Here is a 288,358-nt window from a genome sequence, read left to right on the forward strand (position 1 = left end):
ATTCAGCAGAAAGCAGCAGAGACTGGGTTGCAAATACTGTGGGAGGTTTGGAATGCCCAAGGTTTTCTGAAGCCAACAGTCTTCCAGAATATCTATAAAGTGGAGATTCCATAGGGCTGTGTGCAATCTAGAAACCTCATGCTGTAAGCCATTCCTCACTCACACTATGAAAATGTGCATGCTTTCCAAATTTCAGTGTTGCTTTTTCTTGTATATTTAAAATGAATGCCAGAAAACAGATTCACAACATTACAGTAATAGTCTGTATAACCTGGCTAATTAGTTCATAGCCTTGCAAAGCTAGTCAGTAGGAAGTAGGAGTCTTGATAAATCTGTTTATTTTGCAAATAACTTCATGATATATTGGCTATCACTGCTTTCCATCTGCAACAGTCTATTTCTCACCCTTTTCCTCCTCCTGTTAGTTCATCTAAGAGTGGGATTAGAGGCTTTAATCTGCCAGGATGAAAGCATGGGGAAACGGAAATTACTACTACTATGTTCATCAATGTAGTCTTGAATCCTGTATGACTTTGAGTAAGATATTCAGTCTCTAAGTGACTGTTTTCTTAACTGCAAGATGATTTGAGTTGTTGTAAAGATTAAATGGGACAATGTATGTGCAGCCTCAGCCCAGAGTTGAGCAGAGAGTCCTCTATAAATGTTAGCTCCCTCCCACCACAGCTCATTTCTTTTGCTTTCATGGATGGCATGCCTTAAATTGTTTTGTTGGGGAAAAAGTAAACAGAGGTCAGCCTGAGGAGGGACCAAATATTTAAGGAATCTATAGGCCAGAAAAGATAATCTGTGTCTTCTTCAGCATGAATATTTCCCAATGCACTCCTGAAGATTTTGTGTGAGTCCTGGTAAACCTAATCTCCAAATCCTACTATGAAATATTTAAATCTAGGACAAGAAAGAATATATAGCATATTAGATACTGGAGAGGAAGAAAGGGAACACATAATTTTTTAAAAGTCTTTAAAAAATATGTGTCAACTCTGAATCAGGGCAGAGCCAGCTTGAGACCATTAGTAGGTAAAGTTTTCTCTTCTGTGTCTAGAAATTTCATAGCTTCTTCTTTAAATTGCATAAGTGTTTCCTATTCTCAGGCTTCCCCTGGAGGTAGGCAGATTTCCATTTTAGTCTTCCTCCCCCAGGGAAGCATCCCTTACTCAATTTCCTTCCTTCAGCTAAAGGCAAAGGCTCTTACATTAACTATGGGGTTGCAAGAATGTCTACCAAGCCAATTTCCCTATCTTTACATTGAAAGAGGAAAATTTAAAGCAAATATAAACAAGCCAACCTCTCTCTGAGCTCTACAAGGAGAGCTGGTGGAAAAACAAGTTGGCATGGACCCATGAAGCACCCTGTCCATGCAGGACAGGTTCAGAAAATGAGATAGTGGGATTGGACATTCAAGAACATCAAAGGGATAATGTGACTCTTTCCGAGGTGGCACTTAGAGAAAGTACAAGGTTCCAGAATCATCACCAATTCTATGTCTTCAAGAGATGAAGCAGAGAGGACTCAAGTCAAAGAAGGCCCAAGAGAATATAGACAGCAACCACTGCCCAGACGACTATCCTGAACCATAATGTTGAACAAGTGTCTTAAGACTGGAAAGAGAGGAAAAGGGAAATATGAAGTTAGCTTTATGATGTATAGTTTGTGTGCAAACCTCAAAATTTTATGTGAACAACTTGACGAGTTTTTACAAATATTGATAGTTGTATAATAACTGCAACAAACATTCCCATCACTCTAAAATATTTGCCTTGTGCACCTTTACAATCAGTGCTCTCTTCTATCCTCATTTCCTCTAGCTCAGGCATCAATAGTTTCATCTTTTCTAGAATTTCATGTAAATAGAATCATAGGTGTTTCAAGGTCTTACCATTTAGTGTAAGGTTTTTTGGGTTCATCTAAATTGCTTTGAGTATCAGCATTTCATTCTTTTTACTGCTGAGTGCTATTCCATTGCACAAAATTTTTTTACTACTGAATAGCATTTGATTATATCCATATAATAGAGTGTTTTCCATTTACATTTGAGGGATATCTGGGTTGTTTCATGTTTCTTAACAACTGTGAATATAGTCTTTATCTAGTAATTTGGGGTTGGTATCTGTTGATTGTCTTTTCCTTTGAGAACTGGTCAGATTTTCCTAATTCTGGTATGTTGACTAATTTTGATAGTATGCCGGACATTTTGACTATCATGCTATGAAATTCTGGGTCTGGCTAAAATCTTCTAGAGATATTGATTTTGTTGTTGCTTTTTAAAGCACTCTAGCTGGTTAGGTTTAGATCATAAGCTCTGTCATGCCTTCTGGGGGTAGTTGTTTCAATGCTTAGTTTTCAAAGTCTTTTCTATGCTATCTGAAGCTATCTATGACATGCAATACACAGGGCTTGTTCCAGTTCTTTAATGGTGTTTTATTGGTGTGCATATTTCAAAGCCTTTAGTATGCTTCTTTGTGAATATTCTATGTGTACACAGCTTGGTGCTGACTCTGGTATTTGTGTAGCTTCAAATATAGATTGGTAGATTTAACATTATTAAATGCTTTACCTAAAGCAAATCACAGATTCATTGCAATTCCTATTTAAATTCCACTAGCATTTTTCACAGAAATAGAACAAACAATAAAATATGCATGGTAGCACAAAAGACCTTGACTAGTCAAAGAAATCCTAAAAATAAAAGAACAAAAGTGGAGGTATGATGACCCCTAATTTCAAACTATGCTACAAGTCTACAGTAATCAAAACAGTAGGATACTGGACACACAAATCAATGGAACTGAAATAGACCTGCACAGATAGGACAACTAATTTACAACAAAGGAGGAAATAGTGTACAATGGAGAAGTGAAAGTCTCTTCAATAAATGAATGGTGCTGGGAAATGGAACAACTACATACAAAAGAATGAAACTTGATCACTATCTTATACACAGACAAAAATTAATTCAAAATGGATTAAAAACCTGAATATAAGACCTGAAACCATAAATTACATAGAAGAAAATATAGGCAGTAAGCTCTTTGAATTGGTCTTGGAGATGTCTTCGTGGATTTGACAAGGGAAATGACTGCAAAAATCAACAATGGGACCAAATCAAATTAAAAGCTTTTGCACAGTGAAAGAAACCACCATCAAAAGGAAAAAACAACATAATGAATGTGAGAAAAGGGTTGGTGGTTAGATGCAATGGGGTAAGGGGTCAATTATATGATAATAGGTGGAAATTAGACTTTAGGTAGTGACCATAGTAATGTTATAAGCCAGTTATGTCAATAAAAAGAGAGAGAAAAGAATTCTGTTTTGGGGAGGAGGATGGAGGTATTTATTGGTTAGACTTTTGCTAACTCAAGTGAATATGTTAAAATTTAAGGATAACAACCAGAAGAAAATAGACTTTCAACTTACTATAAAGAAAAAGGTGAACAAATAAAACCATTTATACAACAATGCATGAATGGAAAGAGGAGTTTAAAAAAGTAAGGTTAATAGAAAACACAAAATAAGATGGAACAAGGATAAGTATAAATGTAAAAATAATTACAAAAGTTATAAACAAATTAAATTTACCCATTGATACAGATTCTCAAAATGGATAAAAAATATCCAGCTTCGGGCCTCCCCTGGTGAGGCAGCAGTTGAGTGCTGGGTTGTGAGGCTGCCCGCAGCCTCTGCAGCGCCAGTTCAATCCCCGGCCACCGGCGAGGGTCCCACAAAAAAAAAAAAAAAAAAAAAAAAAAAATTTTAAAAAATCCAGCTTCTTTTTGTTTTAAGAGATAATCCCCTAGTATAATAATACAGAAGGTTTAAAGTAAAAGGATGGACATATGATTATTATTAGACAAAATTATGCATGAAGACAGTCATACCAGAGATAGAGGGTCATTATTTAATGACAACAAAAGAAAATTTATCAGGGCAATATTAATCCTGAACCTATACATAAATAACTCCATACTATCAAAATAGATTACATATAAATGGAATATTTACTCAAGATTTTATCAATGCTATGTGATTGTTCAAAACACCATTACAACCTTAAAGAAATGGAACAAAGCATTGGCACATAGAAAAACTCAAGTCTAAAGCTTGCAAAATTTCTCTATTATAAATAAACTGGTTGCAATAAATACTGTCTTACACACACACATATTGCTTCAGTGTACAAAGTGATCACATCCCTCCACCTTGAGATTCTTTCTGGATATTTGCGACCTAGGCAACATCTCAAGGTGTTTATTGTGGGAAAAATTGACAACATTAAATAACAAAAGTTCTCCCTGTCCATCATCTGCATGTAAACAGTTAATATTCAGATTTCAAATGTGAACAGTTAACATACATATTTAACTTACTCAGTTTCTATTAGTTGTCAGTTTAGATTATTGGATTTATTAAGATTTCATAAGAGGAATGGACGTCACCAGATGTATTTGTTTTAAAAATTTATAATTAAAAGAGTGTTAGCAAACTCCAAAGGCAGAATACCTCTTAAACTGAGCTTATGTTACATTTTTTTCTGAAAACTCTCTCATGCCCTCTGCTGTCCATTTGCTGAATATATAATCATTAAAGTAAAATATTAATTGGCATTTACATTCAGATGGTAAGAAATTCTCCATCTATTTAAATATTCGAGTCAGTCTGAGCAAACTATATATGCTAAGAAATGCATTAAATTTTATTATAAATGTAATGTATGTTCATTATTGAAAATACACAAAAAATGAAGAAATAATTCATTATCTCTGTTTAAAAATAACCATTTTGATTAAATTGTGTATTTCTTTCTGTAATTGTTTCAATGCAACATATTTTAAAATTTGATTTTATGTTAAAATCACTAACGCTATTACCGAATTGGAATCACAGTATGGCTACCATTTGGTATTGTACTCTTTTCATTTATTAGTACATTATAGAAGGTTTCCCATATCACTTAGGGTAACACTTTTCTACTTTTGCATATTTTAGTTGTTTCAATTCTTTTCTTAAAATTTATTTATTTATACAAGCACTGGGTACAGTCAGAAGCACGGGAGGGTGAGAGGATTCGCCAGAGCGGGGAACAGAACAGGCAGACTGACGAAATACACTGCTGAGGGGAGCAGCAGGCGGCAGGAGAGGTCTGCGCGCCATGTGGGACCCTCGCCCCGAGGCCGGGGATCCAACGGCGCTGCAGAGGCTGCGGGCAGTTTCGCAACCCAGCGCTCAACCGCTGCGCCACCGGGGAGGCCCCTAAGTTGTTTCAATTCTTTATTAGAATAACTAACCTGGTAAAACAAAATTCCTTTAACATAAGTTTTTTTAGAAATGCCTAATTTTATGTGTACATTAAATTCCAGAAATTTTCAGGTTATGGGTGTACATATTTTTAATGTGCTTTATCCTTATTGTTTAACCGAACTCTGTAAAATTTTACACTTTCCATTCATTTGATGAATAATTTTTTTTCTTCAAAGGTGTCAGGAGGATAGAAATACCTCGTGACAGAATGATACGAGGATCACACCTTCTAGCATTTAACCTTAATCTTTCTGCATTTCTTTCCCCATGTATGATGTGAGGATAATAATTGTCTTGCTAAACACAAAATGATTTGTGAAGATAAAGTGAGATAATGCATATGAACATTGTTGCAAGCTATGTCATTCAGATGTAAGGTGGAATTTATATTAGTGATTTATGAGACAGATAAGATCAATGATCCATCAAAAATTTTAAGGTATCAATAACTTTTTAATATCTTACATTAAACCTAATATCAATAATTTTCTTCATTTTCAAACATGGTCAGAAAAAAATATTTTAGTCAATTTTCAAAGAACTTACAGAATAGGAGGTAGGAGCACCAAAACAGAGAGAGAAGCAGGAGAGGAAAAATTAATTTTTCCTGTATTTTTAAATTGCCCATAAAATAATAAAAGGTAAAAGAGTTCTTTAAGAGTCAATTAATACAATCTTTGTTCATCTGAAAGCTAAAAAAACAAAACAGATCCAGGTGACAGACAAACCAGTAGCAGCACTAGGAAAATAATCAGTTCCATGCTCTTTCCATTGCATTAAGTGGACTCTGTCTCTTTTAAAATATCTTTTGTCCCTAAAACTGAGCCTCACTGTAGAAAAGAGATCAATGCTGCTATCAACACAAGTTCTGATCTCTCAGATTTTTCTTGTCAACTTAGAGTCAATGCTACCGCTAAAACAAAAATACAGTACTTTACATTGCTATTTTGTAGACTCTTGGATCTTTACAAAAATCCTGCTAAACAAGGAAAGTATTATCGTTGTCATTTTAACAGCGAATAATGAAAACCCAGAGACGCCCGATGATGTCCAACCTAAGATCACTTCGAGTGAGTAAAGAGGCAGGGTCTCTAAACACTATTCTCTAACTCAGAGGGAGTTCCCTCAAAAATCACCGATCCGGCTCCTTGTTCTCTTGTCAAGGCAATTCTCCATTCGCAGACCTTGCACTGATTTAGAGAAGGGTGGATCTAACTACCTACTAAGGGAACTCCTAGTTTGCATCTAATTCTCAACTTTAAAAGCTCAGTTTCTTACCTCTTCCCTTGGTCCTGATTCTTGTTTAAGCTCCTATTTTTCTGTGTGGGTTTTGGCCTCCTGCGGCTTACTCCAAAGCTCCACCCTTTCCAAAAGAAGTCGCGTCCTCGGTATCCAAGGAAACCACACGGCCTTACCTACCTTGCCCGTTCCGCGCTTTCCATTGGCCAATTGGAGTCCCGTGTAGATTTTTTTTTTTTACTTACCCTCCAATGGCTAATGTGCTTGAGCAGAGCGTGTACCTTCCAAGCCCAGTCTAACACTTGCTGTTACGTTTTACCCTGCGCATTGCCTCCTGGGATATGTAGTTTCTAACTGGCCCAGATTCCTTCGCTCTGTGGCCCTTTAGAACTACCTATCCCGTCGGCCACCGCGAAGAAGACTACGTAGGCGTGGAGTCCGCGTCAGGGTTGATAACTCCGAGCTTTGACTTTTCCGTGTGCCGCTGAATTTTAAATTGCTGGAGTGAAAGAGCAATTTTGCTTTTGCGTCAGCAAACACTCGCAAACGTCTCCCTTTTGGCCTGAGCGGGCGCAGTGACCAAATAGACTGGCCTGTGGCTGAGGTGGTCTGAGGGAGCGCCAAAGGGGCGCGCCATGTTTGCCCCCAGCCGCGGCCGGGCGCTCTGCTACCTGCGGCGGGGCGGGTTCCGAGGGGGGGCGCGCGAGGTCGCCAGGTCCCGCTCTGGTGGGGGCGAGCGCCAGCAGGGGTCTGCGCCGCAGGTCCCTCCGCCCGGCCCTGCGCGCCGGACTCTGAAGGAGTGGTCGCTGCTGGTGAGCCCGTTCGGTCAGCTGCGGACGCGGCTTCCGTGTCACCTGGCCCTGCGGCCCTTGGATCCCCTCACCTACCCGGACGGCGACCGCGTGTTGGTCGCGGTGAGCGGCGTGGAGGGCGGGGCGCCGGACCTGGCCGGCCTGCAGGTGAGGTATGATGAGGCGCTGAAGGAGGTGACCATCCTGTCTGACACCATCGACCCGCGAGTGTCCGTGGAGGTGAACGCGCCCTTGAAGTTTGGCAAGTGAAGTTAATACGGATTTGGGGTCCGGGGTACATCCTGCAAGCTTGAAAATTAGGCCGCCTCTCACTGTTCATTGGTCTCCGGATCTGACTTTCTAATCTAATTTTCTCCTTTGGAAGCTGCTACTTTTGTTTTACTTTGAGTTTCCCTGTGGTAGTTAAGAATTAGGTTCTCAGTTACTAAACTTTCATTAATGGAATGCAAACATGTTAGGAATAATCGAGGTTAGGTAACATTTGTGGCGTCTCCTATGTTATCCTTGGACACTTTGTTTCCATTTCTGTCATTGAACGTGGTCAATAGGAGAGTGGTTTATTTTTCAGGCTTGATTTTTCCTGAAAATTCATTGGCATGTCAGTTCATTCACATTTTCCCTTGCTTGCAGGCATGGAGGCCTGTCCCCATGCAGCCCTGTCTGTGAGATTTTCCACGTCTAAGCTGGACCGGGTCTTTGTTTTAAACGGATAGGACTCGTTTCGTTCTAGCTTAAGGAAATTCTTTATGAGTGGCAGGTTTTGAAGAAAAACACAAAGATTTATTGGGAAAGCAATTGATAATACCTGCAAGCTGTGTTTCCTAGTTGTGGGTTCTTTGTTATTTCCCAAATGGCAACCTACTGTGTGCACACTTTTCTAGAAAAATCTCCCCAGACTTTCCTCCTTGTTGGGACTGAAGGATGATAATGATGATAATCATCATAGCAGTTAACAATAATAATCTTTCCTAATCCTTACAGTTGTACTATAAATTTTTTTTAAAGATTTATTTATTTATACAAGCACTGGGTACAGTCAGAAGAGCAGGAGGGTGAGAGAATTCACCAGAGCCAGAGGGGGGAAGCAGAGCAGGCAGAAGGACAGAAGTACACTGCTGAGGGGAGCAGCGGGCGACAGGAGAGGTCTGCACGCCATGTGGGACCCTCTTCCGGTGGCCGGGGAGCAGCCAGGGGGATCGAACTGGCGCTGCAGAGGCTGCGGGCAGCTTTGCGACCCAGCGCTCAACTGCTGCGCCACCGGGGAGGCCCTGTACTATAAATTACTGTTACTGTCACCATTTCAGATAAGGAAATTGAGATACAGCAAGTTTTATAAAATAACTATTGCTGGTGAAAAATAGGAAAAAATCCGTATCTTCGTGATACATACAGTGGTGGGGGTAGATCAGGAAATACGCCTATTCTCACTCAGAAAGTACTGGAGATGGGATCTGAACTAATTGGAGTCTACTCAATGATGCCTTTATTGCTTTCCAGCCTCTTTTAATTATTCTAGATGAGTAAGACACTCATCTAAAATGTGGGAGGGGAAATTTGCTGCTATATTGTGGTAGTATAAAATAAACTGAGTGTTGAACTAAAGAAGCAAAATTTAATTGCAACAGAGATAGAAATGAAACTATCTGTGCTGGTGATCCCGCACCTCTTTATTTGTTTATTCCTTTATTTAGAGCCAGAGTCCCATTTCCAATATGCTTTTTCCATGTGTTTATTTCATGGGCCCCTCAAATCATAGGAATTTAATTTTCTTCATACTCCTGTGCCAGTTTGTCTTACCCGTTTCAGTGAATGGGTGATAGTGGCATTACTGCTACTCAGCATCTAATGTTAACTTCTTACTAATTGAGGGTAACATACATTCACTTACTCCATATCTATGAACACTGATTTAGATCAAACCTTATGTTGTAACATTAAGTAGGTAAAAATCTTGCAGTTACATTTGCATCCATGTAAGTATGGGGCAAATTTTTTTTAAAATATAGTTTGGGTTAATCCCATGCAACGTGTTGCTGTTATTTTAAACCTTTATAGAGACTGCCATCTACACAAATGTAGAAATTTCATGCCATAACTATTGAAACTGGAGCATTAGATACCAGTAGTTTGTGTTTTGAGTAACTGGAGGGCAAATGGAAGTGATCAGGTATTTTCTGCCTGCCTGCCATTAGCATCAGTGATCGACCCCTGTGGTCTTACACGTGAGCCTGATGGCGGCACCTGCAGTACAGTGTGGGCATGTGTAAGTGGGCACACCTGAGCCAAGAGGCTTGAGTATATAAGGGCGGCATAGCCAGTAACAGAGCTCGGCTGCAGAAGATGCATGGGGAAGAGGGCGGTGCAGCTGAGACCAGCGAAGAGACCAGGAGAGAAAGCCAGAGAGCCCAGAAAGAGTGAAGACTTCTTCCAGCCCCCCTGCCTGCCATCACCTGGTTGCCTCACTACAAGTAGTGTAGAAAGATCATTAAAAGCCTGAAAAGGGGCTCTAGGACTCCTCCTTTGCACTTCCACCCGGATCATAGAAAACCTGCTTTGTGCCTTACTGGCACTATAGTAACATACTTTTTATTTTTCTAATCTGGTCAGTACTTACTAGGGAAATCATTAATATTTATTTGAATTAAGTGTTAAATATCAATTACAAAATTTTTAGAGACACCCAATATAATACCTTAAAAAGTTAAGAATTGCATCTGTGTCTCCTTTTCTAAACTGTCTTCAGATACCACCATTATTTGTGCAATCTTGTGCTTTCAATACTATGCAGTACTAGATTTTTCAAAATTGCTCCCTTTTTTCCATCAGATACCTTTTGAGGTAAATGTGTGGTAATATCTTCAATTGTTAGATATGACAGGGTAGAAATAAAATTTAAAAAACCAGTCATCATTGCATCTGCAGTATGCTTTTAATTTGAGGGAAGTTTGTAAACAGATATTTATAATGAACATAAGAGAGAATAGGTTAATTGCCTTATCCAGTTTATCACATGACTTACTAATTTGCTGTCTTATTTTAATTTGTATGTTTCTTTTCTAGGTGAGGTAGAGGTTTCTTTGATCTTCCCCAGAGGTGCTAATAAAAACTGGAGTCTTTTGCCTCCTTGACGCCTGTGTTTCTCTTTAGATGATATACAGCAGCAGAAATAATGCTTTCTTTCTAGAAACTGAGAAAAGGCCATTATTAACATTTGCTCCTGCTGCCTTGATAGGAGACCCCTTCCCTTTGTACTGACAACTATGAGCTTTCCGGGGATCAATAATATGGATATAACTGAAGAGCTGGATTTCTGTGGGATACTAAAATGCTTGGGAGCCCACTAACCATAGTGCTTATTCTTTCTTTTTTCGTTTCTAGATTTGAATATCAAGTCATCAGGGTCTGGCTGTGTAAAAATCCAAAATATTGAGTGTGATAATTGCAAAATTGAAACTGAGCAGGGTACCAGCATCTTACAGACTATTAAGGTATGTACATTTTTCTAATTTTGTTTCAATAGTTTTAAATTTTTTAAATGTTAATTTTTTTTTAAAGATTTATGTATTTATCCATACAAGAACTGGGATATAGGCCAGAGGTGCGGGGGGTGAGAGAATTCACCAGAGACAGAGTGGGGAACAGAACAGGCAGAATGACTGAAACACACTGCTGAGGGGAGCAGTGGGTGAGACCGGAGAGGTCTTCTGTGCCATGTGGGTAGCTCCCTGGCTGACTAGGGATCAAACTCATGCTGCAGAGGCTGCGGATAGCTTCACAGTGCTGTGCTTTAACCCCTTGCGCCACTAGGGAGGCCCAAATTTTAAATTTTTAAACTATGAAATATAATATTAAACCAACACTGTTCTACTTTCAGATATTGAGTGTCATTCATTTTAGTATATGCCATTCTCACAGGGGTGAGATGATATCATTGTGATTTTCAATTGTGTGTCCCTTATAAATGATGTTGAACATTTTATATACCTGTAGACCATTGGAATTTCTTCTTTGGAGAAGTGTCTCTTTAGAATGTTCAATTGGGTTATTTTTTTTTTAATTGTTAATTGTGTGAACACTATATATTTTAGAAATTAACCTTTTGTCAAATGTGTTATATACAGCTATTTTTCCCAGTGAGTATATTGCCTTTTTATTTTTGTGATAGTTTCTTTTGAAGTCCAAAAGCTTTTTAGTTTGATATACTCCCACTAGTTTATTTTTTGTTTTTCTTGCCCAAATACGTTTCTGCAGTTGATGTCCAGTAGTATTGTTACCTATATTTTCTAATAAGTATTTTATGTTTTCAATTTTATACCCAAGTCCTTAATCCATTTTGAATTAATTTTCAGTATGGAATTAAGGATTTAGTTATCTTCCCTTTTTGTTGATCTGGTAAATGACACTGATTTGCATGTGTTGAACTAACCCTTACATCTTTGGAATAAAACCTTGATCTCGGTGAATGATTCTCTTAATATATTGCTGGATTTGATTTGTTAAGATTTTTAAAAACTTTTTTAAATTTTAACTGGGGTTACAATTGGTCTTCCATATGTGTACATGTTCCACACTCCACCAAACCACGTGTTCCATTTACCCCCTCTGTCTGCCTCCTCCCTATCCCTTCTAGTAACCATTAAATTAAATTCTTTAAGTCCAAGATTTATTCCTTCTTTATTTGCCTGTGTCCGCTAAGGTTTTTGTTGAGGATTTTTATATCTATATTCATTGGAGATAAAGGCATATAGTTTTCTTTTTTTGTATGTGCTATCTTTGTTTGGTTTTGGGATCAGGGTAATGCTGGCTTCATAAAACGTAGTAGGGAACTTTCTATCTCAATCTACTTGAAGAGTTTGGGTAGAAAGGTATTATGTCGTCTTTGAAGATCTGGTAGAATTCATTAGAGAAGCTACCTGGTCCTGGGCTTTTGTTCTTAGGGAAACTTAATTACACTTTCAATTTCTGCATTTGTGATTAGTCTGTATAAGCTGTTTTGCCCTGGTTCAATCTTGGAAGGTTGTATGATTCTAAAAATTAGTCCATTTCCTTGTGATTGTCCAGTTTGTTTGCATATGATATGCATAGTATGTATAATTCTTTGCATTTCTGCAGCATCTGTTATAATTTCACTTTTCTAATTCTTGTTAGTTGTTTTTTTGTCTTCTTTTCTTAGTGAACTTAGCTAGGCATTTGTCAATTTTGTTTATCCTTTCAAAAAACCAGCTCTTGATTTCACTGATCTTTTGAACTCTTAGTTTTCTGTCTCATTTATTTTTGCTCTAATTACTGTTATTTTCTTCCTTCTACTAATTTTTCCTTACATCACTTCTTTATCTAGTTCCTTCAATTGAAAAATTAGGTTGTTTATTTGAGATTTTTCTTTTTTTTTTTTTTTTTTTGATGTGGGTCCATACTGCTATGTATTTCCTTCATAAAGCATTTGTTAGGATATGGTAGTTTATTTCTCCTCTCCAGATACTCTTTAATTTCTTCTTGATTAGTTCATTGACTGAGGAATTTTTCAAAAGCTTTTTGTTTAGTCTTCACATGTTTTGGTTTCTTTCACACTTCTTTTTGTGCTTAATTTCTAGGCTTATACTATGTGACCGTGGAAGATGCTTTATGTAATTTCTTTTTTTTTTTTTTTTTAAGATTTATTTATTTATACAAGCACTGGGTACAGTCAGAAGCGCGGAAGGGTGAGAGAATTCACCAGAGCGGGGAGCAGAGCAGGCAGAAGGACCAAAGTACACTGCTGAGGGGAGCGGTGGGCGGCAGGAGAGGTCTGTGCGCCATGCGGGACCCTCCTCCGGTGGCTGGGGAGCAGCCGGGGATCGAACTGGCGCTGCAGAGGCTGCGGGCAGCCTTGCAACCCAGCACTCAACCGCTGCGCCACCAGGGAGGCCAGCTTTATGTAATTTCTATTTTCATATAAATTTTGAGATGTTTTGTGTTTCAGCACGTGATCTAATATTGAACATTGTATCTGGTGCAGAGAAAATGCTAAGCAAGTGATAAAGTATGTAACTAGTAATGATGAATATTAATGATGAACAGTAATAGTGATTATTGTTGTCATCCTCATCGTTGTTTACTTAGCTTGTCACAGAGATCTTCAGTTTCTAAGCTCTCCTTGAGAAGCTACTGCAACACCTGAGTATCTCTTCTTTTTTTCCATTTAAGTCCATATGGGTTATTTAATTCCTATAATAGTAGCGGGCATTCTTTTCTAGTTGATATTATTCCAAACAGTGCATTTTAATTTAATCCCTGGTTCCTTTACTACTATTTTCTTTTATTATTTAAAAAGAAATGTATAAAAATGTTAGATATTTGTTTTTTAGTGTAAGTTAAAGTTTTTCTTTTTCACTGTGTGTATTTTTTGTCTTTCAGAGTCAAAAAGTACATGTTCAAACAAAAGGAGGTGAAGTGATCTGTCTGGGAACCGTTTATGGAAATATAGATATTCATGCATCAGATAAAAGTGTAAGGTTGAAACATTCTTATATTGAAATAACATTGCTTTATGTAGGTTTCTGGTGTACATCATTAAGCATCAGCATGTATATGTACTACATTAAATTCTCCACGAAAAGCTCAGTTGTCTCATTCACTGTAAAACTGACCTTTTGCTCAGTTTACCCAATCTTCTAGTCTAAAAGGTTATATTTATTTTAGTTCATCCATTTGTTGGTTTCTCAATACACCACAACTGAGTGAAAATAACTTACTTCACTAAGCATTCAATTCTCTAGGTCCATTCATATTGTTGCAAATTGCGGGATTTCTTCTTATATAGTATAGTGTTCTTCTTATACAGAGTAGTATTCCATGATGTGTATTTACCACATCTTCATGATCCAGTCTTAAGTCCACGGGAACTTAGGTAGTTTTTCAACTGTTGGCTGTTATATATAATGCTGCAATAAGCACAAGGGTGCATATATCTTTTCAAATTAGTGGAACTTAATTTTTTTTTTAGTAATTGCAATTTTGCATCAAGTTAGTTCACAGTTTGGTTCTACAAACTGGCTTAACATTTCCTTTTTAATGCATTTTATCTTATTGGTACGTTCAGATTTGAAATTGAGGTGATTAAATATTAATGGCTTAAATTTTAGTTTGTAATATTTTACTTTTCACAGTTTCTTATTTGGAATCACTAATAATTTTAAATAATATTTGATTCTAGTTCTGGAGAGATTTTTATTTTTATGATTATGGATTAAAATCAATCATTAGGGCCTCCGTGGTGGCACAGCGGTTAAGCGCTGGGTTGCGAAGCTGCCCGCAGCTTCTGCAGCGCCAGTTCGATCCCCGGCTGCTCCCCGGCCACCGGAGGAGGGTCCCACATGGCGCGCAGACCTCTCCTGCCGCCCGCTGCTCCCCTCAGCAGTGTACTTCGGTCCTTCTGCCTGCTCTGCTCCCCGCTCTGGTGAATTCTCTCACCCTCCCGCGCTTCTGACTGTACCCAGTGCTTGTATAAATAATAAATAAACAAACAAATAAATAAAATATTAAAAAAAAAGAAGCTTTAAAAAAAATAAAATAAAATAAAATAAAATCAATCATTAAGTAATACTGCTAGTATTGGAATTAAATTTTTAGTCGTTAGGTGTATTTGAGTATTTTGCCAAGCCCTGTTTGTTTTGTCTTTAGACAGTTGAGGAATGAATTTCAAAACTTTCTTCAGTATTTTCCACAAGATGGCACCATTACATAGCATTAATGTTTTCCAAGCGCTTTTCCAAGAAATATTGGTTGTTTTAAGTCCATAACTTGGATTTTTTTAATCAACATTTTGTGATTTAGCATAACAATAAGAGTAAATGTATGATTTCTTTCTTAGTTTAGACTACAAAGCCACAGTGCTTCCTTGAAAATTGGTTGTTGTATGTAATAATGACTTAAAATAACTATATTTTGTGAAAAATTTTTCTTCTGTTGAAAAGAAAATAAAAACAGTATTTGTCAGGTATTGCTTTTTGGTTGGTTCTGCTTTTTGTTCTTTATTTAAATAGCTACTTCTACTACCCAACAAACTATATAGTTTAATCCAAAGGGGCTGTTTTTGACTGTTTGTTCTATTAGTATCAATTACTATAAATCAGAGCCTCAGTATTTTGCTGTAAATTGTGGTAGACTAACTTTAATTGTTCTGGTTAGTATCTGATATAGTGCATTATTGTGGCCTTCAGTAATTCTTTTCGAATCATGAGTGAAAATAACATCTATATTATTATGGTGGGGAAGGGGTTCTACTTTCATTTGCTTCAGTAGGGCAAAGGAGAATATTTTTCTTGCTTCCTAGAGAGTAAAATATTTTGTGTTTATTAAACAATGTAAATCCTTGACATTTCCCAGATACTAATAAGAAGTCTCCCAATGACTATATTTGGTTTGGAGGGGACTCTAATCAAAAGTGCCTCTTTGCCAATTCAATTAACTTTCAAATATTCTTTCAATGTTTATCTTTTTGGTATTCCCCAAAACAGCTTCACTATCTATAAAAAACTAGAATATTTCTACTTGTTGTCTGCTTCATGGAAATACTTGAAGAATATGAAACTATACATGAGCAACTTTTCATGAAGTAACTTTGTAGTTCAAAGATACTTTTTCCAGAATTTTGTATTTTTACTATATTGCTTGGGAATAAAAAACATTTGTATTCCCACATATCTGAATTTAGTAAAATATCTTTTTGTATGACAGACTTATTGAAACTAGATTTAAATTATTAATTCCTATGAATCCACAATTAGTTTAAAAGAAACTGTGATGGAGAAGAAGTAAGGGTCTTAATTATTTACTTGGAAGTCCATCATAAAAGAAAGTTATATATGCAAATCCAATTGCAAAGTAAAATGTCTTCACATTGGAACCTCTACTTTTCTTTCTCTCTTTATACTCTTATTTCTAATATTTTAGTATTCTTGGAACTCTGTTCTTATTAAATAACATTCTGACTTTTAACATTTTTTGAAGGACATTTGAAGTAGATAACATTGATACCTATATGTTGAGAACACAGATGTTCTTTCTTTTAAACACCGCAGTGTTGTTAATACTTGATTTTGACCCTGAGCAAAACTGTGGCAAACCTTGCTGGGGATCAGTGTTTAGATCAACAATTATGTTTAGGCTCACAAATCATTTGTTTAAATTACTATAAAGGCAGTTGGACTCCTTAACCAGATATTGTCACTTTACATGGTGCTCAACATTTGAGACATAAATACATATTAAATTCTGTTAACTGGAGTTTAGGGATAAATATAAACTTCCTTCCATTTTGTTAAATGGAAAGCCACTGATTTATTAGATGTAAAATGGGAAACCCTCTAGAAATAGACTGTTGAAGAGTAAAGGAAAAAAATCATGTGACAGTACATTAAAATCAGATAAAGCTAAAATTCAAAACTCGTTGATGATTTATTTTTATTTTTTTTTTAAAGATTTATTTTTATTTATTTATTTATACAAGCACTGGGTACAGTCAGAAGCGTGGGAGGGTGAGAGAATTCACCAGAGCCAGAGCAGGGAGCAGAGCAGGCAGGAGGGCCGAGGTACACTGCTGAGGGGAGCAGCGGGTGGCAGGAGAGGTCTGTGCGCCATGCGGGACCCTCCTCCAGTGGCCAGGGAGCATCTGGGAATCGAACCGGTGTCGCAGAGGCTGCGGGTAGCCTCGCAACCCAGCACTCAACCGCTGTGCCACCGGGGAGGCCCTCGTTGATGATTTAAACAGCAGTAACAGCAAAGCAAATTTGAAACACAGGGGAGCCTCCTTAGTCTGATAAAAGGGATCTAAAGCAAACATCATACTCAATGATGAAACATTTCCCTTTGAGAACGGGCCGAAGATTAGGATGCTTGCAGTCCCAGCCTATTGTGCACTGTTGAATTGGAATACCTGAGTCAGACGGTAAGGGAAGAAAGAACAGGGAAATAAAGACTTAATATAAGGATTAGAAGGGAAGAAATTAAACTGTTAGACAACATAATTATGCATGTAGAAAGATATCTTCTCTAATACCAGAAAATACAAAAATGGGGAAAAATTTAGCAAAAGAGGTTTACATAGAAAATGTGAGACATGGGCCTCCCTGTGGCGCAGGTGGTTGTACGCAGTGCTGTGAAGCTGTCTGCAGCCTCTGCATTGCAGGTTCCATCCCTGCCGGCCATGGAGAGACCCACATGGCGCTGCGGACCTCTCCTTCCTTGCCAGCTGCTCCCCTCAGCAGTCCTTTCTGTCCATCTGCCTGTTCTATTCCCCACTCTATCTCTGGTGATTTCTCTCACCCTCCTGCACATCTGGCCTATACCCCGGTTCTTGTATGCATGAATAAATCTTAAAAAAAAAAAAAGAAAAGAAAAGAAAATGTGAGACATAAAGAGAAATTAAAGGTGATCTAAATAATTGGGAGTACTGTTTTGGGAGTATTGTACATTCCACTAACGCTACACTATTGCACATAATCTTGTGTGTGTACTAGGTAGTAACTTTTTATGTAGTTACTAATTTTGTAGGTACCATTTTGGCTTTTTACCAGTCTTTGTTTTATAATGAACTGATATGAGTCTTTCTCTTACTAGACTGTGACGGCAGATAAACTGCAGGGAAGTTCTGTTAATATATTTACTGAAGATGGTTTGCTGAAAGCCAAGTATCTTTATACAGAATCATCACTTCTGTCTTCTGCTGCTGGGGATATTTCATTAGGAAGTGTTCATGGTAAGATGACAAGGGGCTGACACTTCACAGAGTTTCCATATAACATATATATTAAGAGGTGACCCTGTTTCTTTGTGGTTGAAGAGGGATATGTCACCAGGAAGCTGCTACTCTCCAAAATTAGTTGCAGACTAATTTGACTCATAGAATCAGTAGATTTCATTTTGGCAGCATATTGCATATTCTGCTTTATGCATGAAGCTGAAGTAATAATTCTGATTTTTAATGTAGTTCTTACAAAAGCAGCAAGAAGATAAGTGCAGGAGATATTCAGAGGAAGTACACCGCAGCAGTGTTAAAAAATAACAGTGGGTTCTGAGTGGTAGCTTTTGTTATGATGGGAAAGCTAAGGATGAGATAAATTAATGAACGTGTATGAAATCTGATTCTAGAAACTCAGTGATACCAATTTTGGTTCAAGTACTTAAATGTGTATTTGTAATTGTACCTGGTCTTCCCAGCACCCTGCCATTTTCAGTTTTCTTTATCATTTTCAGTTTTCTTTGATCTTCTTGTAACTTCTAAAACATGTCTCTACAAACAAGTAACATTACTTTGTTAAAAAATGCTTCTTAAATTTCCACACAGGGAATGATTTAAGTTCAGGTATGTTTTTTTGAAATATATACAGATAAAATTAAGAATCGCTTATCCTGGCAAGAAGTATAATATATTCATGTCTACTAAGTACCTTTTTGAATCATTTTCCAGGAAGATTAGATTCAAATTTTTTCCACATATAGGCCACTCATTGCTACAGTAAAGCTGAATTTTGGCAAAATCGCCAATTTTTATTAATGAGCGTGAATTTTTAAATGTTATTAAAAAGCATGCTTAGGTGGTAGCCATGCTGTGTAGCAGATTGACAAGTAGTCTTATGTTTAAAGGAATCTTTAAAAGTTAGTACTTACATATTTGAAATAATTCTTGAGTTTTAATAGTTAAACCTCATCATCCATCCTTAAGATACTATTTGAGCCCAACATAGCTTGAGTACAAGTGGAGTTGTATCTTGGTAAAGCAAATAGTTTTTTACTCGTTTATTTTTTTTAAGATTTTTTTTTTAATTTATGCATACGAGAATGGGGGTGTAGGCCAGCGGTGTGGGGGCTGAGAATATTCATCAGAGACAGAGTGAACAGCAGAACAGGCAGATCTACTGAAATATACTGCTGAGGGGAGCAGTGGGTGAGACAGGAGTGGTCTGCTGTGTCATGTGGGTTAGCTCCCTGGCTAGAGATCGAACTCATGCATCAATGGCTGGTGACAGCTTGATAATGCTGAGACTTTAACCCCTTGTTTGTTTATTTTTTTACTCAGGTGTGCCTTGAATGGTTCTGGGTATTTGTAACTTTTCATATTTTAACAATGAATTTTATTTAAGCACTGCATTTCTAATTATTAATTGCAATTAAATGTACTATATTTAATTTATTAAATAGCTTTTAGTGGAAAACAATTTTTTTTTTTTTAAAGATTTATTTATTTATTTATACAAACACTGGGTACAGTCAGAAGCGTGGGAGGGGGAGAGAATTCACCAGAGCCAGAGCGGGGAGCAGAGCAGGCAGTAGTACCGAAGTACACTGCTGAGGGGAGCAGCGGGCGGCAGGAGAGGTCTGCGCGCCATGTGGGACCCTCCTCCAGTGGCCGGGGAGCAGCCGGGGATCGAACCGGCGCTGCAGAGGCTGTGGGCAGCTTCACAACCCAGTGCTCAACCTCTGCGCCACCGGGGAGGCCCGGAAAACAATTCTTATCAACTTGGATGTCGATTAAAATCCACAGTGAAGACAGTTCTGTTCTCTGCAGTGCTTTATACCATGTTTAAATACTTTAATGTGGTTTTTTGCTTTCTTTTAAAAGTTAGGTGAGAATTTAATTGTGTAGTTTGTCATCAGTAGCTTACATGATATTAAAACAATGTGCTTTTTGAGGGGTACCTTAAAATAATCTAAGAAGTCTCTTGATTACTTAAAGTAGCTAAAGTGGAAACTAATTGTTAGGGATAAAGGAGTCAGTCTTTGGCATTTTTGAAGTTGTTACATTTAATATGAAGTCACATACCTTTCCTTGGGTGATTTTAAAGTTGGATCACACCTAAATGTGATCTATTGTCTCAGATTTAGTTTCCTTTTTTTTTTTTAAAGATTTATTTATTTATTTATTTATTTATTTATTTATACACGCACTGGGTACAGTCAGAAGCGCAGGAGGGTGAGAGAATTCACCAGTGCCAGGGCGGGGAGCAGAACAGGCAGAAGGACTGAAAACACTGCTGAGGGGAGCAGTGGGCAGCAGGAGAGGTCTGCGCACCATGTGGGACCCTCACTGGCAGCTGGGGATCGAACAGGCTGTGGGCAGCTTCGCAGCCCAGTGCTCATCCACTGCGCCACCAGGGGAGGCCCATCAGATTTAGTTTTTTAAGATCAGACTCTGAGATGGAAATAAAGGAAAAGAGCCAGTTTCCCATGGAGAAATTTCCTCTGAACTGTGATGTAGTTTCAACACACCTAATAGGGAGCTCTGGAGCTGGATGGTCCTCAGAGTTGTCTCAAGCTGTAGTGAAGACACTGCCCTATCTCCAATCATTGATGCAAGTGTCCCCAGAAAGGAATATGATCATGGGCCAAGGTGGCCTTTTTTCAGCTGAAGCAATTCCCTAAGAAAGCTAATAATTGAGGACTGTCAGCAGTTCTCCCAATAACTAGGATTATAAGCCTTTCAGTTATAAAAGGGGGTCTGAATGATGAATCACACATCTACTACAGTTTTCAGGTACTAGTTGTATAAAGTAGGGCAGGAGATTATACCTATCCTTTTTTTTTTTTTTTAAGATTTTATTTATTTATATAAGATCTGGGCATACAAGCCTGCGGTGTGGGAGGGTGAGAGGATTCACCAGTGATAGAGCAGGGAGCAGAACAGGCTGACAGACCCAAAGCACTGCTGAGGGGAGCAGTGGGTGAGACAGGAGAGGTCTGCCGCGCCATGTGGGTATCTCTCTAACCAGCCAGGAATCAAACCCGCGCTGCAGAGGCTGCAGACAGCTTCACAAGCTCTGTACTCAACCTCCTGTGCCACCAAGGAGGCTCTGTACCTATTCTTAACTCACAGTCCAATGGAAAGATTGAATGTCATCTTCCTCGTTTGTAATACTAGTACAGCAGTGAGAAGAAGTAGCGGTAGGGAAAGTGTGATCCAGTTGCTACAGCAGAAGAATTTCCATGTTGTTCAACTCTGCTTTCCCATTTAGTCCTTGACCCTTACTGTTTTGTTTTTCCAGTGGTAGCAAGTATATAAAAGAGAGAACCTCCTAATTTCTTAGTCATACCATTAGTCCCTATCTACTTTTTAAATCACCCCTTAAATAAACCTATTTTTTTTTTGCCTCCCTCTCCCATGTCATCCCTGCATCTGCCTTCTCCTAAAGGATTATGTGAACACGCTACTGATTTGGAATTTGGAGGAGGATGGGTACAGAAGAGCAGTTAGTGTTCTAGCTGTACATCCTAGTAGGTGGGGTAAGAGTCATGGCTGGTGAAGGGAAGTCCTTATTTTTAGCTATTGATTTTAGTAGGGAGAGATATTTCTCGAGGATTATCCCAAGTTGGAATTCGGAATATACAGTTCAGTGAATTATTTGTTCTAAATGATAACGGTGATATAACACATATTAGGTGTGTGTTTTGGCTATTTTTAAACAAACTGACTTAGGAATCTTAAAACTTGTTTTTATGGGAAAATAAGTTGCTACTTGTAAATATGTGACTTACAGAAAACAAATTTGGGGAATATTCTGAAACCTGCCTGTTCAGGATTTATTTGCCTTGACTCCTTTTTCTATTTTATTCTAATTTTTTTTTTTTTTAGTATATGTGCTGCCAAATATACTCTAATATATTTTTTTAATTTATGCATACAAGAATGGTGATATAGGCTAGAAGTGTGGGGGTGGGGGGGTGAGAGGTCACCAGAGACAGAATGGGGAGCAGAACAGGCAGATCTACTGAAATACAGTGCTGAGGGGGGCGGTGGGCTAGGAAGGAGAGCTCTGCACCATGTGGGTTAGCTCCCTGGCCAGGATCAAACTCATGTTGCAGTGGCTGCTGATAGCTTGATAGTGCTGAGATTTAATTCCTTGCATCACTAGGAAGGTCCTTGACTCCTTTTTTTAAGCAAAGTTTGAACAGATTATTTTTTGGGGTACATTTTTAATTATCCAACATACACAGATGTTGGAAAATGCCATTTATATAGTATAATGCAGTAAGTAGCTCTTGGTAGATTTACCAGGTATATGAGCTTGGAGCCATTGTGGAAGTGGGTGAGTGTTTTGAGGACATATTGAAAGCAAATATCTATTGAGTGCCTAAGTGGACCAGCCTCTTTCACTTTAGGGACAATTGGTTACTTACAAATGTAGAAAAGGAAACTTAGAAATGTCTGATTGTTTGCTCTCAACTGCAACTTATTAAGTGAAAGGAAGGAATTGACCCAAATTTCTTGACTTTCGAGGAGATGTTTTAAAACATTGCTCAGACAAATTTGTGTACATAGCTGTGGTAAATTTCTTGATTGCAACCACAGATTCCATCATTGCTTTGGCTCATTCTAGAGCTGTTTTCTCTATGCAGACAGCACCACAGCACAGATTGACTGCTTAGCTCTATAGTATATTGTAAACTGTAATTTCAGAATCATTTATTATGCCTTGTGACATCTGACACAAAATGTGGATGTTCCATACAGTCTTCCTGTTCAACTTTGCTCCACAAAAGCATTCAGGGAATTGGTTTATTCCATAAAAGTGATGCTGCTATCTTCATTTTCAGTATCTGGTTTCTAAGGCTTCCATGAAAGGAAGGGAGAACGTGAAGTTTATTTCTGATCTGTATTTTCTGTTTGTTTATATACTCGATGATAACCAATGCTCAACATAGTGCTAAGTACTTAAAGAGTGTTCATTAATGAGGAAAAGAATAATGAGAGTTGCAATATGTCCCTCCTGGCCTTGCAGGTTGACTTCTAGATGTAAAAGAAGGAAAAAAATCTATCCTAAATGTTTTTCCAAATGGACTTTTTTTTTTTAATAAATTTTATTTTTATATTCCCCATACAATTGCAACCCCCCCATTCTGACCCCAATCCCTCCCCTCCCGCCTATCACCCCCCAAAAAGCGTCTCTGGTTCATAGTTTTTTGTTGATTTCAAATGGACTTTTTAAATACAGCTTTTTCTAGGTAAGAAAATAAGTAAGCTAATTGACTAGTAACATTAATTATTTGTTAAGGTTGGTTGAGTATGTGTACCTTCTAATACAAAAGAAACTATTTAATAAAAGCTTTCATTTAAAATTTTATATTTCTGAATTTCTAAAGATAAAGTTAAAATTTTATAAGTTTACTGTCTTGATTTCTCTCTATATCCTGTGTGAAGTACATTTTATTATAGTCTGGTTTTGAATATGATTTTTTTTAAAAGAAATATGTGTGTAAAATAGATAACTTTGTATACATATTCTAAATATTTTTTAAATTTTTTTTAAAAAGATTTATTTATACAAGAGCTGGGGTACAGGCCAGAGGTGCGGGAGGGTGAGCGAATTCACCAGAGACAGAGTGGGGAGCAGAACAGGCAGACTGATCGAAGACACTGCTGAGGGGAGCAGCAGGCTAGACAAGAGAGGTCTGCCCCGCCATGTGGGATGCTCGGTGACCAGCCAAGAATTGAACCCGCACTACGGAAGCTGCAGGCAGCTTCATAGCTCTGTGCTCAACCTGCTGCGCCACCCAAAAGGCCCCTAAATACATTTTTAATATATAAATGTAGTCTCTTGATTCGGAGAGAAAGAAAAGCTTCGTTAAAATGGTTTGTTTAGATTGCTTTTCTTTATAATTTTACAAATTGATTAGGACTATTCAATGAGTTGTTTTAGTGTTTTATATGTAATTTATGATATTATTTGGAATAAATAATAAATAAAACTGTATGTTTAGATTCCTTGTGTAACTTTGGGTCTTAATTCAGTTTTTGAGGAACATACCTTGATCAATAAGTTACTAAGTATTAGTTTTCTCATTTTCTCTATATTTCAAAACTTCTTTGTTCCCCAGAGATTAGCAACATTTATATGTTTAAACTAGTCCTTAAATAACTACTTCAGATCTTAGAAACTGTCACAGAAGTAAAAGTTAATTATACTAATGCTGTTGAAAACTTTGATAACACTCAAAATTTCATAAAGAAGGGTGCCAATTTGCTTTAAGGGCATGTAGTTACTGATGAATTTTAAATCTGCCTTGTGAATTTATGTTTCAGAGAAAATATAACATTTTAAAGGAAAGAAGCTTCTAGATTACATGAACTTTTCATGAAGTTCAAGAAAATGCTCTGTTCAAATCCTAGTATTCCTAAGTCCATTGTAAAGGTTCAGTTTATCAGTTTTGACATATAATGTTATGTTAATATTGAAGGTGGACACTTAAAAAAATACTGTAAGGGAATTATAGCTTCCTTTGTGGTGCAGACACAATAGTTGTTTTTCTTTTCTTTCAGGATTTAGACATTTGACACAAAATATTGCTATTTTATATATTATTTGGACTTGTTCCTTGGAAAACTTGGTTCCTTCAAAAAGGTGATACTGCCATCTTTAGTGTGTGACTTATAAACTTCCACAAAAGGAAGAGATATTATAGAGGAATATGTGAGAAGTTTCAGAAACCAAGTGTTAAAGTGTGTACACAACTTCTGCCATATATACAACTTCTGCTATACCCACTGCATATTTTTAAATGGCTTTATCTAACTGCAAGAGGCTGACATACAGATTTTAGCAGTATTCTAAGGAAAGAGAAACCCCACAAATATTGGTGGGCACTGGCAATCTTTGGCGTATGTTATAATTGCTCTTTCTTAAACTTTTGTTAGTTCTCCTCTTTCCATTGCCTTGCAACGAAGTAGTTTTCTCCTCAGCCTGCCAATAGAATGTGGGGGTCCAGTGATCTCTTTTCAATTTGTGCTATCATTGTCCCTTTCAGTCCAAGTTGGCTGTGTGTTTGTTGATATAATACTCTTAAAAATTTTATTAGCCTTCTGTGAGTCATTTTGGAGTTTATTCCACTAGACAAAAACACATGCAAAAGGCTCTTCAAAAATATGGATTCTACAGAGATGTTGAGGTTCAAGCTTTCCTGAGGACCTTTTGAAAGAACTTTTTGAGTTAGAAGCCATTCTTAACTTCAACATATTTTACCACTTTGAGAGGCTGAGAACTTTCAAAACCATTCATGTCCTGGCTCCGTTTTTATTTAACAGTTCTTTCTCTAGTTTTTTTTTATTTCTCTTGCATTTTTCCATAAGCAGCAAGAAAAAAATGACACTTTGACTTTGCTTGGAAATATTCTTAGCTAGGACATTCATTAGGTACATTTCCTATTTTCCATATTACTGTAGGTGATAATGTTGGTAAGTTTCTACTACTACATAACAAGGATCCTTTCAACTCCTCATGGGAAGCACATACTCAAAGTATAGCTTTCTTTCTCTTAACAGTCTGTTCAAGGTAATGTAGGTTTTCTCTAACATGCTTTTCAAAATCCTTTTAACCTCTGCCCATTGCCAAGTTTCAAAGCTACTATAAATTTTTTTGCTATTTATTATAGTAGCCCCCACTTACAGCTTTAAAAATCTGTACTAGTTACCGCTTTCTGTGTAACAAATTATCCCCCAAATTCACTGAAAACAATATTTATTGTCTTGCAGTTTGGACATGTTTGGAACATGGTCATGTCCTTAACTGTGTACTCTGCCTTAAGATCTCTCATCAGGCTGTAATTAAGCTGCCATCCAGGGCTGTATGCTCATTTGAATTTTTAACCAGGGAAGAGTCTGCTTACTAGCACACTCTTGTGGATGTTGGCAGGCTCCAGTTCAGATCCTGTTCAATGGAAGTTGCTTCAAGTTTCCTGCTAGTGAACTTCTTTCAAAGGGTGTTTGACAGCATAGCTAGCCTTGGAGCAAAAGAGGCTTAACGAGACAAAAAGCGGGATCTTTTCATAACCTAACCTTAGAAGTAACATTTCATCACTTTTGCCTGGAGTCCCTTTGTTAAAAGCAAATCATTAGGTATAATCCACACATGAAGGAAAGAAATTATACACAGATATGTATACTTAGAGGCAGGAGTCTTTGGAAACCATCTTAGGAAATGTGGTCTTTGACTACTATTGGCATGTGATAGTGAATTTACCTTTATGGGTTTGAAAATTGAAAGAGAACACACCAATGAAGTAATATTTACAAAACACATTCAACAGGATCTTTACAACCTGTAACTTAGACTTGAAAATGATTTTATAAGCTTAACTTGTGCACACAAGGTAAGTATTATTTCTGAACTAGTTCCCCTTGTTCATACACTCACATGAAGTATGATGGAATGAGACTTGTAGAGAGATTTTTATAATCAAAGCGCATCTGACTATTGAACAAATGAATCAAGTGCTCTTTTTACTTTTCTCCTACATGTTGCTACACATCAGTATTTATAAGATGCACAAAATGAAATAAATGAGTTCACTTACCCTATATTAGTTCTGAGATAAAAGCTATTCCCTTAGGCGCAGTAGACCTCTCCTGTCTCACCTGCTGCTCTCATCAGCAGTGTATTTCAGTCAGTCTGCCTGTTCTGCTCCCTACTCTGCCTCTGGTGAATCCTCTCATCCCCTGCACCTCTGGCCTATACCCCAGCTCTTGTATGCATAAAACAAGTCTTTAAAAACAAGCTATTCCCTTAATTTGTAGTACAGTTTTGCAACTATGGTAGAAGTAATACTGCTTACTGCTTCTGCTGCAGTAAATATGGGCAGTATGGTTCCAGTAGTAATTGTACATACTAGCATACTTCTAAAGAAAAATCTGATTTTTGGCATTGGAGAGAAGGGCCTGGAAAGAATGACTGAAATACCCCTATACATGTCCTGGAAAATATATTTTCATTGAAAGATGGAAACCTTTGAAACTTTTTTGTTAGTCATTCTTCAATGAATTCATTATTCCTGACACAAACTGCTTTAACTCATGGCATACTGGCCTGGAAAATAACAGTAATTACTTTTTCCCATTGATTTTTTTAGTGTTGTTTCAAAACTTGACTTTGTGTGGTCTGATAAATACATTGATGTTTCAGTATTAAACATTAAGTGCATATACATTTAAGTCATTATGGGTTTTAGAAGCATAATTTTTCTTCCAGGTTTTCCAGAAAGGATGGTGACTATTTTGTAGTCATGCTGTCAGAGCTTAAAAACAACATTATTAAATAACATTGTGACAAACCAACCATGTTGTAGGACACCATATAATTCTTTCTAGGTTATTACTAATATCTTTTCTTTTTCTCCCTTACAGGAAATATAACATTAGAAAGCAAGACGGGTAACATCACAGTAGGTATGTGCTAAGCTGCTAATTGGCACTTTTGCATGCTTTTAAAAATAGCTATATTTGTGATATTAGTGTAAATAGTATTTACAGCTTAGCTGCTTAACCTGATAGAATTCTGATGTGCAGGTCATATAATCCAACCCACTGTATGAATACATGAAATATTTCTTGAAGTTCATTGGTTTACCATACTGTATATATTATATAGGTTTGCTGTTAATCAAAAAAGAAGTAGAATTCTGATTTCACCACTTTCTGCACTTGGGCAGTTACCTAAATTCTTTGTTCCTCATTTTCCACATCTAAAAATTAGAATTAACAGTTTGTACCTATCATCTAGTGATGTTGTATAGACTAAATGAGATGATATGTATAAAGCGCTTTGGCACGGTGTCTGATATATGGTAAAAATTCAGTAGAAGTTTTTTTTTTTTATTATTACTGTTACTGTTGTAATCCTAGGCCAGAACTAATGGCTAATTGTACTTTAGAGCAAATCACCACATGTGATGCTGTGCCCGTGGGAGAAAAAGTACAAATTTCCAAATATTGATAGTTAGTTCAGGTAGAACTTTACTCTGTCCCACCTAGCACCTGCTTTCCTATTAGGAGATGGTAGACTCTGAGTTCATCACCATTTATCATTAGGGAGTTGCAAATCAAAATGGTAATGAGATACTATCTCATACCTATGAGAATGATTCATATCAAAAAGACCAGAAGAGGGCCTCCCCTGTGGCGCAGCGGTTGAGCACTGGGTTGCGAAGCTGCCCGCAGCCTCTGCAGTGCCGGTTTGATTCCCGGCTGCTTCCCGGCCACTGGAGAAGGGTCCCACATGGCGCGCAGACCTCTCCTGCCGCCCGCTGTTCCCCTCAGCAGTGTACTTCCATCCTTCTGCCTGTTCTGCTCCCTGCTCTGGCTCTGGTGAATTCTCTCCCCCTCCCACGCTTTTGACTGTACCCAGTGCTTGCATAAATAATAAATAAATAAATCTTTAAAAAAAAAAAAAAAAGACCAGAGGAAGTGTTGGCCAGGATGTGGAGAAAATGGAACTCTCCTACACTACTGGTGGGAATGAAAATGGCCCAGACCTTATGGAAAGTAGTACAGGGGTGTCTCTAGACATTAAAAATGGATCTGCCATTTGACCAAGTAATTCCACACTTAGACATCTACCCCCAAAATTCAGAAATACTTATTTGAAAGGAAATTTCCACTCCAATGTTTATTGCAGTGCTACTTACTATAGCAAAATTATGGAAACATCCTAAGTGCTCCCAAACAGATGAGCAAATCAAGAAGATGTGATATATATACAGAATGGAATATTACTCAGTAATCAAAAAAGATAAGTTAGAAGAATAAAGATAAATATTGGATGGCGTCATATAATATGTTTAATATAAAGTGACTAAACTAAGAGTAAGATAAAGGCAAGTATAAAAACTAACCCTTGAAAGCTGGCTACAGAATTGAAGCACCAAGGTAGGGAGGTTGTGTAAGAGAGGTTAAGAATGAAGAGGGAAGGAAGCTTAATGGACAATGGTTATGGATGGGTGATTGGGTGTTTGGTGCACTATGGGGGTGATAACTAATGGGGGACATCCAAATATACCTCAATTAAAAATTAAAAATAGTAGCATGAGTCAATATTAATAAAGAAACCTGTATAGCTTTATAACTGCTTATCTTGGTCTGTTTGTTTTTTGTTGATTTTTTTTTAAAAGATTTATGTATTTATCCATACAAGAACTGGGATATAGGCCAGAGGTGCGGGGGGTGAGAGAATTCAACAGAGCCAGAGCAGGGAGCAGAAAAGGCAGAAGGACCGAAGTACACTGCTGAGGGGAGCAGCGGGCCGCAGGAGAGGTCTGCGCTGCCATATGGGACCCTCGCTGGTGGCCAGGGATCAAACCGGCGCTGCAGAAGCTGCGAGCAGCTTCACAACCCAGCACTCAAACACTGCGCCACCGGGAGGCCCTTGGTCTGTTTTTAAATGTTATTGTAATATAAATAGAAACTTAAGCAATAATAAATTAATACTGTGAATTTGAAAAAATATATAGTTAAGAGGAAAATACAAATCTTGCAAGGCTCTTAGCTGTTTATCCTAATGTTGAAGCAGAACTGTGTATTTTAAGTTTATAATTCCAGTTGTCAAATAAGAATGATTATACTCACAGTTTTTCCTTCCTTCTAGATTCATCCTCTGGATGTCTAAAGGCCTCAACTCATCAGGGTGCCATAGATGTTTATGTCAGCCAACTGGGGAAAGTAGAATTGAAATCCCATAAAGGTTGGTAAAATGGAATGTTTTGACATATGGTGGAAGGTTTTATGTAACATTCAGGAAACAACAGATGGTCAAATTATCTTACCTATACTGACATGAAAATTCCCTCTGATAGAACCTTATTTAAAGACTGGAATTCTAGCTTTCTAGACCAATGATCTTAAAAACTTCTGGGACAGAGAGCCATAAAAATTATCTTACCCTTTGTAGTACAAACAGAAATGAATTACAGTGACTATTTTTTTAATTTATTTTATTTTTTATTTATTTATGTATTTCTTACATCATTTTTCATTTTTGCACAATGTATGCATTTTCATCTTGGTTATATTCCCCATACAATTTTATCCCCCCCTTATTTTGACCCCAATCCCTCCTCTCCCTGCCCTCACCCCACCCCCTCACCCTACCCCCACCCCCATAGTGTGTCTCTGATTTATAGTTGCTTGTTGATTTTGATTTTTTCTTTATTATAGTTAATCTTTTTCCTGGTCCCTTATTTAGGTTTTCTAAACTCCTGCTATGAGTGAGACCATCTGGTATTTTTCTTTTTCTTTCTGGCTTATTTCGCTGAGCATGATCCCTTCCAGCTCCATCCATGTTGCTGCAAATTGCATGAGTTTATCTTTTTTGAATGCTGAGTAATATTCCATTGTGTATATGTACCACATCTTCTTGATCCAATCATCTGTTTTGGGGCATTTGCCTATGTTTATGGCAGCACTCTTTACAATAGCTAAGCTTTGGATACAATGACTATTTTTGTGGAATTTTTTAATGTTAGTACTTGGGTTTTTTGTTAAGTTTTCTGTTTGAAACATAATATCCTTTGGAGACAAAATGCTCCCATACATGCCTCAGAAGCTTCCTGCCAGTCTATAAGAGACCCTCCTGAGGCCATCACTCTAGAGTGTGATCCTGAAATACAGTTATCACAGGGAAGGTCCCCTAAAGTGATTGTTGATTTAATCTCTTGAAACATCAAGACTTAATGATGTGTCTCTCTTTATAATTCAACTTCTAGTATAAATAACCTATTCCAGGAGTCATTAAAAATGATATACTTTTTAGTTATATGAAGACTGAATATGAGTGTGTGTGTGTATTTTGTGTGTGCCGTATGTGCACAGTGCAAATGACTTGAGTATTTGGAGTAGCTTGGCTATAGTAAGGACTGAAGTGATCTAAGTGCAGAAAGTTAAAGACTTAGCTATATATAGAAAAATAAAATATCACTTTAAACGTTCTTGTGTGTTGCCAGGCCTGGGCTTTATGTATAACCAGGAAAATATTTACTTACAGAGACCAGTCATTCTTGCTATTACTAATTTCTTGCCACGATGGTTTAATTTTTTGTTGTTGTTCAACTAGGCTTTCTTAATAGTATCAACGTACAACTACAAGAGACAGGTCTGATTTGAAATTATTGTTGACACATAGATGTGATTTGATTTCTCTAGATCATTCTTTTCCCTTTAAAATAACATAATTGTTCTCACTAAATTTCTGAAAGTTTCAATTATACTATTGAGCTATTTTGTAAATGGCATATAAATCTAGTAATTGTCCTCTGTTATTACAAAGACCCAGGGAGAAAAAAATGTAAACCATTACTCTATTTAATGTAATCAGTAATAGAGTGATGTAACCAGTAATAGAGTTTTAAATAAACAGCTCTTATGTGAAAATTATTTCTTGTTTTGTATATGTGGGCAAAAAAGCAAAACAAAGCAAGCAAAAAACATTGTTGATCTTCATCTACTTTAAATATTCTTCAGTATTATTTAGACTGTTAGTTCTAGTAATCAGTTGAAATAGCATGTGATGGTGCAAAATTTGATTAGGATCACAACTTTGTGTTTTCTCCTGCTGGTACCATGTTAGTTTCAGAAGTTTAAAGGTGACTGGAAGTGAAAAATTCTGTTTTCAGGCCTCTTAATTCTCACTTGCTTGGAAACAACCTCTTTTAAAATAATGGGAAATTATTCAGTTTTCTATTGCTAAGTGGTGTGTTTGTGGACATCTGGAATCCATTCCAACTTTGCTGCTCTCTTGCTATGGGTTCAGAACCAGCTACTAGAATCTCTGAAGTCTTCTCCATTTCGCCATTTGAAAAAGAAGTACTTGTTTTCTGGTGAAGCTTCACATTGTGACCTTACTCTTTCTTTCAGAAAGGCTTAGTTTAGACTGGAGTGTCAACTCTAATCTGAGTACTGACTTTTCCACTTAAAAATTGTCACAGAAACATTAATTCCAAAGGGCACCTGCACATCTATGTTTATAGCAGCACTATTTACAATAGCTAAGCTGTGGAAACAACCCAAATGCCCAAAAATAGATGACTGGATCAAGAAGATGTGGTACATATACACAATGGAATATTACTCAGCAATCAAAAAAGATAAACACATGCAGTTTGCAGCAACATGGATGGAGCTAGAAGGGATCATGCTCAATGAAATAAGTCAGAATGAAAAAGAAAAATACCGGATGGTCTCACTCATAGCAGGAATTTAGAGAGACCAGGAAAAAGACTAATCAATACAAAGTAAAAATCAAAATCAACAAGCAACTATAAACCAGAGACACACTATGGGGGGGTGAGGGGTGGGGAGAGGAAAGAGTAGAGTCAAAATAAGGGGGGGTGCAATTGTATGGGGAATATAACCATAATGAAAATGCATACATTGTGCAAAGATGAAAAATGATGTAAGAATTATAGAAAAAAAATTAAAATTAAAAATAAAAATTGTCATTGAGGACTACACCTGAGAAGAGAAAGTACACATTGTACAAAAATGAACAATGATGTAAAAATTATGTATATATAAAAATTATATATATAATTATATATATTATATGTTATATATTATATGTAAATTATATAAAATTATATATATAAATAGGCCTTGAGGAAACTACCAACCTTAACTTATAGTATGCCTTCAAACAAATGGTGCTGTGTTTGTAACTTCGCTTTCTCAAAAAAAAAATGCATAGATGTCAATAACCATGAGGCAGTTTATGAAGTAAAAAGAGGTAGAAGACATAACAAGAGCTCTCCTTTTTAAAAAAAAACCTTGGGCAAGTTTTTAAGTCATGAGAATTCTTTCTCAAGCAGTAATAGAGTTTTGGTAGTACTGGTTTTTGCTTCTTAAAGATATGAAAGGAGATGGGAATAAAAATATTTGTATTATATAGTATTTTTGAAGCTATCACAGATTTAAGATTCCTTTACTCATTTAAGCACAGAAAAAATCAGTTCATAAAATTACCATGTTTGATGTATTCAGATATAAAGTCCTGGAAAAAAAGTTTTTAAAATCTGTTATTTTCTACTTTTTAAAGTATGTTTGGTAGAAAAACATCTATCTTTTATTAATCCTGAAATTTTCCAGGGTCATTTTTGTTTTGTTTTTTTCTAAAGCCCTCATATTTGTTGTTATGGTAAATTTCCTGTCAGCAGTTTACATTTGAACCCTGAAAAGTAGTTTATTAACAAAATAAATTGTAGGTATATGCTTTGCCTGCCCCCTCTTTTGTTGAGGAGTAAATGTGAGAGCTTATCAGTTTTACCTCAAAACTTCCAAACTTCCAGCTCCAATTAGGAAGATTGAGAAGCAGGAAATTATTTAGGGGATCTTTGCTGATGTTAAACTAGAAGGCAAACCAGGATCCACAATAAATGCATTCTAAAAGGCATCTTACAGTATTTACAAGGGATGTCATCTTCACCGTTGTCTATAGGAATGGGATTAATGCTTTATGGCAGAGGCCTTTTTACTTTGATATATGAAAAAAGAGAAAGAAAAACCTTAGAAACAGGAATGTTCTGTGAGTTTATATGGCATACCATTATATGTAATTCTGAAATTCCACCCTATAACTAGCAGAGAACTTTTTAATTTCCTCCTTTAGAAGCTTAAATCACTATAATATTGTAGAGGACATAGAGGACAATAAAATGTAGTGTCTTGCCTCAGGTATGCAAAAGCCTGCAAAGAAACATTTAGACAGCTGGAATTGAAATACTCCCTTTTAAAAGTATTATGTGTCCCCGCTCCCCCCCCCCCCACACACACACCTTCTATCCCACTCCTCCATGGTACAGTTGAAAGCACAAATGCTCAGAGTTCTAGTTGTATTGTAAGATCACAATCCTGTAATTTGATGAGGTAGCAGTGTTAAAATACAGTAAATAGGAAAATGGACTTTGTTATTAAAGGATCTGATTTCAACACAACTTTTAGTGGAAGCTTGAGCTAGTTCTCATCCTATAAAACTGAATGATAATGTAATTAATGTGTCTCTCTCAAGGTGTCTTCAATATTCAGTTAATGGCAAATTCTATTTATAAGCTACAGGTGTAGAAACCACTTTGCTGGAATTAAATGAGGTGACTAGGACTGCTGACAAAAGCAGAAATAGTTGTTCATAATGTCCTAGTGATTCATGCTCTTTACGAAAGTTACCATGAATGAGTTAGGAGTAAAGAAACTTTGACTACCTGGAAGTAAGGAAAAGACATTGATGTTTAAATAAAATAAGCTGAGGAGTAAAGACAGTGTATGAGGAGCAATGCTACTCTTTCAGTCATTTCTGTAGTAGGCTTGGACACTTTTGATTTCATTTATCAGTTTTACTTTAAATTTATTATAGGCTCTATTCTTATCAAGGTTGCATCCTCTCTTCAAGCTCACTTACAGTTATCAGGAAAAGAGGTTGATATGGATTCCGAAGTCCATGTTCAAGAAATGACTGAAGCTCATAAAGATGATTGTGTAACAATTACTGGTAAGGAGCCTATGCTTGCTTATGTAAGATAAGTAGTCACTATTTACACATAATAGAAATATGTTATTCTTAACTGCAGCTTTCGTCATTTATTCCTTTCCATTGATACATTTTTCCTTTGAATTGCTTATTAGATAATTCCTAATTATCTCTGACTGCATTAGTGGCTGATACTATTTTTAAAAATATCTATTGTATAGATTATACATATACAGAGTGAAAAAAATTCTGGTAAAGAATCCTTTAATCTTAACAGAATGAAAATGAGAAGGACAATGAAATTAAAGTGTGTGTATGCATGTATTGCTAAAGTTTTAACTATCTAGAAAGCATTAGTGGCTGATACTATTTCTAAAAATATTTATTGTATAGAAAATACATATACAGAGTGAAAAAAATGCTGGTAAAGTATCTTTAATCTTAACAGAATGAAATTGAGGACAATGAAATTAAAGTGTGTGCATGCATGAATTGCTAAAGGTTTAACTATCTAGAAAGTATGAGAGGGCAGGTGGTGATGATAGGGTGTCTTCATAGGATCAAGTTTCAGTTTTAAATATTTATGTTATGTGTCTTTTCTTAAAAGTCTGTTAAAAACATTGACATTAACCCCCCTCCTCAAGGGAATCACAGGAATAAAAATAACATCTATACAGTGCCAGATCTCATCCGTGCCCAATGAAATGTTCATTATATAGTGACAATATGATGAAAAATAAGCCTATTAAATGGGAAAAGAATGAATTTGTGATCCAATCTCTTGAGTTTGATAAGGAGCCAGTAGAGTTGCCCTTTTTTGGTCACAGTAATCTAAAGCTATACTGCAAATGTGTTTAAAAATGATGCTCTAAGTGATATCATAATCAAATTATTTTACATATGTTAATAATGTTTATAAATTGAAACTATTTTATCATTTTTCATTGTTATTCATAGAATCATATACCCAAATCTAAAACCAAATTTATATTTGGCTTTAATTTAGTTTTAAAACCCTGTTCTCATCACTTTAACCATAGTAAAAATACCTTATTAAATAATTTAAGAACAATTACCTGTCCTATCATTGGATGAAATCAGTATCTGCAGATCTGATCTCTCAATTAAGTTCTTGCCCATTTCCATTCCACCTGCACCAGCACCATCTCAGACTTAAAAACAAACATTGTCTTTCTCGAGCATAGCTTTTCCTTCTCCTAATACCTGTGTTTTCTCTTTTTTTCAGTCAAAGATAAAATATGGTCTTTCTGCCATTTGAGGAGCTTATATCCTAATGAGGCAAGATTAACAAACCAGTTGCAAACCAGAATTCACTAAAGTAGACTAAATTTTATAGTAAGATATGTGTTATGTGTACTTTGAAAGCATGGAGGTGTCTTGTCTAAATTAGACAAGCACTTTGAGTTTGAGGAAGTGAGAGAAGTTGAATGTAACTATAGTATAGAGGGTAAGGAGGAAAGTTACTAAGAGAATTTGGGAGAGTTCAGGTCATACAAGGGCCAATTTGGATTTTATATTAAGTACATGCAAAGGTAGTAAAAGGTTTTAATTACATAATCAGATCTGTGTATTAGAAAAGATCACTGAATGTTGAGTGTGGAAAGATTAGAAAGTACAATGGTGAATGAAGGAAAAGCTAATTAGCAGGTTACTGTAGTAATTCAGGAGAAAGAATTCAGTGGCAAAGATCCACAATGACCTTAAATTCAGCAGACAGATTAGACTTTCAATTTGAGGGGCGGAGCAACATGGCGGCGAGGAGACGCTGCGAGTAAGATCTCCCATTAAAAAAAAAGTTAATAGGGAGGAAAAGCGGCAGGTCCCAGTGACAAGCGGGACACGGAAGATGAACGGGTGACTCCAGCAAACTGCCCGAAGAAGAAAGTTGACATAAAAGAGGACCAGAAGGGAGGAAAGCGCAGAACCCTGCTCCCCTCCCCCACCCACAGAGTCGGCACACTCCGACCCGCAGAGAGGAGGGAAAAAAAAAAAAACAAACTAAAACGACCAACAAGAACAAACTACGCAGCAAGCGGGACTGTGAGTGGAAAGGAACTATTTCAGCCACCACACCCCGTGAACGGGAGCTGTGGAGAACCCTGCAGGATCCGCCGCAGAGGTGAGCTCCAGGCGCCATTAAAGAGAGACCCCGCCCCCCAGGAGGAGACCAGCACCAGCACACAGCCCCGGGCTGCCCGGTAAGCTTGCACGGAAAAGCGGCGCGCTGGAAAAGCAGACACGGATCGGGATCGGGATTGCGCGGAAAAGCAGCGCGGATCGGAATCGGGATCAGGCGGAAAAGCAGTGCGGTTGAAAAGCAAACGCGGATCCGGATCGCAGCTGCCCAGGTCCCCGCGCCTGCAACCTAGGCTTGCGGGGAGACACGCGGAGGCCCTCACTGAGTGAGCAGGAACCAGGCGCCCAGGCACTGGAGCGGGATTCAAAAGGCGCCATTCCCACGCCACTGAACTGGGCTACAGCCCACGTCCTGGAACTGAGGGCTTTGAAACTGAGACCCGGGGCACGAAATTAGGGGCGTGGGTTCCCCACGACGGTGGGGCACAAGGCAGCCACAGCACCCCAAAGCCGTTGAGGTTTACCCTACCATTCCCGCTCTGATCCCTGTCCCACGGGGTGGAAAATCAGCTCCCCAAGGGCTCTAGGAGAGATCTCTGGCGCCACCTAGCGACTTGAAGCCAGCAGAGGCTCCTGGAGGAGCCAGTGGCCAGCTGGGGAGTTAGCCCACGCTGGGCCCCTTCCGACCAGTAGTCTGAGCCCACAGGGGGAGCGAGCACCCACAGCCGGGGCAGACCAGGCACGCAGAAGAGTGTGCCTGAGACCGGACGCGCAGGGAGTGTGTCCCACATCACTATTTTAGAACAGGGACATTTCTTCAGTAAAGACTACCTGCAGAAGGCTTCCTCAGGAGCCAGAGGTGAGCGGGGGAAGTTCGCCCACGCCAGACCCCCTCTGGCCTGCAGTCCAAGCCCAGAGGGGGAGCAGGAACCCACCGCCGGGACAGACCAGGAGCACAGGGGAGTGAGTCCCCACATCGGCATTTTAGAACAGGGACCTTTCTCCAGTAAAGACTGCTTGAAACTGACATATGGCTCCTGGAGGAACCAGAGGGGAGCAGAGAAGCTCACCCAAGATGCCGGCCAGTCCCAACAACACAGTGTCCCAACGCATACGGCAAATTAGAAAACAGACAGTAGGGAGGAGAAGAACCACACGCAACCTAGCAACTCCCCAGGGAAAAAGCACACCACAAAAAGAAAACCAGCCCCCAGATTGCAATGACAGTAACTTGGAAGAACTTCTGAGCCTTCCAGAAAGAGAATTTAAAATTGCCGTGATTAAAAAACTGACAGAAGTCATAAAGGAAAACAATGATAAGGGAAAAATAATCAACGATCAGAAGAATGAAATTGAGTCCCTAAAGAGGGAAGTAAAAGAAATGCAGGAGATCAAAGAATTAATGGAAGAACTAAAGAATTCTGGCAAAAGCAATGAAAGCAGAATAGATGAAAGGGAAGAACGAATAAGTACTCTTGAAGACACAGAAATAAAAAGAACCAAAACAGAAAAGGAAAGAGAAGTATGAAGGAAAAAGAACGAAGAAAGACTTCTGGAACTATCTGACTCCATGAGGAAAGGAAATATAAGAGTTATAGGAATACCAGAAGGAGAGGAGAGAGACGTAGGAACAGAGAAAATATTCAAAGAGATAATTGAAGAGAACTTCCCAAATGTGAAGAAGGAGCTGAAAATTGATATACAAGAAGCAAGAAGAACACCAAACTTCCACGACGAAAGGAAAAATACAGCAAGACACATAATAGTAAAGCTCCCAAGAATCCAGGACAAGGAAAAAATAATGAGGCTGGCAAGAGGGAAGAAACAGATAACATTCAAAGGAAAGCCAATCAGGCTGACATCAGACTTCTCTGAAGAAACACTACGGGCAAGGAGAGAGTGGAGGGACATAGTCAACAGACTCCAAGAAAACAGATGCCAACCAAGAATACTCTATCCCGCAAAGCTCTCCTTCCTCTTTGAAGAAAGAATATGGACCTTCCCAGACAAACAGAAACTCCGGAATTTCATTGCAACTGAACCCCCACTCCAAAAAATACTACAAGGAGTCCTAAAGCCAGAACCTCAGAGGGACGAATAACATTGAAAGAAGGCCAAAAAAAAAAAAGTTATTAAAAGAATAAATAAATAATATCAAAGGAAAGACAATCACAATGGCAAATACAGATGCTAACATATCAATATTAACTCTAAATGTAAATGGACTAAACTCTTCAATAAAAAGACACAGAGTTGCAGCCTGGATTAAGAAACAAAACCCAACCTTTTGCTGTCTCCAGGAAACACATTTAGCTACAAAAGATAAAAATAGGCTCAAAGTTAAAGGATGGAAAACAATCCTACAAGCAAATGGACCAAAAAAGAAAGCAGGAACAGCTATACTTATATCAGATAAAACAGATTTCAAACTCAAAAAGATAAAAAGAGACCCCAATGGTCACTACATTATGATCAAGGGGACAATACTTCAAGAAGAAATAACACTCATTAACATATACTCACCAAACGAAGGAGCACCAAAATATATCAGACAACTGTTGTCCTCTCTGAAAACAGACATCAGAGAAAACACATACGTAGTGGGAGACTTCAACACACCACTATCAACAATGGATAGATCAACAAGACAAAAAATAAGTAAAGAAACCAAAGCTCTAAATAAGGACCTAGAGCAATTGGGCTTAATAGACATCTATAGAACACTAAACCCCAAAAAAACGGAGTACACATTTTTCTCAAGCGCACACGGATCATTCTCCAGGATCGATCACATACTGGGGCACAAGACAAACATCAACAGATACACCAAGATTGAAATCATATCAACCATCTTTTCTGACCATGAAGGCATCAAACTAGAAATAAACCATAAAAAGAAGGCAAGGAACTTTCCTACCTCATGGAGATTAAAAACCACACTACTGGAAGACCACTGGAATAATGAGGAGATCAAAGAAGAAATCAAAAAATTTTTTGAATTGAACGACAAGGAGGACACCAATATCCTAAATGTATGGGATGCAGCAAAAGCAGTAATAAGAGGAAAATATATAGCAATAGAAGCTCACATCAAGAAACAAGAAGGAACTCAAACAACCTAATCTCGAAGCTCAAAGATCTAGAAAAAGAACAACAAAAAAACCCCAAAACCAGTAGAAGAAAAGAAATAATAAAAACCAAAGCAGAAGTAAATGAAATTGAAACTAGAAAAACAATCCAAAAGATCAATGAAACCAAGAGCTGGTTCTTTGAAAAAATCAATAAAATAGACAAACCCCTAGCCAGGCTCACAAAGGAAAAAAGGGAGAAAGCACAAATAAACAGGATCATCAATGAAAGAGGAGAAATCACAACGGACACAGGAGAAATCAAAAGAATAATCAGTAACAACTATGAACAGTTATATGGAAACAAGTTTAACAATCTAGAGGAGATGGACAAATTCCTACAACTCTACAATCACCCAAAGCTAGATAAAGAAGAAATAGAACACCTAAACAGACCAATTACAAGCAGCGAAATTGAAATGGTAATCAAAAACCTCCCCAAAAACAAAAGCCCAGGACCTGATGGATTTACAAATGAATTCTACCAAACATTCAGAGACGAATTAGTGCCTATCCTTCACAAACGCTTCCCAAAAATTGAGAAGGAAGGGACAATACCAAACACGTTCTATGAAGCCAACATTACACCAATACCAAAACCGAACAAGGACAACACAAAAAAGGAAAACTACAGGCCAATCTCCCTAATGAACACTGATGCAAAAATCCTCAATAAAATTTTAGCTATCAGAATCCAACAATGTATCCATAAGATAATTCACCACGACCAAGTAGGATTCATTCCAGGGACACAAGGATGGTTCAACATCCGAAAATCAATCAACGTTATCCAACACATCAACTAAAAGAAATATAAAAACCATATGATAATATCAATAGATGCTGAGAAAGCTTTCGACAAAGTGCAACACCCATTCATGATAAAAGCCCTTGAAATTCTTGGGATACAAGGAACATACCTCAACATCATAAAGGCCATCTATGACAAGCCAACAGCCAGTATCATTCTCAATGGTGAAAAGCTGAAAGCAATTCCATTAAGATCTGGAATAAGACAAGGATGTCCACTCTAACCACTGCTTTTCAATATAATACTGGAAGTCCTAGCCAGAGCAATAAGACAAGAGAAAGACATCCAAGGAATCCAAATAGGAAAAGAAGTCAAGCTATCACTATTTGCAGATGATATGATAATATACATAGAGAACCCCAAAAACTCCACAGAAAAGCTAATTCAACTCATCAATCAGTTCAGTAAAGTGGCAGGATACAAAATCAACATGCAAAAGTCAGTAGCCTTCCTATACACAAACAATAAATCTGAAGAAGAAGAAATCAAAAAAACCATCCCTTTTTTTATTGAAACAAAAAAAAATCAAATATTTGGGAATAAATCTAACAAAAGAGGTAAAGGACCTATACAAAGAAAACTATAAAACACTGTTAAAAGAAATAGAAGAAGACACAAAGAAATGGAAAGACATCCCCTGCTCATGGATTGGAAGAATAAACATTATTAAAATGGCCATCCTTCCAAAAGCAATATACAGATTCAATGCTATTCCAATCAAAATTTCAATGTCATTCTTCAAAGAAATAGAACAATTATTGATGAAATTCATATGGAATCACAAAAAACCCCGAATAGCCAAAGCTCTCCTGAAAAAAAAAGAAGGGAATGGAGGCATTACACTCCCAGACTTCAAACTATACTACAAAGCCATAATCATCAAAACTGCATGATATTGGAACAAGAACAGACATACAGACCAATGGAATCGAATAGAAAATCCAGAAATAAACCCACAGATTTATGGTCAACTAATCTTTGACAAAGGAGCAAAGACTATGCATTGGAGCAAAGAAAGTTTGTTCAATAAATGGTGCTGGGAAAACTGGGTCGCTACATGCAAAAGAATGAAGCTTGACCACTACCTCACACCATACACAAAAATCAACTCAAAATGGATTAAAGAACTAGACATAAGACCTGAAACCATAAAATACATAGAAGGAAATATAGGCGAAACACTACGTGATTTGCACATCAAAGACATCTTTACAGACATATCACCCAAAGCAGTGATAGTGAAGGCAAAGATAAACAGCTGGGACTACATCAAATTAAAGAGCTTCTGCACAGCAAAAGAGACAATAACAAAAACAAAGAGAAACCCCACCAACTGGGAGAACATTTTTGCACCCAACACTAATGATAAAGGACTGATCACAAAAATCTGCAAAGAGCTGATGAGACTCAACAACAACAAAGCAAATAATCCAGTCAAAAAATGGGCAGAAGAGCTAAAAAGAAACTTCTCTGAAGAGGAAATGCAAATGGCCAACAGGCATATGAAAAAATGTTCAACATCACTTGTCATCAGGGAAATGCAAATCAAAACTACCATGAGATACCATCTTACACCAGTGAGAATGGCACATATTAAAAAAACTAGCAACAACAAATGTTGGTGAAGGTGTGGAGAAAAAGGAACTCTTCTGCACTGTTGGTGGGAGTGCAAACTGGTCCAACCACTGTGGAAAGCTGTGTGGAGATTTCTGGACCTACTAAACATAGAGCTTCCATATGATCCAGCAATTCCACTTCTAGGTATTTACCCAAAGGACACAGAAACATCAATTCCAAAGAACAACTGCACCCCTATGTTTATAGCAGCACTGTTTACAATAGCTAAGCTTTGGAAAGAACCCAAATGCCCAAAAATAGATGACTGGATCAAGAAGATGTGGTACATATACACCATGGAATATTACTCAGCATTCAAAAAAGATAAACACATGCAATTTGCAGCAAAATGGATGGCGCTGGAAGGGATCATGCTCAGCGAAATAAGCCAGAAAGAAAAAGAAAAATACCAGATGGTCTCACTCATAGCAGGAATCTAGAAAACTTAACTAAGGGACCAGGAAAATGAATAACTATAAGAAAGTGAAAATCAAAATCAACAAAAAACTATGAACCAGAGACATTTTGGGGGGGGGCGGGGACGGGAGGGGAGGGATTGGGGTCAGAATGGGGGGGCTGCAATTGTATGGGGAATATAAAAATAAAATTTATTATTTAAAAAAATAGACTTTCAATATATTTTGATTGAAGATATAGATGAATGAGGTAGATGCATCCTTCATTGGTTATTATGAAGCTCAGCCTATTTAATTCTCTAAGTGTTGTCTGTTACTGTGTGATATACTCTGATCCCTACTTCTTAAACCAGAAGATCCAAGTTGCAGAATGAAGTAAATTTCCTTATCAGCACTGATCAGCAGTTTATTGGAAATGGTAAATGATACACTCACCAAGGTTGGACCCCAGCTGGATCTGTAAGGTTGTCTTTGATGTTAGATTAAAACTGTCATAACAGTAATGCAGAGGTGCTTCAGATAAAGACAAAGCAGCCTCTTTTGGAGAGAGCTGTATGAACAAATGATGGGGCTTTGAGAAACTTTCATATTTTGATTTTAAAACCACCATGGCTAAAAGACTACAGAACTTGTTTATCAAGTAGATGGAATAATTTAAGAAGCCTAGAAAATCAAGACAGCTTTTCTGTGATGATTTTCAATCTGAAAACCAATTTTGGAAATAATGAGCAGTTTTATATGTGAATTGTTATTATAGGCAGCTGAGCTCAGCTCATTTGGGCCTTCCTTACAGAGCCTATGAGGCAGAGAAACAGAAATACCCTCACTGCAGAGAGGTCTGGATTGTAGCTGTAGCATGACTTTTGCATGATTTCTGCAAGAAGCATTACCAGTAAAATTTAGTCCCTTGGGCTCAGGCTTCCACGGGATTTGATATTTCAGTCCTTTAATTTTGTTTCCTGCTTCATGGTTTCCCCTGCTGTTGTTGTCACTGAAAAATAATTGTTGTATAATTCTTAAAGTGATTTACAAGTATATTTTGCTATTTGAGGTTAAAAAAAGTAAAAAGCCTCCCAGGCTGAAATATTTACCTGCCCCCAAACTGCACAGTGTATATTCTTTAGAGGGAGGTTGTATTTTTGAGACCTTATGAGATCCTTGATCCTAAGTTTTTTGCTCAACCCAGAAATAACAGATTCAACAGGTGGTGAATGCTTAGGTTAAGATATTTCTAAGAATAAGCCTCCTTCTCTATTAGGTTTTAGACTTGGTTTATCAATTTAGATATGAAACCTTGCTTTGTATAGCAAGGTGTTCTCCAAACCCAGAAATGTATGTAGTAAAGTCCTTTTGTTTTAAAGTTCCACAATTTAGATGTTTTGAGAGTATTAAGATAAAGTTTGTTGCCAGCCAAGTGATAGTTGTCAGTGTCTACATAGTATGGAAAGTGACATTTCTGGGTTTATTTTAGTCAAACTAGAAATATAAAGCATATAAAAAATAAATTCATCTAGGATCAAAATAGGCCATTGAGTCAGAATAGAATTCTCAGCTTCTTTTTAAACCAGAGTTATACATTTAATGGTGTTGTGATTTATAATGGAACACTGATTGAGGGTTGGAAAAGAGATTAAAATGGGACTAAACCCACAGGATGCTACTCTTAAAATCAAGAGACAGTGTTTCTATGCATATTGGGGGGTAGGAGATAGAAAATGCAGTCTTTTGATAATGATATGACTTATAGAAATAAATTTCTTAGAATACAGTGATGTTTTGGTTTTCTCTAAGCTTGAAACACATATAGATGTTTTTCAGGACTACATGGAAGTTAATAGAATGAAGAATGCTGTGAGGTTTATGGCTGTCTACTTAAAGACCAGGTTTTGTTTCTGTTCATCTGCAAACTTTATAAGGCCAGATAGTAAATATGTTAGATTTTACAGTCTACATGTGGTTTCTGTTGCATATTCTTTTTTGTTATTTTTATAACCTTTAAAAAAATGTAAAATTAATTTTTAACTCTCATAAACCAGATTTGACTTGTGGGCTATAGTTTGCAGACCCCTCAAAATAGAGGCCATGATCTTAGACCATCTGAATTGTTTATAAATGCCTAGGGTTTTTTGGTTTGTTTATTTTTGTTTTGTATTTATTTTCATTATTCAAAAACTATTGGACCAACTCTTACCCTGAATGAGATCTTCTAGTGGTGAAGAAAAAATGATTGTGTACATAAAAGTGGAATCATGTAAGGCTTTAGAAAACACAACCATAGGTGATAGTACAATGGCAGATAAAAACACAAAGCAATGTTCAACATCTCTAGCCATTATGAAGTGCAAATTAAAAGCAGAATGAGATACTACTATATACCTGTTAAAATGACTAAAATTAAAAAGTGCTGATAAGAGCAAATGCTGGCAAGGATGTAGAGAGATTGTATCTCTTCTACTTTGTTGTTGGGAATGTAAAATGATACTGCTCAAGGAAATTAGGTGTAGCCAAATAAGTCAGAAAGAAAAGGACAAATAGTGTATGGTTTCACATATATGGGTGAAATGACGAGTCAAAGCAGACAGACAGAGCTGACGGAGCAAAGCAATTAAAAACTATCGGACACTGGTAACCTACATGAGGTTTGTATTTTAAGAGGGAGGTGGGTTGAAGAAAAGGTCAAAGGGGTAGATGGTGAGGGAAAAATAATAAACAATATTTATTTATTTTTATTATTATTTATTTTTTACATAATTGCTCATTTTTAAACAGTATTTGCTTCCTGTGCACCATCACCACAGTCCCCTGTGCTGCTCCCTCCCTCCCTTCAATCCTTCTCCCTTCTTCTCCCCTACAGGATGTCTCTGGTTTATAATTGTCTGTTTGTGTTTTGTTGTGTTTTGTATTGTTATTATTTCCCCCCCCCGATGTCTTATTTGGTTCCCCTATATTCCTCCTATAAGTGAAACCACCCAATATTTTTCTGTTTCCTCTAATTTATTTCATTGAGCATAATACCTTCTAGCTCCATCCATGTTGCAGCGAATGGCATGAGTTTATCTTTTTTGATTGCTGAGTAATATTCCATTGTCTATATATACCACATCTTCTCGATCCAGTCATCTATTTTTGGGCATTTGGGGTGTTTCCAGGATAAACCGTATTTAAAATCTAGAATTGAGGGCCTCCCTGGTAGTGCAGGCAGTTAAGTGCCGCACTGTAAGGCTGTCCGCAGCCTCTGCAGCACGGGTTCAATCCCACATGGCGCAGCAGACCTCTCCTGTCTCGCCCGCTGCTCCCCTCAGCAGTGTATTTCATCAGTCTGCCTGTTCTGTTCCCCGCTCTGTCTCTGGTCAGTCCTCTCACCCTCCCGCACATCTGGCCTGTACCCCGGTTCTTGTATAAATAAATAAATCTTTAAAAAAATAAACTCTAGAATTGAATAAATGTTCAGTGAATATGAAGGACTAAAAAAATAAAAAGCAAGGTTGAATGAGAAGGGTATGATTGAGCCAGAAGAATATTCAGATTTTCTGATTTTCAAATCTCACTTGACAGTATAAAAATAAAATAGGAAATTATTAGTTTTCCTTCCATTGTATGTTATTTTTCACTGTAGACTTATGAAATTATATTTATAGGGATACATTAAAATACATTTTAATTCATAGAATTCTCAGAATTAAGGCAGTTATTTCAAATAACTTTGTGTAGAGAGGTCTGAAGATTTGACTTTGCTTTTGTTTAACCTGGATTTCTTAAAAAGAAAAAAGGATTATATAGTTACAGCAGAAGGGACTTCCTTTGTAGTGATAGAACAGTTCTGTATTTTGATTATAAAGTTGGTAAAAAAAAAAAGTGGTAAAATCTGAATATGATCTTTAAGTCTAATTGTACTTTACCAAACATTTATCTGGATCTGATAATGCACTGGAGTTGTATGTCTCCATTGGGGTACTGGGAAATGGGTGCACAGCCTCCCTGTGTTCTGTTTTTGCAACTTCTGGTACGTCTTTATTTCAAAGCAAGAAGAGTAAGCAGAAAGGGAAGTCAGAGAAAGAGTGACAAATAGAAGAAGAGGGAGGAAGAAAAAGAAAAAAATGAAAACTTTTAGGCAAAAAGGGAGGGGAAACAGTACTGACTTATCCTTCCACCTAAAACAATAACAGAATTTTTTATTTTATTATTATTTTTTAAAGATTTATTTATTTATTTATACAAGCACTGGGTACAGTCAAAAGTGCGGGAGGGGGGTGAGAGAATTCACCAGAGCCAGAGCAGGGAGCAGAACAGGCAGAAGGACCGAAATACACTGCTGAGGGGAGCAGTGGACGGCAGGAGAGGTCTGCGCGCCATGTGGAACCCTCGCCGGCGGTCGGAGATCGAACCGGCGCTGCAGAGGCTGCGGGCAGCTTCGCAACCCAGCACTCAACCACTGCGCCACCGGGGAGGCCCAATAACAGAATTTTTTAAACAAAATACATTAAAAAAAAATTCAAGACACTAGATATCTGGCAGAGAAAGGGATCGCAAAGATCTGAAACAATAACTTCTTGGTCACTGTCTTAAAAGATTCTAGGCTGTAATAAAGGGAAAGGAAATAAATGTGGTGCCCAGCAGACGCCCTGAAATGCTGTGATGAGAATCCATGGAGACGAAGACTGCCAGAGTTCATAGGACAAACAGTACCAGGATAATTGGAACTTGGTGTTTACACAGGTCCAGGAATAATGCCTGTGTTACCTTGTCAGACTGGAAAGATTCAGTGAGTTGGTTTAGAGCACTTAGTTGCAAACAGTTAACTGTAGGCTGAACACTTCTCTAGAATTGCCTAGCAAATTATAAAAAAGATAAAAACAATCTGTTTCCAAGTCACTTAGCTGCATTCCTGAGCAAAGCTCAAGATTTACAGGAGTCAAAAATATCTAGCACAAACAAAAAAATTCACAATTTCTGGCATCCAACCAAAAATTATCAGATATGCAAAGAAGCAAGAAAATATGATCATAATGAATAGTCTGTTGAAACTTAGAACTGACACAGATGTTAGAATTAGCAGGGAAGGAAAATAGAAGTTATAACTGTAGTCCACATGTTCAGAAAGTTAAATAAAGACATGGAAGATATAAAAAAAGATCAAAATTGAACTTCTTAAAATGAAAACTACAATGCTTGAGACAAAAAAATATATATAATTGATAGAATGAGACAAAAAAATTGAGGAAGATAAGTGTTTTCAAGAATATTTCTTGGGCAAAGCCAATTGTATACTTGATCAACTTTTAGACTGCTGTCAATCTTGTTATTATTTTGGATAATTGAGAGAAAATATGGCGGACATCATTAAAACTAGCTAAAAATATTTTCTTATTAGTAAAAATTTGTTGTCAAGGTGTCTTGCGTTATGTTTTTGTCAAGGGAAAGACTAGTTAAAGACTAAATAGTTTAACAAAATTAAAGTATTTGGCTATAAAATTTATGTTGTGTGAATGTTTTTGTGAAATAGATGTGTTAAAAGCTCAAATTTCGGGCCTCCCCTGGTGGCGCAGTGGTTGAGTGCTGGGTTGCGAGGTTGCCCACAGCCTGTGCAGCACCGGTTCGATCCCTGGCCACTGGTGAGGGTCCCACAAAAAAAAAAAAAAAAAACACTGAAATTTCAAAGTAATTATTTTTATGTTGTTTCTTAAGTATATCATTAATTTTCTAGTCAGTTGGGCAATTTTTCTAAAAGGTATCAGTCTGGTTTTTTTTTTTCAAAGTCTTCTGAACCTCTCTAAAATACTGAGCATTGTGCCTTCCGTACTGGGCGGTCACTAGTGTTTACAGTGTAAAAGCAGGAGTCCTCTGACTTTGAAGCACTGAAATTTCACCAGTTGCTACTAAAGCAGCAGCAAAATTATCCCTCTGAACCAGGCGTAAATAAGTCTGTTTAAGCTTGGGAGCGGGAGGGGTAGGGGGCAGGATAAGCTCACCTTGTCCAAGAAGGATTTTAACCCTATTTTTACACTAAATTCTTCAGATTATTCCTAGAGTTCCTGTCTTTGTCCAGAGTTAGTGCTAGTTAGATCAGGTTAAATAAAAAGAACTTGGAGACTCTATATTTGGGTAGATTTGGACAGGGCATATTTAAGGGAAAATGCCAGAGTTTACAAACATGTCCTGAGAGGAATCTTCCTTCCACTTAATGGTGGCCATGCTGCATAGGGATAGGATAGTTATTTCTCTTTTCTTAGTTAAAAAACAAACAAACAAAAACCTATCAAATTTTCATGGCAAAAAAAAGTTAAAGGAATGAGGTTTCTGGAAGTCCAAGTTCCAATATATGCCGCAAGATTTATTCAGGAAGGATTCACAAACCTTAAAATTAAAATATAAAATAGTCTCCACAAGATTCAGACCCATGTATAAGAGCTTTCAGTAAATTATTGGCAAGAGAGAGAAAGCTATATTTTAAGCAATCTAAATGGCATTTTATAAACTCTTGATTTTTGGCTTGGTATCTAAGCTAAAATCACTTGGGATTCATTTTGTTAGTAGGAGTAACACTAGGTGTGGCTTCTACTCTTGCAGAAGGAAATGGGTAGGTTGGCTTCTCTCATTAAGCAAGAATCAGATGACTTGGGCAATGGTGAATAATATGTTGAGGAAAAGATCGCAGGTATTTGGGGAAACTTTCACTATTGTTGATACTTCATTATTTATTCTAAATATTGTATTAAAAAAAAGAACACTCATTATTTCTAATTTGTTCCTTTATGTTTATTTGAATTATTATAAAAAGAAATTCTGTATTATAGAGAAATGTGGGGTGTGAGTAACTTCAAAAACTTGATCTACCAAATACAACATAGGCACAAAAAAGAGCAGATTAAAAATGACAAAGCTGAGCCTCTTAATGAAAAGTTAGAGTAAAAATGAGACACTTCTAACATAGGGATTTATCATTTGGAATGAGAATAACTTTAACCAGTTTAATGGGAAGTGGAATCATGATGATATTGAAATTACAGAAGAGAAGTAGAGGAAAAACTCCAGAGAAAGTCATTAAATACTAAACTGTGTTTTGAAAAAGTTGCAGTGAACTCTCATACTCTAGATGAGATTATGGCTCAGACTGGAGGGAGACAAGAATTCAGAGAAGAATTTGTATCAAAAAAGCCTTGAGGCTAATATCACAGACTTGTGATAGCACAACTACAGGCAAACCTGCCCTAACACAACCAGAAATCAGCTGTATTTCACATACAAGTCTCAATTAGCTTATCACTGTGGATGCCTGATTGACCCATACATCTGTATTTCTGAAGAAAGGCTATGATTTGTGAACATTTATTTTGAATGTCACTTAAATGAGTATTAGTTTCATTAAAAAAAAAACAACACATGGCACAAAGATTTGACGGTACCTTTTCATCACCTGAGACAATCATATGTAACTTTTAACAAAGGAAAAAAAAAACTATACCAAGGAAAAGGATTGTTTCCCGATTTGTGTTTGGATTGAACCAAGAAAGTATTTATGAATTGAAGCAGTATATTCACACCAGTTTTGACTGGTTTCTTAAATCCAGAATTGTGGTGATGGTTCAGAGCAGGTGTAATACCTTCATTCCCTTGCTTGAATGAAAAAACAGAACTAGAGGAATAGAGATGGAAATGAACCAGGTAGGCTCCATGATTGACATGGTTTATAGTACCTCGTAAGTTTCTGGGATGCAGGGCAGGGAGGGATAACACATGCAGAGTCCAACAGATTCTCCAAGTGAAAGAAATTGAGCTGATCATCTAGGGATTCATGTGCTGCTAGAGTTTCACAAAGGAGAATTCTAGAGAGGAAGGAGCTGCACAGGGTACCCATGAACATTTAGCAGTGTACTGATCAGCACTTGTGTGAGGAAACTCCCTGTCTCATGCGTACTTTCTGCATGAGCCTCAAAATAATTATACTAGGTAAAAGAACCGAGACTTTTTTTTTTTTTATTTGTTTGTTTGTTTGTTTGTTTATGCATGCACTGGGTACAGTCAGAAGCGCAGGAGGGTGAGAGAATTCACCAGAGCCAGAGCCAGGAGCAGACCAGGCAGAAGGAGCGAAGTACACTGCTGAGGGGAGCAGCGGGCGGCAGGAGAGGTCTGCGCTCCATGTGGGACCCTCCTCCCGTGGGCGGGGAGCAGCCGGGGATCGAACCGGTGCCGCAGAGGCTGCGGGGAGCTTCGCAACCCAGCGCTCAACCGCTGTGCCACCGGGGAGGCCCCCGAGACTTTTTTTTAATAGAACATTACTATGATTCAAATTATTAAAAAGTTGAAATACAACTAATATGGATACAAAGTGATTTAAAGGGGTAGGGGAAAAGGTGGAGATGACGGGCAAGGAGAAGCAGGAGAGAAAGATTATTAAGGGTCTCAACAAAACTATTATGAATGACAAATTTGTTCATTATCTTGATTGTGGAGATGATTTCACATTGTTACATAATTTAAAGCTTAGTGCATTGCATACTTTAAATACATGCAGTTCATCACTTGTACTTAAGTTCTTTTTAAAACCTGCATGCAAAAAAAGAAAGGATTTTTGCTGTTCCAAAGTGTTTTTCAGTTTGAGACATGTTTTGTTAGGAACTATGTAGTCAAGTATTGCTCACCAGTTAAGATATAACTTTATGTAATTTTGTGTTTCAGGACTCATGAATCAAGCAAGCAAACATGAAAAATGGATTAAGGCTGATGCCCCAAAAGGCACTATAAGTTTTAGAAGTCAAAACTGGTTTCAGTCCCTAAAACTGCAGGACTAATGGTTTGAGTTGTATTTATAATTTTTAACAATGATTAGCAGATCTATTAACAAACATACAACTATCACACTTCATGTTAAGGTTGAAAATAACAAATTGGAAAGAATACTGGTGAATTGTCTTGGGGATGGTCTGTTTTTTTAATATTCGTACTTAGATATTATACTAATTTGTTTGCTCTGTAGGTGAAGAGCACAGTATGATTTGGTTCTGTGCTCAAGTTATTCACAAACTGGACTAAAGGTGTTAACTGGGCTGCGTTCTCATCTGGATGCTCTGGGGAAAAATTACTTCAAAGGTCACTCATGTTTGGCAAAATTCAGTTCCTTATGATTATATGATTGAGATCTTGTCCTGGCTATGAGTCAGGACACGCTGAACTTCAGAGGCCACCCCCATCCCTTCATAGGTGGCTCTCTCCATCTTCAAGCCAACAGTGATACATTCAGTTCTTCTCGTGCTTTGAATAGCTGACCTCTTCTCAACTCACTGGAGAACAATCTGCTTTTAAAAGAGCTCAGTTGATTAAGTCTTGCCTAACACAGTCATGGAAGTGGTATGCCATTACATTTAGTTTCCATGGACACTCAAGAAGAAGACATTACACAAAGGCATAGATAATGGGGATAGTTATCTTTGCACCATAGTCCTCCAGTAATGTTTTCTATTTAGTATTTCTTATGATATCAATGTAAATTTAAGCTATGAATAAAAGCACATCATAAATGGGATGTGATTGCTACTGTTTTTTGTTTGTTTTTTGCATTGAGGAGGAGAAACATTCAGCTGTTTATAATCTGATAGTATAGTGTTTCACTTTTATAATGGTGTACTGTATATTTTATGAATTATCTATCAAACCTAACTTATCTATTTCTGGAACATTTAAATTATACAATACTAAATAGACCTATCTATGGATTATATTTTTTATGTTTAGGATAAATCACTTTTTTACAGAGGCATTACATTTTTTCTTATGTTGAGAATTAAATAAAAACAATAATCATCCCAGGTAATAACAATTTTAGTCAAAGACAATATCTTCTACAATTATACAACCATACCCATTCCCCTACGTTATATCTGGGGAAAGTAGAAATTATCTTTAGTGATACTCTTACTAAAAAGTATCCCAGTTTCAGCATATTAGTGTCCTATTTCCAAGTTACAATTACAGTATTTTAGACCCTCCTGTTTAATGACATTTCCCTACAGAAACCAGTCACAAAGTGGAGTAGCTGGAATTCATTAGTGTTCAGATGAAATGATTGCCTAAGGTCTTGCTACAGAAACAAAACCTACCTAAGGTCATAGAATAAGAAGTGGCAAAGTTGTTTTACCTTCAGACTTAAAAAAACATTTTTTTACCTTAAAATAACATTGTTCATTCATAATACTGTTGGGAATTGTGCTTAAATGTAGACATAATTAAAATGTTAGTCCTATTTTTAAAGTGAATTCCTGGGCATTCCTATTATAGTACAGCACAATGGTAACAATTCAAAAATTCAAGCATTAAAAAAATTATATCTCCATTCTCTTATAGGGATTGCCTGCATTAAACTATTCAGTATGAATAAATCACTTTCTAAACAATGAGTTCTAATAAGCCTTTCCAAATATTTTGGTTTATAATAATCTCTTTAATAGTTGGTTTATTTAGACTACTGTTTTTAGTTTATTTATGAAACAAATGATCACCTTTGTGGGATTATTTTAGATGACCTTTCATGAAATAAGAATTTGTACAAGTTTGGGCGATACACATTAGTATGATTGATGGGGTTATAGGGGGTGTGTGTGTGTATGTATTAAACCATTAAGTAGAGGAAACTGAGGCAATGTTGTAATCTTTTTTTCTCCTTCATGCTATTATATAAACATTTTTATGACTAAAAGTAAGGCTTATGAAATTAGCCAACAGCAGCCAGGAAAGTTACCCAGCAGTCAGCTACATTTAAACTTTATTAAAGGAATTGTATATATTGCACAGTCAAACCCAAACTAGAAAGAAAAAGCTTGCTGTGTTTTGCTCTCTTGAACACAGGCTCATTGTATATTTCAAATGATTGTGAGTTAAAAGACCTGAAGACCCAATGATATTTTTGATACCCTGTGTACTTTTTTTTTAAAGATTTATTTATTTATTTATACAAGCACTGGGTACAGTCAGAAGTGCAGGAGGGTGAGAGAATTCACCAGAGCCAGAGCGGTGAGCAGAGCAGGCAGAGGGACTGCGGTGCACTGCTGTGGGGAGCAGTGGGCGGCAGGAGAGGTCTTTGCACCATGTGGGACCCTCCAGTGACCGGGAGCAGCTGGGGAATCGAACTGGCACTGCAGACACTGAGGGCAGCTTCGCAACCCAGCGCTCAACCACTGCACCACCAGGGAGGCCCCCAACCTTATGTACTTTTCACTGAGAATTTGAAAGTTTTGCCATCTGTTATCCCTATCGCACTTTAACAGCTATGTCTTTTCTTCCCTTTCTGTAGCTATAAAATTTGTGTCAATAATAAACAAACTATTCTGTTCATGTTTAAAAGAGGATTTTACAGAATTTTGGAGCAAGCTTTGACAGTACAATACCCTGCTTTGTTTCTAGACAACATAGCAGGATATGTTTCTCCTAATTCTGGTCTTCCTATTATTTAATTAGAAAGCAATTGAGTCGGGCCTCCCCTGTGGTGCAGTGGTTGAGCACCGCTGTTGAGCGCCGCACTGCGAAGCTGTCTGCAGCCTCTGCAGCACCGGTTAGATTCCCCGCCATCCAGGGAGAACCCCACATGGCGCAGCAGACCTCTCCTGCCTCGTCCACTGCTCCCTTCAGCAGTGTATTTCAGTCAGTCTGCCTGTTCTGCTCCCCACTCTGGCTCTGGTGAATTCTCTCACCCTCCCCCACTTCTGACCTGTACCCCAGTTCTTATATAAAATAAATCTTTTAAAAAAATATTTTTTATTTACACAAGCACTGGGTACAGTCAGAAGCACGGGAGGGTGAGAGAATTCACCAGAGCCAGAGCGGGGAACAGAACAGGCAGACTGACGAAGTACACTGCCAAGGGGAGCAGCGAGCGGCAGGAGAGGTCTGTGCATCATGTGGGACCCTTGCCCGGCGGCCGGGGATCCAACTGGCGCTGCACAGGCTGTGGGCAGCTTCACAGCCCAGTGCTCAACCGCTGCACCACCGGGGAGGCCCAATAAATAAATATTAAAAAACAACAACAATTGAGTCTCTTACCAAACATTTGTCCAGTTGTGTGTGTGAGATTCTTAGGCACCAGAGATGCAGAATCAGAGCCAACTTCTATGCAACTGTCAGAAATCTCCAGATTTAGTTTAAAATCATACTCTAGAATAGTCATCATGTCTTTACTCAGGTCTTAAATTCTCCTGCTTAGCTGATTCCTGTACTTCCCACTCTTAGGAAATCACTCCACAGCTAAGTGATACTCCCTTAATTTTGAAACCTCTCAAAATCAACCTAAGAAAGGGAGAGTTACTAAAAGCATTGAGTGAATATTATACTGTATAACAATTTGTATAGCCCTTTCAAACTTTTCAAAATAACTCTTATATCCTTTATCTTAAGCTTCATCCTTACTTCAAATTTGTGTAGTACAAAAAGACACTGATTAGCCACATTTAGGAATAAATAAAATGGAGGAAACAAAAATTAGATGACTGATCCAATATAGACATAGCTTGTTTGTGGCAGTCAGAGCAGAGTTGTGTGCTTTCTCTATCAACAGCAGTTACAAAATATAAGATACACTGGTAAGTGGTCACTTAATTCTGTTAAAATCTGGAAAGAGTTACTATCTTTTGGCAGAATGTAAAAATCCTCAGATGAAAGCTTAATAAAAATTAATTTGTGGATATGCAGTTAATAATGCATATCTCCTAGCATAAAATTGGGGGATCATCTTTTTTGGCATTGCAGTGCTGGAAAATTCCTCCATAGTGCAAATTTGAAAAGATCTTTCTGAGACACTGCAGGGACATCCATTCTATTCAGAGATAGTTCCCTCTTCTATTTCTTTTCCCTTGACTGTTAGGTGTGGGCATGAGTATGGGGTTAATTGGCATTTAGTCTCTTTTGTGGTAAAATATCTAAATATCACAAGAAAATCTAGTTTCCATTAAAATAATGTATGTCTGTGTCTGTTATATTAAAGCCTCCCAGATCTTTAAAGTCCTTTTCCATCCCTGCTTTTTCTTTTCTATAGAAAAGACAGACTTCTAAATTCCTTGTAAAAAACATCACCTCTTGGGGTTGTTTTCATATAACCTTAGATTTGCTAATCTCATCAAAACTATTGGTTTGATTAAGGTAAATTTAGGTAGAAAATTTACATAGTAGCGGTACTTGATTTGCATTTTTCCTTTTTTTTTAGAAATCATGATTATTAGACAAAAGAACTAATGATATATTTAGAAACATTTGTGGTTGGAAAGAGAATCAGGAGATGATTTGTTGCTTGTTTACATTGTTACTGAGATTCAACCAGTAGAAACATTTGCATCAAATGAAGTTGCCAAATTCTAGAGAGTTTTGTTCTTCCCGCTAGAGGCTGTAGACCATACTACTTTCTCTTTCTCCTGGCTTTATCACTGGCGATGTTGAATCTTCATGTAGTGTTTTATGTTTCTGTGTGAGAAGTTGACCTTCAAAATCATAACCAAACCAAGGTGGAGGGTCATTGGGATTGTATTCTTGTAGCTGAACTTTAGATGACATTCTATTAGCTGCCTCCCTGTAATGACAGTGATTTGCATTAGCCAGTTAGAAAAGTAATCACTAGTATACAGAATTTTCAACGAAGATCAAATTTGGAGTCAAAGAAGTCACTGTCACCAGTTGAATTCACCTTACAGCTCTCTGGCCTTATTAGGAGGTGGATGTGGGAAATAATTGTGCTAATAATCAGATTGCCGAACTTAAATAGCTTTCTTACTCTACCAGTTCAGAGATAAATAGACACAGTGAATGGGCAAGTTAACAATGCATGGCCTTGGAGTGGGAACACAGTGAGGGCTCACTCAGGAGCCCTCTGACTATTATTTTCAGTTTTTTTGATAAGAGACTATACTAACGAACCTTGTTTATATTAAGGAGTCAACAGCCCCAAACTTTTTTTATCTTCTCAAATTCCCATTATTTGCTTATTGTTTCCATGTCTTAAATATTACCTAATTTGCCCTGGCTTATTGCTGAGTGAGGAATTATATGACCTAATATTTATATATTCCCAGACTTGGCATTAAGAGTACTTAACCCCTTACCAGTTATCTAGAACTCTTCAAAATGGTGGTTCTTCTGAGGCCAAAGATTAGATAGTCAACTATTTAAAAATCTTTTATTCCCCAAAATAGACATGTCCTTTTCCTATGGGTCAAGACTGTTGTTGCCTCTAACTGCAGATGTTATCATCAGTTGCATTGAATCATTACCAACAACTGAATTATAGCATATGTGTCCAGAACTCTGCTGGGAAGCAGGGGAGGGTGTTGGAACAAGGAAACTAAGAGTGCTTCTGCTAAACCAACAAACCAGCAGAGGACACAGAGCTAAAGGACTTCTTGGTGTAAGCGGCTGAATGAAATCTCTTGTTTTGACTATTAACATTGGGCTTCAGGTAGATACAAAGACTTGTAACTTACTCTTAAATAATTTAGTACCTTATTAGAAAAAGGAATATAGCAAAGTTTAAAATGATAAGCAATGCTATAAGCTGTGTATTGGAAGAAAATTCTGTGATCATCCTTTAGAAATTCAGAGGAGGAAGGGGTTGGGTTTGGGTCTTTACAAAAGATGTGGGGTTGGTTTGGAGTTTTGAAAGATGGGTAAGGTTTACACAGGCAAAGATGGAGTGAAGGACAGAGAAACAATAGATCCCTGTGGCCTAGGGTAATGTTTTACCCATTTGAAACCAAGGGCCAATGTTTATGGTTCAGATTCCCCCAACATTTGGAATTATGGTGTGGTCCTCAAGGGAAAACAAACTCACAGAAAACACCTTCAAGGACATGGCAATCTCAATTCCAAAGAATTGAAAGGGAAAAAAGACTTAAGGAGCAAAGAGTAGAGAATGTAAAAGATATAATACTGTTATTTTAATAGACTGCAAAATCTTAACTTTGACTATAAAGTTTCATTTAGCCTTTAAAAATAAGTATTTTTTAAAGAGAAGATGCTTATTTATAAGTTAGTCCACAGAATTGGTGGCTTAAAACTAGAAATCAGTATAAAAATTGCTTTTACTTGACTTCTTTAAACTTATGTAAAGTCTGTGTGAACGCATACATACAAGCCAAAAAGTATATGGTAAGAGACAGAATTAACAGTGCTTTGGTTACAGTTATTTTAATATACATCTAAGATTTGATTCAAGTGAAACTATAGTTTAACTGATGTATCTCAGCTTCCTTCCCCCGCCCCCTGTTTTATTGCCTTATCTGAACTCATATAGCTACTGAACACAAATTTAACTCTAAACGTATGGTAATGCCAACTTCCATATCAGTCACTCAGTTTTCAGAGTTATTGCAATTAATAATAATTCAATGTCTCATTGTTACAGTGGGCAAGTAGCCTCTTTTTTGTGCAAATCATAGTTAATTTCTGATACTACAAAAGCTACCAATTTTCTTGTTAGTACTGGTCTCATGATTCAAATCAACTTCCTAGAAAAACTCTTCTGTCTTTGAAATGTCATTGTTTTCAAGTTAAACATACATTTTCCTGATGCCGTCTTTTTGCTTGCTTGTCTTCCTTCCAAGAGAATCAGTAACAGCATTTAGGTCAAGAACAAACACCTTTGGAATTTGATGAAAGTCACAAAACCTCTTCACACACACACACATGCAAAATTAGATACAAAACTATATATTCAGGGAGTTCATGGATTCCCTAAAGTTTATCCATGTATCGAACAGGCATCTGTGGCCTCTGGGTTAAGAGAGACCTGACAAGTACATGGTCAGCTGTTATATACTCTGTGTAGCATGTCTAATTCCCTCCAAGGATCTTGAAGGAAGCTGCTTTCCAGTCCCTAAAGCTGAGTCCAAACAGCTGCAATGGCCAGTCCTTACCACTTCTCTAGACAAAGTTAAAATCAGGGGGTTCTAGGCTCCTTTCCTCCTGGAGCTTAACAGGATTAGAGCTGTAAGGGAGACTAAGATGGTTTGGCTTCTTGAAACAGTGAGATGTACAGAAAAACCAGCATCCTTTTAGGTTCAGGGCCAAGTCACTGTTTCTTGCTGATAAGGACATCCAGGGTTAGTGGTAGACAACAAAACAGACAAAACAAGCATTTTTGTAACACTGGCTTAAGTAAAGGAAGTTTCCACTGATTAAGTTAATTAACTAGAGTTTTGCATTTAGGTTTTGTTGTCCAAGTGCAGCTAGTAATAAAATCTTACTTTGCCTAATTTTGTTTTCTTTGCATATTTTAAATTTAGTGACTTCAAAGGGAAGTGAGTAGTCAGTGGCAGGATTTGGATATTGCTAGATATCTTGGATCTTCTTGACCAAATGCCATATTAATCACACTTTAAAAGCCCATAAAGTTATTTTTAAAAGCCCATAAATTTATTAGGTTCAAAGAGGCTATTGCCAAAATGTCTCCATTCATTTTATTTAGTAAGTCCCACTTAATAGAAGTTCAATAATATTACCATCCCGAAACAGTGATTGGCTAAATACAATCAAATGATTAAAAGCTATACTCCTTTGATTAACGTGTTTAATGTTATAAAAAGGTTGGCAGAAACTCCTAGAACCTTATTTCGTGATATCCTCTTTAAATGACGTTAATATCCATATTATCCAGACCGCTCAGGAAGGATTGAGTTGCCACTCCTCTTCGAAATATTTCAAAATATTTCAAGGACCTGTCCCCTTTCTTCTGATGCATCTTCAGTAGACTGCCCCTTCCCCTACAAGCATGGGCTCAGTGGGAATGCTTTTTTTTATAACTAATAGTTTTTGTTTTATTTTCCATTTAATTCTCACACACAGCCTTGGATCAGAAAGCATTTTTCCTCAGGCCTCACATGACCAACCAGATCACATGGTTCAGCACATGCCATTCTGCTTAATTAAGAAAGCTCTTTTGTGAAATCTACTTGCTTGCACTGCATATATGTACTTTATACTTTGATAATATTAATACTTGGTGTTCATTTTTCCAACCTGCAGAAAAGCACCTGACCTTAAGGCTTGGTCAAGAATTCTCTTATTGAATACTTCACAAATGAGAAGGGAAGAACTAGAGATAAATACTTCATACTTCATCAGGTCAGTTAAAATACACATTTTAACTCTCATCTAATAGGAAAAAATTCAACCATAGAGCAGAGAACTGCTTTCTATTTAAAAACTCACAGGGTGGACATCAGAGCCTCTACTTCTATTGATTGCCCATTTACTTAACTCTTTTATTTGAAATATTTTGCAAATTGAAGGAACAAGCATATGGCCTGTAGTGGTCTTATTGCAATACCTTACTCTGAATCCTAGAACTAATAGGAAATCTCTGGTTAAATCAATAACAACTATCAATATTTGGGAGAGATGGAATTTAAGATAACTTATTATTTATTATGAGCTGATTTAATCCAATTTCTTAACCTCTAGAGGTTATTGAATGGAAATGTTTTGAAACATGAGTAGAAGAAGAACTGAAATAATGCTACATGGAGCAGAGTTAAGACTTTGGACACCTGCATTAAAAGGAAGGGAAAGTGTTTAAAGTGGAAGGGTTTCTGGGAAGAGACATTAAGTCACAAAAACCATTTTAGTAGAGTCTGTCTTGGTTCAGCTCAAAATGATGACTGAACCCATTAGGCAAAAAATAAAATGAGCCATCATATTTCTAAAAGTAACTATGAATTACAGATGACTCTCACATATTCTGTTTGTCTAAAAGTAGTTTTCAAAGCTTTTCAGCTTTTCATATTCAGATATGTACTTACTTGGAAATGAGTCTGCAGTATTGCATCTTAAGGATACGGAGTTGTTTGCAGCCCATCTGAAGGTTCTCAAGTATTTGGTCAGTAAACAGGATACAACCAGAAATATCCAAAATGTGTAGGTAGTGGCATTTTGCCGTTAACATCTCCATCGCTGAGTCAGTAATCTGAACACACAGCCAAAGTAAGTACTGATTATCTCAACAAATTCTATCACAGGGAAAAACAGTATACTAGTCAGTTTGTGCTGCTGTAACAAAATATCAGACTGGGTAGCTTAAACAGTAAACATTTATTTCTTAAAATTCTGGAGGTTAGAAGTCCAAGATTAAGGTGCTCGCAGATTCAGTGTCTGGTGAAGGTCCTCTTCCTGGGTTTGCTGATGGTCACCTTCTTGCCATATCCTTCTATGGCAGAGAGAGCACTCTAATTTCACACTATTCTTATATGGACATTAATTTTATAATGGGGACTCCACCCTCATGACTTCATTTGAATCCACCTACCTCACATTGTGGGCTAGGATTTCAATCTATGAATTTGCAGAGAACACAAACATTCATTCCATAACTAACAGAATCAGAACCCCTACAGGTTCTCTTTGACCACCTATCACATGATGAGCCTGTAACTCAAGTTAGTGATTTACCTCTGTTTCCAAATACGGTCATAATAGTAAAATATTATGCTTAAAGTGGCACCACTACTAGTGATCTTGCTGTTATTTTAGAGTTTTCTGGTTTGGATGAGGAACTTCATTAGAATTTCCTTAGAAATACCGGACACACCAACATGAGCAGTTTATAAGATGCTGCAGTAATGGGATTTATCTTTAAACTTGAAATACACCCTGAGGTATTACCAATTTGAAAAGTCTTAGTAACATTACATGTTAAAAAACTATATATATAGACATCCCTTGAGCTTAACCTGCAGACAATATCAGATTGCTATGAGAAGGGATCTGGGCATTTTTGATGGTTTGTGTGGGGAGTAACATGGTTCTAAAAAAGGGACAATTAGGTGAGACAGATGTTTGTAGACAGGGGAGAAAGAAGAGTAGACACCACAGCAACTACATGAATCTCACTCTGAGAAATTCTGCTGAGGGTTCCAATATCGTTAGTTTTTCCAGATGTTATGCAGAGATAATTCAACTCCACTTATGAGATTATTCCACTTACAGTGTAGCTTTTGAATTTATAGCTGAAGTGAAACGTGCTGTAGAATCTACTAGATTACTCTCCCCAAAGTACTTTTTTTTTTTCAACTGGATTTAATTTATTTTTTTCAATGTCTGAACATTCTAAAAGACATATGTCATGAAGCTTGGCTCTTATTTTTAATATAAAATTGATAATTATGCAGAAAAATCCTTCAATTTGAAATGTACACTTTTAAGTTTGAAAAAATAGATGCTGTCATTGTTTAAGCATGCCCTGTTTCTAGAACATGCTAAGGACCAAGCTTTAGTATAGCAAATGAGTTTCACAAAAATGCCTTCAGACATTTGGCTATATGGGTCTCTGAGGACCTGATGTTATTGGAAGGAAAATACACAATGTGAAAAAGAAAAGACAATGAGGTGATGGAAAAGTCCGGGACAAGTGGAGTTCAGAGTGCTAGTTTTTACTGATACGGGGAATTGGAAAGAAGTCACACATTTTCTGAATGTTCAGTGGTGTGAGGTTATGTTGTTGGGACTACAGGGAAAGAGAACTGGAAATAGAGATGACTAACTACATTGTTCACCCCCAGATTTGTAATGTCCTGAACTCATTGCTGTTGAGCAGCGATTATTTTACTTGCATTTTATTTTATTTTTTTAAAGATTTATTTATTTATTTATACAAGCACTGGGTACAGTCAGAAACACGGGAGGGTGAGAGAATTCACCAGAGCCAGAGCGGAGAGCAGAGCAGGCAGACTGACGAAGTACACTGCTGAGGGGAGCAGCGGGCAGCAGGAGAGGTCTGTGTGCCATGTGGGACCCTCGCCTGGCTGCTGGGGATCGAACTGGCGCTGCAGAGGCTGCGGGCAGCTTGGCAACCCAGCCCTCAACCACTGCTACCAGGGAGGCCCTTTATTTGCATTTTAATGCTAGATAGGGTGAGGTCACATTACTACTTATTGACCTTGGTGGTTGTAAAGAAGAGCTGACCTTCTAGGAAATAAATAAACTATTAAAAATTGACCTTTGGGCTTTTGAAAAATCTAGCCTAAGGTGATGAGCCAGAATAATGTATTTTATGGCTCATCAAAAGCAAAGTAGATAGAAAAAAATGTGTGTGTATATATATGTGTGTGTGTGTATATATATGTGTATATATGTGTGTGTGTATACATATATATGGTATTTTTATTGCAGTAACATTGATTTACAACACTATATTTAGGTCTGTAGGTTCACACTTCTTCAGATGTTATGTGACCACACCATACCCATACCAAAGCACCAATAATTCACCAAAGCACCAATAATCTTCCACCATATTCCATTGGGACCCCTCCCCTCCTGTGTCTCGACCCCTATCTTCCCATCTGGTGCTTCAATTCTGAGGTCAGATTTCTAGGTTTGCTTTGATTTAGTTTTATTTGTACCTTTGTTTTGTTTCGTTATATTCCACATATGAATGAAATCACCTGGTATTTGTCTTTCTCCTTTTGATTTATTTCATTTAACATAATCCCCTCCAGTTCCATACATGTTGTTGCAAATGGCAAAATTCCATTTTTTGTTGCTTAGTAGCATTCCATTGTATAAATATACCACATCTTCTGGTGTATTATATTAGACCGAGCTATAGCCTTATGATTTCTGAGTGAGGAACATTCAGATTATCCACATCTTCTGCATCAGAATATTCATGTCACCCACAGAAATGGTAAAGCTGAACCCTATTCTCCTTTACATAGAGATTCTGAAATATTCCACTTCCTTTCCTTGATCTCACCTGATATCTTTGATGTAGAATGATTATTTTCATGATATCCATGTGATAGGCTCTAGTTTCTAGACAGAAAGGTAGTATCCACTGCACAGTCTTAGAAAGAATTCCCTCAGTTTCTTCTTACCAAGGAAACAAAAATCCAAAGCAAAACAAAACAAAACTCTTTGCCCCAATTCCTGTTTTCCCTGAGTCTTTCCTTTTTTCATTCCCCTACTTTCCTTCCTAATTAGTAGAGCCACTAAAAAAGCCCAGTCTCCATCTGTGCCTGCCATATAGCAGGGCATTTCCCAATGAGCCATGTGTTGCCCATGTGTCCATGTGCAATGAAAGCAAGAACCCTGTGAGCTAAGACTGCTCAAACATCATCATCCCCTGCCCAGTGCTGCTAGTGTGCTGAGTGCCTTGACCCAGCTCATTTCTGGAACCAGATTGATGCTGACCAGAAAGACATCTGATTTCTGTAGTTCTAAACAATGGCATATTAAACAAAAGAAATTTTGCTGTAAACTTTCTGGCTTAATTTTACCACAATTTACCACTCCCCCACCCCCTGCAGCTTTCTCTTTATTGTGGCACAGTTAACTATGGAGGAATCAAAAGTACTAGCATCCACTCACTGCACAACTAACTAAACAAAAGAAGCTAAATTTTTAGACCAACTAGAATGCAGGGCATCTTGACAGTTCTGGTGATGCTTAGGTAAATAGCAACCTGTTGGTGTTTACAACAGAAGAAAAGTTTGTTGATAACATTTCTGAGGATTTTTTAAAGATGTTTTAGTTCTTTTTCTCTTTTTTTTTAGTTTTTTTTTTTAAAGAGGCACGTATTTTTATTTATTTATGATTTATTTATTTGTTTGTTTGTTTGTTTTGTTTATACATGCACTGGGTACAGTCAGAAGCGCAGGAGGGTGAGAGAATTCACCAGAGCCAGAGCAGGGAGCAGAGCAGGCAGAAGGAGCGAAGTACACTGCTGAGGGGAGCAGCAGGCGGCAGGAGAGGTCTGCACGCCATGTGGGACCCTCCTCTGGTGGCCGGGGAGCAGCCGGGGATCGAACAGGCGCCGCAGTGGCCGCGGGCAGCTTTGCAACCCAGCGCTCAACCGCTGCGCCACCGGGGAGGCCCTGTTTTAGTTCTTTTTCTTCTGTGTATTTTGCTTCCAAGTTTTACCTGTTTGATTTTTATTTTACACTTTATGGTGTTTCTCTTATGTCCGATAAGCCTCAACTACTTGCTCATAACTAATAGTGGAGGGCTAAAAACTGACTGGATGGAGCGGGTGCAAGATGTGGGCCTTCTGTACTTTCTACCCCAATAATCTAGATGAGCTATTTATTTGGAAACTGAAATGTCAGTATTTTTCAGTCTTTTTCATCTTGGGCTAGTCAGTGTTTCCAGAAAAGAGACTTTCAGTCTCCTGCCTGGAGGGAAAGGTCTGGCAGCCAAATGTTGGATGCTATGTTGTAAAAGTGCTTAAGTGTCTCAGGATTCTGCATTCAGCCACTTAATTCCTGTTTTGATATTTGTGCCCAAGTCCTCAGTTATAATCATGTTTCCCAAACCAGTAATCCTCTGTTTTCTATCTGTAGAATAGTTAATAGTGTGATTTTGCCTTTAAGAGAACAATTTAGCAAAGTCTGGAGACATTTTTTATTGTCCTGACTTGAGGGGTGGACAACTGGGTGCTATCAACAGGTAGTGGGTAGAGGGCAAGGATTTGTTAAGTATCCCACAGTGCGCAGAGCAGGCCCCAGTACAGAGAATGATTTCATCCAAAATATCACTAATACCAAAACTAAGAAATCTGACTCTAGGAAATAAATCTCCAATCTTCTGTTGAGGATGGAGAGAGACAATTACCCAGAGGTGTGCAATAATGAGAAGATGTAGGGATTTATTTACTTCTCAAGAACTTTTAACCTCATCTTCCTTATTTTAGTCACTGCCTTAACCCAGTTGTAGAGATAGTCAGTGCTGCCAAGTTTTGAAGATTATAGTGTAAATCAATTGTCAACTTAGCCTTCAAAGCTGTTTCTGGCCTGCCAAATTAGTTAATGTTCTTCTAGCTTTCAATTTTGTTGCTTTTGTCTCCCTTCCTATTTCCTTTATCAGTGTGGGTCCTTACTTTTCATCTCAAGTTTTGGTAGGGTTTCAAGAGGAAGAAGAATTATATGTGGATATTTAATGTGCCACATTAATCCAGAGCCAGAGAGCTCTATTTCTTTATATGGAGATATGTCTTTAGTATATTAAGAGAAAAGAAAAAGGGTTTACGATATATTTTAGAAAGTATGATTCTATAAGTATTTGTCTCCAAAACAAAATACAAGCCTACAGCTGTCTACTCTCTTCATACATAGGAAAAAATTCTGGAAGAATATATATAAAAATCCCAATGATAGTTACATCTGGATGATGGTATGGCAGTAGATTTTTACTTTCTCCTTTATGCTTCTATGTGTAGTCCAAACTTTTTATAGTGAGTACGTTTCTTTTGTAAATAGATACCAAGAAAAATTTCCAAACCCTTGAAAATAATTTATATAGTAATATATACAAAATAATACATACAAAACATGATTGTGCTTTCAGTATTACACCAGAACACTGTTTAGCAGACCTGCCTGAGGAAATTTGTAGGGAATTATGCTTTTGTTTGACATACTTTTTATGACTGGGTAGGGCCCAACCTTAGTAACTGAAGTTATATGTTAATTTCTCATATTTTTGTCCAGGAGAAATGAAAATCACTTCTATATATAGAAACTATAACCTTAAGTTTATGAATTTATTACCTTGTAGAAATTAGCCAATTTTGGGTCTAACCTAACAATAATTTCAACATTCTTTCTTTAGTCAGTTCGATCAAATGCTTTATGAACTGATGTAACCATTTTTGCTGGTTCTTTGATAATGAATTAAGTAAACCTTTGCTCATTTTTATATTTGTGTGAGAATTGTTTTTACCTTTTTCAAATTTTACTTTGACACAAATGAAATCATAAAGCTATTCCCAAGTTGGGGAAACAGAAAACAACCCTAATGAATACCTCACACTCAGCAAAGTTCTATGAGTCTAATTCCTGACTGCTATCCTACATGTGTTCTTTGGTCACACTTCAGTTTGACGTGTCTGAACTCCAACACCTGCACATACCTTTGGACAGCCAGCAATGCTGAGAGAGGTGAGATTAACACAGTAAATGGCCAGTGCTTTAATAATTTCATCTGACAGCTGGAAGCAATAAGAGACATCCAAGTGTTCCAAGATCAGTGAGCCTTTGCAGAATGCCTATAAGATATTCCAAAGTCAAAGATTTTTTCCCCCTAGTCTTTATTCATATGCTGTGTATATCTAAAGCTGTTTTACCCATAACATTCATTTTGGTCCCTGAAATATCTTTGTTGCAAAAAAGAGGAAGTCATTATTATCCGAAATTTGCTTACCTCAAAAGATAGTCACACAAAGAAATCTGGAGTGAGAATTAGATGACAACACTCTGGAGTTACCATGTCATGTAGTGAAAAGTGTCATTTTTGGAATTAACAGGCCTGATTTTAATTTCTTTTCTGCTACTTATTAGCTCTGAAATCTTAGCAATTAGGGAAAAATAACATTTAGCCTCTAGCATTGTTCTGAAGTGACAAAATATTTGCCTGAGATTTCTAGGTCTAGAAAAGGTCTGAAAATCATTGAAAATTCATCCTTCTATCTTAGTAGTTCTTAATTTTCAATCCCACTTTATATAAAAAGAACTGAATGATAAGAAGAATCCATGAGAAAATAACAGTCAAAAGTTTATAACTCAGCAATTATATAGAAACAATGTAACCCACAAAGTACACCTAACAGTAATTACAAAAATATATTAATATGGCAGATCAGTAGAAATTGGAAACCGTGACCAATCAACATAATACTAATACTGTCCTCATGAGAAAAGCCCCTCCCCAAGTAGGAATTGTAACCATCACCATGTGCTTAACTGTGCTTAACTTCATTATGAAGCTGTTTAAATTCAAACAGTATGATATTAGAGATCACAGCAAATGACAGTTCACATTAGTTTTAGTTTTACGTATTAGATTTTTAGTAATTCTAGTGGGTTACTGGTAAGGTGTTATTTATATGTAAAAATGAATGTCCACTGGACTGCCTTTCAGAACTCATAACCTGTTGGATCAGGTCATGACTCTGAAAGTAAAGTCACCTATGGGCTTCCCTCCCACTACATGTGCTGTGCTAATTTCTTCTCTTTTTAGCCCTAAGGAAGACTGGCAACAACTAGTCAGTCACTGTTTTTTTTAGCAAGTTAATAGAAGAAGGAAAGTTTCCAGGAGGGGTACTTCAGCATAGTAGATCAGACTAGGACTATAGTGTGAGACAGAGAGGGGTTAGTTAGAAGCCAGGCTCTGCCACTGTGGGTTACAGAAACTGAGCCACAGTACCTCCTTGGTGAAATGAAAATGATAACACCCATATTAAAGGATGATTATACAGATTACATGAAATTACTTACACACACACACACGCACAAATACACATATACATATATGATCTGGCTTGGCTATATCTATATCTATATGTAGCTATAAAAATATATATGCACTGTTTCTTGAGAGGCATTGTAGTACATTGATTAGTGCTTGGTACATAGTAAGTACTTAACAAATGTTAACTATTATTGGGATTTGCATATGGCACCAATAATTATAATAATAATAGAGATTATACATTTGTATAGTATTTTGAGGAAAACTAAAAGATATTGGTTATTAAATCCTAATTCTTTCCTGTAACTACTTGCAGAACTTATCTTTTTCAACTGACTGACTGCTTAAAATACAATACCAGAATTCCTGTATTGTGGCTAACCCTGTGTGAATCTCTCTTCTCTGGTAACTAAGTAATACCAAATTTGGAAGAGCAATTTGTCAGAGGATAAGTGAGTTCCCTTTCAGTGAAGATAATTTAGGATAAGGGGCATGCACACCCAGTGTGGTACAGAGGTAAATCAAGCTTTGAAGGTCAGAATTAGTGGTTTTGAATCTCAACTTGGAAAGTTGACAGGTTTTTCAGTGAGGGTGCAATGAAACAGTGACACTACTGGAAATTGACTAGCTTTTTATATTCTGTTCAAATATTTAAAATACAGTAAGTTCTCAATATTAAGTTGGCTGATCGATCCTTTATAAATGCCTTCAAGAATGTAAAGAATTCGGGCCTCCCTGGTGGCACAAGGGGTTAAGCACCGTACTATGAAGCAATCCACAGCCTCTGAGGCACGAGTTTGATCCCTGGCTGGCCAGAGAGAAACCCATATGGCAAAGCAGACCTCTCCTGTCTCGCCCGCTGCTCCCCTCAGCAGTGTATTTCAGTCAGTCTGCCTGTTCTGTTCCCCACTCTGTCTCTGGTGGGTCCTCTCACCCCCCACATCTCTGGCCTTTACCCCAGCTCTTATATGCATAAATGAATAAATCTTTTTTTAAAAAAAGAATATTCAAGATCAATTGAAAAAAAAGAATGTAAAGAATTCCATTTTAGTAAAACAAGAATTCTTATGTTGCAAAGAGTAGATCAAAATTGTTTTCTGCTAAGAGATTGCATAGAGTTCAAGGAACCAGAGAGCAGCATTTCAATAGTGCAGCGGTTATCACATTTGCGTCACAAGGAACTAGAGAAAACATACAGCAAGGAGGGTTACTTAAGCTATAAGAATAATTTATAAAAGGATGCAAACAAGGTTTAAAGGGAGATTCAAGCCTCTTAGTGTCTGGAACCATCTTCAGTAGCATCTGTCAGTGTCTTAGCTTGAATCAGTTCTGCTTTAAGTCTTTCATTCTTTATAAGGTCTAATATTCTATATGATGCATTCATAGTAGCATTTTTATCTGCGGAATATCTGAAGTACAAAGACTGGCTCAAAGCTTTATGCTTGGCATAAAGTATTGCAGATCCAAAAACTAAGTCATAACCTTTCCTCTCTTATAATTCATATTTTCCTGTGGAGACCTGTAAGTCAAAGTCTGCAGGCATGTTTCAACCTAATCACTCATGAAATTCCAGTTCCTCCCTACAGATAAGATTATTCTATGCAGTTTTGGCTTCAGTGCTGTATAATTATACATATGTCAATGCTGTTGATTTTCTTTTCTTAGAAAATGCTATACTAAGCTTCTTCCAAGTCAAAATCTGTTATAGTCAAGATGGAGATAAAAATACAAAAATTATCAAGTTGGCTGCTAGCCCAAGTATTATATCAACCAATTTTGCTATGGGTTAGGAATCTTGAAGAAAACTTCCAAATCTCCTAGTGAGTTAAATCATTTCGTATCTCCTGAGCTGAGTCACAGTGTGGGGCTTAATAACTACATTCCTCAATTGGGTATGTAGAGGAGACTGAGTTTCACTCATATTAACCGACTGCCACAATAATTCCTTCTGCCAATATTCTGTTTTAAATCACCTCGAAGGGTGGCAGCTCCTAGTCTTACCCAGTGGTGCATACTTATGACACCATTTCTTGAATGTTAGTTTTATAAGGTTATGATTAATTCTACTACAAAGTTTTTGGGTTTTTTTGGGGTACGGGTGGGGGTAGAGAGCTTTTCCTATTGATAAATCCAGAAAAATTTTGTGTGTCTAGAATCATTTTCTACAATGTGGACTATTTTGATTGCCTCAAAAGCTGAAATACATCTTCCACAGTTTTAAGTAAAAATATTCAAAACTACAGCTTCTTGGGCCTTAGGTTGCATGAAAGTTGTAGAGTTGTAGCCCACCAAAGAGAGTCTTGCTTCACCAGATATTAGAGCAGATGGGAGTGGCCTAGGCACACTGAGTTGTGAAATCTTGGACTTGCCCTCCAAACCAAGTTATGCAAAGCCAGCCTCCACGCTCGTTCTGTTTCTCATTCCCAAGAAAAAGGCAATTCAGAATTTATACTTTAATGAGTTACACAATCCTCCTCTCACCTCTTCCATTTAGAGACCTCTGGGAAACAATAAATTCATGTTCTCCCATTTTTGGGACATAATGGAATAAGAAATGATGTAATCAAGGAAAGCTATCAGTCCAGTAGAAAAAAAAGAAGGCCTGGAATCTGGAGTTGTCTGTGACCTTAAGTTAGTTATTTAAATCTCAAGTTTCCTCATCTGTAACAGAAGAATGAAAATAACTAATTACTTATCTCACATCATGATTGAAAAATGGAAGGAAAGTGTGTGCTCCATAAGCACTCATCAGGGATAATACCCTATGCAAATGGTGGCTTTTGTCTCTCAGCTGTGGAACCAGAGAGATTCTGGAACAATCTCATCTGTTGTTTAACACCGGAGGATCACCACCTTCAACATGCTGAAGGCATTGGGTTGAGGAAATATTGTGCGCAAATTTTGATTGGAATTTGATAGAGAGGGGCCTTGGAGTCACAGCATGAAGAATCAGAGCTCCTGTGAGAAATGTACAGGCTCTCACTTCATGTCAGGCGAGGCAATGAGAGAAAACTAGGTATGTTGCATAAATGGAAGATCAAAAACAGATTGGCTGCTTAGGTTTAAGAAACAAAAGAGCCATAAAACTCATAGTATTGTAAGCAAGTAGGATTCTGATGTTTATTTTTCTTGCCTTTTTTTTTTTTTTTTTTGCCTTCAGACAATATGACAGGTTTTGTTTAATTTTTGACAAGTTTCCTCTTACATAGGATAAGTTCATGCTCCAGGAGGCAGTTTAAAAGGCTGGGAGAAGTCTCTAAAGGATTATCTTCCTTTTAACACATTCTCTTATAATTCTTCTCTCTGTGGATACTCAACATAAAAAGAACAGATGTGTGTATTCATTTAGCAAATCTGTCAGTACTTCAGTTCTCCCCAAGTGATTCTCCCCAGTGAGAGTGGGCAATAAGCCAGGACTGGTGTGGAGTGTTCTCGGTATCAATTATTTCTCAGCCAAGAAAACGTTGTACCCATGACTCCAGTATCCGCTGGAACCTTATAGACTATGGGAAACAGACAAGTTGTCAGATCCCACATCCTTTGAAGTCTGGTGAATTTCTGATTCTATTGAATTGTCTCTACAATTAGAAATATTGGAAGCAATATCTAGTATCAGAAGCAACAGAGAATACTAAGCTTAGTTGTTTTGCTCATAGCCTTTGGAGAGCGAATAAAGCCTAGGTTTTTGGTAGTTTCTATGTGTCTCACAGTTGATTCCAGGTGGCTTAGGTCTCAAGGGTATGTTGTTCTATTATAAATTCTAATAGACCATTCCTGGTGTGCTATAAAGCACAGCTTTTTGTTAAAAAGATCTTACTGGGCTTTGTGGGAATTACTTTTCCCACAAGGTGCCAGATAGCCACTTCTTAACTCTTAACAGAGTTTGAATCTGGGGCCATATGGGATCATCATCAATAACAGTTTAGTCAATTTCCTTAAAGTAACCTTGAGTAATGAATGAGGTAAAGAATTTTCCTGAGTAGTATGTTCAAGAACTGAAGTGTCCAGACATCTAAATGTTCCAGCTTCCCATATAGGAGATTTGAGAGCTTCCTCTGAACCATGGGCCAAGGAATAAGACCATTTTGGAAGGGGAACCTCTGTTTGATGCTTCCTTTGTAGCCCACAATCATAACTTTATCCCTGGAGAAGAGGTGGAGTTATTGAAATCTTATGCTTTGATGATTCTTAAATGACTTAATCTTGGAAACTGAATAGAAATCAATGTTAGTTGTTGTTGTTGTTTTTAATGTTGCTATGTAGAGCCAACACATCTTATCCACCATGGGCATTTTAAGTCTATGTGTCAAAGCCACTAAAATAAATTTTAGTTGAGCACTTGGGGATGGAGTCTATCAGTTGGAGAGAGTGACTGATGAGAATCTTGCATCAAAAATATTTTACAATAGAAAGTTTAGTGATTCATATTAAGAGTTTAAGTTCAGAAAAGAATCACTGGAGAGTAATGCTGTTAGTGCAAGAATGAACCCAGCATTAACATTAGGACAAGACATTCAAGAGTCCACCTCTGCACTGAAATGTCCAGAATAGACTGACCATAGGCTGAATACATTACTGAATAAAGTAGGGATTCTGAGTACCCCTAGTACTTTCTGACCTGAGTGTGTATGTAGACACTCCACTCTAGCTGTAAGGATTCATACAAAATATACTTTTCAAACTATACTTTCAGACCACAATGAAATGAAATTAGAACTCAATAACAAAGGTAGAAAATTCCAAAGTTTTTAGAGATTAAGCTAACACTTAATCTTGGATTGAAGATTAAGTCTCAAAAGAAATTGAAAAATGGAAGCAGTACTTAAAGGGAGATAAATATATATATATATATAGTACATATATATATAGTACATATATATATATATATAAGTACTTAAAGGGAGTTCTTAAGAGTGTGTGTATATATATATATATCCTGTGAATGCATCTACTAGAAAAGAAGAATGATCTAAACCCAATAACCAGGGTTCGAACTTTATGACACTAATAAAAGAGCAAATTACTCCAAATTAAGATGGAAAACAAAAAAGAAAAACTATAGCAGAAAACAATGAAATTGAAAACTGGAAAGCAATAGAGAAAGTCAACTAAACAAAAAAACTGGCTATTTGAAAAGACCAGTAAAATTGATAAACCTCTAGCTAGGCCAGCTGGGAGGGAAAAAAAAAAGACACAAGTTACTAATATCAGAAATGAAAGAGGGACTATTACCACTGATCCCCAGGACATTAAAAGGATACTAAAAGAATATTACAAATAACTCTATACCACAAATATAATAACCTAGATGAAGCGATCCAATTCTTTGGCAAAAGACACCACCAAAACTCACACCTGGAGAAAAAATCTGAATAGGTCTATACCTATTAAAGAAATTGAATCAATAATTAATAACCTTACAAAACAAAGACTAGGCCCAGATGGTTTCACTTGTGAATTTTACCAAACATTTAAGAGAGAACTCTGGAAGCTGTTTTAGAAAATGGGGACAGAGGGAACATTTATTATCTCATTTTATGAGTCCAACTTTATCTTATCACCAAAACCACACATAGACACAAAGTAAGACAATTACCATGAGAAAGACCAATATCTCTCATAAACATAGATGCAGACATCCTCAACAAATAGTAGAAAATCAGATCCTACAATCTATAACAAATGTGATTTATTATAAATAGGCGAGTCAGTTTCAAAATTAAAAAAATCAGTTCATGTAATCCATCACATTAGTAGACTAGAGAAGAAAAATTATATGATTGTATCAAAAGATGTAAAATTGCATTTGACAAAATATGATTAAAAACAAAACCTCTCAGTAAACTGGGAATAGAGTGGGAACTTCCTCAACTTGATAAAAAACTTATACAAAACACCTGTAGCTACAAAGCATAACGGTGAGAAACTGTTATCCTCTAAAACAGGGAACAATGTAAGGATCTCCTCCCTCACCACTCTTATTTAATATCATATTAAAGTCCTAACTAATATACTAAGACAAGAAAAAGAAATAAAGACATGTTCCATCTGCCAAGTAGACCCTCTCTCTCCAAAGTTTGAGCACTTTTACCCATACAGAGGTGGGAGGGGTGAGGGCTTAACCAGAGAGGACCAACATGACACATGCTTAAGAAATTATAACCAAGATATATGTGAATTTAGGTTAATAAAGATGGAAAAATTTCTGAGACTTAGGGACACATAAGTTGTCATAAACAAGCTGCTAATTTAGCACCTAAGTGTGTACATCAATAAGCTATTGCACTGAATTAACTGGGATATTGAAAATATGTTTAAAATTATAATCCCAGAGAAAACAATGATTCATTTTCTTTTTACTGGTTTATTCCCTTATACCTCTCTCAAGAATAATAGCAGTGTTTATGAAATGTTACAGAATTTTAAAATACCCTTACATACCTAAATGTATCGATTCATTAGGAAAAGTGAAAATGAGTAAATTATGTCTTCTAAGAGGACTTTTGAAAATATTTCCTTACCATTAGGCGCAGCTTAGCTGCCAAGATTACCTGTTTTCTAATTGTTTTAAGTCAAATTATCAAACTGTTACACTAAAGGGCATATTTTTTATTTACTAATATGTTCTTTTTTATTCTATTTTATTAAATAGAATAATAATAATAGGTAATACTACGCACTCTGTCAGGAACCAAGTACTTAGATGTTTCATATTTAATCTTCACGTCTAAAAGACTTTTATTATTACATCCATTTTTAAAAGCGAGGACCTGAAACCCAGGGAAGGAAACTAACTTGCCCAATCACACATCTTGACAGAGCCAAATTTGGAAAATTCTCTAATTCTGACTCTATAACAGATGCTGGAAAGCTACCAAATTTTTACTTGTAGGCCGTATCTTGTCACCTATATTTGTATAACCTACCCTCAAAGAATGGTTTCTACATTTTTAAATGTTTGAAAAAAAAATCAGAAGGGGAATAATATTTTATGACGTGAAAATTATATGAAATTCAAATTTGATTATTTGGAACACAGTAACTCTTATTTGTTTATATACTGTCTATGACTTTTTGTAATCTATAATAGCAGAAACTGTATGGCTTGCAGCCCAAAATGTAAACTGGCTGTTACAGAAAATCTTTACAGAAAGGTTACCAAAAAAAGCTGACCCCTGCTCTGAGTGCCAACTCCTGTCTACCTCACAATTATAGCCACTATAGGAGCAATGAATTGTGATATTAAGCAAGTTACTTATAATGACGTGGTGATATAAGGGGCAGAATTGGAATAAAAATTAGAACTTCTGATAGTCTGGTCCACATTCCCAAAATTATACTATTGCCATTGCTGCCAAACTTAATCTACATATTTTCATAGGAGAAAGAGCTTTGCTCCTTATATGGACATTTAATTTTTTTTAATTAATTTATTTATTTTTACTTGCAACTTCTCTGTTTTATTTTATTTTTTTAATAATAAATTTTATTTTTATATTCCCCATACAATTGCAACCCCCTTATTTTGACCCCAATCCCTCCCCTCCCACCCCCTACCCCCCATAGAGTGTCTCTGGTTTGTAGTTTTTTGTTGATTTTGATTTCACTTTCTTACAGTTATTCATTTTCTTGGTCCCTTATTTAAGTTTTCTAGATTCCTGCTATGAGTGAGACCATCTGGTATTTTTCTTTTTCTTTCTGGCTTATTTCGCTGAGCATGATCCCTTCCAGCGCCATCCATGTTGCTGCAAATTGCATGTGTTTATCTTTTTTGAATGCTGAGTAATATTCCATGGTGTATATGTACCACCTCTTCTTGATCCAGTCATCTATTTTTGGGCATTTGGGCTGTTTCCAAAGCTTAGCTATTGTAAATAATGCTGCTATAAACATAGGGGTGCAGGTGCTCTTTGAAATTGATGTTTCTGTGTCCTTTGGGTAAATACCTAGGAGTGGAATTGCTGGATCATATGGAAGCTCTATGTTTAGTAGGTCCAGAAATCTCCACACAGCTCTCCATAGTGGTTGGACCAGTTTGCACTCCCACCAACAGTGCAGAAGAGTTCCTTTTTCTCCACACCCTCGCCAACATTTGTTGTTGCTAATTTTTTTAATATGTGCCATTCTCACTGGTGTAAGATGGTATCTCATGGTAATTTTGATTTGCATTTCCCTGATTACAAGTGATGTTGAACATTTTTTCATATGCCTGTTGGCCATTTGCATTTCCTCTTCAGAGAAGTTTCTTTTTAGCTCTTCTGCCCATATTTTGACAGGATTATTTTCTTTGTTGTTGTTGAGTCTCATCAGCTCTTTGCAGATTTTTGTGATCAGTCCTTTATCATTAGTGTTGGGTGCAAAAATGTTCTCCCAGTTGGTGGGGTTTCTCTTTGTTTTTGTTATTGTCTCTTTTGCTGTGCAGGAGCTCTTTAATTTGATGTAGTCCCAGCTGTTTATCTTTGCCTTCACTATTACTACTTTGGGTGATGTGTCTGTAAAGATGTCTTTGATGTGAATATCACGTAGTGTTTCGCCTATATTTCCTTCTAGGTATTTTATGTTTTCAGGTCTTATGTCTAGTTCTTTAATCCATTTTGAGTTGAAATTTGTGTATGGTGTGAGGTAGTGGTCAGGCTTCATTCTTTTGCATGTAGCGACCCAGTTTTCCCAGCACCATTTATTGAACAAACTTTCTTTCCTCCAATGCATAGTCTTTGCTCCTTTGTCAAAGATTAGTTGACCATAAATCTGTGGGTTTATTTCTGGATTTTTCTATTCGATTCCATTGGTCTGTATGTCTGTTCTTGTTCCAATACCATGCAGTTTTGATGATTACGGCTTTGTAGTATAGTTTGAAGTCTGGGAGTGTGATGCCTCCATTCCCTTCTTTTTTTTTTTCAGGAGAGCTTTGGCTATTCAGGGTTTTTGGTGATTCCATATGAATTTCATCAATAATTGTTCTATTTCTTTGAAGAATGACATTGAAATTTTGATTGGAATAGCATTGAATCTGTATATTGCTTTTGGAAGGATGGCCATTTTAATAATGTTTATTCTTCCAATCCATGAGCAGGGGATGTCTTTCCATTTCTTTGTGTCTTCTTCTATTTCTTTTAACAGTGTTTTATAGTTTTCTTTGTATAGGTCCTTTACCTCTTTTGTTACATTTATTCCCAAATATTTGATTTTTTTTTTGTTTCGATAATAAAAGGGATGGGTTTTTTTTATTTCTTCTTCTTCAGATTTATTGTTTGTATATAGGAAGGCTACTGACTTTTGCGTGTTGATTTTGTATCCTGCCACTTTACTGAACTGATTGATGAGTTGAATTAGTTTTTCTGTGGAGTTTTTGGGATTCTCTATGTATATTATCATATCATCAGCAAATATTGACAGTTTGACTTCTTCTTTTCGTATTTGGAGTCCTTGTATGTCTTTCTCTTGCCTTATTGCTCTGGCTAGGACTTCCAGTATTATATTGAAAAGCAGTGGTGAGAGTGGACATCCTTGTCTTGTTCCAGATCTTAATGGAAATGCTTTCAGCTTTTCACCATTGAGAATGATACTGGCTGTTGGCTTGTCATATATGCTCTTTATGATGTTGAGGTATGTTCCTTGTATCCCAAGAATTTCAAGGGTTTTTATCATGAATGGGTGTTGCACTTTGTGAAAAGCTTTCTCAGCATCTATCGATATTATCATATGGTTTTTATATTTCTTTTTGTTGATGTGTTGGATAACGTTGATTGATTTTCGGATGTTGAACCATCCTTGTGTCCCTGGCATGAATCCTACTTGGTCATGGTGAATTATCTTATGGATACATTGTTGGATTCTGATAGCTAAAATTTTATTGAGGATTTTTACATCAGTGTTCATTAGGGAGATTGGCCTGTAGTTTTCCTTTTTTGTGTTGTCCTTGTTCAGTTTTGGTATTAGTGTAATGTTGGCTTCATAGAACGTGTTTGGTATTGTCCCTTCCTTCTCAATTTTTTGGAAGCGTTTGTGAAGGATAGGCACTAATTCGTCTCTGAATGTTTGGTAGAATTCATTTGTAAATCTATCAGGTCCTGGGCTTTTGTTTTTGGGGAGGTTTTTGATTACCATTTCAATTTCGCTGCTTGTAATTGGTCTGTTTAGGTGTTCTATTTCTTCTTTATCTAGCTTTGGGTGATTGTAGAGTTGTAGGAATTTGGACATTTAATTTTTTAAGTTAAGGTATAAGCATAGAAATAATTCTTTAACAGAGTAATTCTTATTTGCTTTGAATATTGATCACCATTTATTTGGATTTAACCTAAGAATATATAATCTTATGGATCTCCATATGCAATTTTGGCATAATAAATGTACATATACATTGACATGTGTGTGCACTATAACATGTTTAATTTACACACATATTAGACAAGTAGATATACATTTACATATACTCACATGTAAACATAAATCTAACATGCTAAAACTTGTACACGTGGTAAAATGTAGGTATGTATTCACATAGATATTTACATATTAAAAATACACTTATTTTTGTAGCATATACACATGTTTAAGCCCTAGTGGTAGGTCATTGCAAAACTGATTTTCCCCTCTCTAAATGCCCTTTCCTTTAAAAAAAAAAATTTTCTGTTTTTTGATTGAGTGACATTGGGTTACAGTGCTGTTTGTGTTGAGAAGTATAGGTTTCCCCTCTTCAGGTAATGTTATCTACTACCCAAGCACCTATATAGTCCTTTGTGTGCCCTTCCCACTTTATTCTTGCCCCTCCCTCTCTGGTGACCTCAGTTCTACAGTCAGATTTCTAGGGTTTGTTATTAGTTTGTAAATACCCTTTCTTAGTCAGCTATCTCAACCTACCAACCCCAAAATAATAAAATATTTTTGCCTGGCTATATAATTTTCACCACAATTAACCTATATAAAGAAAAATATGCTCATTCAGATTCATATTTATAGCATATTTCATTCCCAAAAAGGGAATGAGAAAATACAAGGTGGATTAAGGGACTATAAAAAGCAACCCAAGTAAATGATTGGATTTATTCTATTGCTTCTATCCAGACAACTAAGACAGCTTCCAATAACAATTAAACCAATTATTTTGCCAAACTTGGCAATCCTAATTAACTTAATAAAATGCACAAGGAAAAGTTTCTTGAGAAATACTTAATTACAACTGTATCAAACATCTCTTCCAAAATGCATGTGCCTTTCAAAAGCACCAAATTTTTTTGACATGATCACTAAATAGCTAATATTCTCAGAAAAAAATAAAGTTGGAGAAAGTAATTAAATCCAGATCCTAAAAAGTCAGTATATCTGAGGCTCCAGGCAATCAATCGGTATATGCTGTGGTTTCCAGTAAAACACTAAAATGAGGTAATTTTTTATTCTTATGTTCATAACTCTTGCAAAACTTAAACGGGGTAAAAATGTTTATCTCCTCATTTTTTCTTATTAAATCATTATGTACATGGAAGTTTTTAATGTCTTGTATTCAAGAGAGAATCTCCTATAGTTACCTTTTATGAAGTAACTATACGAGAAAATTTTCAGTAAATTGTAGATAGTCTAAATGTCTCACTTTAATCAGTTTATTTTACTCCATTTCCTTCTCTTCTATAAATTTAGATAAGGAATTATAGAATTGTCTTAGATGTTACTTTCTTCTCCCCCCCCCCACCCGCCCCGCTTTGTCTCTTTTGGGACTTAATATTTGGACTGGAGAAGGCAAGGAGGCGGATATTATCACATGCCCAGAAATGTGAACTTTAGAACACTGAAAGAGATAAAATTAGTTAAAAACCTCTTCTCTCTCTCTCTCTCTCTCCCTCTCTCTCACAGACACACACACACACACACACACACACACACTCTCTCTCTCTCCAAAAGCAGGCATGAGAGAGGGATAATGAGAAAAAGTACATTTTTTTCCTAGCAAACTTGAAAAGAACAGCTGATCTTGTGCAACATGTAATTAATTTCCATGTGCCCATTTTCCTGTGTTTTCTTCTTTAGATCACTGAATATAAAGGCATATCAAGTTTCAAAAGATCACATTTTTTAAAAGCTATCCCAAACTCTACTGTACAATTATATAGTTAGCATATGGATTTCATTTGAAATCTCAAAGCACCTATAAATAGTATAATTTTCAGTCTCCAAAGAGTGAAACTAAAAATGCCTGGAACCCATAGACTCAAAGAGAAATGGCAGAGCGCCTCAGACTTTGTTCAGCACTCTCTCATCCCAAGTAACATTTTAAAAGTAATAAATGATGAATATAAGCAGCCATGTCATTATTCATGATAGGTTTCAATACTTCTAAATGATTTATAGTTATTATTCAAATGTAATTAATCACCATATATGAAATAAAACCCAATATTTGAAATATTTAACAATTTTATTTAAATAATCCTTGTTCTAGCACCTTGTCAAAGATCTCTCGAAAACCTGAGGAGGTCATAATTATGGATAAAGTTTTGTGTGTATAGTTAGTTTGTTGTGAAGTTACAGGACTTAGGATCAGTCATTTAAGCTCCTGTAAAAACTGGGGAGTTGGTTTAGATGGTTCTAAGATTCTGTCAGCTCTAGAATTCTAGAATACGCTAATCTAAAGCATATCAGTGTATATATTTTATGTGTATTATACACACACACACTGGCCCATCAGTGTATATATTTTAACACTCATAAGTTATGTTATAAAGTATTTCAAATTCATGAAAGACAACTTTGTTTGCCATGTTCTGTGGATTTCTCAACTATCACTTGCTTTATTTTTCATGTATGGGATAAATTCTTTAATCTTAGTAAGAGAGTTTCTTTTTTCTCTCTCACCCCTCACCCCCAGCTTTCATAGATGGTTGTGGTTTTGAACTCTCTGGACAATTAAAATGAGCTTCATATTCCACATGCCTAGACATTGGTTCCATTTAAAATGTTACCTTCCGTGATTTTACTAGTAGGTGACCTGCTTTATGTGGTCTTTCAGTACATGTATGCCATATGATTTAGGTTTTTCTTCTCTTAACAATACATTGAATGTTCAGTATTGTGATAAATATTGCATCAACTTGCTTGCACTAGCTACATTATGTCTTCCTGCGTGTCACTCAAGACCAGATCTAGGAAATATACCATCCTCATAAGTTCTTCAAGTACCAGTTGAACACTTAATCATTTATCTTATCCAACTACTTATCTTTGGGCTTTCTATGCTAGTAAAGTATACTTCCAACTATGTTTGAGTAACTTACATTCCTAATTGTTAAGTAACTAGTAAATTTTTTAAACTTCCTTAATTTTTGTGGTTAGATTAGATAACAGTTTTCTCTTCAGAACACTTTCTTCATAGAAGACTTTTACCATATAGCAGTTCATCATTCTCTAAGTAAAATGGCTACCTATCCCTACTTAACCTATGATTCTAATATCAGGAAGGGAGAAAGTACAATGGAAAAAACAGGAAAATGAATCCTCTAAAGTCACAGTAGACTGTGGACATCTAATTTAAAGTCTGGTGTTGATCTTAGCTCAACCAAGATCACATGTGTTGTTACATTTCCAATTCATTTTTTTTACTGTGATCTGAAAAGTTCATTCAACTTGTGGTGAATTTTCAATAATAACTCTTTAACAGAAAACCTTATTATTTTTTTAAACCTTATTATTTTTATCTTATTATATAATTACCTTACCCGAATTCCATTGTCAGTGATTTTATAACACTCAGCTAGAGAAAGTTCCTTCAATTTTTTATGTCTGGAAAGTATCATCAAGCCCTAAAAGTATTTAATAGAAATATTTTTAATTTAGTATAGAAAGTATATTTCCAATAAGATAACAACCACTCACACAAACTGAAAATATTTAGCCTGTCTTACATTTCTTGACTTTTAATAAATCAGTAAAATCACTTTGGATTAGGCAGTGTCATTAAATGAAATTTTCAAGTTGTTTCTAATGTTTGGGGAAAAAGTGTCACAGAATCCCTGAGCCAGAAAACTTACCTGTCACCTCTTTGCAAGTAAATGTTACCTGAATCAGTATAAATAAATCTTTAAGATCCCTAAACTTACAATTTTATTTTGAAATACCTCATGTGGCTTATGTATCTGTTTGACAATAAATTTTTATTTATGCCTAATCTAAAAATCTTTATTTTTGCCTTAGTTAGTTGAAGAGGGAACAGATCTTTTTATTATAGCCTAGACTTTAACAACTGGACCATAATCATTCGTTAATAGCTCACTTCTTTTTAGTTGAAATCTTTCTTTTTTACTTAAAAAAATAGGTTGTATTTTTTTAGTCCTTAAATATTTTATGTATGGTCTTACAGTTCCATTTCTCAGTATTTTATCCCCTAAACTAAATAAGATTCCATTCTCCTGTTTTACATCCAAATCATCACATTACTTTTATAATTTCATAACATATGTTTCCTAGATTAAGTCGACAAGTGCAGTTTCTTACTCTTCTGTGATTCCAGAATTGTCCAGCAGAGAAAATACAAGAAGTGGTATATAGATTTGTCCTTTTTTCATTTTATTCGCAGGACTGATTCATATTTTATTGTTCTTAAATACAACTGTACCATAATTGAAAATGTGTTATGCAAAATTGTCGTTTTTTCACTGGTACATACATTAAGCCCTTTCACTTTTTTTAAAAAGAAGACCAGAGGAAAGAAAAACGTACATGAAATTCTGCACAGTTGAAACAACTGTTTCAACTGCAATTTCTAATTTCATTGAACATTTCTATATACCATCCCAAAATAACATCACTCTTTTTATTCTTTGAATTTCATTGTGAAAATGGATTCTTTTCTAGGAACACCTTATGCTTTCTGCCTCCTTGTTTCAAAATAAAGAATGACCAAAACCTGTGGAACCAGTGGTCTGTGTTTCACATATGGATGCTCTTTTATTCATGTTAGAAGAACTGGAATTTAGATATTCCCCCAACAGAAAAAAAAATTGTTGGAACAAAAGTATTATGTGAATGATACAAAGGTGCTTAATTGAAATGAGTATGAACATATGTAGTTTTATTTATACATATGAATGAATATAGGTTTTTTTATATGAACATGTAGTATGCATAGTGCATATTTTTAAAATTCATATATATGATGGCAAAACAAAGAAAAAAACCTGTTTGTATGTATGTGTGTATAAATACATTTCCTGGAAGCATTTGAAAATAAGTTTAGATTCCTGATAATGTTTACCCCTAAGAATTCTGTATGCATCTGCATGCTTCACCTTAGGAAGAAGAACATGTTTCTATGTATTGATATAGTATTATAACTGAAATTAACAGTAATATTTAACTATTTAAATATTTAAATTTGTTTTTAAACAGGACCCATTCAGAGTCCATGCAATGCATTTGATTGAAATGTCTCTTAAGCCTTTTTTTTTTTTTGTCTTTCAAAACAGTGACTGTTCTAAGGATCCTCTGCCAGACATTACATAAAATGTCCCACATTTTGCATTTGTCTGATCATTTTCATGATTAGATTCTAAATAAATATTTTTTGTAAAAATACTGGCTAGGTGCTGTTGTGCCCCATTAGGAAGCATATATATCAGTTTGTTCCCTATTGGTGATGCTGCTAAGCCTTGTGATTCAGATAGTAATTATTGGATCTTTTCTTTAGAACTATATTTTCATTTTTATTTAATATAATCTGTGTTGTAAATCTTTGAGACCAGCAACCTCCTAGTCAATGGTTTTAACATTAATTGGTGATCCTTCTCAAAAGCATTTATTTCATTGGAAGTTGAAAAAGTCTAATTTTTCTAATTTAATCCTTCTACACTTTTTAGCTGGTACCAATTTAAACTTTTTTTTTCTAGAAGTCTTTCCCTTGAATTCTTCTGAATATTTTTGGAAGGATAAATAATATAATTTTCTATATAGCTAAATACAATTAATTTTTTATGTGACCTATTAATAATGATCATTTTCCCAAATTCCCACTGGGCACATTTACAAAATGGAGTTACTGTTTTGATTAGTGTGACTATGTTATTTGTTGGCAAAGCAAAAATAATACCCCATTATAGGACTGAATATTTGGTGTAATTTTAAAACAAACAAGTCATGTTTTGTATATCACATTGAAGTGGATGAAACTTTGTTAAAGCTTATTAGCAGTCTGAAAATAAGACTTATTCTTTAATATTTGCACATAGATTTTCTAAAAGCACTATGATATTGGAAGCTGGAAAGGCATTATGAAATGTTAACATTAGAATAAAATATAATGTAACTTATCTGGCAGCCACATCACTATAAATCACCCTTACTTACAGTATGTATCTGTAGAAACTACAAACATTGTAACACAAGCACACCTATACTAAAATTAATGCAGAACAGTATTAAAGAATATGTAAATTTTAACTGTCCTACAAAAGAGTAAGGAAATAGTCTCTTGAAAATATATATTAGATTGCATAGTTTGTCCAACTTTTAATTCATTTTTCTTGAACAGTTTTTATAAGCAGTAGCTTGTGGACTTTCAAGATTAAAACACTGAGACAAATCTCTTCAATAGTTTTAAGTCATTAAAATGTTTGGAGAAAATATGACCATTGATTAATGACTACATTGTTATAAGGAGCTCAGACAAATTGGTCAGTATATAAATGAGCAAAGAATCTGAACAGAAAAGGCATGTAGGAAGAAATACAACAATAAATAAATATAAGGTGAAATGATTAATATTACTAGAATTTTTTAAAATGCAAATTCAAATAATAATAAAGTTTTTATTTCCATCTGTTGTTGTTAAGATTAAAATAGCTAATATTGATGAATGAGTGTAGGACTGCCATACTTGTTTAATTGCTGATGGCAATAAAACTTGCTGTAACCCATTGGGAAAGCAAGCAGCCAAAACAGTAACAAAGTGTTGTTACTATCGTTGCTTTGCCACCAGACTGTACCTTGACACTAGGGTTATATCTATAAATTTAGTGCTCTCAGAACCTAGCACAATATTTGACATACAACTATAATGAATAGATATCTGTAAGTTAATGAGCAGTCTATTTGTAAAATTATCTGGCTTTTATGGACTCAATTTTCTCTTGTTGGCATGCTCTCAAAATTCTTGGATGGAATTTATTTCTCCTTGTAATTGTGTGAATCAGTGTCTACATTTCTTATGTTTCTTTCTGAAAGATTTGCTCTCTTTGTACTGCCTACCACGTTCTTTTAGGGATAAAGAACACAACATATTGGAAATATGTTTTTTCTCAAATAACACATTGTCTTTCTAAAATCACTGATGATGTCTGTATAACAATGACCTTGAAAATGTATTTTAACTTAATAAGTGATCTTTGTCTTATGCTTTGGTTAGCAATTAATTTTATAAAAATAATTTAACTTTTTTATTTTTGTTTATTTCTACCTTTTTAATTGATAACCTCTATTTTATAATCATAGTTCTTAAAATGCAACAACCCCTTTGACCTAATTTACTGAACTATACGTCTAAATACAGGAAAGCAGATTTCAGTCAACACAGAGAAATAGGTCCTCTATATGTTTATAGAGAGAAGGAAAAATCATCATAACTTTTCCTGGAAATAGAGCCATTTGCTTTGAGACTGCTTGCCTTCCCCCTGCAGAAGTTGTCAAAGTATCTCCTTGAGGGAAATGACAAGCTCATGTTGGTCACTTCTTTTTATATGATTGTGTACATTTTGCTGAAAACAGGAGATAGTTGACTGTAACCTCTATGAGAAAATCACTATCACTAGTGGTGGGATCAACAGATATCCCATAAAACCATGGGCAAGGGATCAGGACCAGGACTAATGAAATGTCCAGCTCCATATGAAAAACTGCAATGGGCAGATTTATTGGTGGGTGTGTGTGTGTGTGTTTTTGTTTGTTTATTTTTTTATTTTTTTTTTAAACATTTATTTATTTATACAAGCACTGGGTACAGTCAGAAGCGCGGGAGGATGAGAGAATTCACCAGAGCCAGAGCGGGGAGCAGAGCAGACAGAAGGACCGAAGTACACTGCTGAGGGGAGCAGCGGGCGGCAGGAGAGGTCTGCGCGCCAAGTGGGACCCTCCTCCGGTGGCCGGGGAGCAGCCGGGGATCGAACTGGTGCTGCAGAGGCTGCGGGCAGCTTCGCAACCCAGCGCTCAACCGCTGCGCCACCGGGGAGGCCCATGTGTGTGTGTTTTTAAATCCAAGACAAATCCATTGTCTCGAGTTACCCTACTTCCTTTTTACTCCCATTCTTTCTATTTCTTGAATCCCAAGTAGTTTCATATGTTTCCTGCTTTAGAGGTTTTGCTTCACTTAACCTCAGCCTTTGTGTGTTCCATGCAGATGGGTGGTCTCTTGAAAGTGTATTATCAGATTGAGGCTTGCAGCTGTGAACACTCACATTCCAAGACACAGAATAGCTGAAGCTTTATGTTTGGTTGAAAGGAAGGAAGTGATACCAAATCCATTCATTCATTCACTCACAGACTCACTGCTCAAAGTTTTTACATGCCTCTTACATGATACTTGGCATCCCAAAGATGGGATGATCCAACCTCTGACCTCAAGAAGCTAATATTGCTGCAGGGAGACAGATGTGAAACAAATATTAAAATATAATGAACTTGTTGTTTTGGTAGAGGCATTATAAAGTTCAATGGATAAATAAGACAGGGAGATCATAAGCCTGCCAAGAATTCCAGGAGAGTTTCACACTGAACTTCAGCTGAAGCTTGAGGAATAAGCAAGAATTTACTAGATAGGTAAAGGGAGAGGGTTTCAGGCAGAGGGAAGAGCTTGCAGAGGTGGGAAGTTTAGGAAAGCATGGCATCTTTGAGGAGCTATATGACAGTCAATTCTGTGTCTCTGTAACTGAACATGAAAGATGGAAGTCAGATGGAAGTCAGGTGGAAGTGAGGCTGCAGAGGAAGGCAGGGGCCACCTCAGGAAGAGCTTGGTCCTCCACACTGTTATTTAGACTTTATACTGTAAGTAACGTGAAACTCCTGAAGAAATCTGAGCAAGAAAAATAGGCTTAGATTTGCATGCTGGAAAATCATAATGCAGCAGAGTATAGCAAAGAATAGATTTGAGGATGGTGATACTTGAGGCAGGAGATTTTAATAAAAGGAAATAGTGTTTCAACTAAAACAGTGGCAGCAGGGACAGAGAGAAAGCAGATTTAAGATAGTTGGACTATAACAATATTGTTAAAGTTTTCACACTGGCTTGTTTTTTAGTATATTATTTAAACATAAATAATTTTTTGGCTATAAATATCTGAAACTAAATGACTTTATAATATACACAATTGAAATTAACATGGAAACCACATGTCAATAATCAATTAGGATTATTTGGTAGGGTCGAGGGAGCAGGGTTTGCAATTCCATTTTACTGTGGGCTACCAGTAATTTAAGAGCCATTATTATATGAGGCCATTTTCATAGATAACATCCCTCTAAGGAACTATGCTGTAAGATATAGTACATTAGGAATTAAAGAGTGCTTTTACTTATTTAGAAAAACATGTAAAGACATTGTCACCAATGATTTATGTTAAGGAATGCATGACTACATGATAAAATAGTCATTCAATATTGTCTTGAAATTATAGTTATGAACAGTATGACCAGTGTTTATTATAGATAAAATTATGTCAAATACATCTTAAAAGGTAATATTGGCTTATGTCCAGATGCTTTAGTTACTCTCATGATCATTATGTCAGTGATTACTTGCTCAGCATCTGCCTATCTAGGCACATGAAAAATGGAAGTAGGAGCATCCCCAGCAGAAGTTACAAAGTGTATAAAGGTCCTGAGTTAGGAAATAATTTGACTTGTTTGAACAGATGAAAGAAAGCTGAGAACCGGAGGAAAGAGAATGAGAGGAACAGGGGCATGGAATGATATGGGAGGGAAAAGCAAGGATCTGTTTAATCAGTAGTAATTTTTTTTCAAATTTTTGGCTTTAGCTGATTTTATTTCTGTTTTATTAGACACTGTTGATTACTCACACTCCACAGATGACTACACTCACCTGGCTTGTTAACCGTTTCATCTTGATTCTTTAGTTTCCTTCATGGATTCATTTTCTCCTCCCACTTTTTCCTATATTAGTGTTCTGTTGTGTTTTTCCTGAGTGTGCATTTGTCCTCACTCCCTACTTTCTGAAGATCTTGGCCACAGTCATACCCCCATGTTAATGACTCCCAAAACTGAATCGCTTTTCAGGACTTTTGTCCCAAGCCTTTAGCCTAAATATCCCACAGACATTAACTCAGTGTGATAAAATTGAAATCATCATTCCTTCCAAACCTGTTAATTTTATTACCTATCTTTTATGAGGTAAGATCTCCTTCTACCTAAAGATAGATTTTATTTTTTGAATCGTCTTTGTCCTCCCTTTCCCAGACCCCCCCCAGGTCCTCATCTTCCACAACTAATCAACTGCCAACTTCTTTCAGTTATGCCCCCTAAATATTCTTGAATTTACTCATTCCACACTAGGCTGGCCTCTGATTTAGTTCAAGAACTCCTCGTCTATTCCTTTAAACTACTAAAATGCCTCCTAGTAGCCTTTTCAGCCTCTGTCATTCTCCCCTCCAGTCTATTCAGAGAACTGTAAGGTTCTGTCTGAAATGGTAAGGTGATTATGACTGATTACTAAGTGCTGCTTCATCATCCATAGATTCAAGACACTTGACATAGCTCCTTGACATAGCATGAAATTCCTCAGTGACATCTTTTAGATTACATTATAGTAGTTTCATAAAATTCCTTGAACAAGCTTGCAATTGCATGTTTCAGCTTTGAGGAGGCTGAGTTAAGAGAAACTTTTCTCTGCTTTTCTGTGTTGCCACATTGCATTTAAATTATCCACACTTACCCTTCCAAATTGGGCAACTGAGAACAGGTCTTATTCATATTTGGTAGTCCTAGAGATCTTTTCTTCCTCATTCAATGAGTATTTATCAAGTATCTACTACCCCCAGGGTTCTGGGAAAACAGCACTGAGCAAATCAAAGTCTCAGTCCTCATGGAGATTGCATATTAGTAGGGAGACTCCAACAGATTGCCTACATGATAGGTACTCAAGATCTTGTACTCAGAATGAAAAATTTTGAAAATCAGGCAAATGAGAGAGTCTTCTTAAACCACTGTCTAAGTACAGCATTTGGAACTTTGCTCTGACTCATTTTTCCTTTAAACAACAAATGTGGCAGTGACTAAGGCAACGTAACCAACAGATGGAACTGTCCTAGCTGTGGATCCTGTGGTCTTTAGGAAATGATAATTCTCCTAACTAGTGAAACATTTTCCTCCATACATGGGGATATAAGCTCATTTTCAACCCACTGGAGAAGAAAGGGGATGGATAACCCCCCATTTAATTAGACATTAAGAGAAAGCTATAGAAAAAGCATAGAAAAAACTTAAGATACCTTAAGATGCCATCACATTAGCAAATTGTTTCCCTTACTTACAAAGCTGTTCTCCTGACATGAGAGGAAAATGGATGTGTTTCCCCTTTCCCTTAAATACGCTTATTAGATAACTTCTTAAACAACTTGTATTATTAACGATACATTAATCACTATTTTCAACAAGAGGAGTGACTAAAGACAAAATTATTTTTATAAAATAGAAAGTTTAAAATGACTGTTCTCCTCTTTGCTTTCCACATTTAAATTAGTACTCTCAAACATCTTTCTAGATTTTTAAATGTCTGTCCTTTTTGCCTTTGTTGACTTTCTTCCTCATGTGTTTCCATAATTTTCCAAACACAATGCCTTGTTCCCTTCTGCAAACCTGAAGATCTCTTCAACCCACGAGAAATGGATTTTTATGATCTCCCTGCTTATTTTCTGTGCTCTTCTACGTATCAGCTAGGCTGTCTTGCAGGTGACTCAAACTAAACATGCCCATTTTCCCAACCTGCAACAAATCTGCTCCTCTCAGGACATACAGCTCAGAATACCACCATTAAACACATATGCAATAGATTGTGGAAATATAAACAAAGATGTTTAAAAATAAAAATAAATACACACTGAAGCCAAAAATCTGGCATCATCCTCAATTCCCTGCCTCTCTTCCTTACCCGCATACTCTGTATATCATTAGTGCATCTAGAGACCCATGTATCTCCAGCAGCAGAGAGTAATTTTTTAAAAATATCAATCTGATCATGTTATTGTCTAACTGACAATACTGAATGTTCTTCCAACTACAAAAAGGCAGAGAAAAAATTCCTCAGTGTGACTTCTGGGCCCCTCAGGACATCATTCCTCACCATTCTCCTCACAATTGAGACTACCCATATGTGCAGGTTTCTTTCATGCTGCCATTCTTTTACACCTCTGTTCCTTCGTGCAGACTGCTTCTTCAGCTATCCACATAACTCCTCCTCCTCTTGGACTAGGAGATCTTCCCTGACTCTGAATCAGATTTAGTTTCCCATCTCCTTGTTTCCTACATTCATTGCACTTTGTAACCACTTGCTCCATGGCCACCTTCTACCAGAACGTAAGCACTGAGAGGAGGGGAGCGTGTCTGTTTTGTTCATTCTAGTATTCCCAGCACTGAGGACAATGTAGTCAGAATAAATATTTAACTACTAGTGTTATTCGAACTGTAAATTCATTATTGAAAATAACTGTGAACATAATTATTAGAAAACCTAAAAAAAAAAATTCCCCCCAAAGGGACAACTGGTCACTTTTGATTGCTGGTGAATATTTGTAATATTCCATTCACAGTTTAAATCCTGAATTTTAAGTCTGTAGTCAAATTTGCACTTCATCAGGCCTATAATCCAGACTAACTTTACATTCCAATTGACATCTGGGCTGACTCACTTAATTTGACTGTTTGAGGTTAGCTTCCACAGCTGTTGTAGCACTGTCCTGTCAATCATTTGCCTTTTACATTAGCGTTTAAATGATTTGAAAGAAGAAAACAACTTGTAGAAGACTGTTTTTTCAGTCTTGTAGCAGAAAAAAACTAACAATCTTTCCCATTGATATCCATTTAGAACTCTTTCAGATTGTATATATTTTTCACAATAAAAACAGTGAATGGGATTTGAGGCTATATTCTTAAGTTTTTAACTTGTCCTAGTAGATATAATTTCACCACATGGTCTTTGAAAATAAAAACCAAGTTTTCCCCAAATGCTAAACACTAGGATAGTGCATTTAGACTTCATTCCACTCATTCAACAAATGCTCACCAGATACTTCAGGATTGTGTTAAGTGCTTTGGTGGCATTATATTTTAATGCATTTATAATGTGTTTTGATCCTCTACTTCTTGTTACCCTGGAATCCTTCAGACAACAGCTGGACATGCTACTTATATGTGTCAGAGAAGGGTTTTTACAGGACAAACAAAATTCTAGGCCTTTAAGCTTCAAATTCTAAACTCTGATTTGGGGCATAACATTATTAAAACCCAAGTAATAAGTTGGAACATTTTTTTACCCTCAGATTAGATCTATGCCAACTATTTATGTAACAATGCCAAAAGAAAAGAAGAGAGGAGAGGGAAACATAGTAGGAAGAAGGGAAAGAGAAGAAAGTGGAAAGGAAGAAAGGGGCAAAGAGGAGGAGAAGGGAGAACCAGAAAAAAATAAAAAGATGAAATTCTGGGGTCTCTCATTAAGGGCCCTTTTCTAGACCTCCTTGGTCCCTAGATGAAATGTTAGAACCTCCTGATATATTTAGAGATTAACAGTAAATAGGGACTCATCCCACCATTCCCCTGTAGAACTGTGAAAAGAAACAAGGCACTGAAATTTTCCTATGTTCATTATTGTGTCAGCTGAAATCTAGTGAGAACAATGAAAACTATTTTAAATGGGGGAATTTAATTGTCACCAGGAATTGGCTAAATAGGGGATAGAGAAAATTAGAAGTTACATGGGATAATGACACAGTCTAGAGATAAGAATGCACTAATGCTGGAAGTACAATGGAAAGAAATGGTGTTATTGGAACCCAAGAGCAAAGGGACCAAGGGCACCCAGGGAAGGCAAAACCACAGAAGGCCTGACTAAAGAGAGTGAACACCAAGGAAATGAAGCTGATGATATGACAGAAAGGTGGAGGAAAACCCTGCCCCCTCCCTTCTTCTGACCCTCTAATTGTTCATAAGTGCTTCACAAGTACCAAGCTCAACTAAAATCTACTGATATGGGTCAGTGACTGAGGGGTATAAGTAGGAAGGCAAGTACACCCAGCTATGATGGTGAGAAAATGTTTGCAAGAAATGCCTAAGACTATGGATCAAATTTAGCCTCACAGAGCCCTCAGGCCCCAACATGATCTAGAAGGGCCCAGAGCAAGGCACATATGACAATGGAACTTAGAGACTTGAAAAGGCCTTGGAGCTGGGACAAAGAAGGCATGTCAGAGATCTATGTGGACATGAAACCAAAGACCAAATAGACCCTTAGAGATCTCAGTGGATTCCAGCGTGGACAGTAGACACCATTGAGAAGACAAAACCAGACTTTGTCATTATGAGTTGACTACATATAACTAGCCCCACCTTCATTCTCATACCACACTTAGATGGAGTCATAAGAGGAGATGAGACCATCTAGCAGAATGGAGGCTGACTCTAAGTTCACACGTAGATAAAGAAAGGAAAGAACTTAACCCGATGAACAGCACTATTTATAATAGCTAAGTTATGGTAACAACCCAAATGCCCAAAAATAGATGACTGGATCAAGAATGGAATATTACTCAGCTGTCAAAAAAGATAAACTCATACAATTTGCAGCAACATGGATGGAGCTGGAAGGGATCATGCTCAGTAAAATAAGCCAGAAAGAAAAAGAAAAATACTGGATGGTCTCACTCATAGCAGAAATTTAGAAAACCTAAATAAGGGGCCAGGAAAAAGACTAATTATAATAAAGAAAAAATCAAAATCAACAAGAACAGACACAATCTTAACTAAAAGAATCCCTTGAGTGTTGGGAGAGGAGAGACAGGTAACACAGATATCAATGATACAGCATGAAACCGAGCACGTTAAAGGATGCACTGGAACTGGAGATGCACATAGAGAAGTGCTTGTACTTTCCTGGAAAGTAGGGTTTTTCAGAGGCCTCACCATAGGTTGTAGGTGATGAGTCTTAAGAGATGAATAAGGATTTAGCAAACGCATGGCATGGGTGGAGATCCTCACCTCTGTTTTGTCCCTTTATCCCTCTTAATGTAGTGATTTTCAAGAGTTGTCACTACTGTTTCTTATCTAACTATGGCCAATTAAAAGCCTTTCAGAAACACAGCAAAACTGTCTGGGTTTATCTCCCGTTTGATTGGTAAATGAGGAATCATGTTACAGTGGCAGGATGGATGTAATCTGAGTTTCAGTTCTATTGCGTAGCAACTGCAGCTTATAGGAAATTAGTCCCTTAAATTGTATCCTTTTGTAGATTTAATGAGGCCATTTCTAGACTTCAGTTTTGAACTAAGATCTTAAGGCATTCAGATAGTTGTTTAGAGTACAGTTCATAAGAAAAATATGCCTAACCATCTAAATACATTGTCTCCACATTGACCCAACTTCTCTAGTGAAACATCTCAGATGTATGCTGTAACTCTGATCTGTTAGGACTTTCCTAACAACACTATTTTGCCATTTTTAAATAGAGAAACAATACCATTGATTTACATATAACTTCATATCACTATTCCAGAAACACTATTCCTAAACTTGTTCTTTATGTTCTAATAATTTAGGAAATAAAAATATTTTTTCTTCATTCCTTACAAAATAGAAATGATTATAGAAAATGATAGTTATTGAACTGTTTTGAACATTTTTTTTACCTCATTAGAAATTTCTGTTCCAGAGAGATCTACTGATATCAAGGAAAAGATATGTACAAGATGTTCAATTCCTAGGTTAGTCAAATGTTCACAATTTCGTAAACTCAAGTAGTTTAAATTAGGACAGCTGAAAGAAAGCAGCATGAAAAATTAATTTTATTTTTTCATCACATTGTCAGTAGCAATTTCTTTATATAATAACTACCTAGAGAAAGTAAATGGTATGGAAGCAAGGGTTTTCCTTTTCTTGACATAAAGAAAGTAAGCTTAGAAATAGGAAGTAATTTGGTATTACAAAATTGGGTGAGAGGGAAGAGGATTGATAGACATTCTTCAGTGATTTCATATTGCAATTTCTAATAAGAAATAAATCACATGTCTACAAAAAACTGTCCTGTGAGTACCATAATGAATCATGTACAGTTAAGTCTTCTATATGTTGCTTACAAGTTTGCTAAAGGAATTGAACTTTATTCATCCTTAGTCTCACAAGATCCTTGTCAAATAAAGAGGATCAAGAATAAACCATAAGCATATTCCTTGGGAAATAAAGGCTTACATAGATAATATCCTTAAAAATTACAGAGAGAAGAGGCCTCCCTGGTTGCACAAGGGGTTAAGTCTTAGCATTGTCAAACTATTGGCAGCCACTGCAGCACAAGTTCGATCCCCAGCCAGGGAGCTAACCCACATGGCATAGCAGACCTCTCCTGACTCGCCTGCTGCTCCCCTCGGCAGTGTACTTCAGTCAGTCCCCCTGTTCTGCTCCTCACTCTCTCTCTGGTAATCCTCTCACCACCCCATACCTCTGGCCTACACCCTATCTCTTGTATGCAAAAATAAATAAATCTTTAAAAACAAACAAGTACAGAGGATCACTCATGACTACATATTTATATAAATGAATTTATATGAATGAATAACTCCATCTAAAACTTTCCCTAAGGTAAAATTAATAAGAATTGTCTCAAATATAATCAGTAGATTAGTTCATCTGTGACTCCATGTCATTTATTCAGTTTCACTAAGTATTGGACAAGCTTCTGGGCAACCCTGATGTTTTCCAAAAGACAGTCTATTGCTGATCTCTCCGATTAGCAAATACACAATTACTATTGATATGATTTGAAATATGATTGTTTAATCATACCGTTCTGCTAGTTTCACAATAGAGGCATCACCAAGGTGGACACAGTTACTTAAGTTTAGCTCTCTTATCCTTATACTCACAGGACCATCCAGAAATTGTCTTAGTCCCATATCACCAATTCTGTAGGAAAGAGTTAGAAAAACTTTATATGTACTTTTTTATAATAATAAAATAATAGCTACTATGCATATACATTTCAAATTGGAAAGGTAAATTCTAAATAATGATATTTTGTCAGCATTTGATTATACAGCTTTTAATGTGATATAAAAAGTATAAATGATAGTAATGGGAGATCTAGTAATACAAATGCTATTCCTGTCCATTTGTTCATGTCAATAGGTGACATAATTATTACAATTATTAATAAGACAGATGGTTTTCAGATCTCTTACTCTGGGTTAAAATGTGATCAAGTTAAGTGGTCCCTGATGCAGTCTCTTGCAAAACTTAGGAGAGGGAGAACCCAGACTAAAAGCCAAGCTATTGCTAAAATTTTAGAGGAATAACCACTATATACAAGGGCAATTTAACTGCACTAGAAACCCAATAAGTGACCTATGGATCCTTTCCTTCAGAAGCATTGGCAGATAGCAATCCTGTTTCAGTTAAATGGGCCACAGTAAGTGGGTTCCTGCTATGCCCATCAACCCACTTTCCATCCGTAATAGAAGTAGGGACTGTGCCAGCACCTAGAAAAGCAGTTAAGGGCCCCATGGTGTATGGAGACAGGTAGGGGAGAAGGGAGTGCAAACTCAACCAATTAATTTATCTATTGACAAACATCAGGTCTGAAGTATTGAGGGATATTTTCACTAACAAGAAAAATATACATACTGGGGTTCCATCCCTGGTTATTCAGAAATGCAGTATTCTGGGGGTAGGACTTGGGCATATGTTGTTTGAGTCATCTCTTTCGGTGATTCTGATGCCCTGGAATTTTACTTTTAAGTTATATATGTATATTTTACTTACCTTTTCATTACTGATCCCTAAATTAATTACCTTGTGGTAAGAAAATATAGTCTGTTGGTATCAAAAGTTTGAAAGTTGTAAGAACTTGCTTTAAAACTTTGTACATGGTGGGCCTCCCTGTTGGGGTAGGGGTTAAGTCTCAGTGCTATCACCATTAAAGACTGAGTTTGATCCCTGGCCAGGGAGCTAGCCCACATATGGTGCAGCAGACCTCTCCTGTCTTGCCCGCTGCTCCCCTCAGCAGTGTATTTCAGTAAATCCACCTGTTCTGCTCCCCACTTTGTCTCTGGGGAATCCTTTCACTTCCTTCTCCCCCCCCCCCGCACCTTTGGACTACACCCCCCAGTTCTTCTACACACAAAAAAAAATTATTTTAAGAAATCTTTGTCATGGTCCAATTTTTAAAGGAATGATGTCTGATTGAGAAAAATATTCTTTGACTCTCAAACTTACTGCTTTAGGCATATCTTTTATAGATGATTGTTTTAAATGCAACTGAAACACTAATACTAAGCCTTCTTTCTTTTCACTATATGTTATGTACTCTTATATTTGTCTTGATTTTTTAACTCTGTAGTCATTTCTTTAGTTATCTGCTGGCTCTAATTCTCTCCTCTGTTCTAATATGCTGATTAGAAACTCAGTAGTGTTTTGTTTGTTTTTTTACTAAGGTATAATTTCATATGTAACTTTCTTAGTTTCAGGTATATAAGTTTCAATATTTGTATGTATTGCAAAGTGATCACCATAAATCTAGTTAACATCCATCACCACACAGTTATAATTTTGTTTCTTCTCAACAACTTTCAAATATACAACACAGTATTATTAACTCTAGTCACCATCTATACATTGCATCTCCAGGACTTAGATATTTTGTAACTAGAAGTTTGTCCCTTTTGAAACCTTCATCCATTTTGCTCATCACCAACCTCCCCTCTCCCGACACACACACCACCACCACCACCCCCTGCTTCTGGCAACCACTAGTTTATTTTGTGTATCATTTGAGTTTCTTTGTTTCATTAACCATATTATAATTTTTTTATTTCTAAAAGTTATTTTTTCAAATAAATCTGAATTTATTTGCATTTATTTGTTGCCTGCCCATACTTCTGGTTCCATTTTTCATTTCTTCTAATATGTCATACATAGTTACTTGATATTCTATGCCTAATAATCTCAATGTCTGAATTACTTGAAGGTCAAATTTATTTTGCTGTTTTTGGTGACTGTTTCTCATCAGCTCTCATATCTTTGTACATTTGACAACCTTTAATTGTGAGCACCTATTTATCTGATCTTAATCTATGAGAATCCTAGAAGTCTAAATATCAATATGAGATGCTTTCCTTTAGAGAAGCTTTGGGCCAGCTTCTCCCAGGAGCCTGGGTGCTACCTGCTATGGCCCAGTTGAAGAGATCCAGCATTGCAGAAGTTAAAGGTTCAGCTTGCCTACTTTGAGTCCTGACAGAGCTGATTGTCTACATATCAGTGTTGGCATGAGCTGTTTTGCTTGCAGCAGCTATAACTACTATAACAGCTAACACAAGCTATGTTTGCTTGACATTTGTCCCAGACACTCTGTTCATTAAGGATAATACAGGGTATTGGATATTGAATGTCTATTACTCTTTGTCGGCCCAGCAATATATTAAAAGTATGTTTCAACAAGAGTCCACATTTTTTTAAATGTACTATACTGTTGGAAACTGAAAAACCTCTCCATTTATCTTTAAATTATTTAACATACAGGCACCTGAGTAAAAAATAAGAATGTAATTCAATTTTATTTCACATATTACTACAGATAGGATTGTTTCACACACATATATATACACAGTACATTTACAAATACTCACTGTGTGTATATGTGCTTATTTCAGTAAGAACTCAATATTTGTCAGCAAGTACACACAAAGGAGAAATCTAACTAGTACTCAAGAGGAAACCCTTAAATAAAATTGGTTCCTCATAAGCAAATCAGAAAATGTTAACTATTATCAGAACCATCACTCAGTATGGTTGCACATAAATGTTTCTATGAATTTATTTACTCTTAGAAGGGCCTATGATTCCATATATTCCGAGCATTTCCTGAAAATCCCCCTGTACCCCCCATTTAACCAATCTGGGTTGGGTGATCACAGAACTCTGTACTTCCTTCCACATTAACAATTGAACTCATAATTTTCATGTTTACTAACCAATGAACTCCTGGAGGAGAGGGCCTGGCACTTTCTAGATAATCCAAGTTTCCTAAATATATGACTGAATGATTCATTACCTTACACAATTTGCCAAATTCAACACAGTTAATTGCTTCAAAGGTGAGAGTGACTTGAGGCTAACATCTGTTATCCTCTTGCAGTCTGACATATAAATGTGACTGATATTTGGATAATTCTTGTCTATATATTTGAAACATGCATCCGTAATCCTTTTATTTCCTGATTTAAAGGGAAAAAAAACAGAAAAGACAAATAATTATTATGCCCCAAAAGTAAAAGTAAAACAAATGCTGAACTACATTTTTCATATCACAGACCTTCAAATCGGATCTTTCTGAGGCTGCAAGCAGAAAGAGCTTTGAAAGCGCTGTCGGAGATATGTGGTGCACCAATGAAAACTACTGATGTAATACGACGGCACTTTTCAACTAAAGCCTTTAGGGAAAAAAAACCCACACAATTAAATTAACCACAGTATATAGAGTAAATTTTAGAAAAAAATGAAGTTAACTTTTTCTCAATATTTTCAAAAATAGACACATTAACTATTCAGTTTTTCAAATTTCAAAAAATGGGGCCTTTTTCCCCCAATATATTTTACTATGCTTACATTTGAGTAATGCATCAATTAATTATGATTAAATGATGCTACAAACATATGGGAAGACATGAGAAGATGTCTTAAAAGACGTGAGAAGATGTCTTAAAAAACTGACATGTAGAACAGAACTTAATACTTATGTACTATTCATAAAAAGGGATAAAATCTTGCCATTTACAACAATGTGTGTGAAACTTGAGGGACTACACGTAAGTGAAATAAGTCGGACGGAGAACGAGAAATACTATATAATTTCACTCATTTGTGGAACTTACAGAAACAAAGCAAATCAACAAACCCTTAGACTCTGACAGTGGAATGGTGGGTGGTACCTGAGGGGGTAAAGGGGCCCAATTTGGTTGGTGATGGATGGTGTCTGGACATTTGGTGATGGGTGTGGAGTTATACATACTGTTGCTGAGGTGAGAAACTGCGCAACTGAAACCTATACGGTGTCACAAACTAATGTGACCTCAGTGAAAAAAACAAATATATTTAAAGTTTATGTTTAGGCTATAATATTAGAAACAAACTACCCTAACTATGAAACAGCTTAAGGTAAGGATTCAAATGTTCAAATGTGAGTGTGTAAATTTTTAATGATTTTTTTATTACTGTGACAAAACTTCTAAAATGAAAAGTCTATTCACATTTTTCAGTAATTCAAACCACTAGAAAATCGGCCCATCTAATGAAACTGAGAAGAAAATGTACTTCCCAACGACCTACTTTTACACAGTTGTCCGTTAGGGTTGGCATGTCATTGATGGTCAGATGCATAATTCCAGTGCAGCTGTTTGCAATGTTCCTGAAGCCTTGGACTGAAATCTGAATTGTAAAAAATGGGTTAAACTGATGGGAGAATTCATTAGCATGACATATAATTAAACTGTAAGTTAGTAATACTCAAATGTACTTTATGATTTTGCTATAATACTTCAAAGTTGAAGCATAAAATATGTCAGACAGAGAGAAAATATCAGCTCTTTGATTTCTTTTGCATTTCTTTCTTAAGACTTGGACAGTTTAATTGACTGGGTCTAATTGACTGGGTCTTTGCCTGACCCTTAGTATTGAACCCCATGTAGTGTACATATTGGCAACCTAGAGCTTTTAAATCTGACTCTACTCCCCTAAGACAAGAGCTCTAGATGCTTCTTTCACATTCACAGTATAAGAAGGAGTTTCCAGGAGTAGTACCTAGACTCTGGTTTAATTGTGGGTTCGGACAGAACTCCAGTGTCTCAGAGGTAAAGTATAATGCCACTCTATAACTCAGAGGCCTCAGTCTAATATTCACTTGAGACTTTTAAGATTCTCCTAACATCCCCTGAGGCATCTATAGAAATAGAAAAACTGACACACCATACTACCAATCACTAAAATTGGCAGTTAACCCAATGCCACAAAAGGAAAATGGTGTTCTTCACTTGAATAGGAAAACTGAACTGAATTGAGAAAAACAGCGATGTCAGGGTATAGGGGGCACACCCTCTCCCTCACCGCAGGTTGGGAATGGAAGCTGTGACATCCTGTCTGGAAAGCAAATGAGCAGTAGGCATCTAATGCCTAAAAATATTTACATTCTTTCATCCATTAATACCCCCACTAGAAATCTATCATCTTTCTTAAAGGTACTGAGCATTTTCTGTGTGACGGGCATCGTTCTAAGGACTTTCCATATATGATGTTTCACTATGTTCTCATAATACATTGTTTTCATAAGGAAATAGCATTTCTTTATGTAGATGTTTTATTGAAGGATTTATTACAATAAAAGAGAATTAGAAACTGCTAAACTGCCCATTAAAATTAAGATTTCAACCTGTACAAAATGACATAGAAAAATGTTTACAATCTAATTCCATTGTATAAAGAATCAGGATTTAGAATTACATATTACAGTCTTCATTTTTTTTTAAAGTGTATATGTCTCTTGCAACTAGAAAGCTAAAAATACATATTTCAAAATATTGTTATCTTCAAATGCTAGGATTATGGGTAGTTTTGTTTTCTTTTATATAACTTCTGGGTATTTAAATTTTATTTAATAAACATAAAAATTTTATGGCCAGAAAATTAATGAAAAAAGGAAAGAAGAAGGGAATTCAGCCCTCTTCCTCATAGAGCAGGTTTCCAGTCACATATGTGGGAAATTTAATGTGTGCTAGAAGTGACAGCTACTAAAGACTTATGCTCCAGAACATAGTTCTTCTAACTTATTGAAGATGCAAGCCACTATGTGATAATTGACTTAAATACATCTCTTGTTAGATCTCTTGTAACATCTCTTGTTAGATAATTTCAAAGACTTCCTGGTAAAAATTCAGAAAAACATTTGTGCAATCCTTCTTTTCCCTCTACTTTTGATCATGGACTAGAAGAAAAGTTGCTTTTCAGAAAACCCAAAATGTTCTATGAGAGACTTAGATGAACTGAATGAGGCCAGGAGGGTTTATAATAGCTGTCACTTAAGTAATACTTATTGTGTAAACTCCTTCAGGCAGGTTTTATACATTGTTCTATATAATTCTCACAACCAGTTATTGGGCAGGTGTATTATTTTTACAAGTGGAAAAAAAAAATGAGATCCAGAGCAGTTAAGTAATGTGTTCAAGGTCATCTAACTCATCGATAGTGAAGTCAGAATAGGAATCTAAGCATTCTGGTTCTAGAGTCTGAACTCTTTGTCGTTAAAATATACTGCCACTTAAGAACATTAGCTTGCATTACTGCACTTAAAAAGGAAGACCTTTCATCACTTTACTCCAGAGACATTGGCTGCCTTCATCCTTTACTTTTTAATCCAAATCCTAATGCTACTGTATTAGCCAAGGTTCTCCAGAGAAAAAGAACCAGCACAGATGGTGGATGGATGGACGGACAGACGGACAGATGGACATAACTGGCTCACACAATTATGGAGGCTGAGAAGTTCTAAGATTCTTGTTTGGGGGCCTCCCCTGGTGGCGCAGCGGTTGAGCGCTGGGTTGCCAGGCTGCCTGCAGCCTCTGCAGTGCCAGTTCGATCCCCCGCCACCGGCGAGGGTCCCACAAAAAAAAAAAAAAAAAAGAAAGAAAGAAAGATTCTCATTTGGTAAACTGGAGACCCAGGAAAGCTGGTGGTATTCCAATCTGAGCGTAGATTTGAAGATAGGAGGTTACTGATGTGTTAGCTTGAGGTCAGAAAGTAAGAGGAAGTGAATTTTCCCTTATTCTGCTTTTTTGTTCTATTCTGGTCTTCAACAGATTGGATGAGGCCCACCCACATTGGGGAAGGCAGTCTGCTTTAATCAGTCTACTGGTTTAACTGTTAAACCAGTTAAAATGTTACTCTCATTCAGAAAAACCATCACAGCCAAATCTAGAATAATGTTTAAACAAACACTTGAACAACCCATGACCCATTCAAGTTGATACATAAACTATCACAGCTAACTTGAAGACATGGACATTCATGTTTCCTAAGACTCATGGTTGCTGCTTTTTGATCTTCCCTACTTTGTCACGACTGATCACCTGTGCGGGACTATCCACATTTTTATCTGGATCAGCATCTTTGGAACCATCTACCCTATCTGGCACCACCTGCCTGAACCAGACATAACTAAAAATTAACCTTTAAATCTCATTGTTGCCTGATTGTCAATTTAAAGCAGAAACCCTAAGCCCTTAAAGTTACAATCACAAATATTTAATTAAGGAACTTGAGTTCCTTAAAATTAAATTATTACATTAGTAGGGGGAGAATTCCATTTTTAATGCATGTATGTAAATTTTATTTAAATTGTGTAGCTTAAATTTTTTAACTTGTATGGCTTTGTAAGAAATCATGTTTTTCAGCATTATTAGAGTTCTCAGAGTGTATGTGTGATTAATATCATGTCACATATGGTCTAACTCAACCGACTCCTCACACATATTGTTGTACCAAAAATGGTAGGAGGTGAGAACAGTAGAAGGGCAGGCTATTTTAAGGAGCTCTGACTTCTACATATCGAAGTAGCCTCAGGGAGATGAAGAAGTGAAGGCTTAGGTTCCTTTTTTTCATTATCCCCAGATTACAAATTGATAGACCAAGAATGCAGATGTTCAAATTTTTAATCCAGTACTCCTTCTGATTAATAATGTTCAATAATAACATCCAGCTCAGTTGTTCCATTTTGGCTTCCAGAGTTCCTCTAACCTAGCAGCCAAAAAGACATCTCACTCCTCCAATACTCAGTGGACCTCTCTGCTCTTTGTCTGACCTCATACGTCCGCCTGACTTTCTTTTCTTTTTTTCCCATAAAACCAATGTCTATTGATTCCTCAAGTTTTGTTTTGTTGTTGTTGTTGTTTTGTCTAGAAGAACTGAGGTGTAGGCTAGAGGTGGGGGTATGGGTGAGAGGATTTACCAGAGACAGGGTGGGGAGCAAAACAAGCAAATTTACTGAACTACACTGCTAAAGGGAGCAGTGGGCAAGACAGGACAGGTCTGTTACACTACATGAGGTCAGCTCCCTGGCCAGGGATCGAACTCAGGCCTTGGTGGTAATAGTGCTGAGACTTAACCCCTAGGCTACCAGGGAGGCTCTGATTTCTAAGTTCTAATGACTCATAATTTTTTATTTTTGCCCATTATGGTTCTTATTATCTGTGCATGCTATATTTCTCCCTAAAGGGGTGGTCTTTTACTCTGTTTTAACTCCTTACTGTCTTAGACAACTATTAGGGTCTGAATTAATTAAATTTAGTAGTAACACAAATAAAGTCTAAGAAAGAATACAAAATTTGACTACAGACAATATTGAAAATGGTTTCAAGTTGAAGGTAAAGCACAAGCAAAGGCAAAACAACAGTAGCACTTGGGTTGTATAAAATAGCAAGTACATCCTTGGGATGAATGAGAAAAGCTTAGTTAAGGAGGGAGGGAAAGCTGGGGAAAGATCCATAAGGCAGAATGAAATACTTTGAATTGTACTGTCATGGATTCTTGAATAAACTTTCTGTAAGGACTCTCAGAGAAGAGTTCAGGGATGATGAATAAGCATTAAAAATCTGGAAAGCAGGGTCTCCCTGTGGCGCAGCTGGTTGAGCACAATGCTGTGAAGCTGTCTGTAGCTTCTGTAGCACGGGTTTGATCCTGGCCTGCCAGGGAGATTCCCACATAGCATGGTAGACCTCTCCCGTCTCGCCCGCTGCTCCCCTCAGCAGTGTATTTCAGTCCATCTGCCTGTTCTGCTCCCCACTCTATCTCTGGTGAATCCTCTCACCCTCCCATGCCTCTGACCTGTACCCCAGTTCTTGTATAAATAAAAATAAAAAATAAAATATAAATATATATTTATATAAATATAAATAAAAATAAAAAATAAAAAGTCTGGAAAACAGAGGAGGGAAGACTGGAGTCAATAGAACTGGGGTTGAGTTTGGCTCTGCCTTTTTCTCACAGCAAAAGGCAATTCAGTGTTTCTGACTGAGTTTTTTCATCTATAAAATGGACATAATAATACCCATTATAGGAGATTCTTGAGGAAACAAAATGAGATAATATATAGAAAAGTGGGGGGGCGGAGCAACATGGCGGCGAGGAGACGCTGCGAGTAAAATCTCCCATTAAAAAAAGTTAATAGGGAGGAAAAGCGGCAGGTCCCAGTGAGAACTGGGACACGGAAGATAAACGGACGACTCCAGCAAACTGCCCGAAGAAGAAAGTTGCCATAAAAGAGGACCAGAAGGGAGGGAAGCGCAGAACCCTGCTCCCCTCCCCCGCCCACAGAGGCGGCACTCTCCGACCGGCAGAGACGAGGGAAACAACAAACCAAAACGCCCAACAAGAAAAACGGACGCAGCAAGTGGGACTGTGAGTGGAAAGGAACTATTTCAGCCACCACACCCCGTGAACGGGAGCTGAGGTGAACCCTGCAGGATCCGCCGCGGAGGTGAGCTCCAGGCGCCATTAAAGAGAGCCCCGCCCACCAGGAGGAGACCAGCACCAGCACACAGCCCCGGCCGCCCGGTAAGCTTGCGCGAAAGCGGCGCTCGGATTGCAGCTGCCCAGGGCCCTGCGCCTGCGACCTAGGCTTGCGGGGAGACGGCGGAGGCCCTCCCTGAGTGAGCAGGAACAAGGTGCCCAGGCAGGGGAGCGGGATTCAAAAGGCGCCATTCCCGCACCACTGATCTGGGCTACAGCCCGCGTCCTGGAACTGAGGGCTTTGGAACTGAGACCCGGGCGGAGGCCCTCCCTGAGTGAGCAGGAACAAGGCGCCCAGGCAGGGGAGCGGGATTCAAAAGGCGCCATTCCCGCGCCACTGATCTGGGCTACAGCCCGCGTCCTGGAACTGAGGGCTTTGGAACTGAGACCCGGGGCACGAAATTAGGGGCGTGGGTTCCCCACGACGGTGGGGCACAAGGCAGACACAGTACCCCAAAGCCGTTGAGGTGTACCCTACCATCCCCGCTCTGCTCCCTGTCCCACGGGGTGGAAAATCAGCTCCCCAAGGGCTCTAGGACAGATCTCTGGTGCCACCTAGCGACTTGACCCCAGCACAGGCTACTGAAGGAGCTAGTGGCCAGCTGGGGAGTTAGTCCACACCGGGCCCCTTCTGAACAAGTAGTCTGAGCCCACAGGGAGAGCGAGCACCCACAGCCGGGGCAGACCAGGCGCGCAGAATAGTGTGCCTGAGACCAGAAGCGCAGGGAGTGTGTCCCACATCACCATTTTAGAACAGGGACATTTCTTCAGTAAAGACTACCTGCAGAAGGCTTCCTCAGGAGCCAGAGGTGAGCGGGGGAAGTTCGCCCACGCCAGACCCCCTCTGGCCTGCAGTCCAAGCCCAGAGGGGAGCAGGAACCCACCGCCGGGGCAGACCAGGCGCACAGGGGAGTGTGTCCCCACATCGGCATTTTAGAACAGGGACCTTTCTCCAGTAAAGGCTGCTTGAAACTGACAGATGACTCCTGGAAGAACCAGAGGGGAACAGAGAAGCCCACCCAAGATGCCGGCAAGTCCCAACAACACAGTGTCCCAACGCATACGGCAAATTAGAAAACAGACAGTAGGGAGGAGAAGAACCACACGCAACCTAGCAACTCTCCAGAGAAAAAGCACACCACAAAAAGAAAGCCAGCCCCCAGATTGCAACGACAATAACTTGGAAGAATTTCTGAGCCTTCCAGAAAGAGAATTTAAAATTGCCGTGATTAAAAAACTGACAGAAGTCATAAAGGAAAACAATGATAAGGGAAAAATAATCAACGATCAGAAGAATGCAATTGAGTCCCTAGAGAGGGAAAACAATGGTCAGAAGAAAGAAATTGAGTCCCTAAAGAGGGAAGTAAAAGAAATGCAGGAGATCAAAGAATTAATGGAAGAACTAAAGAACTCTGGGAAAAGCAATGAAAGCAGAATAGATGAAATGGAAGAACGAATAAGTAATCTTGAAGACACAGAAATAAAAAGAACCAAAACAGAAAAGGAAAGAGAAGTACGAAGGAAAAAGAACGAAGAAAGACTTCGGGAACTATCTGACTCCATGAGGAAAGGAAATATAAGAGTTATAGGAATACCAGAAGGAGAGGAGAGAGATGTAGGAACAGAGAAAATATTCAAAGAGATAATTGAAGAGAACTTCCCAAATGTGAAGAAGGAGCTGAAAATTGATATACAAGAAGCAAGAAGAACACCAAACTTCCACGACGAAAGGAAAAATACAGCAAGACACATAATAGTAAAGCTCCCAAGAATCCAGGACAAGGAAAAAATAATGAAGCTGGCAAGAGGGAAGAAACAGATAACATTCAAAGGAAAACCAATCAGGCTGACATCAGACTTCTCCGAAGAAACACTACGGGCAAGGAGAGAGTGGAGGGACATAGTCAACAGACTCCAAGAAAACAGATGCCAACCAAGAATACTCTATCCCGCAAAGCTCTCCTTCCTCTTTGAAGAAAGAATATGGACCTTCCCAGACAAACAGAAACTCCGGAATTTCATTGCAACTAAACCCCCACTCCAAAAAATACTACAAGGAGTCCTAGAGCCAGAACCTCAGAGCGACGAATAACAATGAAAGAAGGCCAAAAAAAAAAAAAAAGTTATTAAAAGAATAAATAAATAAAATCAAAGAAAAGACAAACACAATGGCAAATACAGATGTTAACATATCAATATTAACTCTAAATGTAAATGGACTAAACTCTTCAATAAAAAGACACAGAGTTGCAGCCTGGATTAAGAAACAAAACCCAACCTTTTGCTGTCTCCAGGAAACACATTTAGCTACAAAAGATAAAAATAGGCTCAAAGTTAAAGGATGGAAAACAATCCTACAAGCAAATGGACCAAAAAAGAAAGCAGGAACAGCTATACTTATATCAGATAAAACAGATTTCAAACTCAAAAAGATAAAAAGAGACCCCAATGGTCACTACATTATGATCAAGGGGACAATACTTCAAGAAGAAATAACACTCATTAACATATACTCACCAAACGAAGGAGCACCAAAATATATCAGACAACTGTTGTCCTCTCTGAAAACAGACATCAGAGAAAACACATACGTAGTGGGAGACTTCAACACACCACTATCAACAATGGATAGATCAACAAGACAAAAAATAAGTAAAGAAACCAAAGCTCTAAATAAAGACCTAGAGCAATTGGGCTTAACAGACATCTATAGAACACTAAACCCCAAAAAAACGGAGTACACATTTTTCTCAAGCGCACACGGATCATTCTCCAGGATCGATCACATACTGGGGCACAAGACAAACATCAACAGATACACCAAGATTGAAATCATATCAACCATCTTTTCTGACCATGAAGGCATCAAACTAGAAATAAACCATAAAAAGAAGGCAAGGAACTTCCCTACCTCATGGAGATTAAAAACCACACTACTGGAAGACCATTGGACTAATGAGGAGATCAAAGAAGAAATTAAAAAATTTTTTGAATTGAACGACAAGGAGGACACCAATATCCTAAATGTATGGGATGCAGCAAAAGCAGTAATAAGAGGAAAATGTATAGCAATAGAAGCTCACATCAAGAAACAAGAAAGAACGCAAAGAAACAACCTAATCTCGAAGCTCAAAGATCTAGAAAAAGAACAACAAAAAAACCCCAAAACCAGTAGAAGAAAAGAAATAATAAAAACCAAAGCAGAAATAAATGAAATTGAAACTAAAAAAACAATCCAAAAGATCAATGAAACCAAGAGCTGGTTCTTTGAAAAAATCAATAAAATAGACAAACCCCTATCCAGGCTCACAAAGGAAAAAAGGGAGAAAGCACAAATAAACAGGATCATCAATGAAAGAGGAGAAATCACAACGGACACAGCAGAAATCAAAAGAATAATCAGTAACTACTATGAACAGTTATATGGAAACAAGTTTAACAATCTAGAGGAGATGGACAAATTCCTACACCTCTACAATCACCCAAAGCTAGATAAAGAAGAAATAGAACACCTAAACAGACCAATTACAATTAGCGAAATTGAAATGGTAATCAAAAACCTCCCCAAAAACAAAAGCCCAGGACCTGATGGATTTACAAATGAATTCTACCAAACATTCAGAGACGAATTAGTGCCTATCCTTCACAAACTCTTCCAAAAAATTGAGAAGGAAGGGACAATACCAAACACGTTCTATGAAGCCAACATTACACTAATACCAAAACCGAACAAGGACAACACAAAAAAGGAAAACTACAGGCCAATCTCCCTAATGAACACTGATGCAAAAATCCTCAATAAAATTTTAGCTATCAGAATCCAACAATGTATCCATAAGATAATTCACCACGACCAAGTTGGATTCATTCCAGGGGCACAAGGATGGTTTATTTTTTTTTTTTTTTTTTTTTTTATAAATTTTATTGTTATATTCCCCATACAATTGCAGCCCCTCATTCTGACCCCAATCCCTCCCCTCCCGCCCTCGCCCCCCTAAAAGTGTCTCTGGTTCATAGTTTTTTGTTGATTTTGATTTTCACTTTCTTATAGTTATTCATTTTCCTGGTCCCTTATTTAAGTTTTCTAGATTCCTGCTATGAGTGAGACCATCCGGTATTTTTCTTTTTCTTTTTGGCTTATTTCGCTGAGCATGATCCCTTCCAGCGCCATCCATGTTGCAGCAAATTGCATGTGTTTATCTTTTTTGAATGCTGAGTAATATTCCATGGTATATATGTACCACATCTTCTTGATCCAGTCATCTATTTTTGGGCATTTGGGTTGTTTCCAAAGCTTAGCTATTGTAAACAGTGCTGCTATAAACATAGGGGTGCAGGTGTTCTTTGGAATTGATGTTTCTGTGTCCTTTGGGTAAATACCTAGGAGTGGAATTGCTGGATCATATGGAAGCTCTATGTTTAGTAGGTCCAGAAATCTCCACACAGCTTTCCACAGTGGTTGGACCAGTTTGCACTCCCACCAACAGTGCAGAAGAGTTCCTTTTTCTCCACACCCTCGCCAACATTTGTTGTTGCTAGTTTTTTTAATATGTGCCATTCTCACTGGTGTAAGATGGTATCTCATGGTAGTTTTGATTTGCATTTCCCTGAGCAAAGACTATGCATTGGAGCAAAGAAAGTTTGTTCAATAAATGGTGCTGGGAAAACTGGGTCGCTACATGCAAAAGAATGAAGCTTGACCACCACCTCACACCATACACAAAAATCAACTCAAAATGGATTAAAGAACTAGACATAAGACCTGAAACCATAAAATATATAGAAGGAAATATAGGCGAAACACTACGTGATTTGCACATCAAAGACATCTTTACAGACACATCACCCAAAGCAGTGATAGTGAAGGCAAAGATAAACAGCTGGGACTATATCAAATTAAAGAGCTTTTGCACAGCAAAAGAGACAATAACAAAAACAAAGAGAAACCCCACCAACTGGGAGAACATTTTTGCACCCAACACTAATGATAAAGGACTGATCACAAAAATCTGCAAAGAGCTGATGAGACTCAACAACAACAAAGAAAATAATCCAGTCAAAAAATGGGCAGAAGAGCTTAAAAGAAACTTCTCTGAAGAGGAAATGCAAATGGCCAACAGGCATATGAAAAAATGTTCAACATCACTTGTCATCAGGGAAATGCAAATCAAAACTACCATGAGATACCATCTTACACCAGTGAGAATGGCACATATTAAAAAAACTAGCAACAACAAATGTTGGCGAGGGTGTGGAGAAAAAGGAACTCTTCTGCACTGTTGGTGGGAGTGCAAACTGGTCCAACCACTGTGGAAAGCTGTGTGGAGATTTCTGGACCTACTAAACATAGAGCTTCCATATGACCCAGCAATTCCACTCCTAGGTATTTACCCAAAGGACACAGAAACATCAATTCCAAAGAACACCTGCACCCCTATGTTTATAGCAGCACTGTTTACAATAGCTAAGCTTTGGAAACAACCCAAATGCCCAAAAATAGATGACTGGATCAAGAAGATGTGGTACATATATACCATGGAATATTACTCAGCATTCAAAAAAGATAAACACATGCAATTTGCTGCAACATGGATGGCGCTGGAAGGGATCATGCTCAGCGAAATAAGCCAAAAAGAAAAAGAAAAATACCGGATGGTCTCACTCATAGCAGGAATCTAGAAAACTTAAATAAGGGACCAGGAAAATGAATAACTATAAGAAAGTGAAAATCAAAATCAACAAAAAACTATGAACCAGAGACACTTTTAGGGGGGCGGGGGCGGGAGGGGAGGGAATGGGGTCAGAATGGGGGGCTGCAATTGTATGGGGAATATAACAATAAAATTTATAAAAAAAATAAATAAATAAATAAATAAAAAAATATATAGAAAAGTGGTTAGCACAATGTTGGATACCACAGAGAAATTAGGATTAAAGAACTAGAGGTAGAGGATCTTGAGAGATCATTGCATTCCTCATATTGCAAATGTAAGTAAGTGGTATTCAGAAAGGTTGTGTGACTTAAGAACAAGTTCCATTTTTGTTCCAAACCATATAGCCCCAGTACCTGGCATGGTGTTAAACATAGAGTGGGTGTTCCACAGGTGTTGAGTGAATGAGCAATTAATCTTGAGTCACACAGTCACTGACAGAGCCAGGATGGGAGGCCACTCCCCCCATGATGATGCACAGCTCCAGGGCTGGAAACTGATGTTTTTGTCACCACTTCTAAGTTCCGCCCCTTTATCTCAGACCCTACATCACTACCCTAGAAACACAAGTTTCTTCAAGAATGTCTTCCCCTAAATAAACAACTTTTTTTTTTTTTTTGGCTGTCTTGGAAACACTTCATGACAGGATTTCCAAGAATTTTCCAATGGAAAAAAAAATGATAGCAATAAACAGCCACAGCTGAGTGATTTCTGGTGCTGCTGCCAACATCTTGGTGCTATCAACCAATAGATTAGTATCCAGATTGGGGGGATGGGTAAACCTCTTAGAATAACTTATTAGTTTTCTCCTGGCATGAAATGCTTAGTTCTCTACACAGTTTATACTATAATATCCAAAAAGGTGCTTGGCTAATATTTTATGACTCAAATATTCCTGACAGAATCTTTTAGGTTAACCAACTGTTGGTTGTCCTTTCTATTCACTGAAATAATGAAGATATAAGTCTGAAATTAAAAATTGCACTTTAAGGGAAAAAAAACCCACAAAATATTGTGCATATTAAAATGCCAAGTCTCATCACAACTGATACCTGTATATTATCTGTGTAGGATTCTTATATCACCTGGGTCTGATCTCTTTTTATTTAATCAAATTGATTTTGGCTTCAATTTTGACAGACACCAGCTGGAGCCTTGCCACTCTTCTCTTTGCTGGTTAAGCTCACATTGGTTAGGAGGTTGGGGAAGTTGGCCACGCCAGTGGTACTGAAGTCCCAGCAGACAGCTACTGCTGCTGATGGGAGTAGAGAAACTTTGGTCATCACAGGAAAGTTCTCTCCAACTTCCTCTGGGTGATGCACAGCTGTCATACTAGCTCAGCCTCTAGTATGACAGGACAAAGCTGTCTGCAAAGGAAATGAGCTCTCAGTGAAATGAAATGAAGATCTAAGTGCTGAGCACCAAGGATCATTTTAGATCCCTCTTCACTGCTCCATGGTGGTAAAAAGAAGGAAGAGACTTAACTTAGAACAATATCTTACCAAACTTCCATTTCCCACTCTTTCTTTCTAACATCGTCTCTGAATCACTTAGCTGAACAACACACAAAAAGAGAGCGATATAGGACCAGACTCCATGACAGCTAGAAATATCCATCTTAGGTAGATGAGGCCTATATTGTGTGCCTGTACCACTTCCAGCTGTTTCTCTCATTCTGACAGCATTGTAACCAATGACTAATGGGTAATGTGATGACTTCCATCATATCCTTATATCCTCATGACCTCTTGGTGACCTCAAAGCAGCCTGGCTAACAAGTAGAATGAATTGTTGGAGAGAAAAACAAAGATTTATCCTCAAACATTATGGAACAGTCTCTTTTTTATTACATTAAAGTATACCACAAGCATCTTCAATAGTAGCACTTTCCAGGGTTGGGTTTGACAGGCTTTTAAATATTGTATTCTCTCTAAGAATAGGAGGAAAAACCTAGTTATTGTCTCCTTTGAACTCCTGTCAGTCTCTCTCTTTGGATGATCCTATTCCTGCTAGCAAATATATTCTTCATGGCTACCCATCTTTACCTAGTATATTAGGTGAAGTATACTAGGTATACCTCACCTTCGCTAAGTTCCCTAGTATACTTCTCCCAGATAGCCCTCCCTGATCACCTCATGTAGAGCTGTTCCTTTCTCTTACATCTCAGAGCACAAAAGATAATAGCCCTTACTTTGCATTTTTAATCATCTGCTTTGTGTGCTAGTTGCTGTTCTCATGTCTGATATCTTACTGAGGAACATGGACTGCATGTTATCTGTTGTATCCTTTATAGTACAACACAGTGCCTGACCCAGAATATGGTACAACAAAGATTTGTTGATAGCCCGTGTAGTTGTTACATAAATCATTTATAGAATGTAAATTAGAATTAGTAATTCCAAAGGGGACTATGTCAATATGGTAATTTGTTAAAGATTGCCACATTTGTCTAAAACACTCAGCCAAACAGGAAAAAAACAGTTTCATTTTCCAGCATGTGTGAGGAACAAGAGCACAGATTAGTAAAGCCACAGATGCCAGGAAGGCAGGCGTGCACGCCAGCTTTGTGGCCTCATCTCACAGTGACTCAGAACTGTGATCTGCAGAAGCAGGCAGACCCTTCTGAAACTCATCCTTGTCTAGAGTACACAATTTTCTTCTTTTCCTCAGTTAGAGCATCCCTTGTATTATAATACAGCTTTATCTCTTTTTTAACAAAGAGAATCACATCTTTAATACTTTCTTCGTACCACACAGGCATCCACAGAGCTCCTTGGTTTGTCTAGATTTATTGAGCTATCTGGTGACTTAACAGCTACTATTCATTTCTTGCTTCACCCAGATCCAAAGACCTAAGTAGATCCAAAGACCTTACTGTTTCACGAACAGTTCATGAAACTCTGTGTTTAAGTCTCTTCCAAAGGCATGAAATGAAGAAAAAACCTGAAATAAATAAGATTTTTCAGGAAACATTACAATTTTTTTAAATCTTTTTTCGTGAGTGGGAAACATGATCTTAGTCCCCTGAGATTCATCATTTTGTCATCTGATGCTTCAAGATCTAAAAATTGTTGCCAGATGTTTTTTTTTAGTACTTAATATAATAAACACCCTTATATAATTTGTCTACAAACAGTTTACCTCAAACTATGGTTGCTAAACTATAGGTGTTTATTGTATTTCTTTAATTTTATTTTCAATATGTAGAGCATAAAGTTATATTCAAACTATATACATTTACATGAGTCCAATCTATAAGAAACAGAATGATTTTCATGAATTATTTTATTTCTTTTCTAACATGGGTTAAAGAATAATTCAAAAAGGACACAAAGCATGCCTTTAACTAACAGGAAAACTGAGGCAAAAGAACTCACCCAGAAAAGCAGAAAATGCAGTATGCTTTTTCTGACTCATGTGTTCTAGGACCAGAACTCTTTACTGATGTTGCTTAAGACCACATAATTTTTTTTCAAATAGAAAAATGCAATAATACTGTATATATATATGTGTGTGTGTGTGCATATACATATATATCCATGTATTTTTTTAGTATCTGCAATATACAGCAATTTCAGGTTTACAAATGATAATCTGATAATCTAGTGGTTATGATCCTGATCCCAGACATTTTCTGTGTGACCTTCGACAAGTTACTTACCCTATCTTAGCATTAGTTTTAGTAGTGTGTGGAGCTATTTAATACTAGCTTGTAAGAAGTATACATTGTTAAATTTTTAAGAACTCTCCAAGTTGCTAACCACAAGGTAGTTTAAAAATTAAATCATGTAAACTTAAAATTAAATTATATTAACAAGTAGTGAATACCCAAACTCATCATTTCCTAGTTAGTATGTGTTATTATTGTCTGTGTTCTTGAGGATATTTATGTTTATTGTATCTGTATGATGAAGGTTACTACATATCTTTCCCAACTCCCTATTCAGTGACCTTTCATTTGTAGCTTGAAATAAGCGTGGTGAGATGATTTATACCATGGAAATCAGCAGCCACTGCAAATCAAGGCTTTCCTACATCCCTGAAAGTCAGCTGTTAAACATTTACCAGCACAGCATTGTTCAGTTTCCACATCTTTGAAATGGAAATGATATCCACCCTACCCTCATATAGTTATTTGCACAGATTAGATGAGATTAGAAATGTAAATTACTATGTCAACACCTAGTATATAGTCAATACCTAACAAATGCTATCTAATAAAATATAGACTAAAGGAAAATGGAATCAAACAAAAAAAATTAATTATAATTTTTATTTAACTGTTACAAATTCATTTTGATACATAATCTGTTTATTCACAAGTGGTTTAGCTGGTCACAAACCTTTTATTGTTCCAATTACCTCTTATTGATAAACTGCCAAATCTGTATCTCCACTCTCTCTTCTACTCGGGGGACTGACTTCCACTTTCAAGCAGTTACCATTGATACCCAGATGTATCACAGGAACCTCAAATTCAACATTTCCAAAATAAAATACATGAATCCTTTTCCCTAATCTTGCTCCTTTGTTATCTTGTTTAGTTATCATACAGAAGCATAAAATCCTAAATCTGAACAAGATCTCAGAGATCACCTAGTCCAACCTAACTCTTCTAAAGATAAGGGAACAGAGATAGAATAGCCAACTATCTAGGATGCGCAAGTGATTAGTGGTGTAGCAAGAACTGGATCCCAGGTCTCATAGCACCAGTTCTGGGCTTCTTTCACCACCCTATTGCCTTCTACTGAGAGAGAGAGAAAAAAAAGAGAGACTATCACTTTCCCTCTTGCTTTGCTTATGCAATCTTCATTCCATTTGACTGGTATATTCGTTCTGTACATGCCTCTGTGGCTTTCTCCACCTCCACCACAAGCCTCAAGGGTGAACAAGTAAGACCTTCCATGATCTTTGTCTCTCTAAAAGGGGAGACTGGAATTTATGTAGTCTAGAGAGACTTACATGACCTTAGAATCTTCCAGTTTGCACAGCCTACTTTTAAGTTTAATGGGTCCCAAAGAGGTTTAGCAATTCATGAACTACTGATAAATCATTATCATTGTGAGTATTACAAACATTTGAATACTTCTGGACACTGTGCCTTTTCTTCATTTTTTTTTTCTTGTTGACTTGTGTGTAAAACTGAAAAGTAAAACTTTCACCTAGTTTTCTCAGCTCTTTTCTTCCCCTCCAGCTGTTGTGTTGAGAGTAGGCTTATAGAAGTCATGAGTAGAAAACAAGGAGATCAGTTAGACTATCACAGTAATCCAGGCAAGAGGTGATGGTGACATGGATGGGGGTGGTATCTGTGGATATGGTGAGGAGTAGTCACATCCCAGATAGATTCTGAAGGAATAGTCAACTGGACTTCCTGACACCTTGCATGTGGAAGTGAGTGAGAGAGAGAAGGATAAGATATAAAATTTCTGGGTCTGCTGTAACAAAGTACTGCAATCTGATTCACATAAGCAACAGAAATTTTTTGTTTCACAGTTCTGGAGGCTACAAGTCCAAGATGAAGGTGTCAGCAGTGTTGGTTCCCTCTGCAGACTGTGAGGGAAGGATATGTTGCAGACCTTACTCCCTGGCTTGTGCATGGCTGTCTTCATGTTCACATGGTGCCCTCCTGTATGCATGTGTCTGCATCCAAATTTCCCCTTTTAATAAGGCATCAGTTATATTGGATTAAGGCCCACTCAAATGATCTCATCTTAACTAATTGCATCTGTAACAACTCTATTTCCAAATAAGGTCATATTTTGAGGTGTTAGGGTTTAGATTTCAACATAGGAATTTTGGAGGGACACGATTCAATTTTCAAGAATCTAAAATTTGAGAGAAATCTGGGTTATAGGGATATATATCATATGTGTGTATATTACTTCTATATACACATATCTCCTAGTAGTATACACATATACTAGATATCTATACCCTCCCTTATGCATATGCTCTCTCTCTCTCTCTCTCTCTCTCTCTCTCTCTCTCTCCAGGAATAGGTTAGACTGAAAAGGAAGTGGATCAAGGACCCTTTATGATTAAAGGGTCGGAGAGAAGAGGAGATGACTTAGAGAAGTACCATTTGAAATATTGTCAGAAGTAAGAACAGCAAACAGCAAGATCTCTAGATGATATCATTTATGAGAATTAAAGTACACACACATACACAGAGACACCATGTAAAAATGTAAGAATTCACAGAGATTAAGGAACCATGGAAGACAAACTAGAGGGAGAGGGGAATGCTTATGTAGGGAGAGGGGAATGGGAGTGGGAAATGTGCCTGAAAAGGATAATTCGAACAAGAGAGTAGATTTGCATGAACTGATGAAATAAAAGTGTATCACAAACTGAAGAATGTGAATAAATATGTTCTTGGTACTTGAATTCCAAAATAAGTAAGATAAATTAAACCTAATATGAAATAAAATAGGAATCCCTGGTTATATTCCTACCTTTGAGTATTTTTTCTGCCCTGCACAATGTGGAGAAAATACATGTCTAAATCTCTTAATTTCTTTTAACCAACAGAAAAATTCTGAAAGCTGGATAAAAATGTTTGAAAAGAGGAGTTTAATGAAACCTACTGGCTGTGGAAGTGAATGTAAGTTGACTTCAGTACTTACTACTAACTTTTTTAGTGGTGAATAATATTACTTTGTATCCACAAACAGTTTATCCACTCACCTACTGAGAGACATCTTCTTGCTTCTAGGTTTTGGCAATTATGAATAAATCTATTATCAACATCTGTGTGTAGGATTTTGTGTATATATATGTTTTCAATTTGTTTGGGTAAATACAAAGGAGCATGATTACTGGCTGTCTGATAAGAATTTGTTTAGTTTCATAGGGATGGAGTTTTTATTTTACTTGCTTATTTTCTAAGAATAATGGACATATTTACAGCTAATTTCTGAGAAAGGAAGAGCATTAATGAGCACAGAAACCCACTCTAGGTTTGAATATTGTTCCCCTAACTCTTTTGTAGTACACTTTAATAATGACAATTCTATGAAAATAAATGTAAGGAGTAAATATGGGGGAGCTCTAACTTTTCCACAGAAATTGTATCTATGTGAGTTTTTAAATAATAACAATATCATTAGGATTGACTCAACCAATTTGGAAAGCTACCAATAAAAGTCAAACATACACATATCTGACCCAGCTATTTGACACCTATGTATAGTCTCAACACAAATACATGCAGTGTTCACCAAAACACACATACTTAAATACTCATGGCACTTTGTACATTTTTCTGTATGTGTATTATACTTTGACAAAAATTCTTACCATCCCAAATGGGAAGTACCTTTGATCACTGGGTCCCACTGTGTGTTAGCAAAGTGGAAAGCAGATTTAATCTGGCCTTGGTGATGCTAAGGACTGCTCTGTGGTCAGTCACAAGAATGCTCAAAGAAACAAATTTAGGTACATGGTAAAATACAAGCATATGAACAGTTATGAAAAACCTTTACAATTTTCTCACTGGATCTTAATGTTTTTTTTCTGAGTAAGATTCTCCATAAAGCCTTACCAGTATTCTTTGTTACCCCAAGTAAAAGCTAGGTAGGGGCCTCCCTGGTGGCGCAGGCGTTTGAGCACTGCACTGTGAAGCTGTCACAACCTCTGCAGTGCCGGTTCTATCCCAGCCAGCTGGCGAGAATCCCACGTGGCACAGCAGACCTCTCCTGTCTTGCCGGCTGCTCCCCTCAGCAGTGTATTTCGTCAGTCTGCCTGTTCTGTTCCCCACTCTGTCTCTGGTGAATCCTCTCACCCTCCCACACATTTGGCCTGTACCCCGGTTCTTGTAAATTTATTGTAAATAAATAAATCTTAAAAAAAAAAAAAGCTAGGTAGGAATCATACCCTCACCAGTTGTACTGTAACAGGGTTGTACTAGTTAGTTTCTTTCAGTTTCAGGGACAGAAATTCAACATAAACAACCTTTAGTTAGGTCGGAAAGGAAATTAATCATGTGTCTAAGTGAAAACCCTGTTCAACAATTTACCTATAACCTCTCCCTGTTCGAGATTGTCCTCTTTGGCATAGGTGTGAACCTATACCCCTGTCACATATACAGTGTTGTAAGTCAACATTAATAAACATAACTTAAAATTAATAAAAAAAAATTTAAAGATATTTACATGTCAAAGGGATCAGGGAAAGAGGATACAGTTGGAAGCTTTCTAAAGTAAGTGCTATAAATGGAGGGAGATCAGGAAAAAGGTTGTCTAAGATTAGTCAAGATGGAGGGAATACTAGGCCATCTTAATCATAGAGTAAATGATAAATATTGATGTTTGGCAAGCTACATATCAGTACATTATAAACAAATGTAAATTCTAGACATTTAGCCCTGGCTTACAATCTTCCCCTCCTTCTACTACATCATCTTCACTGCCCAGTACACCAGGAAACCATGTGGCTAAGTGGAGGTGGCTAAGTAAGAATTCTGTTTGTTGGAGGAAACCCATGCTGCACCTGTATTCCCTCCAGGGCAAACTACATGCCCATGTGTCTAGCAACAAATGCTTATAACTGAACTAGTACCATGTTCTTTCACCAGAGCACAACCCTGCACTCTGTCACTAATTGGGCATAATAAATACACACCATAAGTTTTGGGATGAGGAGTAAGTTGGATCATTATAAAGCACTCAACAAGATGCCTGGCATTTAGTAACTAAATAAATGGTAACTATAAGTAATTCAGCAGTTCTCATCTGTGCTATTACGTATACTCTCATTGAATGAGGAACATGCTCAGTAAAATACTCAGAGAGGTGAAACAAAGGAAGTTAAAATAATTACAACTTAAATCTACCAAAGCAGTACTAAAGAAACTATCAGTGAATCAGTAACTATTTCCAAAGTGCTGTGCCCTGTCCTCCATATCGCTACCTTCTTTTCCTCAATCTTGTTCCCTCAAACTTAAATATTTCCTCATGATTATCCCAAATCTTCATGTTATTTAGCCCAAAAATAGAGCGCAATTTTTAAAATTAAAATCTTTGTTGTTGTTTTCTTACATTTACCAGTTGTAGCATTTTACCCAATACTGTTTTACTCTTTGAAAATCCATGTGGGAGTTAATTGACTTTTAAGAAGTTCCTGGCAAATTCTCCCTCCAGAAAGGTTTTCCTTTGTTTGTATCTTGGTAGCAATTCTAAAGTTTTCAAGATTTGGACTCTGGTAATATAATTGTGCTCAGAGTCTCTACACAGAAGTGGTCGGTTTCATCATCCAATGGGCTCTGCGTGTTTGTGGATGTGACACTGCAGTGGAAGGAGGCCAAGAGCCTATAGTAGCAATCCTGGGGAAAACTTAAACAGCTGTGGCCATGTAATTTAAAACCTCTGAAATGTGTGTGCTGCGGTTCGTGCACAGCGTTAGTATAACATGAGGACTGGATGTAGCCAGTTTTCCGGAGGACTTCCTTGCCTGCTGCAGGAAGGAGAGACTGGAAGACAAACCTGGGTGCAGCCAGAAAGGTCCAGATAGATGAGCTTGTGGCATCCATTCGCTAAATTCAGGTACTGTAAACCTTTGTCTGTGAACTTTTTGCAATAAGCCAAACTAAGATTCTGTAAGTTGCAGAAGTGCCTGAAAAGACAGGGCAAGAGAAAAGGGGAAGAAAATTGATTATACTTTAGTTGTTTTCTCAAATCTTTCTGACAAAGAGAAGTAAAGCTGGAACTCAATCTTGCAGATATTCACCAGTTGAACTTGTTAATTTTCTTTCTCTTAAGATTAAAGCAATATATCAGATAATACAGAGTGGCATTTCAAATGAAAATAATTAAAGCTTTGCCTAGATTTTTTTTAAATAATAAATTTTATTTTTATATTCCCCCATACAATTGCAGACGCCCCATTCTGACCCCAATCCTTCCCCTCCCGCCCCCCACCCCCCACCCCCCAAAAAGTGTCTCTGGTTCATAGTTTTTTGTTGATTTTGATTTTCACTTTCTTATATTCCTTTTCCTGGTCCCTTATTTAAGTTTTCTAGATTCCTGCTATGAGTGAGACCATCCGGTATTTTTAAGAAAGCTGATTGGGGGTAGGGGATAAAGCTTTGTGTATTCATATGGTCTGGGAGTTAGTTTGTGTTTGAAACCAAAGTAAAGAGTTTGCATTCTTGCAGTTAAGTTTTAACCGGGAGCCCCCAATTAATGTGCGACATGTCTAGAAGAACAAAACCATTGTAAACATTTAAATGGCAGTTAACTGTTACAAAGAGTAAGGATTTGAGGCAAAAGGAGGTGAAATTGAACATAGGCTCTTAAAATAAACATCATAAACAAATGCTTTGAAAAAAATAGACTTAGATGTGCATGATTTTGTAAGCAACAGTTTCATTTTATAAAGACTAATATATCAAGAGAATTTAAAATGGGCTAAGAACAGTATGCAAATGAGTGGGGAATAAAAACTACATCAGAGGCTATCCATCCCGTTGACTTAAAACAAAGTATATATGGCATTACCACAATGACCAAAATGAGCATTTCCAGGGGGAAAAAAGAGGGTAATTAGGATGAGGCAGTCTACCAAACAAGGGCTCCCAGTTTGAGTACACACTCCTCAGTTTGGTGTGTGTTTGTTTGTTTGTTTTTCAAGTGCAAGAACTTCCACCACTGCCAGCTTTTGGTTTGTGATCTGCAACAGTTTAACAGCAAATTAGAAAGCAAAAACAACAAGAAGTGGGAAGAAAATGCCTTTGTGTCTCTCAAAAGCCCACAAATGACTAATGAAGCTTACCTCCACATAAATGAAAAATGTTATGCAAAGGGTGACCACTAATCAGATTTATTCCTAAAATTTGAAGCCTCCCCCCTTTTTTTTTTTATGAGTCCCAGTCTGTAGTGAATTATTTGTTTTAAAATACACATTTCCCTCTGGTAAGGCTGTGTCTGTGAGATTCAGCAGAACAGAGAGGGAAATGTTCTGGATTCTGCAGTGGCTGGGTGGGCAGAGCCATGAAGGAGAAAGCAGCATCCCTAACACCTCAAAGACTAGTCCCCTCTCCTGGGACACTTGAATTAAGAACCATGTCAGAGTTTTGGAAAAGCTTTCTCTCCCTGTCCCTAGAGTGTACTCTTGTGATTCAGTTGACTTAAGTAGAATTTTATAATTTCTGGGGGCAGAAAGGGGTGCTGTTGTGTCTGTTAGTCCTTTATTTTTTATTTTTAATTTACATATTTTTACATCATTGTTTATTCTCCTCTCAGGTGTAATCCCCATAAAATTTCCACTACCAAGACACTTCTGAACTGTCACCATAGTCTTTTATGCTCTTTCCTTTCCTGTTTTGATGCTTCCTGACAGTCCTTTAGCTTTCAATTTGGGGTAAAGGAGTTCTGAAGCAAACAGCACAACACAATGTGGAAAAAAAAAGGCTTTGGAGTCTGACCAAATTCTATTCCAATCCCAACTCTGACCCTTAATGCAACTTCCTTAACATCTCAGAGATTGTTTCTGCATCTTTCAAGTGTAGATTATAACATTTTCTTTATTTTTTTTTTTTAATTCTGACCAACTGTGGGACCTCCAGTTTTCCCACACCTCAGTTTTCTTATCTGTAACTTGGATGTAATCCTATCAGCTCTTTCCTCTAAGAAATGTGACAGAAGAGAACACAGATGTAATAGCATTATATTGAGGGTGATTTTTGATTATTAAAATCAGCAGAGATATGGTAGAAAATTTAAATGTATAAAATGTATATATAATTATTACTACTACATCCTCTAATAGTAGCATATTAATGATTCTTATGAAATACGTACTATCTTCTTTCATTTAATGAAATGGATACTCTTCTAACAAAAGTGGTACATACAACCAATTACAAGAGTTTTGGGTACCTCGTATTTCATCTATACCCTCATTTGGTGGTAATGCCATATGTAACCTGTTTCAACTCAGCTAGATGGATAGGCTCTGATGTAGCTGTTATTCTGTTCATGTGTTCCCCACTCATTTGCAGACTGTTCTTCATAACCTGTTTCTAAGCTCTTTATATCAGTCTTTATTTGACTATAATAATGAATTTGGTTCAAATCAAGTCCAAGCCTAATGTACCATTTAAGTCCCCATGGTCAATTAACAGATACCAAAAAGGGGAAACTGAGATAGGCATTCTTAACTTTTTTGTATCATAGATACCAAGGGATCTGTGGACCCTTTGTTAGCATAGTGTTTTTACTACATAACATGAAGTGCTTAAGATTACAAAGGCAGCCAATTATGTTGAAGGATATAATTGTCTAAATATTTTTAAAACACAAAAAAAGTAGAATAATAATATATGTTCCTTGTTAATATACAAAATAACAAGAACTAGTGGTAGGTCTAATCACTATCATAATTTTAAGTAGTAATGAGTGCCAGTGATATTTCTAAATATTTGTAATAACTATGATAAGAAAATATTTGTGATTTACATGGGTGAAAGAGTCTCAGGGACTGCTAATCTACTCTGATTTTTTTTTTATCTGCATTTCAAAAAGAGCTTAGTAGAAAATAGACATTTTCCCCCATGGAACCCTTGAATTCCATCCCAATTCTCCTTGGGGGATCTGCTGGCTGCAGGTTAATAATCTCAAGTTTAGCAGAATAGGTTGTTCATTATAATTAATGATTCCTGGACTGAAAATCTAGGATGACTCTCTTTAAAGGGAACCTAATGGAAAGCACTGGTTTTAAAGCAAAGCACAGGCATCTTAAGTGGCCCTATGGGCCTTTCTAAGGATTTACAGTGTGCAGACTTAAAACTGCTGGGATGGGGAAAGTATCAGTTGACTGTGAAATAGCACTTGGCAACTTTTAAGTAATATTGCTGCTTTTTATCTGAATTTGGCAAGGAAATGTTTCCCTTACATGAATAAGATCTAGTTCATTATTTTCCCAACCCATAGACAACTGTAGAATTAATTCTAACTCTACTTTGAGGTAGTATTTGCTGCCTGTGAATATCTTTTCCTAATTATTTGATAATTAAGTGTGTCTTATTGGCTGGGAGAGGGAGGGGGGACTTTGTGATTTACTGCTACCTTAATCTTTGAGAAATCATAACTGTAGAAACTAAAGAGATAAATTTTTTCTCCTTCCTTTCAAGTTTTATTTTCCATTAAAAAATTCAGACTTTTTGTGCTAGTACTTTAACATCTTTAGAGAGTTACTATTAGAAGGAATTTGGAATGACATATTGAAATGAAAATTTCTCTTAAAAATTACCAAGACAAGGCCCAGGTTGTAAAAGAGAGGATTTGCTTGTGGATTCTTTCAAGTTGTGTTGGGCTCCTTAGTTTCACAGGTAATTTGCATCACATAATGTCAAAAAGCTAAATGCCATGATTTGGCCTCTTTTCACAGGGCAGACCTTGGGGTCTTCCTCTCTATCCACCCTGATAGGCACTGGTGAGACAATGTAACATAAAAGTGCTTCCCAATAGAAGTTTCCAAGCAAGTTGAATCACCTATATGAAAAATAAGTTGACACCATGCAGCCATCCTAAAAGCTTTACTCACCATATATTCTCATAATACCTCACACATAGTAATTGATCAATACATGGTGAATAAGTGAATGAATGTTGCTTTTAGGACTCAGGAAGAGGAGTGTGCCTTCTGATAGATGGTACAACGTTGTGGACTATCAGAGAGAAAGAGAAAGGCATTCTACCTATAGAGAAAGAGAAGCTTGTAGCAATCAGATGACCAGAGTTAAGGGCTTCTGTTGGGAAACCTAGGTAGATGACTTCGATTAGATAATGTTAGCAGACAGTTGACGGATAATCTAGACCTTAACATTGCTCTAGGATAATACTGTTGCAGCACAAGACAGCAGATTGAAGGGAGGAGAGACCTGAGGCTGAACTATCAGGATGCTGTGCCAAGTGAAGGTCTGAGAGTGCCACCTAGGTTGTAGCAGTTGGAATAAATGGAAAGCATTTAATTCAGGATATATTTAGAAGCAAAAAATGTCCTGGAACAGGCATGAGCTGCAGGGGGCCCTCATTTTCAACTTTTGAAAGCGGGTTAAGTCTCCAAAGATGTGAGGGAAAATATTCATATAAAAAGCTGGCGAGTAAGTGTTGCCAAAAAGGGCAAACAAATTATATTTCTTCTGGCAAATGAGTTCTTTGGAAAGAATCGCTAAAGACAGCAAACAGAGAATGGCAGTGGTAACAACCAACATTTCTCTGGTTATTTACAGTTTAAAGAATGCTTTTACATACCCAAACATGTTAGAAACAATGGAAAACAGAGCAAAAATAGAGAATTATTATCAAGCTTATTTTTAATGATAGATAAGAAAGTCGGGGCACAATTTTATATCACCAAAAGCATCATTATCAAATAATATCTATCCTAAATGTTCTCTCAATAGCAAGAACTAGAAATAAAAGCAAAACAAAATTCTCATTTGTATCCTACTTCTCTGTGTGTTGCTCACCAGAGATATAGCCTCATTTGTAAAATAAATGGCCCTTTAAAATTATGAATACCTGTAGTATTATTTTAAATCTTCTAGGAGTAAAGGTTATCTCAAAGTATGGAAAAAAATTTTTTTGAGTTAAAAAAAAATTGTAATGTGATATATACTTCTCCCACATTATTTGCTCTATAAGTTCAGATTTTCACATATAGATTTATGGATTTATATATACATGTATATGTACACATGTCTGTAAACACACACATATATAGACCACACATACATACTCACACATATATTCTATGTATACACACATGTGTGCACACATATATTCATATGTATATATATCTTAATATGGAATGTCTAAAGAAACGGATTGAGTGATGTTCTATGTTGCACGAATAGAGAACTTATACAATTCCTGAAAGGGTCATGGGTTCACCACAGTGGTGTCGCTGGACCTGGCTTGCACCAGCCTATGAAAACCAATTATTAGCCTCTCTTCCCAACTTCAGATTCAGTGATATTATGTTATTGATTAAAATCAGTCATGGTGGAAGTCTACACCCAAAGAAATAAGTAAAACATGTTTTTTAAAAAAACCTACAGAACCACTAATTAGAAACTAAGCAGAATGTTCATATACATTTCAAATACTTTCAGATTATAAAATTAAACAACATAGTTTATATAACAAAATGCAGAAACTATGAGTATAGTGTTGGAACATAAAAATTAAAGAACATAAAATAGTAGAAATATGTTGAGACACTCAATTTTGATGAGTACTATCGGTCTTTTAAATGACCCTCTTAAAAAAGGCAAAAAGTAAAATTTTTTAAAAAGTTAAGTATGTGCTGCATATAAAAGATAAACTTAAAATACAGGGACATAAAGGTTAAAAATACAAGAACACCTGAACTAATTCTATAAAACACTTGGTGAAAGAAAACAAAGGTGACTGTATTAATAGCAGGTAAAAAAGACTTAAAGGCAAAGAAACATCAATCAGGATAAAGAGTATTTTATATGAAGAAATGGTAAAATCTGTAATGAAACATACTACTTATTACATTTTATTTATAAAAGAATATAAAAATGAATTTGATTAAAATAGGCAACTAATATAGCACTATTATTCTGCAACACATAAATAATATATACATATATGTACATGTACATATACATATACACAAAAATTTTGTTCTCGAAAAGAAATTCTCTTTATGGATAGTTGGCTGAAATTATTTATATAAACTAGTCAACCAAGAACCTCTAAATAAATTCCAAAGTAGAAATAATTCAGTCCATATTTTTTGACCATGGTATACAAAGCTAGAAAAAAAATAAATAAGCTTAATTAAAGAAAGTTCAACAACTTGGAATAAAAAATTCCTTTCTAAATAGTTACTAGGTCAAAGAGGAAGTAAAATATACAAGTTTTTTTTTTTTTAGAAAATGAGAACAATACTTACCAAATCTTATAAGCTTTGCCTTAATTCTTATATAATAGAAGTAATTTCATAGCACTCATTTTTTTATTTTAAAAACAAAGAAATCAATTAAATCATCCAAATGAAAAATTTTAAAAGATACTTACACCTTGTACCCAAGTCCAAAAAAAGCCATTTTAGAAAATGCAATGAAAAAATATAATCAAAAGAATACCACTCACGGGGGCAATAAAAAAATATCTAGGAATAACTTGCACAACATTTATCCATAAGAGTAAAACAAAATTTTTAACATTTAAGAATGTCTGAAAAAAAAAAGTTTTAGAAATATTCTGTGTTCCCAATAGGGAGACTAAATATTGCGAAAATATAAATTATTTCTTTATTTATCTTTTATTATTGGCATAATGGTAAACATATAACAACTAGCTCCTTAAAATAGTATGCATGCTGTGCTGTTACTTTGGTTTATTCCTTTCTTCCTCCTCACCCTCTTGCCCCAATTTCTAGTAACCACAGAAAGAAAGGTGAGAGAGCTGGAACTCTAATATGGCTGGAGTTTGATGGATTTGGGAGAAGGCTGATTTGCCTCTTTTAAATAAGCAAATAAAGAAATGCATGCAAAAAAATAAATAAATGAACTAGTATGCATATAAATTCATAAATTTGTACACCCTACTAGTCTGCATTTGCTATTTTACAGGTATAAAAGATGTGTAGTACACAACTTAAAATTAATAATAAAATGCACAGCATTCTTATTGTAAATTTCATATAATCTTGGTGAGATCTCATGTTCTGTGACACGGTGGCAGTGTACTGCCTTTGGGGAATGCTAAAGCAAGCCAGAGCCAAAAAGATCAAAACTCTTTTCGGTGTGATACAAATAACAACAAGCGTTACCTTGGCAGGAGTCTCATTGTCCTGTTGGTGATAGTGGTGTTAGATAGATTGAGATACAGGACTCCAGGACAGCTCTCAGAGATGTATCTCATTGATTCATCCTCATAAAAATGAAGATAATTGTGTCAGTAGTGTGTACTGTGCCTTATCTATCTCCCTGCTCCCAAAAAAATATGCAAGACCTGGCCTCTTCCTGTTCTTTAATATTGGCATAAATCAAATTAATCATTACACTCTCCCTTTCCCTTCCTTTGGAAATAAAGCCCCATTCAAGCACAATGGCGTGTCATTAAAATTTGCACTCTTGTAGTTTCAATTTTGTGACAGGAAATTTGAGCTCAAGTGCCAGTGTCAAATACTCCTGACTTTTCAGGCATATGAATAAAAATGGGCCCATTTTTAAACATTCTGAAATACTGAAACAGTAAATGCTCAAATGGACTTCTTTAAAAGAGGGTTTGTTTAGATAGATAGATAGATAGATAGATAGATAGATAGATAGATAGATAGATAGATAGATAGATAGATAGATAATATATAGATCATAGAGGCAGACAGACATGCATAAGTTTCTATGGTTCTGTTACTGAATATATTAAAATAGCATAACAAAATTTCACCAAATTTGTGTTAAGCTTAGAATAGTTTGAAGTAAAATATAGGTTACATACATATTATACATAAGTCATTGTTGGATATAGAGTAGGGGAGAATCTAAAAAAGTCAAGCAACCTTTCCCCAGAGAGCTGGAACTAAGGTACAAGAGAATGGTGTGATTGATTATGACAAGAGAGAAACATAAAAACAAACAATGGTTTTAAGCACAAGCCTAAATTATATTTGTAAGACCAGATGAGTTGCAAGTTTTAGTTGCAATGGAGCTGCTTCTTGTGTGAGTAACTACATATGAAATGCCCTAAAAACCTAGCAGTTTTTTATTTATTGATTAATGGTGCTGAGTCTCCTCAGGAAAAAGGGAGAGGTCATCTAGTTTTAAATACGTATGGTACATCAGTCCTGGAAAGAATAGGCCATTACAGGGAGATGTAAATTGTCACTAGACTAAGGGATGTGGCCTGGGGAAGGATTCTGCTTAGTCTGTTTGGCTAACCTCCTCATCATTAATGATGGCAAAGGTTTATTTGCAGCAGAGCAGCAGCAGCAATGTTTACCATCCTATTTTTAGCTATTTCCTGGAGCCATGAATATTAAAATAACAAAATCCTGCAAGTCAGAGCTTCTGTCACAGGGTATAGGAATTGGTTCATTTACAAGGGCAACAACCCACACCTCAAAGAGAACACAAGTTTCCTTGTGAAGTTGTACAGCTCCATAATTCTGCTATGGGGAAGTTTCTATGTGCCAGTGCACATGAGGACTAGTGCAGGGATTTTCAATGAACACCCTTGCTACCATATTTAAGCTGCTACCCAAATGTGGTGTTTGGATTTGCATGAGTACATTAAAAGTACAGTACAGTTTTCTTAGCAGGAGTGGAGAGAACAACCATAATGTATGGCATTGTAGTTTGATATAAATTCTATCTTCAAAATGTTAATGATGCCAAATCAAATATTGAAGTGATTATGCACCTGTTTGAAGGCTGGCAAAATGCAAATGAAGTGAGGCAAGAAGAGGATAGAAAGTTGGCATATAAGTATAAAAGAGGATAGAAAGTTGGCATATCAGTGAGGTAGACACAGAGAAAATGAAAATATGGAGGCCAAGAAGAGAACAATATGCATCAGAGAGGAATCTGGTTTTCCTTGAGATGAGGAGTCAAATCTTTCTCTTCATTTTCCTGTCTGAAGGAGCTTGGCACATACAAACAAATCCAGACAAATCCTATTCTCAGTATTTGAAAGAACTTATGCTTTTATTCCCAAATGTTTGAACACTAAATGTAAAAACTGAGTACATTACAGAATGATGTCAATTTGTTCATGGTTCACTCTAATCTTTCTGAATGTAATATATTTGTGAAACAGGTTTCTTACAAATCAGTTTTTTTGAATGAGTATTACTCGACCCCTTAAATGTAAACCTGTCTCCCACTCTATGTATCAAAGGGGGAAAAAATAGTAAAATGTGGATAAAATTATCAGTTCTGTGCATTAGACTCCAAATTGGAAAAGACTTTGATATTCAAAAATTCAGTGCAGATAACACTGCTTTGACTTTCCTATTAGCCAGATTTAAAGAATATGATCTTTTCATCTTGGTTATAGTCCCCATACAATTCCCACCATCCCCGCTTGTTTTGAGCCTACTCCCTTCTCCCCCCGCCGAATAGTGTGTCTCTGATTTATAGTTGCTTGTTGATTTTGATCTTTACTTTATGATAATTAGTATTTTTCCTGGTCCCTTATTTAGGTTTTCTAAATTCCTGCTATGAGTGAGACCATCCGGTATTTTTCTTTTTCTTTCTGACTTATTTCGCTGAGCATGATCCCTTCCAGCTCCATCTATGTTGCTGCAAATTTCATGAGTTTATCTTTTTTGATTGCTGAGTAATATAATGTAAAAAATATATAAAATAAAATTTTAAAAAATGTATAAAGAATATGATTTTTTTACTCATGTCAGAAGTGATAATCTGTGAAGACAGAAAGTGAAACTTGATTCACTTTAAATTCCCTATAACACCTATATTTTATAACCCGTAAGTTCTGTTTATATCTTTATATATCAAGGTAAATATACTTTCAACATTGCAGAAAACAGTAGAAATTTAAAAGAAAACTATAATGATGAGACTGGGGAGGAGCAAGGAGGAGCCAATTCATGAAGTCTTTCAACCTGTGCCAGGCAGTGTGGACTTCATCCTAAATCTGCTGCTTAATGAGGAACATGGCAGACCCAGGGCTCTTCATTCTATTCACTCCTCCTCCTCCTCAGGGACTTGCTTCATTATTTGCTTCAAATGAGTCTTCACCGGCCCTATAAACATAAAGCAATTTTCCTTGCCTCTCTGTTCCTTCTGCTTCCCCATTAGCCACTTTCTGAAAAGATCAACTTATTCCTTATATCTCATTTTCTTGCCTCTCGTCCACTACACATTTTACTACAATTAGTTTTCTGTCTCAATATATCACTGAACTGTTCTAGCAAAAGTTACCAGTTACCCTCTAATTCTCAAGTCCAGGAGACACTGCTCAGTTTTTTCTTATCTGATCACCTTGGTCACTTTTGAAACTCTTCACTCTGTTGCCTTTTGATACCTCTCTCTCTGTTCAACCTACTTCTCTCATTATTCTTTCTTAAAATCTTGCTGTTTCTTCTACTCTAACTGCATCTAGAATTTAGCATTCCCCATGAGTTGTCCTAAATCTTCTACTCATACCTTTTCTCTCATTCCAGGTTGATCTTACTTTGGTAATGTTAATTATGACTTATACATATATGTCAACTGAAGATGGAATTCTATTTTCTAACCATTGTTGTTCATGACCTACCAGATATCTACATCTAGTTTCATCCCTTAAACAAATGTTTTAAAGTATGTACTATGTCAAGGCCTGGCTATATGCTATGACTCCCACAAAAAGAAAAAAACAGACAAATCTCCTGACCTTCAGGCCTCATACCTTAGTGGAGGAAGCAGAAACACTGTTGTTAGAACTACTTATCACAGGAACCCCCAAGAGCAGCAGGGCACCCAGTGCTGGGAATCAGTGGTGTCTTGTTAAGGAGGTGGTGCCTAGAGTAAGCCTTAAAGCCCAACAAAGAGGAGAGCAGCAGCTGAAGGTAAAGGGAAATGACATTCCAAGAGCACAGCCTGAGCAAAGGTCAAAGCAGCAAGGGGAAACATGTGCCAAAGAAAGCACGGTGGCTAGTGTTTCTGAGGCTGAATGTGTAGGTAAGAATCGCAGTAAGATAAGACTGGAAAGGAAGGAAGAGGCAAGACCACAGCAGTTGTCCAAGGTATCGTAAGTGATTCTGAAGCACTTTGACTTTATCCAAGTGTAGATGATGAGTGTGTAGATGATGGAAAATGGTAGTAAAGTGGTCAGATCTGCCTTTTTAGAAAGAGAATTGTGAGCTACAGAATGCAAGACATATTGGAGGGAGAGGAAAGGGTTCAAAAAGCAGGACTACATGTTCACTTCCATCTTAGTTGGCCATGAAAGCCACTAATGTGAGCCTATTGTCTCTACTGGGGTCTACTTATTCTGTCTCATAGTCACGTGGTCTTAAATATAAATATGGTTCATTTTTGTGTAAATATTAGTTTCCATTTTCTAAAAACTCTATCTTTGGGTATATATTGAAAAGATTAATAATAACATTATACAAATGGGATAAAATTTCTTGCCAGTGTTTAACATAGTTTGCCTTTTCCACATTCAATGATAAATGAACACACAGGCATGTATTTTGGCAAAACCTCTGTATATTAGCACTCTGGTATAGCACATCTGAATCTATATAAACAACAGTAAAATAAGCTCCTTATACTCACTGTGACTGTTGAGCAGTCAGAGACATTCAGCTCTTGCAGATTTTTACAGAGGCCTAAATTAAACAAGTTACACATCACTAAACAACATATTGCAAATGTTTAAACTTAAAGTTTTCCATCCTACATTGAATGTGATGTATTCATTAGGAAACAAATAAAAACCTTGGCAAGTAAATTGTTCTAAGTAATAGGATTTCTTTTTCCCAGAAAAAGGATTTCTTTTGGCTTTAAAATTAAAATATATGCACATGTTTATTATTGTTTGAGGATTACAGAAGGGAGGGGGATAGAAAAAGACTGCTTTTGGAAAAAACAGCATGTACTTAGCTTTAGCTTGGAAGTGTACCATTAATACGTTCACCACCTAGGTCCTACAGTTTATATCTTACTGCATTTGCTTTGTCACCTATCCACTTGTACATCCTCTCTCTATCCCTCAGTACATATTTTTTTTATACTTTTTAAGGTCGATTGCACACATCAGCACACTTTCCATCCACTCTTTCAGTATGCATATCATAAGTAATTCAGTATTCATAATGATTAACAAAATATTTCTTATGTTAGGTTTACATACAACTTATAATGAATTGCAAATAGAGAAATGGAGAGTCAGAGGCCAAGTGCTTGATTAATTCTGGGAACAGAGGCAACTGGACACTTAATGAGCTCGGAGGCAAGAACAGACAAGTATACAAATAGCTAGAGAGCAGTTTTATGCAATTAGTACTCTGGGTCTGTACTGACAGTAAGTAAAAGGACAGTAAGTATAGGTGACAGAGGAGAGGCATCTTGGGCAGCGGATACAAACCAGCAAATGAGAGAAAGACTTGAGGCAAAAAAGGGGGAAGGCATTTTTCATGCAGGGGATCCCATAAAGCAGGTAGATGAACTCCAGGACTGAATTCCCACAGCTACAATGAATAGAAAACACATCTGCCACTCATAACCAAATAGCCCCATGCTAATAACAATAGAAATGTTATTAATTATAAATACATTTTGAACATTTCTTCCTCTGCCAAGAATGGACTCTGCCCTAAGTAAATGCAAATCAAAACCAATTTAAAAAATGAAAACAACTCTTCAAAATGTGTAGATCTTTGAAGTCACCAGTAACACTTATTAAGGAAAAAACAGATTCCCAAAATAATATTACAATTAGGTTTATGAGATAAATGTTTTTATATAATGGCTGCCTGAGAGTGATTAAAGCATTCAACAAATAATTATCAAGAATTTGCCATATGCCAGAAACACTGAAGTACTGGAAATACAGCAGTGAGTAGACAAAAATTCGTGTGCTTATGGAGTTTCCATCCTAGTTGGGAGAGACTGACACTAAACAAAAGGAGGAAAGTATCTACTGTGACAGATTATGGCAAGTACTATGGAAAAAATGAAACAAGAAAGCAGGTAGAGTGACAGGTGAGTGGGATGGAGTGCAATTTTTAAAAGATCAGTCAGAGAAGGTTTCACTGAGGTGACATTTGAGCCAAGAACTTCAGCAGATGACAAAGACAGTGCAGTTTACTCTGAGCATTGCCAAAACCCATTCAACATAGTTGGTGATTGACAGACAGTAATGAAAATGTTAAACTCAGAAAAACAGCAATCGGAAGCCTATTCTTATTTGCACATCTTAATACTGTAAGGAGAATTCCTTTAATTTCTTAAATCCAGTGTGATGATAAACTACAGATTCAGATTCATCATGCCCTAACACTGTGGACTATTTCTGGATCAGACATTGTGAAGTGTCTCATACTCGCGAGTCCAATTCATCCTCACAACAATACTACCTATTGCCCCGTTTTACAGATGCTGAAGATGAGGTTCAATAACAAACCTAAGGTCCCACAGCAAAGCAAGTAGGAGAGCCTTAATTCAAACTCAAGTCCCAAACACTTAGCCACAAAACCAGGCAAATAAGAGAGACCCTCGACACCACTGTTCTGTATGTGCCTTTATTAATTGGAATGCCTTTACTAAAAATAAGTAACAAGGTGCTGTTGTTTGTCAATAATGCAGCATTCACAGTGCTCCTGAACTTATCTTCTGATGTTTTCTTCTCTTGCAACCTAGGGACTACTGGTACCTCAGCTGGGTCTCATTGTTCCTGAACTACACTAGTTAAAATTACCCAAACTTGGGTTTCAAAGGAATAGTTTTATTGTTCCATCTGTCACACCAAGTAATTGGGGCCAGCTGGATGTCAGGATGCGTGTGGTTACCATCATAATCCTGCTGTTCTTTTGTAAAGCCGCTGAGCTCCGCAAAGCAAGCCCTGGGGGTTCCAGAAGCCGAGCAAATCATGGCCGGGCTAGTGGGGGCCGCAGAGGCTCCAACCCCGTCAAACGATACGCACCAGGCCTCCCTTGCGAAGTGTACATGTATCTTCACGAGAAATACTTAGACTGTCAAGAAAGAAAGCTAGTTTATGTGCTGCCTGACTGGCCTCAAGATTTGCTGCACATGCTATTAGCAAGAAACAAGATCCGTATATTAAAGAACAACATGTTTTCCACATTCAAAAAGCTGAAAAGCCTCGATCTGCAACAGAATGAGATCTCCAAAATAGAGAGTGAGGCCTTCTTTGGTTTAAATAAACTTACCACTCTCTTACTGCAGCACAACCAGATCAAAATCTTGACAGAAGAGGTGTTCATTTATACACCTATCCTGAACTACCTGCGTCTTTATGACAACCCCTGGCACTGTACTTGTGAGATGGAAACACTTATTTCAATGTTACACATTCCAAGAAACCGAAATTTGGGGAACTATGCCAAGTGTGAAAGCCCACAAGAACTAAAAGATAAAAAACTGCGGCAGATAAAACCTGAACAGTTATGTGATGAAGAAGAAAAGGAAGAATTGGACCCCAAACCCCAACTGTCAGGGAGACCCCCAATTACCAAGCCTGAGGTGGACTCTTCTCTTTGCCACAATTATGTGTTTCCCATACAAACGCTGGACTGCAAAAGGAAAGGTTTGTAAGTTTTTTACTTTTTCTTTTTCATGGACAGTTAAAAATGTTCTTTGACTCTGTAATCTTCCCAGCACCCAGCCATGCCTTGGAATTTCTAGTGCCACACCCACCAGAAATCTTTCCCCATTGTCAGTGAATTTACCCTAAGCTTTTCTGGAGTCCGGTCTCAAGGTGACTGGTGACTTGCTGGACATTGGAGGAGGTAGGAGGTATGCTCTGGCGGGGCTGCCATTTGGGTATTCATTTGCTCATCACAGGCTGTGGCTATAAGAAATACTTTAATCTTAAATCCAGTGTAATTAAATTTATGTAGGTAAACTAGTGGCTATGAAATCAAATACAAGTGCTGGCTATATAACTGGATTTATGCCAATTGAAGTTAAAACATGGTGTGTATCTGTGGAGAAACAACCTTAAAAACTATATGCAGATTAGAACAAGTTAGAGCATTGTGAGAGGGAGGCCTAAGGGAGATATAGTGATGGCCAATCTGTAGTTCTTGTAATTTGGCCTCAAGGTCTTAGTAAAATGCTTGCTAACATCCTTTGCCTTAATTATTCCCAAATCACCCCAAGTAAAACATAAAAATTTGAAATGACTAAGTTGAAAGAAGTTAATCAAAGAACAATGAGACTAGGCAAATCTTTTCAGAATATTGCCAACTTCTTGAATATCATTAGAGGTTTTACATCCTATATGATTTGGGCTAATACTGTGTAGGATTTACATATACAGGATAAATTCATGAAATGAAAAAAACAGATGGCGAGATTTTAGTAATACTCTTCATCTAATGTTGATAAAGATATGTTAGTAATGCTCACCATGGTATTATCCATCCTAGAATAACAAGCCACGTGGCACTGTCTGTCTCATTTATGGCATAGATTACTACCTTATTTATAATATTAAAGCCAGATGGCATTGGATTAGGGTCATATAGAGCCTAGTGTCATTCCTTCCACTTATTTGTGGATGTTTTGCTTTGTTTTATTTCTCTTTTTTTTTAAGATTTTTTTTAAAGATTTGTTTATTTATTTATACAAGAACCGGGATACAGGCCAGATGCGCGGGAGGGTGAGAGGATTCACCAGAGACAGAGCAGGGAACAGAACAGGCAGACTGACTGAAATACACTGCTGAGGGGAGCAGGGGCAAGACAGGAGAGGTCTGCTCGCCATGTGGGTTTCTCTCTGGCCGGCTGGGGATCGAACTCATGCTGCAGAGGCCACAGATTGCCTTACAATGCAGTGCTTAACCCCTTGCGCCACCAGGGAGGCCCTGTTTTATTTCTTTGAGAACAGAAAGGAAAGGTTAGGAGGAACATAGAGAATCTGTCTCCTCTCCCGGGAACTGTACTCAGGGCTTGTTGCTGCTGAAGAAGTGGGCAGTCTCAGCCATGTATGCGTTTGTTCATTCATCAGCCAAGGTGTCCTCATGCCCCTCTGACTCCAGAAAGCGGGACCTGATCACGTAGCATGAAAAAGCACACCATGATCACGTAGCATGAAAAAGTCTGAAGAGGACTTCTGGGAGATGACATTACAGGAACCTCTGAAGTTGAGAGCCAGTGTTCCTTGAGAACCATTTTGCTCCACATTCATGCTGCCCACCACTTCCAGGAAGGTAGTTGTATCCCTTTTATAGTTGAGAAAGATGGGTGGGAGGGGGTTATCACAAGTAAGCAGCAAAAGCTAAGATTTGAATTTGGTCACCTGGACCTGCTGTTCCCCAGAATTAATCTGATTATGCCTAAACAAGCAGTTGCTTTAAGAGTGGCAGCATTAAAGAATTCCTGTAAAGTCGGTGTATGTGGTTTTCTATAGGCAAATCGGGTAGACTTTCCCTGACATTGTTGCAATGTGGACTTAGTGACTCATGCTGAAGCATGTTTTAAGTAGGATTGCCTTTGTGGTGCTTAGATTCAAAACTTGGATATGCTTTAAAAATGGATACAAGCTACTAACCCTAAACTGGAATTAGAAAAATTACTTGATATTGCCAAGGTTCTACCCTCCAACTGAAGGGCAATTTGAACTTTGCTGCATCAGGTGATAAAGAGAAAGTTAGTATGTTGTGTCATTAATTATTTCATATTTGCCATCAACAAAATTGAAGACTTCTACAGCTAGACTGCACTGCAATTTAAGAAGAGAAAATATGTTAGGAAATGTCTTCCTTTTTTACTGCTTCTCTATTCTTGGGCCATTCCCTCTCTAGGGAGCCTATTTTTGCTTTGCCTTTTTTTTCATGATATTTTTGTCTTTTTCGCTTGGCAAACATCAACTTATAAAAATTCAAACATGTTTATTACTCTCTTTTCCTCAATTTATTATTGTCTAAACACAACTTTAGAGCTATGGCCCATAAGTTCATTCTCTCTGCTTTAAATATAAACATAATATTTACTGGAAAACAGCATAAAGATACACTTTACATATATGTATGTATACATATATATGTATGACATCATAAAATCCTAATATATATTGGGCTTCCCTGGTGCACAAGGGGTTTAGTAATAGCACTATGCAGCTATCTGCAGCCACAGCAGCACAGTTTTGATCCCTGGCCGGGGAGCTAACCCACATGGCACAACAGACCTCTTTTGTCTCACCTACTACTCCCCTCAGTAGTGTATTTCAGTCAGTCTGCCTGTTCTCTTCCCTACTCTGTCTCTGGTGAATCCTCTCACTACCCCCCACCCTATGCTTCTGGCCTGTACCCCAGTTCTTGTACAAATAAATAAATAAATATTTTTTGAAATCCTAATATATAATATTGCATCATACATTAAAGGACAACTCAAGTTCCTTCAATTTTTTTTTTTTTTGGAAGAAAATTTGAGTTTTAGGGAAAGAAGTAGAGAGGGAACATCTGGACTAACCTCCCCCTGCCATCATTTTTTTTTTCATTTACAGAAAGCATATGGATGACCATCTATAAAATTAGAAATATATAAATAATAGAACCTATTTTTTAAAATCTACCTTAGAGTGTTATGAAGATTAAATGAGATATGACATATGTAAAACACAGTGTCAACTTTAGAAATAGTATCCTATAGTGGAAGTTTCTCCAAATTTTAAAGACCACAAAATTGGAGCCAATACTTTTTAGATCATAAAAAAATGAATGTTTTGTCTTTTAATGTCATCACCTTTCACAATGGTTGATATAAATCTAATTCAGTTGATCATTTATTTTTCTTTTTCTTCCCATAAGTTTAAAGGCAAAGGTCTTGTCCATTAAACTCCTTTTGGTATTGCCTGTCATGGAGCCATGTGTTTCAGACTGATAATAATAATTGAATTGGGGTTTTTCTTTTTCTTTTTTGGTTCTTACAAAACAGTTCTCCAGTCAGCCTTTAAAAATAAACATGAAAGTTTAAAATCATGGCTAGAATTCAAGTATGACGATCTGAGCTTAATCCATGATAATTTTCATTATTCTATTCTATAAATAGATGATAAATGTCTAATACAAAGCAATGTTCATCTCTAGCTGTCTGCTAAAGGGTAGTAATACTTTTGTGTTCCACAATTTCGACACTGTCAGTCAAAGAAGCCTAAAACATGCCATCAAGTAGTGATAAGAGCTGTAGTCTAAATGGTATGTGCCCAAGATGTGGCATTTTTACATGCTTTATGTCATTTACTTCTCACAACTTTAAGAGAGTACCATCATTATCCTCATTTTATAAATGAGGAAACAGAGTATAGAGAGTTACGTTGCCTTTCTACAATCACATAGGCAGACCCTGAACAGTTCCCAAGCCACTGATCACCATGTAAAATAATCTCTTCAAGATTCTGAGGGATATATTAACTTAGAAGAATTTATAAAAGTTTCCTGGGGACTTCCTCCCGATAGGGAACCCTTTCCTTGGGGCCTATGCAATAAACCATGTAGATGATCACACAGAGAGAACCTACAGACAGATTCCCCTTACTCGAGAGTTGTACCTCTTCCCGGGACAGATGATGAGTCAGATGGTATGCATACCTACTATTAGGGTACCTAGTATGTGCCAATTTAACCACATAGACCTCAAATATCACTATTTTTGCCTTAAACTTCTGACAGCAATAAAAAGAAATAATAGCTTTCTTCACTGGGAGACAGGCATTTTACCAACAAAACTTAGTCTTTCAAAGGGGATAAATGTAAGATTAGTTGAAAGGCATGTTTATGCCATATTGAGGTAAATGGACTTGCTAAAAATACTTGAAAGTAGAAATTTTAAAGCAGTTTTTTAGCTCCACATTTGCCAGAATAATCTTTGTAAGGAGTCATTTTACTTATAAGATTAGGGCTAAGAGCTATGCAGGTAAATTGCTTCCCACTGACACCAAAGTCAATTTTACTGCTGACTTGAACAATAATTAAGAATTTTGGAGTGATAATGTACATTTGAGAAGCTACTCCCCTCAATCATACACAGTGTTGTAAACCAATGTTACCTCAAAGGAAAAAAAAAGAATTTTGTATTTGTGTAAATAGGGACATTTATGTCTCTTTTCCCACTTTTAACAGGACTTCAGACTCATTCTGACAACCAAGATAGTCTACTAACTGGGACAATCTACTTACTAACATGTGGGAAAATTCCCAGTTTTCTCCTCAAAATGAACAATGTTTTGTTGGGGCAGGACAAGCCTTGTAAGGATGATAATCAAGTAAATATGGCATTTGTTTAGGGCGTACCAAGAATTTCGGGTAGTAGCAAATAGCCATATGGTGCCTGGTCTAGAAATGGGGACATTGACAAAATTTGACTTCTAGCCTGAAGAAGTTTGTATTTATATAATCTTTATCAAAGACAAACATACTTTACATCAATATTTGTAATTTTCATTCAAGTTTTAAGGTAAAAGAACTATCAATACAAATAAGATTTTTCCATGTTTTTCTAGGCCATGTTATTAAAGGCTTTGGTTTGCATTTCCTGGTATTACTTGTGGAACCTATTTTTACCCAGGGCTGTTGCTGACAATGCCAAAGTTGGTTCTGCAATTCATATTCTTTTTCCAGTATCTCTGGGTCTGCCACATTGCTTGAGTTGGGTTTCAGGGTGTTCTCACAATTTTTTTCTACCCATTTATTTGTGGTTAACCCACTTTAATTTGTCCTATAATTTCTTGCTCAGGAGATCTTTGTCATCCACCCTTATGTCCAGGGAAGCAAATGTGGGTTCAGCAAGCAAGTTCTGATAAACAGGCAGCTTTCTAGAATCTATATATTTACTGGTAACAAGGACAGCCTGTAGATCTTTTTGGTTTTATAAGGCCATGAGGCTCATGCCATCTGCAGGATGGAAACTATCTAGAAAAGCAGCATGATCTCACTTATGTTTTAAAAGGATCGTGGTCTTAGGACACTATTCGGATAACCCAAACAAGGGCTGATGGTGACTAGAACTAATGTGGTAGCAATAGAGAAAATGAAAAGAGGAGGGATACTTGAGAGTATTTTGAAATAAAATTGTTCTGCCTCTCAAAGTCTGCTAAAATGATGCCATAGTCATTCTCAATAATTATCTAATCACTAAGAAGTTATTTCTTTGGTTTGTTCTCTGTTGTCTCTGTGGTTTTCAATTATCACTAGGCTCTCTGTCTTTTTGTTTATGCATAGTGCCCAAGAGATTAGTTAGCTCTCCAGTTAGGGTCTTGCTGATTCCAAAGGAAGGATTGTCTTACTGTTTTAAAATTATAGTAAGTCCAAGTATTAAACATTTTTTATTTTCAACTCTAGGTTGAACAAAACAGTGTCTTATCAGAGAAAAGAAATAAGATAACACCAAATTTTCAAATAACTTTTATTCTAAGAAGTCTCAAAATTTCTCAATTATTAAACTCAAAAACATTTAATGAACTCTTATAATTTACTATGTGCTAGTTACCTATTGCTGCTTAATAAACTACCCCAGAACTTAGTGGCTTAAAACATTGCAGTCATAATCCCAGCAAGATGGCGGCAGAGGAAAGAGGCCAGTTTTGCCTCCTTTACATGTTACAACTAAATTGCAGAAGAGCAAAGTTAACAATCCCTGAAATACAACACAAACTGACAAATACTGCGTTCATCAGGAGCAGTGATCTGGTAGGGTACAAAAAGCTGTAATCGAACAGTGTTTGCAGCAACATGGGGCAGCACAACCCACAAGAGGGAGGGGCAGACCCTCTACTATTGTTGACTCGGGCACATGCCCACCTCAGGGATGTTGGAGACCTGGGACTATGCTGGTGAAAGGGATGCACAGAGTTATTAGGTAGACAACAGGGCAGGGGTGACACAATTGGAGAACTATAGGAATAGGGGTGCAGGGTGGTGGTTACTGGTTTGATACTGAAGTTCATGATCTAGAACAGTTGGAGCCTTAACCAGTGAGAAGAACTAGTTTGGATCACCTACACTATGTATCTCATAGAAAAGGCTTTTTGCAGTCTGAGCTGTTATATTTGAAACATCTACCTTACTACCTTACTCCTACCCAGGGCCAAAACCAAGACAACTGAATGCTGTCTGTTACTCCTTGATACACAGGGGCCTGGTCATTCTGTCTGTTACTCCTTGATACACAGGGGCCTGGTCATCTGAATAGGTGCAAAGTCAATAGTCTGTGAAATAAGACACCTGTAAAATAAACACCTAAGCATCCTGGTGAAAAATCTAGAATTATACCTAGCTTCCTGTAGAAGAGGTAGAAAACCACTTGATGAAGAAAAGGAACTCCCTGTTACAGTCCACCAAAACTAAAAATGAAAAGACAGAAGTACATAACCCATATACTGGAACAATAACAACAATACCCAAAAAAGCCCTGAAAGATGTCTCATTCCAGCAAAACTGCAGGATATGCCTGATAAGAAGTTTAAGGTAACAATGATAAACATACTTGCTGAATTAAGAAAAACAATCAATGATGTAAAACAGGAACACAATAAAGATCAAGAAAATATGAGAGTGGCATAACTAGAACTACAACAAGAAGTAGTGGGAAAATACTATGATTGAATTTTTAAAATATGGTAGAAGGCACAACAGTAGATAAATGCAAGTAACAGAGAGGATTAGTGAGCTTGGAAGGTACAGTGTGGAGAAACACACAGAGCAACAAAGAGAACAAAATTCTTTTAGATGAAGGCATGTAAGAGTTCTCCGGGATAACCTAAGGGGAAATGGTGTCCATATTATTGGGATTCCATAAAGAGAAGAGAAAGAGAGAGGCATAGAAAATTTATTTAAAGAAATAATTGCTGAGAACCAACTGAATCTGGGAAATGAACAAGACATCCTGAGCCAAGAGGCACAAATAGTACTGAACAAAATAAGACTAGGCTGACACATTCCAAGATTATAATAGAATTGTTGGATGCCAATTATAAGGAGAGAATATTAAAAACATTGAGAAAAAAGTGACCTATTAGGAAATGCCAGTTAGACTGTCCATGGACTTTTCAATAGAAACCTACTGTCAAGAATGCAATGGCAGGACCTCCCTGATGGCGCAAGGGTTAAGATGCAACCTGTGAAGCTGTCTGCAGCCTCTGCAGCAAGAGTTCAATCCCCCGGCCAGGGAGCAACCCACATGGCGCAGCAGACCTCTCCTGGCTTGCCTGCTGCTTCCCTCAGCCATGTATTTCAGTCGATCTGCCTGTTCTGTCCCTCACTCTGTCTCTGGTGAATCCTCTCACCCCTCACACCTCTGGCCTGTATCCCAGCTCTTGTATGCATAAATAAATAAATCTTTAAAAAAAAAAAAAAAAGAAGGCAATGGCAGTAGATATTTAAATTATTCAAAGAAAAAGATTTCCAGTCTCTATCCTTTACCTGCAAGATTATCATTCAAGACAGAAGAATAAGGAGCTTCACTGAAAAGCAAAAACTGAAAGAATTTATCAATCCCAAATTGGATGGAAGTACTACAGTTGGAAAGAAGTACTAAAGGGGCTAGTATAAATAGCAAAAACAAAAACAAATATAGAGGTAACAGATACCAAAATTAAAAAATATGAAGAAGGAGCAGAGTAAAAACTTGGCCCATCCAAATAAGACTGTGATCAGACCATCCAACAGGCCGCATAAATAGTCCATCATATACTAACCTCGGCAGAACCTTCAGGCAAAAATTGATAGAAGTAACACATAAGACAATGGAAATGGAACCTAAACAAAACATAATAGGAAGATGATGTCAATAAGTGAAAAGACAAACTAAAAAAAAATTTTAATAGTAAAATGGCAAGAAGCACTTATGTCTCAGTAACCACCTGAAATGTAAATGACTTGAATTTACCAGTGAAAAGGTACAGGTTGATTGAGTGAATTTCAAAATGAAGTCCTACCTTCTGCCATTTACAGGGAACTCATCAACAAAGACAAGCACAAACTTAAAGACTGAAAGACCAATCCTGTGAGCAAATGGAAATCAAAAAAAGTCAAAAACAGCTTTACTTATGTCAGATAAAATAGATTTCCAATTTAAAAAGGTAATAAGGGATAGAGATGAACATTACATTATAATTCAGGGCCTAATCCAACAACAAGACAAAACATATATGCATCAAATGATGGAGCACCAGGATGTATAAGGTGATTACTAATGGAACTACAGAGAGATTTACAACACAATAATAATAGAGTTTTAATTCTCCACTTACAAATATGACCAGATCAGTAAGATAGAAGATACATAAGGAAACGGTAACCTTAAATGAGTACCTAAACCAAACAGGCTTAGTAGAGATCTGAAGAACACTCTACTTCCAAACAATTGGGATAAACATATACATTTTTAAGTGTACATGGAACATTTGCAAGAATAGACTATATGTGTATACACAAATCAATTGTCAATAAAACTATGAAGATTGAAATCATGCCAAATATTCTTTCTGATCATAATGCCATAAAGCTAGAAACAACTATTTTTCAAAAAATGAACAGAAGAAACCATAAATGTATGGTTTCTTGTGCTGCTTAATAGCTATTGGATTAAAGGGGAAATTAAAACAAACGTAAAAGAATACCTCAGTAATGAATACGAGGAGACAAACTACCAAAGTGTATGGGATACAACAGGGTCTTAAGAGGGAAACTAATTCAATACAAACTCAATTGGGAAGGAAGAAAAATCCCAAATAAACAATTTCGTAATATATTTGTACACCTTGCAAAAAAAGAGGCACAAGCAAGACCAGAATTTAATAGAAGGAAGGAAATAATAAAATTTAGATGGAAATAAATGAAGTTGAGATTAAAAACAAAGGAGTGGGAGGGATATCCATCTTAAACAATAACAATAATTTGTAGCACCACTGTTTGTTCATAACTGCTAAAAATAAAAACAAAACACATTATCTCCAAGTTGCAGTGGTCAGGAAACCAGACATGGCTTAGCTGTGTCCTGTGCTTCAGGATCTCATGAGGCTGCAGTGTAGGTACTGACAGGGCTCAGGGTTCTCATCTGAAGGTTCAGTTGGAAAAGGATCCTCTTCCAAATTCGTGTGGCTCTTGGCAGAATTCAGTTCCCCATGAGCTTTTGGACTGTGTGCCTGAGCTCCTTATTAGATGTTGCACAAGGACACTCTTAATTTGCTGCCTTGTAGGCCTCAACAACCTGGCAGCTTGCATCATCAAAGTCAGCAAAAGAAACTGCCTAAAGATGAAAATCATAATTTCTTGTAACCTAATTATGGAAATACTATCCCATCACATTTGCTACTTTCTGTTATTAAAAGTAAGTCACTAGGGATAGCCCTTTCTCAAAGGGAGAGGCTTATACAAGGGTATCAATACAGTAGAGGGGATCATTGGGTGGAATTTAAAGAAGGTATCTGCCACATACCCTGATGTATTTGTATTTATGATATATTAGGCACTGTTCTAAGCCTCCCTCATAAAGCTTCTGTGGCAGAGAGGGTGAGAAAATGAAAAAAAAAAAAAGTAAAATGTATGCTGTATCTTCTGGTTTGACTGCCATTGAAAAGTAGAGAGCGCTATTGTAGTTGTTAATTCCCACTTGAAATCTGGAAAATGTCATTTTAAACACAGGACTAGGAAGTTCTCATGGCTATCCCAATGTATTGATTCCCAGTTGTTCCCTCACTTGTTACTCCACTCCCACCTTATGCTACCAGCCATGCTAATGGATTGTAGGCAGATGGAAGCAGAAAGATATTACCATGGGCATGCAGCAGAGAATAGTGGCTGGAAGCATGGGTTCTGGAACTAGTGTGTCAGTGTTTAAATCCTAAGAGTGTGATTGTGGCCAAGTTGTGCCTTACTTTTCTCATTTGTAAGATGAGGATAATGATGGTACTTAGCTCAGGTTTTTGTCAGTTAATACCTGTTAAAGCACCTAGAATAGTTCTGCACAAAGATACTAAGTTACTAAAATATTACGAAAAAGAGAAAGCAAATTTAACAGTTATAAGGATACTAAAGACAGAATTACCAATACAATCCCATTAAAGACCCATTCTGTACTGTCAAATTACTAGCAAGGATGTAAAGCTATGGTACTTTATTTAAAAATAAACAAAGACAGTCTGAGGTATTAAAAGAAGGGGAAAAAATAAACCTGAGTCTTCATGAAAGTAAATATACTACAGGCTAAGAAATCACAAATATCAGAGGTTTTTAAAAAACTATTTGGAAGATATCAGCAATTTATAATTATTCTATACCAAAGGGAGTATTATGGATAAATGAGTAACACCTTCCATAAACCGATCTCACTTACGCCCATGTCAATGAATTTAATTTATTCAGAAAGACTTCGGTGTTTGTTTCTTTTCTTTTGCATAACCATGGGTTACAACATACAGTACGATTCAGAAGTATAAAAATCACACCTCTTCAGATGTATGTTACCCTACCATCACCACCACCAAGATACCCACAGTCCTCCACCATAATCCATTGGGTACCCTCTACACTTGGCTCTCCATCATCCTCCTGGTATACCACCCCAATTCCACAGTCAAATTTCTTGGGTTTGTCATTGGTTTTCTTTTGTCTGACCCTTTGTTTCTCTATATTCAACTTTAAGTGAAACCATCCAATATTTTGTCTTTTTTTTTTTTTTTACTTGTTTTGCTTAGCATTAATTATCCTCTTTGTTTTAGAAAGTCTCTGGGTCGTCCTATTTCTCAGGTGTCAATCTGGACATTTCATTTGCTACTTCTAGTTTCCATTTGTGGGAAAGGTTTGCATCTCTTCACAGGTTTCTCTTGCCCTACTTAAAATATAATGAAACCTCTTCAGGGTACTTTGCTAAATTAAGAAAAAGGGCTTAAATATAAACACTTATGTTTATTTTAAAAATATTATTTAAAGACAAATAGTAAGAGATAAATTAAGTGAACAATTGATCTGTGGAAAATAACCTGGACTTCTCTTGCAGAATCTCTTTCTGTATTAGAAGTCATGGTTGTGATGGTGGTGGTAGTCCTTGCCATCCCAGTATTAGAGCAGCAACATCAATAGTATTGTTCCTGTGGAATCCAGCTACTTCTGTATTCTAGGAGAACCAGGAGTGGCCGAATATAAACTAAATCACAAGGACTTAGGGATAAGTAGGTGATGAGAAAGCAGTGGCAGCAAGTCAGGACTACTCTTTCTAGAATTTTAGCATCCAAGGAAAGGAGAAATAACAGCTTGAGAGGTTTTTTTGTTTGTTTACTAGTATGGGGAGACCTGAGTTTATTTGTGAGTTTACGAAGCCTGAGAAGGGCCTCCCTGGTGGTGCAGCGTTTGAGCGCTGGGTTGCGAAGCTGCCCGCAGCCTCGGCAGCACCAGTTCTATCCCCGGCTGCTCCCGGCCACCGGAGGAGGGTCCCACATGGTGCGCAGACCTCTCCTGCCCCCCGCTGCTCCCCTCAGCAGTGTACTTTGGTCCTTCTGCCTGCTCTGCTCCCCGCTCTGGCTCTGGTGAATCCTCTTACCCTCCCGCGCTTCTGACTGTACCCAGTGCTTGTATAAATAAATAAAAAAAATTAATCTTTAAAAAAAAAAAAGAAGCCTGAGAAGAGGGATTAAACAAAGTTGTAACAAAGAGGCAGTAATTAGGAGTAAAAAGTCCTAGTGGAGTGGGAAGAGTGTGGGAGAGCACACACATACAATGGCTTGAATTACTGGTTTTATTTCCTTTCAGTTTTCTGTTAAAGCTCCCAGGTTATGCTAGTGGACAGCCAGGCTGGAGCCCCCTCGCCTCACCTGACTAAGCCAAGGGCGCTGCACTGCCTGCTGTCCTCCTCTTGATTTCTTGACCTTGACTTTAGGAAATTTCTCCAGAACAACTCAGCAAGTAGGACCTGCTTCTCTAAGTGTGATGACCTTGGTTTGCTGGGCTTTGGTGAAAAATAGCCCATCTAACGCTTGCTCTGCTAATGTTCTTTGGCTTTAGCTATTCCTTTCTCCTTTAAGAGCTTACTGTTCAATCACAGGAATAGAGTGATTGACCAAATAGGGTTGAGAAGAAGCTTGATAAATGTTTTTTTTTTTTCCAGAGTTGAAGAAAGTTCCAAACAATATCCCTCCAGATATTGTTAAACTTGACATGTCATACAATAAAATCAAACAACTTCGACCCAAGGAGTTTGAAGATGTTCACGAGCTAAAGAAATTAAACCTCAGCAGCAATGGCATTGAATTCATAGATCCTGGTAAGTTTCACAGAATAGCCATTTAAAAAGGTGACAGGTGTTCTCTGATTTTTTTCTTAATGGCAACATTTATAGTAAACACAATTGTTTTTTTAAGAACCTCAATAATGAAACATTTGATTTTAAAGTAAACAGGAAGCTTAAATTAGAACTTGTTTGACAGTTGGAGAAAGGTTTGCATTATGTCGCTTTACAATGTATGTTACTACACATTGCTAAGCAACAGTTATTCGGTTGGTTAAAAGTGTTTTGTTTTTTTTTTAAAGAAATGTTCTTTTTTGGGGGCCTCCCCGGTGGCGCAGTGGTTGAGCGCTGGGTTTCGAAGCTGCCCGCGGCCTCTGCGGCACCGGTTCGATCCCCGGCTGCTCCCCGGCCACAGGAGGAGGGTCCCACATGGTGCGCAGACCTCTCCTGCCGCCCACTGCTCCCCTCAGCAGTGTACTTCGGTCCTTCTGCCTGCTCTGCTCCCCGCTCTGGCTCTGGTGAATTCTCTCACCCTCCCGCGCTTCTGACTGTACCCAGTGCATGTGTAAACAAAACAAACAAATAAATAAAAATAAAAACATGCCTCTATTTAAAAAAAAAAAAAAAAAAAAGAAATGTTCTTTTTTTTTTTTTTAAAGATTTAGTTATTTATTTATACAAGCACAGACAGAAGCGAGGTACAGACAGAAGCGAGGGAGGTTGAGAGAATTCACCAGAGCCAGAGCAGAGAGCAGAACAGGCAGACTGACGAAGTACACTGCTGAGGGGAGCAGCAGGCAGCAGGAGAGGTCTGCGCGCCTTGTGCGACCCTCGACTGGTGGCCGTGGATCAAACTGGTGTTGCAGAGGCTGTGGGCAGGTTTGCAACCCAGCGCTCAACCGCTGCGCCACCAGGGAAGCCCGGTTAAAAGTGTTTTGTAAAATAGATTTAAAAAATAAGATGCTAAATATGTAGTGATTTTAAAAGAGAAATTCAGATTTGACATTTTCTTTGGTATTCATTCATTCCCAGCATTTAAAGTAAAACTTTTAATAACTTTTAAAAAACAAATTTGTAACAATCTAAGCACCAAGCTTATAAATTAAGATAAAATAATAATTAAGGTAAAATGTATTCAAATCAGAGCCAGACATATTTTATCTAAGATGATTATCAATTTTTTTTCCATCCTTCAAACCTCCATTTGCTAAACAAAATCTCTGACAAAAAATAAAACATGGTGGGCCTCCCCTGGTGGCGCAGCAGTTGAGCGCTGGGCTGCGAAGCTGCCCACAGCCTCTGCAGTGCTGGTTCAATCCCCAGCCGCCTTTAAGGGTCCCACATGGCGCGCAGACCTCTCCTGCCACGACCGCTGCTCCCCTCAGCAGTGTATTTCGTCAGGCTGCCTGTTCTGTTCCCCGCTCTGGCTCTGGTGAATTCTCTCACCCTCCCATGCTTCTGACTATACCCAGTGCTTGTATAAATAAATACATAAATCTTTTTTAAAAATAAATAATAAATAAAGCATGGTAAGTTAACTAACACATTGGATTTGGAAAGAACTTAGAGTTATTGCAATGTTGATCAGATTTATAACAAACACAATATATGTGTTTTCACAATGTTACTTCAATTTGAAAAGTCCTAACTATGAAAATGATTCTTAGTACTATTAATAATGCAGTATTGATGTCATGAACATTTTAGTATAATTGTTTCTTCTACTTTTCTTGATGGCAATGTAATAACACTTATACAACATTAGAATTTTAACACTGTAGAAGTGAAAATAGCAAATGAAAGTTCTAAAGCCACAAAAACATGTTTTTGTATTAAATATCTTTTAGATATATTGTCATAATTTAAAAAATATCCCAAAGGGAATAGCAATATGCCACATTTACACCACTTACACCTTAACCTATACAGATAGTGTAAACTTGGGAGTACTTTTAAATTGTGAGAGCCAAAACAATTTTTACTTCACAGTGAGTAAGAGTTAAGAGTTAAGAGCTGAGATAGAGCTTTCTCCCCAATAAAGCAATCATTACATTACAGTGCAGGTTAGTCACTGGGACAGTCTCCATAAAGCCAGGCACACACGGATAAAGAATCTAGAGGGGGAAACCCTCTCTTGCTCCATGAAAACCAAAGAGCTGCAGAACAGCCATGTTGTGTTGCAGGTTCCTTGGGCAAGTGTCTAATATCCTTCTGATGCTGTAATTTAAAACCTTAGTTTAGCACCACCTATCAAGCATCAGTGCAAACAACTTTTAAAGCTATCTCTTAAATGTTATTATGTGATCTAAGTCTATTAAAGTAGTAATTAATAGTGCAGCAATGTTTTATTTTATTTATAATAAGAAAACAAGAAAAGTGAGAGAATACAATGCAGAGATAGATAGTAGCACAAAATAGGTTATTTTATTATGATATTTTCCCTTTATCACTTGTAAAATTCCCATAATTAAGGGATTCCTTTTCCATCCTTGGGATCTCCTGAAGGGTTTCTTATCTTGTTTACCCAATGTGTTTTCCTTGCTGACATGTAATGTGAACTCTAATGTGCTGTATATTCTTTTTTCTTTTTTTATTCATTTCACACCCAAGAAAGTGCTTTCTGCATTCATAAATATATATTGAGCACCTAACAAATGTTAACTGCATTTTTGGTATGTCTTCTAGAAAGAAAAATTATCTAAGCTCTTAAAAAAGTCAAAATGACTTAAAGACGTTTTGAAATAAAAGACCTTCTAGGTTTCAGGCCCTTGAGATGAAACACTGCTTACATAGACTTACTTTAATGACTCATGCTGTTAGGAATACAAATGCAGTGAGAGTCCTCCATCTTTAAAAAGTTTTTAACAATCCAGAATGGCAGACATTATTGCAAAAGAGGAAAAGATGACAGTCTGTTAGCAGTTTTACCTTCATTAAAAAACTAATGAGGGCCTCCCTGGTGGCGCAGGTGGTTGAGCACTACACTGTGAAGCTGTCTGCAGCCTCTGCAGTGCAGGTTTGATCCCTGCTGGCTGGGGAGAAACCCACATGGTGAGGCAGACCTCTCCTGTCTCGCCCGCTGCTCCCCTCAGCAGTGTATTTCATCAGTCTGCCTGTTCTGTTCCCCGCTCTGTCTCTGGTTAATCCTATCACCCTCCCATGCATCTGGCCTGTACCTCGGTTCTTGTATAAATAAATAAAATCTTTAAAAAAGAAAAAAAACTAATGAAGTGAGCTTTCCCAAGTGTCTGACTACATATGGCTTAAGTAACAACTGTAATATTTTCAAAATAAAACCTAAGAATGTTTACATATGCTTTCAATTTGGAGGACTGACTTAAGGAAAGTAAATTGTGAGATCATTGACTCCTCGAATGTTAGCAAATAGGAAAAAAATATATAGTGTCTTAAGAATTATCACTACAAGGCCTGGCAAAGCTTTTGCTCCTCCCCAGCTGCCTGTTCCCCCAAGCCAGTGCTTTGCACCAACATGGAAAGAATTCTCAGACAAAATCTGAGAACAAATGATATGAAAATGGTCAGTGGTATTTGTATTTGAGTTTTTCCTAACTCAAAATAAGGACACTGTGTGTTCTAACAAGAGTATTTTTAAAAAGTGATGAGAAAATATTTGAAATAGGAAAAAATATATTTGAAATCAGGATTTACCTGAGTATCTGGTCAGTACACATCAACTGACAAAGGGATAATTTAAGATTTAGCTTTCTTTACTCTTGGAGGAAAAAAGCTTTTTCTTATTTTCTGTTATGTATTTGATATTTATTTTAATTATCCACCCTCCAGCAAAATGAAATACATATGGATTCAAAGCTGATAACTACCATAGCCTGCCAAAACTATACAGATGTTTTCAAAAATATGATAAAAATATTTTGGTTTTAGACTCTACTAGAATATAATTCCCTTTCCTTACACTGGGAAAAGGCTGTTTTCTAGGCATTTTTAGAGTTTACTGATATCCAGACAGCTGTCAAATCATCATCAGACACATTTATCATTTTTTTATGCACTTGTGTCTTATATTTGAAATATTTTTGCTGATTTGTGACTTTTTGTGTGGCATTTTTCCAATCCAAAAAATGTATATGAGTTACATATGCATTTTTTAAAGGCTAACTTAAAACCAATCTTTTAAATAAAATATTATAGTCAGTTTAATCAATGGAAAACTTTGAGTAAAAACATTTCAGAATTGAACATTTGGACACATATACTATTAGGGAAATATAGTTAAAACTAAAATCTTATGGAGAAATCCTCTCCACAAAGGTAGTAGTGATAAAGAAAACACTTCTGTAATTGAATAAGCATTAAAGCAGTGTGCAGTACACATCACAGGCAATCTGTAACTGCTAAACAGAAAGAAATCTCTCTCTTATATTACCACCCATATCCAATCCAATACATGCATGTTTTCAGGATAACTAATAACTAGTCCTTAAGTAAGAGAACTTGACAGCACAATGTGTCCTGCATTGTTGATCTTAGTAGTTCAAGGTGGTCATCCATATTTGCTATCTGGCTTTATCCAGAAGAAAACAAACTTCCCCTCTTTTTGTGGGAACAGATAGTTTTGCAACTTGGAGCAAGGCTCCTTACCCTCCCACAGACACTGGGAGATAGAGGTGCTATCTCCTTGATGTTTACATTTCTTTAAGATGGTTCCCAGTGCTTCCTGGCTTATAAATCTGACAAAAGGCCTATTTAGTCTTCGAAGGAATTATGTATACATTTCAAATTTTTAAAGTACCCTGAGAAAAAAGAGTCAGAAATTGTTTCAATTATTTTCAACAGGGAGAATGAAGTCTCTTCCTTTAAATTTATATCTGTTCTTATAAAACATTGTAGATTGTATTTAACACAATTACTCGTTGGTTTAATGAATACTTTTTGTTTCTAGCTGCTTTTTCAGGGCTCACACATTTAGAAGAGTTAGATTTATCAAACAACAACCTACAAAATTTTGACTACGGAGTATTAGAAGACTTGTATTTTTTGAAACTCTTGTGGCTCAAAGATAACCCTTGGAGATGTGACTACAACATCCACTACCTCTACTACTGGTTAAAGCACCACTACAATGTCCACTACAATGGCCTGGAGTGCAAAATGCCTGAAGAATACAAAGGGTGGTCTGTGGGGAAGTATGTTCGGAGTTACTATGAAGAATGCCCCAAAGACAAATTACCAGCATACCCTGAAACATTTGACCAGGAAACAGAAGATGATGAATGGGAAAAAATACATAGGGAAAGCACAGCAAAGAAGCAAAGTGTAAGAATCACTATAATAGGGTAGCTTAGAAATGGTCACATCTAGTTTTGTATTGTTATACTAGTATCAGAAAATTGTATGTTTACATTTTAATTAACTATGTTGCCTATTTATACAGGGCTATCCAGCTACATGAAGTTTCCTTTAATTATTTTATTATTTTTATTGTGACAATTATAGTAATCAGGGGAATACTCTCATCCTGCCTGCCTGGTTGCAGATCAGCCTTTGGTGACAATTCTACACCAGGTAACTAGCAGGCGTCTGAATCCTCACGATGGCATTAGAGTTTCTGTAATGTCCTGTATAAATATTTTTACTTTTGGAAAATAATAAAAAAAAAAACTTGTTTCATTTTACATGCTTTTAAATAGCTTCTTCTATATGCTTAAAGATGGTCAAAGTGCAAAGATACAAATGCTTAGTTATAATAAAATGTCATTCTCTCCACTTGGCCCCTACCCTGCTTTTTTTTTTCTTGTTCATTAAATAAGTTTATACATTGAATAAATTTCCATTTCTGATTCCTGTGCATTTCAGAATGAGGTCCTGGTAAACTCAAATTCTCAACTCTTCACTGATTCTTGCAAAAAAAAACCTGTCAAGCTACAACTGAAGGAGAATTGTCACAAGCAATAAGTAGGGAATCTGAGAATTATATTGGAGGCTGGTCAGAAGATGGGACACTGTGAAGAAGTTGTAGATGGTGTGAATCATGAGTCCTAAAGAGGTATAAACACTAATAAATGTGGAAACAGCATTGGTTTCTGAACTAGGGAACCAATGGGAAAGACCTAAGTCCTTCCTGCTGAACAAGTATGTTAAGAAGCGTAAGACAAAGGGTGAAATTAGGATTCAAGGTCATCGTTTGGGATGAAGAGAAAACAAGGGAGTTATAGCAGGTGCAATTGAGGGAGGGACTGGCACGGAAGAGAAACCCCTAAGATTTGAACTTGAGGGTTAAAATTAGCTCACCTAGAGAAACACATCACCAGGAAAGAAAAACAGGAAATACCTGGAAACATTAAGTCCCTTACCCAGCAGTTTGCATTTCTGTAATCAGTTGTACCCTGCATACATTAAAAGAAAAAAAGTACATATTCTTAGATACACTACTTTTTCCTGTTAAGAGATTTCTTTTTCATGTTGAGTTTAATAAATTCTCTTCTCCTGTTGAAGTAGTCTTAGGAAGTTTAGCAGTTGGTCTTGATATTTGCACAAATTCTCAAAGCAGAGATGATGATTTATGACTAATAGTACTGATCATTTCTTAAGCATCTACTAAATGCCAAACTGTCAGCTTTAAGTTTCACATACTCTATTTCTAATCCTCACAATATCCCTCTGAGAGATAAGGAATCGAAGCATTAGGGTTTAGATAATTATGCCTAAGCCCTTTCTCCTATGCAGGTCTACGGAATGCTCTCTGAAAAACTACCCTTGGCCATAGCTGCCTTACATTAGAACTTCCACAACCAGACTTCAAAACAGGAACAGAGGTACCAGGAAAGTTAAGCCTTTTTTCTGCAGAAACACACATGAGGGTCACTGGCAGGAAGGAGTCTGGTCATTTAAATCTGTATGAATATGTAGAATAAATCAAGAGAATAGAAAACTAGAGCTGATGGTTCAGGAGATGACTGGATTGTGAGATTCTGACCACTCTGCCCATTTTACCAATGGTTTGGGTCAGGGGTAGAGCCTTAGAGACAGACACTAGTTCTCAATGAAAATCATCAAATTATTCACTATGCAGTATTAAAGGCAGCTCTTGAATTTGAAATGAAGAGACATATTAAATTCATTTATTTTTCATGCACTCAGAGTAAAATAATAAGTCTCCCAAGTGGGACTTCCTAGGAGATGGAGGCATGCATGCAGTGGGGACATGAGGGTGCTGGAAAGAAATCAGATTAAATATGACTCAGAGAAAGAGTTCAAGCTACTCTCTAATTTTTTGGAGGCTAGTTGGGGATTTTATTCGTTGATTTTTATAATCAGTATCGTCCCCCCAGGATCCATTTGGAAATAAAGCTCTGGAACACATCGAAAAAGAAATTGATCCAGACCATCCAAAAGTAAGTCAGTTTGAGTTGTTAATATCCCCTAGGGTCTAAATTGAAGTGCATTTTTTGAAAGCTTGAGATTTTCCACCTCTCTCTATCAGAGTTTATACTTTTTAAGGGAAGCACAATTGACCAATCATGGAATGAACAATTAGGAAATTCCTGTTCTGCCAGTTTCTTTAAAGTTTAATGATTTACCTTTGGGCCTTCATTCAATAGATGATGAAGTTCAGGAGATTGAAAAATAGATTTTATGGTAGTCAAAAATATAATCCTGATAGACTGTGGTGGAGGACTGTGGGTGCCTTGGTGTAGTGTGGTAACATACATCTGAAGATGTGTGATCTTATATCTCTAAATCATGTATGGTGTTGCATTCCAGTGTTGCCTCAGTAAAAATATATATACATATTTAATTGTATTATTTTACATATACATATATGTGTGTATATGTGTGTGTATGTATATATATCATATATGTGTGTGTGTATGTATATATATATCATATATATATATGATCCAAAGATGTACATATTGAACATACATCTTTTGGTATCACTTGAGTCTTTGGATAAAATAAGCTATCTTTTAAACTCTCCTGCTAGTCCTAAGATTCTCTGATTTTTCTGAAGTTAAGGAAATTTACTGCAAGCTAAGGTCTCCTGAGTCCTAAGCCTGAGTCAGATCTGACCTAATGCCTAGTTATTTGGGAAAGAGACTTAACACTAAGCAGTTCAGATTTTTAATTTACTAACCCTCCCTCCTCTAGAGCATATGCCCTGGATCAGTTAATATTTTTCCAAGAAATCTAAATTAGTTTCTACTCTGGCAAATAAAAGCAATTCAGTAATGAGAATCTACTTACCTAAATTCTGTGAGATATGGTATATGGCATAAGTGCCTTTCTGTAGGAGGTAGAGTGTTGTGAGTGGAGGGGGAGATGTGATATGTAACTAACAAATTAGTGTCAATGCTAAAATAAGTAATAATAACATAAATGTGACCGGAAAATTCCAATATTGTATCTTATGAACTTTTTCAAAACATTCACAAGTCAAATATCTGAATTGCTCTCATCTTGCCAGTCATCGAGAGGGTGGGGGGAAAAAAAAAACTGCAATCAAGTGGGGCTTCCCAAAGTCCAAGTTGTTTCTCTCAGGCCCAGCACCACAAATGCTGAACTTAAAACCATTCTGTGCACCTTTGCCAAATGTTTTTTAGTGTTCTGGCATATACTCTGCAACACTTGACAGTCACAATATTGTAACAAGCATTTCCCTTTTCTGCCCTCCTCTGCCTGTTAAATGTTTTTAGATACCATTTTGAGGTCAATTTTTTTCTAGAGTTTTTGTAGACATAAGGACTACAAGTGCAACTCTTATGGCAATTCAGCTAAACCTCAAAGATCAGCCAATATTTATCTTTAGTTTAACAATGAGAAAGTAAAACTGCTTGCTAGAAATGTGTGCAATTCCAGTCGCATCAATAAATTAACTGATTTTAACTGAGGGGAAAATGGAAAAACTGAGACATCTGAGATTGGCTTTTTATCTTGGAGACACTTAAGATTCCTGAAATTAAAATTGATTTTATTAATCTTTGGCAAATTGAAAATGTCACAAATATGAGAGAGCATTATATTTATCCCCTTAAAATTAAGTATGCTTAAGCTTGCATGCTTAGTTGTTTCTATGACGAAGTCATTTGTACTGATTTATATTTCCAGATAAATATTAAATAAAATATTTTAAAATAGCAAAATATAAAAATAATTTTTAAGCAAAGCAATATTGTAGGCTATCTGAAACCTCAGACTACCTGTATAATCCTATATATGATTTGGTACATATCACATCTATATTATCAGCTATAATGACTATATGATTGATCTGCCCATTTTGACTTAGGCATTTTCATTATTTGACCCTCTGTATGTTTTCCACATAATTTGCAACTTCGTCTTGCCTTATTTCCTCTCCATCCCAAACTTTCCAGCAGACTTTTTTTCCTATGCATCAGGAAAAGTCTTTACGTGGAAGCAGGTGAAAATTCTAGGGAATCTTGGTCAACTAACATTTGATAAGGAAGCCAATAATATTTAATGGAAAAAAGACAGTATTTTCAATTATCAGTGCTGGAAAAATTGTATAGTCAAGACCTTAAGCCATAAAACTCCTAGAAGAAAACATAGGCAGTAAACTCCTTGGCCTTTATCTTGGCAATAATTTTTTTGATATGATACCTAAAGCACGTGGAACAAAATAAAAAATAAATAGTGAGACTGGATCAAACTAAAAGGCTTTCTGCACAGCAGAAGAAGGAGTCAACAAAATGAACAACTTAAAGAATGGGAAATATATTTGCAAATCATATATCTGATAAGAGGTTAATGTGCAGAATGTTTAAAAAAAACCATATAACTGAGGTCTCCCTGGTGGCAGGGGTTAAAGACACAGCACTATCAAGCTATCACCAGCCACTGCAACATGAGTTCTATCCCTGGCCAGGGAGATAACTAACCCACATGGTGAAGCAGACCTCTCTTGTCTCACCCGCTGCTCCCCTCAGCAGTGTATTTCAGTAGGGCTGCCTGTTCTGCTCCCCACTCTCTCTGGTGAATCCTGTCACCACCCCCACCCCTCTGGCCTACACCCCAGTTCTTGTATGCAAAAACAAATAAATCTTTAAAAAAATATATAACTCAGCAGCAACAACAAAAAAAGCTAATAATCCACTTAAAAATGGGCATTTGACCCAAATAGACATTCTTCCAAAAAGATATAAGGGTGGCCCCGACAGGTACCTGAAAAGATCACTAATTAGGAAAACTATGTGCAAATCAAAATGAGATGTCACCTCATACCTGTGAGAATAACTCGTCAAAAGGACAAGAGATATCAAATGTTGGTGATGATGTAGATAAAAGAGAATCATTGGGCACTGTTGTGGGAATATAAATTGGCACTGCCACTATAGAAAACATTATGGAGGTTCCTCAAAAAATTAAAAAATAGAACTACCATATGATCCAGTAATTATACTTCTGTGAGTATACCAAAAGGAAATAACAACACTATGGTGAAGAAATGTCTGCACCCCCATATTCATAGCAGCATTATATATAAGAGCCAAGACATGGATATAACCTAGGTATTCAGTCATGAAGAAGAAAATCCTTTTATTTGTGACAACAGGTATGTATCTTGAGCACACTATGCTAAGATAAATAAATTGGACAGAAAATACTATATGATCTCACATGTAGAGCCTAAAAGAAAACACAAAACGTATAGAAAAAGAAAAATTATAGAAAATTTTGATGTTTACAAAAGGAGGTGGTAGTGAGGGTAGGAGAAATTGGATGACGGTGGTCAAGAGGTGTACAACTTCCAGTTACATGAGAAATAACTACTAGGGATGTAATGTACATAGTGACTATAACTAACGTTGCTACGTGGTACATATGAAAGTTTGTTACGAGAATAAATCCTAAGATCACAAAGGGGAAAAAATTATATTTATATGAAATGATGGATATTAAGTATACTTATAGTGGTAATCATTTCACAATATATTTAAATGAAATCATTATGCTATACACCTTAAATTTATAGGATTGTGTTAATTTTATTTCAATAAAACTGGAAAAAATACTAGGGAAAAAAAGAGGAGATGAAATCCAAAGCAAGGAGAAAAATACAGATTGAAAATGGAAATAAAATAGAAAAACAAAATATAAGTTGGTGTTTTTTTTTATTTTTTTTTATTTTTTTTTTATAGAGGCATGTTTTTATTTATTTATTTATTTGCTTGCTTGTTTTGTTTATACATGCACTGGGTACAGTCAGAAGCGCGGGAGGGTGAGAGAATTCACCAGAGCCAGAGCAGGGAGCAGAGCAGGCAGAAGGACCGAAGTACACTGCTGAGGGGAGCAGCGGGTGGCAGGAGAGGTCTGCGCACCATGTGGGACCCTCCTCCGGTGGCCGGGGAGCAGCCGGGGATCGAACCGGCGCCGCCGAGGCCGCGGGCAGCTTCGCAACCCAGCGCTCAACCGCTGGGCCACCGGGGAGGCCCTAAGTTGGTGTTTAGACATCCTTGTGCATAGCAGTGTTATTCCCATTAGCCAAAAGTAGAAAAACCCATCTGTCCACTGATGAATGAAAAGATAAACAAAACGTAGGTCAATTGATGATACACAGACAAGTGCTAGACCAAAAACAACAAGCAGTCAATAAGAATGGGCAAAGAACCATACAATCTAGTAAGAACTGATTATAGTGTTTAAATAATTGTAATTGGTATTCTTATGGCCTAAGACTAAGTTCCCATTTTATTTATACTTTTCTTGATATTTGTTTAATTAAAATACAAGAAAGACAAATAGTTGTAATTGTAATGAACATACTTACCTACATATCTCAAAGTTTTTAATCGGAGAAGACAACCACGAAAATTCAAGCGCAAAACATTTAGACGCCGCTTTTGCAAAGTAGATACTATGTATTTATCTGTGATCATATTTTTTACTGTGGAAAAATCAATCTAAGAAGGACAAAAGACATTAAGAAATGAGAGAGATCTTTTTGCATGTAAAATGTTTTAATAGTTTTAAAGCATCAGGACCAAAATTTTATCACTTCATTTGTTTTGTTTTTCTGTTTGTTTCATGATCATTCTCAGGTTTAATTTTAAACAGATTTGAAATGCCCAGTCCATGTGAGCGCTGGGCGATGGGGGCCTTCATAGCCATATCCCACCCTGGTGAGTTGTCTTACAACATGCCTAGATGCCCACCCCCATTCTAGGTGAGCCCCAACGTTACCCCCAACTCAATGTCAATGAACTCATCGTAGGTCCATTATTAATGTGCACCCGTTTCTTTTCATGAGCATAGACTATATGTTGATTTCTTAACTATAGGGAAGATAATTTAAATTGCTTGGTTATAATAGTCTCTTCATAACTTATAATTTAGAGGAGTTACTTCTAGAAAAAAAAGGAAGAATGATCTGAATCTCCCTGGCCAGTTGTATGTAAAATTGTACTGTCTGGACATTTATGCAGCTCTGGGTAGCAAGGGCTGGTTGATAAACAATAACATCGGTATCATGGTATTAACAGTATTTTCAGTTAAAAGGTTAATTTTATGAACATCCAGTTTCTCACTACCTTATAAACAAAGCTATTCTTTGTGCTAAAATGTTCTTCAGTTGTGCCACATTTGAACATTCACAAATGAAGCCAAAATAATTGAATATGAAGGCCAATATACTATATATTATGGAAACAGAAATTTGTTGGACATAGAAACTTTAACTTCCTATCCTGGCTTTGTTCTTCACTGCCATGTGCTCATATTTTCTCCATCTTTACCCAATGAAGTCTCTGTGCAAAAGTGCTGACTTTTTCTGCCCAGCTGCTGCAGGATTTGTCCTGATCTTAATATTATACATATTCTTTCTCTTTCAGACCATTTGGATTCTTTTTTTTTTTTCCTTCTTTGTGGGTTTTCTAAAGGAAAAAGTAACATCCCCAATCTGTCACATAGATATTTATTTATTTATTTTTAAAGATTTATTTATTTATTTATACAAGCACTGGGTACAGACAGAAGTGAGGGAGGGTAAGAGAATTCACCAGAGCCAGAGCAGGGACCAGAACAGGCAGAAGGACCGAAGTACACTGCTGAGGGGAGCAGTGGGCGCAGCAGGAGAGGTCTGCGAGCCATGTGGGACCCTTGCCAGGCGGCCAGCCAGGAATCAAACCAGCGCTGCAGCAGCTGCGGGCAGCTTCACAGCCCAGTGCTCAACCACTGCGCCACCGGGGAGGCCCTTAAGTAAGATATTTATTAATTTAAACCAGTAGTTCTCAAAGTGTGATCCTGGGACCAGTAGCATCAGCATCACCCAGGCACTTGTTGGAATACAAATTCTTAAGTCCCTCCCAGACCTCCTGGATCAGAAACTGGTGCTGGCAATCAGAAATCCCGTGAGATGACTCTAATACATGCCAAAGTGTGAGAATCACTGCCTTAAACTAAAAGTAAACATAAGAAAGGAATATACAATTTATTACCTAAGATAAGTTAGCTAAGTCAGAAGCACATTTTCTTCTTGCCTTTGTGCACAAGGTGAGAGCAGAACAACTCAACCAAGAATGGGGCAGTGCCTGATGAGATGTAAAGGTATTGAGTTGACTTAGGAAACTAGAGCCCCTCACACTTTGTGATTCCTCTTTGTTTCTTTGTGTAAGTTTTAGAGTTTTTACAGAATATCCCAGCCATCTACTCATAGGTCAGTCTGGACATGTGATATAATCACCCAATCATTAGAAAATAAGGAGCAGTGGAAAATGAAGTCAGTTATTGACTGGGTTTTGGGATAACTGAAAATGTTGCCACTGCAACATTGGTTGATGGCATAAGTGGTCATAATTGTTGAGATTAAAGTATCAACCAAGAAACAGCAAAGCGAAATCTTCAGGGATAATATATACGACCTTTGGTTGTTATCTGAGATCTCTTCCTAATGTCCCTTGGTAGTGAGAAACTGGGAGTGTTCTAGATTACAAGAATAGTACAAAAATAGTACCTTGACAAGAATAGCACAAAGGTACTGTAAGGTACCTGTAAGTTTGTGTCAGGAAATACATGCGTGTGTCCATGTGCCAGCAAGCACACTAGGAATAACAATAAGCTTTGTTTGCATGTTGTGTATTTTACCTCTATTTCATGCTCAGTTGTTTTTTTCTTTATTCCATATCTTGTGCTGCTTGGGTATGTTTTTTGAACTAATAATAGTAGCTAATATTTATTGAATGCTGACTACATGACAGATTCTACACTAAGCACTCTATTTAGATTTTCTCAATTTATCTCCACAATATCCTTGGTTTGGCACTGTTAAGCCAAACAGATATTAATGGGGCTTTATTTCAATCCAAAAATAATATTCAATTTATTTATACCATCTAAAGTAGAAAATACTAATAATGTCCCTCTTAAAATAACATTATTAGCTTTGTATGACATTCTTCAAGCTCATGTCTGGACAAAGAGAAAAGCAAATGTTTTTACTGTTGTTAAAAGCAAGAAATAAAATAGTCTCTGCTACCATTGGCTTTATAGCAATCCATTCTCCTTTAAGAATTAGAATAAAGACATAACTTTAGGTAGTGTCTACTTACACTATTCCACAATGAACTTATTTGTGTCATCCACATCCAGGAGTGATTAACCTGACCACATATTACTACATCTCTTAAACTCAGATAGAAGAAAATCTAAACACAAAGAAAAGAGATCTGTAACTATGAAAATATGTGAATTCTAATGTAACTCTTCTATTTACCTTTGTTATGTGTTCATAATGATAAAACAAATCATACATTGTGGTAACAGGGAGATAAGTGCTGGAGTTTTATCTGAAGATAAGACTTTTATCTTAAGTACTGTAACTTATCTGAAGATACCTTTGAAATAGTATAATCTCTTTCTTTCATAGTTACAAAAAATGGTGAGAAATATAGGTAAATAATTTTTTTTTAAAGAACATGGCATTCTGCTAGAAAATGAGTGATTTCCATAATAGTAGCTGGCATAGAGAAGGTATCAGTAATTACTTGCTGAACAGAATTCTTTCTGAAGTTAGGATTCCTGGGAAAGATCAATAAACTCACCTGGTTTCTATTTCTGAAAAAAAATGATAGACTAGAAAATCTGGAAATCCTCTTGATGCAAACGTCCATAAATGCTAAAACAATTTTTTTTTACTTTTCAAATTTATTTTTAAATTTTTAAATTTCAAATTTATTGAGGTATAAGTGACACATAAAATTGTAACAGTTAAAGTGCACATCTTGATGATTATACATATATATATACACAATGTAATATACATATACAATGTAAAAGGATTTCCCCTATCATTTAATTAACACATCCATTTCCTCACAAATTTATAAATTTTTTTCTTTTTTTGTGAGAACATTTAAGTTCTACTCTTTTAGCAAATTTCAATTATGCAATACAATTGTTATTAACTATAGTTACTTTATTTTATTGTACATTATCTGCCCAGACCTTATTTATCTTATAGGTGAAAATTTGTATCCTTTTTACCAAACTCTACCTGTCTATATTTGCCTTTCCACCAGGCATTAACAACCATTTGTACTCTATAAATATAGCAAACATTTTTTGAAAATAACTCAGTTTTCAAGAAAGTAAGAAAAATATCTAGAGCCCTAATCTTTACAAACTCAGATTCATAACATAATGTTTATGCTATAGTTGTTCAAGATTGAGGAGCAGAGGGGATGTTTGCTGCTTTTAATAACAAATAGATTCAGGTTTTACTAGCTACACGGGACCAGAAAAAATCACCAGGCTTGTGCAAGGTGGAAGTCATACCTGAAAGACAAATATGGGGGGAGTGGAGGAGCGAAGCAAAGGCCAGGATTGTGAAAGAGAGAGATTAAAAATATAGTTACCTATTGACAAGAGAAAAACTAAAATACTTAGCATGGGATAAGAATAAAATCTTCCAAAAAAAAAATTGTAACCATAAACCAGCTATCATGTGGATTGGGGTTTGAAATTTAATTATTTGTGAAACCCACCTTGAAGTTATTACCTTTATATTTGAATTTGATGTATTAACATGCAATGAGCTTCCAAGTTTGCAGTAACTCTAAGACATTTGGCAGAAACAGATACCTTCTCTCAGAAGAGAAACATCTTCAAGTTAAGTCTTACAGGTTTAGGATTCCCAGAGACTAACCTCAACAAAATGAACTCTTGATAAAAATTTTAAAACACATGAAGGGGAGAAATCCAGTAAGAGTCAGAAGCAAAAAACAACTTCATTAATTATTTGATAGTGATTATAAAAAGAATAAGATCATAAAGACATAAAAAGGAAAAAAGTCAAAAAAGAACTAGGCAGATTTATGAAGGAAAAAAGTAAAATTTATGGGAATTAAAACTATGATTGAAATTAACTCAGCGGATGAAACCAACTGATAGAAGAATTAGCAAACTGTAATATGTGTCAGAAGAAATTACAGAGGATAAGGCTTAAAGAGAGAGAAAAGATAAAGGGGCTAAGAGACACATTGGTTAACATAAAAAGGCCCAATGTGATTACATTGGACCCACACAGATAATCAGGATAATCTCACCAACTCAAGATTGTTAACCCAATCACATCTGAAAGACTTTTTTTTTTTTTTTAAGATTTGTTTATTTATTTATACAAGAATCCGGGTACAGGCCAGATGTGCGGGAGGGTGAGAGAATTCACCAGAGACAGAGCAGGGAACAGAACAGGCAGTTTGACGAAGTACACTGCTGAGGGGATCAGCAGCGGAGACATGAGGGGTCTGCCGCTCCATGTGGGACCCTCGCAGGCCGGCCGAATCGAACCGGTGCCACAGAGTCTGTGGACAGCTTCACAGCGCAGCGCTCAACCGCCTGTGCCACCAGGGGAGGCCCTGAAAGACTCTTTTGATACATAAGGTAATAATTCACAGGTCCTGAGGATTAGGACATGGATATGTTTTGGGGGTCCATTATGCTGCCTGCTGCACTGTGTAAGGAAATGATAAACACTAAATTAAGAGAGTATTTGCTTCTGAGGGAGTGCAGTTAGTGCAGTCAAGGAGACTTTCATTTGTTAAGCTTTATTTAAGCTAGGTGGTGATTATACAAGTTTTCATTATATTTCTTTGCGTAGCTAAAGTAGTTTATTTTAACAACCCCACTTTTGAACAAAAACCTGAGAATATATTTAAGGAAGTGAGAGTCTAATACAGTGAAAACTACAGAGTATTACTGACAGAAGTTAAAGACCCCCAAAAATGGAAGGACATTCAGTGTTCATGGATGGAGGACAGAGTAACAATAACAATAAAAGGTATTGAATCAGAATTTAAAATCCACCTGTAGGGCCTCCCCAGTAGCGCAGCGGGTTGAGCTCTGCGCTGTAAAGCTGTCTGCACCCTCTGCACGTGGGTTCGATTCCCAGCTGGCCAGGGAGAAACCCATATGGCGAGAGACCTCTCCTGTCTTGCCCACTGCTCCCCTCAGCAGTGTCCTTGGTCCATCTGCCTGTTCTACTCCCTGCTCTGTTTCTGGTGAATTCTCTCACCCTCCCACGTCTCTGACTGTACCCCAGTTCTTGTATTAAAAAAAAAACTTTAAAAAAAACTTTTATAGTTTTTTGTCACTATAAAAAACAAATAGCAGTTCATATCAGTCTATCTCCATAATACAAATTAGAGAGATTAATTATAGGTCATGTGTTACATAGTGTCTTAGGCTGGCTTAAACAAGACATTTATTTCTCACAGTTCTGGAGTCTGGGAAATCCCAAGATCAAGGTACTGGCATATTTAGTTCTTGGTGATAGTTCTCTTCCTGGCTTGCAGGAGATTGCCTCATTTCTGTGTTCACATATAGTAGAGAGAGAAAACTCTAGTACTCTCTTCCCTTTCTTCTTAAGAACATTAATGCCATTATAAGGTCTCCACCCTCATGACCTCATTTAAACCCAATTACTTCCTCAAGTCCCCCCTTCTTTAAATTATCTCATTGGGGATTAAAACTTCAACATATGAGTTTGTTGGGGGCACAGATATTCAGTTCATAACACATAGTTATCTACAACTGGGATTCATTCTTTAGTATTCCACATTTAAGATTTATTTCCCTACATAATTTCCATAGAAACTTTACCCCATTGTAGGATAGTACATTATTCTTGCCTGCTTGCGATTCTGCCTAGAATAGAATGAGCTTATTTATTTAAAAAAAAAAATCCACAAAGCTTTCAGTGTAAAATTCAATCCTCACCATATAAACTGTATTTTGAATATTTTCCCAAATGCTCAAAAAGATATTTATTGGATAATTTCCAATCATAAACTACTTGACAGTATGTAATGATGATTTCCTTCACTTTGCTGACAATTCCCCTAGGAGATATTTGTGTTGAAATTCTGAAAATACCATTATTTGATGGCAAAATGTGTCCAAATGTAAACCTCTGTTCTTTAATGAAATCATTCTTTCAACCACAAAATCGAAATGGAAATTTGACTAATACAAAGTCAAACATTTTCTGTTGCTTGTTTAAACTAACTATTCCTTTTTTCATAATATCTAATGTCAAAAAATATAACAACACTCAACTTTTTAAACACAGAGGAAAATTTAACCACATCCCATGAGAAATAGAACTTCCAGGAGTATACTTAACAATTAAACAATCTGCTACCATGGCTAAATTGCATGGTCTATTTAAACAATCTTTAAAAATACTAAGGATACAACACCAAGACCATTAGTAACAATTTTCTTATTTGCCTACCAAGAGTAAGACATTTTGTAAAAGTTATTTTTGTTTTTAATGCAGTATTTATGATATACAAAGTGGTGGATACTCTAAAATGTTAACAAATATGAGTTTCTTGTGTATGTAGACTCTTAAGGGGAAAATGATAATGTCTGAGTTTTTCAACCTGCATTTTTTTTCTTGTTTCTCTTTACACTTATTCTCAAAGAAGATGTATCCTCTTTAGAGGACACTTTCCTTAAAATTGTATTATTTCTCAAATGCCACTAAAAGCCAAAATACTGTTTTGGATATAAGTTAAATGTGAGTCTAAGCCATGGTGGTTCTAGTGTAGCATTCAAAATTTGGATCCAAAAAACATACAGACCAATATTTCATAAGTGTTCATTAAAATATTTTAAGATAAAACAATTTATAGGGGATAAAAGATTATGTTATGAAACAAATTCAGGAAGTTTTCATCAAAAGAAAGTAAAACATGTAACATTTTAGCATCTAGAGAAAGAAATTAATAATCTACACAAATCCATTAAACTGACTTAGCAAATATTACCCTTTTAGAAACTATATTAAAAATTTTTTCTTAAACTAATTTAACTAATCAATCAGTTCAGTAAAGTGGCAGGATACAAAATCAAAACGCAAAAGTCAGTAGCCTTCCTATACACAAACAATAAATCTGAAGAAGAAGAAATCAAGAAAAAAAATCCCTTTTATTATAGAAACAAAAAAAATCAAATACTTGGGAATAAATCTAACAAAAGAGGTAAAGAACCTATACAAAGAAAACTATAAAACACTGTTAAAAGAAATAGAAGAAGACACAAAGAAATGGAAAAACATCCCCTGCTCATGGATTGGAAGAATAAACATTATTAAAATGGCCATCCTGGGCCTCCCCGGTGGCACAGCGGTTGAGCACTGAGCTGCGAAGCTGCCCGCAGCCTCTGCAGCGCCGGTTCGATCCCCGGCTGCTCCCCGGCCACCAGAGGAGGGTCCCACATGGCGGGCAGACCTCTCCTGCCGCCCGCTGCTCCCCTCAGCAGTGTACTTCGGTCCTTCTGCCTGTTCTGCTCCCCGCTCTGGCTCTGGTGAATTCTCTCACCCTCCCGCGCTTCTGACTGTACCCAGTACTTGTATAATTAAATAAACGAATGAATGGATAAATAAATAAATCTTTAAAAAAAATAAAAATAAAAAAAAATAAAATAAAATGGCCATCCTACCAAAAGCAATATACAGATTCAGTGCTATTCCCATACAAATTTCAATGTCATTCTTCAAAGAAGTAGAACTATTATTGATGAAATTCATATGTAATCACCAAAAACACCGAATAGCCAAAGCTCTCCTGAAAAAAAAGGAAGGGAATGGAGGCATCACACGCCCAGACTTCAAACTATACTACAAAGACATAATCATCAAAACTGCATGGTATTGAACAAGAACAGACACACAGACCAATGGAATCGAATAGAAAATCCAGAAATAAACCCACAGATTTATGGTCAACTAATCTTTGACAAAGGAGCAAAGACTATGCATTGGAGCAAAGAAAGTTTTTTCAATAAATGGTGCTGGGAAAACTGGGTCGCTACATGCAAAAGAATGAAGCTTGACTACTATCTAACACCATGCACAAAAACCAACACAAAATGGATTAAAGAACTAGACCTGAAACCATAAAATACATAGAAGGAAATATAGGCAAAACACTCCATGATATGCACATCAAAGACATCTTTACAGACACATCACCCAAAGCAGTGATAGTGAAGGCAAAGATAAACAGCTGGGACTACATCAAATTTAAGAGCTTCTGCACAGCAAAAGAGACAATAACCAAAACAAAGAGAAACCCCACAGACTGGGAGAAAATTTTTGCACACAACACTAATGATAAAGGACTGATCACAAAAATCTACAAAGAGCTGATGTGCCTCAACAAAAACAAAGAAAATAATCCAGTCAAAAAATGGGCAGAAGAGCTAAAAAGAAACTTCTCTGAAGAGGAAATGCAAATGGCCAAAGGCATATGAAAAAATGTTCAGCATCACTTGTAATCAGGGAAATGCAAATCAAAACTACCATGAGATACCATCTTACACCAGTGAGAATGGCACATATTAAAAAAACTAGCAACAACAAATGTTGGCGAGGATGTGGACAAAAAGGAACTCTCCTGCACTGTTAGTGGGAGTGCAAACTGGTCCAACCACTGTGTGGAGATTTCTTGACCTACTAAACATAGAGCTTCCATATGATCCAGCAATTCCACTCCTAGGTATTTACCCAAAGGACACAGAAACATCAATTCCAAAGAGCACCTGCACCCCTATGTTTATAGCAGCACTGTTTACAATAGCTAAGCTTTGGAAACAGCCCAAATGCCCAAAAATAGATGACTGGGTCAAGAAGATGTGGTACATATACACAATGGAATATTACTCAGCATTCAAAAAAGATAAACACATGCAATTTGCAGCAACATGGATGGAGCTGGAAGGGATCATGCTCAGCGAAATAAGCCAGAAAGAAAAAGAAAAATACTGGATGGTCTCACTCATAGCAGGAATCTAGAAAACTCAAATAAGTGACCAGGAAAAAGAATAACTATAGGAAAGAAAATATCAAAATCAACAACTATGAACCAGAGACACTCTATGGGGGTTGAGGGGAGGGGAAAGGAGGGCTTGGGGTCAAAATAAGGGGGTTGTAATTGTATGGGGAATATAAAAAATAAAATTTAAATAAAATGTGAAAAAAAAAAACTTTTTCTTTAGGACCTTTCTTTATCCCCAGAACTACAGTGACATTAATCATTTACTGTGGATCTCCATTTTTTTAATAATGGAAATTCTCTATTTTTTCACTTTCCAAGATGCCACATTATCCACTTTTTTTTTTCGTGACTACACTCCTGATTCTTTGTTTCCTTTATTTGTCCAGAGAAATAGAACCAATGGGAGTTATTTGTTTGTTTTTACTATAAGGAATTGACTCCCACAATTACAGCAGTCCAAGATGTGCAGTGAGCAAGCTGGATATTCAAGAGCCAATGGTGGAGGACCTGAGAACCAGCAAAGTTAATGGTGTAAGTTCCAATGCCAGTACAAGTTTGAGTTGTCCCAGCTCAAATTTGAGTTGTCCTAGCTCAAAGGCAGTGAGACAGAAACTTCTTTCTTACTCAGTTTCTGTTCTACTCAATTGTCAATAGATTAGATGAAATCCACCCACGCTGGTTAGCCCCATCTGCTTTATCCAGTCTACTGATTCAGTGGTTAATCTCACCTTCCAACATCCTCACAGACATCCCCAGGAATAATGTTTAATTAAGTATCTGGGCACCCCATGACTCTTTTCAAGTTGACACATAAAATTAAACATCACAATCTCCAGTTGTTTCCCTGCCTTTTCTCAAACCATGGGTATTCCCTAAGACTCTTTCTTTAGAACCAACAAATTAAAAAAAAATTCTCCCCCTAGGGAGAATGGTGTGGGAATAAAAGTGAGAGGGGGCCCAGTGGTCTATAGTAAAGGACTATGGGTGCCTTGGTAGAGGATGTTGTGATCTGATTACTTACATCTGAAGAGATGTGACAAATTTCTGTTCAACATTTTTTCAACATGAATAAGACTTTAAACGTCATGTTTATCAAATCAGTAAATTCCAGAAAGCTAGACGACATAGTGAACTTGTTGAATATTGGAATCAGAACCAAAATTAACAAGATGAAATGGAACAGGAATAACAAAACTGCTGTCCAGATTGACAGAAGGTAGAACTCCTGACCAGCAGTTCAGATGAAGGAGAGCTCAGCATTTTGGTTCAACACAAGTTCAAGGACAGGAATTATCATGTACTAGAAGAAAAATCAAGACTTAGATTCAAACAAACCCTATCACAGTTCATGATTCTACCACTAAATTGCTGTGACTCAAGTCTCTGTCGCCTCAGTATAAAATAAGCACAACACCAAATCACTGAATTGTGAGAACTAAGAAAACACATTTTGAAATTGTTAGAGCACTTGCAGGCTAATAGATTAAAGTATAATTTTTATTTTGTTTACTGCAAGAGGCAAGAGAAAATGAGAAGACATTAAGGTTAGTGTGCTAATATTTGAGTCCTTTAATGGCATTTACATGGTAGAACCTAAAGCAGAAGTTTCCAACCATTAGAACTCAAACCAACACCACCAAAACATGCTGCCTTAGAGGAGTCAGATCAATCTACTAAAAAGTATTGTTGCAATAAGGGTAGAGGGATTCCTGAGACTTAGGGAAAGAATGGAGGCTCATGCCAGATCCTCCAAAGATGTCAGACTCTCTAATGACCACTAAGAAACCCGCCTTGAGCGCATGGTAAAGAGCTGTGTGTGCAGACTTGGCTCAGACACAGCGGAACCTCTTGCCTTCAAGGGACTGAGTCAACTTAAGCAGGAAGTACATCTCTGGTGACGAGTGTGGGCTCAAGTCCAGTGTTCTTCTTGGAAACTTGGGCAGAGAGAGAACTGAAAGACTCTTGCACAACCTAGGAGTAGGGGCTGGTGCAACAAGGAAGGGGTTAGGATTGAATTTCATGACTGAAATTGAATTTACTGGCTGTCAAATGAGTAGGAACATGCAGCAAATGAATATAATGTAGGTAAATAAACAGACATGGCATTTGTCTTTATCCAAATATTAGGAGTATAATTCATACACTCTACAAATTTGAAAGAGTTTGTTCATTCAGATAGACTCAAGTCAAACCAATTACACTACTGTAATTTAACTCACTTCTCTAAGCATTATTTCTTTCATTTGCAAAATAGAAAAGAACAATGCTTTGGGGAAGAATTATATAAAATAATTTGTGGCTACAATCATAGCATAGTTCTTAATTTACTGTGGTTACCTTCTATAAAAATTTGAATTATGTGGATTTAAAATAGTATAATAAGAATATAAGCCCCACTAATGGCAAAATTTTAAGTAATGTAATTCTCACTTCATAATTATTCCTGTGTGGAAAGGCATCTTGTATGAGTATCATTTTGGTAAATCACTAATTGGGTGTGGAGTATAAAAGTAAAAGGTACCTTCTAGTATGTCCCACAAGGTTCTACTTGGATGACCAGTGATGATACAATTTAGCAAGAAAAGTCAGGAATACAGAGGGCAGGTTGGGGGTATGTCTTTAAGCTGGACCTGTTAGGTGGTAGATAAGAGGCACACTTAAGTGAAGTCACTCAGCAAACATTGTTGATGATGGCCTGGGTCTCAAAGAGAAAGCTGTTTGGAGGCATACAGATTTAAAAATTATAAATAAAGAAAATATAATCCAAAAATATATTTGAAATTACTCAGAGATTGAGGATGGAGTGAGAGAGATGAACACCATCACACAAGAAGTGCATGGGGACACATTATCCCTAATAGAATTTTAAAAGGAATGATCAGAGAGGTGAACAGAAAACCAAAGGAGTGAGTGTTGTTACTGAGGCAGAGTCTAGAGAGAGATTTAATGCTAAAGAAGTTGTCATCCACTTCAAATCACAGAAATTTCAACAGAGTTATAAAAATTTTTGTCAGCTATTAAAAGTCAAGTGTGCTGTGCTAGCTAGCACAGCATTGGGGGGAAATGCCAGCACAGATAGGCTACCTGAATGTACTCTTTAAGAGGGGTGATACTTGCACTGGATGCTGCACTGATCACATTACACTTGGAATATTTTTTTTTACTCTGGTCACTGTTGAATATGAAGTATTGAGTGGAAGAGGAAGCCAATGCACAGGAGAAACAGATGGGCATAAAAATTGCATTTAAGGAATAGAAGATAATTAGAAAATTCAGGAAAAACCAAATAGATCAGTCATGTTGGAGGAATGGAAAAAGACAAAACAAAGAAAGGGAGGGAGAAATGTAGAGTGATTTATATTCTTTTAACCACAATAGTGACCGTAGCCAGGAAAACTGAGGGAATCATTCCCTACGGCAAAGTACATTTACGGCTCCCTATTGCTACAGCAAAGGGTTCCTTGATGATGCATCAGCATTAGAAAGAAATCCTCAAATATGAAGTACTGATAGTTATAACTGATGCAGAGCTTGAAGTGATCTGGCTATCTCTATCTGGAAGAGAGAGCTTTTCATGTGAGAGAATTAACCTGAACCTGTGTACTCAAGATCTACCTTGGGTGCTGCTTCTCTCATGATTCTCACTTGGCTCGGGTTGAGTAAACAATTTTGTGGGTGAATTATTTTGTGTAGTTTTTGCTACTCACATTACTACTTGAATGGAAACATCAGGACCAGGATAAGAAAGGAGTTGCATATAAAGATATGAAGTGATTCAGGCAACCTATTACCTGAACCTCTTCTGCCTTTCAGAGAGGGTTGGGTTCACTTAAAGAGGGGGTGGTGGGGGAGAAACATGATTCAGTTCACCCTATGACCTACAAAGAGCAAATTCTCAGAAGATGGCAACCAAAACAGTGGCTGGAATGGGGATGGCAAGGATTAAGACTGGGAAATGTCACAGAAGAATAAGCAGTTGACTGAAACAGCAACTTATAACAGCAAAAGAACTAAAAATTAAATCATAACCATGTTTAAATTATTGGCAAATTGCATCTTAATGATGAAACAGAAGGAACTAAGGACAAAGGTAACAGGGGAAGTTTTCTCTGCTTTGATATGAGGAACAACTTTTTTTTATTATTTAATCCTTCCCCAGATGGTACAGTATGCATCCCAAAGTCAAAAGCCTCTCCACCATAGAAAGTGTTAGACCAGACACTGAATAAACCATTACTGTTGGTAGACAAGTTTTGGACCCTTAACTTCATATTTCTCCTTGGAAGCACTTCAGTAACACATATTCTCTACCCCTCATCCCTCCCAGGAGAAGAGGAGCAACACACCTGACTGACAAGGGAGAAAGAACCTGGCCTGCAACTGAGCTCCTGCTCCACCCTACCCTGATATGAATTTATGCTTCCTGGCTGTGATAGGTAGCCTGGAAGAATTCTGTAGTTATCCAGCTGTGCAGTAACTAAGGGTGAGTCTGTCTTATTCAGGGGTAAAGTATTAGCATGCTGCATGATCATAAGTCATAGTCTCTTATCAGCTATATCAGAAAATATTTTGTTCCCTATCCATTTACCTCTTACTTGGCTCCAAACCCAGACAAGGAAAAAGTGCTATTTTATTGCCCCTAAAATCCCAAGACTATGAGGAATGTTGTCCTTGGAAAGGTTTGGATCACATAATTCTCAAGTTTTCCTGTATATAGTATTCTGTGACTTTGTGACATTTTAGATGCTTCTGGAACTTTTTAACTTAAACACTCATTGAATTCAAATGAATCTAAAATTTCAATGAATTTCAAATTCAGTGAATCTAAAAGTTCTCATCATCCCTATACCCTCCCACCCTGACACGCCTACTCACTCTCCCAATGTTCAATGTTACTGTTATCAAAGGTACAACAGGTGTCACATTCATGGAAATTTAAAAGGTTGAAGTTCTCAAAAGTTATGAGAAATTGTAACTATCCTATCATGACTACAAATCAATACTGACATCCTAGAGTGATGGTCAAGAGATTGACTGTGGTTGCCAAGATCTAATGAGAGTAGAGGAGAGGGAGGCCAAAGTCAGCACCCAAAGGAGCACTAAGAGAACTGGAGGAAAAAGAGAGACCAAGTAATCTATCTGACAGAAAAGTAATTCATTCCATGGAAATAAACAAACAAACAAACAAACAAAAAACAAGCATTTAAAGAAAGAAGCAGAATCAAATGCTATTGAAAGAATAAGAAAGATGAAAAGTGAACATGGGCAACCAGACATGATGATTAATAAATTCCTGAGAACTTGATGAGACCATTTGTAATGGTACAGCTAAAATGTGAAAAATCATTTCCCATTCATTGATTCAGCCAGTCATTTAGCAGCTACCGGTGGTGAATTTGGACATGTAAAGCACAAGTCCTGTCTTCAAGATACTGTGGTCCAAAAGTAAGACAAAATAGATGATTATAAACAACATTAAGAAGTGGGTCAGGGACTCAACAAAAATAAAGTAAATAACCTAGTCAAAAAAATGGGCAGAAGAGCTAAAAAGAAACTTTTCCAAAGAGGAAATGCAAATGGCCACCAGGCATATGAAAAAATGTTCAACATCACTTGTAATCAGGGAAATGCAAATCAAAACTATAATGAAATAGCATCTTACAACAGTGAGAATGGCACATGTTAAAAAAACTAGCAACAACAAATGTTGGTGAGGATGTGGACAAAAAGGAACTCTCCTGCTCTGCTGGTGGGAGTGCAAAATGGTCCAACCACTATGGAAAGCTGTGTGGAGAATCCTCAATTCCATATGATCCAGCAATTCCACTCCTAGGTATTTACCCAAAGGACACAGAAACATTAATTCCAAAGGGCACCTGCACCCCTGTTTTTATAGCATCACTATTTACAATAGCTAAGCTTTGGAAACAACCCAAATGCCCAAAAATAGATGACTGGATCAAGAACATGTGGTATATATACATAATGGAATATTACTCAACAATCAAAAAAGATAAACTCATGCAATTTGCAGCAATATGGATGGAGCTGGAAGGGATCATGCTCAGTAAAATAAACCAGAAAGAAAAAGAAAAATACCAGATGGTGTCATAACAAGAATTTAGAAAACCTAAATAAGGGACCAGGAAAAAGACTAATTATAATAAAGTAAAAATCACACACTACAGGGGGGAGAGAAGGGAGTAGGATCAAAATAAGGGGGGTGGGAATTGTGTGGGGACTATAACCAAGATGAAAATGCATATATTGTGCAAAAATGAAAAATGATTTAAGAAATATATAAAATTATATATATATTATGAATACCCAAAAAAAAGTGGCTCAGGGGCTCAGGGAACAGAAGTGAAAGTTAACTGAGACAGAGAGAGAGTACAGAAAAGCAAAAGTAGCCTTTCTGGAAATGATGACAACTGAGCTATGCCTAAGGCGGAGTGATCGAATCAAAGAAGAAGAGAAAGGGACCCTATATTATAGACAGGACATGATGGGCCAAAGCATAATAGCTGGGAGAGTGCTTTGCCATCACTCAACAGAGCTAGAGCCAAGGATTCCTTTTGAGAGATACCAGACAATGAAGCTGAGAGGTGGTGAGGGACTAGAACATGAAGGGCCTTGTGAAACATGTTAAAGTCAATGGAATCAATGAGGGATTTTGAGCAGGAAAGTGATATAAAGAAACATAACTTCAGGAATACAGCTCTGGTGGACAAATAAAACATGAGTTGGAGGTCAAGGTCAAGAGTAAATGCTGGAAGACTCAATTAAGTGGTTTTGATGATAACGTCACTGGTAGATAATGAGTACCAGAGAGAAAGGAGAGGAGAAAGTAAGCGAGATTACAAGTTAAAAAGGAAACCACATGTATTGGTGGTAAAGGAAAAGAGCCAAAGCAAATAACCAAATTCTCGCCAGGTCAACTGTCTATGATAATGCCATTCATTTAGAAATGGGATACAGGAGAGGGTTAGAAAAAGAAATGATGCGTTCTATTTTGGAAATGATGAAATGACTTGTACCTTTGGAACACCCAGGTAGAAACTATTTAAAAGCAGTTTCTGAGTGGCTCAGTGGACAGGTGGGAGGTAGAATCAAGAAGTTTGACGACACACGTAAGGAGAAAAATAAGCTATTAACTCAAGAGAGAAGGAGTGTTGAGAAATGTCTGGAAAGGAGTGAGTCAGATCCATTTATGAATATGAAAGAATAAATCAATGGAAAGAAATAAATTGAAGGTGTCAGGGCCAGGGAAGGACAGGCACAGTTCTCTTCTATTTAATTTTATCTTGTCGCGCAATAAGAGTTATCTTCTGAACATGGAAAACAAACTCTTCAGTTAACTGGTAAATTGCTTTGATGCAGACCACAAATCATCCACAACAGAGGGTAAACTGCTCAAATGAATTAGGCTCCAACAACCATTTCAATGGAATCTTTTATGGTATGGAAAGAAAAACACTTGGCAAGACAGAAAGCACGAGTCAGTAAAAAGTGGTGAGTAGTGTGAGTCAGACATTTAAGGTTAGTAAAGAACCTGGTTCCACTCCTGACTTCATTATTCTGAATTTCTCATACAGTAGTCGCCCAGACCCAACACTGTCCAATCAGACTCCGCACTCACCCTTTCATTCCACTTACTGTTGGCCCAAGAATTCTATCAGTGCTTTTGTTCTCACATGGGTCCTTTTCTTTTCATCCCCACTAATGCTATCCTAGTTCTAATTCTGAGAAAAAAGCTCCTTCTGCCTCTAGGCTTCACCCAACCCCCATGATTCAACCAGGGTAGAGGGAGAGAGAGGGGAGACAGCTCACAGGGAAAGAGAATAGCTTTCTACTGTTGACTCACTGCCCACTAGTTTAAGCCCAGCTTCTGAATGGACAATACAAAGCCACAGTAATAAGGCCCTGTGCCATTGTTCCAATTTTATTTCTAGTTAATATAGGCATCTAATATAGTTGTTAAATAAATGAAAGAGAATCTTCACTGAGTGCTTGTTTGTACCAGTTTCTTACACGCTGAGGGCAAAAAAAATAAAACAGAGATAATACCTGGATCCAAAAAGTATATAGTATAGTTGGAGAGGCCAAAAGCAAGAACATTATTAGAAATTACTAATTATTTATAATGAGAAGTGTCATCAGAAAACTAACACAGCCGTACAGCAGGGATTGATTTTAGATTGGGTAGTCAAAAGAGGTCTTTTTAATGGATGACATGTAAGTTGATATGTAGAGAAAAAAAAAGACCTAGTTAAAATAACAGTAGGAGGAAAAGAGGTCAAGAGATGGACAAAAACTTGGGCAAGGCTCTCTCTAAGATGTTTCGCATTTTCTCCTAACATTTTCCTCTGCAGGGATATTTGTGTCCATCCAAGATTCATAGACATTTGAAACTACAGGTGATCTTAGTGATCATCTAGCCCGGTCCCTCATTTTACAGAAGAAATTACAAGTACAAACTTAATGCTAGGAATTTTTTAAGTCTTTAAACTGATGTTGAGAGAAGTTAAATGCCCTGTAAGAGGTCAGCAAGCCGACAGAGTTGACAGGGCTAAGTTTAGTGTCCAGTCTTCAGGAATTTTCATTTAGTGTCTTCTCCATCACTCAGTCATCTAAATTCAGTATGTTAATAATGGTAACTTCTACTGAGAAATTACTGTATGGTGGGCATTGTTCTAAGCACTTCTTGTGTATTAATTTAACCCACAGAGTAAATGCAGGAGATATTTTTATTATTCCCCCATTCCAAATTCAACCACTTAGAAATCAAAAGATTAAGCAGCATGGCCAAAGTGAGGTAGCTAGGAGAAGAATGTACCACCCAGATTCCAGAGCACTCCATCCCATGTGTACATAGACTTATCTTTTTCTGTGGTATAGCTTTTTCATCTTACAAATGAAATATTGTTTTGCAAAGATGGCTCTTACTAAAGTTAACATAGCATGTTCCACTACTTATAACACATAAAAACTTTATACCAAAGTCATTTGTAAACTACTTAACTTAGATAGCATTACCGATTAGGGCTAAAGTGATAAAGTGAGGCCTATGGGCAGAACAGTCTTCTACCAAAAATAAACTGATCCTAAAGCAATTTTTGTTTTGCTTCATCTGCTTTTTCACCCACATCACAAATCGAGCCAACATACACATAGTTCCTTGACAGAGCAATGTGGTTTCAGAATCCTCCCTTATCTGAAGTTCATGTAGTACATGCCTACAAAACCTGGAATCACTTTCTGCTTTGGTAAATTGAGGTCAGATTGACCCCTGAGGTCATCAAAACATAGATTCCAAAAGAAACTGAGAATACTCTTTTCATTTATAATTCCAACTAATTTAATCTAGCATGTCAAAACCATCTGGCTCTTCCGTAACATGGTACAAGTTTTAATAACTATACAATTGTTTCCCCACACACACATAAGATGATATCATCAACACTATAAAATCTGAAGGTGATTTTATAACTCTTCTCAAGTCTCCACACTATATATCTTTTATAAGCAAGCAAGCAAGCAAAGCAAAAAGTTATAGTTGTTTAAAATAAAAGACAGCTCCAAAACACTGCTAATGTTATTAAGATAGTTGAGCAATTTTCCATTTTAAGACCACTGCATTACTTAACTATATTATTTAGACTTTCCAAATTCATCAACAAAATTTCTCTGTATTGCTGGCCAAGCTAAGCATATTTAAAAAAGAAAAGAAAAATCTTTCCAGCCCTCCCAATATCTTTGAGTTTGACTGATAGTGTATGAATCCTAACATCTGCTAACTAAGCAGCATTTTCGAATGGGTAAATGATAGTAGGGAAAATAGCTGTAAAACAGAATCGGATTTGTTTTCATGAGTTGATGTAACTGAGCACAAAAAGCAAGCCTACAGTTTCAATGCGTCTTCCAAATAAGATCAAATTGTATTCCAGTCCAGATTTGTTTTCAGTTATTCCCTCAAAACATTAGAATCTAAACATATAAATCTTAATTTATTTATAAATTAAAACCTTATTTAAAAACCAAAAAACTTTAAAGTTTAGATCCAAATCACATTACCTTTTTATGCTTTTAAACCTTCATTTGTCAAGTTCCTGAGAATTAGTTAACCAGAGAAGTCAACAAATTAAATGCCATTTTAAAATTATGATTTAAAATTTTAAGTTTGCAAATTTATTATATTAATAAGCTTAACAAACCTTACATAACTATAATTCAGTACTTGACTATTGGAATTGTTCATTTCCAATTTTGTGCTATTATAAAAATTTACTCCCTTACTACTTGTGTATTTTTAAAAAGAAAAAATCATAATGAGATTTAATAATAACATGTACACCTCCTGTATACATGGAAGAATCCAGTAAGACTGAGTAATTCACCCGCATGGCTTTAGACACCATCTTAAATAACTTGTCAGAATACAAAGGGATTCATTCTGTACCCCTGTTGGTTCTTTTAGACTGGAAAATAGTCCAACAGGCATAGAAGTTTAATAGTGACATGTTTCCATCCTGTATACATGGGAGAGACCCAACTGAGTAACTTGCCACATGATTTCAGATGCCATCTTAAATAATAGCTTGGCTAAGACAAGAGGGCTGGGGGAAAGGTCAGTTAGGGAGTTTGCCAAGGAAGGCAGAGTGAACAATTATAGGCATAATAGAAATAGTAGACAGTTCTTTAGAAACAGTTTATAAAGTGTTCAAGGATTTAAAAGTAAAATGAGGAAAGAAGTAGAAATTTCAAAAATGAACCAAGTAATACAAGTTGAATACAACTTCCGTAATTTAAAAATTCACTGAAAGTGTTTAATAGCAGGTTAGATCCTACAAAAATTTTTTTTTACTAGACAAACACTTTAATTTTGGGAGTTCGAGAGGTACTCAGCCACAACAAACTCCCTCCTATAAACCAAGCTGAACACTAATAGTAACCAATGATTTTCTTGCTGTGCACCAGAGCAAGTTCTCATTTACTGTGCCCATTTTCTCTCTCTATCTCTTTCTGAGATGTTTCTAAACTCGAGATTGACTACATGCATTTTTTTCCTTTTAGGATAATTGTAGAAAAGGTTAATAAAAGTCACTATGAATTAGAAAACATGCTAAGTTCATTTCATCTTTAAAATTCAACATGTTATTTGTTATCTCTTACACAAATTATTGGTGCCCTTTTTTCCAATTTTGGGGAGTAGTGCTACCTTTACATGGGATTTACACAACTTAGTGATTCTTTAAGACAGTTGCATATATACTATGTTGGACTTGAAGACATAGCTATAAGAACACTATTTCAAAAATGCTATAAAAACACTATTCAAAGTGAAGCATAGAAAGAAAAAAAATGAACATGAACTAAGTGACGTGGAGCAATATTAAGTTATCTAATGGATGTGTAATTGTAGTTCCATAAGGAGAAAGGATAAAAAAAGTTTGAAGAAATAATAACTAAAAATTTCCCAAATTTGCAGATATACATAAATCTCCAAGAGCTCAATAAATTCCAAGAAGGATAAACACAAAGAAAACAATGATTGGTGCATTATAAAAAATTGCTAAAAATACATAAAGCAAATTTGATAGACCTAAAGGAAGGTGTTAACAGCAACACTATAGTTGTAGGAAGTTAAGCAGCCCACTTAACGCAATGGGCAGATCATCCAGACATAAAGTCAACAAGGAAACAATGGTCTTACATGAATAATTGAATGCGATGAACTTAGTAGATATTCATAGAACATTCCACCCCAAACGCCAGAATACACATTCTTTCCAAGTGTACACAGAATAAGGACAAACCATATATTAGAACCCAAAATGAATCTTAATAAATTTATGAATATTGAAATCATATCAAGTTTCTTTTTGGGTCAAAGGATATGAAACTAGAAATCAACCAAAAGAAGAAAGAGAAGGAAACCACAAATTGGTGAAGAATAAACAACATGCTACTAAACTACTGAATCAATAAGGAAATAAAAGGTGAAATTAAAAAATACCTTGAAATGAATGAAAATGAAGACAAGACATCAGAACCTATGGATGCTGTAAAAACAGTATTAAGAAGGAAACTGAGGGCCTCCTGTGGTGGCGCAGCAGTTGAGCTCTGGGCTGTGAGACTGCCCGCAGCCTCTGCAGCACTGGTTCGTTCCCTGGCCACCGTCGAGGGTTTAAAAAAAAAAAAAAAAAAAAAAAGAAGGAAACTGATAGTAATACAGATCTAACTCAGGAAACAAGAAGAATCACAAATAAGAAATCTAAGCTCAAAACTAAGGAACTAGAAAAATAAGAAAAAGCAAAACTGGGAGTAGACAGAGGTAATAATGAAAAGTAAAACAGACATTAATAAAATAGAGATTTTAAAAAATCCAAATAGTAAAAGTTGGCTCATTGAAAAGATGAACAAGGGAGACAAATCTTTAGCTAGACTTGAAGAAAGCAAAAACATAAATAAAATAAAAAATGAAAGAGAAGTTACAAGAGATAACTTAAGAAATACAAAAGGTCATAAGAGTATTACAAACAATTATATGATAACAAATTGGACAAAAGAAATGGCAAATTTTTAGAAACACTAAAAAGTTCCAAATATAGTATTTGGTACTAACTCAGGAAGAAATAGAAAACATGAACAGATCCATCATGAGTAAGGAAATATCAGCAATTCCACACATAGTTATCCACCCAAAGAATACAAAAACACAGTACACACACTCCTATTTCATTGCAGCACTATTTATGATAGCCAAGTTATAGAAACAACCTAAATGTCTAAGAACAGATGAGTGAATTACAATGAGGTATTTTATATATTTATTTATTTATAAAAAATATATTTATATATAATGGAATATTACTCAGCTATAAAAAAGATATTCTCAATATTTGTGACAACATGGATGGAACTGGAGATGATAATGCTAAGTCAAAAAGTAAAAGGAGGGCCTCCCTGGTGGTGCAAGGGGTTAAGATGCAACTTATGAAGCTGTCCACAGTCTCTGTAGCACAAACAGCAGGAGTTCGATCCCTAGCTGGGCAGGGAGCTACCCATATAGCACAGCAGACCTCTCCTGACTCACCCGATGTTCCCCTCAGCAGTGTACTTCCATCAGTCTGCCTCCCCACTCTGTCTCTGGTGAATCCTCTCATCCCCAAAGCCTCTGGCCTGTACCCCAGCTCTTATATGCATAAATAAATAAATCTTTTTAAAAAAAGTCAAAAGGGGAAAGGCAAATACCAAATGGTTTCTCCCTTATGTGGAATACAGAGGTACAAAACACAGTATCAGAGATAAGCAAAGCAATAACAAACCCAAGGAATCTGACTATAAACTTGAGACTACCCGAGGGGGAGGGGCAGAGCAAAGTGAGAAGGGGTACAATTGACTATGGCAGAGGACTATGGGTGCCTTGGTGGTGGGTATGGCATGGTAACACATCTGAAGGGTGTAAGCGTTTACCTCTATATCGTATATAGTGTTGTAAGCTAGTGTAACCTCAGTAAAAATTTTGAATTAAAATAATATCTTTAGTATTATATACATTACATGCACATTAAGTGCAACAGATATATCATACTAATATAAAACATTAACAATAAAAGAAGCTGTACAGTTAGGAACTACCTGAACTATTTTTGCAATTGTTTTGTGAATTTAAACTATTCTAAAATAAATTTTTACTTCAGAAGAAAAAAAAAATACTAGAAGCTCTTTGAAAGACAGTAATCAAAAGTTTCCCACAAAACAAAAGCCCAGGACTAGATGACTTCACTAGTGAATTATATTAAACTTCCAAAGAAGAATCAATATTATCCTACTTAATCTCATAAAATTGAAAAGGAGGGGAAACTTCCAAAAATATTCTATGATGTCATCATTACCCTGATTCCAAAACCAGACAAGGAGATCACAAAAAAAACCCTACAGACCAATATCCTTGATGAACATAGATGCAAAAATCCTTAAAACTTGGACTATTGAATTCAGCAATATATAGAGAATCATACATCATGTTCAAGTGCAACTTACCCTATAATAAAAAATGGGTAACCTCCCAAATATGTGATAGCCCAGTTAGTTATAAAAAATATATTTCTTTGAAATATATACAGAGGCCATTCTCTGTCAGTCATGTAAAGTTCATAAAACCACTCTTCAAACATTATGAAAATCACTAGTAAAGGCACATAAATGCATACAAACCTGTAATATTGCTCTTTCGGGTAACAGTGAAATGTCAAATATAAAAGACACTTTAGATCCACCTTGTCCAGGAAATGTGGGTTCATCTCCAGCAGGTTTTAACTTGTTTTTCCATGTTTTCAATTGCATTTCATGTTGTAACAACTGCGGGAAAATAATTTAGAAATTCCATATGAAATTGTTACATTATTAATAAGAGTTACATTATTAATAATGTAACTATAAAAATTTCCAGCATGTTTCTATGGCTGATCCTAGTTACAGTGAATATTCTAAGTGAACACTAAATAATAGTATACTAATAGTTTAAACAAACTGGAGACATCTTTAAATTTGGAGGAGTTTGCTTAGGTCCTCTGTTTCAATTGACTTAATTCCTGGTGGGTGTCCCAATTAAGAATGATTCTTTAAATTTAGCATTTTAGTAATTAAAAAATAAATTATTGTTAAGGTTATTATGTATTAATTGAATGTTGAAAAAGAATGAATAGCAATTTATTCTTATTTAGAAAAGAATAAATTCTTCATTTTTATTTAAAATACTCATCAGTTTCTCTTCCACTTTAGGCATTATTCCATCTAAATATTTCCTTAAATAAAATTCTTAGTCTTTATCAATAAATTTGAACAAAATGTTAAAAGATTTTTTTCCTTGATGTTCATTGTTCACGCAAAACAATTTAATAGGAAATATTTTAGGTAGCTGAAGTGAAATTTAAATTATACAGTAAAAGTATTGATATATAATATTTAGAATTTTAATTTTTTCTACATACAGTATTATATATCTGAAATAACATTAATATAATAGTAAAATTTCATTCCTAAATTAACTAATTTTCCAATAAACCATACCAGCTCATCTTCTCTCATTTTATACTTTTGTCTTGCTTTATCTCTCCATTTCATTAGTATAATTATTTGCTTTTGATAGTGAATGATCTCTTGTATCCGTAATAGTACAGCTGAGGAAAAATGATTGGATCACTGGATAGAACTAAAGTAGTTTACAAGAAACAACATGTTTAATACCCTTCACGTTTTTAATATGACCCAACATTTCACCTGATAGTTTTGTTCAATTTTAATTACATCTCAAACTAATTATTCTTGACTGCAATAGACTTGACTGCAATAGTCTTGACTGCAATTATTCTTGACTGCTTAGTACTCCTGAGACTTTATTAACCTACAAATAACAACTTTGCCTTTAGACATTAAGTTGTAATGGACATAATAAAATGTCAAGATAGATATCATTTTTTAAATAAATTTGTTCTTTACGAAACAAGAACTTCCAAATTTATTCAGAGAAATACAATCTTGATGTAGTATTCTGATTTAGTTAAATATTCTATGATATATTATATGGAAATGCCCTATATATGTATTTTTAATCCAGGTTCCAAACTCAAATAAAGGGACCAGATCAGGAAGATGACTGAGCCAGGCCTCCGACATTGCTCCCAGAGTGCAATGGCTTCTTAGCTGCTGGCAATTGTTTTCTCTCAGAAACGGAGGCCATTTACCTAGATTAAAACCTTTGGAGCATCCATTCTGACTGAGGCACTAACTGAAGAGGAAATGATTCTCTGATTGGCAACAGCCATAAACAAATCTATTGTCTGGTAAGCTGGATAAAATCTAAGCAAAAGGCTGACGTTCTCTCTCTGCTGCTAAGATCAAGTACATGCACTTTCCACTCATTACGGCTATCATGGGTTTAAGTAAAAGAAAATTCGTTTTTGCAGTTTCCTTGTGTAGCCATCATGTGAAATATCTAGAAAGAATGTAGAGTTCTCTATCAAAATAGTCAATTTGGTAACCATCAATATTTTACCAGTCTACTATGTAAAAAGGCTGGTAGTGGATTCTTATTTATATTTACATTTGTATATAGATCACCAAATACATATAGGATTTTATGTTAAATTTGCCTTTTTTTCAATTATGAAAAAACCCTTTGAGACATCTCATTAAATATTTTAATTTATTGACTTTACATTTCATGATAGTTCTCTAGTTATAAAAATAATAAATTCTCTAGTACAAACTGTACTTAACTGCTAAATTTGCTGAACTTAAGGGACCAAATGAGACAAAATCTAATTGCTACAATGTAAGAATTTACCTTGAAGTCGTTCTTTTCTATCTTTCACATAAGCACGCCAAAGACAAAATACATATTTTTTAAATTTGAAATTGCTATATTCCTCTGCTTTTGCCATTTTTTCAGCCATAACTGCATCTTCATTTATAGGTGGTATTGCTATGTCTCTCCAAGAGCTACATGCATAAAATAGAGATAAATATTTTGATGCTATGACAATATATTAGTAAATAAATTAAAAGGGGAAAAGGTAATACCTCCCTTTTCTCTTCAAAAGCATAGCCTGGAAATTAATTGTTATTTTTATTGTTTTATCTAGCCAGTTCTTATATTTCCTTTGAGCATGTTCTTTCCTTTTCTACTTCTCTAAAACCTAGAATGTTCTGGAATCCCTATAACCTACTAAGAGGTGACACTAGACCTGAACTAGACAAATGTAGCATGAAGTTCCCTGAATTTGGTACATGGATGCTTATAGTCTTTCTTCATTTCACATGATAATAATATATGTTTCATATGTTCAGATATGTTTGGTTCCGACGTGACACCCCTGACACCAGTGATGATAGTATATGACATTATATGTGGAAACTTCTTTTCTAAATTTAAAACAAAAAGATGAGTCTAAATTCGAAAACATGTCTGACTCCAAGGGTTTCAGAAAAGGATATTATGGAACTATAATTTTTTTTTATTTTTACATCATTGTTCATTTTTAAACAATGTTTGCTTCCCCCCACCCCTCAGGTGTAGTCCCCATAGAGTTTCCTTCACCAATGTACCCGTGCACCATCACCTCAGTCCCCTGTGCTCTTTCCTCCCTCCCTCTGATTCCTCTCCCTCCTCCTCCCCTGCAGTATATCTCTGATTTATAATTGTCTGTTTTTGCTTTGTTGTGTTTTGTACTATTATTTTTTTACACTGATGTTTTATTTGGTTCCCCTATATTCCTGTTATAAGTGAAATATAGGGGATATTTTTCTTTTTCCTTCTGGCTTATTTCACTGAGCATAATTCCTTCTAGTTCCATCCATGTTACTATGAATGGCATGAGTTTATCTTTTTTGATTGCTGAATATTATTCCATTGTGTATATGTACCATATCTTCTTGATCCAGGCATCTATTTTTGGGCATTTGGGTTGTTTCCAGGTTTTACCTATTGTAAATAGTGCTGCAATAAACATAGGGGTACAGGTGTTCCTTTGAATCAGTGTTTTTGTGTCCTTTGGGTAGATCCCTAGTAGTAGAATTGCTGGGTAGTATGGTAGCTCCAATTTTAGTAGACTGGGGAACCTCCAGACAGCTTTCCATAGTGTTTGGATCTTTTGCACTCCCACCAGCAACGTAGGAGAGTTCCTTTTTTACCACATCCTCGCCAACATTTGTTGTTGCTAGTTTTTTTGATATGTGCCATTCTTACTGGTGTAAGGTGGTATCTCAGTGTGGTTTTAATTTGCATTCCCCTGATTATAAGGGATATTGAACATTTTTTCATATGCCTCTTGGCCATTTCCTCTTTGGAGATATGTCTTTTGAGTTCTTCTGCCCATTTCTTGACTGGATTGTTTATTTTGTTTTTGCACTCCAGTCAAATGATAAGGGACCGATCACAAAGATATACAAAGAACTCACACAACTCAACAAAAATCAACTCAAAGAAAGTCAAGAAAAAGATAAAACACCTGGAATTACATCAAACTGAAAAGCCTCTGCACAGCAAAAGAGACATTAACCAAAACAGATGTAAATCCAGGTGTTTATCATTTCCTTGACTTTCTTTGCTGTGGGTGATGAGTCATTAAAGATGTTATTGCGATGTATGTCTTCTAGTGTTTTACCTATATTTTCTTCTATATATTTTATGGTTTCAGGTCTTATGTCCAGTTCTTTTATCCATTTTGAATTGATTTTTGTGCATCATGAGAGGTAGTGGTCTAGTTTCATTATTTTGCATGTGGTTGTCCAGTTTTCCCAGCACCACTTATTGAACAAACTGTCCGTGTGGAACTATGCTTTCAATTTTGAAGCTTTATTTAAAAAGAATCAAGTGATACCTTGAAGAAGTCATGAACATATTTTAGCTAAGTAAAGTCAATTCAATATAGAATATATAATACAAAATGATGGTGATGGGATTAAATAGATAAAATAAACACAATTGGTCAAAAGTGAGTTCTTCATATGGAGAATATTAAGAATGAGAACCAAAGAGAAAGGCACAGTATATTAAAATCACATTCTTACCAAAAGTGGGTCTTTATTAAACGTCCAGTATAAAAAGTACATGCTTTTATCATCAATTCTGGAGTCATCTAAAATAGGGAAGTGAAATGGCAAACATTAGACATAAATGAATGCACAATTTATAAATTTTGTTGACATACATAATTTACCTAAAAACATCAATAGGGTAAATTTTGACACCACTTGTAAAGTCATCTCTAAATATTCCTCCCAAAAGTGTGTGTACCAGATGTCACCTAAGTGGATACCATCTTAACTAGCAGAGTTTCAGTAAGTTGGAGCTGTGTACCCCTAACCACAGCAGGGTTTATTATAGAGTTTATTATAATATAAAAGCCACAAGGAAAAGAAATTCAGTATTGTTTCCTCTCCGTAGAATAAAACTTAACTCTTGTGTGAGACTAATCACAACACAAAGAAAAACTAAGTTAACTAGTTCAGAGTATTTGTAATAGATAATGCTGGTTTGAATCATTTTTATTATATTCTAGAGTCCTCATAAGTAACCCCCCCACTAGTATTTACATTTTCATCTAGAGGGTTAATTAACATGGTACAACAAGGAATTATTGTACCATTAATTAACATGGTACATACAATAAGGAATTAATTAATATGGTACAATAAGGAATTGTGCAAGGTATATATTGCACAAAGTATTTTACTACTATGAAAACAATTGCAGTCTAGTTAAGAAAAAAAACACTTAATGACAAGACTCCCTACCACATGTGAAGGTAAAACATTTAATTTAAAAATGTTGACACTACAATATATATAATAGCTATTATAAATGTGCATAGTGTATTCTAAAGCAGTCAGCATTTTATTTTATTTTATTTTTTAGGAAACTACACTATGGTTAAGATGTTGATTGATTGAATGATAAGATTTGTGTCTCTGCCTGTGAAAAAGCCCACATTCTATCACAGTGATATATTGTCAGACTTAATGGCCCCTATTGATAAAGCACTTGGATCAAGTTACAACCAGTTTTACTGCAAAAGAATCCTGTACACATTTATCATTCTGCCTTAATGTCTACCCAGCAAATTTTTTTTTTCACCCTGCAAATCTTTAACAAATAGAAATGTGCATTGTGAGAAGCAGGAAATATCACCCATCCTTGTCCCTTCTGCATATCTCAATTTGTCACTCATGAGAACAGTGTTCATATCACTGAATTTTTCACATTTATCCTGAATGAAAGATGGAATGACTTAGCAGCATATTATATTATAAACAATTCTTACCCTGAAAGTCACATATTAAGCCAATGTATCTTACTGAATTTCCTCTATAACACCATAAAAATTGTCTTCACTTAAGCTCTCTCTTTCTGTATATAGCCAGCCAACTGGATGTCTGGTTATGATGGTGGTGATTCTCTTAATGTGGATGGTACACAGTAGTGTTTTCAAACAATCCACCAGATGGTTCCACCGGCCTCCTGAAGGGCAACAAAGGCAGCATGCAGAAGCCTCAGGTGGTGTTTGAAATCCAGGGCCATCTTCCTCTCCAACTCACTAAAGGCAGCTTCCACATAGAAGAAGGTGGGTACATTTCAGGTAACCAGGACTTTCTAGAAGCACAACAGCCCCAGGTTGTAGCATCGAGGCTTTTTCACCCCATTGGTAGAGGGGGTGCTTTTGCTGGCAAATTTAGTGGCCAGCTGTTTGCCAGGCAATTTCCCATCTGTAGATTTCCCCGTAGTCAGCTTGGTTAGGCAATTTCTTTTTTGTTTTTGAACTGCATGGTGACATTTATTGTTTCGGCCTCAAAAAAAATCCCTTTTTAAATTTTACATAGCAAAGTAAGTTAAAAACATCTCTCATCAAATAAACAGAATTTGCCAAAGAAACCTCATCTCAGCAATGTAGATGCTTATTACTAGTACTTACCAACTGATCATCCAATCCAAAAAGTTGTTCCAGGTAAGTTTCAGATAATCTCCGAATTTTTGGTTTTATTGATGGGTCAATGCACATATCCCTTTAATAAAATAATATATAGTCAAAAACTTATTTCATAGTTCTGTAATAATTAGTTTCATAATTAAATTGATGAGTTATTCCCCTTGGGAGAAGCATATCATAATCAACTGGAGGGATTTTTCAAACTACTCTCCCTCAAGATTTTGCTGTGTTCCAAAGAAGGCATGCCTCCCTTTACTCACCTACAACTTGAAATAAACTTCCCTACGGGCATGTTACTGATGAGATGCACTGTATTTCCCAATTTGTGAACCAACAGGCAAATCCCTATTGAAGTCTTTGGTACTTAAAAGACTATAGATTCTTTAACAATCTTGAAATTGGAAGCATTATTAGCAAGACTTCATTTTGATACTACATAGTTGGAGTTTGCCTGCAAAATTAATATATCTCTGTACCATAAATGAAAATGATACTTACCAAAGAAGACTTTCAAGGCCATTTTCCATAATAATGATGATCATTTTCTCTAAATATCTCAGTGGATCCTGAGGACATGTAATAAGTAGACCACATAAAAGAGCCTGGAGGAGAAGGAAATGGAATCAGTGTTTCTGAATTTGCATGTTTTATGAACTCTTATGCTATTACAAAGTCAAATAATGTAACAGTTTTTTAAAATAAATATGCTATATTCATTCATATTCCCCTATATTGACTTAGTGTTAATATCCAATTAAAATCAAACCAAAATGCAGTTTACATTTCCTTTAAAAAATTCCACTGTAAGTGACATCATAAAGAATTCAGTGTTTTGCTCTAGGTGGAGTAAGTTCTTTACAGTCAGATTGAAGACATAATTGTGCTATTTTGGATCAGTGGGTTTTTATCCTTTTTAAGTGTGAAGAGCTCCTTTTTATTTTTTTTCCTCTTTTTTTTTTTTTTCAAGATTTACTTATTTATTTATACAAGCACTGGGTACAGTTAGAAGCGAGGGAGGGTGAGAGAATTCACCAGAGCCAGAGTGGGGAACAGAACAGGCAGACTGACGATATAATGCTGAGCAGCGGGCAGCAGGAGAGGTCTGCACGCCATGTGGGACCCTTGCCCGGCGGTTGGGGACCGAACCAGTGCTGTAGAGGCTGCGGGCAGCTTCGCAACCTAGCGCTCAACCACTGTGCCACCGTGGAGACCCTGAAGAGCTCCTTTTTAAAATAAATTCTTTAGAGTCAACAACACGTCACTGAGAAACTGCACCATAGCACACGTGACCCCCATCAATCAGGACTTTATTATTGCTAGTCTTTCCCCCCAAGTTTTACTGATTTGCCATTAGTTTACATAACTATATAATTTTGGGAGTGCAATGTCACACCTCCATATATATACTTGCCTTACTCACCCTCCACCACTTCTCCAGTGCCCAAACCATATCACCTTCCTTCTCTATCCCCACTTTCCTCCCTCCACCCCTTCAGATAACCCATATATTTTTTAAAGAATCTAAGAATTATTCTAGTTGTTTTGCCAGTTTGTTTTCTTTGGTTATTTGTATTTCACAAATGGGCAAAACCATGTGGTAACTGCATCTTGTTTTCTGTATTATTTCATTTAGTATAGATCCACCCATTTTTTCCCACAGGCACTATTTCATCTTTTTTAACCGCTGAGTAATACTCCATTAAGTACATATTCCATAATTTTTTTATCCACATCTCTACATTTAAGTTGATTCTATGGCTTGGTGTTGTAAATAATGTAAATAATGTAAATAATGCTGCTATGAACATAGGAGTACAGAAAGCATTTTGTATGTTTCCATTCTTTTTGATATAGGCCATTCTCACAGGGGTGAGGTGAGAACTCATTGTGGTTTTCATTTGCAATTCCCTTATAATAAGCGAGCATTTTTCATGTGCCTGTAGGCTATCTTTGGAGAAGAGTCTATTTAGAGTTTTTGCCCATTTTTAAATTGAATTGTTATTTTGTTGTTGAGTTATATGAATTCTTTATGTATTTTGGAAATTATCTGTCAGATGTTTGCTATGCAAATATATTCTCTCAGTCCGTAGACTGCTGTTTTGTTTTAGCTGGTTTTTTTTTTTTTTTTTTTTTTTAGGTACAAAAGCTTTTTGTTTGATGCAGTCCCATTTGTTTATTTTTGCTTTTGTTTCCCTTTCTGTTGACATTGCAACCCCAAATACATCTTTGCAGTTTCTATCCAGGATTGTATCACCTGGGTTTTCTTTTATGGTATTTTCTAGTTTCAATAGGAATTTAGTGCTCAATAGGAATTTAGTTTTTTTGGTTTTTGTTTTGTATTTTGCATTTGACTGTCCACATTTCCCAACACCACTTATCCATGAGCCTTTCCTTTCTCCACTGTGTGGTTGTGGCTCTTTTGTCCAATATTAACTGTCCATATTTGTGTGGGTTTATTTCTGAGTTGTCTATTCTGCTCCACTGGTCTGTGTTAAGTTGATACTTCTCTTGTTCTGCAAAGCTAATACAGTTCACTGCTTCACACTGCCCAGGGTCCAGGGTCCACCTCTTGCAACTCCTGTCAGTGGGCAGGTCACCTGGGCCTTGGGAAGGAATGCACAGGGCTTGGCGCAGGAGTTAGTTCAGGGCACACATGGTTTGGCATGGTGATTGGCACAGGGATTTAGGACTTGGTGCCAACCAAGCTGTAGCTAGCACAGGATGCGTGAATTTCTCTGTGTAAAATGTGCATCTGATCTCTCTCTCTCAGCTCCCTCAGCAGAGAGAAGGAGGGGGGCTCTGCTGCCTGGTTGCCAGCAGCCAGATTTCCCGTAACTGAGCCCAACAACCCCAGTGCCCATATATAAGTAGATTTGTATTCCCCCACTCACTAAATAAAATTCCCTGACCTGGTCTTTGTGCCCACACAGTCTGTGTGCAGCTCCCAGCTTGTTCAGCTGACTGGTAGTGCCACTGTCCTGGCCACTACTCCCTTACTGTCTCCCTGCTTTGTCCCAACAGTGAGTTACCAACCTCAAAGCAAGATGCATGTTTTGGGTCACTGTTATTGGCAATGAACTGGTGAAATTTTCTGAGAAAATTTAGTTTTTCTATAATTGTATTTAAGCAAGATGTTCATCAGAACCTCCCTGTTCTGTCATATTGTGGATGGAATCATTTGCTAACCATCTTTGTAAAAACTTACACAATCAAGGACAAAAAGACTATGACTTAATAATCTGGATCAGTTTTCCGAAACTTGTGAATTCACAAAACAATTGTGCAATCCTTCACTTTGTTTTGACTCTAGTAATCTCAGTCTCCAATATTTCTCCAATATTTTGAAAGATATTTGGGTACTGATATCAAACATGGGTTTATCCAAGATAGTTGCTTCTACTTTCCACTTTTACCCAGTTTTCAAAGAGCAAGATAATGCAGTGGGTAGAGCCCACTGGGTTTAAACACTGGATCTACAATCTTCTAGTATATAACTTATAATAAGTTACTTCTGTTTGTCTGTTTTCTAAACTAGACATGGGATAGTCAAGGTATATATGTCATAGGGCTAGCATGAGAATTAAATGAATTAATATATGTAAAGTGCTTTGAAGAGCACAAAAATAGGTACAAAATAGGTAATAATGACAGTAGGACTATATCATTGCTAACCTTAGCACTGCTAATTATCACCTCCGTTAGAGAAAACAGCTTGGACAAAGAGAAAAAAATATTCCCTGGACCATTCAAAGGGCACTCTATGGAGAGAGACAGACAGACAGACAGACACTATCATATCTAATAGAAAAGATTAGGAAAAATGCTTTTGGGGAAATCATTAGGAAAGAGAACTTGATAGAATAAGAGTTTAAGTAGTAAGATAGTAACTGTCTATTAGAACTATGGGTAGATATAAGACAGTTAAGAGAGCTAACCTTTTTCTACTTAGATCTTCAGATAAACCTAGTGAAATAAACTAATGGCCTAAATAGCAATACCAAAAATAATCGTTCCATAAGCACAGAGATAAAAGTGAAAACCAAATGCCTGTCGAGCCCTAAGGAGTTGGTGAAATTTCTAAGTGGCAAGGAGAGGACTAGGGGTTCACAGGTCTTTCTCTTGGCGAGAGCAAAACCTTAAAGACACAGACCCGTTTGGCTAGAGTAAAGGATTCATGTAAAAGAAGAGCAGAGAGTCAGAATTCTGTGGTAGGGGCTGAGTCCTCTTTTAGACCCAATAGGTCATTCCTGATCAAACCTGGCCATGCACAGGAGAGTAACAGTTCGTTTTGTTTCCAGGCTCACACTATGGATGGCCTTGGCTTCTAGAGGGTATAGTCTCACCTCTGGGGTCATAGATAATCTGTGATAATTCCGAGAGTTAGCAGGTTTTTAAACTAAAAACCCAAGGCAGCTCCCATTCTCATACCATGTGCTCCTACAAATTATGTACATGTGTATTTTCCTCCAGAAACTGAGGGTTGTTTTTTTGCCACATTATCTATCTGAAAATATTTTATTTATATGCAAACCCAGAAAGAGTCTTCTTTTAAATAGAAGGTAGAATAATCAACATAGAGTGCTCACCTTGTTTGTTTTAGATAAGATTGCTTTTAAAAATGCAATGTCGATATCACAGTAACAAAAAACTTTAGTTAGGAACAAAGTTTTAAGTTCCTAAATACTGTTCAAAGTCCCTTCCACCTTCCTACTCTGCCCAACCCCCAAAACATGTCCACAGTGACCTCTCACAAATGAGAGGGAGTTGGCTCACTCTACTGAGGGGGTGGGGGATGTCTTAATTTGTTTCTATGGAAGTTCACAAGTTAAAAAACCAAAAAGAAAGCGGCTTCTGTGTCTTATGGACATTTAAATACAAAATGCCAAATTTTTATTTTAGAAGCTGTATAACTGAAAGAATGTTGAAAATTATTGAAAGGGGTCAACTGGCTTCAGTCATTCAGAAAATATCTCAGGAGAGGAAGATGGATCTGAATTTGACAGATTTGAAAGCAAACTGGATAGGTGAGGAGCAGCAGCCTCCAAGAGGTAAGAGAGCAAGATGACAAATTATTCTGATACCTGCTGGACTGTGCCTGGCACCATGGGGAGACAATTTCCGGCCTCCTAATCGCTAGATAAGTAAACTCTTACTGGAGAATAAAAATCCTATGCTTTTGCCTCATCCATTGGCTCACCTCTGGAATTGCATCTGTAAATTAGCTGACTGGGTTGAAAGCTCTCAGCAATATGAACTGCCCTTAGGAGAAGTCACAACCTTGGCCCTATGGGCAGCAAAATGAGTTAGTACAACCAGTTCCTTTTATCTTACAGTGGCCAGAGGTCTCTTGCTAACATGTTTAGTAATTCCTGAATCTTATATCTCTGATGTATATGTGCAGTAGTTAACCCCTTAAAAGTATCTATGTGATTTAGAAATTAGTACAATATTTTAAAAATGCAAACTGGGAACACAATCTTGAAAGAAACATAAAACATAAAAACCTTCCATAAAAATCAAAACATTTTTTATTTTACATAAAAATAGAAAACAAATCATGATTTGTAACTTAAATCTGCCCTCTGCTGGGAAGATCTAGTTTTGCAAGCTCCTTTAATCTACCAAAAACTGACATGAAATCGTGACATGAAACTGGTATTTGAGCTAATAATTTGAAAAGCAGACTTTTTCTCTCTCAGGTACAATCACTATATATAAAGCTGCACAATGTAGTAGGAACACTATACCCATAATATTTAGCTCATCTTTGGCCCCAGTGTGACAGTTCTTGTTTATAGACAATTGCACTGACTTCTGCCTGGTAGAAATTTGAGGGAGAAACAGTCTTTTAAGTATTTATGATGAACTGCTGTGTGAAATTCTACCAGTAGGACGTCATTATGTGGGTGTCCATCTTAATTATACCTTTTAAAATGCAAATGTCTTTTGAAAGGAATATTTTCAAGGAAGGATATTCCAACAGTTGGGAGGAAGATGAGGGAGAGAATAGCTGAGAGTCTCAGAGAGAGAAATGATGAATAGAGTGAGAGCAAGATCTCAGAGGCAATGCTGAGTTTTCCTTCAGTTCTCTCTAGATGCAGACTCTGAATATCTACATTTAGTAATTTTTTTAAAAACTTCAAATTTTTGAAACGTATCTTTTCTGACTCAATAAATTTTCTTGCCCAATTTTCCAACTAGTTTATCATTTAATTCATTTATTTCAAGTCTAAAATGAAAGTTAAAAAAAATTTGACTCCAAGGTCTAAAAAACAAGAACTTCCTGTATCTTAGTGTTTATAACTTGTATAAAAAATGATTCTGGACTGCATGAAAGTAGTAGTAGTTAATGATGGTCGATGGAAGAAAAGATTAGCTCACTGGAGGCTGAGGACATAAACAATGAGAAAATATTCCCTTACAGAATCATGGTGATTGATTCTGCAGTTTCAAATACAGCTTAAAAATCAGGAAAAAAAATTTAAACCCATTCATGGGAATCCCTAAATATAATTCAGATAAAAACAGAATTACTCTTCAGTGTGTAGATGGGTGTAAAGGGAAAAAAAGCAGAGCTCTCTTCACCCCCCTTCCCTCCACCCCTGCCCACCCCCCACCCCCCCCACCCCGCCCTTTCTCCTCTTGCGGCACATCTCCAAAAGGAGTCCTTAGAAGCACAGGAGTCCAAAAAAGCAAAAACACAACTAGTGTGCCATTAGCCACACACGGAACTATGCCAGGGAGAAGGTTTCATGAAGGGGCCAGCTGGGTCGCAAGTTGTCCGTGAGAACTCAGCAGCATGGCCAGAGGCAAAAGGGCTCTTGTCCCAGAGAGGCCAGACACAGGCCTTCAACCAGGCCAGCCAGCTGGCTCCCTAGGAGGAGGAAGCAGCACTTTCCAGCAATGGCTGCTTTACAGCCTGTACTTTCTTTGTTTATTCCTTTCTAATTCTTTGTCAAGAAAGTTCATTTGAAAATACTAGGGGATAGCAAAAAAGGGTTGGCTTTCTACCACATTTAAGCCAGAATTGTATTATTTTATTTAATATGTGAACATTTTTTCCGGCTTATAAAAATAATGTATGCTCTATGCAATTTGGAAAATTTAGAAAAAAAAATACAAAAAAAAATCAATCATCATCTTGTCCACTAGAAATAACCTCTTACAAACATTTTAATGTCAAACTTTCCTCAATCCATATATTTTTCACAAAACTAAAACTAGTTCATACTATATGTAGTTTTCTATCCTTTTCCTGGCTAATCATTACATTGTGAACATTTTTACATTTCCTTCAAAAATTCTTCAAAACCTCCTACTTGAAGTTGGTTAATAATCTATTGCAAAAAGAATGTGCCATTACCTGTTTAATAATTTTTTTATAGTTTTTTTTAATAGAGGCATGTTTTATTTATTTATTTATTTATTTATTTATTTATTTAATTTATTTGTTTGTTTTGTTTATACATGCACTGGGTACAGTCAGAAGCGAGGGACGGTGAGAGAATTCACCAGAGCCAGAGCGGGGAGCAGAGCAGGCAGAAGGACCGAAGTACACTGCTGAGGGGAGCAGCGGGCGGCAGGAGAGGTCTGCGCGCCATGTGGGACCCTCCTCCGGTGGCCGGGGAGCAGCCGGGGGATCGAACTGGCGCCGCGGAGGCCGTGGGCAGCTTCGCAACCCAGTGCTCAACCGCTGCGCCACCGGGGAGGCCCTGTTTAATAATTTTAAATTATTAGCCATTGAGGTTGTTTCTCACTTTCCCTATTATTAAAATTTATGATATACATATTAATCACTATTAATGATTAAGTGTATGTATATTTATCTCTACTTCTAGATTTCTACTAAGAATATAGAATGAAAAGGTCAATTTTGAAGCTCTTCAAATGTATTTCAAATTTGTTTTCCAAAAAAAATGTATAAACAATTTATACTCTAGTTAGCAGCCAACTGGAGTGTCCATTTCACCTCAACAACACTAAGAATTATAAAATTTTTACTTTTGGTGATTTGATAAGTGTAAAATAGAAGTTCATTTTCATCTACAATTTACTGGTATCGGTAGGTTAGATAAGTTTTCTTACATTTACTACCTGCTATGGCTAAATTGTGTTCCCCCAAGTGCATATTTTAAAGTCCTAATCCTCAATGTCATGGGATTTGGAAATAGAACCTTCGGGATAATTAGGTTTAGATGAAATTGTAAGGGTAGGTTTCTCATGATGAGATTAGCATCCTTATAAAAAGAGACACCGGACAGCTTGTTCTGTCTTTATACCAAGTGAGGGAATGGGGAAAAGCAGCTGGCAATAGGAAGAGAGCCCTCACCAGAACCCAACTAGTCTAGCACCCTGATCTCAGACTTTCAACCTCCAGCATCACAAAAAAACCAAACTTTTATTGTTTAAGCCACCCAATCTATCATATTTTGTTAAGACAGTCCAAAAAGACTAAGACACTAGACATCATGGATTTTCCATGTGTTTTATTTGCCCTTTATTAGGAAAGGTTTCATTTGTGTAGATCTGGAAAGGGAGGCATATATAGAGTATCCAAAGAGGGATACCAAAGCATGGTAAAATTCAAAAAGATAGAAGGAAGGCCACTTGTGTCCCAGAGGGCTTTCATAAGGTCCTCTGTGCTAAGGGTTTAAAGGGCTCATCCATGACTTAGTCTATTTGGGTTACTAGAACCAAATACCATACATCGGGTGATTCATACACAATAGAAATATATTTTTCATAATTATGGAGATTGGGAATTCCGAGGTCAAGGCATAGGCATAGTCTTTATCTGGTGAGAGCTGCTTCCTTGTTTGTAAACAGCTGCCTCTTGCAGTTCTCTCACATGATGGAAGGGGCAAGGGAGCTCTCTGGGGACTTATCTATAAAAAGCACTAATTCCATTCATGAGGGCTCTGCTTCACCTTCCAAAGACTCATCTCCAAAAACCGTCACATTAGGGATTTCAACATAAGAATTTGAGGGGATGCAACATTCAGTCTATAGCTTGCTCATATTCTTTCATTTTCACAAAATCTAAATTCTGTGATTTGAAATTGATATCAATTTCCTTAGGTGCATGTGAAAACAGCTGTCCATATGGGACCCCAGTGATCTCCTAGGCCTTTACTGTGACATTCATATTCTTCCTGGAGTTCCAGAAGTTTGGTGCTGTTGAAAGTAACCTTCTAGGGCCTCCCTCATGGCACAAGGGGTTGAGCACAGCGCTATGAAGCTGTCCACAGCCTCTGCAGTGTGAGTTCAATCTCCAGCCAGGGAGCTACCCATATGGCACAGCAGACCTCTCCTGACTCGCCCGCTGTTCCCCTCAGCAGTGTATTTCAGTCATTCCTCCTGTTCTGATCCCCACTCTGTCTCTCGTGAATCCTCTCACCCCCCCCTCACCTCTGGCCTGTACCCCAGTTCTAGTATGCATAAATAAATCGTTAAAAAATAAAAGAAAAAAGAAAATAACCTTCTAGAGAACAACTATCATTTCTAGATCAAGAAAAGTTTTCCTTGGCTTATTAAATATGTCAAGATAATCTATACCTGCACGATCCAATACAATTGGTAGTAATTACATGTGGCTATTGAGTACTTCAAATGTGGCTAGTCCAAATTGACATGTGCTATAAGTGAAAAATGTACCCAACCGGAGGACTGAAAATGATTTTGTATTGAATCCATGTTGAAGTGAGTATATTTTGGATAGATTGGCTTATATAAAATGGATTATCAAAATTAATTTCACCTGTTTCTCTTTCCTTCCTTAATGTTTTTGTAGGACATTCAAGTGGGTAAAATTGCAGAGAACTCAGTAGAAATGTTTGGGCTAAAAACAGCTTCAGTGACACAGATGATAGTAGTTAAAAGTCATTGAGGTGGGGCCTCCCCTGGTGGCGCAGCGGTTGAGCGCTGGGTTGTGAGGCTGCTTGCAGCCTCTGCAGCGCCAGTTTGATCCCTGGCCACCGGCTTTGATCCCTGGCCACCGGTGAGGGGCCCACAGGGGGGAAAAAAAAAAGTCATTGAGGTGTTCTATTAGCACAGAGTAGATCCCCAGCAAATATTTGCTGATGGAATGGCCTAATGTACCCCACCCTCAGCTAAGATTGCTGTCCCCCTGCCCAAAAAGGCTGACTGTTCTTAAAATAGTAAGTTCTCTGACTAACTTGAGTTGAACATATAACCCAATAGTCTTTAAGTGAGATATGCAAACCCCTAGGAGTCCACAAAAGCTTTCTAAGTATAAATAGTGTAAAGGAATTGATTTCCAGATCACCACTATTCATATGTATTCTTTTTTTTTTTTTTGAAGATTTATTTATTTATGCATACAAGAGCTGGAGTGCAGGTCAGAGATGCGGGGGGTAAGAGGAGTCACTAGAGACTGAGTGGGAAGCAGAACAGGCAGATGTACTGAAATCCACTGCTGAGGGGAGCAGCAGGCGAGATGAGAGGTCTGCTGTGTCATGTGGGTCACCTACCTGGCCGGGGATTGAGCTTGTGCTGCAGTGGCTGCGGATAGCTTCATAATGCTGTGTCTTAACCCCTTGCGCCACCAGGGAGCCCCTCATATGTTTTCTCTACTAAAATTGATCTGCCTGGGAACACATTTTACAATTTTCTCATTTTTTCCTTTTATCATCACTTCTCCCACTCTAGAAAATAAAGGCCTGCTTTTCACCTATCTGGAACTTATTATAAAGAAAACTGAGGCAGAGAGATTTAGAAATCACACAATCAGTAACTGGAAAATTCAGGAAGCAAACCTAGAATATCTCATAAGAGATAATCCCCTTAAATTGTTGGGGGAGGGGGGGAGGGAACCGGCTCCTGTTCGAGGCAATCTTGGTTGGGAGTCCTTCCCTTCACAAAGGTCTTGGCGTCCATTCTCTGGACTAACCTCAAACTGCTCCTTTGTAACTTACCCCAGTCTCACTGTGGGCCGATCCACCAAACCCCCTCAGGTCCTTATCTAAGGCGCCACTGTTAGGGGAAAAAGGAGGTCCTAAAGCTAATTCCATACAGGCTTTGTGGACTCCACCCCCATCCCAGGCCAAAGCCAAAGACACTGGGAACTCCAAATCCCATCACCACCAAAGAGAAGGTGGCTGGGACCTGAGGGTGGGGTTAAGCAGCCAGGTTGCTATAAAGCCAGACACGTGGGCTTTGGAGGGGGTCCCCCATTTTGACTCTCCACCAGCTCGCAGCATCCGGCCAGCTCGGAGAGTGCTTTTTGGGTTTCCAGGTCGTCGGATGGGGTAGGACGCATTAAAGACTTTATTTCCCTATTTTTTCCCTGAGTTGTACATTTTCCTTATTTCCTTTTCCCTTGTAAATAAACCTTTTATTAATCTTTTGTGTGTGCCTGTAGTGGAGTATTAATAAGTCCCTTGTAAGCGCGCGGGGGTCAGGACCCACAGCCAGCAAACCCGTTCAATATCGGGGCTGCCCTATAACACCAGTACTCTCCAGATTTTCCTCTTCGGATGCTAGGACACTTTTTTCTCACTACTTTTGTCCTCTTGTTCAAACCTTAAAAGTTGGAGTTTGGGATTTCTGTCCGGGGGCCCTGTGCTTTCTCCCTAGTAGACGTGCCCCACTCCCCCGCCAGCCACCCGTCTTCTCTCTGACCTCGATCTTCAGCTCAGCCCGCCGCCTGGTCCAAAGCTAGCTTTATCCTTTCCCAATCCGCTTCTCCTTCACTCGCTCTCCACCACCCCCTAGACGCCCCTCTAGAATGGCTTCTGGCTCCTCCCTCTGGTAATTCCGCAGCCTCCAGGCTCCAGTACCTCGCATATCTGAGGGATGTAGTTTTTCTTGAAGTAATTCCTCAGCCTGGGGCTGGCAGTGCGCAGCGAGGACATAACCAGGGGTTTGAAAATCTGCGTTCCCGCCTGCTCCCCACGCCCAGCGCGGAAGGCGTCGGGCTCGCAGCCCAGAGCGAGCGCGTCTTGCCGTTGCCCTGGCAACCGCGGGGCCGGAAGCCGCGCCGCGCCGCGCCGCGCGGGGACGCCGGGCGATTCCTGCAAGCGGCGGCCTCGGGAGGGACCCCGGGCTCGCGCGCGCGGGATGGGCCGGCGGGGAGGCGGGGGGAGGCTGGCCTCCCGTCCGCACCCCGCAGCGACCCTTCTCTGGGGCACCAGGCTGCAGCTCCTCACAGACACCCTCTCGCCAGCCCTCGCGCCCCGCCCCGTGGAAGCCGCCGGGGCGCGTCTGGGGCCGAGTAGGAGGTTTCTGGGTTTTAACTGGGCGGTTTCCGGGAGGCGGAGCTCCGACCCCCATTTCCTCTCAGCGTCGCCCGCCGGTGCCCCAGCTACCTCGCCAGCCACTGGCCTTGGGGTCTCGCGCGCCAGGCCCAGCGCTGCGCCCCAGCCCCGCGCCCCAGCCCCGGCGGCAGCATGGGCGGCGCCCGGCACGCGGGCTGGGTGGCGGCGGGCTTGGTCCTGGGCGCCGGGGCCTGCTACTGCGCGTACCGGCTGGCGCGGGGCCGGCGGCGAGGCGACCGCGAGCCTCGGCTGAGACCCTCGGAGTCCGCAGGTGAGGCCCCCGGGGGCCTGGCAGGTGGGCGGGACGGGGGACCTGGGCCTTCCGAGGTCGGGGTGCGGGGCCAAGACGCACCTGGTGCTCGAGACTTTCAGGTGCGCTTAGTAAAATAAGGGGCTGAGCGAGAGGAGAGAGGGTGACGCGTGAAGAGGGCGAGGAAGCCAGGTGCAGAAGGTGGAGCAGCCCCTTGATTGGAGCGGGTAGGGTCTAGAGCCGCCGCCTGCCTTCGCTTTGTTCCAAATTCTGGCGTGAAAACTCGCCCCAAGATTGGCGGCACCCGAAGGTTTAGGTTTCTCAAAAGCATGTTGGTTGCCTCCGAGCCCCTGTGCTACCAAAGGGACTCCCGACTGTTGTGAAATTCTGCGCGCTTTTTACCCTTTGGGAAGGGTCGCCGCCGGCGTGGGCGGTGCGGGAAGGGGGAGGTGCGTCGAGTTTTGCGTGGATTTGCTTGGCTTCTGAGAGGGGAGGTGCCCCTCAAGTCACTATGGTCCATATAAATGCAAAGTTGAAATGGGATCCCGAGAGACACTGAGGGAGAGCAAACTGCAACAGACAAACTTGTGATTAGGTTTTTGGCTAAATGTAATTGAAAGTTGATTGGTGCTTTCGGGATTCTTCTTTGGTGAAAGTTCTGGAAGGATATTTCAGGCCGTGGAATCTATTTCTAACAAGGACAATACTCCTGCCAACCAAGAAACTCCTCTCCAACTGTGGAAAAGAACTAAACCACTTTATTATTGAATAAGCATTACTAGATAGCCATGCACACGACAGGCAGTCTGCATTATAATGGGATTGCAAAAACAATTCTAATTTATGTAACCAGGTGATAGAAACTATTCGTATTACCTGCACTCTGACGAGATAAATTGCACCACTTGCTACACATAGTTCATCCTAAATTCATTGGGACTTGATCACTGTTTGTGATCACTAATTGCCTTTATCCAGGAGAAGAATAACACCTCTCAGTACGGTTAAGCCGGTGGTTACTGTTGCTGGAAGGAGCCAGGTGCCCATCGTAAAAGGCAAAGACAAGATCAGGGTCCTGTTGTCTTTGGTATTTACTTTTTAAACAGATGACTCCAAAGCCCCTGAAAAATACTTTGGGGCATCGTAGGAGACGTACTTGTAAGGCATTTACATTATGTTTGACAGATAGATATGGAGTTTATAATTACTAGTATAATCAAGCAAATGCTCTAAGAAAGGGGAGTGGGGAAACCTCTGTTTTGACCCAAAGGGAAATCCTTTTTAAAAAATTATATTTACTTTTATTTACAAAGACTAGTTTGTTGCTTGTCAGAGTAATTTCTGTGTAAGTAATTGACCAGGTGGCCTGGACTCAACCTAATGAACACTGACAAAGTCTTTTAAACTTAGTTATCAGTTTCCCAAATCACCATTTCCTAAGTCAGACAACTTAAAAGTAAGTCACAGTTCCCTTCTGTAGTGGCAAGATGGCACAGAGCAGGATCGCTATGATTCTATGCAGACGGGTACAGGGTAAAGGAGAGTCCTGGAGCCCTCTGTGGCTTTTTCAGGCTTTTATTGGGATTTTACCAAGTACAAGGCAGGTGGGGGTGCACGCCCCCCCCTCTCCCCCAAGGCTGCCAGGCCACCCAACCCCCAGCAAGTCTTCACTCTTCCTGGGCACTCCAGTGTTCTCTCCTGGTGATGTTCTCTCTTCTGCTTCACTTTTTTTGTTTTTAAATATTTATTTATGCATACAAGAACTGGAGTACAGGCCAGAGGTGAGGCCAGGTGAGAGGATTCATCAGAGGCAGAGTGGGGAACAGAACAGGCAAATGGACTGACGTACACTGCTGAGGCGAGTCAGGAGAGGTCTGCTGCCCCATGTGGACTCCTCCCTGGCCGGCCAGGGATCAAACTCATGCTGCAGTGGCTGTGGATTGCTTCATAGGCTGTGGATTGCTTCATAACCCCTTGTGCCACCAGGGAGGCCCTGCTTCTCTTTCTCTGTCATTCTCTTCTTGCTCATTCCCGGTGACACCAGCCTTATATGTATGCCCAGTCTCAGCCCAGGTGTACCCACCTAAGTATGCCCACACACCACTCCAGGTGCCCACCATCAGGCATGCGTTCAGGACCACAGGGATCCATCATCCACGCTAATGGCGGGAGGGCAGAAAAAGCCTGACAATAAACTTACCCTGCACCTTCCTTAACCTTTATCTTTGAAGATGAGAAATTTCCATTGTTTGAGTTATTCTTAGATTTCAGAGGGTCTTTTTTTTTAAGTGAGATACAATTAATCTATACTGTATTAGTTTCTATGTACAGCTTAATGTGTACAGTGGGATATGATCACCACAATAAGTATAGTAACACCTATCACCGCACAGAATTTGTTTTTTTTCTTGTGGTGAGAACATTTAAAATAGGTAGTATTCACTGTAATCGTCATGCTGTGCATTACATCTCCAGAGCTTATTTGTAACGGAAAGTTTATATCTTTTGATACTTTCACTCCCCACTAAGGCAACCACCAATCTGCTTTGTGAATCTGTCAGATTTATTAAGTCCATGTGTATGTGAGATTATATTGTATTTGTCTTTCTCTGTTTGACCTATTTCACTTAGTATAATGCCCTGAAGGCCCAGTCCATGTCACTAATAGCATGATTTCCTTCCTCTTTGGGGTTAAATGAGAGAGAGACACAGACATATCAGTTGGCCATCTTTATGTCCTCTTTGGAAAAATGTCTGTTCAGATCCTCTGCTCACTTTTTAATCAGTTTGTGTGATTTGTTAAGGTGTTTGGAGGTTTTTGCTATTGAGTTGTATTCGTTCTTTATATAAATGAGTTCTTTATGTATTAGTTCTTTGTATATCATGTATTACCTATAAATATATATTATATATTTTTATGTATTAACATTATATATTTATTAACCCATTATCAGGTATGATTTGCAAATCTCTTCCAGTCAGTAAGTTCCCTTTTCATTTTGTTGATAATTTCCTTTGCATCCAGAATTTTATTTTACTTTGATGTATTCTACTAGTTTATTTTACTTTGTCAAATCACAAAATTCATTGCTAAGACCAGTGGTTTTACCACAATACTTCCAGAAGTATTGTGGTTTCGGTTCTGAAAATTTTTAAATCTATATTGAGTTGATCTTTGTATAGTGCATGATTGTGAGCCAGTTTCTTTGTAGCTGTGCAGTTTCCCCAACACCATTTATTATAGAGACTATCCTTTTCCCCATTATATATTTTGACTCCTTTGCCATAAATTTGTTGATCATGTATGTGTGGGTTTATTTGTTGGCTCTCAGTTCTGTCGTGTTCTTCTGTGTGTCTGCTTTTATGACAGTACTGTTGATTATTACAGTTTGTAATATAGTTTGTAATAAAGTGTGATGCCCCCCAGCTTGTTCACCTTGAGATTATTTTGACTATCCAGGACCTATCGTGTACATACAAATTTTAGGATTGTGTATTTCTGTGAAAAATGCCAGTGTGATTTTGTGGGGTTTGCTTTGAATATATAGATGGCTTCGGGTAGTATTAACAGTATTAATTCTTCTCATTTATAAGCACGCTGACTCTTATCTGTGTGTTCAACCATCCTTGATGCCCTGAAATAAATTCCTCTCAGTGTATGATTCTTCCAGTGTCTGTTGAATTCAGTTTGCTAGTATTTTGTTGAGTACATTTGCATTTATCTTCATTAGAGATACTGGTCTATAGTAAGACTCATAAAATGTTTTTGGAGATAGTCCCTCTTCAACTTTTCAGAAGAGTTTGACAAGTGTAGGTTTTTTTTGTTGTTGTTATTCTTTTTAATTTGTTACAACTCATTAGTGAAGCACTCTGATCCTGGGCTTTTGTTTTGGGGGAGTCTTTTGATTACTGTTTCTATTTCCATGTGATAGGTCTGTTCAAATTTTCTATTTCTAACTGATTCAGTCCTGGAATATTGTATGTTTCTAAGAATTTATCCATTTTTTCTAGATTGTCCAGTTGTTACCATATAGGCATTTATAACTACTCTTATATGGGTCTTTTGTATTTCTATCTGTTGTTACATCTCTCATTTCTGGTTTTATTTGAATTTTCTGTCTTTTCTTTAATTCTGGCTAAAGTGGTATCTTTTTTTTTGGTCTGTTAATCTTTTCAGAACCAATTCTTTTCATTTATCTTTTGAATTACCCTAATTTCATTAATTTCTGCTGTTAAGTTTTAATTATTTTCTTCTCACTTTGGCTTTTTTTTTAAGATTTATTTTTATTTATGCATGCAAGAACTGAGGTGTAGACCAGAGTGGGGAAGGGGCAGGTGGGAGGATTCACAGTGGAGAGCAGAACAGGTGGATCTGAAATACACTGCTGAAGGGAGCAGCGGGCGGCGAGACAGGAGAGGTCTGCTGCGCCATGTGGGTCGCCTCCTTGGCCAGGGATCGAACTCATGCCGCAGTGGCTGGCAATAGCTTGACAGTGCTGAGACTTTAACCCCCGTGCCACCAGGGAGGCCCCATTTAATTTTTCTTACTGAGATAACATTGGTTTATAACTCTGTATGTTTTAGCGTATGGATTCTGTTTGGGCAGCAAGGCACAGAGCAGATTCTCTCATCTATTCAGGCAGACTAGTAAAGGCAAGTCCAGAGCCCTTGGTGGATTTTTTTCAGGCATTAATGCGCTTTTTATGCCAGTGGTTGTGGGGCAAGCCCGCAGACTGGCAAAGCAGGGAGGCCAGGAGGCTGACAGGCCTCCAGCCCCTGACCAATAGTTACTCTTTGGGCTCTCTCTGGCGTCCTCTTATAGTCCTCCCTCTCTGTAGTCACTTGTCCTCTCGCAGCCTTTCTGCCACAGCCACCTCTGTGTGACGCCACCCTTACAGCCTCCGCCGCCAGGTTCAGGTGTGCTCGCTTATGCACGCCCACACCATACTCCAGGTGTCCACCATCAGGCTCACGTCCCCCGAGCCCATGCTCCTAAGACCTCCTGCATTAGCACAGTTAAGGCTGCAGGTGATAGCCACAGAGGCTAGCGGAGAAAGGCCTGGCCATCACTACCCTACAGATTTACACCTTGTCAAATGTCACAACACACCCACCACAAAGCAGCAAAAATCTTTCATCATAGTCCGTTGAGGCCCCTCTGCCCTTTGCTCCTTCTCCGTCCTGCCTCCCTGCCCCAGAGCCTCAGTTCTCTAGTCTGATTTCTGAGGGTTTGGTTTGGTCTGTTCCTTCACATGTGGTTCCCCCCCCCCTTTTTATTCCACATATGAGTGAAATTATCCATTATTAGGCTTTCACCTCTAACTTCACTGCGCATAATTCCCTCCAGTTCCATCCACACTGTTGCAGGTGGCAAGATTTCGTACTTTTTCTAAGTCTCTGAGTTGTTCTTCTGAGTTCTCTTGTATCTCTTTGAATTGCTTTTTTGAATGTTCTTTATCTCTATTTTGAATTATTTATCCATTAGAAAGATACACTCATTCCTGTTTTTGAGTTTTGATTTTGGAGAGTTGTCATTTGTCCTTTGATGATGTATTACCTTGAGTTCTCTAAGAGCCGGCTGCTTTAATTTTCTGTCTGCCCATTTGGAATCTGGATTGGCAACTTAGAACTGAGCTGATATGAGATTTTCCAACAGATGGCGCTGTGACTTTACTTTTAAATTTATTTTGGTTTCGGCTGCCTACCATAGGTTGTCCAAGTAAATTGCTGTTGCTATGTCAGTGGGGTGACAGAGGCGCATGGAAAGAGCCAGCCACAGTCAGGGATGTGCTGGGGAAGGCCTTGTTTGTGTGCACGGCAAAGATGTTAGCCCTTCTCTCTGGGGTCCCAGATCTTAAACTCAGCTGTCTCTCCAGTGTCAGTGCACTTCATGTCACCAGTACAGATCCTGATGCGTGGGGCGGGAGGTGTGGCCAAGACCTTTCTCTGTTGTTCTTCTTGCCAGGATCCTGTTTCGTGTATCGCACCCTTGCTCTTCTGCTTGGGGCTTCACCTGGTCAAGGGTATATATCTTCACATCATCTCTCCTCTCCCCTCCCCAGGCGCCCTGGCTAGACTAGCAGTCCTGTCATCTTAGTCCCCCTAAACGCCACCACACATCTCTCGTCATCCAACTCTGTCACTGATGTGTGAATCTCATGTTTCCTTCCAGTGTAGTCTGTGTTGGTCACTGTGCTGTGGGGTTCTCTCAGCGGTGTTGCTATTCCTGAATAATTTTTAGTTGATCCCCCTGGAAGCAGAGCAAGGAACATCCTATGTCACCATTTGATGCCATCTCCTGGCTGGCCTTACTTTCAACTGTCACATTGGAGCTCCTCCAGGTGAAATTCTGTGATTTAATACTTTTCCCTAATAGAATTTTATTTGGCTATTTATAAAGAATTTAAGTATGTGTTGGAAAATTTTTAGCAGTGGCTCTGTGGAAAATGTACAGGAAAGTAATAGAATTTTAACATGAGTTAAATTTATCATGCTTCTGCCATGTGTGTATAAAACCACACAACCTCAGAGCTACATAGGAGCCTTTGGAACCAATTATAACCTTAGACCAACCTTTTTATTTTACCTGTGAAAAAATTAAGATGCCAAAAGACTTCCCTGCAACTTTTTTTCTGGTGTCTGCTGTGTCACTTTAGACAAATCCTTAGATGATCCTGGCTTCAGTTTCCTTATGTTATAAAGCAAGAGTTTTGGATGAATCTCCAAATCCTTTTCATTCAGAACATCTGGTTGTTTTTGTTTTGTTTTGTTTTCATATCAGAGTTTCTGATAAGACTGTGTAGTAAGAATTTGCTTGTTTTCAGAGGGAGGGAGGAGCACAGGGGACTGAGGTGATGGTGCACAGGTGCATTGGGGAAGGAAACTATGGGGACTACACCTGAGGGGATGGGGAGAAGCAAATATTGCTTAAAAATAAACAATGATGTAAAAAAAAAAAGATTTTGCTGGTTTTGACTGTTTAGATTTTCCTAACAGATTTCTTACTTGGCTTGTTAGGCCAGCATATCCTTGCTGTCCCTTTCCCTCAATTGTTTTGTGATTTCTCTTGATGAAATATATTTTGTTATTTTAATTATAGGAGTAGTACATGTTCATTGTGAAAAAAAAAATCGGAAAGTACTTGCTAGTACAGGATAGAAAGTAAAAGTAGTTTGTAATTGCATTGCCCAAAGATAATTATCTTCAGTAATTTCCTATTTAAAAAAAAAAATACAGATGTGACATTCTATATCACTTATTGTGTATCTCACACACACTCCTCATACACACCCCACACACCACTCCCAGGACAAACACACTCTGTGGACAAACACACTTTGTGGACAAACACACTCTGACTTGAAATCAGTTTCATTTATAAGGAATCATGTTCTCTGTGACACAGTAACACAGCTGTCTTAAAGATGGTTTGTTTTTACTCTGATATTTCTGTAAAAGGTTTTATTTAAGATTGAAGCTATAAACTCTAAAATGTCATTGAATAAATTTAGCATTTGCTAGAGCTTTTTCTCAATTATAGCTTTGCTTTACCCACGCCCTTCATGCTCCCAACAGGACTGTTATTCTAGCATTCCAGTCATTAAGCCTTGTTCATATAAATAAAAATGCAAAGTTGGCAGCACTATTAGATTATTCACATAGCTTTGTCTGTTGCCTGAGGTGTTCTCTTAAAATTATGATTAGAAAAGGTCTGCTTAGTGCAAATCCTATTCCTTGGTCTATGCCTGCAGGCAAGTGTTCCATTGGCTGGGTTTTTTGGAAAAGATAAAGAAAATGCATTAGGAGTATATATCATCTGCATGCCTTACTAAAGAGAAATATTAGTGGTCAGTGACTAATTTCTTCATGTCTATAAACCTCAATTTCCCATTTGTAAATTGAAATTATAATAGTATCTTTTTTTCAGGGTTGCTTGAGGATTTCTTCCCCCTACTACTTTCCCTTGTTCCTTTTCCTAGGCCCTCTTAACCTCAGGGCCCTTGTGATGTTTATGTTCATTGATTTTTTTAAAAATTTTTTACGTACTTGTCTGTTATGTAAATTTCCAGTATTTGTTATTCTGACTTTTGTTCTGTGCATTGTTCTCTTAAATGCCTTCTATTTTGTTAAAAATGACTATTTCATCGTTGTTTTTTTTTTCTGGCCAAATAGTATTCCATCCATAGTGTGGCTATAGCATATCTTTTTGATCGAATCATCCACTGATGGACATTTAGGCTGTTTCCATGCCCTAGCTGTTGTAAATAATGCTGCTGTGAGCATTGTGTAACATACAGATGTTTTTGTTGATGGTTTCATAGTCATTGGGTAGATGCCCAAGAGTGAGATTACTGGGTTTTATGCTACTTCCATTTTTAGATTTTCAAGGTTTTCTATATTTTCTAGATTCTCACCAACAGTGTAATAGGGTCCTCTTTCTCTGTAACCTCTCCAGCAGTATTTGTTGCAGGTCTTCCTAATACGTGCCATTCCCATGGGCGTGTGCTATCATCTCATTATGATACTAACTGCGTGTCTCTTACTGGAAGCGATGATGAACATTTTTCGTACATCTGTTGGCCTTCTGAATATCATCTTTGGTGAATTTGGTGAATTAGTGAGTGTATCTACTTCCCATTTATTAATTGGGGTTTTTTTTTTTTTTTTTGAGAACTCACTCAGTATGTTTATGATTTGTATGGGAATATTAAGGCTGAGTTAAAGAACAAAACAGTCAGTATAGGGAAAGAACAAATGGTGTAGTTGATTTATGCCAAAACATACGGAGGGTGTTTAGTGGCATGGTAGTTGTTAATCGACTGATATTCACATTGCACTCGGGAGTATCTAGGTGTTAGATTTTACTAGGAAGAACTTGTGGTGGGGCAAGGAAGGAGGGGGCAGGGCGAGGGGAGATCTGAAGCACAGAGCACAGTGGAGCAGCACGCACAGAGAGATGAGACCTTCTGCTGCACCACATGCGCTCTAGCTCCATGCCCCTTTCTGGGGGCTAACTCCCACGCTCCTTGCAGGTAGCTCCCTGGCCAGGGATCGAACTCAGGCCGCAGAGGTGAGAGCGCTGAGACTAACCCCTAGGCCATCCTGGAGGCCCCGCCAGGGGCTTAGTTAAATGGAGCCTTTAACCTTTATTAGGAGGCTTCAGGAGAACTGACAGCTGCTTCTCCAGCAAGTCAGAAGAGACTACGGCTGCCCTTCCCTCCCCTCCCCTCCCCTCCCCTCCCCTCCCCTCCCCTCCGTGATCATCACTGTCTCCTCCTAGGGCCCCTGGGTGCTGAGGGAAGATGGCTTTCAGCAGCACCTCCATGTCTTCATCGGTGACAAGAGGGGGCAAAGTATGGGGATTTTTCAAGTCTAAGGTATTTTTCATTGATGAATCAGAAGAAAAACCTACACAGTTCAGAAAGTAATCAGGATTGTACTGATCCTGAAAGATTTCTTTGGTGATGATAATGTGTAAAATCAATATTTAGAAGTTTCTAGAGATTTAAGTATGCAGACTTCTGATGTCCTCATAGAATAATGAATGCTCTTAGAGAGCTGAAGAGACTCAAAAAAACAAAGTAAATAATCCAGTCACAAAATGGGCAGAAGAGCTAAAAAGAAACTTCTCCAAAGAGGAAATGCAAATGGCCACCAGGCATATGAAAAAATGTTCAACATCACTTGCAATCAGGGAAATGCAAATCAAAACTACCATGAGACCCCATCTCACACCAGTGAGAATGGCACATATTTAAAAAACTAGCAACAACAAATGTTGGCGAGGATGTGGAGAAAAAGGAACTCTCCTGCACTGCTGGTGGGAGTGCAAACTGGTCCAACCACAATGGAGAGCTGTGTGGAGATTCCTCGACCAGCTAAAGACAGAGCTTCTGTAGGATCCAGCAATTCCACTCCTAGGTATTTACCCAAAGGACACAGAAACATCAATTCCAAAGAACACCTGCACCCCTATGTTTATAGCAGCACTGTTTACAATAGCTAAGCTTGGAAACAGCCCAAATGCCCAAAAATAGATGCCTGGATCAAGAAGATGTGGTCCATATACACCATGGAATATTACTCAGCATTCAAAAAAGATAAACTCATGCAATTTGCAGCAACACGGATGGCGCTGGAAGGGATCATGCTCAGCGAAATAAGCCAGAAAGAAGACAAAAAACACTGGATGGTCTCACTCATAGCAGGAATTTAGAAACCAGCAAAGCACCTGTAATCCATGACCTTAGTCTATCCTTTGCACTTGTTTTCTTCACGTTGTATAGAAGAAATGGATTAAGTAGAAGAAGCCATACATTTCTGGGCATTAAAGAATAGTTTGAGTGGTTGTTCAGAATCATCTTGGAAGGTGCAGTGATTTATCTCTCCATATCCTCCAGATATTTCTTAGCTCGTAAGTGTCTTCTACTACCACCGTCTCTTCTCCCATCAGTATACACTCTGCCTTCCTTGCTCCTAGAAGCTGCCCAAGGACATATGACAATATTCTAAGATCTTTCCAGGCCCTCCATGGATGGCAGTGGTTTCATATCACGCTTAAACAATCTCCTGAGGTTGTGACCAGAGATTTGTCCATTGTCGCTGCTCTCACAGACGTGCCAGGGCTCGGGAGCTGCGCTGGGGGGCGATGGGGTCCAGCACAGAGGACGGAGGCAGCTGCCGGGGTCCGGGAGTCTCCTGGCCAGAGCCGCCACACGCTGCCTCAGGGCACCCCGGCGTTCGCGGAGGCGGAGGCGCGCGGGATCACCTAGTTTCTTTCACTGTGTAAAAGCTGTTTAACTTGAGGTAAATAACTCTTAACTGTTCTTATTTCCCTTGCCACCCTTGTTGGTATCATCAGTGTTTTTCTGTGTATTTTATTACTGCACGTCTTAATCTAAATCTTTCTTCCATTTGGATTTCATTTATGTGGGGTTAGCAGGTGATCCAACTTCATGCTTTTATGGGTGATTTCCAGTGTTCCCAGTACCACTTACTAAAGGGACTGTACTTTCCCCATGCTGTAGTCATAGCTGCTTTACCTTAGATGAGGTACTGATATGTATGTGGATTCATTTCTGGGATTTTGATTCCATTTCATTGATCCATGTTTCTATTTCTTTGCCAGTACCATATTGTTTTTGGTACCTTTGCTTTACAGTAAAGTTTGAAATCAGGTAATGTGATACCTCTGTTTCTCTTTTTTAAAGGTTGCTTTAGCAGTTCAAGGCCTTTTGTGGTTCCATAGAACTTTCAATATTTTTTAAGTATCTTTGAAAAATATTGCTGATTTTGATGGGGAGTGCTTTATATTTTAGGCAGGGTAATCATTTTTATTATAATGTTTTTTTTATTTTTTTAATTTTTTATTGTAACATTTATCAATTTTTATACATTTTTTAGACAATATTTGCTTCCCCCCACCCCCTCAGATTGAGTCCCCATAGAATTTCCTTCCCCAAGGAACCCATGCACCATCACCTCAGTCTCCTGTGCTCCTCCCTCCCTCTCTCTCATCCCTCTCCCTCCTCCTCCCTTGCAGTATGTCTCTGGTTTACAATGACCTGTTTTTGCTTTGTTGCGGTTTGTACTGTAATTATTACTCTTTTACACTGATGTCCTATTTGGTTCCCCTATATTCCTGTTATAAGTGAAACCATCCGATATTTTTCTTTTTCCTTCTGGCTTATTTCACTGAGCATAATTCCTTCTAGTACCATCCACGTTGCTGCGAATGGCATGAGTTTATCTTTTTTGATTGCTGAATAATATTCCATTGTGTATATACACCAACTTCTTGATCCTGTCATCTATTTTTGGGCATTTGGGTTGTTTCCAGGTTTTACCTATTGTAAATAGTGCTGCAGTAAACATAGGGGTACAGGTGCTCTTTTGAATCAGTGTTTTTGTGTCCTTCGGGTAGATCTTTAGGAGTGGAATAGCCGGATCGTATGGTGGCTCCATTTTCAGTAGATTGAGGAACCTCCAGACAGCTTTCCACAGTGGCTGGACCAGTTTGCACTCCCACCAGCAATGTAGGAGAGTTCCTTTTTCACCACATCCTCGCCAACATTTGTTGTTGCTTGTTTTTTTGATATGTGCTATTCTTACTGGTGTAAAGTGGTATCTCAGACTGGTTTTGATTTGCATTTCCCTGATTATAAGGGATGTTGAGCATTTTTTCATATGCCTGTTGGCCATTTGCATTTCCTCTTTGGAGAAATGTCTTTTGAGTTCTTCTGCCCGTTTCTTGACTGGATTGTTTATTTTGTTTTTGTTGAGTGCTGTGAGTTCTTTGTATATCTTTGTGATCAGTCCCTTATCAGTTGAATGGAGTGCAAAGATTTTTTTCCCAGTCAGTGGGGTATCTCTCTGTTTTGGTTAATGTCTCTCTGGCTGCACAGAAGCTTTTCAGTTTGATGTAATCCCAGGTGTTTATCTTTGCCTTCACTCTCACTGCTTTGGGTGATGAGTCTTTAAAGATGTTTTTGAGATGTATGTCTTGTAGTGTTTTACATATATTTTCTTCTATATATTTTATGGTTTCAGGTCTTATGTCCAGTTCTTTTATCCATTTCGAGTTGATTTTTGTGCACGGTGAGAGGTAGTGATATAGTTTCATTTTTTTGCATGTGGAGGTCCAGTTTTCCTAGCACCATTTATTGAACAGACTGTCCATGTTCCATTGCATATTCTTTGCTCCTTTGTTAAAGATAAGAGCAGCTTTATTTCTGGGCTCTCTATTCGGTTCCATTGGTCTGTATGTCTGTTTTTGTTCCAATACCAAACCGTTTTAATTATTATGGCTTGTAGTATAGCTTGAAGTTTGGAAGTGTGATACCTCCTTTCTCCTTTGTTTTCATCAGTAGGACTTTGGCTATTGCTGTTTTTTTCTTTGTGGTTCCATATGAATTTCATCAGTATTTGTTCTATTTCTTTGAAGAATGTCATTGGGATTTTTATTGGAATAGCATTGAATCTGTATATTGCTTTTGGGAGGATGGCCATGTTAATAATGTTGATTATTGTTTCTCCCCATCCATGAGCATAGATTTCCTCCATCACCTTGTGTCTCTATGTCCATCCTTTAATAACATCTTATAACTCTTGTTTTATAGGTCTTTTACCCCCTTAGGTTAATTCCTAGGAAATTCTTTTTGAAACAAATATGCAGTTCTGAATTTCTTTTGCTTGTTCATTGTTTATATAAAGGCTTTGGATATTTGTTGATTTTTGTAACCTGCTACTTTACTGAATTCATTGTTTCTAATAACTTTGTAATACAGAGTTTTTAGGATTTTCTCTATTAAAATCATATATTATCTGTAAATAGTGATAGTTTCACTTTTCTGATTTGAATTCCCTTTATTGCCTGTTTTTGTCTTGTAACTCTGGCCAAAATGTCTGATGCTAAGTTAAACAGAAGAGGCGACAGCAGGCATCCTTGTCTTGTTCCTAATCTTACATGAAAAGCTTTCAGCTTTTTGCCATTAAGTGTATATTGGCTCTTGATTTGCAGTATATGCCCTTTATTGAGGTAGGTTCCTTCTAGTCCCATCTTGTGTAGAGTTTTTTCATAAGTGGGTGCTGAATGTTATAAAATGTTTTCTCTGCATCTGTTGATACTATCATGATTTTTTAATCTTTCCTTTTGTTGATAGGTATTTCATTGATTTACATACATTAAACCATCATTGTACCCATGGGATAAATTCCACTTGATCATGGTGTGTAATCCTTGTGATATATACTGTTGGATTCGATATGATAATATTTTCATGAAGATTTTTGCATCTCAATATTCATTGGGGATATTGGAATAATTTTCTTGTGCTATCTGGTTTCAGTACTAGGGTAGTATCGGCATCATGAAATGTGTTAGGGAACATTCCCTATTGAATTTTTAAAAAACAATTTGAAATGGGCCATTGGTTCTTTAAAGGTTTGATAAAATTCATTTATGAAGTTGCTTAGTTCTGAGCTTTTGGATTTTGGAAGATTTTATTACTGTTTCAATTTTCATACTTGTGATTGGTTTGTTCAACTCATTTAAGTTGGATTAAATGATTAGTTTTTGGATTAATTAGTCCTGGATTAGCCTGGGTAGACTACTAGTCTAGAAATTTGTTCATTTCTTCAAGGTTATTGAATTTCATTAGTATATGATGGGTTAATTAAGGTTAATATATGAGATAATTATGTCACTTATTAGACAATCTGGTTGCTGGCTTGTTTTTATGGACCACGTTGTTTCTCTCCTTCCTCCATGTTATATGATTTAGGTTCCCTCTGTGTTCATTGTTCTGATGCTTTATAATAACACCTTTGAGATTTCTTGTATGTGGCTTGGTGTTGTTAAGTTCTTTTAGTTTTTATTTTTCTCTTGAATGTTAATATTGCTAGGTAAAGGATTCTGGACTAGAAATCCTTTTTTTAAGTACTTTAAATATCCCCTGCAACCCTTTCTGCTTGTAATGTTTCTACTAAAAAGTCTTCTGGCAGTTAGTTTGGTGTCCCCGCAGGCTTTTTTTTAATTATTATTATTGCTGTTTTCATATTGTTGTTCTGTCCCTGTGTAAGCTTTCAGTGACTTTTTTATTATGCGTCTTGGTTTGTCTGTCTGGCATTTTGTTTGGAATTGGCCGAGCATCTCCGATCACAGTGTTTGGTTCATTGAGTTACCCTAAAGTACTCATTTTTTATTCTTTTTTCTCTACATTGTTTATTTGTGTGTTCTCTGACACTGTCATTAGTTTTCTCCATTGCTTCTATTTTTCTGCTGTGAGGCACTTACTGTATTTTTATTTATTTTTTTAAAGATTTGTTTATGCATATGTAGGGTCAGGAATGGCCACTGAGCAGATTTTCAATGATCCAGCAGACTGGGTAAAGGAGGAGTCACAGTCCTCAGTGGCTTTTTGCAGGCTTTTATTGGGGTTTACCAGGTACACAGCAGGCAGAGGTACTGGGGGGCCGGGAGACTGGCAGGCCTCCCAGCCCCCAGCAAATCCTCACTCTATCTGGGCTCTCCGGCCTTCTCTCATATTCTTTCTGCTCTTCTCATGGCTCTGCTTCTCTCTCGGTTTCTGCTGGCATCCCTGTGACGCTGCCCTTAAAAGCCCAGTCTCAGCCCAGGTGAAATCCCATCTACCTATGCCCACACCCTATTCCAGGACCGCAAGGATCCATTATCTATCTTGATGGCAGGAGGGCAGAAAAGCCTGACATTTTTCCTTACCCTGTAGCATACAAGAGTTGGGGTACACGCCAGAGATGTGGGGGAGGGGGTGGTGAGAGGATTCACCAGAGACAGTGGGGAACAAAACAGGCAGACTGATGAAATACACTGCTGAGAGGAGCAGCAAGCGAGACAGGAGAGGTCTGCTGCCCCATGTGGGTTTCTCTCTGGCTGAGGATAGAACTTGGGCTGCAGGGGCTGCAGATTGCTTCATATTGCGGCGCTTAACCTCTTGGGCCACCAGGGAGGCCCACTTACTGTATTTTTATATTTGGTTATAGTGTTTCTTAGGTGGTGTTTCAAATTGTACCTGCCTGTTATTTTATTTGTTGCTGTTTTAATATCCTGGGTTTTGTTTGTCTGTGATTCCCAAAACATTGTTGCAATTATCACTTCCAACTCCTCTTTGGTCATGTGCTGCAGGCTGGATTGAGACTTGTGGTATGTTTTGTCTCCTTTTTAATTTTAATGGGTTGTCATAGGGATAGACTTCCAGGCTGGCTGTTGTCTTTGCATTGTGTTAAAGTAACTGGAGCACTGCTCCTGGTGAGGGGTCGTGTAGGTATAAATGGGAACCAGGGCAGTAGGGCACCAAAGGGTCACCAAGCAGTGAGTGTCCGGGAATCAAGCTTTCCATTGTACTGTGACTACAAGACCTGTGTTTTGGAGATCCACAGTGATCCCCTACTAGAGTTAGTCTTGTGTCTCCTTCTACCTAACGCTGATTTTGAACACTAGAGGCAGTGCTGGGCATGGAGTAAGTTGATATGGGGGTTCACACGCTGGGAGTTCTGTACTTTTCCAGCAGAGCCTTATCCTGGGGTGTTTGCACCTGTTATTAACAGGGGCTTGAACTCTACACAAGTATTATTTTGTTGTTTTGGTTTTTTTAGCCCCTTGGCATTGGCAGGTGTTTTAAATATTCCCACCACGGCTTTCAGAAATGGCCTCTTCCTCAAGGAGACACAGGTGATCCGTTTTGCTCCAATTCAGGCTCCAGCCTGAATTCGATAGTGAGACCTTTGGCGTAAGCCAGTAACCTGCACTCAGCACCCAACCCCCTGCAGGTCCCATTATCCTGGGCACCAACTTTGCACCCCCCCAACCCAGTGCAGTGTCGGGTCTCAGTAATCCCTGATACTGGCATATACTGCTGAGTCAACAACTATAGGGGGGTTCTGCACAGCAGCCACCCCACCTCTTGTGGGTTCTACTACCCAGTATCACTATAAACACAATTCCCTGAAAGTCTTCCCTACCTCTTTCTGTGGGGCCATTGCTCCTGGTGTGTGTGATGGTTCTCCATTATTCCCTCAGGTTTTTTTACTTTGTTCAACTCTAATTGTGATTATATGGAGGAGGCGAAGCTGGATCTTCACTCAGCCCATCTCCCTGGACTCCTTTGCTTGCGGTTTAAATGAGATAAAGCATATAAGATGCTGAAAATTATACCAAGTAATCAGATAGGCATATGATGTTTTTAAAGTTAATTTTTTGATGTTTAAAGTTTTTTACCTCATTAATTTAAAATGAATTTTAAATAACTTTGTTCTTATACAGAAGACTTAACTAATGGCTCCTGTGATGATGTTCTAAATCCTGAACAACTTCAGAAGCTCCTTTACCTGCTCGAATCAACTGAAGATCCTATAATTATTGAAAGAGCTTTGGTCACTGTTGGTAATAATGCAGCCTTTTCAGCTAACCAAGTAAGTGTGCTGGTGCTAGCAAACAGGTTCCGCCCCTTTTACACACTGAGTAATTGTGACCCTCATCTGTTCCTTAACCGTGCATAGCCTCCATTTCCTCCTCCATACAATGTAGTTACTTAAAGATAGAGAATAATGTTTCCTTCTGAGAAACACAGCCTAATACGATTTCAGTAGCCTTCTAGATCCCTGTGAAGTTGGTCATTGGCATCACACTGGTAATAATTGTATCTGATCAACACTTTGCATTACATGTTCTTTTTAATTATTTAAAATTCAGCAGTGAGTGTTTCAGTCAAATAATGAAAGCATTTAACATTTAAGTATATGCCTTACGTTGCATATAGGTCTCACAAGTACAGTTCTGATGCTCCTGATTCCTGGACCCCATCTGACAACCACTAATGTGGTTGAAGAGCTTAACTTTACATGTTTCCTTTTCCCTCCTCCTCACATGGAAAGAGTCAAAAGCTTTTTACAGTGTTTTTCAGTTAATGCCTTCGTTAACATTGTCATAGATACAAAATAATTTTGGATGTACACTTTATTCCAGTTTTCTCCACTATGTCAAGGTTTACTATAAAATAATTGTACAGGAAGATATAAAAAATATTGTGTATTATTCATGTTCTTTCCTTTGCAAGCCAATTTAAGTTATTTTAAACCAAAAGGAGAAAATAATGAGCCCACTTGAACATCCAAGAATAGCATTGGTTTCAAGCAGAAGAGAATGCAATTCAGGGTTACAAAAGGCTCATCAGAGCTCTCTCTTTATCTTTTGCCTTTGAGTATCCCTTTTTATTGTGTATTGGTCCATAAAAAGGTTTTCTTGGGCCTCCCCAGTGGCGCAGTGGTTGAGCGCCGGGTTGCGAAGCTGCCCGCAGCCTCTGCAGCTCCGGTTCGATCCCCGGCTGCTCCCCGGCCACTGGAGGAGGGTCCCACATGGCGCGCAGACCTCTCCTGCCCCCCGCTGCTCCCCTCAGCAGTGTACTTCGGTCCCTCTGCCTGCTCTGCTCCCCGCTCTGGCTCTGGTGAATTCTCTCACCCTCCCACGCCTCTGACTGTACCCCATGCTTATATAAATAAATAAATATTTAAAAAAAAAAGGTTTTCTTCTCAGGCTGAATTGAAAGTCACTGGTCTCTCATGCCTTGATCCCTATAGCTGATGGTCCAAAAGATGTAGTTGCTTTTCTAGGATCAAGTGCCCACCTCTGGATCCGTCACTGGCTGTGCAAGACCTGGCTCCCATGTGCACCCTGTAACCAAACAGCAAGGACAGATGTGAACAGTATTGATGAAATGTCTGCCGGGGATAATGTGGGATAGAGGAGGTGCCAGGCGGATGAATAGATGGTGGCTATTAGCATGCCTTTACCAGGTACTCTGACAGCATAGTGTTAGCTGCCCTCTGAAAGAAGTGTAGTCAGTGGTTGAGCATCCACTGGTTGACCAGCTTCTTTAGATAATCCATTACCCCTCGTGAATTATAGTGCCTTGATCACTTAACAGTACAGTTTAAAAAAAAAATTCTTATTGCCACAAGTCCTTGAAAAGAAACTAGAATTACAGAAGGAAAGTTTCTTTTTCACTCAATGCTAAGCCCACCCTTAATAGTAGAATATTTGGCTATTGGTAAAAAGTAGATGATGGCAAGAGACTCCTGATAGAATGACATATTTTGTCCTGACATGACATTTTCAGCTATTTTTCTTGTAAGAATTGAAGCAATTGATACATCTTTCATTGTTGGGGCCAAAGGCATATAGTCATATTTTCTGTCTCCTCATAATCCCTTATGGATTTCCTTGGGATATAAACATATACCCAGAAGCAGGATTGTTGGGACATGTGGTAGTCCTGTACTGTTTTCCAGCGTGACTGTACAAATTTACATCCCAGCCAGCAGTACCCTGGGTTCGCTTCTCTCCATGTCTTTGCTGTTTGCAGATACTTGCTCTCTCGTCTGTGTGATACATCTCAACGTAACATCTTTAGGTTTCCCTGTAAATCTCTAGAGCTTTACAGGAATCTTACCATGCTAGAGAAAACTGGATTGAAGTATAAATTCAGAATAATTTTACATTCATGACAGTGTCAACAAATTGACTCAAGGAAATTACATTTTTTTCACACATTTTTGAAACTATGAGGAAGTCCTGCAAGATGTTAGTACATATTTCTCCCACTTGCCCCACTGGAAATGGCTACCTTTTATATACAGTACAAGAAAGTACTATATTAAATACTCCCCTGATGGAGATTCCCACTGCATGTGAACCTTTTAATGCCTCACAATAAAGAAACATGTTGACTTTTGTTATACTCAGTTTCATACTTGACCATGAAATGTTCCTTTTTTAAATTGAACATCTATTAACAACTTGAGGTATAAGTGTTCCAAAAAATACTTTTTAGCAAAGCACTGCTTTAAAAGAATGCCATCACATTTTTCTAAATTTTCCTATAATAGGGAATTCATATAACTTATTTAAAATAATTTTTTTGTTTGTAAATTGCTTTGAGATGATTGCAGTAGCTCTGCAAATCTTCATTGTATATTTCTTTGCATAGCTTAACAATTTTATTTTTCATTGATTTTACCCATAAAATTATGGATAGAAAAAATGATGTAGGATTTGCGGATTGTGTATTGGAATAATTCCAAAGAGTCATTAATTTTTATTTGTATTTGTGGATGCAAAGAACTCAGTGAAAGTGGGGTGCACATTGAAGTCATGATCCTGTTTGTTTCCCTCTTAGGTCACTATTCGTGAGTTGGGTGGTATTCCAATTGTTGGAAGCAAAATAGATCATCCCAACATCAGCATTAAAGAGAAGGCTTTAAATGCACTGAATAACCTGAGTGTGAATGTTGAAAATCAAATCAAGATAAAGGTATGTTACCTGAAATCACTAATATGTAAGGTTATTTATAAATGAAAGGGAAAATAGTTAAATAATGAAATTTTAGGAGACCATCTCTTATGTGAGCAAGAAGCATTGAGATATAATTGACAACAATGTTATATAAGTTTAAGCTGTGCCACACGAGGCTCTGGTGCGCATACATACGGTAAGCAATACTCACCACCATAACATCACCGACCGCCACCTCCATCCACCACCTCACAGAATTACCTTTTATGTGTGTGGTGAGAACATTTAAGATCTACTCTTTCAGTAACTTCCATACACAGTATTGGTAACCAGAGTCATCGTGCTGTACATGGTAGCCCCAGAATTTATTCATCTTATAACTGGAAGTTTGTTCCCTTTAACTGACTCCTCTCCATTTCCTTCACTCCCCAGCCTTCAGAACCCCCACGCCACTCTGTATGAATTTGTCTTTTCTTAGATTCCACATATAAGTGAGACCATTTGGTACTTTTCTGTCTGATTTATGGAATTAAGTTCTCAAGGTCCATCCATTTGACACAAAGGGTGGGATTTCTTTTTATTGTGTGTGTACACAAACACACAATTAAATGCTATCCATGTATATAATGAAATACTCATTCATGTATATATATGGGTTTACATGGATATGAATCTATGACTGTACAGGTATGGATATGTGTGTGTACACACACACACACACACACACCCCCCACATTTTCTTTATTCATCCATCACTGTACTCTGGTTCTTTCAAGATCGTGTCTGCTGTAAATAATAGTACAGTGGGAATACAGGTGTCTTCTGGAATGTGATTTCATTGGTGCATAGTTAGTTCAGTGGTAGAATTCTCTAGAAAATAACTTCATTTCCTTTGGATATATATCCCAGAGGTAGGACTGCTGGATCATGAGGTAGTTCTATTTTGAATTTTTTGAGGAACCGCCATACTGTTTTCCATAACTGCATGCCAATTTGCATTCCCTCCAACAGCAAACAAGAGTCCTCTTCACATCCTTGCCAACACTTATTCTCTTGTCTCTGATAATAACCATTCTAACAGGTTTGAGCTCATTGTGGTTTTGATTTGCATTTCCCTTGTGAGAGATGTCGCGTATCTTTGTGGAACGCTAGCTATTTGTAAGTCTTCTTTGGAAAAACATCTGTTCACATTCTCTGCCCTGTTTTTTGGGGTGGGGGGTTATTTGGGGGGGAGATGAAGAATAAGCAGAGGAGGGAGGAAACTGAGCTAATCAATAAGAGGCACATAGATTTTTGAATTAGAGCTTCAGTTTAATCCAAATGTGGTAAAGAAGCCAGCGAGGATTGGATCATATCTGTATATATTTAGAAATACACAATAAACTAGAAAATTTGTTTAATCACTATTGAGCTCCTACTCTGATGTAGAATTTAGAAATGAGCACAGTTAACTCTTGCTTTAAAAAAGCTGTAAGTAGGATAAGGCAAGTCCATAAATAGTTATAAATCAAGGAAAAGCATGAAGTACTTTCAGGAGAAATTTAAGGAAAATATTGTTGAGTTCACAGAAAGGAGAGATTTCTGTAAAGGGAAGACTCCAACCTAGCTCTTAAAAATACGTAAGGTTATAAAATTTAAATTAAAAAAAATAAAAATAAAAAACAACATTGATGGAAAAAAAATTAAAAAAAGAACAGCTAACTTTACTATTTACAATAGCTAAGCTTTGGAAACAACCCAAATGCCCAAAAATAGATGACTGGATCAAGAAGATGTGGTACATATATACCATGGAATATTACTCAGCATTCAAGAAAGATAAACACATGCAATTTGCAGCAACATGGATGGCACTGGAAGGGATCATGCTCAGTGAAATAAGCCAGAAAGAAAAAGAAAAATACCGGATGGTCTCACTCATAGCAGGAATCTAGAAAACCTAAATAAGGGACTGGGAAAAAGAATAACTATAAGAAAGAAAATATCAAAATCAACAAACAACTATGAACCAGAGACACTCGGTGGGGGGTGGGGAAAGGAGGGCTTGGGGTCAAAATAAGGGGGTTGTAATTGTATGGGGAATATAAAAAATAAAATTTAAATTTAAAAAAGTAAAAATAAAAAACTACATTGATGGAAAAAAAGTTTTCTTACCAGTTAAACCTTTTAGTAAAGTTCAGATTTAGTTAGATGAGTACAAATTATCTGTGAGACATGATATTTCCAAGGTGGACAGATTATGACCAAACAGAGAATAGTTCCAGAAAACTTTCTATCACTCTGGGTTTAGTTTTATTATGTAATAAAAATAAGGTTACTACTTGCATTACTTTTTGCAGGCAGTGGTGAACTACATTATGAAGGATAGTTTGTATATGAACCCCCTCAACAGCAAGATAAATAAGGAATCTTTGGGGCAAATTTAATTTTGCCTCTGCTTACTTTTGATGGAACGAAAAAGAAAAATTTATTGCACTTTGTTCCTTCCATCTGCTGTATATGTCCTTACCATGCTACAAAATGCTTTACACATCTTCCTCCTTTTATCCTGCATGCCCAGAGCAGCTGACACGGAAAGGCAGACTGTGTTGGGCTGACCCCCATCAAGTTAGAGCCTCTGGTGCCAACAGCCTGGTCTCTGCAGCTGGACATTGTTCCCTACAGGCTGACTTACACTGGGGCAGGAGAGCCAAGCTCCTTAGCTCCTGGAAGACTTTAAAGTCCTTGTCTGGGGCCTCCCCGGTGGCGCAGCGGTTGAGCGCTGGGTTGCGAAGCTGCCCGCGGCCTCTGCGGCGCCGGTTTGATCCCCGGCTGCTCCCCGGCCCCGGAGGAGGATCCCACATGGTGCGCAGACCTCTCCTGCCACCCGCTGCTCCCCTCAGCAGTGTACTTCAGTCCTTCTGCCTGCTCTGCTCCCCACTCTGGCTCTGGTGAATTCTCTCACCCTCCCGCGCTTCTGACTGTACCCAGTGCATGTATAAACAAAAAAAAAAAAACAAACAAACAACTATAATAAATAAATAAATAAAAGCATGCCTCTATAAAAAAAAAAAAAAAACTAAAAAAAAAAAAAAAAAAAAAAAAAAAAAAAAAAAAAAAAAAAAAAAATAAAGTCCTTGTCTGCCCCTATGGCAATGGAGGTAAAAACAAAAGCAATTGGGATTACCTCAAGGGAAAAAGTTTTTATACGGTTTTATAAAAGTTATACAGTTTTTAAAAGTTTTTAAAAGTTTTATGTTTTAAATCTTATAGAAGATTTAAAAAAAATCCTACTGAATGAGAGAAAATACTCAATATATAATTAATAAGGGGTTATATTCAAAATATATTTTTTAAATCTTAGCACAATTCAACAGAAAAACAGCCCATTAATGGGCAGATGATATGAACAGTTAATTCACCCAAGAGGAGAGCCAGAAAGCTCACGGATGCTTAAAAAATGTTCATCATCATTTTCAATCAGAGAAATGCAGGGTAAAGCCATGAGATATAATCTCCCACATCCATGCAAATGGCACATATTAAAAACACCTCTCCAGATTCAGAGAAAGGGGATCCTGTTATGTTGTTGGTGGGAATGTAAACTGGTACCACCATTATGGAAAGCAATCTGAATTTTCCTTAAAAACCTAAAAAATGGAAATACCAGACAACCCAGTTGGGCGTTCTTGCACATCTCTCCAAAGAATACGAAAACATCAGCACAAAAACTGTGTTACAATGTTTATTAAGCATTATTTACAATAGTTGGGACATGGCAGCAACCTAGATTGTCCACCAGCAGGCTCTTGGACCAAGAACTCGTGGTTCAGCTACACTATTGAGTACTCCTCAGCCGTAAGTAAGGGTGAAGTATAGCTATTTTCAGAAAAATGGATTTGATAAAATACTTACAAAAACCCGTGTACATTGATGAGCACTGTGAGAGCTCGGAGGGGGAGGAGGAGGGAGGGAGAAAGGAACATGGGGACAGAAGGGAGAGTGGTGGGGGACAAAATAAAAGGTCAGCACAGGTTTCACTCCCGATGTTTCTCTAGGATAAGCAGAACTTGGTGTCCTACTAAAACACAGTTTGCATTTTTTCTTACCCACAGATTATATAGACACCATTAAAATGATTCTAATCAGGAGGTTTCTTTTACAGCCAAGGAGACACCTGTAACTTTGAAAAAATAAATTCCTTGTCTGTGAAACAGCCATAACGACACCTGCCTCATTAGAGTTGCCTTTGGCTGAAGTGAAGGGTGCCCGTGAGATGCCCAGTGTGGTGCCTGCATTGACAAAGGCAACTTAAAAAAAAATAAAGCCACAGAGTGAGGGTTGCGTGGACATGTCATCCTTGCTGAGCAGTCAGTCTCCCCCCGAGCCACTGCCCTGCTCCACAGCACAGGGAAGTTACCGTCTGCCCCACTAAGTTTAGAGATTTGAAGGTGCACCCTTCCCCCTGCAGGTGTACATGAGTCAGGTCTGCGATGATGTCCTCTCCGGCCCCTTGGACTCCGCCGTGCAGCTGGCCGGCCTGAGGTTGTTGACAAACATGACGGTCACCAACGACCACCAGCACCTGCTCAGCAGCTCCCTCACGGGCTTCTTCCGTGTGCTGCTTGCCGGGAACGGCAGCACCAAGGTACGGAGTGGCTGTGGCACCCAGTGCAGAGGGAGGTTGTGTCAAGCTCATGAGGTGGGAATTGAACTCACAAGTCACCTATCCTCAGTTGATGTCCTCAGAAAAGACACTTCAGTCAAGGTTTATTAAAAACCCGTCCATGTGGCTAAAGATAGTAAATAATTTTTATGTCCTAATACTGAATTTACAGACTTGTAAAAGTCATGTTATTTCATTTGTCAGTAGATTGATATTCATTTGGTTTTCTGAAAATGAGTTTACTGTGGGAAGTAGCTAGCTTCCCACACCAGATGCAAGGAATGTGATAGGAAGGAAACTGAGTGAGTGCTGGTTATTGACTTTTTTGCCTACTTATTTAGCCATTATTTGTTGAAAAATCTTTCTAAAACCACTTTTAAGTTCTGGAAATGAATGTCTCTGCTTCACTTGGACCAGTCGTGCAGATGCAGCAGGCAACAGAGATTGAGCTGAACTAAACAGGATCTCAGGAGACAGCCTATGACGGTTACTTGAGTTAAACCCCTCATGTTTGTGTGCATGCTTGTCAGGTGCCATTTTGTAAGAAATAGCATCAACAGCAGTGTATGATCAAAAGGTTGAGCTGATTATTCACCAAGGTTTTACTATATTGTCCATGTTCTCTGGCACAGTTGAGAGAAAAGTGCACGCACATTTTAGGAAAACCAAATGTGAAGCCATGTTCCAAATACTGTCGTCACAAGTAATTTCTGGGGTTATCAAATTGTGACTACAGAAAGCTCAGTGTCGTCCTCCCTTAAAAATTTGTTATGAGGGCCTCCCCGGTGGCGCAGCGGTTGAGCGCTGGGTTGCGAAGCTGCCCGCAGCCTCTGCAGCGCCGGTTTGATCCCCAGCCTCTGGGTAAGGGTCCCACATGGCACGCAGACCTCTCCTGCTGCCTGCTGCTCCCCTCAGCAGTGTATTTCTTCAGTCTGCCTGCTCTCCTCCCCGCTCTGGCTCTGGTGAATTCTCTCACCCTCCCGCAACTTCTGACTGTACCCAGTGCTTGTATAAATAAATAAATCTTAAAAAAAAAAAATTTGTTATGAGATAACATTATATGAACATTTCACATTTGTGGGACCCAGAATATCTGTATCTGATCCAGCATGTTCCAAAAGGCATTCAAAATTAAATGTAATAGCCTCTCAGTATCTTAGCAATATTGCTTCATCCAAGGCAATTTCCAGTATGTGTACACCCAGCAACTCTCTCTCTAGTGGAGTAAGTTCACTTCCCACCTAAGGCCCCACGGAAATTCCCTTTCCCTCTAGTCCTTGGATTTGCAGGTACAGGAATAATTTTTCTCTGCAGCCGCCATGCCCCAAACCTCAGGAGGAATACTGAGTTCAGAGCTACACAGGTCTGTCTCAGACATGGGCTAATTTGTGATCTGAGGACTTTGTAAAAAGTGACTCACACCACAATAGTATCTTCGATTTTTGTTTTGTTTTGCCATTGCATTCCCCTAGTAGGATATCTTTGGTATAGCAAAAATGTGCTTTTCTGGTCCATCTGGAATCCTACCCTAACCACCACCTATAACATTGTCAAATGTTATCTGAATACCATTTCAATGGGAAAATGACTTTATAGTTCCAACTTGCAAATGAACTTTTGGATTGTAATCCATTTGTAGGTGGGGAAAATGTATCCCTTTTAGTTAAGTAAGCACTGAGATGACTTTAATAAATGATCTCACTGAACTATAATAACCTCTTAGATGCAACACTGATTCATAACTAAATACAAATAGTGTGAGATTAAAGTGAACAAGCCTTGCTTACATCTGCAGTAGGAACAAAGAAAATTAATGACGTAGGAGAAATGCCCCGGTGCCACCACAAGATGGCACAGGTGACAAGAGAAAAACAAGACCTGCCATGGTTTCAAACCAAAATACGTTGCATTGTTTTATCCGTAGTTGTATTTTATGTGTTTATTCCTGCAGGTTCCTCCATGTTCCATAGCAGCATGGAATCTCAGTGAGGATACTAGTTAACGCTTGCTGTACCATTCCCTGGTTGTACACCTGCCCTCGCTGACTACTAGTCGGCCTAGTAAGGTCTAATTGACTTGATCTCAGGCTTATGTCAGAAGGCCCAGGACCATCCTATTTCATATCTCTCGTCCATTTTCCTAATCAAAGCTGCACTGCTGTCGGAAACGGGTGTTTACTGCTAGCGCTTAGTCTGTGTTGCTGACAGCCAGTCAGACCTCCAGGGGGCGTGCGCTGCAGGAGGGTCAGCAGTGGTCTTGACTCTCTTACCTTACGAGGCCGTGGTTTTAAAAGGATGTTTAAAAACCTGTGGTCTCCACATACACATGACACAGTTAGCCTAATTGCTTTCACCTGGGGAATGGAGCGGGCCCATAGGATGGTGGCTTTCGTTTTCACCTTCTGCACTGCTTGAAATGTATCATGACTGTGTATTTTATAAAAAGTTGACCAAAACAAGAAAATAAAGCAAAACTTGATCTCCTCCGCCTAATTAACACATTAGTATATACAATGCAAAGGACTGTGTGAGTATGTAGGATAGAGACCTCAAGACCAAAAAGAAAATACTAAACCTTTATAGTGATCATTTCTGGGCATTTTTTGTGCTTTTCTGTAATGTCTTTGCAATCAAAGTTTTATAAGATAAATGTCCAGGTTCCTTCCCAGGTCTGATGGAGAGCACATTGTCACTTTTCCTGACTTCATTACCAGTACCCCTGATTGCTCCTTACCTTCCTGTAGCCTCAAGCTTCTTGCAGAAAGCATAATTTTACATAACTTCATTTTCAAAGGAGACGTTCCATTTGAATGTTTTTATTACTGAATTTTTACTTATAAATGATAAGCTAGTCAGAAAGTTAGTATTTGCTGATTATATCAGTCTGCCTATTGATGATTGTAAAGCATTTTTTCACATAAGAGGCAAGCTTAAAGATTCATAGTAACTTATTAAAAAAGGCTGTATTGTCTCTTATTTAATATTGGTAATCAAACTATCCCAAAGTTTACATATGTCAAGTTCCAAAGATCTAGTTCACTTACCAGAAATCATAAAAAAGGTCTTTATTAATCTTAACACATGTTAAGTTTAACACATACAAGGGGTGTGTGTGTGAGTGCTCGGCGGGTTGTGGAGACATGCGCAGTGTTCTCCCTAACAGCTTCGTTGGTGCGCGAGGTAAGTACTCTGAGGCGGCAGGTGTCGGAAGTTAAGAGACCTTTTAAGTAGGTAAATTGAGAAGGCGTCATAGAGAGAATGTGAGCCACACCTTGAAGCATAGGCAGGAAATTACTATGGACATGGTGAAAGGATAGCATGACAAGGAGGGAAAATTCATGCTTGTTTGAAATAAACCAATATTATTCTTATTTCAGGTTCAAGTTTTGAAACTGCTTTTGAATATGTCTGAAAACCCAGCCATGACAGAAGGACTACTTGGTGCCCAAGTAAATAGCGTACATGGGTTCTTGTTTGTTTTGTTTCTGTAAATATACAAATAAATACATAGGTTTGGACAGAAATCGGGATTTATCTCAAAATGTTAGCAGGGATTATCCTGAGCAGCAATAGTAAAGGTGGCTTTCATGGGTCTTTCTGCCTACGCAAGTTTCCTAAGTTTTCTGTAATGAGTATATTTTACTTTCAAAAATTGTTATGAAAAATTCTCCCTAGTAATAGTAAATTACTCTCTCTACCCTGTTTGGGGTACTGATGTCATCCTATCTTTTACTTGACCAATGTTCACATGTATCTTAGTAGCCACAGTATGTGCCAGATGCTGGGCTGAAATGCCAAAATATGCCAGTGAGTGTAGCATGACGTGGTGCGTATCCTTATGGAGAAGACAGATATGTAAAAAATGAATATAATTTAATTAAAGTTGTGCAGGTGTTGTGAAGAAGCCAAAGTGATGCTGAGCTAGAACAGCCCTCTGCTGTTGCAGAAAAAGGACCCAAGGTAGTCATCTGCTCGGCCCTGTGCCCAAAGTGCAGGTGTGCAGTAAAGGTTTGGGGAATTAAGGGCTCCCTGTGAAGACTACGGGTGATCTTAAAAAGGAAATGTTTTTCAATTCTAGGATTCCAAAGAAATAGTTTTCAGCTGCAAACCTTTTTTTTAAAACCTTTTTAAAACTTTTTTCCATTATTGTACAGTATAGGGGTAATCTTTTGACAAGATTTAAATATATGTATGCAATAGTTTTAAAATGTGAAAATATACATGAAAAATGTTTTCAATTATTAAAGTAATGCTCATCACTTCGTCTTTCAGGTGGATTCATCGTTCCTTTCCCTTTATGATGGCCACGTAGCAAAGGAGATTCTTGTTCGAGTTCTTACGCTATTTCAGAATATAAATAACTGCCTCAAAAAGGAAGGCTATTTAGCTCTGCAGCCTAATTTCACTAAAGATTCACTATTTTTCCTGTTATATGGAGAAGAATGTGCCCAGAAAATGAGAGCTTTAGTTTATCACCATGATGCGGACGTGAAAGAAAAGGTAACAATAATACAAAAATTGTAATTGGTCGGCCATGTTTTTCCAAAGAGTAATGCAGTCTGGAAGCAATTCACGTAAGTTTATTTTTCATTTTCCTTAAAATGAATTCTTTCAGCTGCCGATTTTTAAGTAGTAAATTATCACAACTCCTTAGCACAGTTACAGCTTGCCATGGTTTTCTGGTGTATTTTGGACCATTTTATTGATACAAACTGAATATAAAAGCTTATTCTGCAACCATTTATATCTTTATTTTGTATCTGTTTGTTGAGATACTTCAACTATTTGCATGAAGTGAGCTTTTTTCTACTGTGTCAGGTGACTTGCAGTTACTCCTGAGGCAGGATTGGTTATGTAATGAGTTCTTTCAGAACTGCCTGGGATGACCTCGTTTCTAGTAGTGATGAGTTCCTGAGAGCTCTAGTCCATCTGCCACCCCAGATATACTGCTTTCAAGCCTGTTGTAATCATTAGAATCTGTTCTAGCTAATGAAAACAGTAAACTTCTAGGAGAAATGTGTCCTAGTACTAACTGCCATTCAGTGTGTCAATATGCAAAGATGCTATACATGAAATACTGGGACCAATTGAAATATCCATTGGTGATTGGGCAAATCAATGAGTTAGTCTTTAAAAATAACAAACCAGGTCCGAATATGCTGATGTGGAAAAAAATCCATGAAACGTAGGTATTTTTTAAACATATATAACCCCCTTTGTGGTTTTTAAATGAAAAATATTTATGCCTATATAATGTACTTCTAGAATTACTTTTCTATCTATACCCTCTTTTACTGTTTAAATTTTTACTCTGAACATAAATTTTACAGTTAGAGGGGAATCACAAGGTTGTTTTTTCCTCTTAATTGATAGTACTAAATTTGCATATTTTGTGACTTTAGGCTAAAGTCACAAAACATTAAAATTTCTCAGCTACTTTTTTAACTAGTATCTTAGTCCACAAAAGCTACTAAAACAATACTGTTATCTTTTATTTCAACAAAGTTTTTATAATTATCAAGTTCATAGCACCACCATGCTTAGTATTAAATAGGTACGCAAACAGATGCTTTCATGTTCATTTAAGACAAAGCTTTAAATTTCATTTGTACATACATGGTGTCCACAGGAAGTCAGAAATTCTCAAACAGAAAAATGCGAAAGTCTCAGGTTATCCTGAAACAGAAATCAAACTTGGAAAAAAGGTTTATGGTAGGAAAAAAATTCAGTGCAAGGTGAATATGGCAATTCAAATGACCACACTAGTAATATATATGTGGTGCTTTAGAATAATACTTTTATTTATGATGCAAACATAAGCATTCCCTGAAAGGCACATTTCTTTATAACTTTTTCCTTAAATCTGCCCCCTTGATGAAAATGTGTTCAAAATATACACATTCAAAACCACGATTTGGTTTCATAGTGCTTTTTCAACATTAGGTTCTAAAACTGTCTCTTCTTCTAGTTTGAATAAGTAGTCTCATTTCCTGGCAGTCAGATGAAATGTCAGAATGCTAGAGAAAAGGAGTAATTTTTAACTACCCAGAGAGAAATACATAGTGAAAATTCACATTGATCTTTATCCGTATAGGTCATGACACAGCTTAGCTTTCATTAGATAGGATTTCTCTTAATTGATGAGACAGGCCCAATTAAGTGGAACTAGAACATAATTTGAAGTGCTTGGAGACTCTCAGTTAAACAGTACATGTGAATACAAAAAATGGTAAGGCCATTCATGGAAAAGAAGCAAGATATATTTGGCTTATCATTTTGTAAAGCACAGGTAAGAGATGACATTTCAGTTCAGTGTGCAACAGCAAGGAAGATAACAAAAACCCTGGCCAGTAGTAATCTAACATCTTGATTCATGACAGTGAATCTAGCTAAATGTTCCTTTGGAGTTAAAGTTTATGCTTACTCAGTTTTTCCTGTAGGTTTCTTTTATGTGGGGGAATTTTTTGTGCATTAGTGCCCCCAAATCACATACATTATATGTACACATGACAAACTTTTCCTTGATGGATTAGCATTTTTATCTACAAAGATGCTAATTTTTGATAAAGATCAATTTCATTTACATTTTTTTACACTTGTTTTGGCAATTTATAAAATGGAGATAAAAATTGCATCCAGTGTTTCATGTCTTTAGACTTAAATCTGCAGCACATTATCAAAAACATTATTAGCCTATTTTCAGCTTTCAAACCTGCCTGTGATTAGGCAGCCCTACCCTAAATTGTTTTCTCCCTTACATTTCCAATTTTTTTTTTTTAATTCACATTCACATTTTTGGAGGTAGGTAAAAATTATCCTCTTGTTGCTCATGAGGAAACTGAGGCACAGTGAGCATAGGTAAGCTATTTAAGATGCAGATTAGTGGCTAACATGTGGCATGCATAATGTACAAGTTAAATCATAGAGCACTGCCTGGGTAGCAATTTGATAGCCTATTTTGATGATTTCATGAGACTGGATCAGGAAGATAGAATAAGCCTCCTGCAGCTCTGATGTAGGGAAGCTCAGATTAGTCAAGTAACTAGAGAGCCCTGATAGGACTTAAAATTCCAGTCAGCTGATTCCCAAAATCACCATCTTTAATTCTACACTGGCTTAATAATTTATAAATCTTACTGAATGAGTATATGAAAACAAAATGAGAATTCAAAATATATGGTCTTTTAGCATCTAAGATCTGCATTTAGCTTTGGAAAGTTTTTTTCTTGCAGCTATATTTGTACTTAGCAGATTTCACTTTTGGATCAAAAATAGAAATTTCATGTCATATTCTCATAATCACATTCTTTGCCCACTCAGAGGCCTTTTAATTTGGGCATTGTAGACATACAATACACAATTCCCCTGTCAAAAAAAAACTGCTTTTAAAAGGTTAACTTAGCCCAAACTACTCCTATGATTTTATGCTAAAAACAAAACCAAAAAAAACCCCAACATTTGGCATATAAGCTAATCTTAATAGAGCAAGAACTGCCCTATCAGCATGAGAGTAAATTTCATCACTTAATACGCATGTAGGAACTATGTTCATATGTGCAGGCCTCTGAAGAAATCCATGTACGCAGGCAGCCTTGATTAACATTGTAGAAGGCCCTTTAGAAGAAAGAAGTCTTTTTAAGATCAGTTTTTCATAACCTCAGAATGCATTTGTTTAAAAAATTCAACTGCAATGTTATATCACTGAGACAAGATTTAGAATCCTTATTAGCCAACTGATTATTTAAATGATCCATACTTGAACTTTTTGTGAACTGGCAATCAGGTTAGCACATTATTACACAAAGCATAAAAATACAAACTTGGCGGAAGTTGTTTCCAAATGTAAAAATTTGTAGCAGGTAATGCCTTTTTCCACTAAAAGCTGCTGTGCTCATAATTCAAAGGCTTCATCAGTATTTAGGTATCTTGATTCTCCATGCTTCAAAACAAAAAAATCTTCAGTCTTAAGTCCATATCTTTCCAGAGCCTCATTCAGTTTCACTGGAGGTTCTAAGTAATGCTGGCAAGGAGGGGTGGGGAGAGAAAAAGATTTAAGCATGCGTATCTTTACAGGGTATTTCAAAGAGTTGAAACTAAAACATATTCCTACTTAATGTCCTTTCTCTTCATTGAAGCATTAGCGAATCACATTTTCTAATATTTAAGTTTGAAGTAGATTGACTTATCAATCTATCCAATAACCATGTATGTCAAATTCATTGCCAACTTAGATTGAACATTATATTGCATGAAATTCCAATCTAAATAAAATCAATGCCAAAAGTGTTAGAGATTTAATTATTAAGAGATTAAAATGTTAACAATTTTTGAAGACTAGCAATTTAGATTAGGAGTGATAGAGTATGTGTAAACAAATGCTAGAGAAACTTTAGGCTAAAAATGGGTTGTTGGCCTCATTCCCTAGCCAAATGCAGATACTACAGTGTATAGAATGAAAGGTGTAGGGAAGGGGTTTGTGCTTTATACACCTTTTTGTTTCCTCCCCATTTTCAAGGTTTAAAAAGCATACTGTTTCAGGTTGTCTTGACCTGCTGAAATGTTTTCCAAATAAATTGAGACCACCTGAATGTTATTCTAACTACTAAAAAGCTATGAATAAAGAAATTTAAAAAAAGTAATTTCACTGGTTAGTTTTGTATTAGTCTACATGTTACATTGCTTAATGCCATCTTTTTTCTTTTTCAAAAGGTTTTGCCCTCAATTTCAATTAGAAAAGCTATAAAATGTGGAAATATAAAGCAGTAACTTAAAAAAAAAAAAAAGTCTGCTCTAATCACCAGCTGTGAGTCTGCCTCTGTCCTACATGTAATAACTATCATTCAAGAGCCTCCAGCATAGCCAGGCCAGTGAATCCAACAAAAACCTTACCTACGTCTAATACAGAGACCGGTAAGAAAATAGTATAGGGGGTGAATGTAGGGTGGGGTAATAAGTGTGGATGGAGGTTTAATTTTAAATATGAGAGTCTAAGAAGTTCTTAAGTGACATCTGAACAAAGACCTAATAGAGCAGACTGCACAGGGCCTTAAAGGCAGCTGTGCAAGCAAAGCTGACTGAGTATGAAGGGAAAATGTCAGGTCATTCTGGCAAAGTCCAGACCTGCCTGCTGTAGTGGTGAGGACAGACTGTAAGAGCTAGAGTGGCGGTGATGAATAGTTGTGAAAGTCTGCATACATGTAGGCTGAGCTGCATGTGTGGAAAAACTGGATAGAGGATGTAAGAGAAGTCAAGATCTGGCCTAAGTAACTGGAAGGAGAGAGATGCCAGTACTGGGATGTAACAGAAACAAGTTTGAGGCAAGATTGGGGACTTAAATTTTTGGTATCTAGTGGAAAGGTAGTATTTTAAAGCTATAGACTGATGCTATCTGCAAGGGCGTAGCCAACTAGAAAAACAAGCCTGGACTAAGGCACTCAATATTTAGAAGGACAGGGTATAAAGTAGCAGCAGAGACTAAGAAGGGACAGCCAGTCATGTACTAAGAAAACTAGAAAAGGTTTTTGAGACCTGAGGGAGGGGGTGTACACTTACCTCAGCACCAGCATCTCATGCATCTTTCTCCTTGAGGTGGGTGCTCTGTTACTAGCTAACTTTTGGAGCAGGGAGAGAGGAGGGGAGCATTGGACATGGCAGCGGTCTTTCGTGCACAGACTTGGGGAGGACAGATTCTAGTACACATGGGCTGACACGGGGGACCACCACCTACTGTGTCTTCCTAGCTGAGCCCTGGAACAATAATAGCCCTAGAGCATCGATCTGGTTAAAGTGTAAATTAAGATTGGTGTAAGGCACCCACCTCCTGCTCTTTCCTCCTGAGGCTGCAAATCACAGAGCCCCCGTGATAGTCTGGGAGCAGCCGCTGGCCATGGAGAGAGAACAGTGCCCTCCCCACCCAATCTGAACACTTCCTTGAGGCGTCTGGGCTCCCACCTCCTCACATACACTCTCTTCCCTCCCATCTTCTTGACGGGGAGGATCCCAAAAGTAAAACCACTTTCTCTAGGGTGCTCCAGGATGGCAGCAACCCCTGTATTTTCTATGATTTTTGTTCCCATGGTCACCGCAAGGTCTAAAGTGGCTGCTGAAACACCAGTCATGACGTCTATATTCCAGTTTATTGATTCTGTTCTCAGAACAGTATTTGTTCTTCCCTCACAGTTGTAAGATGCCTCATACTCAGGCCTTATCACTGGTTAAGTTTCAAATCCAGTGGAAAAGAACAAGAGCCTCTTTTCTAGAAATATCAGCAAAGTTATAAGTATGCCCCATTGATCCTGGTTGGATATCATGTCTGTTACTACGACCAAGTTGTAAAGTGATGTTCTGATAGCCAACCCCTGGGCTGAGAATGTCCCTTGCATAAACCCCTGAGAGAAATTTAATTTACTGTCTTACCAGAAGAAGGAAAAATGAATGCCGCACAGGACAAACTACAAATGTCCACAGAGTATTATCCACATGTTTCAAGTAAGCACAATGAGACTCAGAGATGCTAAATTACTTGCCTAGGTACCCACATAACTGGGGGAGCTAGGATTGAAACCCTACTGACTTAGAGCAAGGTCCTTCCTCTGCGTACTCTGTTGTCTTAAAGTCAGGGACTATCACGATGGGATGGAGCAAGGCAGGAAGACTTCCTGGGAAAAGGTGAGTTAGTGAAAAATAACTTAGAGTTAGATGCCAGAGAAACATAAGTAAAAGCACCATAGGCAAGATTTTCTTCAGATTGAGCAGGTTCCCAAAGGCACCCTGTGGATTGTCCTGGCAAGATACCAGGCACAAAAAAAAAAAAAAAAAAAAAAAAACCACTTTCTCTGGGGGAGGGGACAAGAGCATGTAAATGAAAGCACAGCTAAGGCGACCTGGAGATGAATAATTGAGCTGAATCCAATTTGAGTCAGAATAGGAGGCGCTAACCAGTAGTTCAGAACCTCAGAAAAGATGTCCGGGAACACAAGTAATTCTTCACCAAAGAAATTTAAGTTCTTAAGGAAACCCAAGTAGAAACGATGTTTGTGAGGAATGCAATGACAGAACTGACAAGAGCCAAGGAATGCTTAGACTTGCTGAGGAAAGAATTTCAGAAAATGGAACATTAAAATGTTCCAAATAACTCAAGTGGAAGAAGAGAGAGATGTAGGAAAGATGAAATACCAGGCAAAATATCAGGCTCCAGTAGAAAAGGATGCCTTGTACTGAGTATTGATTCCTAGAGACAACAACTTAGTAATGGACTAGTTGAGATCAGGAATGTCCTTGTGGCCATTAGTATGCATACTGGATTGCTATTACCAGTAAAATGCAATTTCTTTTAATAGCATGCAAAATTTCAAAGAGATGGAATCCTCCCCCTCAGGAAAATAATTTGTTAAATTCTTACACAGCTACCCTATGCTGATCTCTTTGCTAAGCTAATTTTAGTTACAAGCTGTAACTCTGGATTTTGATGTTGCAGTATCTTTCAGTCTCTCCATAGGCCAGATCCTGGCTGTTGCAACCATCGAGAAGATAACAGTAGAAGTAGGCAAGAAAGCCTCGAGGGACGACAGATAGCTGGCTATCTCACAGTGCAAGCACTTCTGTCCCCAAGGGAGACACAAATGCTCCGTAGAAAGCAAGACAACAGATTAGAAGTAAGTGTTGAAAGTAGATGCTCCAGCTCCTTGCATCCACTCAGTGCCAGACAAGCATGCGTTCCCTTTTAAGGGGGCTATCAACCTAGTACATTAGTAGATATTCAAATTAAACACCTTGGCCTCTAAAAAGTTAACATGTGTAGCCTGAAACTCATTTCCACAAAAACTAGTGAATGAGGTTTCAGTGCTTAAATACATCATCCCTTATAAATTAGATATTGCTATGTATACAATTTTAAAGCCAAGTTAAGGACATCCTTAATCTGCTTACAGTATACTCAACAGCTATTACATAACTCGTTCTATGTATGCAACTAGTCTTTAGGTGTTTACAAATCATATGCTAAACATCCTTCCTGAAAAATTCCATCTATTTTATAACAAACTTAGTTGTCAAGTTAATAACAACTATTGTCAGAATGTGAATTCCAAATTGCTATGAATAAATCAGTTTTTTCTAAGTTTTATTATGAAATGGAGGTTAGATTTTTAACAGGAATAATTATTGAAGGCTAGGGCCTCCCTGGTGGCGCAGCAGCTTGGGCACAGCCAATGGAGCGCAGTGCTGTGAAGCTGTCCCCAGCCTCTGCAGCGTGGGTTCCCTTCCTGCCGGCCAGGGAGATTGCCACATGGTACAGCAGACCTCTGCTGCCTCGCCCGCTGCTCCCCTCAGCAGTGTCTTCGGTCCATCTGCCTGTTCTGCTCCCTGCTCTGTCTCTGGTGAATTCTCCCACCCTCCCATGCCTCTGACCTGTACCCTAGTTCTTGTATAAAAAAATAAATCTTAAAAAAAAATTATTGAAAGCAATAGCTGGGGTACAGGTCAGAGGTGCGGGAGAGTGAGAGAATTCACCAGAGACAGAGTGGGGAGCAGAACAGACAGGAGGACCGAAAGCACTGCTGAGGGGAGCAGCGGGCGAGACAGTAGAGGTCTGCCACGCCATGTGGCAATCTCCCTGGCCGGCTGGGAATCGGACCCGCACTGCAGAGGCTGCGGACAGCTTCACAGCGCGGCGCTGAACCCTCTGGGCCACCGGGGAGGCCCTATAACAATTTTTAAATGAAGTTTTCTATCCTCATCTCCCCTATCACATTTGAGAGCACAACTGTTTATCCATTTGCTCAATAGAAGTCATTCTGGAATCCTCTTTCCATAAGTTAATAAAATACCACTTCACTTCAAGTAGCTAGTGTATCTTCTACTCAAGCCACAATAGAACACACATACACACGGCATACAAAATTACCTCCAAATAGTGACCTGCCACTAGAAACCAGTAATAAACTCCCCTTCTCCAAATGCACAAGCACACACATTCTCTTCAATCTCAAGTGAGATTAATTTTGCTGGGAAGGCTGGTAGAGGGCAGACAGTGTATTAGGTAATTTTGGAACAAGATGCAACTTAGGAAAAGAACTTAAAATGACATGAAAACACAGGGTTGCTGCAGAGGCACGCTGCATGGGGAAGAGGCCACACAAAACAAATCCGGAGAAGCCAGTTCAACTGTCCGTCTCCAAATTTTGCTTAGGGCTGGCCCTGAATCTAGGAAAAGAGAAAGCTTTTGCTGTCCTGCTTGATCCCAAAACCCTGACAAGTGGTCGTAGCTACTGTAAGGAAAAACCAGCTCTCCTGGGTTAGTCTAGGTCTAACACCATCAATTATCCCAGTAACTCACACAGCTGACACCGAAGCAAGGATTCCTCATTGAACAACTTACTGTCCCCAGAAGTTCCAAATTGTCTGGCCGTACTTCCCCTCTTGTGCTCCTGGTCACTACTGCTGTGGCTCAACTAGCCCTTCCCATGCTTGCTGCCTCCAGTCCCATGCTCCGCCTTTTCCTTCTCCTGAAACGCCTTCCTCCTTGCTTTCACGTAGCCACATTCACCTTCCCTCTTGCATGAAGCTCTCCCTGATCCCGCCAGACAGTCCTGACTCAGACCGCTTTATCTGTTCTAGGTTGCATACAGCATCTCAACACTTGAGGGAAGTGATCATTTTTCTGTTCCCCAAGACTACAGATTTTTAGTTATATAAATACATGCTTTGTTAACCATGGAGCCAGAATAGGCAGGCCATGAGGGTTCCCCCCCCACCCCCCCCACCCCCCCCACCCCCGTGTATAAATGCTTTACTAACTGACATGATTTATCATCTTAGTTCATCTGGTGACTATGATGGCTGGGCAGGTTTTGATTCCAGTTTGGTATCTAAAAACACCGCTAGGGGATGGCATGCTTGAATCCTATCCTAGGTCCAGCACATAGCTAATTATTTTTATCATGAGCAAACTCACCTCATTGGCTAAGGCAAAAGTTCCCCAGTGAATTGCCACCGACTTCTTCGTTTGAACATCAATGTGAATCCTTACAGCTTCTTCTGGGTCTACATGCTGATACTTCATAAACCACCTGATAGAACACAAGAATTCATTTATTCTGGTCTTTAAAATAGACACTGAATTCTAATTACTGATTTGTCTCATCAACCTTTAAGCTTCTGCACAAGAATAAATCATAGTAAGCAGACCATTTCCCTTAAGTCTAGTTTTTCCTGCTGGAAAAAAATAAGCAAAATTCTTTTGTGTTCGAATTGCTATTCAATAGGTAAGTCCCAAGCAAAACTCCCCTGACCCAGGAAAGGAGTGAAAGCTTTTCAGTATGTTTCTGCTTGATCCCAGAACCCTGACTAGTAGAATTCTAGGCATAGCTCCTTTACCCAAGATGTTGTCTCATGGTATTTTGACTTTACTGATGACTTATTCTGAAGACCTGTCTATTAATTTAGTAAGTAGATACTCTGCAATCCTGGTATCAATCAAAAAAAGCAAATAATCAGTAAACAACTAAAAACCAAAAACTAGTTGCAAGAGAACCTGAATAATTTACCACAACATTTTTAAAACTTGCTAAAAGCAAAAGGTCAACAAAAATTTTATATTTAGAGATCAAAAGCAAAAATAAGGCAGTGGCTATTCAGGGTAGGCTAGGTGGAACGTAGTGATTGAAGAAGACAGAGTTGTGGGGGTAAGATGTGGGAGGGGTAAGAACGAGGGAAGGAGGCAGTGGGGACTGTGGTGGTAGACGGTGGGCGAGTGGCTGGTGGGCGCACTGCGGTGGTAATGCCTGCTGAGGGTGTCTCGGTAGTACTGCCACTAACAGTAAATATGTATGTAAGCGTGATGTACAAAATGGGTAATTCAACATCAAGTGGGATTTTTCTTAGGAATACAAGGTCTATTGAGCATTTGAAAACCAATCAATGTGTTAATAACTTCTCTCCATAAAATACCATGTGCTCTCCGCAAATTATTAAAAAAAACTTGTCAAAGTTCATTGTTGCTAAAACCTGAGCAAACTAAGGCGAGAATCTCCTTTAAAGGATAAACACGTCTCTAAAAACCAATTGCTAGCATTGAACTTAGTGTTTAAAAGAGGAATATTCTTCTAACCTCAGGAATAAGGCAAGAATTTAAGTTCTTAACACTTCTACTGACTGTATTGGACACCCCAACCATTACAACATGGCAAAAGGAGGTTTGAGGAGTGACAATAAAACTAAATCTATTTGAAGGAAAAAAATAAGCACATTAAGGAGAAAGTTTATACAAAGTACCTGCTTGGTAGAATTCTCCCAAGAGTGAAGAGTTGACAAAACCACCTCCAGGAGAAAGGATAATTTCCAATACCGGGGGAAAAGCATGCTAGCCGAGCACAAGTCCTTTACCTTCCCAGCCATCGGTTCAGAAGAGGGAAGACAGCAGTGCTGTCTTCACATTACTTACACCCCAGGCTCGCAGCCAATGCTCCATACAGCTAATGGATATGGAGTCAGCACAGCTGCTTCTGCACTTTCTAGAGCACATCATGGAAAAGTTCACCCATCTGCAACAGCTAGAGGGCTGTCCTTTACTATCGGGAGTGGCCAGGCCCCGTGAGAGCCCAGTACAAAGCTGCTGTGTTCTCCAGGGCAGATCAGTGCTGCGCTGTGTCCAGGCCTCGTGACGCTAGGATTTGGGGCAAGAGAACAGTTGCTGGTGCTTCTCGAGTTTAACTCCCACTGCAAACCCAAGGAATAGACCAATTCTCTTTCTACCTTCATAGCTATCTGAAATAAGACTTTTTACTCTGAGGTAAAAAATAAAAATCAGAATCTTAAAACCCTGACGTGGATAGAATACCTGGAGTCAGATCATCCCAGAAGTAAGAATGAAATCTCCCTCGTATTCAGAATTACCCTAGTGTAATAATCTTATGTTTATAGAATACTCTGGTTTTATTGATAACATTTTTAAAACTTATTACCAGAGAAATCATTTACACCATATAAGCTACCACAATTACAATTCTTTTAGAGCAAATACTGTCCTCCCATCTGCAGCGAAGCATGAAGGGGGAACTAGTGTAAAATTAAGTTTGTACATATTATGTCATCACATATGTGACCAATTTATATATTGCTGCACATGAAAATGTAATTTCGTAAGGGCAAGTAAGTATCCTAACATTAAGACTATGCTAAGTAAAGATCAATACCATATGAAACTTGTTTGAGAACAGGTTGATTGCAGCTTTGAACAGAAATTAGAATTAAATGAAAAAGTTAAATTCAAGCACTAATACTTATCATTTTAGAAATAAGAATAGCTGGTCCCTTAAAGAAAAAAATGGGAGAAAAGAATTACTTATGGTTAAAATATAATAAAGTCAGGTGGAAACAAATTCTCTCATTTCAACATGTATTAATGAAACAACTGTTCTGCTTGTAGGATCACCTAAATAAAAGGCACTCCTGTATATAATTATTTACACATCTAGGCATGTGCTTTAGAATAAAGTGTCTTAAACCAGCCCTTTGTTACTATCAGTGTTTATTTTCTCTTTACTTGTAGGTATCTACTAGAGTTGAGTAAAATCTTAAATGAATGCTTGGAAATCACTTTTCCTTAAATAGACTTAAAAAGGCAGGGGCTGGATCTCCTAGGTCTCCACTGCCGGCTTGCTCAATATGCAGAGGCTGGTGGGTGAGTGGTGAGTAAGGCAGTGCTGTCATTACCAGTTTAACCACAGCATGACCGCAATGCGACCATCGCCAGGGACTAATGCTGTCAATCAATTCCTCATCTTTTTCTGCTAAGCAAAGAGCTGTAGGACTGGGTTGAGTGCGTTCCACTCATGGGAGGAAAGGTGGGTACGTAAAGGTAGTTCCTTCCCCTCTGTGGGAAAGGAAAAGTAAGATAGAGGCTTGATTACTGACTCATCAGTTAGCTTTTGCGACTTCTGGCTAGATAATTCCTTAACCCTTGGTCAGTCCTTCTTGGTAATATTTTTGATTTTGAAAATATTTAACTGATAGTTTAATCCAGCCTATCTTTAAATTTAAGTTAACCTGACTCAACAACTCCCAACCAATGTATAACATAGTCCACCACTAAATACCACAATTATATAGCATCATAACATCAGAACTACTACTAAGTTAACTTATGGAGCTGGAATATTTTCCCTGGAAGTCCACCTACCTTGGTTCATAAGCTCCAATGGGAATAGCTGCAAGGTCAAAAGGCCCAAATCTTTTTCCTATCTCTTCAAATGCTGGGCAATATCCAGTATCTCCTGCAAAAAAAAATCGATTCCAAGGCCCCAAGACAGACCAGCTGCCCCACAGAACCTTGTTGTCATCCAGTAGAGTCCTTTTACACCAGTGCTGGGCAGGTGTGAAGACAAAGGTGACCTTATCATGTCCAGGGACACAGTTCTCCTCCCACCAGTCCAGCTCGATCACATTCTCACAGCCACATTTTTGCATCCAGTCGAGGAGGCCCAAAGGCACAAACCATCTCAGCTCATTACCGAATCGCTCATTCAAAGCGATGACGGAGTTGTAGTCCAGGTGGTCATAGTGGTTGTGACTGATGAGGACAGCGTCAATAGGGGGGAGTTCACTTATAGTGCACGGCGGGTGGCGGAAACGCTTGGGACCCATGTGCTGCCAGGGTGAAGCACGAGAGCTAAAGATCGGATCCGTCAGGAATATGAGCTCGTCCATTTCCACCATCACCGTGGCGTGTCCCAGCCATGTGACCCGCAGGCCAGCTTCTCTCACTCGGGCTTCTTCGGGGCCATCGATAAAATATGGCTTCAGCACTGGGAGTTCTTTGTCAAGTTCCTGTGTATACAAGAAGTGAAGCAACTCTTAGGAAAAATAAAAGGTATTATGTCATCACAGAACACATTTGACCTAAATTCTAGAGAGGAGGGAGGGCTATTTGGGGAAAACTGAAGTCATTCGGTAAATTGGCTATTTTTGCTTTTCTCTTGAAAATGCATGCACTTCTTTCTGAATCTGATCCAACAACCATGGCAGACGGCAATGGGACATCTTAGTCTGAAATACGACAACGGGGAATTTTTAAATTTCGAGTTCTGCTGAATTAAATGTTTTAAACACTCTCTAAGTCCAGAAGTAGATGGCCCCGATGCATTCACTTTGCTAGTGCCATTTCACTGGGCTGCTGCCTCTGCTGTTAAGAACTGCCCCAGAAGCAGGTCAGTCCTGGAAACAGTGAAGAAAAAGGAGGGCTATTTGTAGACCCTGGATCTGAGGTACGAACCTTTACTTTGAGTACACAGAAATCAGCAGAGTGCTGTGGTGCCTCCTGGGCAAACCGCAGTCAATAGACCGATCACCACAGTCCTGCCCCTTAAGGGTTTCTGTCATTGATCAAAACAAAGTGAAACATGGTTCCTGCCCGGGGGGAGGAGTCTCACTTCTCGGATGTGAAATGCTAGCTACAACAGAATGTGATCTTTCATTTCTTTGGTTATTTTCATCCTTGGGTGAAGGCAGACCAACAAGAAGCTGTTCTCATGAAGTGAGCTTTGACATCAGGCCCCCTTTCAAGAGGCCGTCTCAAAGCCCTTGCTGTGTAGGTGCTACCGTCGAGACCCAGGACTTCCGCCAGCCTCTTCCCCTTAGACCTCTCGTGCTCAGTAACTGGAAAGGCTCTTCTCCAGAGCATCTGGCTTTATTCCTTTGACTGTCGTTAGCCGGCACTTCCCTTTTTGCTTTGCCTAGGAAGCTCAGGGTAAAAGCTGATCGTGCTATTGGTTTTATTTTCTACTGTTTTTATCCATACATGTATTTTTGTAAGTTGGCACAAATCAATCCTGGGAAAAGTATGGCATGGAATTAAATGCATGCCACTATACCGCCCCTGGGGAAGGACAAAGGGCCCAGCGGCCACAGTTCTCACTGACAGGGTGACCTGTGTTCCCAGGCGGCAGCTGGCAAGAAGGATAAGCAGCTTATGGTGCAGAGGAAAGAAGGGCGTTTCAGGTGGAGAATTGCTCAGCAAAGACAGCCAAGCAGGACAGTGGCATTTGGGGACAGGGGACAAACAACTGTGAAAGAATCAGAACACAGTAAGAGCTGCTGGTGCTGTTCTCCACCCAGAAGGCATGAGGCGGTATGGGGGGGGGGGGGGAGAGACACAAGTCTGTTCACGTTTAGGTGAAATACTTGGAGGCCAACGGAGGACCTGTAACCTGCAGTGGGTCACCACAGCTGCCATGAGAGATTAGGTCCTGAAAAAAGAGGGCAGGCAGGGAAGAAGCTGGTGAAGGAAATGCGGTCACTGCGATGGGCTGAATCGGGAAAGGGCTTGGGCAGGGGAAGAAAAGGAGCAGCTCAGGGGACGGAGTAGGAAGATTTCTATTACAACTCTAGCCCTTTGTTTTCGCATCTGAAAAATGAGCACAGTAACTGCCTGCGCTGCTGTGGGGACTGGGTTGGGAGTGGCTGTCCCGAAGCGCTCCGAATATTCTAAAAGAAAAGCAGCAACCTGCCGCCAACCAGCAGTCACTTGCACCTTAAGGGGTTTCCTTTATCAGTCAGGAACCTAGTAAAGATACAAAGTAACAGACCCTTTAAAAACTTGAGGATGGCTATTCTGTCTTCTTGCCAACTCACTCCATACACAGGAGACACCTCAAAACAGTCTCCTCACAGTTAGAGTTCCTTGCTGACCATCATCGTTGGCTCTACTGCTTGACAAAACCCCCCTAGCCAGTGATGAGGCTGTCAGTGGACTGCCCTGACCCCCCTCTTCCAGCTGTTTTCAGCCAGCCCCCCCTTGCAACTGTTCCGCCCAACACTGGACCATTCCCTCCCCTGCGCTAAGTTTGGGAGCCCGCGTGGTGCCCCTGTTACAGTGTCTTCCCGGTCTCACCCCGAGACCTTAAACCGCACAGCCATCGTGGGGCCGTCCCTGAGTCTTCCTCGCCGGACGCACTCCTGCCTCTCAGTGTTCATGCCACTTTGTTCTCACATCTGGATTTTCTGCCCTGTAGTCTGGTTAGATGCAGACACAAGGTACCTCACGCCTTCCTCAGCCAGAACCATGACAATGCCCTATTTGGTGATAAACACATCCGCTGATAAACGATGAGCAAATGTAAATTCTCCATTTCTTCAAGTTGATAATTAATAAACAATACTAGTAATTGCCAAATAGACTATTTACCAAGAATGAAGGAGGATCGGGACAGGGAATGAAAATAAACTAAGTACCTGCCAAGTGCAGACTTCGTACTAAGCACAAAATAATGAAGATGATGAATTAAGACATCAAGTATTTTAGTATAACAACAGCTACCATTTGTGGAGTGCTTCCTGCGGTCTAGATATTGTACTGCTTTCTAAAACCTGTTGAATAATGACCATAACAGCAGTGGTAGGTATTATTACAGATGAAGTTAGAGCACGCGCAGGTCACCCCGCTGGCCTCCATACTGCCTCTCACCACTATACTTACTGCCAGATAGTCTCAGTACACATTTACAAAACAAAACAAAAACAAGCAATAGCTGGGGATCCCATGGGAGAGAGTAAGATAGAACGTAAGAAAACTGGGATGATGGAGCTAGTCATGTTGAGTACAGTGATTATCTGTGGGTATATACATATGTCAACGCTCATCAAGTTGTACTTTTTGAATATGCAGAGCTGTTTTATGTTAGCAACATTTTAAGTAACACCATGTTTCAACCATACATCAAAATAACAGAATTCCTGAAAATGAGCTTTTTCATTTTTTTACTATTTGTTTAAAAGCCACATGAAGTTCAATCTGACATTGTCCGCTGATCATTGAGGGGAGAGAAAGAAAACCTTTAACACAACACTTCTGGTAGCCTCAATTTGTTCTACAAACCAAGGATTAACACACAAGGTACTGAAAGCAGCTAGTCACACAGGACCACCTATTATACAACCCTGTTTTCAAGTATCCAGAAAAGGTAAATCCAGAAACAGAAAACAGATTGATGATTTCCAGGGACTAGAAGGGACAATGGCCGAGGACACGAGGTTTCTTTTGGGGGGTGATGAAGATGTATTAGAGATAGTGGTGGCAGCTGCACAACTCTATATAGGAAACCACTGAACTGAACACTTTGAACAGATCAGTTGTATAGTATGGATTATCTTTCAACAAAACTGTCTTCTAAAGAAAATAAAATATTGATCAGAGATCTGAATTAAGCTTTTTTTTTTTTCCATGATCCTTCTTTCTCCCCCAAAGATTGATTTATGCATACCAGAGCTGTGGTGCAGGCCACAGATTGGGGGAGGGGGGTGAGAGGATTCACCAGAGACAGAGTGGGGAGCAGAGCAGGCAGACTGACTGAAATACACTGCTGAGGGGAGCAGTGGGCCAGACAGGAGAGGTCAGCTGCACCATGTGTCACCTCCCTGGCCAGGGATTGAACTCAGGCTGCAGTGGCTGCAGATAGCTTCACAGTGCTGAGACTTAACCCCTGAGCCACCAGGGAGGCCTCTCATGTTCCTTTCTTCAAGCTATATTGTTTCTGTACCCATCTAAGAGCAACTTACTTTAAAGAAGTTGATGTCCACCACTACCACCCCATAAAACTCAAAAGAGTGTACCACTGAGATTTCCCCCTATCCCTAATAAATAATTTACCTTCTACCCTAATCATAAGTCTAAAAAGCATGTAAGATGGGAGGGTAGTGAAATTCTTGTTTCTTTGAGCAAACCAAACATTCACTCAGCATTTTCTTTGCTAGGTCAAGATTTCTCTTGGCTGATCATCCTTCTCTAAATTGGCAAATGGGAAAATCCCTACATCTGTATTAACTAGTACAGAAGTTAATGTTCTACTTTTCTTGGGGAAAAGGAAAAACCCTTAAATTCACTCAGCTGTCACCATTGCCAGGTGCTTGAAGTACATGATGCCACCTGCCTCCGTGAAGCGGGCCTTATTGCTATTTTATAGATAACCAGACCAAACCAAGGGGGGTCATTAAGAAACTTGCCCGGGTCATATGGTAAGTGTTCCATTCAGAGAAACTGGAATCAAGACCCTCCCTGTTTTCACTAAACCATAACTCTTTCCTTGGCATAAAACATAATAACTTTAAAATAATGAAATCCATATTCTTGTTAATATACTTATTTTAAGAGTATCTGCATTAGCAAAAAAGAGATTTAATGCAAATTGTTACACTTTCTAAATCTTATTTTTTAGGGTAATCTTTTTAATTTACATACAACAAACAAAAACCAAATAGCTTTCCTTTCAGCTTGCCATTTGCTTCATTTTTGTGTGTCTCAAGGTCCTTTCAGGGTGAACAGTGAAACCCTGAGGTAAGCAGGCCCACTGTGTGCAGCACAGGCACCGGCCTCTAGACGCAGGGAGGCCCCAGAGGCCGAGCCTCCACAGTGGGGCTGATGAGCCGTGAGGGGAAAGCCGTCAGGGTTCCTCCCAGGAACTCACAAGGGAGGGCAACTGTCTGAGTCTCATTGGCACTGAACACAGTCGGGGTCTACAGGCCGGAGTCCTAACAGGGCTGTGCACAACAAGTTTCTGTCCATACCAATGGCTGACCCAGAGACAAGGCCTTACTGGAGTTTCCATTTTTAAAAGCTTTCCTTCTCCACTCTGGCCTGATAGCATTTTGTGAGGGCTTGCTTGTTCTCAATGTCTAAAACTAAGTTACAGTTCTCTGTGCTTCTTTGTTGCTGCGTTGTGCTCTCGTTAGTACCATTTCTTTGTTTCCAACTGTTAATGTGATGATACACTTTTTAACTTCTCACCTATTTCTGAATTTTCTTAACTAGACTGGATGAATTCCTCAAGGGTCTTTAATTTGTCTGCTTTCTCTATGGAACTTGTCAAGTGGCAGTTACTCTTATTTTTATGTGTATATGTGTTCTCTTCCCAAATAGAATCAAAAAACCCTTTAGGATGGAGGCTATATATTTACCTCTTTAAAAAAAAAAAATCAGGGCCTCCCTGGTGGCGCAAGGGGTTAAGCACCGCACTAGGAAGCAAATCCACAGCACGAGTTCAATACCCAGCCGGCCAGGGAGCTACCCACATGGCGAGGCAGACCTCTCCTGTCTCACCTGCTGCTACCCTCAGCAGTGTATTTCAGTCAGTCTGCCTGTTCTGCTCCCCGCTCTGTCTCCGGTGAGTCCTCTCACCCCCTCACCCCTGCATCTCTGGCCTGTACCGCAGCTCTTGTGTGCATAGATGGATAGATCTTAACAAAAAAAAAATCATTTTCAAAGTAGACAAGTTAATCTTTTTCTTCCAGCTAAAGGTACATTTTTACTGTCAAGAAACTTTAATAACTATACTTTGAAGCTCAGATTTTTTAAATAAAAAATATCTTATTTTACATATTTAGACAATAGATATAAACACTGAATAGATCTATGCTAACTAATACCTCCAATTATTTATTAATGATGTTTTAGGGGTTTTTTTTTTTTTGCCATGTTATCCATGATAGGAGTGTAAGCTTCATCAAAATGGCTTATCTCTTCTAAGCTCCTTGATTATAAAATGCCCTTCATTGAATGTTTGGACACTACAGGAAAACAGAAAGAGTGGCCAGCTGCTATATCAACATGCGATGACTATAACCCCTGTTGACATGGATTTTCACTGCCAGTTCTGTTTGCACAGTTAGAGATCATGTGGCATTCACAGTTTGTAATCTTTTTTAAAAAACCTCCTCTCATGACATTTTCACCTATCACTCTATGAGATGCATAGTAAGTATTTCAAAATGAAAACTTCTTGAGGAAATCTGTACAAATACTAGAGACAGAAATAAACACATAAAATTAAATTATAAAGGACTGATCGAGGAAGTCCAAAATATAATTGTCATTTTAGAATGAAAAGAACTAAAGAAAATGGATTTTCACATCAAAAGGGCCCAAAGGGCCACCAAGCATGGCAAATAAAGAATCATACATTAGGGGCCTCCCTGGTGGCGCAAAGGGTTTAAGACACAACCTATAAAGCAATCCACAGTCATTGCAGCAGGAGTTCGATCCCCCACCAGGGAGCTACCCACATGGCCCAGCACAGCAGACCTCTCCTGACTCGCCCGCTGCTCCCCTCAGCAGTGTATTTCAGTCAGTCTGCCTGTTCTGTTCTCCAGGCTTTCTGGCAACTCCTTTCACCCCCTGCACCTCTGGCCTGTACCCCAGTTCTTGCATGCATGCATAAATAAATCTTTTAAAGAACCACACATTATAGTATAATTCCAGAGTATTTATACCAAAGGTATTTATACCAAAGGTATGGCCCTCAAAGTTTCTACAGAGGAAAGATCAAGCACAAAGGATCAAGTACAAAAATGGCTAAAATTCTATATCCACACAATCCATTAAGAACAAGGACAAAGACATTTCAGACAAGCAAGATCTCAAAAACTTTAGTTCCCACGTACCCTTCTTCAGGAAACTAAGAATGTGCTCCAGCAAGATGAGAGTGTCCAGGCAAGAAGCACAAGTGGGGTGGAGGAGAGGGGGGGCCAAGGCAGAAGAGGCACGTGTACTGGGGAGAGAGACCCCAGAATGGAAGCTGCCAGCCTAGATTACAGCCCTACCTACTGGACCACCAAGGGGCTCTCCCGCAGCAAAGTTATACTGAGAAGTTAAGGAATGGAAGGACACTGATTAGTCGTAAGTACAGAGAAGTTAAAGAGATGAGAAAGCCAGAGGGATCATGAACATGGGGTTGGGGGGGCGTATATAAGAAAGTACGACCGTCGAACATTACTTGGTTAATCGTGAGCACTACTGACATAGTCACAATAATGTAAGCAGTAGAATTAAAAATGGAACCAAAAACTGTGACGCATCCCCTCGAGCAAACAGGGAAAGCTGGAGGAGCGCGTGGGGAAGAGCGGGTGAGGACAGAGTGAGTTCCCTCCGACGGTCCACTGTGAAGGCAGGAGGTAAGGCCAGGAAAGGGCGCACATCCCTGTATTCCTTAGAAATAGATGGGCCACAAAGACACACGCTGCACGAGGGCGCTCACTGGTACCTAAAAGAGGTGAAGTCATGAAATCCAAGAGGGACCGCCGGGGCCAGGGGAAGGGAAATGGGTGATCACTCATCCGCAGGCAGAAGTTCCAGGGAGGCAAGAGGATATGCCCTGGAGCGCTGCTGTACAGCACTGACAGTGGACACTTACAGATCTTACAAGGTTGATCTGTTCTTTTTCATTTTACGGTTTGTGGTAACTACGAAGGTAGACTTCAGCTTACAGGGTTGGAAGTTGCTCTGAGGCTAGATCGCTACATGGAAGAGGCCGGTTGAGACACGGGTATTTGTCTTACGAGCCTTTCTGTCCTGTAACTTTCTAAAATACATATACATGTTTCTTTTTCCTAGATAAAAAAAGCAACCTGTCAACATACTATAGTTTCAATGTAAAATAACTGGTGTGTTTCATTTTTTCAAAGGTTACCCTATTCGTCCCAATCATGCATCTCCGCTATGCATTCTGTTGGCATTTCCAAAGCGGTTGGCCTCTTGCCCTAACTGTCCTCCTCACAGCTGGAGTTCACTTTTCTCTGCATATTGGGTTCTCCAGAAGAAAAAGTAATTTTCTTGTCCCTCCCATCCTCAGTGTGGAAACATACAACGTTTTATCTATTAATGTGGAATTCTAAAAAAGTGTTAATTATTCACAGTAATCCACTATGTCAACAAAGCGATCATGACAGGGACTTTAAAAACCCCATATCCCTTTAACAACAACAACAAAAAAGTACACACTTGCCCAAATAAAAGCTCCAACACCACCATCACCAACCCAGTCCCCATCCTGTCTGTTCCTGCTGCAGATCCAGCCTTTAAGGATGGCCATTCTTCCCTTCCTTCCCCCAGAACCAACGTCAGCTTCCTAATCTCAACACCCTACAAAGCCTGGCAGGGCAGAGGTTGGTGGAAAAAAAGAGGCCAAAGGGGATGGGGTGGAAGGGTGAGAAACAGAAAAGTTGCTCCTGCAATCACCAACTCCTGACAAAGCAGTATCATTCGCCTAATACATTTCATGCCAATCATTGATACATTTCATCCTAAATATAACCAGCACATTTAAAGAAGAGTAACTTATAGACAATATTTAAAGGTCTGGAAAGGTAATCTGAAGAGTCTTTCATAGCCTCAACAGCCTTATCCAAGGGTGAAACACCAAGTGCTCCAGGCACGCTCCTAATCTTTATAAGCCAGATTCTAAACACACATTGGGTTACTGCTTTCTAGAACATACCACTTACCTTCATGACTGCATGGTTACTGCTATCATCCACTTGGAAAACTACCTTCAAAATAAACACATCCTTATCTTCCTAGCTCAAATATCACCTCCTTTGGAAAGCCATTTTTCCAGCCTCATTAGGCAGAATTAGCTGCTTCCTTTTCCTATACTTCTTAGCACTCTACTCCTAGGTCTAGTTACCACCAGGTCAGACAGTTATTCCTATGTGTACTCTGCTGCTAAACTATGAACCTGAGGGCATCTTACTCACTTTATCCCCAGAAGCCAGCCTTACGCCGGATCATAAAAAAAGAAGGCTCAACTGAATGTCAGAATACAATTCACAGCAAAGCGAAGGAACATAAATACACAGTAAATACACGGCACTCAAAAAAGTCAAACACTACCTCTTTGGAACTTGGAACCCCGCTGTGATCTTTTTCCATTATCAGCCATCTGAGAACATTTGGAATGGAGGGACTTTTCCACGTCGGCCAAGGATTAACAAATCTCCCATCTTTTCCTTTCTTTGACTTAGTTACATCTTCCTCTAGTCTGTAATCCAACTTGAAACTTTTCCTGGAAAATCTAGAAGAATCATTTCCTCCAGAATTCCGTGCTGAATGACTGCGTTTCCTCACTGCTTCTTGAGGATATTGCCTGTTTGTCATTAGGGACTGGTTGCTTTCATTTTCATCCATGTTCTTTGGTGAAGAACTGAAGGGAAAAAAAAGGGAGAGTGGGGGAAATACTTTAAATGCATTAGAACATATTACTTGGTATCACTTAGCCAGTAAAAATGTTAGGTCAAGCTTTCTTCCTGCAAAATACATTTTTAGAATTCATTAGCACTGCTTACTAAAACAGAAAAGATACTTGCTTTACCTCTTATGCCAAACCTTTTAAAAATTCTTTATCTGCTATAATCCAAAACAACTTAATCCACCAGCCAGCATTTAAACATATGAAATTGTCCATTTCAGTGATACCCTGCAGAATAAATAAAGCACCTTCATGAAATCTGCATGTTCATGTTTGAATATTTAAAATTTTATTGCTAATAACACATAGAAAGGACTGCTTTATTTTCTTGGGGGCACTTCAGTAAGTCAAACAACTTAGCTGTAGCCCCACCAGAACTTGTTGTTTTTATTCTGAAGATAAACTTACCAATGCCCCGGAAAAAGCACATTGAGTCCAATCCAGGAAAAGAATAATAGTACATTACTTGAGAGACATTTCAACCATGTACTTTAGTGGTTAACAATACAAATATGAATTAACTCAGATTTTGAACTGCCAGGTCAGTACAGTCTATACCGGCTGTGTGATCTTATAGTTTCCTACCTTCTCTGTGCTTGAAGTTCCTCACGTATAAATTGAAGACAACACTACTTGCCTCCAGAGTTACTGAGAGAACTTAAAAAGCTATAAAAGTAGAAGTACCTTAAAAATGTATACAACAATAACCCCAAATAAATGTTTCTAACAAGTGTAACACACTCAAATGCACATGATACAGCACAACAAATGTTAGCTGTTGCTGGTGATCTTGTACTGCTACCACCACCACCTAACTCGTGGCACTGAATCCTGGACTCTAAGCTACACCAGACTCTAGACACAGATACTCTATTCAGAATATGTATCTGCTATGAATTTCACTTCTTCCCTATTCTGTTAAACATCTGCTTTCTATTTACATACAAGGATACACTTCAAAACCCTGTTAACAGAAAGCCACGTATTTTTATGGCTCTGATGGTACTGAAAGGAAGAGAAAGGGAAAGACCACCAACTCCAGGAGGAACTCATACACAGAACCAAGAGATCACTGCTACCCCCTCCTCAAACTGTCTATAGTAAACAGTCCAAGGTCTGGAGAATAATCAACATTAAGAAACCCAAGCTGAGAAAAGCTAAGGTACACACTGTTTCTCAAACATTGCTGTTTGCTCTCATAACTGAGAGTCTAACAACCTTTGCTTCTTGGGCAAATAGCCTTTCTAGTGCTCAATTTTCTCATCTATAAGCACTCACTTATCTCCTGAGAATTTTCAGGTATTAAGTGACATAAGGTACATAGAGTGCTTGCCACTCACCACATGCTAATGCCCTTTACCCTGATCCTGTTAAATGGCCATACACATAAATTCTTTAAATTCTATTAGAAGACAAAGTTCCTGGGGGCCTCCCCTGGTGGCGCAGGCGGTTGAGCACCACGCTGTGAAGCTGTCTGCAGCCTCTGCAGCGCAGGTTCGATCCCGGCTGGCTGGCGAGGGTCCCACATGGCGTGGCAGACCTCTCCTGTCTTGCCCGCTGCTCCCCCTCAGCAGTGTATTTCGTCGGTCTACCTGTTCTGTTCCCCGCTCTGGCTTTGGTGAATCCTCTCACCCTCCCACACGTCTGGACTGTACCCTGGCTCTCGTATAAATAAATAAATCTTAAAAAAAAAAGAAGAAGAAGAAGACGACAAAGTTCTCCCAACTCTTCTCATAGAATCACCTTACCTGAGTTATAATTACATTACCTTACCTAAGTTATAATTTAGTTCAGACTCAGGCCTCTATAAAGGACAGAAACAAAGACAATGCATTTTAACCCCCACTTTATTCAACAGATGAACACACATGCTAAATCTACTATTATCTAATTACTATATCTAATTTCTAGCTCTCCAAGGGCAGTGGGAGATAGGTGTCCCTCATTATGGATTCGACACCCTTTAGGGGGAAAAAAAAATCAAGCAACCACACAGATTTTTGGCTTAAGATCATAGCAGTGTCAGCTCTGTAACTTCATAGCCTTTAGGAAAAGACATTTCCGAAACAACTGACCCAAATTATTGAAATGGTAAGAAGTACTTTTCTCATATGCTACATGGTTCACAAGATAATCTGAAGATGGAAGAGCCCATTCCATGCCGCCCCTTGCTCACGAGATAAATGCACTTGCTATATACCTGTGTGTGTGTCTGTGTACATGCACATAGATAGTAGTTACACCAAACAGAGGGAAAGGAGGAAAGGAGGAAGAAAGGAGGAAAGCTTACTCTGATTTCGAAAACTAAAAATGGAAAGCCAAATACAGGAATTTTGAAGGACATCCAGCAGTCTTATAGAGCCAGGATATAAAAAGAAAGGCTTGTAAGACTAGAAAGATATGAAGGAAGAGATCCTAAAGGATGGTGCTGGATTTGGGACCTGGACTGAGACCTTAGAGAAGTTTGACTATAAGCAATGGGACCATTCTGGCAACAGGAGAAAAACGCGAAGTGGCTAAAAATGGAGCCAGGGAGATGGATTAGTGAGAAGGAAACAAACGAGGCCTACGACGTCCCTTAGCACCAAAATGTTATGCTACATGTTTCACACATTCTATTTAAATTACACATTCGCTCTTTTTTTTTTTTAAAGTAGTATCTGTTTTTCTTTTTTTTTTAAAAAAAATATTTTTATTTATTTATTTATACAAGCACTGGGTACAGTCAGAAGCGCGGGAGGGTGAGAGAATTCACCAGAGCCAGAGCGGGGAGCAGAGCAGGCAGAAGGACCGAGGTACACTGCTGAGGGGAGCAGCGGGCGGCAGCAGAGGTCTGCGCGCCATGTGGGACCCTCGCCCGGCAGCCAGGGTTCGAACCGGGGCTGCAGAGGCTGCGGGCAGCTTCACAGCCCAGTGCTCAAACACTGCGCCACCGGGGAGGCCCTTAAATTACACATTCTATTCAATTAATACTCTTAGCAAAATTTCAAGGTATGTATTACATACAATCCCCATTTTTTAACTGACGCACTAAGAAGTAGACTGCAGCCTGGTCAAAAGGTAAGGCAGCTGCAATGAGAACAATAACTCCAAGAGATAAGGAAGCTAAACCAGTAAAACTTGAATCTTCGGATATTAGCAAACTTTGGGCAATTGGTAGGGCAAGTTGGGTGAGTAGGGTGGATAATAAAGTGGGAAGAGGCCTTCCCTAGTGGTACAGAGGTTAAAGTCTTGGTGCTATCAAGCTATCACCAGCCACTGTGCATGAGTTTGAGACCCACATGGCACAGCAGACCTCACCCTGACTCACCCGCTGCTCCCCTCAGCAGTGTATTTCAGCCGATCTGCCTGTTCTGCTCCCTACTCTGTCTCTGGTGAATCCTCTCACCCCCGCACCTCTGGCCTGCATCCCAGTTCTTGTATGCATAAATAAATGAAAATAAATCTAAAGAAAAAGTGGGAAGAGTCCAAAATGGCAGCAACACTAACACTAATCAAATACACAATTATGTTAAAGTATAGAAGAAAAGGTGGATTTCTGACCCAGTGAGCTTGAGAAAGGGGTTGAGTATAAGGAGAAGCAAAACTCTAAAAGTACTTACACCAATAGAAATGGCTGGCCCTTGATCCAGGCTGCCGTAGGGGTAATAAAAGTGAAATAAGAGAACAGATGTTTCCAGGGGTCTAGAGAATATAATGAGGGTGAAAATGCGTTAAGGGATCTGTTTCTTCCCTGGACAACAAGCATTTTCAAAGCTGTCTATTCATGCGATCACCATTTTCTTAGCTCCCATCCACTCTGGTTTTTATCCCTATCCATTTATGAAACTAGGTTTTCTTTCTTAAGACACTTCCTCACCCCAACACCCACAAAACCCAGTCCTTCAAGACTGATCGTTTTAAAAGTAATCCAATACATGACAAAACTAAAGGGAAAACTTCCAGAGGATTCTCTCTGCTCTTAGAATGAGGGCAAGGGTTCATTAAGATGGTCCAAAGGGTGTGTTTTTCCAATCCTGCCCAAACTCTTCTCTGCCCAAACATATGGCCTTCATCCATTTCCTCATATGCATGATATTTCCACTTCTGGGCCACTGGTTGCATCACAGGGCCTTTGCACATGATTAAAATAGCCTTGGTCGGGGTAGGAGTGCACAGATACACTCAGGATTATTCGTTACCAGGAAGGCTATTCAAACAACACATAATGCTGGCACTGGCACACCATTGCACATTATGCACTGTAAGTGAAATGATGTAAAGGAACAGAAAGATAGAAAAACCTGAACAATAACAATCTGAACTCCTTTTGGAGAAAAAGAACTGAAGTCCACTCAGTGAATGTGCAAAATGGCAGCCTCTGCCGTTTGACACCAGGTGCTGCAGCGACTGTGAGCATAAGCCCTGGAGAAATATGGAGCCACTGAGGACTGGGTTCTATGTGAAGGCTCCTCATCACTATCATCTTCTAGTTACTCGGTAATACAACACAACCCCACTAGCATCATCCTTAAACACCAAAGGTAAAATGAAAACTAGAGCAAAAGTGAGTTCTATAGATGGTGCCTTTATCAATTCTTAGCTTTGCCACCAAACTAATTCCCAGAACATACCTAAGTTGGAATTTCCTTAAAAAAAGCAAATTTCTGGGGCCTCCCTGGTGGCGCAAGCGGTTAGGTCTCAGCACTATGAAGCTATCCGCAGCCACTGCAGAATGAGTTCGATCCGGGGCCAGGGAGGTTACACCACCTGCTGCTCCCCTCAGCAGTGTGTTTCAGCAGATCTGCCTGTTCTGCTCCCCACTGTCACTGGTGAATCCTCTCATCCCCCACACCTCTGGCCTGTACCCCAGTTCTTGTATGCATAAATAAATCTTTTAAAAAAGAGGAAATTTCCCAATTATTTTTGTTATATTATTAACTTTGGAGACAGATATATAAGTCAAAATTCTGCTTTGATTTCAGGCCAATACTAAGCGAAAGGAGATATAGACTCAATTACACTGATACATCTCAATTACATTATGTCATAATTCTAACAACCTATTATCAATGATATTAAGATGGTATTAAAATGATTAAAATGTCTCTTGAAATTGATGAGTTACACCATGTTTAACATGGAAATACAGATATCTAAACAAGAGTAAAAACATTAGACTTTGTAATATAATCAGAACCATAATTAACTTGCTGAACCCCCTTTGCTTTGTGAAGAGCTAAATTTGTGAACTGCTAAATTTGAACTAGAAAGCTAGAATCCAGAAGCAAACTGAAAGGTCACAAAGCCCTATGACAACTGAAAAATATAAATGTTCCTCTTAAAGACCAGTTTGTTACCAAAAGGACAACAAATTCCATCCAGCAATTAACAGCTACATCCTCTACATGTCTTTGAAGATTCAATGCCTACTTAATTGCAGGATTTACCCCAAATATCTCTAATCAAAGAGGTCTCAGCTCTGACATCTGATGAAGACAAGTCTGCCAAGTACAAATGTTATTCACTAACTATACATGTGGGTAAAGCACTTTTAAAAAACAAGAATTCTCTGTTTCAAAAACAGTGTTTCTTCCTTTAACATTTAAGCTAAACTGCCCATAACTGAATGTACTATTTTATTTTATTTATTTTTTTTAATAGAAGCATGTTTTTATTTATTTATTTGTTTGTTTGTTTTTGTTTATGCATGCACTGGGTACAGTCAGAAGCGCGGGAGAGTGAGAGAATTCACCAGAGCCAGAGCGGGGAGCAGAGCAGGCAGAAGGACTGAAGTACACTGCTGAGGGGAGCAGCAGGCGGCAGGAGAGGTCTGCGCGCCATGTGGGACCCTCCTTTGGTGGCCGGGGAGCAGCTGGGGATCGAACCGGCACCACAGAGGCCGCGGGCACTTCGCAACCCAGCACTCAACCGCTGCGCCACCGGGGAGGCCCTGAATGTACTATTTTAAAAGTTAAAGAAAAAAATAATAGTATAATGCATGTTTGGGATTTCAACATACTCATAAATCCTAACATTTCAGATCATTCCTTGAGTAGACATTTAATAAAAGCTGATAGAGGGCCTCCCCAGTGGCGCAGCGGTTGAGTGTTGGGTTGCGAAGCTGCCCGCAGCCTCTGCAGCCCCGGTTCGATCCCCAGCTGCCGGGCGAGGGTCCCACATGGCCTGCAGACCTCTCCTGCTGCCCGCTGCTCCCCTCTGCAGTGTACTTCATCATTTTGCCTGTTCTGTTCCCCACTCTGGCTCTGGTGAATTTTGTCACCCTCCGGCACTTCTGACTGTACCCAGTGCTTGTATGAATAAATAAATTTTGAAAAAAAAAAAAGCCTATAGACTATTACACAAGGATACCGACATGAAACCTGAAAAATATTCAAAAATGTATTTTCAAATATCTCACTAAATTTGCAATTTTATATTTGTTCTCCTATCTTTCATGAAAGGTACTTTTAATACAATGCTAGATAACATAGTTAATGAGACTATTTCAATCACTGAAATATATGCAAAGGATTTAGTAGGTTAAAATTAAACTGACCCATCCTTCACATGCAATGCAGATTTCCCTGGAGACTGGTGTTAACCCCCCACGGCCATTTAGAAGCTTGGTGGGAGGGTACGCCTGTCCTTCATGGGAGGAACACTGGGTAATGACAGAAAAATTTCTGTGGGAGGTATGTCTACCTCCTACATCAACAACGAAAGCGCTGCACTGTATTATTGGTGGATTTTTGTTTTCAACTCATTTGATTGCCTTAACCAGTTTCATAAAAAGCTGAAAGAAAGCAAAGCAAATAAAAAGTTTAATATACAGTACCTAGAGCACTCTGAAAATAAGTAATGACAACTTATAAAATCTCACCAAGCAATTCTCTTCACGAGTATAAAGATCATTATTTGGGAGTAGGTTCTACCATTCACTAAAAGTGCTAGCTTGTGGGGAGTAACTTAATCTCTCTAAATATGGGCCTACACATCAAAGATGACAGCTATTAAATATCTCCTTGAAGGACTGTAATGAGGAGCAATGACTTGGCCTAGTACTTCAAAGCCCTATACAAATGCAAATTAGTAGTAATATTTATGTTGTGTAGGTAAGTAATATATGATGAATAGACTCTTGACCCTCATGAGTTGTTTTTCTGGTGAAAGAATATTCTAGAATTTCAGGTAGACTTAAAAACTCAGATTGCTAAAATTTTTCTTTCCCTAAAAATTTTATATAAAAAAAACTTTTATGGAGGGCTTCCCTGGTGGCACAAGGGGTTAAGACGCCACCTATGAAGCTGTCCGCAGCCACTGCAGCACGAGTTCGATCCCTGGCCAGGGAGTTGACCCACATGGTGCAGCAGACCTCTCCTATCTTGCCTGCTGCTCCCCTCAGCAGTGTATTTCAGTCAATCTGCCTGTTCTGTTCCCCGCTCTGTCTCTGGTGAATCCTCTCACCCCCCACACCTCTGGCCTGTACCCCAGTTCTTGTATGCATAAATTAAAAAAAATAAAAAAACTTTATGAAAGTACCTAGGTTTCTTTATCATCTATAAAATTCAGTGTTTTATTGTTTTAAAAAACCTAAGTTTAATTTTGTCTTAAAACATACTTATCTGGGGGCCTCCCTGGTGGCACAAAGGGTTAAGCACTGTGGCACTATGAGGCAATCCGCATCCTCTGCAGCACAAGTTCAATCCCCGGCCGGCCAGGGAGAAACCCACATAGCATAGCAGACCTCTCCTGTCTCTCCCTCAGCAGTGTATTTCATTCAGTTTGCCTGTTCTGTTCCCCCACTTTGTCGCTGGGGGAACAGCGTAAAGGCCTGCAGCTATCCCCAAAAGGCCAACTAATAGACTCTTGAGATTGTTCAAAGGTTCCCAATTCAATACAATGTATTTTAAGAATGCCAGAAAAAAAAGGTAGCAAATTATAAAAGCATGATTTAAAAAATAAAAGACATAATTTAGATATTTGAAAAACCACCTTATCAGAAAAGAGAGGTACCAGAGATTTAAACATTTTTCAATAAATACTTCCCAACTTGGCACCCGTCATCTTTTCCTTCTATGTCTTAGTTTCCTTGCCTGCTGCTTGTTCATTAGGTTATTGGACAAAATCCTTAGCCCAGTGCCTGGCACAAGGTAAGCGCTCAGTAACTCCAAGTGATGACTGTCTTATTCCCTAAACACTGTCTAGTAAGGGTTGGTGGGTTATATATTCCATTTTGAGATTTCTGTCCCACGAGAGAGGGGGACTGAGGGCAATGGCATGAATAAAGTGAAAAGGAATTTGTTTTTATTCTTACATTTGAATAAGAAGCTCTGATCTTCTGGAATTCACACAACTCAAAACAAATAAAAAACTACAATTCTCCACAGGATTCCTACACAACCTCATAGCTCCTTGTGGCCTCACCAAATGGCCTGGATTCAGCAGGAGGTTCTCCTATACCTTGTTAAGAGTTCTGATTCTAAAACTAAGCCTCTCCACCCCCAATCTTCTTCATCTTCCCTCTTGCCCCCAGGGAGCAAGAATGTGGAAACTCAGGCTACCAGCAGAGGCCCATGTACAACCTGCATTTTCCCTGTGGCTTAAGTCCTAGTTTCTTTCGCTCAAAGGAAAAACCTCCCACAGTAGGAACAGGCAAGACAGGCCAGCTCTAGATAAACGTTCCCCAAAGCATTTCAGTCTCATGACTCCCTGCCTAAGTGACTCTGTCTCAGAGCTCCCCCTCTCCCCCTTCAGAGCAGGTTATCAAGACAGGATCTGACCCCAGTGTCACTGGTCAGAAGCAGGGAGCCGCTCCTCCCCAGGGTAGCTCTGAGGCTAAGGGTACAAAGCCTTAAATTAACCTGTGATTCTCAGGGCTGACTGCACAGTGATATTACCTGGGAATTTTTCAGACTACATCTGAAACTACTGAATAAAAATGTCAGGCAGTGGTCTCCCCAACGAATCCTAACTGCTTCAAAGCTCTGTGGATGTTTGAGACTCACTACACTGAAATCAGTCATGGCCCAAAGGCAGGACAGGCATTTAGGGAAAGCCAAAAGGACTTTCTGGCACCCCTGAATTTCCTCTAGCCTCCTGTTACCAATCATTAAGCCAACTTTCCCACTCTGTCCCTCTTTCCAAGTTAGAGAGGTGGCGTGACCCTGCCACACAGCACTAGGCCTGGGAAGACCAGAATGCTGGGGACAGTCTGACAGCTGGATTGACCACAAATCTGTGACCTAAGTCACAAATTCAACTCCACTCCCAGAAAGTCAAATCAAAAAAAAAATAATAATCAGTGATGATTCACACCATCTATAACCCACAGCCACCTATAGAGGAGTTCTCAAATATTTATTGAATGACTAAAGAACAGAAGCTTAAACTCCTAATCACACTTCAATGATACAGAGTTAATTGTTTCTTAGAAGACCTTCTGTTGGGAATCAAATTATATAAGTAAATATAGCCAGTAACCAAAGGTCAGCAAGAAAACAAAAGTTAACAAAGTGCATTCCCACTAACTCCACCAATTATAGAAATAAAAACTGAAAAGTCTTAGGGAATAGTTGTGTCTTAACATTGCTGACAGACACATGTTAAAAAAAATGAGCAACAACAAATATTGGTAAGGATGTGGAGAAAAAGGAACTCTCCTGCACGGCTGGTGGGAGTGCAAACTGGTCCAACCACTATGGAGAGCTGTGTGGAGATTTCTGGACCTACTAAACATAGAGCTTCCATATGATCCAGCAATTCCACTCCTATGTATTTACCCAAAGGACACAAAAAAACATTAATTCAAAAAGGCAGCTGCACCCCTATGTTTATAGCAGCACTATTTACAATAGCTAAGCTATGGAAACAACCCAAATGCCCAAAAACAGATGACTGGATCAAGAAGATGTGGTACATATATACCATGGAATATTACTCAGCATTCAAAAAAGATAAACACATGCAATTTGCAGCAACATGGATGGAGCTGGAAGGGATCATGCTCAGCGAAATAAGCCAGAAAGAAAGAAAAATACCAGATTGTCTCACTCATAGCAGGAATTTAGAAAGCCTAAATAAGGGACCAGGAAAATGAATAACTATAAGAAAGTAAAAATCAAAATCAACAAGCAACTATAAACGAGACACACACTACAGGGGGCAGAGAGGGAGAGAGAAGGGAGTAGGATCAAAACAAGGGGGGTGGGAATTGTAAGGGGACTATAACCAAGATGAAAGTGCATACATTGTGCAAAAATGAAAAATGATGTAAAAAATATATAAAATTAAAAAAAAGAAGAAAATTAAAAAAGAAAATAAGCTGAAAATAAAAAACATTGCTGACAGGTTCTTGGAAAGTGTCAAAACCAATTTTAAGGGAAATAACAAAACCAATTTTTTAACTGTTATAAATAGGAGTTAAGTTCCTACAGCGTATTTCTGTTCCTAAAAACATCACCAAACACCTCAAATAACCATTCAAAAAACTTAATATTAAACAATTGGTATTTGTTCATTTATTTCCCAACCCACTTATTCCACTTCAGGGCCTCAGGTGGCCAGAGTCCACCCCAGCAGCTCAGATGACAGTGCGGAAACCATGCCTGGACAGGAAGCCTTTCCACCATGGGGCCCGTCACCCTCACACTCACCGGGACAATTTAGACACACCCATGAACCGAACACTCACGTCTCTAGGTTATGGGGGGAACCGGCGTACCTGGAAAAACCCACACAGACATGGGACAACGTGCAAACTCAACACAGTGGTCCCTGCCAGGAACCATGTGGTGGTGGCTGTTCCTTTCTTATCATGAGACACTTTCAAGGGCCTGCTGTATTCAAATTCTACGGTGGTAAAAGTTGTGGCATGGTGGTAAATATGCATAGAATATGCCTGAAAATCTAGTCTCCCTCTGCTCCTCAGTAACAGAAACTTAGTTTGCTTAAGGTAGCTAAGCAACAGATAAACAACTTTCCCAGGTTTCCACCTTTGGATGGCCGTTTTGATGATCTTTGGCCAACATGATACAAGCAGAAGTCTCATCCAGTGCTCCCTGGAGTCTCAAGGGAAAGAGGCCATTCTTCTTGAGTCCCTGCTGCCCGGAGCCATCCTGAGCCCTGAGTGTGGGCTGGGAACAGAGAACTAGGAGGGCAGCCTACAAAGCTTGGAAGGTCCAACTAGATTTCCCTCATGGATGAGAAAAACATCTGAGTGATCTTTTACATTTCCCAAAACTATAATCCTAACGGATCAATGACCATTAACTGGGAAGTTTAGGGGATCTATTCAAAACAGTTTAAGGTTATAATCCTAAAATACATCTTTATCGATCCAAACGTGGGCACGCCGAGAAGTACACATGATAGTTACTATTTATCAAGCGCTTACTATATACCACTCCATATATTATCTCACTTAATCCTCGAAACATTCCTATGAAGTAGATATTATCACCCTTGAGTTACAGGGGATGTAAAAGAGTTTCTCTTTAATGGTATGCATAGAGCCAAAAAGCTGGTAACAGATGCTAAAATCCAAACCAAGTTAGACTCTAAAGCCCATGTTCTTTCCACTGATCATGTTCAATTTGCAAGGAAAATATCCAATACATGTAACCTGAACCTAGGTTCTAAAATTAGTAGCAAAGAGCAAACAGTTATGCTCTCACTGATAAGGCAAGTGTTTTTGGCTTTCAACAGTTTTTCCCCCCTTTTTTAAAGTTAAAAACATTTTGTCAACATTCTATAAATACTATTAATATTAAGCTTTTCAATGAGATTTCAAATGATGTAACTACTCCATTGAATTGCTAGTTTGTTCTCGTTTAAAGCTACACAGGACTTTTCATGAATATGGCGCCAAAAGCAAGGATGGAGGCCCCTGCTGCTCCCAAAAGCGAAGCCAAAGCAAAGCTTTGAAGGCCAAGAAAGCAGTGCTGAAAGGCATCCACAGCCACAAGAAAAGGATCCGCACGTCACCTACCTTCCAGAGGCCTAAGACACTGCAACTCTGAAGGCAACCCAAATGTCCTCGCAAGAGCACCCCAGGAGAAACGAGCTTGACCACTATGCCATCATCAAGTTCCCCCGGACCCCGAGTCAGCCATGAAAGAAGACACCACCACACTTGTGTTCATTGTGGATGTCAAGGTCAAAGCACCTGACCACACAGGCTGTGAAGACGCTGTATGCCTTTGATGTGGCCAAGGTCAGCACCCTGCCCAGACCTGATGGAGACAACAAGGCGCATGTTCGACTGGCTCCTGACTATGATGCTTTGGATGTTGCCAACAAATATGGAATCATATAAGCTGAGTGCAGCTGACTAATTCTAAATAGTCTTTTCACCGAAAGTAATATATAGTCAAAGCTACACAGAAAAGAATCATCAAGAAGTAACAAGTCAATTTCGTATTTTAGTCACATAAACACAAAACACACATGGGGCCATGAAGAGATTTTCTCTGCCTTGAAAAGGTGACTGAGTTCATCCAGCACATACCAACATAACATCTTATCCTCCAAATTGGGTACAATTGTTGATCAAGTCCCATAACCTGCAGGTGTAGGAACCAACACATCTCACGTGCCTCAGGTCTTTCCCGGGCAGCACTGTTAGTCCTATATCCTGGGAACTCCCTCAATCCTGGCAAAATCTGGGGGGGTTGATCACGCAGATTACCAGATAAATGCAGAGTTAATGTCTTCAACGAAACATATTAAAATGTGGGCAATTCATACTAAACTGGATGTGAGCATTATCACAAAGGTGTGGTATCAAGGTATTTGGGTAGCTAAGTCAAAAGAATGATAAAGCACTATATAATACTGGTTACCCAAGAGAAAGTTGCTGAGAATATAAACATATCATTCTTCATGGGATGATATTTCATATGTGCACCAGTATTAACATTCACCCGATTTAAAAATGGGCTCCAAAGAGCACACCTTCACAATGCCATTTATCTAATATAAAACTGAGACACTAAATGGGGGAAGAGAAAGCAATCAACACTCATCCAAGATTTTTAGGGTATTTCATCTCTGGGAAACATGGAAAAGGTCTAATTGTGATGTCTCAATTTGGGATAGCTGATAGTGCTAAAAACCTTTTTTAGAGTAGAAACAGGAAATCTCTTAAGTAGTGATAAGAGGGGTAGGACATAGGTACAAATTCTCTATGGTTCCCTTCAACCTGAATAATGTATGATTCAAGTCATCACTGTCTGCCCCCTTTATAGGTGAAGCCAAGTAAGACTAGAGAGTACTGTGACATTCCAAGGCTCCAGCTCTGGCTGGTGATGGAGGCTGGACTATATATTAGCCTTGCTCTCACTTTAATTCTGCCTACCCACTCATAACCTAAAGAACCTTTGGGCAGCATGGGAAGATACACGACATTTCACCTCATGTGGGGTATTTTACTTAGTGAGCTCATAAATAAATTGGCCTCAAGTTTTAAAATAGGAAATTGAGGGACCTCCCTGGTGGCACAAGGGGCTAAGTCACAGCACTATGAAGCTAGCCGCAGCCACTGCAGCACAAGTTCGATCCCCAGCCAGGGAGGTGACCCACATGGCGCAGCAGACCTCTCCTGTCTCACCCACTGCTCCCCTCAGCAGTGTATTTCAGTCATCCACCTGTTCTATTCCCTAGTCTGTCTCTGATGAATCCTCTCACCCCCTGCACCTTTGGCCTATACCCCAGTTCTTGTATGCATAAATAAATCTTTTAAAAATAAATAAAAAGGAAATTGAGACCAGAAACTCTCTAAGGTATCATTAGGTATTTCAACCATACAATGCATACTAGTCTGAAAATCTATATATATATATATATATAGGGGGAGAGAGAGAGAGAGAGAATTTCTTTGCATGAATTCTATAAACAAGACAAAGGCATGAACAATGTGACTTGAAAAGAGAACAAACATCTTCACAGTTTGTAGTCTGAAGAAACCTCAAAATGCAGAAAACAACTTTCAAAAGAAATTATCACTGTTGCCCAGTTGTCCTAAGCGTCAAGGTCTTGTGAACAATACAAACAAGCATCTGACCAATTAAAGAGTGCCCTAATGATAGGAAGCTTGGTATTTCTTCATTCTGACAACTGTATTTTTGTAACAGAAATTACAAAAGAGCACACGTCTACAGGCATTTATTAGCTGGATCCTTCTAGGTTGTCGTCTTTCAATCATGATTTTCAGTTTATGCTGATCCATCTATATACCAGCCCTGTGCCTCCATCACTAATGGCACTGACCACTTATAGCCAACAGGTTTAAGGGTGCAATCCATGGCTCTGATGCTTACCAAAGCTTGCTTATCCATACCCACCCTAGTGTGGCTGCCCTGGTACCCATCTACCAGAGACAGTAGTAATATAATCTGTCACAGGCCAGGGCTGCAGTGCAAGGGAGTTTAGGCAAATCACTAAATCTCCCAGATTCTTGGTTTCCTGTTTTCCTCAATCTGTGGAATGGGATTAATATTTTTACATATTTCATGTCTATAAAATCAAAACAAATACATTTTAGAAATACTTGAAAAACAAATATATTTTAGAAATACTTTGTAAATACCAAAGTTATATTATTTAAGCAGCTGAGCTGGCAAAAGGCAATGCTGACCTAACAAAAGTGGCCCCTGGGGTGATGTATGTATGTATATATATATACACACATACATACACACACACACATATATATACACATAAATACACACACACACACACTATCCCAAAGGTCTGTTAATATTTCAAAACATAATAAATGGTTATTAAATTCAAAAGCATGTCGAGCAAAACACTACAAATTATAGGTAAGTAGAATTCTTCCCTATTCTAGCAATTAGAATGGTCTATTACTTGAACCTTAAACCAGAAATCTCATGGATGATTTAATGTCAATTTTATACATGCCCTCGTTGCTTTCGGGATAAAGGTCCTCATTAACTATTAATTATGTGCAGTTAATTTCCCCAATACTTTAATGAAAACACTGTTTGTATTACTTCAATCTAAAATGCCCAGATACACACAGCAGCCCCCAAAGTAATTATCTTATTTACCAAAAAAACAAAAAAAGAGCAGAAAGATTGGAAAACCCATCATTATCCACAGCTAACTACCACTAAAGAGCTGAATGAAACTACAAAATTAAAAGCCAACAGTACTTTTCCAAATTCAGACAAAATGTTTTCTAAAATCCCGTTTCCCAAACTCATAAATACCCAAAGTAATATAATACCCTTCAAAAAATGCACGAGGATGACTGTATTAACTAAAGCAAAACCAAAACCCTATGATGGAAGGCTTATATTAAAATGTGCTTCATGCAGTTATAACAGGACTAATATTAAGTTTAAACATTTTATAATTTGGAATTATGAGGGAAAGTAAAGGTATAAAAATACAGTAACTATTTTCATTTCTCTGAACTTACTGAAATTCTTGCAGCAGGCAAGTCCACAGACTACAAAGAAACAAAATTTTGAAAACTTCGTTTGATTTAAACAATTTTAATTGAAATCAATCTCGTAGATTTTTATTTCAAATATGGCCTGCTATGCCCTAATTTTCTCTAACAGAGCCAATTATTTTCTTGCAACAAAATGACCATTGTACGATATAGGTAATATTTTTAAAGATTACATAACTTCTTTCCAAACGATGTCCAGGTCTGAAGCGAAAACAAAACCACTGTAACTGAAAATACAGAACAACTTGCAGTAAAGGCAAGGATAGGAACCACAGGAGTTTTCAAAGACTAACTTCTCCAGGTTCAACTGCGGAAGCTTATTTGTCTCAACTCCCAGGACCACCACAGCGATTTTTATCCACGGAGAATAAAATCTGTCTGAACACCGAAACGCCTACACTAAATTCCCATTGAGGAAACAACCAGAGGACAGAAAACTCAAGAAAGCTCCAGCTTCCACCACCCCGGTCCCACCTTGCTCCATTCTTTTCTTCATTTCCATTCAGTGGTTAACTTTCTGATAAAAAGGGAAAAACCTGTTGGATGGAGTTTTTAGAAAATAAATCCTATAGATGAAGCAGAAATAAGTTGCTGTAAGTTGTCCACCCATTCATTTATATACAACCAAAAGAAGAAACACCCACATGTATTCCGATCAGTGAAGATGCACAACCTGGTGGTTTGCAGAGAAGATGGGATCTTAAATCAGACGACTAATCTCCCAAAGGGGAGGGGAAAAAAGAATGGGGCTCTTCACCCCAAAGCTTCAGAGGCGCGGGCTCCTCAGCTCGAGAGGTGCAGACATCCAAGCCAGCACTCCGGTTCCCGGTGCAGCATCTCCAGGCTGAGGCGGGGCTTGGGACCAACAACAACACACTCCCCCCACCCCCCCCTCCTGCCCCCCCACTCCGCCTGCCCCCCCACCCCCCACGCAGCCCGCAGCCTTCAGCCGCCCGGGGCTGGAGGGAACTGGCTGCTCCGCCCAGACACGGATGGAGGAGAAGCTCCAGAGCCCCGCGAGGAAGCTGCCCCCTCCCCCCTCGGGAGAGGTCCGGGAGGGGCGCGCCGGCCCCAGAGAGCGGGCCGAGCGGGCTCACCTCTCTGGGGGGGCGGCGGGCGCGCGCCACAGCCGGGGCGCCCGGGGCGCCCGGGCTGCGGTGGGGCGGCGCCCGGGGGGCGGGTTCCTCCACCCCCTGCCCCGCCGCGCTGGCCCCGCGGGGCGCGCCAGGAGCTGCAGGCAGCGCCTCAGCGCCCGCCGCTTCGACATTCTCCGGCCCACAGTCGCCAGGGTCTCTCCGCGTTACCGGGTCACTCATTGTGACCTTGGCGTTTGGCCCCTAGCCAGGCTTTCCCAAGATGGCCGCCCCCGCGGACCCCGCTGCCGGGGCCATCTTGGTAAAAGAGGCGCCGTGGGCCCGGCCTGCGCCTCGAGCACGCGCTGCTGGAACCCTCGGGACGCTCGCTGGCCTGAAACTGAGGTCGCTGGAGCACTTTCTAGACACTAAAACTGAACGGGAGCCGCGGCCTCTGGCATTCTGAGCGAGCGAGCGTGGTAGACAGCACGCGGGAGCGGCGCGCTTGCCAGCGACGGCGCCATGCGCCCGGGAGCCAAGAAACACCGCTGTAATTTGAAGGATGTACAGTGGGCATTGGCTATTCACGGTAGCACTGCCTTGTCAGTGTGCTCATTAACTGGAAATGATGTCAGCCTCCAGCACACACAGTTCTCATAAATTTGCTTTTAAAAATCTCAGGATGACAAAGAACTGTGACTGAATCACTTCCAGGATTTTCTTTATAAACTGCAGCATGAAATTAGCTGTTTGAAGAAATATTTTATATATACACAAGTCAAAATAGAAATTCAACAATGGGTGGGTGGGCAAAAAAAGTCCTCTGGGTTGTCCATGAGCCAGAAAGAAAAGCTTTCCTGGGTTGCGGATGGGGGGGTTGTGCGTGTTGGGGTGTGTGTATAGGGCTGGGGGTGCTTGTTAAATTGGCAAAAAAAAGGGGGAAAAGCCACATAGGACCCAAATGCTGATAGGACTGCTGAGAAATGCAAACTATTACAAACTGAAAGTGAAAGTGCTGGTGTGATCCTGCAGGAATGTAAAGAACATTATGTCAGGTGCAGACCTGAACCCCTCAGGCTAGCTTGCAATTGCTAAATCTTACTGACATAAATGTGTTTAAAAAACTGCTTGCAGGCCTTCCCGGTGGCGCAAGGGGTTAAGATGCAACCTATGATGCTATCCGCAGCCATTGCAGCATGAGTTCGATCCGAGGCCAGGGAGGTGACCCACCTGGCGCAGCAGACCTCTCCCGACTCGCTGGCTGCTCCCCTCAGCAGTGTATTTCAGTCAGTCTGCCTGTTCTGCTCCCCACTCTCTCTGGTGAATCCTCACACTCCCATACCTCTGGTCTTGTATGCATAAAAATAAATTAAAAACAAAACAAAAAAAAAAAACAAAAACAACTGCTTGCGCCTAGGTGGGACTCTGCTGAAAAGGAACCTGGTATGGAACAGAAAAACAAACCAAACAATACAAAAACAGAAAAAGCCCGTAAAAGAAATAGAGCTACAAATCCAAAAGGTGAGTTGAAATTACTGCTTAGAAATTCTTCACAGTGCTCTTGGCTAAGAAGGCATCTTAAGAGAGATGATTTTTTGCTCCCCTAACCAATTCTTTATTATGAATATACAGAAAATAGATATGCCTTTTTGTTAAACTATTTGAATAATTTGCAGACATCAAAACACTTCATTTCTAAACACTTCAGCCTGCCTCTCCTTACAATGACAATCTCATCAGAATCACAACGCCTTCATCACACTAAGCTGACAACCCCCTGATATCATTTAATATTTAGTCCATATTAAAGTATCTATGATTGTTTCAAGAATGTCTTTTATAGCAGGGTTAGTGGGGGTTACCCCCCACCCCGCCCTGAAGAGAAAAAAGCCTAGTATCTAGTGAAGTAGTATCTATGAAGCCTAGTATCTAGGCTCATGTATTTGCTTATTATGATTAAATATAACACAACTTGAAATGTTCACTTGCTATTTCTTCTACACATACAGATATTCCAAAGAAACAAATTTCCACAGGGTGTTTTTCATTGAGAGCTGCATATTAGATAAGCACATCTCAATAGACCAGCACAGGCTAGGAGGAATGAACAGTATTTTAACACAATATTGAGACTACAATTTAAGTTGTGTTAAATTATAATATTGGGCCTCCCTGGTGGCACAAGGGGTTAAGCACAGCACTATGAAGCAATCCGCAGCTTTGGCAGCACAAGTTCCATCCCCCTGCCGACCAGGAAGCATCCCACATGGCATGGCAGACCTCTCCTGTCTCACCTGCTGCTCCGCTCAGCAGTGTATTTCAATCAGTCTGCCTGTTCTGCTCCGCACTCTGTCTCTGGGGAATCCTCTCAAGCCCCTGCACCTCTGGCCTATACCCCAGATCTTGTATGCATAAATAAATAAATCTTTTTAAAAATTGTAATATTTATGCTTTCTTAACTCCTGGAATACTATATAAACTTTATGGATTGTGTTTGAACCCCTGTTCAACTGGACCTCCAAAGTTTAATGTTTGGGTTTTCTCTAGATAGTGAAGAATTATCGAGTATGAAATTTTTATCTCACACCAGGCAAAACCTCTCACCTGCCCTGCTTCACAGTACAAAACAAGGTAAACACTGCACTCTCTGCATTTTACCCATGGTTTAATTTTAGATCCTGACCTGTTTCCCTAAAAGTGGCTGGTGGCCCATGTAACTTTTTTTTCTGGAGACTAGTATTAAATATTTTAATACTTTAACAAATTGCAAAGTGCTACTTCTGGGAAGTTAAATAGAAAGCAATTTCAGCATATTACTAAATCTTAAGTAATTCATCTTGAAAGTGCATTCTGTAATCAATATTGCCTTTCACCTTCTAGCTCCATGTTCAAAGGCATAGAGGACTAGTTTCTAGATGTCTTTAATTCAGTGCATATTTATAGTGACACCTGTTGAATTCAGTGTTCACCTCCAATCCAATCAAAGATTGTTTTCTTGATCATAACAATCTATAGATAACTCAAATAGCACTGAGAAGGATCTCACTCATGCAGCTAAATTTTAATCTGTGCTCTGTCATTAACTAATTCTTTGACCCTGGTAAATACCCCTGCCTACCTTCCTAGTCCTCTCACACTGTACCTTGCAAAATGACTTAGTTTCTAGGGCCACTTATAGTTGTAACATTCAGTAACCCTATAAAAAAGATTTTCTGAGCTGGAGCAGGAAAAGACAAGACACAGTATAAAGTTAAGGACAAGGACTGTGTTCTACCTGAAAGAAAGGCATTTAAGTTCTTGAAACCTTCCCTTATTTTAAATCAGAATTAGTAGCAAAGGAAATTCTTTGAGTCAGGTGATATCACTTTGGAAGCAGGGACTCCCCAAGCAGTTGGCATACACCAACCCAATGGATATGCAAGAAAATATAAATTGTTTTTAATCTCATCTTTCTGAGTTTCATAGTGAGTATATACCAGCACAGCAGCATGTAACAGTTATAAATAAATGAGGAATATTTATATGGCAGTCACAATTTTTTTAAGAATTGGACACCACTATATATCTCCAAACTAGAGGATGGCGTTAGTTACTGAAGAGGCAGCGGATGCAAGGAAATCAGTAAAAATTAAGCCCATCTACTTGAGAGAAATTTCATATACTGTAGTTATAAGAACATACTTTGATTTTTATCAAAAGACTGAAGGTATTAGCATCAAAATGTGAAATCTAAGCCCCTGGTAGTTAAACTCAGTGATTAATACTGATTGGTTTGATTTTATAAATAGAAAACGCTTTCTGAAACAGTTAGAATCCCCATGTGGATTAACAGCTGCCAAAATATAGGGGATAATTTCAAAGGTGGAATGATTAGTTGACCATTGTTACTGTCTATTCTACCTGGAAAATTCTGTACCTCCCAGAATAGCGCTGAGAAAATACTCATTAGCATGCTGCTTTTTAATCATAAAACTTTAGGCTATGTGTGTGGGGTATGTGTGTGTACGTGCGTGTGTACCCCCATGCATGTGCTAAAGTAACCAGTAATTATTAGACTTCAGTTTTTAATGCTAATGTTAATTAGATTATCACAAGAAATCCATTGAAAAATTAACCTGGACCTGGAAATGGGAAATGCCACTGTGGGAGGAGGGAAAAGCAGGCATCAGAGAAGAGCCTTTACTAGGATTTGTTCAGCTTAGTATTAGCCTGTTAAATAAATTTCATTGAACTCAGGCATAATGACTGGTTGTGTGCTTCCTGGGTCTCGTTGGTTAAGGGACTTGCTGTGTCAGAGTTAGATAAAGGAGGTGGCTGGGTGTGGACTCTGAAGTGGTTGGTTTGCATAAAATAGTGTTCCGAAGCAAGAGGTTGACTCTCTATGAAGTCTATCCCTGGACAGGAGTCTCTCTCCAATCACAAGGACCCCAAAGAGGCTCCAAAAAATTCTAGTACACAGAAGATCAAAAATATGCAGTAGTGGGCCTCCCTGGTTGTATAAGGGGTTAAAGTGCAACCTATGAAGCAATCCCCAGCCAGGTAGCAATGTACATGGCACAGCAGACCTCTCCTGACTTGCCTGCCCACTGCTCTCCTCAGCAGTATACTTCGGTCAGTCTGCCTGTTCTGTTCCCCACTTTGTCTCTGATGAATCCTCTCACCTCCCCACCCCCTGCACTTTCTGGCCTGTACCCCAGCTCTTGTACGCATAAATAAATCTTTAAAAAAAAAAAACACAGTAGTTAACATGGACTTCAAACATCAAGATTTCCCTTTGAATGGAAGAAAACAAGGTTGTAGCCAGGAGACACTGATGCTTAAGGTCATCTGCTATTTCTTGATCTGGGAGGTGGGTAACAAAGGGCTCCCAGTTAGTTTTTTTTTTTAAATAGAGGCATTTTTTTTTTTTTATTTATTTGTTTGTTTGTTTTGTTTACACATGCACTGGGTACAGTCAGAAGCGCGGGAGGGTGAGAGAATTCACCAGAGCCAGAGCGGGGAGCAGAGCAGGCAGAAGGACCGAAGTACACTGCTGAGGGGAGCAGTGGGCGGCAGGAGAGGTCTGCACGCCATGTGGGACCCTCCTTGGGTGGCCGGGGAGCAGCCAGGGAATCGAACGGGCACTGCAGAGGCCGCGGGCAGCTTCGCAACCCAGCGCTCAAACACTGCGCCACCGGGGAGGCCCTCCCAGTTAGTTTTTAGCAGTACACACGCACTGTCACATACAAAGTCTTGTGAAGTAGAGCAGCCTAGATCTAGCAGCCTAGATCCAGGTAGGCCCTAAATGTAATTGCAGGGGTCCTTGTAAGAGGGCGCCAAAAAGGTCAAAGAGAACAAGGTGATGTGACAGTTACAGCCAACATTGGAATGATATAGCCAAGGAGTGTGGGCAGCTTCTAGAAGGAACCAGTCTTGCCCAATGACTTCATTTTAATCCGGTGAAACAGATTTCAGCCGGTGGCCCCCAAAATTCTAATAAATGTGTTGGTTTAACCCACCAAGTTTATGGTAATTTGTTACAGCAGCATAGAAAATGAATAGTCTCCTTTAAGCAGTCTGTGACATCTGATGGCAATATATGTATCTGACTAGTTGAATATAATCCTAATGAGTAGACACAGGACTATGGATCTAAACTGCATGCAGTGACTTTGGGTAAGAGACCCAATTTCCAGGCTTTATAGGAAAAAGTCTCCCTCACTGGTGACTTCAGAGAAAGGAGCAAAGATCTATTGCTAGGAAAGATTCCTTACAGTCCAATGGTAACCACTCAATCTCCCAGTGCCTCTATGAGATTAACCTACCTGATCTCTAAGATCTCTTCCAATTCTAATGTTCAGAACTGTAGCAACATATATTTTATCTTTGAATTTCATTCCTGTGTTGCCACTGTCACTATCTCTCTCCAGAGTCCCTGTTTACCATGTGCACATCCACTGCATGCACATCTGAGCCTGTGCACATGTATATTCATCTGCTGCGAGTTTTCCTCCCAACCCTTATTTTCTTAGTACCCAGGCTTGTTTTTCAACACTCAAATCAACAATCATCGCCTTTGAGAAGCTCTCTCACCTTCATAAAACAGAATGCTCATCTCTGCGTTGGTGCTTTCAGAGAGCATTCAAGCAGTTATCAAATTATATAGTCAGCATTTGTTGCCATTTCTGTTTCCCAGACCAGAATATGGGCTACTCTGTCCAAGCCATAGTCATACATCTCGTACCACTTCTGTGTTTGGCACATGGGAGACACTCCTGTTATGTATGGACTGAGTAAGCAGATGAATGATTATTTCCTATCTTCTGAAGAGCCCACTGGGGGCCCTGCAGGGGTGGGGAGTGGAGAGGAGGGAGGGTAACGTACAAAAGGACAGGAAATTCATGGTTCTGCAGGACATCTAAGGCCCTGGAGAAAAAGAGAAGGCTGATTTGTGAGATGATTTAATTCAAGGCTCTCCTCAGATACTCATTGTACATGCAATTTAGCAGTTCGCTTGACCTTGCTTCAAAGTCAGTTTCTGAGTGAGTTAACAGTAGGAGCTACCTCGCACAGCAATCTGCTGATTAGAAGCTCTTAACTGGGGCGGATGGCAGGCAGCCACACACGATTTGTCAGCTCTGCATCCTTGCATGCTTCTAGACAGAGGCTACAAATTGAGAATTTTATGGTAGATAGTTAACAATTCTGTCCTTACAGATGATTCTGAGTAACAACTCATAAAACTATATTCGGCTTCCCTTCTTAGGCATAAAAAATACCTCCCCCCTCACTCCTTGAGCACCCCAGATATATCTTCCACTCTCTTCATACAAAGTACAAAGGACAAACCTACTCAGAAGGCCTCTTTTAGGTGGAAATGAGGTTATCATTTCATATGCCCAGAAAACCTAACCTATGAAATCAGGCTTTTCACAATACAGACTGATGTTAATTTACAATGTATCTTTGTGCATCATTCTTTATGATGTGGTAATCTTTTTTTTTTTTTTTTTGCTATTTTATACTATATGCCTACATTGGTTTAGAATTTTACCTTTGAGATTCACCCTTTATTTAAGGTACCACTTATTGTGCATTTTTCTTGTGCTGGAGACAATGCTAAGTGCTGTGCAGTTCTTATTTAATCCTCATAGCAAAAGCAGGCACTAAGCATTATTATGCCCTTTTTACAAAGGAGAAAGCTGAGATTTAGAAAAGGTAATTAACTTTTTGGAGGGCACATCACTAGTGAAAGTAGAGACAAGAGTCAGGCCTGTCAGATGGAGAAATCCAGTAATTAGACCATCCTCCTACTTGCTTATAACAAAGCTGCTATGATATTCTATCACTTATGAAATACCACTCAGTAAACTAACAATAGCCTATGGGGTGATGGAAAACGAAATCCCTATTTCCAAAATCAAAATTTCCACAATTTCCACTGTGAAGCAAAGGCACCACCATCTGTGCTATGCACTCACCAGCTGGGTGGGTTGAGCTGTGTACTGCCTGTGCTGTTGCCCCAGCCTTACATAAGAGCTGGCGGTTAACCTTCCTGTAAAACTACTCTCTCTTTAAAAAAAAAAAAAAAATGTGTTTATGTATCGAAGAACTGGAGTGTAGGCCAGAAGTGTGGGGGGGGGGTTGAGAAGATTCATCAGAGAGAGCAGGGAACAGGCAGATCTACTGAAATACACTGCTGAGGGGAGCAGCAGGTGAGATAGGAGAGGTCTGCTGCTCCATGTGGGTCACCTCCCTGGCTGGGGATCAAACTCAGGCTGCAGCAGTTATAGTGCTCAGACTTAACCACTAGGCCACCAGGGAGGCCATCTCTTAATTCTTGAGGATAGAGAGAGTAAAGCTAAAGCCTGAAGGTCTTCATATATTAATCTGGGCCAAAGGTAAAAGGTTTAACACATGTAAATGTATACTGAAGAAATGAGCAGAAAGAGAATGTTTTGCAGATATTCAAGTTAACCTATGACTTCCATCATGTCCTGTGTCATCCTTAAAGTGAAGCTTTGTGGAGACCTCCCTGGTGGCGCAAGAGGTTAAGATACAACCTATGAAGCTATCGGCAGCCACTGCAGCACAAGTTCCATCCCAGGCCAGGGAGCTGACCCACATGGCACAGCAGACCTCTCCTGTCTCACCCTCTGCTCCCCTCAGCAGTGTATTTCAGTAGATCTGCCTGTTCTGCTCCCCACTCTGTCTCTGGTGAATCCTCTCACCCCTGTACCTCTGGCCTACAACCCAGCTCTTGTATGCATAAATAAAATAAATCTTAAAAAAAATAAAACTTTGTAGATTAATTTATTCTACTTTTTTTTGGTTAATCAAGAACTATATAGTATCTTACAACCTGGATCTTCTGTGGAAGGAAAAGGACTTGGAACAGACTTCCAAACAATCTTAATGAGCTGAGGTTTTACAAAATGTTCCAGTTTTGCAAGGACAGTCTGAGATTCATTCTTGGGTTGATCTTGATCCCTATAAGAAGTTACTCAACTCCCTGAAAACGGGTCCAACCATTATGGAAAGAAAGCTGTGTGGAGAATTCCTCAACCTGCTAAAGATGGAGCTTCCATAGGATCCAGCAATTCCACTGCTAGGTATTTACCCAAAGGACACAGAAACAGTAATTCAAAAGGGCACCTGCACCCCTATGTTTATAGCAGCACTGTTTACAATAGCTAAGCTTTGCAAACAACCCAAATGCCCAAAAACAGATCACTGGATCAAGAAGATGTGGTACATATACACAATGGAATATTACTCAGCTATCAAAAAAGGTAAACTCATGCAATTTGCAGCAACATAGATGGAGCTGGAAGGGATCATGCTCAGTGAAATAAGCCAGAAAGAAAAAGAAAAATATCGATGGTCTCACTCATAGCAGGAATCTAGAAAACCTAAATAAGGGACCAGGAAAAAGACTAATTATAATAAAGTAAAAATCTAAATCAATAAGCAACTATAAACTGGAGATACTCTACCGGTTGGGGGGGTGGGGTTAGGAGGGATTATGGTCAAAGTAAGGGGGGTGGGAATTGTATGGGGACTATAACCAAGATGAAAAGGCATACACATGCAAAAATGAAAAATGATGTAAAAAATATATAAAATAAAATTTAAAAAAAGGAAGTTACTCAACTCCCAAAGTATAAGAATCATAGACTTCAGTGGTTTCTCAGACCTCTGTGGATAAACCCAGCTACTTGTTTAAAATACAGATAGATGGGCATCACCCAGGAGAAGTCTCAATAATAACAGCAACAATACTTACATAGAATATATACTATGTTCCAGGCATGGTAGTAAGTACTTTATATTTACTCATAACCCTTTCAGTAAACATTATTTACCACCATCTAGCTATGATGAAAGTGAGGCACAGAGAGACCAAGGACCTCGCCCAAGGTGACAGACAATAGCCTGGATTCAGAGTTTGTACTTTTAACCCCTTTACTATGTTCCCTACAATTTGTATTTTAACATATTTTCCAGGTGGTTCTGGTATGCAGCAAGGCTTGCAATCCCAGATCACCCTCCGCAGATACATAAATATTTCTTTCTTACAGCAGTCTCTGGGTTGGGAACCAACCACCTGAGGACAGCATATGTTTCATTTTCCTGTCAATACATACTGCAGTGTCTGCTCCATGGATACTAAATAAGATCCTAGGAAGAAACATATCAGAGGAAAGGAAGCAGACTAAGGAGTCAATAAGGTAGTAAGCTGGGTTGGTTCATATGGCTTGGAAGAGCGGTTTGTGTGCTTCTCTTCCCAAACCTGTGTTTAATGATGTTGGTAGCTTGAAATCTACCTTGATGGGTGAATTTATGCTGCAGAATCCACACATCAGCAAACGCTACCAATCAGGACTTCTTTCCCCCAGAGAACCAGTAGTTAAACATTGACCAACCACACCACTAGATTTATGGCATAATTTGCAGCTCAACCTCCTATTGACTACTCCATCTCAAGTTACTCTTGAAACTCTGCAAGCCTGTTTGTCATTTATAAAAACTGGAAGGAATGACAATTGTGGAAATCAAATGAGATAAGAAATGTGGAAGCATCTGGTGCAGTGTTGAAGAAATGAATAAAGAATAGGCACTTTATAAATAATTTTCTCTTTTTTTTTCTCCATTTCCCAGTGCACCAGACCATTAAAGACATCAATCATATTTCTCCTTGCCTTTTTTTCCCCAAGCTAAAACTCCTTTCAATCATCACTCATTTGTTGGTGTTTTCAAACTGTTTTTCCTGTTTTGAGATATGTCACACACACACACAAATTAAGTTCCCTGGGGGAGTATTTCCATCGAGCTCCGAGGCCCCAGTGTGCCTCACCTGTGCCGGCAGTGCGTCAGCTGCACAGCCCGCAGCTCTCTCCTTTCACCACCTCTGGTCTGCCTCCAGCCCTGGGCCTACAGACACCCCCTCATTACTGGGTCAGAGCCCAAGTACAGTCTTTGCTCTACAGCAAAGCAGCAAGACCACTCCCATCACGAATGATTATCTTCCACAAGAACCACAAACGGTTACGTAGACCACAGAGGCCATGTAGTCCTCGAGAATTTTGGTGAAATTGCCATTTAGTTGTTTTACTTCCATCTCCATCAGAATCGGGTATTAATTTGCAGGAGAGGGTTTTCCTGAAACAGGAAATCAAATGACAAATGCGACTTTTGCCCAGATTTCTCCTTCCTTCAACACTAAGGCTTTGTAACCAGGCTCGGATTAGCTGCCATGCTCTTCCTTTTCTACTGATAAAAACTTTATGACATTAACATTCAGCAGAGGTTGTTTATGTGCTGCTGCTCCTAAGAGCAAATAAATTGAAGCCAACTGTGCTATCTGGTAAAGAATAAATGTGCCCGTGGAGTACAAGAAGGATTGCTTGCTAGGGGTCAGGCTGACCTCAACTTATCTCCGAGTTTATTTCATCATTTATAAAACAGATCTTTACCCATCTTGTTTTGAAGCTAGTGACAGTGTGTAAATTTCTAGCTCATTGTCTGACACATATTAGGTGCTCAGTTCAGACATTGCTTTTTTATTAATATCCAGTTCTAGCTAGTCCCCAACTACTTCATTCGTCCTTTCATTTGTTCGCTAGCACCAGGCACCCACTCCCCACTGGGCAGCATTCAGGCCTCTCTTGACCGCAGGTCACTCCACCCCAGATGCTGGTTTTCCTGCCCTCTTGCTTCTGCTTTGGCGTCTGGGCCTCTGTCCTGTCCCATGGGCCTAAGTCTTGGGGCTCTTGCCAGCACCAAGTCCCTCTCTTTGGAAGCTTCTTGTTAAACCTCCCAATTTTCTCCCACCTACAGGCCTTCCTCCACAAGGACAACTAAGGCCAACATCTCTACTCCTGAGATGAGTGCAATCATGCGGCCTACCACCAGCCAACAAGCCTCTCTAATTCCACTGGCTGGTTTCCAAGTATCACCTGGCCTTTCAGGACTTGTCCTTCACAGGTTGGGATATTCCAGTTACTTGGAGCTACATGTCCTATCATCTGGCTTGAGAAGATCATGCTATCTCTGAACTGCTCCTCTTTTTTTTTTTTAAAAGATTTATTTTTTATAGAAGAATCAGGGTACAGGTCAGATGTGTGGGAGGATGAGAGGATTCACTGGAGACAGAGCAGGGAACAGAACAGGCAGAATGAAGAAATACACTGCTGAGGGGAGCAGCAGGCGAGCCAGGAGAGGTCTGCTTTGTCATGTGGGATTCTCACCGGCCAGCCGGGATCGAACCCGCACTGCAGAGGCTGCGGACAGCTTCACAGTGCGGCGCTCAACAGCCTGCCACCAGGGAGGCCCCTTTCTCTCTCTTTTTAATTAATTTTTTAAATTGAGGTAGTGTTGGTTTACAATGTGTTTGTATTTTGGGAGTAGGGAACTTCCAGGTTCATGTGCTATTACCATAGTACACACCTTCGTTCACTGCCATAGTGCACTGTGCTTCCATTCACCTAGTACCTATTCTCTAAATACCCCAACCTAGTTTTTTTTTTTTTTAATATTTATTTGTGCATACAAGAACTGGGGTACAGGCCAGAGATGCAGGGGGTGAGAGGATTCACCAGAGTGGGGAACAGAACAGGCAGATCGACTGAAATACACTGCTGAGGGGAGCAGTGGGCGAGGCAGGAGAGGTCTGCCTCACCATGTGGGTAGCTCCCTGGATGGCTAAAGATTGAACTCATGCCACAGAGGCTGCAGATTGCTTCGTAGTATGGTGCTTAACCCCATGCGCCACCAGGGAGGCCCACCCAACCTAGTTTTGATGTCTGATTGATGAGTGTTATTATTCCTCCAGCCTATTTATTATTGGTAGACTTATCAGGATAGTAAAGCTGCTGTACTGAATTCTTAACAGAGTCATATTGAGGTATGTAAGATTAGCTTAGCCTTTGACCTTTTAATCAAACCCACAAATCAAGTATAAAGTTTTCTAGGGATTTAGGTGATCAGTTTTTCCATGCAGCTTTATTTATTTATTTATTTTTTTTATAGAGGCATGCTTTATTTATTTGTTTGCTGGTTTGTTTGTTTGTTTTGTTTATACATGCACTGGGTACAGTCAGAAGCGCGGGAGGGTGAGAGAACTCACCAGAGCCAGAGCGGGGAGCAGAGCAGGCAGAAGGACCGAAGCACACTGCTGAGGGGAGCAGCGGGCGGCAGGAGAGGTCTGCACGCCATGTGGGACCCTCCTCTGGTGGCCGGGGAGCAGCCGGGGATCGAACCGGCGCCGCAGAGGCCGCGCGCAGTTTCGCAACCCAGCGCTCAACCACTGCGCCACCGGGGAGGCCCTCCATGCAGCTTTAAATTAATGTGAAAAATTAATGTGGCACAGGGGCTAAAGTCTCAGTGCTATCAAGCTTTCACCAGCCACTGCAGTGTAAGTTCGATCCCTGCCAGGGAGCTAACTCACATGGCTCAGCAGACCTCTCCTGTCTTTGCCTGCTGCTCTGCTCAGCAGTGTATTTCAGTAGATTTGGTCTGCTCCCCACTCTAACTGGTGCACCCCCTGCACCTCTGGCCTACACCCCAGTTCTTGCATGCATAAATAAATAAAGAGCTGGGAATAAATAAAGAGCATTAATGATTCACTGAAGACAGGTCAGTGGTAGATTAATGTGGTATCGCTAATTTTTATAAACACAGCTGTCTGTTGTTGGTTCTATCTGGGAGTAAAAAATAAGCAGTGTGGATAGCTGGTACTGTTTTGTCAACATTAACCTGGAGGTGATACCAAACTTACACTCAGGAAATCATTGGGCTTGGTCACTCTTTCTTCCTGATAAGGCATGTGGGGAAATTTTGATCACTTTGTTGCTATAAAGAGTTGCTCTTCCGACTCTTCTACCTCCCTATTGTCAATGACCTAAATTGAAAAAAGACAACTAAGGACATTTTATATGATACAATGATACATATTCACTCTAGAAACTTCAGTAAACGATAAAGAAGCAGATAAAAATCACCATCCAGCCTATCATCTAGAAATAAGCACTGCTAACATTTTGTGCTCATCATACTTATTTAAAAATAACTTTACATAGGCGGGTTCAATATGGTGGCATAGGAAGAAGCTACTCACCTCCTTCCCCTGACAACACATCACAACTACATATAGATGAATCTACCCAGCAGCAGACCTAAAATCTTGGCAAACAGAGCTTCTACAACAAAGGCAGAACTTCTAAAAAGGCAGAACTGGATGGATAGGAGAAAGATATGCACATGCCAAGGAAGAAACCCCACTTCAAGGGCAGTGAGGTGCAATGGAGCAGAGAACTGAGGGGCAGAACCTTCCCCTGGAAAGGGGGGAAGGGTTGTGTCCATCATCTGGCACCCCAACCCTATGATCCAGCAGAGCTGAGACCCTGGAACCCTTGCACAGAGGGAAATAAGCACCGAAAAAAAAAAAAAAATCAAAAAGAGGAGACTAAGAACTAACTTAGGTGATTATGGAAGTTCATTGGCCCTGGGGCCCAACACAATAACACCAATCTGAATAGTGCCCAACCCATAGCTGAAGGAATCCCAAGCACCATCCTACAGCACCTACTCAAGGAGTAGGAAACTTCTGGATTACCCTTGGGTAAGAATCACCTTGCTAATGCCAGTGTTGGTAGGTGCCACCTTGTAACTCATTCTTCATACTTTTATACCCTGAGGGTGGATCCCTGATGAGAATTGCAGTCACCCCTGGAAGTAGCAGAGCTAGTTGAGAGCTAAGACACAACAAACAAGAAGGTCTACCCTTAGCAAACAAACAGACTCACTCAGACCTTGCCAGCCCCCAAGCGGGTTGCACTACTATAGCCAGCAGCTGCCCCATGTACCTCCTGCAACTTGGCCAGGTAGCAAATTGGCCACACCTCCAGCAGCCTAGTCAGCCTGGCACCAGGCACCATATTTCCAGACTTCAAAATATACCACAAATCAGGCCTCCCTGGTGGTACAGCGGTTGAGCGCTGGGATGCGAAGCTGCCTGCAGCCTCTGTAGCGCCGGTTCGATCCCCGGCTGCTCCCCATCCACCGGAGGAGGGTCCCACATGCCGCCCGCTGCTCCCCTCAGCAGTGTACTTTGGTCCTTCTGCCTGCTCTGCTCCCCGCTCTGGTGAATTCTCTCACCCTCCCGTGCTTCTGACTGTGGGACCCAGTGCTTGTATAAATAAATAAATAAATAAATAAATAAATCTCTTAAAAATAAGTAAAATAAAAAATAAAAAACTATACCACAAATCTATAATCATAGAAATAGTACGGTATTGGAACAAAAATAGACACAGAGACCAATGGGATAGAATTGAGAGCCTAGAAATAAACCCGCACTTATATGGAGAGTTAATCTATAACAAAAGAGTCAAGAGTATACTTTAGGGGCCTCCCTAGTGGCGCAGCGGTTGAGCGCTGGGTTGCGAAGCTGTCCGCGGCCTCTGCAGTGCCGGTTCGATCCCCGGCTGCTCCCTGATCACCGGAGGAGGGTCCCACATGGCGTGCAGACCTCTCCTGCCGCCCGCTGCTCCCCTCAGCAGTGTACTTCGGTCCTTCGGCCTGCTCTGCTCCCTGCTCTGGCTCTGGTGAATTCTCTCACCCTCCCGCGCTTCTGACTGTACCCAGTGCATGTATAAACAAACAAAATAAATAAATAAATAAAACATGCCTCTTAAAAAAAAAAAAAAAAAGAGTATACTTTAGAAAAATGAAATTCTCTTCAACAACTGGTGCTGGGAAAAGTGGCCAGCCACATGCAGAAAAATAAAACCAGACCACTTATACCAGACACAAAAATTAACTCAACAATGGATTAAAGACTTGTATGCAATACCAGAAACTAAAATAAGGCCTCCCTGGTGGTGCAGGGATTAAAGACACAGTGCTGTCAAGCTATTGCAGCATAAGTTCGATCCCTGGCCATTGAGCTGACCCACATGGCACAGAAGAACTCTCCTGTCTCTCCTGTTGCTCCCCTCAGCAGTATATTTCAGTCAATCCGCCTCTTCTCTCCCCACTCTGTCTCTGGTGAATCCTCTAACTCTCTACCTCCCCACACCTCTGGCCTGTACCCCAGCTCTTGTATGCATAAATAAAAACTGTAAAAAAAAAAATACACACACACACACAGAAAAAAGCACAGGGAAACGCTTCACAACATTGACTTCAGTGATTTTTTTTGGGGGGCTTTTCTCTAGTGGCAAGGGAAACAAAAGCAAAAATAAACAAATGTGACTACATCAAACTAAAAAGTTCATACACAGTGAAAGAAACTCATTAAAGTGAGAAGACACGCTACCAAAAGGGAGAAAATACTTGCACAGCATACATTTTACAAGGGCTTAATATCCAAGATCTACAAATATATAACTCAAGCAAAAGAAAACAAAGAACTCAATCAAAAAAGTCAGAAAAGCTAAATAGATGTTTCTCCAAAGACAATATACAGATGGTCAATAGGCACATGCAAAAATGCAAAACAGGGCCTCCCCTGGAGGCGCAGGCGGTTGAGCACCACGCTGTGAAGCTGTCCGCAGCCTCTGCAGCGCTGGTTAACTGTTACAGAGCAGCCCGGATATAAAACGGGGTGCCTGGTTGTGGGTCCTCACCCGCGTGCTTAAAAGGGACTTATTAATACTCCACTGCAGGCACACACAAAAGGTTAATAAAAGGTTTATTTACAAGGGAAGGAGAAATGAGGAAATGTACAACTCAGGGAGAAAATAGGGAAATAAAGTCTTTAATGCGTCCTACCCCATCCAACAACCTGGAAACCCAAAAAGCACTCTCTGAGCTGGCCTGACGCTGCGAGTTGGTGGAGAGTCAAAATGGGGGACCCCTCCAAAGCCCACGTGTCTGGCTTTATAGCAACCTGGCTGCTTAACCCCACCCTCAGGTCCCAGCCACCTTCCCTTTGGTGGTGATGGGATTTGTCTTTCCCAATGTCCTGATGGCTTTGGTCTGGAGTGGGGGTGGAGTCCACAAAGCCTGTATGGAATTAGCTCAGGACATCCTTTTCCCCTAACAATTCCCCCCTTTCACTTTTTGGCACCATTTCCATGGTGATGAAGATCAAATATATGGATGTTGGGATGCAGTTTCGATCCCGGCACGGCAGACCTCTCCTGTCTCATCCGCTGCTCCCCTCAGCAGTGTTTTGTCAGTCTGCCTGTTCTGTTTCCCACTCTGTCTCTGAATCCTCTCACCCTCCCGCGCATCTGGTCTGTACCCCGGTTCTTGTATAAATAAATAAATCTTTTTTTAAAATGCAAATCAGAATGCATCCCAGAAATACAAATCAAAACCACAATGAGATACCACCTTACTATGAGAATGGCCAATTAAAAAAAAAAAAACAACCCACCCACAATTGTTGATGAGGGTGAGGTGAAAAAGGAATCCGCACACACAGTTGATGGGAATGGCCAGCCCCTACAGAAAACAATATGAAGGTTTCTCAAAATATAAAACATAGATACATGATCCAGCAATTCCACTCCTAGGTATCTTCACAAAGAATGCTAAAACACTGCTTGGAAGGGATTTATGCACTCCTATGCTGACTGCAGCATTATTTACAATAGCCAAGTTATAGAAACAATTTAAATGCCCAAAGACAGATGCATAGATTAAGAAGATGTGAGCTTTATAAGTATAAATGCAATATTCTCATGTGATTAAAGACATTACACCTTTTCAACATCAATATTTTACTGAGAATAGACTTAAATTGTAAGATTTGATATAAGTTGCAAGAAAATTTTATTTATTTTTATTTTTTTAAAGATTTATTTATGCATACAAGAACTGGGGGATGAGCGGAATCACCAGAGAGAGTGGGGAACAGAACAGGCAGATCGACTGAAATACACTGCTGAGGGGAGCAGCGGGCGAGGCAGAAGAAGTCTGCTGTGTCATGGGGGTTGCTCCCTGGCCTGAGATCGAACTCATGCCACAGTGGCTGCAAATAGCTTCATAGTGTTTCGGCAACCCCTTGTGCCACCAGGGAGGCCCCTGAATACTGGCTTCAAAGTAATGTCTCTACTGGGCTATAGATGAGAAATTCCCAGAGGAATTTCCTTATGGGCTGCAAATAAATGAACCATTTGTCATTCCCCTTATCCCTCTATTCTTATTGTGGGGAAAGGATTTCATGTATCATTCAAACTTTTTGTGCCTGAGAGAGGTCCTACTAGAAAAAGCTGGCTGATGTGAGACAAAGTGACAGACCTACTTTCTGTGTGTATTTTTAAATTCGTGGGAGCTAACATTTATTTTTTTATTTTTATTTTTTTAAAATCCGTTTTTTGAGTTTTTTTGGTTTTTTTTAAGATTTATTTATTTATTTATACAAACACTGGGTACAGTCAGAAGCGCAGGAGGGCGACAGAATTCACCAGAGCCAGAGCAGGGAGCAGAGCAGGCAGAAGGACCGAAGTACACTGCTGAGGGGAGCAGCGGGCGGCAGGAGAGGTCTGTGCGCCATGTGGGACCCTCCTCCGGTGGTCGGGGAGCAGCCGGGGATCAAACCGGCGCTGCAGAGTCTGCGGGCAGCTTCGCAACCCAGCGCTCAACCGCTGCGCCACCGGGGAGGCCCCGGGAGCTAACATTTAGAAGCTGGGTGTCTAGACATTGCAGCCTGATGTGGCCTGAAGGAAAATCCTAAACATGTATTTCAAAAGAATGAGCTTTGTTATTGAGCAACATTGCAATCTGCAGTTATTACTATGTTTTACTTTAACCAATGTTCCTTATCACTCAAAAGTACAAAGAATAAATCTCAATGCACTGAAGACTTCAGGCTTTTGCTCAGCAATCCATGGTGGGGGGAAAAATCCTATTTTCAACTTAATTGGTTGAAGGGTAACCTATAGATATAAAAAAATGCAATTCACAGCCCACTAATGAACAGTTATTCAAGAAACACACACACTGAAAACGCTATTTATATATGTCATAAGGAACATACAAAGTATATCTGGTCTTATTTGCTTGCTGTTTTTTCAGCTTCTATGTGCTGCTTCACTGGGTAAAAAGAACTCATAGGCAGAAGCCATACTCTTTTTTTTTTTTTTTTAATAGAGGCATGTTTTATTTATTTATTTGTTTGTTTTGTTTATACATGCACTGGGTACAGTCAGAAGCATGGGAGGGTGAGAGAATTCACCAGAGCCAGAGCAGGGAGCAGAGCAGGTAGAAGGACCGAAGTACACTGCTGAGGGGAGCAGCGGGCGGCAGGAGAGGTCTGCGCGC

General features: G+C 38.4%; 5 protein-coding genes and 1 pseudogene across 6 annotated transcripts; 4 read left to right on the forward strand and 2 right to left on the reverse strand.

Annotated features, from left to right (window-relative positions):
* Positions 1–7,190: 7,190 nt before the first annotated feature.
* FAM185A (family with sequence similarity 185 member A) lies at positions 7,191–51,473 on the forward strand (the record flags this gene model as incomplete). Its single annotated transcript, XM_084230612.1, has 8 exons — positions 7,191–7,608; positions 10,746–10,855; positions 13,761–13,853; positions 17,964–18,102; positions 27,514–27,555; positions 29,750–29,845; positions 34,502–34,636; positions 51,361–51,473. 8 exons carry the CDS (start codon positions 7,191–7,193, stop codon positions 51,471–51,473), a joined length of 1,146 nt encoding a protein of 381 aa, XP_084086738.1.
* Positions 51,474–56,040: 4,567 nt separating this feature from the next.
* On the reverse strand, positions 56,041–200,936 carry FBXL13 (F-box and leucine rich repeat protein 13; the record flags this gene model as incomplete). The annotated part of the gene is made up of 21 exons (XM_084230613.1): positions 56,041–56,230; positions 60,453–60,616; positions 66,557–66,691; positions 81,600–81,683; positions 93,774–93,900; positions 94,924–95,043; positions 98,186–98,348; positions 98,447–98,564; positions 99,460–99,558; positions 119,879–120,008; positions 127,206–127,306; positions 131,668–131,720; positions 159,064–159,196; positions 161,840–161,935; positions 182,792–182,935; positions 183,647–183,756; positions 184,923–185,077; positions 187,148–187,215; positions 189,049–189,139; positions 189,562–189,665; positions 200,862–200,936. The coding sequence occupies 21 exons, from the start codon at positions 200,934–200,936 to the stop codon at positions 56,041–56,043; spliced, it is 2,460 nt and encodes an 819-aa protein (XP_084086739.1).
* Positions 133,876–152,612, forward strand: LRRC17 (leucine rich repeat containing 17; the record flags this gene model as incomplete). Its single annotated transcript, XM_084229775.1, has 3 exons — positions 133,876–134,659; positions 147,174–147,329; positions 152,215–152,612. Exons 1-3 carry the CDS (start codon positions 133,888–133,890, stop codon positions 152,610–152,612), a joined length of 1,326 nt encoding a protein of 441 aa, XP_084085901.1. The 5' UTR covers positions 133,876–133,887.
* Positions 200,937–201,470: 534 nt separating the features above from the next.
* On the forward strand, positions 201,471–230,582 carry ARMC10 (armadillo repeat containing 10; the record flags this gene model as incomplete). The annotated part of the gene is made up of 6 exons (XM_084230614.1): positions 201,471–201,609; positions 218,387–218,535; positions 221,298–221,432; positions 225,865–226,041; positions 229,436–229,507; positions 230,331–230,582. The coding sequence occupies 6 exons, from the start codon at positions 201,471–201,473 to the stop codon at positions 230,580–230,582; spliced, it is 924 nt and encodes a 307-aa protein (XP_084086740.1).
* Positions 230,583–233,949: 3,367 nt separating this feature from the next.
* Positions 233,950–253,020, reverse strand: NAPEPLD (N-acyl phosphatidylethanolamine phospholipase D; the record flags this gene model as incomplete). Its single annotated transcript, XM_084230175.1, has 4 exons — positions 252,715–253,020; positions 243,238–243,884; positions 240,013–240,127; positions 233,950–234,078 (listed from the first exon to the last, which is right to left on the reverse strand). The coding sequence occupies exons 1-4, from the start codon at positions 253,006–253,008 to the stop codon at positions 233,950–233,952; spliced, it is 1,185 nt and encodes a 394-aa protein (XP_084086301.1). The 5' UTR covers positions 253,009–253,020.
* An 11,881-nt stretch (positions 253,021–264,901) lies between these two features.
* LOC311168586 (large ribosomal subunit protein uL23-like) lies at positions 264,902–265,364 on the forward strand (annotated as a pseudogene). Its single transcript has one exon. The product of its transcript is annotated as a large ribosomal subunit protein uL23-like (transcript).
* The last annotated feature ends 22,994 nt before the right edge of the window (positions 265,365–288,358 follow it).

Source organism: Talpa europaea (assembly GCF_964194135.1).
Source record: "Talpa europaea genome assembly, chromosome: 3".
In the NCBI taxonomy this organism is placed as follows: Eukaryota; Metazoa; Chordata; class Mammalia; order Eulipotyphla; family Talpidae; genus Talpa; species Talpa europaea.